Source organism: Siniperca chuatsi, linkage group LG18, assembly GCF_020085105.1.
Source record: "Siniperca chuatsi isolate FFG_IHB_CAS linkage group LG18, ASM2008510v1, whole genome shotgun sequence".
Classification (NCBI taxonomy): Eukaryota; Metazoa; Chordata; class Actinopteri; order Centrarchiformes; family Sinipercidae; genus Siniperca; species Siniperca chuatsi.
The window spans coordinates 22,414,206-22,676,541 of NC_058059.1; the positions used below are offsets into that span (position 1 = coordinate 22,414,206).

Here is a 262,336-nt window from a genome sequence, read left to right on the forward strand (position 1 = left end):
GTTGTGGAGATGATAGTTTGGTGAAGGATGCTGTATTGTCCTTCACTTTGTCAGCAGTGGTGTAGGCTGATTGTCATGTGGAGAAACATGACTGGTGTTTTTAATCAGAGGGGAATTACAGGACTGAAAAAGGGGTTTGGTTTCTATTTTAAGTATAAACCTGAAGTTCCTGATCAGAGAGCAGAAGTACATGAGTGAGCGTGAGTAAGATATCAGCTTGTTTCATACAATCATTCACAATTTCATCTGAGACATTTTGTCTTTAAATGTGTCTTTATGATGATGAGAATACCTGCTAAAATGTTACAACCATCTGATGAGCCAGGATAATTACTTTTTCCCTGTACTTGGTTTTTATACTACTCAGAGGAGGTGATGGGTGATTTCACAAAATTATCCTAAAATGAAATGATCCCATGTGTCTGTCGGTCGTAAATGTAATTTAAGCTTTGCCTACATTTAGTCAGGGAATCCCACTCTGTCATTACCAGTCACTGCAAAACCGACATCTACTATTACTGTGGTTACCATTTCGTAAAGTTGATCGTTGTTAATATTATTTAAAATATTCAGCGATTCTTCAGTTCCAGCTTTTGTCCAATTATCTCCTCTTTAACCTAGAGTGGGCCTTTTTCAAGTTTTGTGGCGTAAGACATTCACAGGTGGCCTTGTTTTCTACACTGAGATATCCCTCGGGGTGATATAAATGTTGAGCAGGCAGAAAGTCACACACAGGTGAAAAGCAGGGAAAAAGGAAAAAAAAGTCTCCCTCAGAAGCCGTCATGTCTTTTTATTATGAACCAGTGATGAGGCCATTTACACATACACTGATTGGTGATATCAGAACAAAAAAATTACAGCCTGCAAATAATGAAGACTAATATAATTATGGGCTAAAATAATATAGATACATATAAGTATCAAAATCAATAAACATTTTGTAGACTTATTTATGGTGTATTTTGTTTTGATTAGGGGATACCAAAGGAAAACAATTACAGGGCACATTGATAGCTACTGGGAGACAAAGTAAGAATCCTGGGAATGAGGGTCAGTGCTGGGATAATATAGGTAGTATTCTTACCAAATCAAAACCAAACAAAATATTACTGCTGGATTTAGAGTTGTGTGTTAGGGTGTTACACCATACCTGCCTGTGCAATGTAGCTAGAGTTTATGTGCATCTTCTTCAAAAGTGTATCTACACATCAGGGCTTCAACGATTATACTATGGAGACTGCAAGACCTGTGATTGGTCATCTTAGACTGCTTGTGATTTCTTTGTGATTTGTAACATGCAGAAGTTTCGCGGGTATAATGCTTAGCATGTTCACCATCTCAGTTTAGCATATTAGCATACTAACACTTACTAATTAGCCCAAAACATAAAGTACAGCTGAGGCTGATGGGAATGTCACAAGTTTTGAAGTATTGGACAAATTAGAATTTTGACCTGATTATGGCACTAGATGAAAAGTCAGGGAATCACCAAAGTTATTGCAATTCATCCTGAGGGGAACATAAACGTCTGTACACAATTTAATGGCAAACCATTCAAAAGTTGTTGAGATATTTTAGACCAAAATGGACGGACCAACCAACAGACCGACATTACCATCCTTAATCCCATATCGCTAGCATGGCTAAAAACATGGAGCAAGTTGAAGAAAGGTTCATCAGATATCAGATATACCGTACTTTGTGATCAAGAAAAGCAATTTCCACCGCAAATCTTCTGCTTCTTTTTAAAGACGGCTTAAAGGAAGACCAGGTGTAGTTTTTCAGAGACTTTGAGAGTAAGGCAAAACTGAAGGGACTTCAGCAACCAAAGGCTGAAGATTTAAGTGATATTACATAATTATAATATATATTGGACAGCCAATTAATTACAAGAGTTCAGGTTCAGTTTTCTTAGTTCACTGTAACATATTTGAAGTTTATTTTCATTTTTTTGTTTCTGTTGAGTAACATTTCTGTGGAGTAACATTTTTTTCACATGTAGATTTAGTTTCATTTTCAGCTACTGTAACTACTGTATAATCATCTCAATCTTTTCTGTTCCAGAGTGTAGTTTTTCCTCTCTTTCAGATTCACTCTGACATTACAGCAGCTTTTCTGCCACTAATTACAAATGCACTTGTTTCTGCAGTAGTCTGGCACTGGAACCAGGCCACTGAGTTTCCTGCCAATCCCAACTGTGCAGTCTGTATATAGACCAGTACATCTGTGTGCATGCTGCATAACGCAATGATACTTTTCTGAGAGTTGTACAATAAAACTCTTTGGTGTTTCACATCTTTGTAAGGCATATAGTAGTAGAGAGGGTTATCTTAAGTCCAAGACTAAACTGAGTGAGTCAACACAGTCAAGTCAAGAGCCTTGAAATAAAATAACATGAGCATCAGGCCTGTTGGCAGCTCCACCGACTGAAGTAAATGTTAATACATGAGTCAGTCTTGCAGTGGTGAATGATGAGCTGCTGCATACACAGTATCAAAGTATTAAAAGGACAGTGATTAGCATTTTACAATAGTTTTGATCATTGTTCAATAAAATTGTGGGAATATTTGAGTTGGAAGTCTTCGGGGGAAAAATGCAATAGTTTAAGGAATCCCTCAGGTCAGAGAAAAGACGCCTCTTGTACATTTAAGATGATTTGATTTAAATAATTAGATAATTAGACGTGCAAGAATCTGGACCAAGTGACTTGATTGGATTCCAGCAAGAAAATCTTAATAATGTCAAGTAGTGTGTGATGCAGTACTATGATCTTGATATCATGATTTTGTAGTTTTTGTTTGCAATTCTAGAGCAGATTATTTGCAAAAATGTCTTCTTGTGTGTGCAATGAATTTTAACATGGCTTTTAGCAAGCTTATGTGTCTAAATTCAGACAGTATAGTCAAGTTTCTGTCCAAATGTAGTGCAAATTTTTATCTAATTTCTGGAAAATTGTCAAAAGAAAATGCGAATGAATGCGTTTCCATCCACTACTGCTGTAGGAGTTGGGAGTTGGTGGCGCTAATTCTCCTGTCGGATGCCAACCATTGCAGAAGAAGAGGGCGTAACGCGATGACATTATTAAAAGAGCTCTAGTCAAACTTCAAATGATGGAAAGCTGTGTGAAAACATGATGGAAATATGGCATTTATGTTTGTTTCATGTTTTAATTGGAGGAACGTAACAGTCTCTTCATTTGCCTACACATATGTGATGTTTCCATCTGCCACTATTTTTCATCTCTCCAGTGGAGCTGAAGCTTCAGTGGTCATTTAAGTCATAAGCTTCATGTACATCATGATTTATTTGCTAAGTCAGTTTCCACTGCACTTTGTCACATTTTGATTTTATTAATACACCAACTTTTCCACCTCAGCCAAGCGTAAAAACTTTTTTTACGGCTTTTTCTCTAGATGCTTGTGTAAAGAGCTTCAAATGCAGGACATTTCTCCTGCTCTGGTGAATCTTAGCTTTAAAGAAAGTGGACCCAAGCAGAAGGTGCAAATTTGAGGTATATATATTCTGTGTTTTTACACCGGGATCTGCGTTTAATGCACAGACACAGAGCAGAGCAGCATCAGAATTACAGGTCTGAAATATACGTCGAGCTTCCTGTCTGTGTGAGAAGCTCAGGGTGGTTCCCTAACAACCTTTCTCAGACATTCCTCTTCTAATTATGCCTGAGGAGAAAACGTGTGTGTGTGTGTGTGTGTGTGTGTGTTGGATGGGGGGGTTGAAGGGGATGGGGGATAGTAAAACCTAGTAAAGTCTGCCAACATGTAAAGCTCTATAGTCCACTTGATGACTGACGCATTACACTCTTATGTCACAATCATTACCATTAGAAAATCTCTGCTCAGAGCTCTGTTTGGTTTGGCCTGCGTCTCAGACAAGATATTATGTCTGTTGTTGATTTTGTAGTCTGAGGATGTAATTCATAGTATTCTGGATATAGTTAAGGTGGAGCTGGATTTAGGTTCATTTCAACTCTACATGTCTCCATGTCCATATAAATGTGGGCATTGTGCAACACCCCTTTTTGCTTAAATGCAACACTTGCTACAGTGTGTGAGAAGTCTCACATTAAAGAGGTTGGAACTAGCGAATGCTTTGTAATTTTTGCTTAAAAAAATAGTGTAATTGATCGATTGTCCAAATTGTTGCAAATTAATTTTCTGTCGATTGACTAATCAATTAATTGACTATAATCGAGTAACTGACTAATCGTTTTAGCTCTAGTTTTACTTTTGCAAATTACAGGTGTCATGGTTTCAGGTTTGTGTTCTGTTATTTCCTATTTTGGTAAGAGTTCTCCCTCATGTGTCTTGTGTAGTTTTACTTTCTGCCTGTGATTAGTTTGCTTGCCCTTATTGGTTCCACCTGTGTCTCGTTGTCTCCCCTACCTGGCTGTATTAAGTCTGTGTGTTTCCTTTGTTCAGTGTCAGATCAGCGTTGTACCATGTGCCCTGAGTTAATTTCCCAGTATGGCAGTTTTCCAGGGTCTCTGTGATTGTTCCTGTGTTCCTGTGTTTACTGGCTGCCTGGATACATTTTGGATTATTCTTTGTTTGGATTTCTGTTACTCTTGTTGGACTTTTTCCAGCACTTCTCAGCCACCCTTAGTTGTTTGTGTTTCTCCATAATAAGTAATAAAGTCATCCTTCGTTTATTTTACCAGTTCCCCGTGTGTCTTGTCTGCTCGTGGGTCCGCCTCCTGAACTGAACCTCAACAATAGGGAAAAAACTGCAACAAACTGAACAAAATGCAACATTTTAAACTGTATTAATTGATTTTTTTTTTTTTGTTTGTTTTTTTGGTCATTGGATGAGAAGATCTCCAAAGCAAGCTTACTGAGATACCAAGTTCATATCATATCATTCAGATTCAAGCAGCTGAGCGAGGGGAAAACAACCTGAGATATCAGGAATTTCTGACAGTTGTATCTCCCAGGAGAAAAGAACTATAGAAGTGTCAAAAAAAAAACAGTGGCTAAATGTCTACAAAGCCACCACCGCTGGCAGTGACATTCAAATAGAAATATATATTAACACTAACACAATCAATTCAACTTATTAAAAAGGAGCATTACTCCTTATGTTTGTCTCTAGATTCACTTGATGACAAACTGCTACAAATATGTAACATGATAAAAAGTTCTAATTATGGAGCTATTGCTAATTTAGTGTTTTTATATTACATGACAATGCAGCTACAGCATTATCTGGCTACTTACACATCCAGAAGAGACAGAGGGTAACATTATCACTTTTGAATCGTACATGTTTGTGTCCACCTGATGAATGAAAGGCCAATATTCACTCTCCTTTTAGCTCTGGTTTGGTCTAAACCAACCCCTGAGAAAAATACCTGGCTCTTTAGCTGCTAGATGTTACTCTCTTTATTAGCTAGTTGCTAACTGTCTCTGTCTGCTGTTTAATGCTGGTCAGGAGGCACACAGTGGGTTATTCAGAGATTGTCTGGTGAAAACAGCTGCCTACTGCTGAGAGCATCAAGACTGAATTATCCAGTAAATGTTCCGTAAAACAAACTGAGCAAAAAGCTCCATAGATTGTTGAGGAGACTTCTCTGTGGGAGCGACACTAGTAACGCTATAGTCATTTTATTCAGTGTTCGTTTATTCAAAATTTTGCTTTAACATATTTTTACATGATTTTATAGGTTCTTAAATCTACTCAGTCGTTCAAGCAAGGATCAAGACCATTGTGTGGTTTCTTTGGCTGCTGGCTTACAGACTTATGTCACCCATTAGCAAGCAGCATGACCATTATTTTTAATGCATATTAGTCATTGTAAGAGTTTGTTCCTCACTCATTAGCGAGCACCACAGCCATTATTTTTTAGACATTTAAGTCACTCCTGCTTCCTAACAGTTTGTGGTTTAATTTGCTGCAGGCTTGCAGGATTAGATCAAAATGGGACGAGACCCAGCAGCAAATCCTGCTCTTGTAGACAGATTAAGTCAGAGGTTTCGTGAAAACCAACATTGAACCAGATTACACTGAGGGTAAGAGCACTGATATTACTTCAGACTTTTTGTGTGTGTGTCTCATTAAAATGTTATGAGGGTCTGTTTGAGTGCACAATTTTTTAGACTTTACCTTAGAGGGTGAATGCAATCTGAGTGTGCACAACCATAAGATGTGTATGCAATAGCAAGGCAGGGTCAGAGCTTTAGGTCTTGTCTACATGCATACAGATAGTTTTGAAAAAGGATATTTTTCCCCTCCCTGTATTTAAAAAAATATATAAATAAAAAAAACATCCGTCCACAAGAAAACCCCAAAACAATTCCAAAAGCTCAAACAAGCATGCTGGGCCAGTAGGTGAGTAAAGAGTAGCCACCTTTTCTGGTGGACTTTAAACCGCAGACTTTGAGGTGGACCAAGTAATACTGGGGACAGCAGACGCCTCTGCACACTGGTGAAGTGGTGCTGTCATAGTTTGGAGTTTTGTCCTGTTTCCGGTTTTATTTTGTAGTGTTCTCCTCTCCTTGTGGGTCTTGTGGTTTTACTTCCTGTCTTTGTTTGCTTTCCCCCCAGTTTAGACTGTAGGCCCCGCCTTGATTGTTTGCACCTGTGTCTCGTTGTCTCCCCTACCTCAGTGTATTTAGTCCGAGGTTTTTCCTTCGTTCATTGTCGGTCCGTTGTCCCTGTCATGTGCATTTTGGTTGTACTTTGCTCCCGTGTCAAGCATTTCGGCATTTCTTATCTGTGTGTTCTGTTGTATTGATTCTTTGTTTCCTTGGACCTTGCCTGTATTGTGGACTTTTGAACTTTGCCTGCTCCCTTTCGGATTTGTTTGCTTTGTTGGACTTGTTCCCTGGTTTTGACTGCTGCCTGTCTGAGGCCCGTGGTTGTTCCCTGTCGGTGGTTCTGCCTGCCACGCTACACAAGTCAGCTGCTTTTCCTGTCTTGCCTGCCACGCTACACGAGCCAGCCGCCTTTCCTGACCTGCCAGCCACGCTACACGAGCCAGCCGCCTTTCCTGTCCTGCCTGCCTCACCACACGAGCCAGCTGCCCTTCCTGCCTTACCTGCTTCACCACACGAGCCAGCTGCCTTTCCTGTCCGGCCTGCCTCACCACACGAGCCAGCTGCCTTTCCTGTATTGTCTGCCTCACCACACGAGTCAGCTGCTTTACCAGCTCTGCCATTCACGCTACACAAGCCAAGCCAGAACCTACACTCACCCTCTCCATCCTCTGAGTCCAGTCAGTTCTCCACGGTCTGTGACTACTAACGTCACTACTGGCTACAGCGGACTACACCGGACTCGCCCACTCTGGAAGAATGCTTATCAACCTGTCATTGCTTGCTGTATTATAATAAAGACTGTCACTATTACTACCCAGTTCTCCACTTTTCTGTGTTCTGCATTTGGGTCCTTAGCTTGTGCACCATAACAGGTGCAGCAATGCTAGTTTAAGTTGTAAAGACTTACAACCAAGAAGTGCTAACCAAACTTAAACAAACATGCTCATTACACAAAGTGACAGTAGTCATGCAGAATTGAGGTGATGAAGTAATCGTTTCCCAAACACACTTTTACATGTCCACATAGAAACCGGAGTTTTGAAAAGTCCGCTTCTTAGAAGGCATTCCCAAAATCTCTGTTTTAGTGACCTAAAACTCTGTTTGCATGTGGACGAGAGGCCAGAACGTAGAGGAAAATATTCATGTAGACAAGACCTTATTAAACAAGAAGGTAACCAACACGAGGTGGACAAAAAAATAACCATACTGAAACAGAGAAGCAAGCAGAAAATTTTAATTAGATAATTGCTACATAGCATTAACAATCTGGCAAAAAAGTGAACAGTTTTCTACTCAGCTAATGAGCCAAAAGTTTAAACAGAGCTCCTGTTGAGCTGCTCAGAGCACTGAGGAACAGCATAACTTTAGCTTGGCATTAAGAGCATAACAGCTGAAGAGAGATCTTTTTGGACAAGAGCAGAAAGGTTCTCATCTGGTCTGTTTCATAATGGCCATGGCCAACAAGCTCCCAATAAACCTTCTTTAGAGCAGGTCTAAGTACAACCATGAAAAAGGATTCCTTGCACAATGTGATCTCTGCCAAAGCCCACATTTTTTGATGTTTGTCCAAGTCCTGGTTGACCAACGATTCTGATGTGGTGAGTGTCTTGGAAAGAACAGTTATGGACAAGTTCATTAAAAGCTTTACTGTGATGCTGAGAATATGGTGAGCCAATGTTGGCCCATCCCGCGTTGGCAGCCTAGTGAGTCAACAAGTTACCAAGTCACATTGGGAATAATAAAGTAGCCCGAAAAGGAGACTGCAAGCCAGTATGAAGAACAAGAACCATACATTTACTCTAAGTTCTACGTAGATGATCTGATGTGAAGAACTGGACCACCAACAAGGAAAAATTGATCACAGACTGCTGGGTGGGCAAATATATTTGTATTGCGCCACTTGGGCGCTTAGACCATTAAATGACTTAGACTTGGAAGAATATCCAACACCAGTAAATCTGAGTTTCTGGGGTTTTTTTAAAGGTCACTGTGAGGAACTGGTAATGTGCTGAGGACAAAAGCACTAATGGCGCCTTCAAACAGTGAGCAGTTACTGCGGCATCTGCCAACAACTCATGTTTTTATCCTATAAATTGACTGACTGGCTGCAGGGTGCTGCAGCTAATGGTTACATCCAAGTAGACTATCCTCAGCAGCACTAAAATTGTACTGCAGACCACCCAACCTTATGTAATATTTACATAGGGTTGTAGCTTAAAAGAGACCATTTTGTTTCACTTCTTTCCTTACATGAAGTTCACATTAGCCGACTGTTTGACAGAAGTTTTTGTTTTTTTTGCCCTAACCAATCAGTAGTGAGTAACATTCATCCCGTCATTTTCAGTAGACATGGAAGCTGTGGTACAGTAGCAGTTGCCATGGAGTCCAAATTTTAGTTTGTCCTATACTTTGGTTTCTGACCAAATACCTTCACAACTAATGACATCCACATCAGCCTCAGTTATGATGTTTGTTTTGAGCTCATTAGTGCATGTTATATGCTAAACTAAGATGATGTACATGGTAAACATTATACCTGCTTAGCATTAGCAAGTTAGCATTGTCATTATAAGCATGCTGACGTTAACATTTAAGTCAAAGGACCACTCTGCCTGAGTCTCACAAGGCCACTAGCATGGCTGTAGACTCTTGTTTTTGACCTACGGATTATTCCTTTCATCAATAAAATGCGGTTTGGCCAATCCGATTGCATTCCCATTTGATTTACACCTACACATGAATCTTTTCCTTATCGAGATAAGATATTTCGATACAGATTGCTTGATTACTAGGTGTGAAAGAGGTATTGCTGCATTTCTTCTAGTCTGAAAGATAGACGGAAGGCCAGATCGGCTTTAGTTTCAGATTCATTTTCAAAAACCTCCACTGAGACCTGAATTTTACCTATAAATCCCCCAAAGCCACTGGCTAAAGGTTTAAATATTTTATGTTCACAAGTTTGATTATTGAACTGTTCATGCCACTCACCACCTCCCCATTCTTGGTACAGCCTTAACAGGTTACATCAGTGCTTGAATGCAGATTGGCAGGGTTCAGTCAGTCCCATTAGGGTGGTGTGTGTTTGTCACTGCTGTGTGTATGAGAGCATGCTCGGGGGTTCTTGGGTGGAAAACTTGGGTTTGGTTGAAAAGGAATCTTACCGTTTAGTAGAGACTGCTGTGGTGGGAGGCACTGGTGCCAGAAAGCACATTGACTGGTTGTACCACCAAGAAAACTTATTGTGAATGACATTCAGCTCATGCATCACCATGCACTGGGCCAGTGTTTTCTGGTCATGTTGGCTGCTGTCTTGTAGGGTGTTGGTCAGTGTTTTGGGGTACTCTGCTCACCAATAATATTTAACAAGCAGCATGGTAAAACCAGCCGTAAAATGAAGCTTCAACATTATTCTGTTGCTCCAGAACAAGAAAAAAAAACACTGTGGTGTCAATAAAACAAAGAAATATATTAGTTAATAGGTTATTGGTGCTCCTGAACCCGAGCAAAAAAATGTGTTTTGGTTATATAAGTGTGTTTTTTAGTACTGATTGTGAATCTTCGTTCCAAGTTATAGTCACTTTCTGGACAAGAAGATGCTAGATCAAGTTTTGTCATTTCATCTCCGAGAAGATTTAAATTTAGCTATATGGTAGTTCCATATATTTTGAGCTAAAAGCAGTCTAGTTCCCCACAAGCGCCTGTGTAGGCTGTACTATATTTGCGTGAGGGTGTGGCTGCAGAAGGGCTGCATGGGGTATTTCTTCTGTGAAGATGGACAGCTGTGGTCATGTTGTCAGACTCTCCATTCAGACCAGACAGTTGGAGAGGAGAGAAAAAGAGAGAAGAGGGGAAGACGTGAGAAAAGAAGACATAAGAAGAGAGAAAAATGAAAATAGGTGGACAGGAGAGGAGGGGAGAGGATAGAACGTTGTAACTCTTCTAATGGTTTTATGAAGTTGTTTTTTATTGTCCTTTAATTAAAATTTTTACTTTTTAATTATGTTGATGGTTGTAATTCTAGTGGATAATTCTGACAAGATAGGAATGCTTCCATTGACTGATGCCCAATCTCTGCCCTGGCTGTATAATGAGATCATGGTCAATAGCATTACATAATACACACGTTAAAGGAATACACCATTAAACACCCACAGAAATGACGATCGTAAACAGCTAACTGTACTAGTGACAATTAAAAGCATTGTATTTAGTCATATTTTGGAAATCCTGCACATAATCAACTTTTCCCCATAAGCACAGATTTGGTGATTTGCAGGTCAAACCAGACTAAAGTCTATAACCAAACTAGCGGCTTTGTGGGGCTGCACAATTGCGATACCAGACTTCCTCTGATAAATGTGTTGAATTTGCATCTCAGTGACCTGGTTACACTGAGTCTGCAGTTTGTTTTGGACAGTAAAGGATACAGTTTAGTCCCTTATAACAACAGGCCAGCCTCATGTCATACACAGCTTCACTGCGGTGTGTGATACAGTATCATTGTGGCACACGCTACCATAGCCACAGGTTCCTATCTATTGTTCTCCAAACCTACAATATAAATTGTGGTAGCTACTGTTGGAAAAACCCTTCATTTTTTTTCACCAGCTCTGTGTGTTATGGAAAATCAGGCAGAAAGACAATAGACCTGCAATAAGTTCACTACTGTATACAATAGGTTCTATATTTGAGGTGAAAGTAGAAGTACCGTCAGATGGATTAAGATTTGAAGATGCCTCATTTACAGTTTTTGTCTGCTGTATTTTTGCACCAGCCTGTCTGGTTCTTCACCATCATACAGCAGTCCCTGTAGTAATATATCACTACATATTAAAGTTATAGTATATCAATATTATAATACATTAGTGTATTTATTATACATCTATACAGTCTATATTTTATTATATTGTCATTGTGAGCATGTTAGCATGCTGATGTTAGCATTTAGCTCAAAGTACAGCAATACAAAGCCGCTCGCATAGCTGTGGACTCTTAGTCTTGTCTACTTATCTGTCTCTCTGTCCTCCTTTTTGGTCTTTTTCTTGTTTAGCTGTAACTCTTAATTCCCCCATTGGATATCTACAAGCGAAAGCTAAAAGATAGATGGAATACAAACATTGTTGTACGCTAATGATCTCTGCAGGAAAATCTTGTTTTCTCTTATTTTGCAAAGAGTTTTTGGTAACACTTTATTTGAAGGTGGCTTCATAAGACTGACATGACACCGTCATAACCATGACATGACACCTGTCATGAACATAAAGGAGTCTTTATAAAGGTTTATGACTGTTGTCATTAAGTGTCATGTGGTCATTTATGTCACTTTTAATGCAATTTGTTATGACAACTTGACATTAACCGAGAACACATAGCAAAACTGTATTCTCTGTCAAACTGGCCACCGTCAGTCTCGGAGGTTGTGTTCGTCCCGGTCATAGACTGGTCCCGATGGGCTGGCCGTGTTCACTGGAAGCTAGACGCTGATGCTAGCTGCATGGCGGGGGGGCGCACATTCAGCGCTATTGGCTAAACGGCAATCAATATCCGTGACAAGTCCCACCCTAGCTTTCTGTTTACAGGAAACACGTAAATATGTGGAATCAAATAGCTTGCCGTTTTGCTCCGTTCTCTTTATACATCCATGTTTTGCTCCCCTGGTCCGGACTGGGACCGAACCGAACACAACCTTAGAGACCGACGGTGGCCAGTTTGACAGGGAAAATAGTACCGAAGTGGTTTTCTAGACAGGTTTGCCTCCTGGGATCCCGGGGCTGAGTCAGCTAGTTAATAGCATGGCTGGCTGCACGGGTCTAGCCGTGCTAATTAGCTAACAACCGCTAACAGTTGCAATTAGCAGCAGTTTGTCTAGGTTACTGTCAACTTGTCATGACAAAGACATTTTTGTCTTGATTAATGTTAAGTTGTCATAACAAAGACATGTCAAACAATGTCAACTTTGCATTAAAAGTGACTTTATTGATTATAATTGACCGAATGACACTTAATGACAAGACTCCTTCATGTTCATGACAGGTGTCATGTCAGTCTTATCAAGCCACTTTCAAATAAAGTGTTGCAGAGATTATCAGAAATCTGTCTGTGGGCTGGAGCTTTGCTGTGTGGACTTTTAATGTTCCCACATATACACATAGCCTATAATGACTGTTTCTAGTTTTTAGTCTTGAAAGTTGACATTGGTCGTTCTCACAGCACTGTACGTTTCATCACATGCCGATACCAGGCTAGCATTGGATGAGCTGTACAAAGTGACCAACAGGTACGAGACTCATGTTTCAGAGTCCGCTCTACGCTACTGTTTTGACACTATGGCCTGGGATGAATTCCAAGATGTGACAGAAAACAGCATACACATATGCATGCAGTCTTGAAATATTTCTTTATTTGCATTATAAATAAACTATGACTGTTGGCTGAGATGGCAACAGTTTGACAGACTATTTCTTGTATCTAAAACAATATTAGAGCCTCTCAGGGGCCATCCCCCCGCTGAAAGGTGCACACGGTTTAGTCCACTCCTGCAGTAGGGTGGACAAACACGGTTTGTCTTCAAATGCGATAATTGTGCTGATGCTGAGGACCACAGATTCACTCTGGGAAACAATCATGTAAGTTTAAAAAAAAAGCAAAATCAGACTACCCAAAGAGAAAAGAAAGACAGGAGCAAGAAAGAAAATAATCAGTATATGGATTGTGTCATAAGTTTTTTTATGCTACTTCTATGTTGTAATAGACTGGTCTAGGTACTTCTTCAGTTCTGCAAATAAAACTTGATTCCAGTGAAGTCTTATTTGATTGTTTTTTATTATGAAATACAGTAATACAGAATTCTTTCTCAGTGTAAGAGCGTAAGCGTAAGATGGCTTTCCACCTTTGTCTTGTCCTAAAAAACTGTGATAGAAATAATGTTCTAGAATGTAGAACCTCATAGTGAAAGCTTCACACAGTACAGTATGTTGCGAACAGATTGTGCAGATTTTCTTAAATGCGTTATGTATTAAAGGGAAAGGGGACCCACTGAGGCTGCATATGTATGGGGCCCAGATCTTTGTGCTACACCACTGCGAACATTCCCGTATCAGAAGCCCTGGATGCATAGAGAGGTCCACCCAAGGTTTAATGTTCGAACTGGCACCTACAACTCGGGAGATTTGGACAAATTCAGGAAATCCATGTATGAGCTCAGGAAGCCATCAGTGAGGTATAGAGTCAACACAGGGACAAAATGAAATCATACCACCGACTCTCCTGACTGTCAATATCAACTAACCCAGACTGGAACAGACCTGATCCTCCTTGGTGTGATCATTCATCACATCCAAATCAGGCAGAAACGGTGGTATAGTGAGTTTATTTTATATGTGGCAGTCATTTTTCCACTGGAAAATAAAAAATAAAAAAACATCCAGTGTTTTGCTGTAACGTGCTCAGTGGACACACAGCCATAAATGACTTGACTAAACCAGAAAAAAAAACTTATGTGCTTTCCCTAATTTAAAAGCTATGTATAGACTCTTGCCTCATGCACTCACTCCCCATAAACATTTGATTCTCAAACGTCTTCACTTTCCATTCCAAAGTGACCCCAAACCTCTTCAATATTTACAGGAGGTTTCCTACCAGCCCCTGACCCCACTAATTCATTAATTTCTAATAAACAGGGTTTATATGTAATATCTGCAGTAAAACTGACCGCTGTGAGGTAGTAAATGTGGATTTTCACTGTGGCAAATGTGATGCTGAGCATTATAATGGCAAAAGCATCGCAGCTGATACAGTGTGACTGTGAGATCAGAGTCCCAAAATCACAAGTGTCTCACTGTGGGATCAACAGCTTTCTAAGGACTCGTTTTGTGTTTTCATGGTCAACGATTGACAATATTTCAGTATGTGGCAGGCCCTAACTACATATTTCAATATGTGTTCATTGACAGGCTTTTTAAAAATACAGGTCTAGGCTATATGTAACAGTTTCTTTGGCCACTTGGGGGAAGCGGAAACAAGCTGTCGCACAGCACTGACAGCTTTTAAGTTGATATGGTGAACTTGTTAGCAAACAGTTGCCTATTTATACATACAGCAGATAGGGAGTATCATTAGCATCCATATGAAATCCTGTTTCTGTTCACCTGATGCATGTATAGTAAGTCCAGTATTCACTCTCCTTTTAGCTCTGGTTTGATCTCCACCAACTCCTGAGGAAAAAAGTCTGGCTCTTTAGCTGCTAAATGCTCCATTATGTTCCCCAGCTAGTTGCTGACTGTGTCTGTGCGCTGTTTGGTGCTGAGCAGGTAGTGTACAGTGGGTTTATCAGAGCTTTTTCACTGAAAACAGCTGCCTGCTGCGGTTGAAAATGACACAGATGAGAGCGGTGAGAGTGAACCAAAACACAATCAACAATCTACAACATTCATAAAAAATCCAGTCTGTTAAAGGACTCAGATTACCTACTGTTCTTAAAAGCTACCAGTTTGTTTATTTTTTGTGCTTTTATTAATTTCTTCAAGATTTCTAAAGTGCACAGTTTCATTCATTTCTCATCAGGAGCCATAGTTTGGTGTTAAACTGCATGTTTTCTACACTCTGCAGAAGCAATTTCCAGATAAATCAAAGCGGTTATTAAACCTGTTACAGCAGTTAGTATGTGACCATGGCAGCACGCAGACAGAAAGGTGGGGAATTTATAACAAAAGCACAACAGCAGCTGCGAGCCAGCCCTCAGAAACCAAAGTGAGTGGGCTGAGCTTCAGTGTGTTTACATCTTTCAGTCAATTCCTAGAAGAAGAGGATGAAAAAAGAGCAGGACCTGCTTTTATATCATTACCAAGTAATTTGTTTTGAGATGTCTGAGACGAGGAGAGAGAGAGACATAAACTCAGTTTTGACAAATATGTTTTATGTGAGATAAATCTTAGACATAAATAATTTAGTAAAATGTAACTGAATAATCTTTTCTCCTCTCTGTTTTTCATGTCATGTTTTCCTCATCTACATTCACACACACGTACAAAGCACACAGACACAGTCTCACATATAATAAAATCATCTCACTTATCATCTCACAGCTGCTGTTTCCATCTTCAGTGGTGTCAAAGTCAAGTAAAATGTCTATTTTCATCTGTAATTTTACACACATTTCAACAGACAACACACATTTGTTAAGTTAGACTTATATGCTGCTTCTGTGTTTTCCTTCCCAACATAAATCTGTCAACTAATAGCTGCACTCTCTTTGTTAGGACTTCTGACAGTAAATGGACTGTACTTGTATAGCACCTTTCTAGTCTTCCAACCACTCATAGTGGTTCACACACACACACTAATGGCAGGCTCCTCAGTACAAAGAAACTAATCATTCACACACACACCAAAGGCCTCGGGAGCAATTTCGGGTTCAGTGTCTTGCCCAAGGACACTTCGACATGTGGGCTGGGGGAACCCGGGACCGGGAACCTCTGACCTTCCAATTGGTGGACGACCCTCTGTACCACTAAGCCACAGTGACCCACCTTTTCCCACCATCTACAGAAGAGAAGGTAGATTTAGCACATTGCTGACACACTCTTAAGATAGAAGTAACTCTCAGGTATTGTTCTCAGGGGCGTAGGACTGGGGGTGGGGGTAACTGAGTATCCAGGGCCCTTATGTGAGGAGGGCCCACAAAGATAAATAGCCTTGGATGTGGGGAGGGGCCCATAGAGGATACCTATGTACAGAGTCCAGAATTTTGTGCTACACCCCTGATTGTTCTTTCAAGCATTCAGCATTCCTTTAGCATTATCTTTAGCAAAATTTTCAATTGGCTAAAGTCTGTGTTACCTTAAGTATGAGTTAGCACAAAATCTGAGTTAGTAGAAGTCTAATTAAAATCCAAGTTACATAAAAATCTGCGATAGCGAAAGTATGAGATGGCAAAAGTTACCTGCAGTCAGAGTTAGCTAATTCAAGTGTGTATTGTCCAATCCTACATTCTTTATATACATTTCTTCTCTGTCTTTGCCAGGACTATTTCCATTGTTGTGTTGGATGGATTCCAATTGTTCCAATAAAGCCTACACGCAGCTACCAGTATCCGTCTGCCACCACGTTTTGCACTAAAATAACTGTCAGTTTGAAAAATAATCTGGTGGCTGATTCTGTCTTCATATCTAAAGAGTAAAACTTTAGCAAACTAACAGCACTTTAACTTTACTAGAGTATTTTTATATTCCGTCCATGATGGTTTTAACGTGTGTTTTTCCGCAGACACATGACTGTGTTGGATGACACAGCGGTTTTGATGGTGTATCTAATATTAACACTCAGACACACACACACACCATTACTTGAACTGTGCTGACCCAGTGATTCTATTTACGTCTTTACAAGCTCTCAAACCCTCTGTAACCTTATTGCATCCTCATTTACTGTATCTGCTATTAAATCCCCACGCACGAGACATCACACACACACATAGATATACACACACGCCTCAATTACAAGGTGTTACGATGTCAATGTGGACAACTGTGTGAACTTTTTGTGAAAGTCATATAGACATGGCCTGAAATAAACTTTTTGGCCTAATTGCAAACAAATGGATGTCAGAATTCCTGGCCACATGTCTAAATGTTCATGACGGTCATAAAATAACCTGCCTAAATTTGCCGGTGGAAATGATACATTTCACTGGCATTCCTGCACTAAGATTTTACTTTATCTCGGGATATAAGGCTAATGTAAAAGTCATGTACTTGATAACAGCACTAACTTCTTCCACAGAAGTGCCATGTCGAGTTACAGTAGAACTGATGTAGGAGTTTACGAGTATGTTAACTACAATAAAAAAAATTAAACCAGCTGCCTTTTCTCACCTTTTCTGACCACACTGACGTCAGAGCAGACAAGTGGTTAAACAAGCTGTTCTGGAAATTGTAGATCACTATTTTCTTTATACTTTACAAATTCACAGTTTAGGCACTTAGCTAATAGTCAGTTATTTATGCAGCATGTGCAGAAGTCATAAGTGAGGAGTCATACCTTGTGTAAGAGAAAGTCACATGGGAGAAACTTTAATCCAAATGGAAATATTCAATGTGTTGGCGTGTTTGCCTGTGCATGTGTGTGGAGATATTTTAAACAGCATCACTGTCTCAGTGGTTCTAATTTCACCGCTTGTGGTAATAATACAAAAGGACTTTAAGTGGTGCGTGTGTGGGAAGCTGTGTGGTCAGTGACACATGACAGCAGACTCATCCGCTTTCATGAGTCTGTGCCCACAAAAAATTGCAGAAAGCTGTAAATGTCAAATTTGTTTTTGTGAACCTTAAGATGGTTGTCTTTGTCATGTGTGCGAGCTTTCGTGCATCTTTAAGCGTGTGTGTTTGAGCGCGTGCAGGTATGTGCGTTCTACGTATCACATTTGTGAATTTAAGTATATGGTCACTTTGCCGCGAGACATGACACAGCCTGCATGACTATCATTTTATGAGGTTTCTGTTTCATATTTTGTTGCTGAAATCATTTTTTAAGATCAAGCTGAAGGATTAAATCTATTTAAAACTACAGTTTTGTCACAGTTTGTCACTCAGACATTTTGTGAAGTTGCTGTGTTTTGACATCGATTTTGGAAATTTGAAGAAAAATACAATGTATTTCATGGTCAAGGTCGATCAGTATCAAAGCCGAGCTCCAGGCTGTTCTTACTTGCCTTGATGTGTGCCTTTGAAGAGTTTCTTTAAAGCTGACAAACTAACAAACAGCCTGTTTTGGTGTGAATGTATGAGGACTTGTTGCCCTTTGGTTTGCCTGCTTTGACTGCCTTCATGACCTCATTTACACTTTACGAATTCTGGGGCGGATCTGATAGCTACCTGATCTCAAAAAAGCTAAGTGTAAATGCATCCAAGAAGCGTTCAAGACTTTGAGACGCATTCTAGTCAGATGTTGAAAAGGTGTAAGTACATCCGTCTCTCCAAGACTCATACATAATCTTTATTCCTCCCATAGTGTAACTATGTCAGAAAACAGTCTGTGGAAATATCCACTCAATGTGTGATTTTCTTACATACATCCATGGCCTGTCTCCTCTGTCCTTGTGATAACAGCAGCTTCAGTTACACTAAAATGACCCTAAGTGACCCTTTGCTAAGCCCCGCTCTCCTTAGTTACTGTTGCTACACCTGCCAAGCTTTCCATTCTCACACCATACATATGCAGTTTACAGTGATAGCGGTGGCAGATTTAACATCGAATTCTTTGATTCCACAGAGAAGTAAAAGCAGGCTTCTCGTTTCTAGCTGACGACCGTTGATTTTCTCGGCTAAAATGATGACTCTCGCTAGCAGATTTTATAAGTGTAGCTAGATAATGTAAGCTACATGTCCCAGGCATAACATCAGCATCCTCACCAGTTGTTGATCCATGCAAAGGACTTGTATAATGTTACAAGGAAGCAGCATTGTTATTTGAGTGTAGAGCATACTTGGACAAGCAATACAGAGGTTAGATTTGGGCTATGCTTTATTGTTCATATTTTCAAACAGTATTCTTCACTTTACAAGAGAAAATGATTTCAGGATATGAGGAATAAGGGCGGTTAAATTGGGCCAGGGCTGTCTGGGCCGACAGAAATACACTCATTAATGTCAGAAAAGAAAGCGGAGGGATTGGATTAAGTGCAGAGGACCTTGAGAAGATCACTGCCCACTGCATCTTCCAACAAGCCAGCCAGGTTTTTGAACTCCAAAGTCTTGAGATTCAGAGTATCACTCTTCTTAGAGCCCCTTGCACACCGCTTAAACATGTAGAGAAATCCAAAGCTTGACAGGCCTGCGGTGCCTATAGTTACAGTTACTTAGCTATGATTGGACAGTTGCTGTTTGGATGAGAGGTTTAGCCAAAGGTCAATTAGTCGTCTGTCTCATTAAAGCAAAAAGGCAAAATGGCTCCAGTCATTTCTATACATACATTCAAATACAAGGCACACCAAGCTGCTGAAGAGTTTATCTGTTTATCTGATCCCTGATCAGTTCAACCACTGAATTATCTGTGTGGGGGCGGTGTGAGTTAGAGTCTGTGAAGATGATAAAACATTCGTAATGCTAGTTAAACTGTTACTGTTGTAACTAAACTGCTATGCTACAGTGCAGAAGTTCTTCTTCTGAAGCCAAACAGCTTCAGGTGCATTACCACCCCCTCCTGGACTGGAGGAGGGCTGACCCTGATTTACATGTAGCCAGGAAAACCAAGACGGATTGCAATCAGATTTGTGATCTGACCAACAGAGATGCATATACTGTATGTGGTAAGTTTAAATGAAAGTGTCTTAAATCTCGTCTGGATATTATCCGGATACAATCACTTGAAATGAACAAGTGTAAATGGGGCCCATGTTGCTGAGTGTCACAGCCTATCTACACTGACGTGTTTCAGCCACATTTTCAATCGCTTGTCTGACAGAAACGATGCACTTCGGATTGAATTGATACAGCTGTGAGGGCTTGCACTTCACTTGTTTTACACACAGAACTGCATCCAGAAGCACTTTTTTAAGGTGTGAGGTTTATTGTCCTCTGACTCACACACCCTTGGCCAAGTAAAAACTGTGTTTACTACATCTGCCTTGCAAGTCTTGAGTTTGAGTCCTACTTCCTGAGCCAGTATTCAGAACTGTTACAATGACCACCACACAAAGCATTATAGTCACAAAAAACTTAATTACTACAAAACTAATCAGGCCAAAACACTGAAACCGTGCATTATTAAAATGCCCTTGGGAACAACCAGTTATGTTTTTTTTTAAATAAAATTGTACTAGATTATACAGATATTAGGTATTATTAACTTTCAGTGAAAATTTACTATATCCATTGTCTGTCTAATCACATTGATAACAGGCTGTTATATAACATACAGTATATCTGCCAGTTCTCACAGCAGCTCGTGCAGACACTGAAGCATTACAATCAGTCTGAACCATAATCATGATCTCTATATATGAATAAAAATATGTTTTGTGGTTTTGTAGACTCCATACCATAGTATGGTTAGGCTGAGGGTTGGCATTTTTGCAGTCCACTGAAAGGCAGAGGAAACACAGCAGCCATAATCATGGCATCTCATGCAGACGCAAAATCACATCATACGTCCAGTGTTGCTCAGTGTGGCCTCAAGAATTTCTGTTGTGACCACAGAGGGCCTCTGTACACTTGTATGTGTATGCATCATCCTAAAATAATGCAGGAAGTGAAGGAGCCGTTGCCTCTGGACCTGCAAGTGACCTCACATAAACCTCATGTTTTTAGTCACGTATGAGACTGGTCCAGCATACATCCCGTGCTGCCAAACAGCTTTCAGGTTAGTGAAAATACAGTATGTACGGCAAACCGCGACACACTGACGCAAACCAGCGGAAACACAGGAAATCAGACAGGCTGCTACTTCTAAAAAAAATAACTAGCTACTGTGGGATTAAATACATGTTAAATGCAAGTTGATAAATTATTTAGTCTCTGCAGATCAAGGAGCACAAAGAAGTAGACAGAAGGAGACAAAATTGCAGACAAAGGTAGTGTAGGAGTAGTAGGGAAAATTCTAAATAGAGGATGCAAAGAAGCATATATAGTAAGGACAGTATAAGAGCAATGCAGTCTCAGTTTATGGCAGGAAGTGGTGCTGTGTTGCAAGAAATTAAATTGTATTTTTTGTCTGCTACAGCATACATATATTTTTATTTTAGATTTTTCGGTTTCATGATGGTGCCCCCTAGTTTTGCAGTAATTTGCCTATCTACAGTGACGTGTTTCTGTATTTCTTAAGGAAACTTAAGAAGGCAAAATTCATGTGCCAAGTAAATGTTCACTTTGACAGAGGAGCAATAGAAAGCATCCTAACTGGAAACATTACAAACTGGCATGGGATGTGCACGGCCCAGGACCGCAGGTGATTAAAACCGCCCAGAACATCATAGGTATCATCTACCAAGCATCAGTGATATCAGAGAAGTGAGGTGCCTGCGCAGAGCCCAAAGGATACTAAAAGACCCACCCCAGTAACAGCCTGTTCACCCCACTGCTGTCTGGAAAGAGATACGGAAGTATCCGTTGTCGTACCACCAGACTACAGAGCAGCTTCTTTCCTCAGGTCGTGAGACTCCTCAACTCCACCTCATCCTCCGCACTCCACCATAAATAAATGACATGAAACTTTCTATTATGCTGGTTTTTCACATTACCATACTACTACCTTTATATAATATATGTATATAAGTAACTGTATATATAGTTTTTATTTTTATTTAAATCACATAAGCACAAAGCAAATTCCACCTAGAATTTTAAAATAATAATAACGGAATGGTAGTGGTAATATTAATATTAATTAAATAATAATTAATTAATAGTTGTAGTAGAAGTTGTCGAGCAGGAACATGGGGGCATCAGGTGGCTCTGCCGGAGGCAGAAAAACCTGCTGAAAGTGACAGAAGAAGTGAGGAGAGAGAGATGAGAAAGCACAAAACTATGGGAGAGAGAAGATGTCAAGTTAGTAACATGCAATAATGGGATAAAAATTCCTGCCTCGCCATGACTGCTCTCCTCAGCCTCGTGGCGGTCCGCTGTCTGCCTCCAGTCTACCAGCTTCCAGCCTTACCTCCACACTCCTGGTTCCTCATTGTGTGTTCTTCTAAATAAACGGAACCTACTACTGCACACTCGCTGTCCTGGTCATGCTTTTGGGGCCCAGCCCCGGTATACCATAACACATACAATGTCGATACAATACACAAAATATTGAAAATACTGTGTAGGGCAATATATGAAAAGCTGCAATAAATGTCTACAATATTTTTCTGACATCCAGTATATTCAATAACACACATTTAAAATACATTATTACATGTATGCAGGGGCTTAATTTGTGCCGGATCCTGAACAGGATCCGGGATCTCCCAGATGGGGACGGGCACCTCATTTTTAATGTTATCTGTTCTGTCATTCTTTTATTTCCCACTGAAGTTACTCATAAATCGCTTGTTTGCCTTTTTTTTTAAAGAGAAAGAGGTCAGGTCAGCGTGGGAGCTTTGTACACGTCACCTGAGCTAATGTTACTGCGATTTGAATTAGGATACCCTCAGCAACAAGGAGGAAACTGGTAAAATTTCAAAAAGGCAATCAAATTTGCTGTATTTCTTCAAGGTCAGTCGGACCCTAAGCAGGCCAGAGTCATTTTGGCGGATCAACAGGGTAACGAGAACAGCACTGTATTCTGGCTAGTGGTTTAATACTTTTTGGCATATGATTACTGTAAGCCCCACAACTAAGCAAGAGGGTGTTTGTGCTGTGAAATGGTGACTGATTAGGGGGTGAGTGTTTAGGTGCAGTGTTGTCCATAGTACTGAAATGGAGCAGAGGAGATTGACAGACAGACACATCATTTAGGTTGGTTAGCCTGCTTGCTTTTCTTGGTTGTAAATAGAGCTTTAGGTCCTAATTCCATTTTCCTCCATTGTAGCAGCAATCCACAGGCAGTAGGGAAACGACAGGGAAGTGAAGGACAGTCAACGAGTAAGAGAGAGAGCTGCAAACCGTAAACAGCTGTTTCTATGCACCTCCCCCTGCTGATTTTGAGTGATTATTATAATGCTCTGATTAATAAATGTAAATAAATAATGCTTTGTTTGTGATGACAGTTTAGTTTAGTTTTAATAGCTAGCACCTATGCGTTGTCCTATGGGCTCCAGACACTGTGGATTTTTGATACGTTCTGTGACTTTTTCTCTCCCCCTGACCCGCCGGAACAGCACATAGTAATGGAGACACTATTTATAAAATGAATCTTTGACATTTCTGTACTACAATTTCTTGTTACTTATCAGCTGACTTACCTGTAGATACCGATATACTGTACCTGTAATAAGCTAAAAATCGGACTCTAATCACAAGTGTCTCTTTTTTTCACTTGTTTCCTGCAGGATTCAGACGAAATAAAACTCTCCCTCAGACTTACAGTACTGACCTCACCCCTGTCTACTGTAGAGCTGTTCTGGGAAATTACTGTAAAACCATTGATACAGTTGAGACTGACTCAGCTGTAACCCCATTCACCCCACACTGGTCTCTGTACTGTCCCATGGTTTGGGAGGTTTATACATTTTCAGACCTGTTGTAAATGCATCAGTGAGATTCAGAAAAGACTGAGGAATACTCATACATGCTTTGTCATTTACCACTGACCACTATGACTGCTGAACTGTGCCTTCGATGGCCATTTCTTCCAATATGACAGAAATGATGATGTGATATTTTTCTGTACTATTTCTATTCTAAGGACCAGCAGTTTTGTCACAAATGTATGAGCCATTTTTTGTTCTTCAATAACGATACGCTGGGTAAAATCAGGCAGTGTAGATGATACTGTATAAATACTGTTTAGATGTGAGCATTTAAATACATGCTGTATTTACATTGTATTCATGTCGTGAGATCTGATTTAGGTTTCTAAACCCTGTCTCCTAAAAATTACTTTCATATGCAAGTAAGCTTCGTTTTTTTTAATCAACATATTGAGGACACCTATAATGTGGTAAATAAAGCATTGATTTTTTTTATTGTTTGATTTTCGAGAACTCAAAACACTAGTAAGACTAGATGGTGGTCAAGGTTAAATAGTGAAAAAGACATTGCTGACTTGAAGCACAAGACTTTTCCAATTGTTATGGTTAATATTGTTACAATGTAAATTAATAGGTAAAGCGCAGGAAGTATGTAACAGTCTTTCCCTAGACCAGAGTCTAGATTATGAGATAGTAAATTAAATCCACCCTTCTCCATGTAAATAAATTAGTTCCAGAGGCTTATCGACAGGAATGCTAAGTTGAGAGAACTTGTGTTACTTGAGGAGTTTAAGAAATGCCTGCCTGAAAATATTGTAGTGTATTTGAATGAGCAAAAAGTTTTTTCGCGAGCAGCAGGGCTTGCCGATGAATTTTCTTTAAGGCATAAGAATGTGTTTTCCTCAATTGTGTCCCATGATGCTGCAGTACTAGGTGAGTGACAAGAATCACCCCGGAGTCCCTGGCATCAGTCGCCCGTGTTTCGGTGTAATGAATGACCCTGTTAACTGGCGACTTACAGTCAAATGTGTCTGTGGTCGTAGTTCTGACAGCTGTTGAAAACAGGAAGCTGTCCTCGTGAATGCCTCTTTGTTTAGTTTTTCATTACAATGTCAAAACATACCTATCTGATTCGTCTTTGGAGTCTTGTTTGAGGAAATGTGTTACATACTAACACTCAGTCGCATTTTGAACGTTGCTTGTGGTTATGGAATATGTTGAAAACAGGAAGAGAGCAAGTTGCTCACATTGTTATGCTATAGGCGTAGCATAAAACAACCATGGATGTATTATAATGAAAACAACTCATACAGCCAGCCATCTCTCTTAAAAAAAGGCAGCCAGATCAACTTGTGACCACACTGTCCATGCACTCAAGACCATTTTGGTATTTTACTGGTTTCCAACACAAATAAGCAGCTGTATAAAACTAATAAATTCTAAACGTAATTGTAGTGCTACAAATCAATGAAGCAAATGTTTATGTTGATGTAATCACGTGGAAATAGTGAAGTTTGAAGATGCTGCATCAGCTGCACAATAGAACATAAATGTTTTTCAGACCAAAAATGCATAGAACTGAGGTCCCTCCACTGCTTACAACCCAGCCAAGAACACAGAGACGTCAAACAATCAAGTTCATTTTATTCAGGACAGGCCAAAATCTTATATGGCCCCAATTTTGACCACAGAATCTTTTTCGCATTCCATATATCTTCAAGAACTGGAAATTCAGAAAATTTCAATCAATTCAATTAAATTATATTTATATAGTGCCAATTCATGACAGAAGTTATCTCATTCAGTCATTTAAAAGAGTATGTAGCATTATTATACTTGATGTCACATTACTGAATGGGATGTACCCATAGATATAAAACACTAGATGTGACATTACGTCATAACTCATGGGATAACCGTCCACCACCTGGGTATTGTTTACAATTGCCACCTATGGGTAACAACTATCGTTATTGGCTGTGCAGCAACTAATTACTTTACTAAAGAGGCCAAAGAGACCAGGGAGGCTGGCATCACTTTCCACACTTCAGTATAGAGTAGATGAGAGATTTATTTTTTACATATGGGTCAACTAAAACTAGAGTTAGTGAACTAGGTAACTTTACCAAGTAACGGAATAGCTGAGTTAAGTCAAAGTTATTGTTGATTGCTAGCTCTCAACAGCATTGATGTGTTAGCTAAACAGATAAGTTATAACCAACAGACATTGTTTTAATGTTAGCTACACTAACTTAGAGCTTATTAATATTACCCTAACATTTGACCGCTAAGCAGCTGATTCCATGCCAATCAAATGTAATGTTAAAGTAAACATACAACAACAAGGAGAAGTGCTCGTTTTTACTTTTTACTTCTATTTCATAATATCTCAAGATAAATCCAATGAGCCAGCTACATTACAATATACACAAAAAGTGAAGCCTAGGCAAATCAACACAACGGTAACGTTAGCCACATCCTTGACAGCAACACGGAACACTAACCAACGACACAATCAGCCAACATATTGTTATTCGAGACCAAGGAGTCACACAATAGATATATATCTATGGGTCACACTTAATGTTACATGTTCACCACATCAAGCTAACCCAAAATTAACCTCCTTGAATCTTGCAATCAGTCATCATATATTAACATCACTTGTTGTCAGCTTACCTCATGCCTTTAGACAATTTTGCTTTCAGTAAAGCTAATAAAAACTAATCCTGTGGTAGTCAGCCACCTTATCCTCTCCAGCCCTGTGTTCTCTGTTGTACTCTCCTTCCCTTTTGTGTCTTGTATGTCCCCGACTCGTCTCTGGATGTGTGTATGTGTGTGTATGTCTTCTGGTCTGGCTCCATGGTTTCCCGCCTGCTGCTGATCACCCGTCTGACACCTGTCTTCAATCTACCATCAGTCTCCACAGCTTAAATACCAGGCTCAACCACAACACCAACGCTAGATTGTCCCTGTACACTTGTACGACTACTACAGCAAGGCTCCTAAACTTACAAGTTAAGTACTATTTGCTAGTGTGGTTTTGTTACCTCGTTTTTGATCCTGTTTTGCTTTGCCTCAGGATTATCATGTGCCAGCGATCGCAGTTTTCTGTCTCCGTCTGGATTGCTGCCAGCCTGTCTACCTGTCTCTGCAGCCACACCATTTTGCCTGTCTCTTACAACTACACCACGGAGCCAGACCTTTTGGATCCGACCTGCTCCATTCTGTTGGTTCTGCTGACGGTCAGGCTCCACACCTCACCGCCAACCCCACCTCGCGGCCAGTCCAGGTCGACACTGCACCACCTGTTCCTCGCTTCACAGACCTGACTGCCTGTCCAGATCCACACGGCATCCAACCCGAGTCAGACGTGCTTCAGTCTCCACTCCAAAAGCATTGCTACTTTCCCTGAGTCGCAGAGTACGGCACCGAAGGCTTCGCTCAGGAAAACTACACCCCTTCCCACTGAAACTGCATACAGTCAAATAAAGAGTGACTTGATGATCGCTTTGAGTGGTCAGAAGACTAGAAAGGTGCTATATAAGTACAGTCCACTTACCATTTGATCTGCAAAAGTTTGTAGTGTATTCTGCATCTGTGGGTTCGAGTAATCGTACACTACGACAAATCCATGTCTTGATCAGTTCAGGTCAAGCTCACAATTTTGCAAAATTCTTTTGATTTCTCTGCATTATCATAAAGTTAATGTCCATAACGTCATCTTGTGATGAGAATGAAAGACAATTGTGACGAGTCCATCAGGAGTTATGCTGAAGGCATTACGCCACAAAGTAAGACTTTGCAAATAACTCCTCATTTACAGTTAGCAAGGCTCTTCAACCGCTCCTCATCATCAAAACAAACTCAATGCCAGTTGACTGAAAAAAGCAGGTATGTAAGCACATTTAGCTGCATGGGACATTATTGGTTGTACTGTTTCTTTTCATTTAGACTGGCCCGCTTTGTTTGACAATCTGGACACTGAGCAACCTGAAGCCAAATAATATTCAAATTAATGTATATCATAGGCCTTTGGTCAAGCAGAAACAGTAAGTGAAGGACAGGACTGTTTTAACTGAATTAATTTAATTATTGCTTCGATTTGACAGATTGATTTGTTAAAACTTCATGTAAAAAAAACTGTAAATTTGGGTGACCCTTCTAACTTACCCATTTGCGGATGTCAGCTTCCATTCCAGGCCAGTCATAGCAGCTGATCACCGCATGGTGCATCTTTTCCACACCACAGTGAGAGCCAAGACTACTGCAGTGCATTTCCTCAAAGATCTGCTTTACCTCGGCAGCTAATAGCACTATCTTAGCCAAATGCTCTTGCTTGTCTTTTCTTTGACAAATATAGTGAAGAACACTATCTGGTCAAAAAAGTTCAATGTAATCATAATAGAACAGAACAAATTTAGTTATTGTGATTGATGGTATACTTACCCTTGAGCACAATTTAAAGCTCTGCTTTTTATTGTGTACCTCTGGTATTTACTGAGGGCCTCTGGAAAGCGATTATGGACTTTGAAGTCCATATTTTCTTTAATGAACTCCTTTAACTCCTGACACTGGTGGTGTCTACGTGTGCCCATACACTGGCTGGATGCTGCTGGCTGCACTGCTGGAGTGGCTGGGACTCTCCTGATAATGTTGGAGGCAGTTTATCGGTTTTCAATAAAAGGTTTGAGGAAACTCTATCACTGCCATGGATGTTGTGATGAGGCCACAGCTCTGCTCCTGTGTCTTTTATGTGCTTTATATTCTTGTTTTTTTTTTTTTTTAATTGATTCAGGGGAATTTTCCACCTTGTGCGGCAGATGTCATCTAATGAGAACATAGGATGAAGAAAGCACATCAGTAAATGTGTCCTACATCAGTGTTTCTAAGTACAATGTTACCATCTAAGTTTTTTTTGTGTGATAGTTGGTCTTATGGTGTCATAGTGCTATCTTAAAATGACTTGTAATTGACTTGATTGTGGACAGGGATGTAGGGGAAGTGTAACCCACACAAAAAAAAACCTTTAATATAGTATGCAAGCCTATTCCACTGATTTCACAAATGTTTAATTTCGACTTTTCAAATAGTTAACTTGTGTAATCATACAGAATACATACATATATAATTTCTACCCAATGGAAACGGTTAGTTCTCGTCAGGGGGACTGTTCCTCCATACCGACCTGGTCACTCAGATTTGGAGCAGGTTCGGTAGCGCAAAGGTGGATCTGTTTGATTCTGGTTTAAAACGTGCAGTGCACTCTTTGGTTCTCCCTGAGCAGGTGAGACAATGCTCCAGTGGGAGCAGATGCGTTTGCACATCGGCCATAGCCCAGGATGTTCCTATACAGCCTTGCTTTTGGCTCTGACATCTGCAAAAAAATGTTAGTGATTTATCTGCGCTCTCTGTGGCTCCCTTATGTCTTAGGATCCAAGGAGATGGCAACTCGGCTATTTTGCGCCCTAATCTGGCTTTTACGCCTAAAAGCAGCACTAGCTCCTTCAGATCGAGAGGGATAACCTTGGATGGTATCTTCCCTCCTCCTCACAGTTCAGAGGTGGAAGCCACATCACATCTTATCTGTCTGGTGTGTGCACTGTCCTGCTACGTTGTGCGTACGGCTGCCTTGTGCCATTCCCAGCATCTGTTTGAGCTCTCCCTCCTGCCTGTCAGCACATGGAGAGTTCTTTCCCTACTCTACTTCTCACTGGACTGTTACAGTGTGTAACCTTCATCTCCACTTTCTTACAGCAGTAGGCTTTATTTGTTCCCAGCTCTCTTCCCCCCTCATGGAGAATATTGGATATTTTACAATGCTGTGCCACTGGGGCGCATAAGGGGTTCTGTGATGCGCCAGAGCAGTTACCCACCCAAAACTCCTTAGTGACGTTGTATGCCCCCCGACCACTTAAATTAATAAAACCAAAAGTTAACAGAAGAGGAGTTATACATAAAAACCTAAACAAAAATGCTGAAATAGCACAACAAAATAGGAGAATTAAATGTGGACTCTTAAACATCAGATCTCTGTCATCTAAAGCTGTATTAGTGAATGATTTAATATCAGAGTATCATATTGACTTATTTTGTCTTACTGAAACCTGGCTGCGTCATGAAGAATGTTAGCCTAAATGAATACACTCCGGCCAGTCATATTAATACTCACATTCCTCGAGGCACCGGCCGAGGAGGTAGAGTTGCAGCCATCTTCGACTCAAGCCTATTAATCAACCCTAAACCTAAACTAAATTATAACTCATTCGAAAGCCTTGTTTTTAGTCTTTCACACCCGACCTGGAAAACACAACAGTCTATTCTATTTGTTAAAGTGTACCGCGCTCCTGGTCCTTATTCTGAATTTTTATATGAATTCTATGAATTCTGAGTTTTTATCATCGAATCATTATTTAATAACTTTTGAACTGCTATTACTGGACTACACGCCATTAGGCAAAAACTCCTACTCTAGATGTCTATCTGATAGTGCTGTGGCCTAAATTCAAGGAAGTCATCTGCATTTAATTCAATGTTGTGTCTCAATATAACAGAGGACCCCTATGCAAATTGCAGCCCCTTCCAAATTGACCACCTAGTTGATAGTGCTGCAGGCTCACTGCGAACGACACTCGATTCTATCGCTCCTCTAAAAAAGAAGATAATAAAACAAAAAAGGTTAGCTCCATGGCAAAACCCGCAAACATCCGGAAAACTTGAAAGGAAATGGCGTTCCAACAACTGGGAAGAATCTCATTTAGTCTGGCAAGATGGTCTTAAAACATACAGGAAGGCCCTCCGTAATGCCAGAGCAGCTTACTACTCATCATTAATAGAGGAAAATAAAAACAACCCCAGGTTTCTTTTCAGCACTGTAGCCAGGCTGACATAGAGTCACAGCTCTATTGAGACATGTATTCCTAGAGCCCTCAGTAGTAACGACTTCATGAGTTTCTTTAATAAGAAAAAATTAATCAAGTCCTGCCTTCAACCAGTACCGATTTATCTTCAAACACAGGAACCTTAGAAACAACTGTAAAACCTGATATATATTTAGACTGCTTTGCTCCTATCAACCTTCTTCAACTAACTTCGACGATTAATTAATCAAAGCCATCAACCTGTCTCTTAGACCCCATTCCAGCTAGGCTGCTTAAAAACATTTTACCCTTAGTTAGCACTTCGATACTGGATATGATCAATCTGTCTTTATTAACAGGTTATGTGCCACAATCCTTTAAGGTAGCTGTTATTAAACATCTTCTTAAAAATCCCACTCTTGATCCAGGGGTTTTAGCCAACTATATAGAGACCTATACCTTCCCTTTCTCTCTAAGATCCCTGAGAAAGCAGTCGCCAATCAGTTGTGTGACTTTCTAAATAACAATAGTTTATTTGAGGATTTTCAGTCAGGATTTAGAGTGTATCATAGCACAGAGATAGCACTGGTGAAAATTATAAATGACCTTTGAATTGCATCAGACAATGGACTTGTCTCTGTACTTGTCTTGTTAGATCTTAGTGCTGCATTCGACATCATTGACCATCACATCCTATTACAGAGACTGGAACATGTAACTAGCTTTACAGGAACCGCACTAAGCTGGTTTAAATTCTATCTATCAGATCGATCTCAGTTTGTACATGTTAACGGTGAGTCCTCACATCCCAATTCGGGTTCAGGATGCAGACACCATCTCCACATTTAAGAGTAGGCTTAAGACTTTCCTCTTTGATAAAGCTTATAGTTAGGGCTGGCTTGGGTGAGCCCTGAACCATCCCTTAGTTATGCTGCTATAGGCCTAGACTGCCGGGAGACTTCCCATGATGCACCTCTTTCCTCTCTCCATCTGTATGCATTTTTATCCCATTACTACATATTACTAACTCGACGTCTTCTCTCTCCCGTAGTTCTGTGCTTTCTCGTTTCTCTCCTCTCTCCTTCTGTCGCTTTCAGCAGGTATTTCTGCCTCCAGAGCTGCAGAGTCTGGATCTGTGGTTGTGGGCCACTTTCTGCCCCTGTGTTCCTGCTTGACAACTGCTACTACAGTTGTTGTTATTGGCTCTGTTACTAATACTGTCATTATTTATCCTATAGCTGTCATTCCTATTATTATTATTATTAATGTATTAATATTAACACTACAGTTACATCAGGGTGGGTATCAGGGTGCAGGGACTTAAAGGGCAAAAGACGTGCTGGACACAAGTACTATTGTTTTCCAATAACGGAACCAGAGGATTATAAACAGTGGCTGAGAGCTGCGAATAACCCTGAATATAAAGATAACACCCTGATGGACAGTCAAAATAACCTCAGAGTTTGTAGTTCTTCAAAGGGGTATGAGTAAGGGGAAAAAAACAAAGATAAATTTGTATGAACAGGACCCTGGACCTTCTTCTGCTCAACACCCTGAAGCAAAACGCAGTCGCATACAGGTCAGGGAGTCGCCATAGTCCAGTTCTGTATTGACTCTATTGCTACAATACCACAGTTCTCTCCCTCTCTCTGCTCTCTCTTTCACACCAGGTGCCAAATATTGCGCAAGCACGTAGCTCTTACCGTGGATGTGCTGTAGTGTCTGAATGAACATTACAGTAAGTCTCCTCTGTCTGAATGACACAAAGCTATCTTTAAGCTAGCTTTAACAGCTTCATGAAGCCAGCAATGTTACGTATTCCAGCATCTGTCATCATCTTATGCTCCAAAAAATGAAAATTAATGGAATAATGATTATAAGGGACTGTTAAAAAGATTGTTCAATTCCTACACTGTGTATCTGATAAGGATGTTAACACCATTAAATTAAAGTTGACAGTCTCATAGACCTCATAGTCATTGTTTTATTTCAAAGTCAATGTGCTGGGGCACAGAGACTAAACAATAAAAAACACACAAATACCAGTCTGAATGTGTATGCATGTTTTTTGTACATGCACATTTCTATGTACATGTATTTGTATTGTAAGCATATAGTTTAAACATGGTCTTCCTGTACATGTGTGAACATGTGATTACATGTTTACACACGTGTGTTTCAGCTCTAATTTGAAACATGTTTGGAGGAAGTTCTTCTACATCTGAACTAACACTAACGTGGCTCTCTGAAACTCCGGCCCTCATTGGACCAACCTACGGTAATTACAGACTACCAGGCAGAGGATCCTGGCACTTCCAGTCAGTGAGCCCAGCCGAGAGGCCCTGTTCCTGGGGGAGGAAGTGACCTTACATGGGAACTCCTCTGAATCTGTGGCCTGCCTTTGTGGTTCACTGGAGCTGCTGACCAACAATAACCTTATTCTGTGACTCTGTGAACATAGGCTGAGGTTATTGTATGGATTCTGGTTTGAAACTATGCTGTTCGGAAAACAGAGAAAGGGGACAATGAATGAAGGAGTAGAGGAAAGAGGATGAGAGCAAACTCAACTCAAACTCTACTTTTTTCATCACTAATGGTTGACAAAGTTGTCTACCATTAAAGTTGTCTTTATTTTTCATCGATTCAACAAATTGGTTATCTGGTGTGTAATGAGCATTTACAGACTCACTTGCCAGCATGGCTGTAGACTTTTTGTCTTGTTTTGTTGTTTGTTGTTTTTACAGAGAAATATTAACTACAGGTTTGATTGGAGTGAGAACATACATACATTAAGTAACACCTAAAACAAGCTAACTACCATCTAACACCACTGGTATGAACACTAGAAGGGAAGACACAGTCCATCACACTGAGCTAAAGTTAGATATTAAAGTTACATTTTACCATCTAAACTTCCAAAATCTTAAACCCAGTAGCAGGACAGGTTATCAAACTGGGCATGTGTGAAGATAAACATACCAAATACAGACAAAAAAACTCAACTTTTCCCCTCCAATTTGAAACTGAGAGAATCAACAGTATGTAGTAGTGGTAAGAGTAAGAGGGAAGAGGGGGTTAAAGAGGGTGTAAGACAAAGAAAGGATGAATAAAAGAAAGAAAGGAAAACATGGAGAGAAAGAACAGACAGTGGCCGGCCTATTTTCACTGCGTTCACCATGTTTTAGCCTGCACAGATGATGAGGCGTTTTCCATTAATTGGAATGGGCTCTGTGTTTTAAATCCTCCGTTTGTTTATGTGAGTGGGCGGTTCAGATCCTCTGTGTCATCAGCAGAGGTTTGGGTCAGACTCGGGGGAAGAGTTTCCTCCCAAAAATACTCCACTATAAAAACATTTTGTTAAAGATGTCACTTGTACGTACATTGTTGGTGCTATTTATTTTTATAACTTCACAGGTAATTACATGATTTTGTATGTCATCATTATGTGAGTAAATCATAGACGTAAATGCACTAAAGTCTGCTGCTAAGATGACTTTCCCAGACAAGTCTATTTTAAACACCAGTAGTCATTTTGTGGATGTAGGTATGAATCTTTGCAGGAAGCAAAAAATAGTTTTTACAAAGAAGAGAGAGGAAAAGAGAGAACAGGAAGCGTGAACACTTAGAAATCAATCACCTTCTCTCACAAATAAATTCAGTCAATAAAGAAAATCTTTGCAGCAGCGGTTCAATTTCCAAACCAGGCTGCATTGCTGACAACATTTATATTATTGATAGAGTTCTCCACATGTTAAAATGTATTTTAACAATGACAATGTTTCTATCATGCTTTTGTACAGCCTCACTGCGTTATGTATCTTTTTAAATTGTGTATCCTTTTAGATTGTTGTTTAGGTATTTATAGCTATTTATTAATGCATTTATTATGAATTCAGTTTTTAAGCTTAATGCCTTTGAATATTTTTAAGTTTTGTGATTAACAGTATTTTATTTTCTTTCCTACTCTGTGTGTATCTGTGGATCTGGGTGGCAAACTGCTGCATACGCCCCTTACAGAGATAAAGAAAGTTGTATTGAAGTTAATTGAATGCATTAAAACCAGAAAAACAAAATAGAAGGAAAACCTGGGAGGGAAAACACATGTAGTAAGAAGAATCCTGCTATTTTGAATTTATCAAATACAAATTAATGATAATTTATTATTATTATTATTTAACATACTACTTGGGAAACCAGGTGAAGACAGTCGAACACTGTTTACTGGACTGAATGTTTCAGATGTGTTTTTCAATTTTATCCATTTAGCCTATTATCATCCATTCACTATAATTCACTAAGTTTGTTCGCATTATTTTGCCGGCTAAAATGCTTTTGTCACTGTTACAAGAGTTTATACATTGATTCTACAGCAGTATGCAGTTATGTAAATGGATGATTAACACTGCGTGTACTGACTGGTGTAGTTATATGATGAAATTTAGCTTCAGCTTGGTAGCTAGCTCAGAAGACTGATGCTTAGTGTGTTTGGCCACCAGTGTTTCCATTGTGTTTATCCAGTGTGTTGAACTAATATTCCCATTTACACACTGATATGTCATTTGGTACTTGTATGTGAAAGTCCAGTGTGAAACGTTCCTCTTGAGGAACCAGAGGTCCTTTGATGCTGCCTGCAGGGGTTGACATGAGAGTATTATACAGACAGAGTTAGAGAGACAGGCAGCTAAATAGACTCTCTTTAATGTCAGGTCTGAGTCTGGACCTGTGAATAGCCCGAGGAGGGTTTGGGTGGATGCCACGTACATCTGCCAGCTACAACTACTATGTGTGGTATCCTGGCTTTGGGATTGAGATGAGACCTCGCACTTCATGCAGGGTGAGGTGAAGTTAATCAACCTTGTTATATTTGAATGCTTAAGATCTGGTCTTTAAAAGTGTTAGGTTTATATTCCCTATTCTCCCTATTGTCTGTCTTTAAATTTTCTTTTCAAATGAAACACATCAACTAAGCTGCAAATAAGGAAGATTAGAGCTTGTGCAAACAATTAAATACAATCAACAGTTATTAGTCTTTCTCTTCTTTCCTCACATTAATCAGTTAATTCATAATTATGCCATTTATATTATTAACTGCATTATGCAGCGCAGAGTGCGAACTTTTCAGGGATTAGGTTCTGCTTAACACTAGACAGAGAAATTGTTTGGTCACACTGTAATGGTGTTTACAGAATAAACTCAGCATGTAAAAGTTTCATTAGAGGAAACACTGTCTTTTCTTGGTGGATTTTATTGGGTTTTCCCATTTTATTTTATGCTATACTGGCTCCACAAAGCTCCTTTTTTAATCACTGATGGCTTTCTTGCTGGGCTTTGTTCCATTTCCTGACAAGTTTTAACAAAGTTTGTAAAAATCTGTTTCAAAGAGCTTGAGAATATCCACAGAGAGAGAGAGAGAGGGAGAGACAAAACAGTGAAGGTGAAAAAATTAGGGAAGGAGACACAAAAAGGAGAGATGGATGTTTGCATGCATTAAAAAATGCATGGATTCCAGTTTATTCCTAATGACCTGCGTTGAGTCGAATAATTAAGGTCATAATTACAATAATTTGGTAAAGGTCACACTAGAATTGACTCCTGATGTCCTGCAGGTTCAATCAAAAACTCCATGGTATGATTCCATCTCCAGGGGGGAAATATTAGAATGTTGTAAACTTTCAAATATATTTTCGAATATTAAACAAGACCAAGAGTCTACAGTCGTGCTAGCACCTCTGTGAGGCTGTACTTTGGCACTTTGGCACAGTGATGCTTTGAGCTAAATGCTAACATCAGCATGCTAGCATGCTCACAATGCTAACATGCAGATTTGATGTTTACATTGTTCACCATCTCAGTTCGGCCATAACATCCTGCCCCACACGCCACACACTGACTGCCTGCGCCCAGCGCAAGAGGAGAGGAAGAGAGACACTGTTGGCAGATGAGCCGCAGCATGCATGGGAATTGATTACAATATAATATATTTGAATATATTTCAATATAACCTTTAATGCTTTGTTTTCATCTGTTCAGGTTTGTATTGCACATTGGAACTGGGTTTTGAAAAGTGATCTGTAAATGAAGTTTTATTCATTTTTTCAACAAAATAAGAGGTGTGCATTTTGACCGTATCCGAATGAGCTTTATTGACCAAGTATGTGTACACATACAGTGAACGTAATTTGACTCTCTTTTGCTCTCAGTGTACTTGCACACAGTTCCAAGAACAATTTACAGGAAGATAGAAATAGACATACAGCTAAAAACAAGGACAACACAGCTGAACAAAGATAGGTAAACATAAACTATTATGTAAATACAAGTAGGTGAAAAAATAGATGACTATATAAATACAGATAAAACCCAGACCTACAGAGACTTCAGGGGAAATACCTGAGCTGGTTAGGTTAGGCTAGTGAGTAAAACTGTGTTTTTAGGTGACTCTTGAAAATGTCAATAGTGGGGGAGAATCAAATTGTGGGAGGAAGAGAATTCCAAAGTATTGGGGCAGCAATAGAGAATGCCCTGTCCCCACAACACTTAGTCCTGGATCTCGGGACAGACAGAAGTCTTTGGTCAGATGATCTCAGTTCTCTCACAGTGTGATATGGGGACAGGAGTTCTGTAATGTAAGAGGGGGTGACACCATTGTATACTTTGTAAGCAAACATCAGGATTTTAAAATCAATCCTGTAGCTAACAGGCAGCCAGTGAAGGGAGTCAAGAATGGGAGTTGTTAAAACTCTTGATGCTGCATTCTGAACCAGTTGGAGACAGGATAAACAAGACTGAGCGATACCAAAATATAACAAGTTACAATAATCGAGGCAAGAGGATATGAAGGCATGGATGATCTGAGTTTGGAGAAAATGCAGCATGCTGCATGAAGTTTAATTTTACTACTTGATTTATTTGTTTGTCAAACTTAAATCCTGAATTGAATATGGCTGAAGGTTTTTTGCATGTGATTTAACAGAGGGGGCCCAGGGCCAAGATGAGGAGAGATAATGTTGGTCAAATGCTGTGGGCCAAATAAAATAACTTTTATTTTTATTTTCTATTTTTATTCTCATAGAGCTGAAGAAAGTTTGCAGCCATCCAGGATTTATTGGATTTGTATTTACTGGATTTGTTATTGAGGTCAGTGAGTTTGCTGTAGTTAAGCTCTAGGGGGAGGTAGATCAGAGTGTCATCTGCATAACAGTGAAAAGATATGTTATGTTTTTGAATAATGTGGCCTAGCCGAAGCAAATAGCTGGAGAGGAGGATTGGGCCAAGTATGGAACCTTGGGGGACACCATAGGAGATTGGAGCTGAGGAAAAAGATGAGTTGCTAATAGAAACACTGATCTGTTGGATAAATATGAAGAAAACAGTTTAAGGCAGAACCAGAGAACCCCGCCAATTGGTTTAATCTGTGAATGAGAATAGAATGATCTAATGTGTCAAGGCTGTAGTTAGATCTAGGAACAAGAGGACGGAGCAGTTACCTAAGTCAGCAGCTAGAAGGAGGTCATTAGTTATTCTCAGTAATGCAGAGTCAGTACTATGAAGAGCTCTGAAACCAGATTGGAAAATTTCAGATTGGTCTGTAATTACTGAGAACTGTAGATTCTGTTTTTTTTGGTGGCTGGACAACTGCATGTTTGAAAGATTGGGAAACATGGCTGGTTTCCAGGGAGCTATTGATAATTGCAAGAATGCTGGGGCCAATGGTGCCAATGACTTCTTTGAAGAGTTAAGTTGGAATAATGTTGAGCGAACAGGTGGAGGTCTTCATAGAATAGATGTGATGAAGTTCTGGTAAACTGATGGAGTTCAGGGAATTAAGAACTGCAGTGTTCTCAGAGGAGATGGATAGACTATTTACAGATGGAATAATACTAGCTCTACAGCATGCTTAGATTATTATTTGACAATGATGGTGATATGTACATGTTAAAAACAATGTGTATTTAAACTATAAAATATATAATGAATCATTTGTAGGTACAGTGGATGTTTTAGTGTTACAGGGTTATTGGATTCTTCACACAATGGCGTGCAGAAAGAAACTGTTCTTGTGTCTGGTTGTCTTGGCGTACAGTGCTCTGTAGCGCCTACCAGAGGGCAGAAGTTGGAACAGGTTGTGTCCAGAGTGTGATGGGTCTGAAGTGATTTTCCCTGTCCGTTTGGAGGGCGTGGAGGGCAGGTCGGCACCAGGCCGGCACCAGTGTTTTTTTCTGCAGTCCTGACTGTCCATTGTAGTCTGTTCCTGTCAGTATGCTTATTGAGTTCTACCTATAGCATTTGCAGAGTACTTTTTATCTTTGTGCTGGTTTATGATGTATTCATCACACAGTACATATTGCCATCCCTTTCTAAAGTGAGTGAAACAACTGACAGAGCATTCTGTATGAAGTAATGTTGAAGTTGTGTATTTATACATTGTGTGCAGTACATGTAGTTAACCACTAGATGGGCCTATTGTTTAGTTCTGGATTGGAATTTTCATCTGTTGTTCATTACCCTTCATGGGAATTCCTCATTGTTTTGACCTTGTATTCCATTTTCCACCAGGGGGAAGCATCTTCCTCTTCAGCCACAGCTCTTACATGCTCTCAGCAACCTGGACAAACATAGTGTGAAGTTCAAGAAGTATGAAGGGACTTTTTGACTTATTGGAAAGTTTTTTCTCTAAGGTGAAATTTCCTCTCTCAGTCTGAGCTTCTTCCCCTCTCTGTTTGTTTATGGTCAGTGCTGAAGAAAGTGTAGTGGGGAAGCACCTTGAAGAAGAACACTGAGCAAGAACATGGAAATGTCGGATCAAATGCCAGCTGGGGCAAGGGAATGCTAATATACTAACAACATGTAGGTGACAAAAAGTGTGGTAACTGAAACAAAACACTAAAATAAATTCATCAAATTTGTTTTATCTTTTAAACGTAAATGTGATGAAATACTGGATTGGATTCAAATTGAAGACGCTCTACGAATCCCTTATCAGATTTTTGGGGGGGTTGCAAAACCAAATGTTTTTGAAATGCTTTTAATATGCTTTATTGAAAAAAAAATATGTTCCTCTGTGTACCATTTACTGTCTACCTGTGTGTACAGAACAGTCTGAAGAGATACAGTATAGCTGGATCTGGATTTAAAAAACAAAGAACAGCAGATTTGTATTCTGGCTGTGTGATCCATTGGTGATTCCAGCCTCATAATCAGAATTTTTGATGCAACCCAGTCTCCTACAAAACGTATTTATATACTACTAATTTTCTCCCCCAAAATGTGTCCTAGAGGAAATATAATTGCTGTCTGGATTATGTTCACTGGCAACATTTTTTCCAGTCCAGGAAGTGTGACTATATACAGTACAGAAGTTTTCCAAAGCTCGTGGTTTCACATCCCGCATCTCACGTGTTGTTAGAGTTACAGTTAAGGTTAGGGAAAGATAGGTGTTTTGGATAAATATTAAAAAGTCTACACGTCCTGTCTCATGCTTCAGGACTTCATTGACTTTTTCAACATACAAAACTGTTATAATTAACATTTTTATAATAACAACGGATCACCACTACTTGCATGCGAAAGGGGTTGCTTATAGTGATGAACTGACAGAAAAATATCACCCGACTCGTCCCTTCAGCTTTACAGAGCTCTACAGCATCTTTCAGCTCATTTTTTTTGGTTTTCCCATTTTGAGTCTGTATTGTTTTACTCTCACCTGCTCAAACAGCTGACAGACAAAGTTTGCAAGTAGCTTGTGAACATACAGTGTAATGGAGCATTTAGCAGCTAAAGAGCCAACTATTTCCTTCAAGAGTTGATAGAGGCCAAAAACAGAGCTAAAAGAGAGGGAATATTGCACTTAACATTCATCAGGTGGACAGAAACACTTCAAATGAATGCTAATGTTGCTCCGTAACTGGATGCTGGATGTGTAAGTTAGCCATTAACTGTTAGCTAACCTAACAGTTAACCAAGTTGTCTAAACTAGTGATTCCCAATCTGCTACACAAAGTTTTTATTTTTCAGCCTTTTCTCTAATTTGTGTTTCTTGTCAAATACTCCATAGTTTTACGTCTTCAGGCCTCTAAAAATTATTCAACTCAAAGGGAAGGGAAAATCACTCTTTAATTGAACTCCTCACGACTCAGTGAAGACTCAAAAGCAAAAAAGGTTGGAAACCACTGGCATAAACAGAACCATAAAAAAATGAATCATGCTTTAGTTGCCAGGAGCGGATTGTTCGATGAAATACATTGCCAGTTTTGCATATAAGATCAATATAAACGTTTGATAAAACATCATTATTTTTTCCTACAAAATACATTTGTAATGTTAATGCAGTTGTAAACGAGAAAAAATTGTCTCAAAACAATTTTTAATACTTTTGATAGAAAATAGTCCCTAATCAGAGATTTTCCGATAGTATAGGTGCACTGCTTCTTGAAAAAAAATTTGCTTCGTGCACCACAAAAAAAAAATTCATTCACCTCTATTGTATTCAGGTGGCAGCAGAAGTCTGAGGCGGATATCTCTAACCCTCAACAAACAAAAACCAAAACTGTGTGCATGGCTATATCACTAGAGATATACAGAAAGTGAGAAAATCAGTGTAGTTTGGGTGAACTTCTCCTGTAATGTGTCATGTACAGTAAAAGTTGCAAGGCAGACAAAGAAAGACAGACTGGAGGCATTAAGAGAGATACCAAGACAAAGGGGGGAAAAAAAACTTTCAGGAAACAGAAAGTTACCGAGGCAGAAATAGAAAGAAAGCTGAAAGAACAGAGCATCAGACAAACAACAGAAAGGAAGAGATGAGTCAGAGGCAGGGAGACAAAGACGCTTGAGTGAGAGTCGGCTTAGATCGCTGGTGTGGTTCAACATGTTTCCTGTCAGTGATAATAATAGTGCTGTGTGTTCCTCTCTGTGAGAAGCGTGGGAAGAGGAACGGCGATGTGACACGTGGGATGGCTGCTTGATGTACTGTCACTACAGGGGAAACAGCAACATCCCCTTTAACACACACACACACAAAAACATACATACACACACACGGGCACACTGGCTTTCTGCTCTGACACGGAAACAGACTCATTTATTTTTGTGCGGCTTCTTTGGAATCCCAGAATGCTTTATTTTATGGGCAACATAACTGAATTAAAGGACCAATACACATTATTGGTAGAGTAAAATTAATATAAAGTAAATAAAATTCATGTTTTATATATTAATATAGTTCACAGTCACATCAAAACTGTAAATGTTTTGTGGGTTTGGAACACGTTTTTATTCAGGCCCCTCTGTTGTGAAGGCCATCACGTCTACACCATCTGACAATGTGCAGAAGATGAGGAGCTTTGCATTGATTGGCTGATGAGGCCGCTGGTGGTTACACTTGTAGCATGTTTGCAGTGATAACTGGCTAGCATGTCAAAAGTGGAAGATCATGGTTATACCACAAGACACAAGAGTCACAAGAGAAACAACTCAACAGTGAACACTGCTGTGGCATTTTCAAGACAGAAAGATCTGAAGACGAACAAAAAGGACTTTTGAGTGAAATTTTCTGTTGAATTAAATAATTTTAGTGATCTTTTTGCCATTAGGGTGTCATCACAGTCAATGAATATAAAATCACATAGCCAAACAACCGAATCAACCTGAAAAGGTGGATCTCGGTCTGGTTCCTGATTCCAGATCTTTGAATCACCACCTACATCTCCGATTTGTTCAGTGATTCAAATAGAGAGCCAAAGTCCTGACGTCCCTTACTGTCTAGCCTCTGTTCCACTAGTGTCTCTAACTCAATGCAATCTCTCATTCAGCATTTCATTAATTGGTCTTTGGTCTTGTGTTCCTGAGGTTTACTTTCCATATTCTGAGACCAATTGGCCTCCACCACAGCACATGCTATTAGAGGTTGAAATCTTCGTTATTTTAATAAAGTTAAACAACTATTACTTTGTGAGCACAGGTAAAACTACAGCTCCCATGAAAATTCCCCAGCTCAGCAGCACAGGTACTTATGACATCATAACTTGTTTTCGTCCATATCCATAAAATTTACCAAAGCTCTCTTTGGTGAAGCTCTAAAGTAATTTTTCCTATTTTCTAGCTGTAATCTCTTCTGTCTAAAAAGTTCTGGTGACGATGGTCTAGGGCAGGCCTATTCAATTGATGGCCACATCCTGTCCAGAAGCAACCTCCGAGTGGCCCAGCATACATAAATCTGATATATGATAATATAAGTAAACATAGTGTAAGTAAATGTAAGTAAATATAGTGTATGGAAGTAGCTAACGATTGAGCCATCTCGCTTCCTTCACATCTCTGTTGAGTTCCACATGCGCAGTACCGATCGGGCAGGACGTTTACGGATGTAGCGACACCGCCAATCATATCTTTCACAAATCAATATTTTCTCATGTGAGTTCCAACCACGCTTAGCAGCTTTTGAAAACATCTGGCTATTGACGGTCACAAGTAGGGAATTGCTCTATTGAAAATATGTCTCTGTCAACCCTGAAACGTACATTTGACAATGAAAACCATCAGTTGAACCCTGCCTGGATTGGCAAGTATTTGTTTATTTTACCGCCATCGCCAAACGCCTGCTATTTTTATTACATTAATTTGCATTTGTTTAAAATTTGTTATCACTAAAAACTAAAAAATGGTTTTAAATAGGCTGCTGAAAATGTCTGACCCATCTACGTTTCCTGGTATTAAAATCTGGCCCAATTGAATTTGTAATTGAATAAAAAGCAAAAAAAAAAAAAACAGAAATATTGAATAAACAACAGTATTAGATTGTTTTATTTTTAAATTACTGTCCTTACCTAGACCACACGATTTTCTATTGAGTAAGGCTAAGGCTGGGGAGTTGCTATGAGTTATTTACATTCTCTCCTTAAATACAGTTGCTGGGAAGAAGAGACAGAAAAGAAAGCAAGAACAACCAAAAATAAAGAACATACACTGCAACCCTGGTGTCAGCGTGGTATCTCAGGGCACCCTCGTAATTTTATAGTTATTTACATTGTTGGGAGGTTAACGTGATCAATAAATCAATAAATTATGGCTATCCGAATTATCAAAGATAATCATAAATAACTTTAATGAATAAAGTCCTTGGGGGCACCACTCGTCTTAAAGAAGAGAAATGATAGCCTAATTAATTGATTGAGTCTCATAAAATACACTAAAAACTATCTGTTTGGAACTCAGATTAATAATTAAATGAATAACTATACTATTACTATAACTAGTAGGTTGAACTATTTGGAGTTCAACATAGCAGAGGTTGGCAAATTACTCTTGTGCAACATTAAAGAAGACCTGGTTTATTGACCTGGTGACATCCGGGTCACAGGTCAGACTGGCCAATGCTGCGTTCGATGGCTCTCAGGATTGTGGGACAAAAGACCATGCAGTCTCCTAACAAAAGTTCAGTTAACAATCACCCAAATTAATTATTTAATCTGTGTAGTCCTAACAACATTTTTACAGATGTCAATTTGATTTAGATTTTTTTGGAACAGTACCCAGAAGTTCCGTTTTCATTTCAGCTCTCCATAGTTCTGGTGCCCATTGCTGCTCCCCTAGGTACGAGAAACAATCAACCAATCAGAGTTTTGTAGGCAGAATTACACGGCTAGCTAGCTACCTAGCTACATCCATTAAAAATAACTGCAGAAAAATAGCCACATATATACTGATGTGACAAGGGTGGTTGAAATTGACACAGCTGTAGGTTGTTGTTGTTGTAAGTCAACCTAAATCCACATATTACTTTGAACGTTATGAAAAATGTTAATTAACTGCTCCTAACCACTACTGCAGCTTCCGTGTCGACTGAAAAATACGTTGGCAGGATGCATATGTCACTTGTAACTGATTGTTTAGGGTAAAACTAAATAACCTTATGCTCTGAGTCACAATCAATATTTTAATAATTGGTTGATTTAATGATTGATTCACATAGGGGTGGGGGTTTATTAATTATGCTGCTCTTAGCTCTACATATTTTACTTTCTTTCTAACTAATGTATCACTCTGTAACTTTCTGTATTTTTAATGTTTTTGTGAATGTATTCTGTAAATGTTTGTGTAAATTTACATACTCTTCCATGAAACAATGGACAGGTTGAAAGATAGATAAAGGCCTCGGTGGTCAGAAGGTGGCAAAGCAGGTTTTTTTGCACTAGTTCTTTAAACACAGGATGTCAACAGTTCTGTGATTATTTTGGTGCTGTATGTCTTCTTGTGTACATGGAAACACACACACAACCACACACACACATGCATATATCAGCCTGTCTCCCCCCACCCACAGAAATGACATTCAGATAACTAAGTCAGCGCTAAAAATACCATTAAAATTTGAAAGCCACATGTGAAACAGATTCAGACGTCATCACTTCCAGCCATGCGAAAAAGTTTTAAAACTGTCTTCGGAACTGAAGGTGATTTTAAAAATGCGCTGCCAATTTTTACTTTACTCCAACTTTGACTGTTAATGTTGGTTCGATCTGAGAGCAAAATGATGCTTACTAAAATAGATTCAACTTTACATTCAATCCTCTACTGAATTTGTACAGAGTAATGAGACTGAAGATGTAGGGGGGAGCAAATCCATCATCCAAATCCAATCCAAGTCAGAGGCTGGATTCTGAAGTCACTTTTGGCTTGTTTTGACAGGTGCAACATGATCGAACATCTTAGAACGTGTAAGGACTCTGGCTGCTGCAATTCAAAACAGCGAAAAGTACATTTCAATAATCAAAGTTATAAAACCATGTACAAGGATTTTTGGTGTCTGTATTAGATAAAATGGGACAGATCTTAGTTATGCTTAGGGCTGGGTACCGAACTTCGACACTTTTATGGCATTGCTTCGATACTATCGAGTATTGAAAAATGTCTTGTCATTCGGTACCATATTTCAATACCTAAGGAGTAAATCTCATCAGCGTCAGTGAGCCAATAAGCATGTAGCATGCTTGTACCAAGATCTAATAATGCTACGTAAATCAAAAATGGCAGATTTGGTAACATGTTTGATATGTTTGATATAAATCTGTCCTCCTGCAGCCCAGACAAGGTGGAAGGATGTCTTAATTAAACAGAAATAGCTTTTACAGCATGACTGAACAAGTGTTTGTTAAATGCTTAAATAGTAAATTGTACCATGGATGAATAAACCAAAATGGGCATAAACCATATACATACGTAGGCAGTCCGTAAACATAAAGACGCAATCTGTCAAATGTCGATCTTCCCATCATTTGTTGAACTATGAGAAACCTGAGCACTTTCTGTACCCATCCACATACCACCCACCTCCCCACATACCCAACACATGTTTGCACATACACCTACACCTTTCGTATATGTATCTCCCTGAGTCCCTTCTTCAGAAGAAAACTGCAAAATGCAAATTAGTCAGTGCATGGTAACTCCCACACAGAAATTTAAGAAAAGAATCTTTTTAAGCAACAATATATTTGCATATTGTTCTGTCAAATCTAAGAAACCTTGATCACAGCAGCAGCTGTGCCCCCAAAACTCCCCAAACAGCAAGTAAGTGGTGGTAGACACTGACCTTATTCCCACGGCAGTGGATTTAAATACTCGGGACGGGAAACTAAACAAATGAGTTTGGGGACTTCATATGAACATGCCAGTTAACAGGGTACTTAGCTAGCTGTCACTTTTTAACTGTTCATTCGTGAAAAAAACAAAAATCTGTTATGATCTGTCCGAATTCAAAATTCACAGTGTATAGGCACAACAGGCTGTGCCTTGGACTCCAGTTGGTATTTGTAAAATGCAATATGTCTGTAATAGGCAGACATTTTGACTTGTCATAGTAGAAAAAGCACAGGTGTTACTAATAACATTAACAATGGCTCTGTTCTGTTCAAGTCTCCCGGTAAGTCATGACAGTGTTACAGTGAGCCAGTATGCACAATAGCAGGACTCTGAAACTGAAGCAGCTAAATGGAATTCAGCCATCATTTATTTTATTATTTACACCTGTGTTTTCCTACTGTGACATGTCAAAATGTCTTCCATGAAAAAGGCTTATTGTTGTTCTCTCTGAAATTGTGGACACAAAAAACCCCGTAAAAAAGTCATTCCAAAGTACATTTTCACACTTTACACTGTGACAGCTTTACATAATTGTTTTTAACACCCCAGCTAGCAGCTTCACTGTGAAACACATACACAAAAACATGCACACCTCCAAAGAAAAAGTAAACATGTGCCCATGTATTACATTAACATCAACAACCAGATAAGAACCTGGGTTTTGCTATATTTGCGGTACAAGAAATAGGAGTGTGGGAATATTGCCTTGAACATGATTGACAACCAAGCAAAAAAGTAGTTCAGATCAGAAACAGAAAAGCATAACCTTTTCTTCTGTTATTTTTCCGGCAGATTAGACGCTTCACAGTGGGCAGAACCACTTTGCGAATGTCAAGAAAGTTATATTCTAATTAAATGCTTCGGGGCATGTAGACTGTGGCTTACTGGTAGAGTATCAGTCGTCCACCAAACGGAAGGTCGGCAGTTAGATCCCGGCTTCCCCCACTCAAAGTGTCCTTGGGCAAGACACTGAACCCCAAATTGCTTCCGAGGGCTGTGCCTTCAGTGTGTGAATGATTAGTTACTTTCTTTGTACTGATGAGTAGTTGGCACCTGCCATCAGTGTATGAATGTGTGCGAATGGGGTGAATGTGATATGTAGTTGAAGCGCTTTGAGTAGTCGGAAAAGACTAGAAAGGCACTATACAAGTACAATCCATTTACCATGTAACATCTTATCGGATCACTTTATTTAGCGTCCATGTAAACAGTTAAGATGAAATCTCTAATCGGAATGATTTCAGTCGGGTTGAAGAAGTATTGTCCATGTAGCCGCAGCTAGTGAGAACACTGCACCAAAGAAAGGGCCACAAAGTAAAAGTCCTGTGCTCAGCTGTAGGAAATATAATGACTGGTTGTAATTCCATGTGCTGTGTCTACTCTGGTTGGACAGGCTGGTTCTGTTGTGTAGCTGGGATGCTATTTTTGAACTAAAACGAAACAGGTCTAAAAGTTCAGCAGTGCTGAATCATCGATATTCTCACACAAAGAAAACAAGATAAGCCCAACCAGAACAAATTTGTGACAGGTGACTGCATCAACTACATAGTAAGATTGTGAATAAGATTCTGAGGTGCACTTAGCTCTTACTTTTGCCATTTTTGTCCTCTTTTTATTGCTCAAACGTTTCTGAAACAGCTGTGGTCATCATGCTGTATGGGCGTGTATATGCTTTTCTCTGAAAGTCTCTGGCTTTCTGTTAAACGAAGCAGTTACAGAAGGGCAGGAGTTTAAAGCCAGCAAGTCTGTATCACCGCATGTTTGCTCATTCAATCAAAGGTATTTAAATCTCTAATTTTAGCTTCATAGCAGTTAGGATTTTGTGTGTATGTCACTGGAGTTAAATATGGGTTTAAGTCAATATTAAAAGGGTTTGTTCTGCAACTACAGTACACGAGTACACTACTCCAAGGGAGGATATTTTTCTTTTAAATCTCAGAGAAGATGGAGCATGTTAAACCCTGGTTTTAGAAGAGGTATTGTTTATCTTGTGGGAAAGTGTTCCAAAACCAGACTACACAGACGCTGCAGGCAGATGAGCTGTGGTTGAGGAGAACTGTTTCATTCTCTGTAGCTCCCATACAGTCACGGAGATGGATTTAACTGTTAACTGACTTTGTGTGCTTTTCTGACAGCAGTGAGCTGTTCTGAAAGATTCACAGTTTATACATTGAGAGAATTTGTTGAATGGCAGCAGACTAGCAAATCTCCAAATCCCATGTTTTATTATTTAGTTTTGAGATTTAAATGTTTTTTTTTAATTGGATAAATAAGGACATATGATTTTTCAAATAACGAGAGGAGGAGCAGAACCGCAGAGTTCAGAGGGTATTATTTCATCTATATTAACTGTATAGTTGCAGAATAACAGCCGGCGGTAAACATGGCAGCAGCTGCAGCACCGATACAGGCTACATCAGCTGCCTGTTCACTGTCAGTTGTATTTTCTTTGTTGCTTCTCACCCTTCAACATTTAAACATGAAAATAAACTTCACAATATAGATAAACAGAAAATAATAACCTTCATTTTTTTCAAATTTTATTTTGAGACCCCCTGCATTTCACCCATTTAATTTTATCATTTAAAGGAAGAAAAGGTCTATGGGAAAATAGGCCAATCAGAATTACTCCTTTTCGTGTCAGCAGCTGTCGGTTTGATTGAGATTGCCGGTGTTACGCCGTAGGTAAGGAGAGACAAAGTAAACAAACTTGCGCTGTAGCTACATGTCATGCGCAGACAACATGTTGTTAGTGGTACTGAAGAGTAAGGACCACACCAGCATATAACCGGACCCAAGTGACAATTGACATTTGTATGTTTACGCAACTCGTTCTCATTCCCAGGTCCTCAAATACCAACGCTTTGTCACGCCCCTCTGCGTCTCATACACATGGTACCCTTTAGCGTCTGTATGACACGCACCAGGCTTTCAACTAACTCCAATGTAAACCCGTCCGCGGCAATATTAGATACTCTATCAACTGCTACAGCCGTCCCATTTTACAATCACAGGCTATAAAACACCTTTTGTTAATAGAGATAGTGGCGTTTGAACTTCGGGTTGCGGCCGACCGGCGTCAATTGAAATGAAATTGAAATGAAATGGAATGAAGCCCACCCACGGCAGACAACTCGAAACAGGAGTCTAACGAGTCCACCCACAACACAATGCCCTTCCTTAACCCTAACCCTAAACCGCCTTTAGCACTAGCTACACTCGCTTATGGCTAGCAGCGGCAATGTTAGCGAGGAGAAGCGTGACAGCTCATTCCGCTGTGTCAATGTGTCAGACACTGTTAATAATGTTTATTTCAATAAACCAATGCATTCGGAAACTTTATGCAAGCTGTGAACATTTGTGTTTATTGGTGAGATTGCTACAGTAGTTTCACAAGTTATATCCGAAGTTGAACTGTTTGAGCAGTAGTGATGGGAAGTTCGGCTCTTTTCAGAGAGCCGGCTCTTCTTTGGGAGCTGAGCCAAAAGAGCCGGCTCTCTGAAAAGACAGACTCCTGAACGGCTCTTAATTTAGGATTTTTTGTAAGCCTTTATTTTACCATAACTTTGCAAAAATTAATGATTTGTGTGTTGAAAACCCTTTCATGTGCAGTGTTTTTATGAGAATCCTTATAATTGCCTAATTTTGTGCATTTATTCTGTAACCCTAACCCTTGACGACACTGAGTGGAGCGCCGCTCCACTTCTCAGCACCCCCCCTCTCTGTTTTTACATAATGATATGATCCCAAATCTGATTGGCCGCGAAGCCATTACTGACCAATCAAGTTCATTCTGCCTTGAGCAGAGCTCAGGCTGAGCGCCGAGGTAAGCAGCGAAAGGAAAAAAAACGGGAGCCGGCTCTCACTGGATGCGAGCCGGCTCTTCTGATTCACTACAAAGCATCGGCTCTCAGAGCCGCATCTTTTGCGCATGACACATCACTAATGAGCATGTAATTAATCAAAGTGCATCAAAGTAGGCTATTCAGACTACTGACATTGACTACTCAACAACTTTTTGAGTAGTTGATGACAAATGCCGCAGTCGTGAATGCCCTACCGGTCACTAATAAGGATGTAAGAATAGCAACACCTGTCAGGTGTTTAGACTCTCTGTCTGTTTCTTTGCATTGATGCTTTTTCTCACCACACGCAGGACAAACTTGGTTATATAGCAGGCTTCAGGCTTACTAGTGTGTGGGTTTGTTTATGACATAATTGCTGACCAGTTAGAAGTTAGAAGGAGTGGTCCTACACAAGGGGAAGTTAGTCATGACAATCTGGCTGAAGTCATACACCCAGTGAAATTTGATACATGTATACACAATGTTGTCACTGCTACAAAAAACCTGCAAAGTAGATAAAATGGTTAATCCAGTTAGTGGGAGTGCTGTTAGGAGTGCAAAAGTTCATATGTTTCTGCTGGTTAATAGAACCATGTTTCTTGTTTTTAATTTGGTTTACTGGTTTGCATGAGCGTCGCAGCCAGTTTCTCTTGTGGTTGAACAGAGGGTGTCATGACAGTTCATACAGTAGCTCTGAAACGCCACGCCAGGAAGTGAACTGGGCTGAAGCGCAGTTCTGCAGGGCTTAAACCACTGATGACACAGACAAAGGAGCTACACAACTGACACAGCACTCCATGGGTAAGTTTAAAAAGTTTATCTAAGCTTTGCGCTTTTATTTTATTATTTTTTTATTTTAAAGCTGCATTGCTGCTAGGTTTGTTTAAACAGAAAGAGAGTGCTACACACAGCAAGTACATCCCTACAGATATGCAAGTCATTCAGATAACTTCTTCTGCTTTATATGCTGTTATATATACATATAAATATATCAATATATATATCATAATCAAATTCTGTTTTTGTTGGTTTTAACGGACCAATTCATGGGACCAGAGAGAAAAGCTACACAATGCACTATGCAGTGGAGTGTAGGGCTGGGTGATGATTTAGTATCACCAACTCAGCAGATTTGTATCGTGACAATATGATTTTCAAATTGTTCTGCAAATTTCTGTTGTTCAAATAAATGATTACCATCAAGCTGTAATTAAAAACTAAATCATTAATTATTGAAGTTTTTGTTTTAAAGATATGAAGAGTTTCGTCTCGTGTAACGCGTAACAGTGGAACACATTTGACCCTTTGCTTAGCCCTAGTTTCTGTACCCGTCAAGTCTAGCACTGCAGTACTCCATTTACATCGATAACGGTGGCAGATGTATCACTCGAAAACCATGTCAGCTGTAGCTAGCTAGCTAATTAACATTGGCTCATGTGAAAATGAGAACCCTAAAAAAAAGGGTGTTAAGTGTGCATTTGACAGCTACATTATGCTAACTTAGCGCTGTGTAATGACTGAGGCTAAAGTTTACAGGTCCTAGGTAAAAAGTTAGCATCCTCAGCAGTTGATTCATGCAGAAGACATGGCCAGAAAGGAGTTGTATATTCTTTTATTGCAGGGTAGAGCTAGTTAGCCTTAGTATTACATAACAATTTTATAAGAAAAAATCTGAATTTCTTTCTATAACACTGTTCAGATGTTTACTATAGAAATACATAATAAGTTACTTGGACAAGCAATACAGAGGCTAGACTGATGTTTTAGTGTTTTCAAACAATGTTACACAAGAAAATGAGGACAAACCAATGAATTCAATTAAGTGCAAAGTCAGTCTCGGATAAACTTCTCTGAATTCAATCCAGAGTAGGTCTGAGCCAGCAAGTGTTACACCAGCTTCCATGTGGTGGATGTGTCGGTCCTGAACAGGGTTTTACTTAACACTTAGCCTTAAAAGTATGGCTATTCTATATACTTCTAGCGGTTCTAGTCTTCTGACCACTCAAATAACTTCACACACTGATGGCACAGATCCAGGATTGAACCGCCAACCTTCCAATTGATGGACGACCCGTGTTACCACTAAGCCAAAGCCACCCCGAAAATTTGATTCTGATCTGCTGGCTGGGGTTAAGGGCCTTGCTAAAGGGCGGGGCAAGCGCTGCTGTTTTCACTTTCGCCAGATTCCACCCAGATTTATCATGCCGGTCTGGGGGATTGAACCAGTCACTCAAAACAGCTTAATTGTTGCATCAGTTACTCTCATGTTAATGTTAAAAGCATGGAGGCTTTTATTTAGGAATGTATGGATTCAGTTTACACTCTTACACCAAGCCAGGCCTGGTGGTAGCAGCTGATGAGCTGCTGTGTAATGAAAAAAGAGTAAGCTGTGTCTGCCCTGTCTCTCAGCCAAGTCACAACTGAACTGCGTGTGACACCAGCAGGAGAAAAAAAAGCAGTTGTGATTCCTTTTCTGCAACACCAGTGACGGCACGGCCAGCTCACACTGATTTCAGATATTGTTTACAAGTTTCATAATTTCTATTACACCCATAAAACTACTCAGAGGAGCCTAAATTTCTCCAACAAATACCCTCTTAACAAATATAATAAGGCTTCAAAAGATTAACATGACACACCTGAATGGACTTTTTGTCTACTTGGTGTCTCTGTCACACATTTGTGTTCAGATAAATTGCTGAATCACACTGAAAATAGGCTAAAACTCTATCTCTAAGACTACATTTCCCACCTTTAGCTCAACGATCTTACAACCGCTTCATCTTTGGTGCCTCCAGTTTGGACTCTATTTCTAATGCTGCATGGAGCCTGCCTAAACCCATGGACATAATCAAGCTAAGCGTTGCTGAGTACAGAGGCCTGTATACTCTGTCTGATACAGTCTCTGTTGACCCTAGTGATGCAGCTGAGCAGCAGCACCAAGAGAAGCTGCTCTTTAGTTGGTTTCAAATTCTAACTTTAGTGTTCCTTACACCTCACAGTTTTAACTGCTGCGGAGAGTGATTAGAAATCTTGCAGCTAAAATTATACTTTGTGCTGCTGCGTTGTTCATTGTACTTTACAACAGGACTTGGTTGTCAAAGATTTTCTTGAAAGTTTTTGTCTGTTAGGGATTGCTGTCGGAATGTAAAGCAAACAAATATAACAAAAAATGCTTCTGAAATACATTACCTACCCTAGCTTTAAGCCGTAAAAAGTGATTATAAGATGTAAAGTGTTTTTATATGATTTATAGGGTGTATGCAAAGTATTCAAGGTTTATATAAGATGTACAGGGTATACAACATGATTGTACATAGGATAGAGTGTGTACAAGATGCGTATAGAAGATGAGCAGGGCGTTGATAAAATGTTACGGGTGTATATAAGATGTCTAGAGTACATATAAAATGACAGATGTGTAGGACATTTCTATGACTTACATGGTGTATATAATATGTATCGATAGATAGCAAGTACTAAGATCCAACAATCTAAAAATACTGCATTATTTTACTTATGTAAAAGTATTATCAGCAAAATGTACTTAAAGTATCCAAAGTAAAAGTACTCATACTGCAGACAAATGGCCCTGCATGGAGTCTGCATGTCCTCCCCGTGTTACCGTGGGTTCTCTCCGGGTTCTCCGGCTTCCTCCCACCGTCCAAAGACATGCATGTGTAGGTTAATTGATAACTCTAAATTGCCCGTATTGAATGAATGTGAGAGTGAATGGTTGTCTGTCCTTGTCTGTGTCTGTGTTAGCCCTGCGACGAGTTGGCCACTGTCCAGGGTGTACCCTGCCTAAGGCCCAAAGTCACTGGGATAGGCTCCAGTCACCCGCGACCCCTAACGGGACCAAGCGGTAGAAAATGGATGGATGGATTATTAGATTGTTACTCATGCAATCCCAAAGTAGTATTTGACTGTTTTTATGTAAAATCTAAATTTGAAAGGTAACTATTACCTATAGCTGTCAGATAAATGTAGTGGAGAAAAAGAACAATATTTCCCTCTGAAATGTAGCACATAGAAGTATAAAGTAGCACACATTGGGAATACTTATGTAAAGTACAAGTACAGTGCCTCAAAATTGAACTCAAGTACAGTACTTGAGTAAATATACAGTACTTGGTTAGGGAAGGATCACTGCGCTCCCCTTTGTTTACACCTGGTGTGTCTGCAATTTCAACTGAAGTTAAACTGGTTCCGAACGTTACAGCAGACATTTTGACATGTCGTTGTAGGAAAAGCACAGGTGTTACTACAATAACGATGGCTCTGTTCTGTTCAAGTGTCCCAGCAAGTCAAGACAGTGTGACAGTGAACCAGAATGGGGTGTATTTGGCCGTTGAATATATTATATACATTAATACAATACTCTACTTCTAGTTGGTTATTTCTTATCACCATTGTAATTCTACTCTTTTAGTGTTTACTCACAAACCACTTTTAAGCTGGGGTAGGTAATGTACTTCAGGAGCCATTTTTTGTTATATTTGTTGAAATTCCCTTTACATCCCGACAAGCAATCAATAAATCAAATGCTCTGAAAAAAAATTAAGAAAATCCGGTATCTGTCGCTGTCGCAGGCCTGTAATAAGCCCATCCAATCATTTTATTTGGCCCGAATGAAATGATTGGCTGGCTTACCTGCCTGTCTACCCACCTACCTGCACACACTCTGCCCGTGCACTCATTGCGCATGAAAATGTGTTTTGAGGGAGCGGCTTTGGACGGAGGCCTGAAGGGAGGGGGTGGGATTTTTTCAGTTAGACACGTTCAAAATCTAGCCGTCTCCTGCTAGTTTCTCCAGCGTTACCTACCCTAGCTTTAATCTGCTCATCTTGCTTTTCCCTTCAGTTCTCTTTTACTCCCACACACATGCGCACACCTACACCTCTGTCTCTTACTGCACACACACCGGCTTGCCCCGCCCTGCCTCTATCTGTTTCTCTCTCCCTGTGTCCGCCCTGTTGACTTTCTTTGTCAGCAGTATGTTTTATAGTCACCCCAAAAACACGAAACGATCTACACCAATGTGGTACCCCATCGGCCCCAACAGGTGCACTTACAAAACAACGGTATATTCCAGCCATGACTTGTGTGTCAGCTAATGTTAAATGACATTCAGCTTACTTTCTACTTTGCCAAGATATGCTGTTGTTGTGATGTTAGCTGTAGTAGCAGCAGAGTTGTGAGTATCGCTGTCTGGAGCTGCTGTGCTGGCTCTGGGAGACTGTCTCGTCCTCTCTGGCTGTTAGCTTTGAAGCAGCAACTGTAGCGACAGTTTGCTAACCCACAAAGAAGCTAACTAACAACTTAGCTAACGTTAGTTATATTACTTGCTGTGTCGTTGTTCCACTATCGTGGTTTTTGTCATTGTATTGGATTTTTCCAAAATCGCATATCCCACCTTTAATCAATAGCGTCGTTCTCATCAATAAAAAAAGAAGGACAATATCCGGTTATTTGGTAAAAAGTCATTGCTACAAGCTTGTGTTCATAAAACTGAAGTTAAGAGAAGACTACTACTCACTAGAAGCATTTCAGTTAGAAACATCCAAACACTAAAGATTAGGCTTTGTAGACACTTAATACAGAATCAGAATTAGAAATACTTTAATACATACAATACATACATTCAATCAGTTATTTTCTAGGTCAGTTTTGAATGAATTTAGCAACTGTTGTTCCTGTTCGCAACAATAAAATGTTCTGAATTTACTATGGCCTCTTCTCCATACTCCAACAACCCTAGAGAATGTGTTTTAGATGAACAGGAAGATGTTGCTCTACAAGATGGATACAAGATCTATATGGATACATTTAAGATGTATAAGGACCAGTATAAAGTGTGTATGAGGACACAGGCAAGTTAGAGACAGTCTACGTCACTTGCAGTTGCACACTTTAGATATTACAAAGTAGAAAGTAGCATGAAAGTTCACCTGCAGCCTCACACAGGATCAGCTACGTTTCAGGTCATATTTGTAGCCGTGTGTGTACATATGTGTGTGTGTGCTTGACCTCTGTATTGTTCCTTGTTCTTAGGGGATGGAAAGCCCCTTTCTCAGGTCTTGTGTGTCCGAGTGTGTGAGGCATATCTGTGTAGTGGTGTGGGTTGTATGCGGCAGCCAATGACATACTACCGCTAAGGAAGCAGGAAGGAACATGCTGCAGCTGGTCGACCAATGAGAAGCCGGGGCTGAAGGAGGAGGCCCTTCAGGAAATGACTGGTATCAGGGGTTCAGACCTCTAACAGACTTCCTAACCAGCACGACTGATTGTTCTATCTTCTCATCTATCTCCTTCTTTAATTTTTTTTCTATTTGCAGCCGTTAATCACTCTAGTCATCTATTCTTCCATCTCTTCTTTTATTAATCTGTATTCTTGCTCTGTTCTTCCAAATCTAACCACTCTTCAAATCTTGAATCTGTGTCTTTATCCATTCGACCGTACATCCATCCTCCGTGGCTCCACGCGGTTGAAAATTATGGTGGTATATTTTGTTGTGCTGCCGCCGTCATGTCCACCGACATGTCCGCTCTGTCCGTGAGGAAGAAGTCATTTGCGCGGAGCTCCAAGCCAAGCGTCAGGATGTGTATTTGGGAACAGAGGGATGCAATGTAAGTTATCTTCACTCTTCGTGAGCCTGTCACACTTTGTGTTGTTGACTTCATCTTTTATTGTTCGTCTCGTCCCTGATGTTCACTTTTTGTTTCTTAATGTTTGGATGTATTCCCAGATAAGTTGACGCTTCGGTTTGGTGACCAGTTCTAAGACCTGTTTGAGGGGGTGAAGGTTATATCTTGTAAGTTGGTTTCTGTCTTTATCTGTGATACTTTCTTATTTAGTGTTTCTTTTTATCAACTTGGGTCTCAGGTGTGCTTTGCAAAACTACTCAGCTGGAGGTTTACGTCATCTGTGTTGGTTATTGTTTGGTTTGGTAATATTTCTTCTCCATTACAAGAGGTCAATGAAGCAACTGAGGAATTTCCTGTCAACTTTGCCTTTGCCTGTTGATTGGAGTGTGAAAGCAGTGAATTTTAGAGAATCTCCTCATTGAAGTCATTTTTTAACCATGTCACACTTACTTTTTTTAATCCACATTTGAATTTTTAACCCAAAAGTGTTCATTTGATGGCTCCTGTTTCTATCACAGCACCTTTCAGTCTACAGTGCTGAGAACAAGTTAAGCCTCTTAGGAAGTCTGAAGTAAACATACGCATTTTCTCGCCGCACATATGAAATAGTGGCATCATGGCAGCTTTCACTGAATGTGAAACTTTACTCAAAATAGAAATAAGCAACGTCCATTTCAAGCAGGCTGAAGAGCAACGCCTACTCGGCAGCAGCAGCAGTGACACGTACTGTACTCTCTACAGTCGCTCCGTCTCTGTGCAGTCAAGCAGTGTGACACGCTGTAAAGAAACTACAGTCCTGCATGGCCAAGCAAAGTCGAGTTTATTAGAATTGTCCTTTGTTCCAAAAATACTCCTTATTGGGACAACGGAGGAAATTGTTTGGTGTTATAGGCACAAAGTGTGCAGGATAAAAAGAAATGCCATTGATACAGTATGTACTGTAGCAGAGCAGAAAGCAGAATGGCGTTAGAAACATAAAAAGGGGAAGGTAAGATGGCATTGAACACGTGCACTATGAGGTCGTTACACTGAAAGAGGCCTGATTACATTCAGAATCAGAAATACTTTATTGATCCCCGAGGGGGAAACTCTTTGTTACTCAAGTCTTGAAGAGAAAGGAAAGCTAAAAGTTGGAAAAAGTAAGACAATGAGACGGAGCTACGGCAACAGGCAGCATGCACGTTGGCGCGTTCGCATTAGTATTTAGTCATCATTATCGTAGACATTGACACATTGAGTACATTATTACACGGGTTGTGAAAGTAGGTCACGTCCCACTTTTGGACGTGTCAAATGCTAGTGGGCATATTTCTGAATACAATCTTAATGTTTGCATTGTTCTGTCCAGTTTTATCCAACGGGATTCCTTATCTTAAGCCCCTAAAGATGACAATACATATCTGAGATATAAGCAGCAGGACAGTGGTGGAAGATGTACTCAGATGTTTTCCGTACGTAAAAGTACCAATACAACTATCTAAAAATGCTCCAATACTAATAAGTAAAAGTATTCAAAATATAAGATACAGAAGTATTAGCAGCTAAATGTGCTACACAGTAAAAGTACTCATTACACAGTAAAATGTCCCCTGTGGCTGATGTATTATTTCATTATTAGATTGTTAATACTGATGCAATAATGTCAGAGCAGCATTTGATTGTTGTAGCTGCTCGAGGTGGAGCTAGTTTTATATACAGTTAGCTAGTTTAGTCCAGTGGTTTCCAACCCGGGGGTTGGGTCCCCTCTAAAGGGTCACAAGATAAATCTAGGGGGTCATGAACTGATTAATGGGGTAGGAAAGAGGACAAACTAAGTTGCTACACAAGCTTGTATTCATTGTTCGGACTTTTCACTAATTTTTACTTTTTTGTGAAATATATTTGACTTCTTTGAACCCTCAAATAGTTATTTATATGAAACCGTCTGAGAAGTTTAGAGGGGGACTGCTAACATCTTATAGACTTGGGAAATGTGATAAGGGGCCTCAAGTAGACACTGTTTTTGTAAGGGCTCATAGGCCAAAAAGGTTGGGAACCACTGGTTTGATTTTTAAAAATTAATTGTATTTTATAAGTTTATCATTTTTTTGTTATCTAAACAATCTTAAACTGAAAGGTAATGCGTGACTATAGCTGTCACATAAATGTAGTAGGGTAAATGCAAGTATCAAGTAACATAAAATGTACTAAAGTAAAGTACAATAACCTGAAAACTGAACTTAAGTAGAGCACTTGAGTAAATGCGCTCCGTAACTTTCCACCACTGCAGCAGGGTAACTAAGAGAAAATCACACTGTGGGGAATTCGCATGTTTGTTTCCCACAAGAGGCAAACATTTTGTCATTTTGGGCAGACAGTTGATATCTGTGAGACCACCAAAATACCTCTGAAAACGCAACATATGTGACCAAATCACTGAGTAAAGTACACAAAAGGGGCTTGGTTTGGTTTACATATGCAGCACTTTGCTGATGGTCCAGTTTTTGTCAGTTTTTGGTTATTTTATACTCAACACAAAGCCTGACATCAGTCACATATCACATCTGCTCGGTGGTTTTTCTCCTCAGAGACAAATACATTTATTTTAGTTTATTCATTCAGATCCCCATTAGCTACTGTATTCTAACAGTAGCTACTCTTCCTGGGGTCCACATTCATATTTTTAATACATCAATACACATCCATAACATTCATACTCCCAATAAGACTCAGTGCATGACACAACCACCAAGACACACAACAACCAACACCAACTCAAAACCTGTCTAATACATATGATAGCTCTGTATAATAATTTCATTTCTTACATAACTGAGAACAGAAATCAGTTCCACTAAATCACAAATGAAAGTGGGATGGATAGCTCTCTAACTGTTTTACACTCTTCCGTGTGTAAACAAATCCAATCTTAACTTTTTGTTAAAACATGTTGTATTACTTTTTGAATTCAAAAAACTTGGTAATGAATTCCGTGCAACCGTTGCTCGATAATGGTGCCCCAATCACGTCAGCGGTCAGTTGTTGCCACGGTAATTCCTCAGCAAGGTACGTGTCAGAAACAGAGAAGAGAAAAGGCAACACTTACAGGAAATGTGCTCTCATTTTTTCGACCCTGTGACGGGGGGGGCGGGAGGGTGGGCTTGTCGTCAGGGCAAAATCTCAACGCTCTCTCTCTCTCTCTCTCTCTCCTGCCTCTTTTTCTCTCTCTCCCTCTCTCTGCCTCTTATCTTTTTACACATCTTTTACACATACACATCTTATCTGTGTATTTTTGCTGTCTTTGGTGGTGGTTTTTACTTCAGAAAGGAAACACAGTTACAGTACAATTTGTAATCTTTGAAAAGTCATAGTGGAAGACCTGTACAGTGTGTGTGTGTGTGCGCGCGCGTGTGTGTGTGTTAGTCTGAGAGGAATCCTTCATGTAGCTGTTGGAACTGTGACGGCTGTGCAGGTCCTGTGGAGTGACATTGCCATATATGGACACAGGAAGTGATAATGTGTAGGAGAAGCCATAGGTAGAGAAAGAGGACCTGGTTTTACTATTTCAGCTTTCTATGAGTCCACTGCTCCAGGTGTGTGTGTGTGTGTGTGTGTGTGTGTGTGTGTGTGTGTGTGTGTGTGTGTGTGTGTGTGTGTGTTTGTAAAGTAAAGTAAACATTGACTTTCTGTTTCTGTTCTGTTTTTCTTTTTTGAGAAGGAACCAAAGACTCTCACACACAGCCGGTCACTTGTGCTCACTTTATTAAAGGTCCATAATGTATATGTATAAATCTCATGCAGGAAGAGTGCACCAATCAGATGATACCAGCAGCACCAGGCATTCATACAAACTGAAGGTATTTCCTCACCAAGTCCAAATTTACTAGCGACAAATATACTTTATGCAAATAGAAAAAACTTGAAGTTGTTTTGATTCTTCCAAAATGTTGCTATCAGAAATGAAGTCCATGTCTGTTTAATGATGTTATGAGACTGTTTCTCAACCTAAATAGTCCATATCTTATTGTATGAATTATCTGAGTCATCACCACAGGCCAAGGTCGCCTGTAAGAACAACAGCTGTCAGGTAAAGGTGAAGGACAGGAACAGGAAAGAGTCTTTTCGCTCATATACAACAAGGATTTAGTGGCTTATCCTTCCCCAAACACACTGCCAATCAGCAAAACCCATCATTGCCTAAAGCTAAACATTATCACTGCTTCTAGAGGTTGGAGAGTCGATTGTGACCAGTTGTGTGAAAAGAAGAGGATGTTGAACATGGTTTTGTCTTGGACTTGGGTGTGCCTTGTTTCTGTGTGAAATTTATGCAAAAACATTTTTCACATTTTCAAATGAGAATTTCAGTTTGGACTCGGTGTACAACGGCTTAAAGGTCAATGAGCTCTCCACTTGTAAACAAACAAGTGCGTGCAAATGTCGCAGGATGAACCACGTTGGTACATATCATACAAATGAAAAATTCAAGGACATTATGTTGCTAAAAACTATACAAATCAACCCAAAGTAACAAAATCTTGTAAAAACAGCTAAATGCTATCATCAGCATGCCAACATGCTCACAATGACAATGCTAACATGCTGATATTTAGCAGGTATATTCGCCATCTTGGCATGCTAAGATTTGCTAATTAGCACTAAACACAACGTACAGCTAAAGCTGATGGGAATGGCAATATATTTGCAAGTATTTAGTCATAAAGCAAAGTATTGGACAAATTCAAGTTTTGACATGATGATGGCAATAGAGGAAAAGTCAGGGCATCACCAAAGTCAGTAGAATTCGTCCTCTGGGGACCATGAATGTCTGTACAAACTTTCACGGCACTGCATTCAATAGTTATAGCAATGCTATCATCGCAAGTCAGAAGTGGCTTAAAATCTCATAGTCGGAAAATCAATAATCAAAGTTCATACATATCAAAACTGTTTGTAGCGTACGATATCAAAATGCTTCTGGTCTTTTCCAGAGCAAGTCCTGATCCCCTCCCCCAGGTGGAAGGGAGACCTTTTCAGTACCAGGAAAATTCAAAGTCAAAGTTGTTTTAATTTTCCGATGGTTTTCCTTCAGTGTAGTCAGAGTGGACACATTCTGTCACAGTCCTTTTTAATCATTCATCTGGACCAATGAACCAAAGTGGAAGAGGAAACACTAGATAAACTTCTCTAAACCTATTAAACCTCACTTTCTATTCATGTGTTCACGCCTACGTATTAAGGTCACAGTGAAAATATAAACCAGTGGAGAAACCATTACGAGCGGTCGGGTACCGTAAGTCAAAATGCAGCTCTGTATGACAGTATCTGTTTCCTGGGCAGGGCAGGCGTTTCTCTGCATCTGCTGCACCTGGGTCAGTGGTTTACCCACGACCTCTCCATCTGCTCGGGGGTTGTGCGTTTGCGTGTGTGTATTTCAGAGGCAGTGGGGGCTTAAAACACACACTTTGCTCACTTCGCAGCAAGGGCATTGGTTAGCCACACGCACTGTAGCAGACACCTGGCAGCTGTTGAAATCTGTACCATCACAGATGCTGAAGAGGCACGTACACACATAAATTTGCATTTATTTTAGGCCATAAATAATCACACAAACAATTACACAATGCTACAGAAAAGCAATTACTCCCAACAAAAACAGTACAGTAGGACACGATACAACAAGTGTGCAAAATAGCCCATGACAGTAAGAAGATACTATGCTGTCCATGTTTGAGCTTTCATGAGTCTTCATGAGTGGATGGAGTTTGCTCTGTTGTCATGGAGATGGACATGCTGTGTGGTTACATGCTGTGTCAAACCAATGACCTCATGGTTACTGAGAGGACTGTCAGACTACTACTGGCCTCATTAAAAACCACATGACATTTCAGACTAAGCAAGAAATGTGTATTCACATTGTATTGTCCATGATGATGTTTTTCCCCATCACTTCTACAATTACAATCGCTCTCTGAGTTTCTAAAAAAATACACGCATCTAGGTCACATTCAGACTTTGGACTTTTTTTGGCCTGGTCTTTGTCTCTCGCCCTTAAACCTCTGATTAGTGGAGCTTGTCTGCAGACTCTAAACACGGCTTTCTCTACTACATTTTTGGTGGGTGAAATAAGCAAAACCAGCAACAAGTGAAGCTAGCTACAGTCCAGGCTTGGCAGAACAACAGCAGGGCAAATACCAAGAGTGTGCTGATATCTGAGTCACAGACTTCAGACAGTCACTCACTGCAAAGGACACCAAATATTAAATATAATGACTTTATTAAAGTTTATGTTAATTTCTACAGTATATAATTTTCTGTGTATAACGAGGCTACACTGTTCCCCTAATATGGATGAATCTCACAGCTGCACTAGTTTCAGTTTGTAAAACTCTGTGCAACTGTCATCAGTCTGAGTCCAGTGCAGCCCCCCTTCTTCTTTGTTAGAGATACGCGGTTTACAGACTTGTCACACTTAAGAGGTTTGCAAACTTAGAAAAGACACATCCTCAAAAGACTTTTCATAACAGTAGTGTGAAGTCAAAAAATTATACTGATACAACACCTTGGGTTGTAAAGCAGCTGTTTATGCCCTCTGCAGGATTAGGGATGGCCTTAGAGATGTGGACAGGTTTTCAGCAGTTGAGGTTTTTGAACCAAAATTGAGGATTTTTGTAGTCTTGCAGCTTCCTCGCTGCCTTCGCAAAAGTCCAGTATCAGTGTTAGGCGTTCTTTGGTTGAGCATATTTTAGTACTCAGAAGATTATGCTCTCGTGTTCAAATTCCAACCCCAGTAGCTGTCAGTCACCACAGGCTGCTGAACCCAGCGTTTACGTTGTGTGTCTATGTGTGTGTTCAGGGAGGAAATATGTTTGAATGAGTCTGGTATGTGAGCAGCTCCTGTGCTTCCCTTCCTGACAAACAGCTGCTCTGTGATTAGCATCTCCGGCTCACAAACGTTAGCAGAGTTCAGGATGGAGAACTTAAAAAAAAAATAGTAAGTAAGTAAGTCAATTTGTCATTTCTTAACGTTGTTGTTTCCTGCATGGAGTTTTTCAGCATATTAACAGTAGTCTTGTCATGAAAACTATGATATAAAGAGAAGAAAATGTGACCTATGGAAAGTAAAAGTTTCAATTGGAAATTTCTCAAAAAATCCTGTAATGCTGCTGATAGAGAAAGTTTGTATTTCACTGTTTCAATAATCATTTACACTGAGTGGGAGTAAGTGATAATTTTGTTTTTTCACATGTTGCCAGAAAAAATCAACAAAACTCCAGCAAAAAAAATATGTATTTTTTTAACCCAAGTCTTCACTGTGTTGTTGTTTGTATGCAAACACTGAAAGCAGTTGAACTGTCATTTAAATAATAAGAGATGAAAGCACTTGAAATGTCAGTTGAACTGTAAACGATGAATGAAACAGAAATTTCAGTTAAAGTTGAAGTGCAGGAGCTAGTTGAAGTGTGTGGACTGTCTGCTGGCTGTGTGTCTGCTCTGCTGTAGCTGAACGAGGACTTCAGGTAATCCTTGCATCGATAATAAGCAGCTGATGAACTTTGACCTCACTCAAACTGAGATGTGGTTTAGTTAATTGCAGAATGGACTCCGTTTATCTGTGTGTGTGTGTGTGTGTGTGTGTGTGTGTGTGTGTGTGTGTGTGTGTGTGTGTGTGTGTGGCCTGTGTCTGCTGGTTATCAGTAAACATTACATTGGATAAATCGGAAAAACAAACAACGTGATAGCGTTTGTAGGTCCTCTTGAAGTCCACACACACACACACACACACACACACACACACACACACACACACAGGGCACTCAGAGGTCAGAAACAAGCAGCAGCTCCACCCTGGTGATTTGTTGTGTGTCAGGCAGGTTTTTCGCCTCCATTTTTAATCAGTTTTCCATTCTCACTCCCTCCCTCTGTCCAGACTCCCATGTCTAATTTTCTCTCTCTCTTTTTATTCTTTTATTCTTGAAGCCTTAAACAACATTGCATTTTTTGCCAACAGGGTGACTGAAACTCAAAATTAGAGTGTTTTGGTTGGATTTTTGAGCTGGGTGTGAGAACGGTGACATCGCTTGGTTACTGGCCAGATTTCCATTAAATTTGTTGTGAACATCAGTGGTCTCCAATTCCAAATTATTGTGTGATTCCCCTGACCTTCTACACAAGAAATATGAAAAGCTAATGGGTAGAGTGGCATAAAATGTATTGCCACATTCAACTGCATTTAAAAGAGCACTCCAGCAACGTAGTATTAAGCCTGGTAACATTAGACCAGAATTGTAAAGTTCATCAATGCATCCTTGTAAAATAGGTTGCGCTAGTAGCTTGGTGATGAAGTGACTATAGGGCTAGTTGGCAAACTATTGTAGCTGGCAAGCTAACACTCTAACTAGCCAGGAACATGCTAGCATTAGTCAGTCATAGTAGCTCTTCAAGCGCACTGGTTTGCCAACTGTCAGTTAGCAAGCTAGTTACTGTAGCTTTGTCGCTAACTAAACAATAAGTTCACATAGTTCATTCAATAGACATGTTTGTTGTCATTGCCAATGAGTGCTTCACTGTAATCGTTGTGCATATGACAGATAAAGAACTTAACTGTACCATCGACTTATGTCTCTAAACTGTTTGCAAACCTCTTTTGTGGAGCAGTTTATACTCTGACATAGGAGGGTTAAATAAAAGTGAACCAGCTAATAGGCTATCATGGGATTCTTCTGTTTTGAACTCTCTGGCTCTCCGTTCCCTTGAAAGTCAGCACTGTCAAAACTGTTTACTATTGGTCAATGGCACAAATTTGCATGTAAAAGTTCATGAAAGTGGAACTCGCAAGAGATTTGCATACATTTATTTCGCCCCAGCGAGCAAATCCACTGGTTGCAGCGATTCCATTGAAATGAATTGATTATGCACAGAAATGTAGCTGTTTTAAATGCTGGTGTGACCAGGCCCTTGTATTTCCATAAAGTTGTTTGACTTGCAAGAGACAGATTAAAAGAAAGATTGGTAAAATTCGAAGCAGGAGAGGCAGAGATTTCATGACTTCTAAGTCCCTAATATGAAACAAATAAAACACACCAGGCAGTATTATTGATAGGTGCATCGGATCAAAAACTATGAAAGAACTAAGAAATCCCACACAATGTTGATCTCTTGTGCTCCCTGCCTGGTAAATGCCCACCTCTTTTAAACTCCGCCCCACCAGTTTGTAATGCAGGCCTTTTGTTAGGAAATTTCTCCAAGCCCAAACTGAGATTACTAAAATAGTGTCACTGAGGTTATTTTCTCAGACATGACAAAGCTCCTCCAGAGACACAGAAGACATTGTGCAACTGTTTTCACAGGCTGAGTAGTAAAGCCTCAGTATGCTTCAAACAAAGTGCTTGTCAGATCTTCTAACAGCGTCTGAACGCCGCTTTTCCATCAGTGGAAACAGGGGGGCTGCGTCTGACAATTCTTTCAAAAGAAACAACCATCTGAAGTAGGTGGGTCTTGAAGTACTCTCTACTACTACTTCCACCCCTTTTTGTGTGTGTACAGCCGTGCGCAACACCATGAAAGCCTTCGAGGGCCGACTTTTCAAAAGTGTTCGCTGTTATCCCCGTTTGTACGATTCATCATATCTCACCCCTGTCACGACTGAAGGCTTTTCGCCATGCCTTCAAGAGTGGCCATTCGGAAGAATTACACACACTCGTGCCTTTAGACAACCTAGTTCGTTTGAAACATACTAAGACCTTAACCATGACAGTGAACTGACTTAGAAAAATTAGTGGAGTGCCCTTTAATCGCAGCTGGCCTCATCAACAAGGCCCGGGACCCCCACTGACACTGACTCTCACACCCCACCCCTCTTCTTATATACATACTCATATATACAGTATATATATATATATACTTGTATACTCATACTGTAAACTTTTGCACATTCCCATGTAAATAAAATTTTTAATCAGATTCTCTATCAGTCAATTTTATATTTTATATTCATGATTCTTGACCTGCAGTACTTGCTTTATCTTTATATTTTCTACTTACTATGTTTATTGTTAGCAACCAAAATACCAAAGCAAATTCCTATTTGTAAATCTACTTGGTAACAAAGCTGATTCTGATTCTAATGCAATCATATCTAATGTCAGCCTGCCAGTCAGTGCATGTCAAGGTCACTTTACACATAAAGCCGGTGTGTTTCAGTATGCTGAGTAGACAAACAATCGTTCCTGCAGGTTTTTATCTCAGTGAAAGGGAGTGGATTTTGGCAAGAAATCCTGGTAAATGTGACATTCTTCATTCCTGGGCTTCACACACACACACACACACACACACACCCTCCTTCTCTCTCCCTCTGAGGTCAGTAGATGCTGTTGATAGACTGGAAGTTACACGTAAACACATTAGATGATGAAGAACTTCACTTTGGATGTTTATTTTGACAACTGCTCTCTCACACACACATTACATGGAGCCTTGAAACCCAGCAAAATGACTCAGGACATTATGTGTTTCCTGTCTGAACTCAACGTGTGTGTGTGTGTGTGTTAATGTAGAAATGTGTGTGAATGCGTTTGCATAAGTACACTTGCTCAGTTTGAGTGTGTTTATGCGCGAGGGAGAGCGAGAGAGATAGAAATCAACAAAGGCAGCCAGAGAGAGAGAGAAAGAGAGATCAGCAGTAACTGAAAAAGCATCAGAGAGCGAAATGAAAAGAGAGTGTGATCAGAGGAGGCAGAAAACCAGACAGACAAATCCCTCTCAGTTTGGATCTGATGAGACGCAGCAGTGAGTCCACTGAGGACAGAAAGACAGCAACAAGTTTGAGTCCAGTCGGCTGTCTGTTCGACATCTCTGTCATGGAGCTATTGCCGGCGTTAGCATCCACAGTGTTAGCCTCCACAGTCAGCCTGCTGAGGGAGAGCGCTGCTGTTCAGAGCATCAACAAGAGGCTCAACAGGAGGTAGGCGACACTTGAGCAGCTGAATCATGTGGTGTAAGAGGATGACTTTCTGAAGAAAAAAGATTTTTGATTATCCCACCTTTAAGAGGATATAATGAATTCCAGATTATGTTTTTTTTTTTCCCACATGGATATGAACTAACTGTTCATAGCACCAGCCATTAGCGCCATCTGTCCGTTCACTTATAATGACACCATTCTAGCGTTTAGTGTTCATGATAAGCATAGAGTGAATACACCAACCGTACAGTAGCAAACGCCTGATGAGTGTGTGCATGCTGGATTTCTGGCATCTCGTATCTTTTTCGAAGCATGCGGATTTCATCAAAGTCTGTTCAGATCTGTGTTGTGTTTGTTTTGTGAGCGAAGAGAAAGATTATGTGGGCAGCAGTCACATTGTGAGAATTTGAGAACTTTGGATTGACAACCAAAGATTTCACCAAGTTTCAAATCCTAGTAACTTCCATGTGTGACACCCCAAAATGAGAACTACTGCACTTGTTTGATTAAAATGTATCCCACTATTGCCTATCACTGCGTATGCTCTGATTTAGAGGACTGAGCCTTTATGAAGGTACCATTCTCTCTGAGTGCTTTGTAGTTCTCTGTGTGAGAACTGACGTAGCCCTGAAAGCTTAGCTGGTCAGGAGGCAGGTTTGGTAACAGAGAGGTTGTGGGTTTAAATCCTTTCTGGATTTTCAAATATCTAATTTGTCTTCTTTTATCCTTAAGGTACAACAAAACTAATTACTTCACATGGAGTCCAAACAAGAACTTTTTTTGTTTGTTTGTTTCTGCTGGGATTCAGTCCCACATTTCCATGATCTTGCGGTTACATTATTTTTACAGTGATCCAATAATAATAACATCCTCTCTTCTCCTTTCCTCTCTGGTAGAACCATGTCGTCTCCAGAGGTGTGTTGGCCGGTGCCGATGCGAGCCATCGGGGCTCAGAACCTCCTCACCATGCCAGGAGGAGTTTCCACAGCAGGATACCTCCACAAGAAGGGAGGCAGCCAGTTCAGCCTCATGAAATGTGAGTTCATAATAAAAAGAGGGGGTGGACAGAATAAGTGGAACGTCTCACAATGCATTCTAATCTCCAATTATATTCTCTTTACTGATCCAGCAAAATTTACACCTCAGTGAAGTGTAAAAACCTTTTCAGCTTTTTCAAATTTCAAATGTTTGCGCTCAGTTGTATTTATGTCCATGTTAAGTTTCATTACACAGGTGGATGGATGGAAACGGTCTTCATATCTGTTGCCTGTCTTACAGGGCCTCTGAGGTACACCATCATCCACAAGGGCTGTGTGTACTACTTTAAGAGCAGTACCTCTCCTGCACCACAGGGGGCGTTCTCTCTCAACGGCTACAATAGGTCAGTGAAAGTTCTTCAGCTGCTAAGAGTCCTCATTCAGTAATGTTGTTTTTATGCCTCCGCGCCGGCGATAGCCGTATGTTGTCTGCTGTCAAGAACAGGGAATGAGGGAATTTCTTTAAATTTGTCAGAACCGTCCACTTGGACTCAAGGATGAACTGATTAGAATTTGGTGGTCAAAGGTCAGCGGTCAAGGTTAATATTTCACAGTTGATCAGACAATGAATTGGTGATACTTTTGACTCAAAGGTCAAGGTCACTGTGACCTTAAATTGACCTTGACAAACACATTTTTGGCCGTAACTCAAGAATTGATGAATTACATGGATGTATTATTAGAAGTGGATACCGGACCCCAAAATGGCGCCTATTCATTCTGATGAGAATTGCTTGCCTGGCGCATACGCCAAAAAAGTGTTCTAGCCTCCAGGGTTTACTAACCGTATGCGGCCCAATACGCGCAGTAGTGTTTCACCCACTGGCCCCGCCCGCGAGTTCCCACTCGGCCCATAGACTTTAAATTGTGATGACGTCACAGATTTTAAAATCATTTTTCTCAGCTCGAGGAAAGTTTTACAAATATAAAACCTCCATGAATCAAAAATAATTGGCCTTGTTTGCAGTTTGAGGTGTCCTGTCAACAGTTTTACATCTCTCTCTATAATGGTGGCCTACAGGGAAAATGCTCTATGGGCCGCGGGGGGATTTTTCGATGCAATACCGCGAGTGGCCACTGGAAAAAATTGGCTGCAAGGCTGAGCGGCAGTTCTTATTATACATCCATGGGTAATTATGACAAAATTTCACACAGATGTTTAATGGGATACAAAGATGAAGCTTTTACCCAAAAGGTCAAAGGTCATTTTCACTGTGACATCATAATGTCCTGGAAAAACACTTTTTTGGTCATTATTCAACACCATAATTCAAGAACAGAAGGGGAGATTGTGACCATATTTCACAGTTGGTCAGACACTGAATAGGTGATGCTATTGACTTAAAGGTCAAAGGTCATTGTGACCTCAAAACAGGTTTTTAGTCATAATTTAAGAATGAATTGGGCAATTCCAGATTTCACACACATGTTGACTGGGACGACACAATGAGTAAACAATAACTAGCACAGTGCAGGCTTTCCTCCATCTCGTCCATTCTGCCTTTCACTTCCTGCTTCATCTGAATATGGAGTGTCATAAGAGTCACGTGACTATAAACAACGTATCGGAGTGCGCCTAGCTAATCGTGATCCTGTGAGTGAGTGAGTTTCACCTACAGCTCATAGAGAGAGGGAACAACCAAAGAAATTAGGTTGTCTGAGTCAGTGTCTTCGTTTAAGTCTCTTCTCAAAACACATTTTTATCTGAAAACATATCCTGATTTTACCTGAACTGGCTGTTTTATTTTATTGCTTTTGTGTATTTTATGTATTTTATTTCTATATATTTCGTCATTCACTGTGATATTATATTTCTCTTGTTGTGAAGCACTTTGTACTTTGTTTTGATAAGTGCTCTATAAATAAAGTTTTATTATTATTATTATTATTACATTAAGTATCCACTCACCGTATCACCAGACTATGGTTGTAATCATGTCAGTTACAGGTGACAGTAGCTCTACAGGACAGAAAGGCAGCAGTAGAGTTAATTTAATAAGGTAGTTTGAAATTCTTGTCTTACTATCACAAGGATGAATGCAGGCTGATAAACAGAGTTGAAATTAGTATATTTCCCTTTATGGATCGAAATATTTCTTAGCATAACACATTTATCCTCTTCCACAGAGTGATGAGAGCAGCAGAAGAGACAACGTCCAGTAATGTGTTTCCTTTTAAGATCGTCCACTTCAGTAAGAAGCACAGGACGTGGTTTTTCTCTGCAGCTAGCGAGGACGAGAGGAGGGTGAGAACAACCACACATTGTCACATACACTCACATATACTGTGTGTGTGCAAGTGTGTGTGCATATATATATATATATATGTGTGTGTGTGTGTGTGTGTGTGACCTGACCTGCTAAGGGCTTAATTGTGAATTTACCACAATTTTAACTCTTGAGAATAATCTTCAATCGCCAAAATACATTTTATGCCTTTTTTATATTAATATAACTTTTTTAGTATGAAAGCCCCCCAAACAATAACAACACTTTAGTTGCATATGCACACGCAAACACTTACTTTATAGCTTTTTTGCTTTCACAGAAATGGATGCGATACCTGCGGAGGGAGATAGATCACTATAACGACAGAAAGGAGTGCCACATTCCAAGGTAACTGCAGCAAATCACATCATATTTTACAGTGTAGACTGTAAGTGTCATATAATTTGTGATACAGATTGCCTTTAATATATAAATTATAGTTGCGTTGATATTATAAAAAAAAGTGAAACATTAGAACAATGCGATACAAAACCCAAAACACAGATTAACTGAAAAGAAAAATGCTGTATAACTTTACATACTAAAGTATGTCCAAAAGTAATTTTCTACCGTTGTACAGAACACACACTTCTCCGTCCTTTCCTACAGACAGCCAGCCTCCTTTAGCAGCGTGACCTCGCTCACCTTTCACGTTTGAGTGAGAACTTTGCAAACTAATTATTGTAGGTCGCGACAGCGCGGTGGAAGTTTTTCCCAGCAGACTAATAGCACTTAAAGTTTTCCCCGCCAGAAACTTTCTGCAGGCTAATTTATAATTTATGCAGGCAATTAAAATGGCCTCTTGTTTTTGATTACTAAGCCACCGGCCTGGAGTTTTTTATTTAGAACACATACTTTTCTAGAAACTGGGGACATTAGCAGCTCATTTAATAGCTTTTCATTATAGTGAGTGCATGCGCTGATCAGGCAGCCTGATCTCGCAGGAAATGTATTTACTTATAAGACAAAAAAGTCGGGTTTCTTTCCCTGATCTAAAATCACTTTATTCATTTTCGAATTGGGCAAAAAATACAAAATTGTTGTAGTAGTGTAACAAAACCTGTTTTCATAGGATATGATGCCAACATTTTTCTGTTTTGTAATAGCCTAACCTGCATTAATGGCTGTTTTTGGAGGCAGAGATAAAGAAGCGTGGTAAAGAAGTAAATGACTGATAGGAAATGAATGAATAACATAATAAAGAATACAAATTACATTGTATTCTGTAAATGAATTCATGATGGCAGCAATAATAATGTTGGAAGCTAGCTAGAAAACTAGCTTATAGCAATAATGGCTAGTTTGGAGAGATCTATCTACATCCTGCAGAAAATTTCGTGATAAAATCTACGTTTTTCTGAATATTGTGTATTCATGATAACATTTTCTTTGTTGCCATAGCGACTCAGATTCGGATACTGACAGTTTCTATGGCACAATTGAGAAGCCGATGGATATTAAACACCCCATGGATAACGCAGAAGATGGTAAGACCACCTTAATGAATACATGCACATAACACACACGCTATACTTGTGCATTAGTAAACTGTGGTATCTCTTCTTTCTGTGTATAGATTATGGTGAGGATGATGATGATGACGATGAGGAAGACTATCTGAAGCCAGACAGTGACTGTTCGCCAACATCTACAGGTGATCCCACCCACCAAACACCCTTTTAGCTGATTTGTTTACAGTCCGTTACAATGAAGGTAACAGCACAATAAACTTCAACTTCAGGTCAAAGGTCACATCCAGAAATCCAGACCCCGCAGTGTCTTTGTCCCTCGTTACTAATAATACAAACTAGGAGTTCCTGGAAATGAAATACAACCTGAGGAGAAAGCGTCAGATAGAGGAAAATAATTTAGTTAAAGGAAGCGAGAGATAATAAAGGCACAGCCAAAGGTCATTCCGGGCAACTAGAAGTGCACTTGCACACATTAAAACACAAACACACACACACTCGATATTTTAATAGAGCCTTTTTTGTTTTTTAAAACAAATCCAAGAATTTATTGGGGTTTATTTGAATATTAGAAAATGAGTAAAAATGGGATTAAAAAAATACAGTGTGAATGCAAACACTTGTTGGTTTTAACGTTTACCTATTTATTGTTTTTACTTTGTGGGACTCTGGCACACTAGTTGATATTAATTATAGTGTGTTCTGTGCTGTCCTCACCACCAGAGAACCTTGCACGCTTTTTCGATAACACCGATCTTCTCCTTTTAAACAATCTGAAAATATTTCAGAGAAAATTGGTAAAAATTATTATTGAGCCTTATTTGTTTTCAGTTGCGTACAATGTGCAGTTTTGTATGCTGTTTGTATGTATAATTTACATGTAGGGAAAACATATTGCAAGTGCAATAAACATATAGGGAAGCAAAAATTAACAAAAGAAACTTTAACCAAAACAAGAAAGCAGTCTGATTTATTATTTTTTGTTTACCTCTTCAGGTCGACCCACGGGGCCGCCCCCCTCCTACCCTCCTCCCCCAGTGCCGGCAGCATTCCACCTCCGTCAAGACTCCACTCCAGGTTTTTACAAAGGACCACCTCCTCCCCTCCCGTCGCCACACAGAATCCCAAACAGCCCGCTACCCAAAAAACCCTCGCCCTCTGCCCCCCCTCCCTCCATACTAAAAGAACCCAAAGAACCCCCTCCACCTCTCCCCTTTGCCCCACACCTGCACAAGTCCTTCTCCTCTGCCCCCCCGCCTCCTCCTCCCCCCATTGCAAAGAGAACTCTTCAGAGCTGGACGACATCCGCGGGGAAGCCCGGGAACGACAAGAGAGACTGGAGGCCTCTGCCAGCTCTATCGGTCCAATCCCCCGCCACTCTGCCCATCTGCGACCAATTAGAGACCAGGATGGCCCTAAACGGTCCCCATCAGCACTCCCTTAGTGCTGGAGGGAGCCAATCGCTGGGCCACAACCACCACGGGGTGTTGAGAAACCACCGCATCAAGCCGAGCCAACCGACTCCTCATTCCACGAATATTGGAGGGCCCACCCTCAGACCTGTGATATCAGACTCCCTGTCCCTCAACCAGACGTCCTCCAGTCACCCACCACTGCCTGGCCAACCTCCGCTCTCTCCACTACTTAAAACTGGACTACACAATAAGCCAGGGATACCCAAACCTCCTACACCAACAGGCAAACCCCTGCTGCCTGCAGCCAAGTCCAAGCAGCCTGCATCCCCATTTCAGTAAGTTGGATATAAACACACAAAACATTCAACACAGAATACTTCAAAGAAAACAGCAGGAAAGTGTCCTCTGAAAAAGCACAAAACGTTAATCTGGATGAACGCAACTCACTAAGATGTGTTTCTCCCCAGAAGAGCTTCTCCAGAAGGCCAGAGCTTTCGTTCATTGGGAGAAGAGATGCCAGCAGAGTTCAGGAAGAAACCAGACCCGCCCAAACACAGCAAACGAGACGAGTCTGATGACGACTATGAGGATGTAAGAGAGAGTTGCTCACACAACAAGACTTTTTTTTTTGTCTCACACTGTTGTCATGTTGACGTGAGGGTGCACACTGCACAACTGATTAGATTTTTATGTGTGTTGTTTGGTTTTTTTTAACTATTCCAAGTGCATTTCTCCATCTCAAAGTCTAAATGACCCTTGTTGGAGCCAGTATCAGAGCTCCAATAAACACGTTGTTTGTGTGTTTAACCAGGTGTTTCTATCTGCAGGTGCAGCTGCCAGAATGTGTCTTCATTGATACAACTGAAACCAGCTTTGTAGAAAAGTATGACACATACACTTGTTTGTAATATAGAGCTGTGAGCTGAAATATTCCTTTAGCAATATATCTGCCCTCTAGTGGCAAAAAAGAAAACCGCTTTCTCTTTCTGCTTTATTTCATGCAGTTATTGTATTGACACTGTCTTTGTCCTCTTGTGTGCTTTATTCACACCAGTTTAAATCTAAAATGAACACATAAGGAAGAGAGAATATACATCTGCTATGTCTCTTGTTAAGTCTTTATTATTTGCAGCAGTAGTTCACCACAGTTCATACCAGTAAAGCAATTTGAAACAACAGACACAATATTTCGCTTATCTGTGACAACATGGGTGTATGTGTCTCTATTGATAACCTGTAACCTGTGATGATGTCCGCAGGTTATTCAAGGAGAGCCCCACCCCTCCACAGGACGGACTGTACGGCATCAGAAACTCAGGAACCAAAACCGCAAGGGTAAAAAATAAATACTGCTGTGGTCAGTGACTTCAGTGATAATAAAAGGTTTCCTGTCCTCTTCTGCAGAAACTAGTGTCTCTACATAGTTGTAACTCACTTCTGATCTTATCAGTAAGTAAATCTGAAGCAACAGAAAATTATTAACTAACTAAAGATTACATTTAGTAATAAACACTGACTTCAGCCACGCTGGCGGTGTGTATCTGGGGATGGCAATGTTGGTATGTCTGTCAGTCCAGACTGAAATAGCTCGGGCTTTTCATCTAGCACCACCATCAGGTCAAAATTACATTTATTCCAGTAGGCCGACTTTGGTTTATGACCAAATACCCATCAGCCTCAACTTGTGTTTGGCAAATGGTAGCATACTAACATACACTGACGTTACCATTTAGCTCAAAGCACAGCTGTGCCTCAGTATAAGCTCACAGAGCAGCTAGCATGGCTGCAGACTCAGTGTTGTTTAAATAACATTTGGTAAATTACTCACAGACTTAATCCTCTCAGAGTGTATCTAGACTCCGATTGTGTTCTTCAGAAAATGAATACTGTGTGTATTACTACTCTACCCTCAGCTCACTCAGTATGAAACAAATACTGAGCTGGTTTAGGTCCTCATAGAGCGAGGAGAGAGAATGAGAATATCACTGAACTATATGCAGCCTTCAGCTGGGCTCAGACTGCAGGAGTTTGTAGCTTTCTGAAACCTCAGATATCTTTAGACTGAATTACCCAATAACTTCTTAAATTATAATAATTATTATTATTGCTATTGTTGTTATTGTATGAGACAAATAAACCTACCTGCATGTATTATACTGTGTAATATATTAATATTATTCATATTAAACCATTAAATCACTCCTATACTTTGTTTATATATAGTTCAAATACACAAAAGGTCATTACAGGTAGACAGAAACAGGTAACAGACTATATTCTGATATCTTTTATCTTAATAACTGAACTCTGTGATACTGATGCGACAGTCAAAACGTCACCTGATCCTGACAAGTAAGTTCTAATGAAATAAGTGTGGTGTGTTGTCCAGGTGCTGGTGGTGTGGGACGTCGGTATAGGCAAAGCCAGAAACTACCGACTGTTTGCAGAGGTAAGAAACCTTTGACTATATATAAAATAATTATTATTTATGTGTAGAAATTAGATATAATGGCAATGTAATATTTACAACACAGTAATAACATCTTGCGTTCACTGTCGGTTGTTTTGACAGGAGGACCGAATTTTTCTGGACAGTGAAGTGACCTTCCCCAGTCTGTCAGCTCTGATCGAACACTACTACACCCATCCTCTTCCTCACCACGGCTCGCTCTGCCTGCAGAAGCCCTACACAAAGACACTGAGCACAATCAACTTACAAAAGTACAACTGAAACCAATGTACGCAGACGCAAAGAAGAACAGAGGAGGGGCTTCTCTGCAACAGAAATCCATCTCCGTCAATGACACATGGAGATAAACTCACTCGCACAGATTAAATAACTGTCACATTATAATAAAAACGGATCACACCTCTCACTGTTCACTGGAGAAGAAAACAGACTGTGTTTCGCCTGTTGCTGCACCAGAATGCACCATGAAGCTTAGAAACCAGAAAGAAACCATTAGCAATCAACAGTTTATGGAACATTATTTAACTTACTTTAAGGCAAACTAGACTCCTATCTTAACACAGCAAGCCATACTAATCCTCTTTGTGCACTGAAAACAAGTGCAAGTGACAAGTTACTGTCAATATAATATAATAATATAATATTTTTTGAAAGATCCCTGCTGCTTTCTGCAAGCTGAAGAATCGCTGTGAACGGGAAAGTGTGAAATGACAGTGATGAAGCACAATCCAAGAGCCAGTCCGGCCGGGCACATGGAGGTGATGTATTTTGTCCACGGAGGGGCGCTGTGACACCAAATGACAGCAAAAAAAGAACTCAATCCAGCTTTAGATCCAGGTTCAGGTGGGATCCTGGGAATCTTCCTTTGGGTCTGTCCTAACGCCCACACTTGCTGTACTTGCGAGTCCCTGCTTGTGTGACATATTTCAACTGCCAAGTGCTTAAGCGCGTTGACATTTATTAGAACTCACTGTGACACAGTGAGACCATCTCGTCACTCATGACAACACACTGCTCGATCAAGCTCAGATGGTTTTATTTTATTCTCATATAAAGGACATCAACCATACAGTATTACAGTTACATTCAGAGGACAGTGAAAAACAAACTCAGATTCAGTAACTCTGAATTATCTACTGCAGAAGCACATCAGCCTACTGTATGTAAAACAGACAATACCTACTGTTATAGTACTATTATACTATATTATGGCTTATGGTTTCTTTTTCGGAAAGGCTTTCTCAAAATCACAAATATATATATTTAATATTTCTTTTTGCAATGTCAGATATGCGCTATAAGTCTCATCAAGATGAATAGATTTTTGATATTAAGAGATAACCATCTCTGGAGGTTTGGCCATAACTGCATTGGACAGGAATAATATTCAGGTTGAATCCAACATGTCATAAAGTTCAACTTGTTTATGTCTGTTGATTGTTGTCAGTCCTAAAACTAACTGGTGGATACTGCCAACAACTGAAGCCATACTAGGACAGTGTGCAAGTGTTTAAGTGAACTGCATGTTGACGTTTTTCAGACATGGGACACACTTGCCTTCTAGCTGGTGGCACATGGCAAACTCTTAAGTGATCAAGACCAATAGTATGGGTATTGGAACACACGTTGTCTTATTTTCTCATCGTGTGCCCCAAGACCATTCAAATCTGGCCAGTTTCAGGACCAAATGACACAAAGACCTGAAGTAATTGTGATTTCTGACTCCCAAGGACTCTCAACACTGTAGATCGCTCCCTTTAATTTTTCTATTTTACTACATTAGAAACAGTACAGCATTTTTTTTAGCTTGAACTGACTCTTGTCATGTTTTGCTGTATTTTTCTAATGTAATAAGATAGAAATTTTAAATGGAGCGTTCCACAGTGTTGCGAGTCCTTGGAAGGTAGAAAACATCTCACTTACTAACAAGAAATAAAACCAGACCATAACTGGTGCAACATGTCAGACTGAACGTGAAGAAATCCGAATTTTATTTGTTCTCAGGTGCCAAAATGTTGACATTCAGCAAATACAGTTTGTACAGCACTGACTTTAATGTTGTAAATCACTCTCTATTTATATGTAAATCCTGTATGTACTGTAAAAATCATGTCTGTAAAAATGTAAATATATTGTTTTCTACAGAAATATATGCTGAGAATGTATAAAGGATTACGCAGAGCCTCCTGTTTTGTCTTCTTTTTTCATTTCTGTATGTAAACTCTGAGGTTAGAGCTTCCTGAGTAGTGTCCTGTAAAGAAAAAGTCACAGGTTTGAGCATCATAACATCGTCAACAGCTGTCTGCTCAGACGCCACTAGTAACTCACCCAATGTAAAAAGGACAGATAGATGATTGATTCAATCCTCACATTTAAGAAGATGCAACCAGATCATTTTTGCTTGATAAATGACATAAACAGCTGATTGTTTGTCAAAATAGTTGGCAATTCATTTCCTGTTTATCGACTAATCAATTACTAGACAAATTGTTTCAGCGCTAAATTGATTTGTGATTCTTGATTCTGTTGTAAGAAAACTCAAACCTAGAAAACAAAGAAAGCATTAACCGTAAATGAGTTCATTTGAGAATTTGGGTCACTTCCTGCATTAAAATGTTTGCTGTTCGGCTGCCAACTCTCAGATGTCAGATGTTGGAGCTTCATTCAGTTTTCAGTCTCTGCTTGTAACAGCATGCCAGGATAACAGAGAGACATACGTATTGCATTATTTCCGGTTAGTACAAAACAACAAAGTATGTTGATTTTTGATGTTATTCACTGTATCAATTTTGCTTTGTCAGTTCTGAGGCAAGTCGCTACAGAGCTTCCAGGCAAATTACGGCCTTATTTGCGTAAAGGAAAACGTTTTCTACTTTCCATTTTTTATGTCTGTGGTCAGTCCCGCGTCGCTTTGAGAGGTGATACACTTGCGTCCCTTGGACAGCAAGTAGGGCTAAGTTTTGCTTTGCGTCACATGAGACTTCCCTTTAGTCCAAGCGCCCCCCTGCAGCAGAGGCTCTGAGAAGTCGGGGCTACCCCCAGGGAGACACTGATGCTGCACCACAAACAGCTGCATGAAGATTTCCCAGAAGTGAATCTGCTAATCTGTAATTCGAACCTTCCACCTATTAAGGTTGGATGCGTTACCAGTATGCACCACGGGAGGTAGGCGCGCATACTTGACATACTAAAACTACACTGGACACACCAGCAGTCTGAGGCGGACTGGCATGGGGACTCCCTGACCCATGGGCCCATGAAGACCAACTCTTCATCCTCACACTCAAGTTGCTCAACGTTTAGAGGAACATCTCAGGAAGCATGTAGCGGTGTCAGGAATGCCAGATGTGTCACAGGACTGAGCAGTTTGTAAGGCTGAGATCATCACATGTAAACAACTTCAGTTCCTTTGGAGCTTTTAGACCACTGTTCAAGGGAGGTGTATACCTGCTAATGGCAAATGCATCTTTAAGAACTACGGTGTCCCAGTAAATGAGCGATCAGAGTAAACACGTTGTGTTGTATATGTGTCAACAACACCCCGAGATATTGCAAGATTTCCAGATGAGTGTAATCAGCTTTGCGTGTCGCTGTCTGTGGTGCTGAACAGCTCCTACGGTCCAAAGAGAGCGCACAGATCGCAGCGCGCTTCCAAACCGATCACTAAACAGTGTAATGAAATGAATGACTGGATTAGCACACTGATTGTGATCCACCCGTCCATGAATTAATCTTCATGGATATCTTCACAGCTATGCATTCGATTTTCTGACATTTTCATTATGTTTCTGTTTTATTCCACTGTAACTCTGCTTCTTATGACTGACAGATGTCATTTCTGTTTAAAGTAAATGAGAAACTTATCATAATGTGGAAGGTCAAACCAGCCACACCTTCCATTTGGTTTTAGTCAACATGGAAGGAGGAAGCCTCAAGGGGTGACAAGTTTGCAGTTGCCTTCTCAGTTTTTCAAGTGAAATATATTACTTTTATACTGTATATTTCATTGTTGTGGTTTCAGTCATTGCAATCGTTTTTTAGCAAGGTTATAGCTCATTTCAGACAAGACGAATCATTCTAGTGTGGTATTAAATCACAACAGAACCTCCTCTCCCTTCTCTGCCGCCGTCTCTAAGGGCTAAGTAGAGAAAATAAAAAACCTCAAGAGTGGAACAGCAGCTCTCCTTCACAGAGAGATAAAGAAGCTCCCCTTTGGCTACAAACATCTTCTGAAACCTGGCCCAGATCTGGGCATGATTAAATATCTGCTTTCAGCCAGTGTGAGAGTCCCCGCAGCTTCCTGGTGAGATGAGGATAAAGCTGTTAGGTCTGAGGAAGTGTTGATAACTGTAGGCTGTGTACAGTTCTCTGCCTTATAAATGTCGCCTCTCTGCTGGATTTTAACATACAGAGTCATGTTTTTCCATGATGACATGAAAATGAAAACCTAAAACCCTACCTGGGCCTGGTTTTTATGAACCATCTGTAGCTGACCTCCTTCAGTTTTTTTCTTTTGTTCTAAGATGAATCTCAGTTGTTTTAGCTTGTTGTTTTGCTGCTATATAACCAACTGTAAAACTGCTGGACATTTAAATGTGTAATTACGTGTGAAGCCTTCCTGAGTTCCTGAAACCTTCTTCACAGAGTTGACCAGCTCACAAGAATTTCCTTCACACTTCTTCTGTTCCCACATGACACTGCCATTGGAAAACTGCCACAACATTTACAGGTTAACATGCATGTGGGGGGGAAGGTGGCTTAAATGGAGTACATCTGGTACTGTAAATGTTCACCTTGGGTTTTGTGCCGGTTGACACTATGCAGTGACAGCTATCTGCCATGTTTAATTAGAGTTTTTTGACAGCGCACAAAATCATTAGCTTTTCAAAAGCAAACAATCAGCTTGCAGCCACAGCAGAGTGGCGGGCAGTCAAAAACTGACCTCCCAGAGGCGGCCATCTTCAGTCTTCACTCTTCTCAGGTGCGTTGCACGTGCCAAGCACAGAAGCCAGGAGCTTTTTTTCTCAGAAGGCATGGTTCTTATTTCATTCCCTGTGACTCTGTGTCCTCGCAGACCCCCTCCAAGTTTCAAAAACTCATCAGATCTACACAAATCATACAAATGACCTATTTTGGCTGAAAGGTGTCAAGTTTGCACCCTGATTTGCTTTCTTGCTGACAGTTAGACGAGAAGCTACTATACTACTCTCATATCTGTACACAAAATATGAAGCTAGAGCCAGCAGGTGATTATCTTAGCTTAGCATAAAGACTGGAAACAGGGGGAAACAGCTAGCCTGGCTGTGTCCAAACTTTAAAATATTTGCATTTCCAACACTAGGCCGCGTTTAGATTAGACATTAGCAGTGCATAAAAAATGCACTCCTCTCATTTGTTTCATTGACTCCACTGTGTTGGCGCAGCAGCTCACACCTCACTTTGGCTGCAGCGCAATGCAACGTCATAGTCAAATATGGGCAGACACGCATTCCTGGCAGGTTACTTTGTTACAGTAATTTGACTGTTTACCAGCCAATCACCACAACCGAAGATAAAATGATTGTCACTGTTAGAACTTTCCAGAGTTGTAAAATCCAGGCTCATAGTATTATAAACCACTTTGCAGTGTTTGGTGTCTGATAAGCCTTCAAACTCATGGATTTATTACTCAAGCTCAACTTGCTGGATTGGTTTGCATTGTCTCATTGTTACCTGTAGCAACACACACACACACACACACACACACCAACTCAGTGCTGTTAATGATGTTAAACCCAGTTAATGATAAAAGATTTGTTGATTTAATTGATTAATGTAATAATAATAATAATAATACAACTTTATTTATAGAGCACTTATCAAAACAAAGTACAAAGTGCTTCACAACAAGAGAAATAAAATATCACAGTGCATGATGAAATATAAAGAAATAAAATACATAAAATACACAAGAGCAATAAGATAAACAACCAGTTCAGGTAAAATCAGGAAATGCTTTCAGATAAAAATGTGTTTTGAGAAGAGACTTAAACGAAGACACTGACTCAGACAACCTTATTTCTTCAGGCAAGTTGTTCCGGAGCCTTGGGACCCTGATAGCAAAAGCTCTGTCCCCCTTAGTTTTCATCCTGGACTCAGGAACAGACAGGAGACCCCTGCCTGAAGATCTCAAACTACGTGAAGGTTCATAAGGGATTACAAGGTCTAAAATATAGTCTGGAGCCAGGCCATGAAGAGCCTTAAAAGTAATCAACAAGATCTTAAAATCAATCCTAAAACAAACAGGGAGCCAATGTAAAGAAGCTAAAACAGGTGTGATGTGGTCGTACTTCTTTGTCCTGGTTAAAAGCCTAGCAGCTGAGTCCTGTACAGTCTGCAGTCGTGTCAAAGTTTTTTAATTAAGACAAGTGAACAGGCTGTTACAATAATTGAGGCGCGAGGAGATAAAAGGACGTACAACAGTTTCTGCATCACTAAGATTTAAAATAGATCAGATTTTTGCAATGTTTCTGAGGTGATAAAAACATGATTGGACAAGCTTAGTGATATGTTGCTCAAAACATAAATTGTTATCAAACAGAGACACCAAGATTTCTTGCAACAGGCTTGATATGTTGTGACAGGTTACCAGTAGATGGCAGTATTTGTTTAGTGATGTGTTGGGGCCCAATAACAAGGATTTCAGTTTTATTTGAGTTGAGCTGAAGAAAATGTATCGACATCTAATTTTTTTATGTCAGACAGAGAACGTATGCAGAGAACACAGCATACTAAAGTCAGTGGGCTTGACAGGGAGGTACAATTGTGTGTCATCCGCATAACAATGAAAAGAAATCCCATGTCTGTGGACATCACCCAAAGGAAGCATGCATAAGGAGAACATTATTGGTCCCAGAATTGACCCTTGAGGCACACCGTACTTGATATGGGAAAAGGATGACATGAAGTTATTAATGTTGACACAGAATTTCCTATTGGACAGATAAGATGAGAACCAGTCTAGTGCAGTGCCAGATATGCCCACCCAGTGCCTCAGTCTATCTAAAAGAATGCCATAATCAATTGTGTACAGTACCAGATGTACTCCATTTAATGTACTGTGTGGAACTGATCAACAACCCCATCAGCTCTGCAAATATACATTTTCTGCCATGGGAAAATAAAAACTCTTGTTTCTTCAAAGCTCTAATTCTTTCATACCAGTTTTATAGCTGATTATCAAGTGAAATACAAAGAGCTGATGGATTAGTCATCTTCACTGCTCAGGTCCCTGCTGGTGAGCCAGCAAATAATGATTTTTCACAGTTGTATTTCAAAAAGAGACTGGATTTTCAACCTTTAGATCTGCAGTCTATGTGTGTGTGTGTGTGTATTTGAAGGTGACTACAAGAAAGAGACTACTACTGACAATCAGAGAGAGACAGAGACACTTCATCATACAGAATTGTACAGTGGTTTGTGTGTTTTTTTCAGGGAATGTAAAAATCTGGGACAGAATGAGCCTTGGGGTGTATCAGCAGCCATCAGCCATCACTGAAGATGAGGTTCAATCCTCTGATAAGAACTCTGAGAGCCTATGAAACCTGGCAGCACGCAGCCCTCTGGAAAATCCAAAGGCCTGGTGATCAAAATGGGGAGAAATAGCATCAGACAGACAGAGGGAAGAAAATGTAAGAGCTGAGTTTGGTTCCAAGATTTGATATTCACTCTTTGAAAAATGAGACATCTGCTCTTACAAAATGATCGGCAATAAAACCAAAACTAAACACATGCTTTTGAAGTGGCAGTGGTTGCCAAAATGATAACACATTTGATTTTCTATAATTCTGACATATTGAATGATGAGCTTCAGGTAATTGTGACTTGTCCTATTTGGATAAAATACATAATGCCTCTTAAAATAGATATTGGATAAATAACGGTTTCCCATTTGCAAGGTCCTGCTCGACAGTAAAGTCAGAGAATCTTGGGAAATGTATGGACACTTCATGTGCCATTATCCTGTAATTACCACTTGGGGTCACAGTGGCCACTGTTCAGCAAAAACACAGGCTCATGTAAGTGTTACTTATGTTCAGATTTAAATTGTGGATAGTTCAGTTTAGAAAGAAAGTGAAGTCATTCAAAAGTTACAGGGTATGGTAAAAGAAAGCTACTTTTGTCCTGGAGGAGCTTTGGTATGCATTTATAGAGTGTATTGTTGCTGTTTGGTGAAAGTTTACAGATTTCCAATTGAACAAATCACCACAAACCAAGTGATTGCACTGCCTAACTCAGCCTCTGTGGCAGAAGGTGAAGGAGTTTTAGTAGTGAAATCAGACTGTAGTGATTGTCTAGAATGAAAATCTGGAACTGAAAAATGTATACTTGGGTCAACACAGGTTAATCGTGCCTTGTATATGTTTGCGGTGGACATTGCAACTGGTCTTAAGTAATTGATAGGCCCAAATTAACAGAAAGCTGATCAATGACAGTTTTGATCATTGATTAATTGTTTTCCAAGCCAATAAAACTACCTCTTTTACTGATTATTATCTCTATATAGATTAATAACCAGGAAATATATATAGAATTAGGCTACTTAACAATGTTATTAGGCTATAGGCCTACATAATTTCTGCTGTTTTCTTTGAGATTTTTCCTCTGTATGTAAATAAAATCGACTTTATTATTTCATGCGGATAGTGAAGGGTTAACAACGTGCCAAAGACGTACTTAAAGAAGGAGAAAAAAAAATCCTCGTCAGCTGTGACTGTCGCTTTGTAATAGCACTAACAAACCGGTCACCGGGGCCGCTCGTTACCGTCAATTTCAGGAAATGGATTTCAGCTCGAGAGGAGCGAACTGTAGCCCGAACGCCCCTGACGGCGCGTGGTTGTAGCAAGAGCTCAAAAGGCGCGTGGTCTGCGCGGCGGCCGCCTCCGTTTTATTCTCACGTCTCCTGTCTAGGTACAGTCCTCTGCGGCGCGTGCTGCTGATCGGTCGGTGGCGTCGGCAGGAGCAGCCGTTCTGTTCGGTTCTGTGTATGAGCGCGCCTGTTTGTTGCGTGTGTATGTGTGGTTTGCGCGTGAACCGGCAAAATCAAAGACCAAGCAGGCCAGCGCGTGCCAGCAAGAAAAGCAGGCAGGCAGGCAGTCAGGGCAGAGAGGCAGCCCGCGAGCGCTCAGCTAGCAACCGTACGTTACACTGTGAGAGATGGTCACGTCTACACCGGGGATCCTTCTGCTGCCGATGCTAATTTGTCTCCAGCACTGCATTAACGTCAACGGTAAGTCTCGAGTTCGTTGTGTATTTGTTAGCTTATGTTTTTTTTTTGTGTTGGGAATCACGGCGCAGAGAAACACGCACTGTGAACGGTGAGGTTAGCTAACGTTATTGAGCTGTACACCTGTCTTGGCTGCTCCTTGAAGTAATGACCGTGTTTGGCTACACCTTGGGCTAGTCTACCTTGCCCTTCTTCTGAGCAAAGAAACCCTTGAAATAACGTCTTTCGTTGGGGCCAAAACGAGACATTTGCTGCTTTGTGTGCGTTAAATTTGAGGAGCGTGTTAGTTTTTAAAACAAGTCGCTGATTTAGCTTGGGTGTTTTAGCTCAATATCTCTTTCTAGAAATGAAAGGGAAAAGGGGGGGATGGAGAGGCCCGTTTAGTTTGTGTTGACTGCTGTACAGCAATTGCCTGTCGCTGCTCATTCATGGCCAATTAGCCCTGCGGTCAATTAATTTCACCCTGAAAACACGCAGCCCTTACGAATAAATCCCTGCTTTCTTGTGCTGTGTTGGCGTCTATGCGTGTCCTGATTTCTCATTCACTTCCACTGTGGGATTCTCCTCTGCCATAACAACCCCCAGCGAGGTTGGTAATTTATTTATTTATTCCTGAAGTGGAAGCCGACAGAGGGAGAGGGGTGGCAGGGAGAAAAGGGGGATTATAGTGGACTGATATAGAGCGATACAACTGACAACAGGGGTTGTAAGCGGTAGGGTAGCAGCAGCTGAGGGCACTGAAGGAGAGGAGTGACCGCGGCCAATTACTGAACGCAGGTGATCCCTATGAGGACTTAATTATGAGCAGAGTCGCCAAGGCAAAGTTATTACCAGCTGGTGGGACTTGTAGAGCACCTTGCACTAGTGTCGATTTATCCGTTAATCTAGTAATCTTGTACATTTTAATATCACTGACTACCAAACACAAGTTTCCTTATCATATCAGTCAGTTGCTGACTAGCCTTGATCCAGGACTGTCACATGAAGTGAAAAAGACAGTTTGTATTGACTGTAAATTGAAGAGGCATTTCTTGGCTATTTTTTTTTTTTCACCTTTTTTTCATAGGCTGACATTGTGGAGGTTCCTTTTTGGCCCCAGGTACATAAAATATTCACATGACTTTGGCATAATTTTATTAATGCAGTTACTAATCAGTTCAGCACTAGTTTGCGCACAGGCTAAATTATAAAACAGCACAGAGAGGCAGAGTGAGCTGTGTTTGGCCGCTTGTGTCTTGCACAGATTTCAGTCCCTTGAATTCCTACCTACTGTGGAAAATGGGCTTTGGGGGAAACAGTGAATCAAAACTAGTGCTTGTAATGTGCACGCACTCAACCATAAACTACACCCATCACTACCACCACAACCTCCTCATTCTCAGCTCCAGACCAATCCCAAACACACATGTACCCCCCCCCCCACACACACACACAGACTGAGATTGTGTGAGCCTATCTGAACAAGACGTCACGCAAATTAGATAGCGGCAAGAGCAGAAGCAGTAGCAACGCTGGCTTGATTAAAATGGATGTATTTTCTTCCATGGTTACTGTGATACCATGCTAGACCCAGATCCTCGGCTATATTTTGGGGGGGGATGGCTGTGTGAGGGTGGCTTGGTTCTTGAAGTGGGCGGGGTGGTGGACAGAGGGAGGAGGAGTACACTGCAACCATTTCTGTTACTGGGGAAGATTGCTTTACCATGACCTCCAGTGTGACAGCATTTATATAGCCCACAATGATCTACTATTTTGGGAGGTAGACGGTTCATTGCAGCTCCACATACAAAGTCTACGGTTTCAAACCCATGGGGAATACTAGCAGTTGAATGATAATCGTGAAATAATCTGTAATTTAAAGATCATACCTTCAGTTAAAATAACTGTATCAAGATAATTGCCTCTTATAATGTAGACCTTTTTGATCGACACATTTGCAACAGTGACTTAATTTAAGACGGTGTACTAGGGCCATGACTGAGATTCATAATGAGTAGTAGTAAATATAGTGTACTACATCACATTTTTCAGGTTTGAACTTTCCAAATGGTACTCTGCTGCCAAAGGAGAAATGTTGCTGCCTCTGGCTCTCCAAAATCCTTGATGTTCTTATTCAGTCATCATGAACTAATCTTGTGATCATTTATGCAAAACAGCAACAAAAATAGGCACACAAAGGATTTTGAAGGGGTAGAAGTGGTGACATTTTTCTTAACTTAAGACAAAGTGATAAAAGCCTCCTCAATCATTGTGGCAGCAGTGTACAGTTTGGAGCGTTTAGACTTTAAATGTCAGCTAAAAATTCTGACACTGTAGGGTTCCAGACTAACTTTTTCCACTAGTAGCGCTGGTGCTCCCTACTGAGAATTTTTAGGAGTACCAGCACAAAATTTAGGAGCACCACTTAAATTGACATGCAATACACATAGTTTAGTGATAGTTTTTCCATCCTAACTGTATTACTGATAAATGCTTTGATAATAAATATAACCCGGCGATACACCACCACCCATGCCACACTTTATGTAGCCTAAACAAGATTACTGAACAATATTTATAACAAAAACTTATATAAAATAGATGTAAAATATAACAAGGGGAAAAGAGGCTGGCTGGAAGGAGCACATATTGGCGCACTGGCATCCTGGCTCTGGAGATGCACCATCCACAACCTGGATCAGTAACTAGTATAAATTAGTTTATTATAATATTTAATAGTGTAGTGTTAATTTAATAGTGTCTGTTATGTTAATATATTAATTATATAATAGTGTGTTCATTATAATTTCATATAATAGTATACTATGTAGCCTACCGCTAATTCCAGTTGGACAATACAGCAGTTTAAGAAATACACAACCAACATTTGGTAGGTTTTGTTTTGCATTAAATCCTTGTGCAAGAAAAGTGGTCTACATCGGCCGTTAGTATTTATTAATGTGAAGTACTAACTTGTCAATCATAACCATTCATGCATAACAATGAGTAGCATGTCAGCCTTTTTTTAATGTCCCGCCCCATCCAGGCTGTGATTGGTCGGTTCACGAAAAGTGACACTGACGAGCACATTGACTTTATGAAAAGTTGAAAATGTTTCAACAAAAGGCAACAGCTATAGCTAAATAGCCAGCTAGCCAAACCCAAACCTTGCTTATCTTATCCCTGTGGTCTCCTGTCTTACGGCTTCAGCTGCAAAACCTTGACTGTAGGTACTTGTCCACAGGGGCATTTTTGGATGCGAGGGGTTGTGCCGCTTCTCAGCATTGGACGTTTGATAGGCGTGCCACTAGTTGTCACGATAGATGATTGACAGGTGCTCTCCTTCCCTGAAACACAACAGGAAACACTTCCTGGCTGCACCTGATTGGACAAACGATTTCACTTGTGGGCTGTCTGCTCCTGGATTTCAAACTGGACCAACATAGCGGCTCGTTTGGAAACTTTCTTTTATATTATGAAAATAGTTCACCGAAATGTTTCTGAAAACATTTTAGACAAGAAATAAGCCATGCAATTGTTGAATATGTCTTTATTTTAGATCGACAATGGTTAGTTTAAATATTTATCAGGAGTTTTCCAGTGGCAGAGAGTCATGCTTGATACCCCTGATTAAGCCTAGATTTAACTTTTATGCAAATGAGAAATGGCCAATGTAACAGCCCATCTCAAACGCTACGGTACCAGAATGCATTGCAGGGCTAACTACATAGACAACGAATGGAAAGCGTGGAAATGACTTATCCTGTGGGCAAGTACCATAACAGTTGAACTGGTATTAAGGGGGAGGATATGGGCTGGTGCATAATCAAAGTTGGCCGACGATACACATCTCTACCGCTCTTGTTTTTGTGTAATGGGCTGCTCAAGCGGGTCACAAAGCAACCGGACCACCAGGATTTTTCCCGGTGCTCCCAATGGCCAGTCCGACTATGGGTCTGAATGATCTCTTCTTTTGAAAGTTGAATCAATAGTTTTTCGTTGTCACCAAAGGGCCAAGCGAGAGCACTTACAGACCAGATACAGGTGTACACACACAAGGAACGAGAGTCCCCACAATGTGACTGTGTAAACAGATTTGTCCCTACAACATGAGTAATACATGCTCACACAAACACACCAAATCTTGCTTCCTCCTGGTGTTTCACATGATATACGATAACGATTTTAAAATCAAAAATGGAGGGAATATTTGCAAGTCACACCGGTGCTCCTAGTTATAAAATTTAGTAGCACTATCTCCAAAAATGGTCGCAAAATGCAACTAAATGGTCACAGTCTGGAGCCCAGCACTGCAGGCAAAAGGACAATACTCTCGTACAGGTTTATACTTCAAGTTACTATTGAAGTCTGTTATTGTGCGGATTGGATCAAAGCGCAGGGTGTGCAGTTTTCCAGACAGCAAGTCAATGGGTTTCTGTAGAGACACTGGAGTAGTAACCCAAGAGAATACACCCTTAATAAAACAAAACACAGGAATATATCATTCCCTGCATCTTGGGTTCTTGGTTACAGTGGCTTTGCATATTGCAACCCATTTACAAGATCTCATATGTACTTTACAAAATGGTTTGCTGTAGTGTAAACCATGCGGCTGTTTTAGATTTCTAGATGTAGCCTATTTTTCCTACTGTTCCAGGCTTGTATTGGTTTCTATTTAGTTCAATACAGGGTGTCCCCAAGGAAAGTGGTTAGCAGAGGTTGTGCTCTCAAACTGCCAAAGTTACATTAACATCATTGAGTAATGTTAGACAGATGTTTCAAATCAGTCTGCACTGCATTACTACTCAACAATATAACTTTAGCAAAAAAATGTTAAATGTGATGGACTATATTACATAATCCTCTTTCAAGAGGTTTTTCTATTGTATGAAGTGTCGGAAAAATAAATCTATAACTCTGCAGCATGCATTCAAAATGCTCAGCAAAAAATGTAAAGTATACAGTACTCAATGAGCTTAACCTTGCAAACATGCTATTAAGGGAAATGTCAGTAATTAAACATACCTTTCTAGTAATCTTAAATCTGCACCTAGTTTTTAATTGGGTGAACAACAGCAAATGTTTACTCCACTAGTGCTTTGTATTCTTCTTTAAAAAAAATAATAATAAAAAAAATCAATATTTCAGGATCCTTGAATGTCTGACTAAAATCCTGCTGTTTTTGTAATGTTTTTTATGGTCTAGATTTTTCCATGTTTGTCATTTGGATAAATGAAAACTGATTTATCAAAGTTAAACATTTTGTGTCAATCAACAAATTGAATAATCAACTAATAGTTTCACTGTTAGGGCTTGGTATCAAACCTCAAAACTACTTTGGTACTGACGGAAATGTCTGTAGTACAGAATATTAAATTGTAAAGTACTGAAAGCTGGCATTGTCTGGTCAGATTTCTTGTTGACTTATTTTTTGATCAGAATTAAATCAAAATTTCTTTGTTTTGTTTTTTTTCTTTTAAATTTTTATTTAGGCAAAGTTCTTGAACTGTTGCTTGTGTTTAGACAACATTTGACATCTGGCTTCTTCAGTTAAATGAAAGTAAAAAACAAACATTTCTTAAAGTACGCTATCAAAGTATATAGCTTTGGCATTGGTACCAAAGCTCAGGTATGGCAGGTAAACTATAGCTGTTCTTGTAAATTAGAAAAACAAAAATGGGTGACCATGGATGGATTGTGGACGCAACAAAATTAACTGCTAGAAAAGCTGACTGATATCTTTCATTTGAGAACCCTGCTGCACCTTTTGTGATACTTCTCTGGTTCACATGGTGATTTGTTTTTTATCAACAAAGGACTAAGCTGTCACTGGGCGCCTGAGGCGCTCTATATGATCATCCTCTCTTTGTCAAGCTCCGTCAGCATTAAATGTACATCAGCAGTGAGCAGTAGGTCAGGCTGATGTGATGAGTCAGGACTAACTGTTAAGTTTCCCTCAAGTAACAACTCATGATGATGACGGGTGTGTGTACTTCTGGCTTTTCTAATTTTCTCCAGCACAACTGCAGTGTGTAGTTTTAAAAGCACAATGTACTAAATACTGAGAGGTATAGTGTGGAAGTAGAAAAGTTAAATGGACCACATTCAGAATACCAAACAAATGCCCCCCCACAATATGTCCAAGTCAGAGTAGGAACCGTTAGCAGTTAAAACATTTTACCTCAGAACAGTGGCGGCGATGTTCTTTCAGGCTCCGCAGCCCGGCCAAGAGCCAGGGGAAAGCATAGACTGTGTTTTGTTTTTTTTTGTTTTTTTTTTTTAAAGCACCAAGAAAAATGATAACGTTCGCAAAGCACCAACCTAGAGAATTGTGACCTGCTCTCACTGAATCAGTCGCGTTGACCCAAAAATACATTTTGAGACCTACAAACATAGCTAAGTGGAGGGGGGAGAGCTAGCTTGGTAGCCAAGTTTGACGTTACCTAAACACAACACATCTGTCATGTCGTTTGATTATTTTGTTTGAGAGTATTTAACAGAGTAGGGGAGACCGGGGATGGTTGTAACACTTTTTGTCTCAGCACCTATAAGTCGCTGCATTTTTGTGTTGGAGCTCCCAAAATTCGACACAAAGTACCCTTGTTTACTACAAATAGCAATGTTTCCAACTCTCCAACTGTATCTGGTCAAATAGGCAAAATTATTTGTGTAATTGATCTGGTATGTGTATTAGACTTGATTTCAGGACAATGCACTGCTGCCTCGCTTAGATGTTACTGTATCAGGTCATGTTTTTGCATGTTTGTCACATTTAAATGTTTCAGATCATCAAACAAATTTAAATATTAGTCAAAGATAACAAGTAAACACAATGCAGTTTTTAAATGAAGGTTGTTATTATTAAGGGAAAACAAAATCCAAACTTACATGGCGATGTGTGGAAAAAGTGATTGCCCCCACCAGTTAAAACATATCTAAGGTGTGATAAACCAGAGTTCAAGCTCTCTAGCCACACCCAGGCCTGATTACTGCCACACCTGTTGGTGTGAAATCACTTAAATAGGACCTACCTGACAAAGTGAAGTAGACCAAAAGATCTTCAAAAACTAGACATCATGCTGAGATCCAAAGAAAATCAGGAACAAATGAGAAAGAAAGTAATTGAGATCAGTCCGGAAATGGTTGTAAAGGCATTTCCAAAGCTTTGGGACTCCAGCGAACCACAGTGAGCCATTATCCACACATGGCGAAAACATGGAACGGTGGTGAACCTTCCCAGGAGTGGCCGGCCGACCAAAATTACCCCAAGAGCGCAGCGACGACTCATCCAAGAGGTCACAAAAGACCCCGCAACAACATCCAAAGAACTGCAGGCTTCACTTGCCTCAGTTAAGGTCAGTGTTCATGAGTCCACCATAAGAAAGAGACTAGGCAAAAATGGCCTGCATGGCAGAGCTCTAAGACGAAAACCACTGCTGAGCAAAAAGAACGTTAAGGCTCGTCTCATTTTTTTTCCAGAAAACATCTTGATGATCCCCAAGACTTTTGGGGAAAATACTCCATTTCACATTTCAGAAAAAGAACATTATGCCAACAGTAAAATATGGTGGTGGTGGTGTGATGGTCTGGGGATGTTGTGCTGCTTCAGGACCTGGAAGACTTGCTGTGATAAATGGAACCATGAATTCTGCTGTCTACCAAAAACTCCTGAAGGAGAATGTCAAGCTGAAGCAAACTTGGGTTCTGCAGCAGGACAATGATCCAAAACACACCAGCAAGTTCACCTCTGAATGGCTGAAGAAGAACAAAATGAAGACTTTGGAGTGGCCTAGTCAAAGTCCTGACCTGAATCCTATTGAGATGCTGTGGCATGACCTTAAAAAGGCAGTTCATGCTCGAAAACCCTCCAATGTGGCTGAATTACAACAATTCTGCAAAGATGAGTGGGCCAAAATTCCTCCACAGTGCTGTAAAAGACTCATTGCAAGTTACCGCAAACGCTTGATTGCAGTTGTTGGTGCTAAGGGTGGCCCAACCAGTTATTAGGGGGCAATCACAATTTCACACAGGGCCATGTAGGTTTAGATTTTATTTTCCCTTTTTAATAACAACCTTCAGTTAAAAACTGCATTTTGTGGTTACTTGTCAACTTTGACTAATATTTAAATTAGTTTGATCGAAACATTTAAATGTGACAAACATGCAAAAAAATAAGAAATTAGGAAGGGGGCAAAAACGTTTTCACACCACTGTACATTCATATTTATGGTAAGAATGCCTCATCTTTAAAGCTAAGTAAGCTCTAAAGATAAGGCAGCTCTTAAATTACAAAATGGCGCATAAAACTTCAGTAGCCATATGGCATTTCGAATACCAGTCCTTAATGAGAAAAATGCGAAAGCAGGTCATCCAGGTTCTTATCTGAACATTGATTGGTATCGCTCTGCATTGCCTGCCATGGCAAAACTCTCAAACTCCAGCAACAAACAGATTTATGTATATGCCTGCAAGATGTACAGGTCTGGATACTACAAGGTGTGAGAGAGAGATTTTTCATTAAGGCCCTGTGACAGTAACTTTTTAACTTTTTTAACCAGCACCAGGACGAGGTGCTGCTGATAACGGAATACACGCACTCAAAAGCCAGCTTGCTTAACTGAATGCCTGCCTCTAGCATCCAGGTGACATTATCTGTGACAGTAGCTGTGACCTGCATGTTTACATGCAGGTGACACGAATACTCTGCATGCACAGCAATCAGTTCGCTATGTGCTCTGCTGAAGGGGTGCACTTGATCAGTTTATCAAACAACCAAAACAGGCAGCGCTAATTTTCAGGTTGTGGTAGGCAACTAGTGAGGCCTGCTGTGGTTGTTTTTCATAAATTGATGAAGTGCACCCCTTCACCAGAGGACATTTGGAACTGATCAAACTCCATGTATCCAAGAACCCTTAAATTGGACTTTGTAGATTAGTCATGGAAAATGAGAACCTTGCCAGTTTTCCTTTTTGTATCAAGCAGCAAAAAAGTTGTAGCATGATGTGTTTGAGTTAATTTGCCTTACTTGACATTCTGCATTGTGACTATTGCACATTGTGATGTTGATGCTGAAACGATATCATGCAGCCCTAGCCGAAATGCTAACAAAATACCTGTAGCTAGCTTAAAAACATTAGATTTCCAGTGTTGTGCAAGTTACTGAAATATAGTAATTAGTTACTTCGTTTCTTAAGTTTTTATTAGAAACATTACAATCACTATGATGTGAGCAAGCTCGCACTGCTTGAACTGTCTTGCCCCATCGTTTGGTCGGATGACGTTAGATCACAAACCGGGGAATAGGTTGTTTGTCTGCTATCCTCTGCAGTTAGGGATGCACCGATCCACTTTTTGTTTTTGTTTTTGTTTTTTTTTTAGTTCAGTTCCGATTGGATATCTTCAGATACCAGTGTTTAGCGTTAATTAATAAGCTGTATTCCTCATTGCGTGGAAGAGACTGGGATCCTTCTATTAAGGCAACATCAAGCTTGACTTAAACATTGCTTTCCTAACTTTGTAAAACAAAATGTAACAAATACATAGACATAAATTTACTGAATTATTTTATTAAAATAATAATCATGCACCAGCAACTTGGTTAAAAAATCTTCAATATCAACAGTGTAAACCTCCTTTTTTTTTTTTTTTTTTTTTTTTATTAAATGCAGCAACAATTTGGTCAGGAATGCAAATTCCAGAATAAAACAATACAACTGCATCAAATGAGAACAAAATATAAGCATGCCAGTTAGCCTTGGAGTTGTGTGATGCGGTCCTCTGACCATTGAGGGTGCTGTAGGGTTGTGGTTTGTGACGTTTAAGTTTGTTTGACTATTACTGTGTTTTTAAAAAAAGGAAGGAGAAAAAAAGTCAAGCAATGGTATGATCAGCGCTGTAGAACTGGCACAAAATGCGTCTGTAATGTCACCGTAGCACAAATTGGTAATGTTTTTTCTTTTTGGTGGGAATGCTTTCCCTTCTGGTACATACCATAGCCTGTATATAAAAGAAGCAGATGTTACTGTTTCGAATCCTCTAGATTGACATTTTGGCCGTCGCCATCTTGTTTTGTTTTTGTTTTTTTTTTGTTTGCAACTAGTAACAAGGAAACTTAAAAAAGAAGGAAGGGTCATTACATCATGCATAACGTTCAAATGCTCAGCTTGGTGCCAGTTCTATTGAAGCCTATTGGAGATGCATGGAAAAGCACACTAAAACTCAACATATCGACATTGTATGACCTTTTGAAGAAATTCTTCTACGAAATGAAAGAAAACGCTCCAGAGACTGACTATAGTAATCACAGAAGGAAATGTCATTTATCTCAACTGGCAAATTACACCACCAATATATCCACCAAGGGACAGATCACGACCAGCTTACACCAGAATATCTTTCTTGAACTCCTTCATAGTATAAACTTAACTAAACAAAATGACACTTGATGTTTGCTGCAGTATTAATGTTGAGATGATGGCAGAAAAAGCAGCAGCAGCGCCATTGTAGATTATTTTCTCTTCAGTACTTTCTCCATTGTTGTCGTGATTTGTTCCGGGCTTAATTACGCTTGCGGATAACATACATTTCTGAGAACTTGCACAACCAATTGTAGGTGCAACAGCTTAAAAGGCAATAAAATATTGCAGTTAGGGTCTGAAATTAACACCCGCCAAATGTTTGTACCAAAATACCAAAACGTGGTGGTGTCACATTTTCAACACGTTCTCATTCCGTGGTCAAGTTAGCAATAATAAATATGCAATGTCCAGGTAGACCTTCAAAATTAAGCTTCCAGAGAAACATTCCAGGTGATGGTCGCAGTTTGGTTAGGTTTATGCACCAAAACTACTTTAATTAGGTTTAGGAAAAGATCATGGTTTGGGTTAAAATAACTACTTCCTTTTTACAACAATCAGCATTGACTATTGGTTTCACGTGGGAAATGAACCCCGGTCTCCTGTGTGAAAGTCCTGCGTTTGATCCTAGTACATTTAATAGCATATATTTGTAAAATTTTGAGATCAAGACATCTTGAGTATTAGGCTTAGGTTGTATTCAGGCTTGAACTGATTAACTGTTCGATATATTAAAATTATTTTGCTTCAAATTTTGCGCTAGATTTTGCGGGCTATCAGGAGGAATTCGTATTTATTTGAATAACAGGCAATTAAATTTGTCTCAAATTTATTTCATCAAATATACTAAACTATCAGTTTGGAACTCTGATTAATACTTACATTAACTACTACCAAATTACCATATCAATAGCTAGTAAAGCATTTATTTAAAAGATAAGAGTAAAACACACTATGTAATCTAACTAAATGTTCTTCACTAAAAAACAAAAGGGAGTGTATGTACACATGTGTATGTGAGAGAGACTGTGAGTGTGCATGCTCAAGTGTGCGTATGTCTCTTTCTTCTGCCTTTTGTATGTTCTGCGTGCACAGGCGTGAACGTGTTGGGTCAGAAACAAGTATGTGAAGTGGTAGCTTTGAGTTTCCTCTCCGTGTGTGTGTGTGTGTGTGTGTGTGTGTGTGTGTGTGACTGTTTAAAGGCAATTCGAAGTATATGTATATGATCAGTGTAGCATAATGTTGCCAGATTAGAAAAGAGCATGGTTAGCTTGCATGTAAGACCCTGCGTCTATGTGATGCATAGGCTAGCTAACATCAGCTTAGCGGAGTGGCGGAGCCAACTACCCAATAACTGAACTATAAAAAGAGGTCACAACAATAAAGCTCAGTGAATAAACCGAATCAATACCTGAATATTAACCAAAGTTAAACAGTGCTGTGCTTAGCTGTGTACACTGTTATGCTATGCTAGCTAGATATGCCCACGGCCAATATTTCCTTAACTCGGCAACTCACACCAAAACAATCTATATATGGATAAATAGCAGTACAGGTAAGGGGCAGTTAACCCGAAACCAAAAATACATATTTTTCTCTCAAGTTCTTGTAGGTTTTTTGTAGGATAAAGGATTTTTTTTAATTTATCATTTTAGTTTGGCAATGATTTTTAAATATTTCAGTGAATTCCCAGAGCACGACCCACTGTATGCATAGCAGTGAGCCTCTCAAAGCACGTTATTTAATGACACTTTTTTTGTTTCAATGAAAGAGTTTTGGTATTCAGTCTTTTTTTTTTTTTTTTTTTTAAGAGGAAAAAAAAAGGAAGTTGTCAGTCTTTGACTCACATGTGTGTTTACTCTTTTTCCAGGAAATGTCATGGTCAGTTTTTTTTCCTTAGCTCATCAAAAGAAATATCTTGATGAAATCAAGTTTAGAAGGGGATCTTGTAAACAGGGTAATCTTATCAGTAGAATGTGGCTGCTGACACTTAGCTAATAACACACATTGCTGTGTACTGTCAGTTGCAGTTTCTTGCCCCTGTCTCTAAAATGTGTTTATAGAATTAGACAATTTCTCATATTAATGCCAAGGTTCCTGGACTGTGTCCAAGTCCATATTTGACCATTGAGTCTCGTAAAGTGTGCTGTGTGAGATTTGAATACTGTTGTCCAAAAATTGTCGTTCCTAGGTAGAAAGTGTTAAGAACTGTTTTCCTGGGGTTTTTTCTCCTCCGATTTCAAGGAAACAAAACCAGTTAACATTGCGTTATACTTTCAGAAAAACGAAGAAGAAATGAGACCTTTCATACCCTCTTTAACTCTATATTTAAACTTGTTTGGCCCTGTAATTCTGTGTAGCCCTCCAATGTTATAGTCTTTGGTAATGGCTGACTGCTTAGTTTCATTTTCTGGTGGAAACCAGGCTCTTGTTATAATTATTTCCAGACCCTCTCGCTGTGTATTGTAACTGCTCCAGTGAAATGTGTTGCCCATTTTAAATATTTATTTAGCATAGAATGTTGTTTTTGTGTGTACACACAATGAAATGTGAGCAAACAGTCCTCTATATGTTGCAGTTTAAGTTGACAAGAGTGTTGAAATGATGGGGTTTAACGAAGTAGTTGATCATCAAACTTTTTTCTTGTAATGGAAGTAAATTATCAAGCTTAAAGTTCCAAATTATTCAGTGTGAGGATTTGCAGCATATTAAAAAAACAACAAAAAAAAACCCTCCAACTGCTCAACAAAAGTTTAAAAAGCCTAAAGAAATTCTGGATGTCAGAAAATGTCATTCTGCTCCAGGAATTTATGGGCAACAGTCCTTATTTTATTTTCTGGCTTTTTAGACAAAACAATTATTCAACTAATAGAAAAATAGTACAAAAAAATCAATAATGAAAACGAGCATTCGTTGCAGCCCTAGTTGACTAGGCAGTCAGCCATTATTAGCTGCAGCACAGTTAGCTATTGACGCAAGCCAACAGTTTGCTGGACCTTACTGCTCAGAAGGTAACAAGGTAAGCATTCTGCATACTTCCTACTACGGAGGAAGGTTTTCCTGAGCTGTGGATGTAGCCTACTTGAAGAAATGTTTTGTGTCCTTCTCCCTATTACCTGTCTGTATGTCAGTGGTTATTTGTTAAATGGGTTGAAGGGCTCCATTTGTTCTGATTAAAATGCAGGTTGGTACGCTGTGATCCGTTATACTTTGATTGTGGCGATTGAAATGGTAATGTGGATAAAAGGTCAACATACTCTCAAGTCTGTAACATGACTGTGGTGCAAGTGCAGCTGGTGTAGTCTTGGTTGAATGGAGGTCTGCAGGCTGTTGGCACTGTTGGCCTGTATATTTACCCCCTCCCGTGCTGTGAAGTTAGTGGACTCATATCAGGCGTAGCCAACAAAGAAAATACTTTCAAGGACCTTGCCTGTTCAGCATCTCTTTAGATTATTTGACAGCTTTTGAGGTGTTTGCTGTTTTTACTCAGTTTGTTTAATCAAGTAGTAAATATTTTTGCGAGGAAGATTGGGGGGTGGGAATTTACCTCACAGAGTAAGTGTTTGCTGTAAGAATTTGTTTCTCTACAGAGACCGTCATCGTATACTGTACTTTTTCCACAATATGAGAGCATCGTATGAGAGTATATGCCGTCATGTAAACACTTAACTTCCAGATCCAGTATGGGTGCCCATTGTGTCAACATACATAAATCCAAAATGCAGACCTGATGAACAATGACACATGTCATGTCGACTTTTGCATTTTGTGAAGGTTCTGTAGAATACAGTATGTATTAGATGGGATGTATTCAGTGGTTTACGGGTATTTTCATTGCCTCTTCCAGTGAGATGTAAGCCGTTTGGAAAAACATTCACATTAGAACTGAAACAAATAGTGATTTTCATTATTTTGTGATTTGATAGAATATAAGAAAAATGTCACATGTATCACAATTTCCCACAACCCAAGGTGACGGCTATAGTTGTTTTGTCCGACTAACTAGGGTTGACAGCCATCGACCAATGAGCCCTCTACCATCGTAACATCGTGATTTAAAAGCCCCCTCTTAAAATCTTGTTACTGAGAGTTAATAAAAGCTTTGCGAGTAAAAAGCTAAAAACAGTAGTTTATCACTATGACTAAAAAAATATTTCTTTTTATAATCATATGATCCGCTTAATGAGGTAACTTAAGCATAGTGTTAACCGTTCCTGCTGCAGCTTTCAGACCGTGGTCGGGAAGCACAGGGAAGACTTTTCTAACCTCTGGGCTCACCACCTTCACTTTCACCCAGCAGCTGCGAGGCAAAACATGGGAACATCTTGGGTACTGAGGAGCTGCAGCGTTGATTCATGGGAAGACTGTAACCTACACTATACATTTACTGCCACTAGACAACTTCACTGCTAAACATTCCCTTTGCACTGATCGCCAACACAGTGCAGTCACTCTCTCTCTCGCTCATCCTCACCCTCACTACGCACTGCCCTGTTCCTTAAAGGAGCCACGCTACTCTTAGAGAGAGGCCAGACCTCGTCCATCCCGATGTCTCACTGTGGACATCGTTGTGTGTGATTTGGTAGGCATTTCCCAACCCTAAGACAAACAGTCCAAAACCCAAACATTCTGTTTACAATGGTATAAAACAAAGACAGCAAAACTTCACATTTTAGAAGCTGAAACCAGACCATGTTTGGCATTTATGCTTGATGAATGACTTAAACGATAAATCAATGTTGATTAATTCTTTCATTTGACCAAACAAACATTAGACGGATGAGTTGAGCATTCAGCAAAATGAACTGGCAGTAAATCTGACTGACATTTTCTTATGTGAGCCCTGCTGAACTTTTTGATAGTTTTCAAATACTGCTGAGTTTCCCGGAATGTTTTATAGCAGAGATGACCACCTTGCCTGAAGCAAAGATCACCTCCACTAACATACAATAAAAAATGTATTCACTTTTATGAAATAAATCTTTTTTTCTTTCAGGGAGAAAGAGCAGAGGTGCTATTCCTTGCAGCAAATGCCATGTATTTAATGGGTGTGGTTATTGTTTAGGCCATTATCTACAAACTAAATTGATCACAAAACGAGATGCATCTAGATCAGGGTGGCTTATCCCCTTTGCTTAACTTCCTGGGGGAAACCCTGTACTTATTCACATTATTCTCATTTGTTTTTGATCAACACAGGACTAAACAGTTGCTTGGTGCTCGAGGCTCTTTTATTCAGAAAAGCAGCAAATCCTCACATTTGAGAAGCTGAAGGCTGTTGAGATTTTAGCTTGATAAATGACAACAGATTATTAAAATTGTTGGATTCATTTTGTTAATTGACTACCAAATATAAAACATCAGAATATCAGATATCAGCCGATCAAGTTGCGGTCGAGTTTCCGAACTGGCCACAGCTACATAGTGAGTCTGTAGAACCAGAGTTAATAACTTGGGCACAGTTTCATTCATGCAGGTCTTCAGTCGTGTGTTGCTGCTTCAGTTAAAGGCCTGAAGCTCCTCAGAATCAAATCAGTGGGGGTGTTTCTCTCCCTTAAGGAGCAGCTGACCCACTTAAAACTCTTTCCTTCATGATGGTGTTTCAATGACTAAATGCAGCTTCTAGATGCTTTTTCCATCCCGACAAGAATATAATTCTGGCGTAAATACCTACAATCCTTTTGCCCCGAAAATGTTTATTTAAATTTAGGTCTCCTGTTTTTTAGCAAACACTCAAAGGTTTTTAACAGGGAAACTTGACCTCTCAGTTGCACAGCGATCCAGCTTGTTCTGCGACCTCTCCTGGGCTTCTATCATCGCTGTTTACCACCTGGACAGTCCAGACAGTGTCAGGGTCCGACTGTTATTATAAGACCGTCACTAACTCCAGTACGACAGACTGCACACTGTACTGCAAAAACTACTTTATAGTACAGAGTCCTGGAAATCCTGTTTTTCTTGGGGTTTTTTTTTTAAGGGGAAATAAATCTTGGGACAGTAGTTTCACTTCCTTCAACAGTGCACAAGAACACGGTTTCAGTGCTCGCTAATCTGAGAACGGAATGCAGATACACTTGGACGCTGTGACTCTCCTTCCTGTGAAGCATATCGTGTGATCGACAGCCGCTGTCTTTCTCCCTCCTCAAATTTTTCTTTTCACTCTTAAATCTCTTCACTCTCCTTAATCTTCACACTTCTACTACTGTTACTCTCTGTGCTAAATCCATATCATATTACATTTTAATTTTTCAAACTATTTGAGCATTAGGGGTTAGCCTCTGTTGCTGCCCTGTTAGCTAAGCTCTGAGTCCACTAGCTTAGTTAATGTGTCCAACCACACTTCTACAACACTGAGACTCCTCTCTCCCTCCCCTGTTGTCTTCCTCCTCACAAGTTCATGTACTCTATAGACCACCTAGCCCTTTTTTGGAAGACCTCGTTACTCATTCTAATGAGATTTTAATTATTGGTGATTTCAATATTCATCTGAATAAGGCGTTTGATCCTCTAACTAAAGCCTTTCTGGCACTTACTGATACTTTTGGTTTCACTCAGTTTGTGCATGAACCTACTCACTGCAGTAGTAACACCCTTTACTTGAGTCTGTCACGCGGGATAATGGCCCGCCAACCTTAACTGCACTTGGTGAGCAGTTTCCTAGGGTCCTGGCTGCTTTCACTATAGCAACAGGCCCTGTTGAAAATTATACCAGTGACCTAAACACAGGCCTTTCTAGTCTCCTGGATTCAGTTGCACATCTTTCTACCAAAACAAGAGTCAAAGTCAAAGGTGTCTACACCCTGCCTTCTTAGCCATGCATGTGATGACTTCTGGTGCTTTCTGCTCTTAGAAACAGGGCTCCTGTCTGTCCCCAGAGTTAAAAAGAAGTCAGCAGGCTGCAGGGCCTTTACTATCATGCCCCCTTCCTCTGGAATAACCTACTGCTGACAGTCTGACAATGTTAAGGCTCTCTCTCCCCTGGAGATGTTTGTCCTCCAGGAGATCTGTCTGTCTGTCTATCTATCTATGACCTGATGTTATCGCTCTCGTGCTCTCTCCATCCATGTGTCTGTTAGAGGGATCCCTCCTCTGTTGCTCTTCCTGAGGTTTCTTCCAATTCCAGAGATTCAGGTTACAGTCATTAGCCAACTACAGAAAAACTGTAGTAAATATTGGCATTCCTGCTTGAAAAATAACTTAATCTGCAACAATTTTGAAAATTTATTGATTTTGTCAATTGAGTAATTGATGGATGGACCTCAGGTTTCAGCTCTAGATCTATTTGTTAGTGTGTGGATGAGTGGCTTTCCTCAGCAGAACCACATTTTTATTTTTATTCCCTCTCATGACCTAAATATGGTTGATCTACAGTGCTGTATAAACAGTTGTTAAAATGTGAAACATGAACCAAGAAGAAATCAACTTTCTGTGGAAATCCAATATTTGGAGCTGGAGTATCTCCTCAGTGGTGGCTAAGATCTGTTCTGAGTGCAAGCTAGTTCTGTTTAAAACAATTAGTTTGAAATGACAGCACTGCAGGGAACCCAGGACTAAACACAGATCAAATTATATCTAAACAAACAGTAAATGATAATTATGGAAACGTTTGGGACTATAATCACTTCAATTTTCCTCATCCCCCCTCTGTGTGTCTTCCTCTGTAGGTACTAAGACAGAATGTGAGGCCAGCCAGTTTCAGTGTGGAAACGGTCGCTGCATCCCGTCCGTCTGGCAGTGTGACGGAGACGAGGACTGCACAGACGGCAGTGACGAGAATTCCTGTGGTGAGACGCTAAACACACTGCAGTCACACAGCACACGTACTCTGAGCACAGAACTGCATCACTGACAGGCTGCATACAACATGAATGCCAGTATGGAAGATCACGGGACACAGGTGCATAAACAATATCAAAACAGCAGATGACTGCAAGGGAGTATGTTTGTTTGTGTTCAGTTAGCAATGTCAGTGAACAATCAGAGGTAGGCTGTCTAAAGTTCAGACTGTAATTACAGTGTTAGCTACATTTGATAACAAGGTCTCTACTGTAAAACACTCACCACACCTTTCATATCCACTGAAATGTGGTTTCTCTTTTCCCTCAGCAGATAGTCAATATTTATTTTTCTTAATGTCAACGAATCACATTAAAAGACCAAAACCAACAATGAATGCATCCCACTAACAAGTATTCTGTGTATCTAAAGCCTGATGTATCTTATTCTTCTGTCACAGAGCTCCATTGTTGTCCAGAAACTATTAAAAACACGTCAATGAGCCACACTGTTGCACTAAGTGGCGTGTTCCCTCATTACCATGAACACACACACACTGTAGTTTATTTTGACTCAATCCCACATACACCATCCTGCTGCTGTATGTACTGGCTAGAACCGCAAATGTGTTCATCCACTATCGAAGTAGTCACCATCAAATGCGGTATTTACTCCTGTTTAATTTAAAAACTACAGTGTCCAGCTGTTTTTAGGAAATTAATGAGCCTTTTTTGAAAATGAAACTCTATATTTGAGCGTTTTTAAAGATTTACGTCTTCAGTAGGATCTAATGGGCTGAGAGCCACAGAGTCAGAAATTGAGAGAGGGACTAATACATTGTTGATTTTGGTCATTTCATTGAATTTTTTTGACAATTAGAAAAATATAACTCCAGCCTTATCCTTTAACACTAACCGTAAATTAATTTTCTCTTTTGTTAACCTATTAAAAGTTGTGACAATCATGTTTGTTAGGATGTTACTGTCGGTGCTATTTTTTGTGTGGATCAGTTGCTGTTTTCATTGCTCCTGTGCCGTATGTGGGCTTGAAATGTATCATATTTACGCTGTTAATGTGGCCTTTTGATGGAGTGTGGGCGAAGGGATGACAATCCATCTTGGTTACAATGAAGCTTGTTTTTCTGCCAAAGTGAACAATATGCAAATTAAGTTGGAAATGGAGTCGTATCTTGAAAGGTCACCTCACAGGGTGATAACTTTTTACATTGGTAGGACTGTTGCCAGTAGTCTTCCCCCCCTTACTAGCTCTGGCAGTACCCTAACATTTCATGGAGCACCACAGAATAGTGTATTTAACCTTTTTAAGTTTGCTTTTGAGCCAAAACAGATGCAAATGTCTGTTAAGCAGCAATAAGTTGCAGCAAAGAACATGAACGAAAAATTAAAGGCATTTTTATGAGGTAATCCTCTTCACGCCTTCACAGAACTTCAACTTGAGGTCAATATTGATATGTAGGACTCACAATGTTACTCAAGGCCTTGGTGTTAGTTGGAAACATTAAGATAAATACTGCTGCAGTTGGCTGTGACTGCTCTGTACTTCTGGCCTGGAATAATTTTCTTTCATTGTTGTAGGACTGCAAATGACAATTATTTTATTTGGTAGCTAATCTATTTATTTCTGTTTCCTGATTTAATTTCTCTAAATTGTCAGTTAGGTTATCACGAATGACTATCATAAGTTAAAACTGCAAAATGATGTGTTTTTTAAATAGCTTATTTTGTCTGACCAGAACCAAAAAATTTTCAGTTTATGGCAATTTGTCTCTGGGTGGATATTTGCACATGCAATTTCATGTAAAGCACATTGAGTTTACTTACTACTGCAAATGGTAACATTCTAAGTGTAGCATCTGTCTAGATTTGCTACGTTTTAGCAGCACTGAATATTATCTGGCGGACTTGGAGTATGGCTTCCTGTGTATTACATCACTTACAAAACTTGTATAAACTTTAAAATTACCTTGCTTGTTCTCACACATTATCTCAGAAAAACTGAGAAAACATTAGTGTGTTTGTGCTGTGTGCACAGCTTCATTACATTTTCATACACAACCTGTATAGTTGTTTTTACAGACTAGCGAGTCAAACAACAACATACTATACGTTTTTTGTTCTTTGTAATTTAATTCAGTGTAAAGTCGCACACAGTATAGAATAGATGGTACATGTTCTCAGCTTTTCACATTTACACACATAGATCACATGACATTTTGAACCTACCATGTTAGCTTGGCCCCACCAGACCCCTTCCCAGCATGCCTTGGGACAGAATGACCTGGTGATGGGAACGTAGATAGAACGTAGATCAGATAGAGCAGAGCTAAATATGGATACGACAGAGCTGTGTGTGTGTGTGTGTGTGTGTGTGCAATACATTTCAGATCTTTCTCAGTTTTCTTTTGTCCCTGATCTATCTGGGTCATACTGGGATGGAGGAAGGAAAGAACAAGTGAAGGAAATGAGTGAGGAAAAGGAAGAATGCAATGGACTGAAATAGGAGAAAAGGAACAGATGATCGTACTGCAGGGCGATATGGAGGGGGAAAAAATCTTGTGACTAGAAGACCCTCTTCAGATATAAATATACTGGATTTCCTGCAAGATACTAATTACCTGTACTCTAATGGCTCACATTCTAAATTCAGTATAATGTACATTTCCACAGCAACACTTACTACAGATGTTTCAAAATAAAAGCCTACCAGGAATGGGAGGAATTATGCTCTTTGAACTGCCGGGAGACTTCTAATGTGAAACATCTGCTGGAAATGTTGCGTTTCATTGATTCATCACTTTTCATTGCTTAACATCTTCTCTCTCCCGTAGTTCTGTGCTTTCTTGTTTCTCTCCACTCTCCTTCTGTCCCTTTCTGCTGGTATTTCTACCGCCGGAGCTGCAGACTTGATCTGTGGTTGTGGCCCACCTGCTGCCCTGTGTTCCTGCTCGACAACTGCTACTATAGTTGTTGTTGTTGTTGTTGGCTCTGTTACTAATACTATCATTATTTTTCCTATAGCAATAATAATAATATAATTATTATTAACACTACAATTACATTTCTATTTCAAAAATTCTAGGTGGTATTTGCATTGTGCCTCCCTCTCTCCCACCCCTTTCCCAAAATCTCTCTCTCTCACACACACACACACACACACACACACACACACACACACACACACACACACACACACACACTAACACGGCAGCGTCGGATGGCCGCCCACCATTGAGAGTACGGTCTAGACCTGCTCTACAGGAAAAGTGCATTGAGATAACTTCGGTTAGGAATTGGCACTATATAAATAAAATTGAATTGAAAATCAAAAAATGGCAAAATTGAGAATAATTGGTGGTTAGAGGAACTCCCTCAGAACACGAGTGTAGTGAGTATGACATGACCTGGTGTTGTTCTGATGGAATTAGTGCCGTGGAAATGTACATTAACCAGGCAAGAGGCAAACATGAAGGCTGTTTAAGTTTACATCAACAGCCAATCAAAACAGGAGCAGATCAGTGGCTAGTGAAGTGATGGAGTAAAACAGATTGTGGCCTTCTGTCCATAATGGGTTACTCCTTCACACTCTCTCACAGCCACTGACACTTTGTTGCATTTGAGTCTCCATGTGTTATTCTGTCACTGGGAGAGTAGAGCTGCTTTAGCTTTCAACCCAGACAGAACTGAGGCACACAGACATGTGAAAGATGAGAATCCAAAATTAATTCATTAAAAAAAGAAGGTTGATAATGAGGCCCACTGCAGCTTGCTGCTTGGTGATTTCTTGGGTACATATTTGTATTCTGGTCAGACTGAGGAAAGGCCTCAAGGAGACAAGTTTAAAGCCTTTTTATTTATTTTTTAGCAGAGTCTGCTTCCTCTCTCCCAGTCTTCTTTTTGTTTTTACTTTTTCTTGTTCCCTTGATTTGCACAAGATGAACATAACCTGGAGATGAGCCTGAATGATGCAGCGAAATCACTTTAAAAGGTCTGACACCTAACCTCTGGGATTCAAGCATGAAGCAGCTCATACTGTCTGTGATGCTAACTTTAATGTTAGCTTAAGCAGCTAAAGTGCAGATGTGTCAATAGTATCATTAGGGCAGAGGTTCCCAACCTTGGGTTTGGCAGCCCCCCAATGGGTCGCAAGAGAAATCTCCGGGGTCACCAGGTGATTAACAGGATAGGAAAGCAGAAAAAATACATTTCTGCAACACCAAGGTTTGTTTTGTTTTTTCCTAGACTTTGCCCCAGTCTTTGCCTTTTTTTTCTGTAAATGAAAAGATAATTGTATCTCCTAAAGGCATTAAAATTATTCAAATAAATTCATCTGAGAAGTAAAAATTACTATTTGGCTAAGTGGTCCCAACTCATTGACATCTTCAACCGTAAACAGACATTCCAATGTAGCTGTTTTCAATAAATATAATGCCATGATTAGTGTATCTGAATATTACTGAGTAATGTTAAGTAAACCATCAATGTAATTGCTAAATTAGTCATTTTTTCTATAACAATAAGAAACGGCATTGTTTTATCTGATTTGTATTCATGTAGAAACAAGATCAATTTGAATTGCAATATTGGTGGCACCACTCTTAAAGAAGAGAAATGATAGCCAATTAATTAATTCAGTCTCAAAATGTATCAATGACCCTTTTTTTATTTTTTTTTATTGACCTGGTGACATCACAGGTCATAGTGACCAATGGTAACTATAAGCTGGGTCCATGGGGGGAGTTCACATCTACAGTAGGTGTGAGTACCTGGAGTATTGTGGGAGACTGAGTTCAATGACTTTCCTCTGTTTACAGAACAAAAGAGCATGCAGTCTCATAATAAAAAGTTCAAGTCCCACAAATGAACAAGTTCATCTGTGGAGTGCCAGTGGTCCCAACAGTGTCTTTCGTAATCCTTTTGTTCATCTGCTGTGTCCATCATTTTGTAAAGCAAGAATTCCCAGCAAATATTATCTACTTCATGTTCACGACTGCAGTTTTCCTTTTTCACTTGGGATTTCAATTTGCCTTTGATGGAAAATAAATGCAGCAGTCAAATGTCACAATGATAGTTTTGAGTGTTTTCTCAATGAAAATATAGAGTTTGGGCTTTGCTTAATCAGAAGGCAACAAATTGTAACCTCGTGATCTTTTCACCTGATAAAGAGGCTCGGGTTAGGTGTATTGCAATTCTTATTAATAAGGTGTGCGAGTATAGATTTTATTCATGTGTTCCTATTTCTTTAATGTGAGATGTTTCAATAATGAATACCCTGTGTCTCTCTTTTTCTAAGTGTAAAGAATCATCTCTCTTTTCTGTCCCACTCCAGTTAGAAAGACATGTGCAGAGGTGGACTTCGTGTGTCGCAACGGCCAATGTGTACCGAAGCGATGGCACTGTGATGGGGAGCCGGACTGCGAGGACGGGTCCGACGAAAGCGTAGAAATCTGCCGTGAGTAGATTGTTTCCTCTCTGATGAACCTCATGCAGGTTTCAAGTCAGATTTTGTTCAGAGTTTATGATAATGTAAACTTCTTTACCACAACAGACTTATATTTATATATTTCATTGCATAGATCATTTTGAAGAACCATACTGATGTTACAGTTTGAATCCAATTACTAAAAATCACAAGTTTACATTACTGCTTCCCATGACAAACTTGGGAACTTGTACATTAATTTCCTACCTTTTTAGGCAGTTATTGAGTGTTATTCATTTTAGTACGCTATAACTTGAAACTATATGACTTGCTTGAGAGATGTCATTTCTGGACATTTTTATGTCTGTAGTCTTGGTTGAAGTTAAGTTATTGTTCAGCAGTAACACAGGTGCGATTAGATACTGTTACTGTGTTTATGTGATTGGGAGAAACTCCAACCTAAGTCAGCTGTCAAAAAGGAATGTGTGTAGCTATCTTATTATTATTATTATTATTATTACCCTTTTAATCAAGTTCAGCCTTAAATGTCTTAAGAGATTTATTTCCAACAAATAAAATGCTTCACGAATGAACAAACATGGAAGAGGTTGGAAGGAAGAGGTTGGGTCAAAAATATTTTTGTCAAAATGACAAAGTTTAAAAAAAAAAGTATTTCAATCACATGCAATATCTGAAGGAAATTTAATGTCTGTGCAAGTCGATTTTCATACCTCCCATATAGTAGTAGTACTTATTTTTTGTGTGTGTGCCTATTTTAAAGGATAAGGCTGGTATTCTATATTTTTCCTAAGAGTAGATAATGCATTTGAAGACTCTCTTCAGCCATGAGTTGTGGGATTTGATTTGATTCAAAATAAACCACAGTGTGTGTTCATGTTAATGAAGTACCATGTCACACAGTGCAACAGTGCGGCTCGCTGATGTGCAAAAACAATTAAAAGCACAACAATGGAGTTGTGGAATAAGAAAAAGGTAAGAAATATAGAATTATATCAATATTATCCTTCAAATAATCAAAACAAGTGCCCTTTATCTTTCTAATGCATAAAACATGGTCCAAGTAATTAACCTCTAAAATCAACATTGCGTGGGTGTGTGTCTAAAGGCTTTATAACCCAGTTTTGCAGACACGACAGTCAGAGCTCAAGTGCGAGCCCCAGAGCTTGTCTTTTTTTATTTTATTTTTTTTTATGAAACTTGTTTTGTGCAAAGCAGAAAAAAGGACAATACACAATAACCAACACAGAACAAAACAAAAGGAGACGAAACAAACAAAGATAAAAACAACAAAAAAGTGAGTCCAGGGAACCTGTAGTGGGCAGCCATCCTTACATCTGGAAAGCCTGCACTTCAATATCATACCAAGTTATAATTTCACATTCATTTTTTTTCCAGGCCAGTTCAATCAGTCCTGATGTCATCCTTTGCGCTTTAGTGGCTCCCAGGTATTCAAAGAAGGGGTCCCAGAACTGGTAGAATAAAAAGGGTTTATCCTTTAAGGCTGTGGAGGAAGCTTCAAAAGGGATGATACTTGTTACAGTTTGTAGCCACTGATTTTTGAGTGGGAGCTTTATCAGTGATCCACATGACTAGGATAAATTTCTGAGCAGAGTGCAACAGAAGATACAAAAAGTCTCATCATTTAGTCCCAGCAGGCAAGTTGTTGCACCAAGATCTAAAGGATGCTTAAAATGTTTTATTAAGCTGTTGACTTGAGCTGTAGTCCACATGACGGCAGCTCCACTAACAATGGGGGAAAAATTAACCAACAGCAGATTGACATTTAGTACAAAGATCTGATAGATCTGGCTTCAGCAGTAATATAAAGCCTGTGTAAAATCTTAAATTGCCTCTCCCAGGCTGAATTAGATGCTAGGGCACTAGAAGGCTGGCTGCACAAGGCATTCCAGACCTCTGGTTCTATTATAGTGCCCAGATCAGATTCCCACTTGCATTAAACTTTGTCAGAGGCGTACAAAGTATCTTTATAAAGCCGTTTGGTAATGAATTTAAGATGCATTATCTACCAACAGAGACTCTATAGGGGAGATAGTGAGTCAGCCAGTGAACCCTTTTAACTTACACAGAATAAAAATCTGAACCTGTAGAAATTTAAGGAAATCATCAATGGTGACACTAAACTTGCTATTGCTGAAATGTGAGGGTCGAGCCTCCCTGAAGCATGTCTCAGACTATTTTGATGCCCCTGCGGTTTCAGTCAGCGAGTCCAGCCCGAAGGCCAGGTGGGAAGTCAGGTTTTCATGAAAAGGAGTTTACTCCTTAATTACTATATCCTTCTACTTTCATGACTTGTCCCCATATATTTCTCTCTCTCTCGCTCTCTCTGTGTGTGTGTGTGTGTGTGTCTATACGACATTATCTTTATCCATATCGAAACTTTACTATGAGAGAGATATAATAGGTTCTGCAGGCGGACCCTATCCAAAGAAGCTGATTCACAACTGAGTCAGGTAAAATTACGGTAATCTATGAACCATTCCAAAACTACGCATCCAATTGGTAAAATGAGAAATGACAGTGCTGCTAAGCCACCACGCTTAGCGGGTAGACAAAGCTGTATCTTAGCCTATCTTTTTTTTTTGTACCAAATAATCATATAAAACTATTTAAAAGAGAGAGGAGAAAGGAAAGGAGATGTGGGAGAATGTTCATTTTGATCAGATGGGTGCGACCCACTAAGTTTAGGGGTGGGCCACACCACCAGTTAAGGTCATGTTTTATAGTTTGTAAGAGGGGAGCAAAATGTTTGTCTATAAAGATCTTTTAACCATGGGGAGACTTTTTTTTTTTTTATCCCTAATTAGCTTTATCAATTGATTGTCTAAGGGAGTTTAGATAAATCAAAACGTCATCAGCATATAGCGATGTTTTATGTTACCAGTTATGCTGACATCGTGTCTTATGATTGTAGTTAGGGGTTCCATAGCCAAGGCAAACAGTGGGCTCAAGGGGCAGCCCTGCCTCGTACACCGTTCAATACTAAAATTAGAGCCATTCCAGCCAATCAAAAGTTTTCTCGCGTTGAGAGAAACAACCAAGGTTTCAGAGCTGTACATTGAGGAATGCTGAATGACATTGAAGTAGTCTTCTTGCATTATGAGAATAAGACCTCCCTCATATGAAACCAGTCTGATCATTAGTGATGATAGAGGGGAGGACATTTTCTAAACATAAAGCCAGGACGTTTGTCAGAAGCTTCAAATCTAAATTTAAAATAGGTACAGGTCAGTATGAACATTCTTCTGGTGGTTTACCCTTGTTTAGTACTAAGGAAATATTTGCCTCTATTGGAGATGGAGGGAGGGCTTCAGCCTCAAATGAGGATTGGCTTGAGTCTTTTTAGTGTTCAGTAAATATGTTGCAAGATGATTGATTATTATTCCTCCTGTATCTGCCACCTGAGAGAACACTGCTGTACACAGGTCAGCTACTCCTTCTGTTATTTATAAATTACTTTGAACAGATAGGTTCATAAGCACATAAATGAAGATTAACAAGAAAGCAGAACATAATGAACATTAAAGTATGAAACCAGGGCTTGTACACATGTGTCCCCCAGGAGGTCAGACAGTGTGAGCAGCCTTAATTACTGCAGTCTCTGGCTGCAGTGAAGAGCACAGGTTCAGGCTAAAGCATTAAACAGCAAGGACAAACTGACCCAAAAACAGTTTATCCAACCTATTTAGGCTCCAGTTAGGTGTTTGCTTGCTGCTGCTAAGGGGTGACAAAGATGCAACAGACACAAGGTGTCTTTATACAGAAGTCATCACACTTTTACTATACACTGTCACAAATCTCTTAAGGTTTAGATTTGTCTTGGATGAACAATCTTTAGGACATCCGGTATGTTGAGTTGATGGTGCATGGCTAACATTGAATCAAACAGCTCTTTTGCTTGTAATTGTCTGTCTGTACATATGTCTATTTCCTGTTTGCTTTTAACTATGACCAAAATTGTCTTGAATGCATGAGTATTTACTGCACAGTAAAGCAAATATAAGGACTACATTTATGTATAAATAGGACCTAATTTGAGCATGGAAAATAATTCTTGACCTTTGGGAAATACTGTAACAGAATAACTCAAAAGCTCCACTTTATCTGGAGCTTTCAACCCACCAAACATAGGTTATGTCATTACACCTGAGCCTTCCATTTGCTGATGAAAACTGAGAAATGCAGTTGAAAGCTAGCTTCTTTTTTTCTTAATATTTAAAAAAAAAAAGTTAATTTTATAAAAACATGCTAGTTAATGCCAGGGTTTTTATTTCTAATAAGCCACACTTTTAAAAATGCATCAGTAAGGTTACTTCAAAATAAACAGCTTTACAGCAACTTCACAAAGTTATGATTTTAAGTCAGACAATATCTAATCAAAGAATAAATAAGCAAGACTAAGACACAGGTCAAGCATTTGGTTCCAACTTTAAATACTTGACAGTTTTTCATACTTGCAGCTATGGACATAATTCAGTCAAATTAATATAGGTTCCAAACCCAGCCCTGCTTTATTACTATGTGGACACGGATATCAAATCAAACCACAGAATATTATAATTAACAAAGTCATCCAGCAAGTCGAAATGTGTGACTATGAATATTTTAAACTTTCCCTTGTTATCAAAGGGTTTCAGAGTCAAATTTAAAAAAGATTTTTAAAAAAAAAGTGAAAAATATCAAACTGCAATGTTTAAAGTTCACACAAAAAATGTTTAAAGAAGTAACTATTTTATTTTAATATGGGATAGAAATAGAATATCTGTGGAAGGTAAAGACGTACATTTACTCAAGTACCGTACTTAAGTTCAGTTTGGAGTAGGAAATACATAATCTAATCAAGGAATGTGTGCTTTTTATTCGATATTGATATATTTTGCGATACGATTTTATATATTAAAAAAAATAATAATTAAATTGAGAAACCTGTTTTTGGCTAATCCAGCGAGTTAAATAGGCTACCTGACAAATCAAGGTACTACATCACACAAAAATCCAGTGAAAATCCAATATTGACACAAACCTGCTCTGTGAACTGCAACATTGCCTTCAATTGTCTAATACAGAGATCTCAAAGGGATCGCTACCATGTCATAAACGGTGCATCAAAATGTATATCTTCTCACTCTATATATTGCTGCATTTCCCACAGCTAGTTCTTAGATACTTGAATGTTTCCATTTTTTGCTACTTCATACTTTTACTCCACTACATTCCATAGGGAAATATATTTATCTGACAGCTGTAGTTACTAGTTACTTACAGATTAAAATTTTACATCCCAAAACATAGGATCACCTTATGAAATATGTATTGTTACCCACCAGATATGAAGTAGTTCAAATTAGCGCCTCGTTGACCAGTTAAGCATCAGTAATGATAAAACTATAATATACAAAATAATGTATTAAAAGGTATGAAAGGGGGGTGATTCTGCATAATGAGCTTTTACTTTTGTTAAGTATATTTTGCTGATAATACTTTATTTGCTTAAGTAAAGTTTTGATGCAGGACTTTTACTTGTAATGTAGTATTTTTGTAAGTAGTAAGGCTTCTTAATACTTGTTCCACCACTGAGATAATATATTGTGAAAACTGTCTCCTTGAGGCCATAAACACTGCAAGACATACGGCTGATTACTCTTGGAGTTGGCTTAGCAACTAGCTGCCGAGTTTTACAAACGGAATTTTTTGCCATCAGAGTGCATAACAAAGACTTCCTGCTGTTTCTAAGAGTATCTCACTTTTGCAGAAATTCAGTGAGGCACTTAAAAGCAGTGAGGGGGAGTCCCCTATGAGCAGCCCTGTCAAATAAAGAAGTTGTTTAAATGGAACTAAGAAGAGCTGCTGAGCTTTAAATGGTATAACTGTGATGTGAGGTCTCGCAGATGTGCTTGTTGTAGAGGAGTGATGATTCAAAGTGTTTATACTGAAGTTGCTTTTTAATGAGAATCTTAGTCTGTGCTGCCTTCACTGTGCTGTTGTAAAGACAAATGGACTTTGGCATCTCCTCAGGTACAGAGATAAATATCAGAGGAAAGATGAAGGCACATAATCAAACACTTGTTGGTTTGATATTCAGTGTGCTTCCTGAAATCTTCCTGAATGCTTAAAGCATTTCTTGTAAGTCAACTAAAGAAAGATAGAAAGTGTCTTTCATCCATGGTACTGTGAGTAAATACTGAACCTCAGGTCTGTTCCCAACTTCAAGACTGCAAAGTACCAGGATGAAACCAGTATCAAAGAAGGACAAAGAAGAGAGGCTTGCTAGAGGGTTGAGATGTTTAGCACCTTTTTTTTTCATAGCTTAGCAGTAGAAAAGACTATGTACTGTCAGCACTAAGTGCTTTTTTCTTAGGTGCTAAAGCTTTACTGTGTGGCAATGCAACATATAGGCTAAATCACTATCATCTGAATGAGTTCACTGCAATTTCTAAGAAAACAATGAATACTGTTTGTACAAAATGATCAAAGAAATCATTGCGCACATGTTTGCAGAAAGGTGCATAGGGAGAATATTTGAAAACACCCAGCACTGTCATTACTCATTGTATTCAATAGCTTCAGTACAAAGACCTTCAATTGACATTTCATTTACCAAGTGACAGTGAGCACATAGATGCACTTCAAACTGGTAAACTGTGGTTATCATACCCTATAAAAGTTGAAGGATAATATATGGACAGTGTTTGGCAAGAATTTGATATTGGGCTAAATACTGTACATGACATTGACTTAACAGTACCATCAAAAGTGCAAAGCAGACAAGATGTGCACTGACACATACAGTAGAAAACTACAAGATGGACTATTTAAGTTCAGAGTATACACAATATCTATAGAAAAAGAATTAATTCCCATCATGACAATAAATAGGCCAGCAATACAGTAAGTCTTTACAATACCAAATAGAAATTGCTCTAGACCACAAAGCTCGTCCTAAATACTGACATTGATAAAGGACCTGACTCTGACAACAGAGTAAATCAATGAAGCAATAGAGAAGTTACACAATAGACATGAAATTCTGCATCTTGATTTCAAGTTCTTAGATATCCTTTTTTTTTTTTTTTTTTTTATTATTTGTCACTTGTACGAATGATAAAACAGTATTTTACCAAGCCCTTCGCTGACAGTTTAACTTCAGACTGGACCAACTTTGTTAATTGAAGTACCAGATGATGCACACTATTCTACTAGAGATAAATGCTTCTTTCCAAAAGTAATGGTATGGAATATTTCATAATACTGAATGTCTGGTTTATTTTTGGGAGGCACCAGTTTTGAGAAAATAGATTTTAAAAGAGAATAAGAACAAATACAAAAATAATACAACCGTTTCTTGAATATAATGTAGAACCTGAGAGTTATCCACTCTTCATCTCAGTGATATTTGCTGGGGCAGCAGAGGTATGTGTGACAGGGTTATACTCCAGTTCTGAGTTTTCACAGAGCAGTCCCCTCTGGTTTTTGCTGCAGTGTGTCAACACAGCAGGTTGAGTGCACAAACCTGAAGACAATACAAAAATAAATTCTTTACCTCTGGCAGGAAAAAAACCCACTACATCTTACAGTCGGAGCAATTCCCTCCTGCACTATTGGATTGGGATCCGTGGTGCTCTCTGCCAAAACATGAGCGTTGCAGTTTGGGGAGCCGTTAAAGCAGCAGAGTTATTCAAAGCTGTTGGCTGTGTGGTGTTGCCAAGACCTTCCTGAGTTTCTGCAGTGTTAGAAAGACAAAATAAAGTAGGTAAGGAGCTGCAGGATAAACCTACACACGCTGTGGCACAATGGAGTGGAAAATATAGTTGTAGAATAGTATTTCTATTCTAATGTTACATTAATATCCCAGACAATGGATGGAGCTTTAGAGGAATTTGTATTATCCTTGAAAACCTATGCTCTGTCCTGTCTGTCATCTTGATTTTAAATGTTTTTTTCTCTTCACATTTTCAGCCTGTTGTTTGAGTTGATTACCCTGCCCTTTGTATGATCCACCCTTTGTCACACAAGACTCAATAGGACTTTTTTCCCAATACAGAGAGAAAGGCTCATTGAATCTATTCATTACAACCTACAGCACGGCTGTGTGAGTTGGAATTGTGCATAACGAGCCGCCATTAGTGTGGTGGCATCTCATTTGTAAATCCTTGCAAAAACACATGTTGAAACATGTTGCATGTTGAGAATAGTCATCAAAATGGTTAAAATCTTAAAAATAACAACTTTAAACTTGTCGACAAAATTCTGTCTAAATTGACAGATGTCTTTTCACCTGCAAATCGCCAAAACCATAATGCGCCGTGCTATTATCAGCTGCTCCAACAATGAACTTACTTAAAATACAGAAAGCAAAATCCACAAGTCAATTTAATTTTATTTCACTGCCATTAATTCCTTTTGTTCCATTCGATCTAGTCTAAAACCACACTATGTATACAAATTCCACTTTTTTTCAATTTGTTTCAAAATGTTTTTCAGATTTTAATTTAATTATGTATTTCATTCATTCATTTCAAATTATAGATTGATGATTGGCTAGTTGGTTGATTTTTAATCATAAGCGAGTGCCAGTAAGGGTTTAATTACTACATTGAAGTTTTACACTCAGACTGTGGAGGTTGCACAAACGTGGTACATTAGGTTTTAGGAAACAACAACTGTCATGACCACACTAGTGTTTTTAGACTGAGTAATTTCCACATTCACACAGGCTACCTTCATCTGTCGGAGGGGCGATAGCTGACCGTGATCAACCTGAACACGTGCGCTTTCAGTAATGTCGCTAAAAAAGGATGGATGAATCACCTGACAGAATTATTTAGTAGAAAGGTTTATAATTTTGATGACTGAATAACCGTTTTGGTCATTTATTAAGTTCAAATCTGTTTTCTGGTTAGAGCAAAAAATGCTAGGACTAATTAATTAGCCACTATGTGTAAGATTGGCAAGTCAGAAATATTCAACCCACCAGTGGTAGTATCAAAAAAGACTGATACACAACAATGCAAGTCCTTTTCAGTTATTTATGGTCTCTGAGAACATTTGATTACAACTTTCTCAATTTACCATTTCACCTTTTTTACATTTTATTTCAGGTTAAATTTATCCTCATACCTCTTTTTAAATCCACTTTTTTGAAATTCTACATTAAAGAAGTTGCCTGCTAAGAACTTGAATGACTGAAAGTCCAGCTGTGGCATTTTATCTTTACTTCTTTAAACTTGGCAACATATTGTGTGTGTGTGTGTGTGTGTTAAGAGGTTGTGTTAAGTTCCAGTCATAGCTGCAATGGTGTACGTGCAGGTCAACCGAGCTACTATAACTGTTATGTCACTGTACTGTTTGACCAGCTGTTACACATGACTTGGCAGCAGGGAATGGAATCTAAAGTGTGTGTGTCTGTCTCCTGACAGTTTCTGTGTGAAGGACTCATGCTGTGGTTGTTTACGTCAGTTTTCCTGTCTGTTGAATTAAGGAAGTGAGCTGCTGTTTCTGTTCACTTAGTCATTGATAAGAAGAGTTCTCCATTAATACTCAAGTTACAACCTGGGTTTAAGTTGGCCATCTGTGTTTTGTTTACACAAGTTCACACTGTTACTGTCAAGTGAAAATCTTTGTCTTCAGTGTCGACTTCTATGGGACTAAGAACCTGCTGTGGTTTCAAATAGACCAGTGTATAATTAATCAAACACAAATGTGTTGAATGCATCACTGTCCTTATGAAACATTTTCAAGTTAATTTCTATTTAATTATTTATTTTTTTTTTTATTTTTTAATATTTTGAAACCTGCCTTGTTTACATCCATGTTGACACTAGCTAGTAGTCTTCTTTGCCTTTTGCTAGTGCAATGGATTGTTTCTTGGGGCTTTACCGCCACCCACTGTCAACCAAAACCAAAATACCGACCGCGATGTGTCTGTGGCATCGAATATTGACGTGTCAAGTATTGCAAGTTGGTATTGAAGGCTTGGTCAGATTCTTTAGCTTGTTCGCTTTTTATTTGGTATATTAAATACATAAATCAGCAAACTTTTCTGCCTATTTGTGTACATTTTTAATTAATATTGATCCATTGGGCAGGTATGGTTATTTTGGTAAATGGAACAGTGAATGAAATGTTGCTTCATTTTATTTTTTTAAAAGCTGCCCATCCAATTAATCACTGAATTGTGCATGTGGATCCTTGACTTCCTGACGAGCTGACCCCAGGTGGTGAGGGTGGGTGGACACACCTCTTCCACCCTCATCCTTAACACTGGAGCACCCCAGGGCTGTGTTTTAAGCCCTCTGCTGTACTCCCTGTACACACACAACTGTGTAGCCACTTTCAACTCCAACACCATCAAGTTTGCTGACGGCACAATTGAGGTGGGCCTGATCACAGATAATAATGAAAAGGCCTACCTGAAGGAAGTAGAGGACCTGACCTGCTGGTGTCAGTCTAGCTGACATTCAGGAGTAGGTTGTTGTCCTAAGGAGCTGGCAGTGGACTTTGGGAAGAAGCAGGGAAGGTACTATGCCCCCCTTAATATCAATGGGTCCTGACCTGGGCACTGCATACTGACTCAGTGGTGAGAAAGGCAAGGCAGAGACTGTTTCACCTCACACACTTTGGAAATTCTGGACATTCCAGATATTCTCTCAAATACTGTGGAATTTCTACTCCTGCACCATTGAGTATGTTCGGTAGGGGAACATCATTGCCTGGTGCAGAAACCTCACCGAACAGGACTGCAAGTCCCTGCAAAGAGTGTTTAATTCGGCTGAACATACAATAGGCGGTGCTCTACCCTGCCTAAAGGATATTAATTTACACCAGGTATGGAGGCTCGGAGAATCATTAAGGATCCCAACCACCCGGATAAACGGCCTTTTCTCCCTGCTGCGGGCGGGAAGAAGGTACCAGATACACCAGGCCATTAATATTCAGTTAAACTGACGGTGCTTAAATATCAGCAGAAATAAATATTTACACTATTAAAAGAAACCTTGACATAGTTAAATAACTGATTTTCCAGACCTCAGCTGTTCCAGCAAAATGGATTATGTAACAGCTTGCCGTTTTCTGGTTGTCTGGGCATTGAGTTAACAGAAGTGAGCATCACACGTTTAACCCCTTAGGTAGAGTAACTAAACCCCAAAGTTGAGGGAACTCCCTCTACACTTGAAATAATAAATAAATAAACAAACCTCCTCTAGAACATGAAAAAAGTATCGACATGGACAGCGCTGGGGGGCGCAATTGGATAGACCTACATCCAGGGGGGGGTTGGTTGGTGACGAAACGCTGCCACCATATACGTCAACAACCACTAGATCGGCCAACAGCAAAATTCAATTACAATAGCCAGGTTTCCACCTGTAGAGGTCAGTCGCTATGCATATGCGCGATATGACGCAATATGTAGAATTCATATACTTTGTACTAAAATGTGAAGATGTGGACCTGAATCCATCAACAACACTAAATACCCATGTCTATTGGTTTTCAGCTGAAAAAGTAGTTTGAGGGTTTAGTTACTTTTTAAACACATGTGAACAGAAACTCCCAAGCTCGATCTCGGCAGTAATTCAGAATTGGTAATGAGGACTAAAGGCTTGAACGTGGCCTTGAAGTCCCAAATATGAAGATGAACTGTCCTTTTACAATAAAATCAGATGATCAGAGATATGACTGTAAACACCTTTTTTAAACTGAACTATTTGATATAGCTGCAGTCAGTGCAAAATAACTTTGAAGATTCTAAACTAGACCAAAGTGAAAGGATTTGGTTTTTTTCTAATTGACACAATGAAGTTTGTACTTTAAACTCAGCCTAGATTAAAGTGGTTTCTCAGCAGCGGACTGACAGACATCCTACATAAAACGATTTGGAACTGACAGTAAGGTTGTTTTTTTTTTTTATTAAATGTATGTCACTGTTGGTTTTCTTAAAGCACAAAGCTACACAAATAGATAAAACATTGGTATGAATCAAAGAAAATGGAAGAAATATAAAACCATAACATTCACAGTGTTTTTGTTTTGTCCATGCAGACATGAGGACGTGTCGTGTTAACGAGTTTAGCTGCGGAGCGGGCTCCACTCAGTGTATTCCCATCTTCTGGAAATGTGACGGAGAGAAGGACTGTGATAACGGAGAGGACGAGGTCAACTGTGGTAGGTGGACATCAAAATCGCCTTAGTATGTGTACACATACAGGGAATTTTACTCCCTTTTTTTTTTTTTGTTGCTCTCAATGTACTTACACAGAAATAGAAATACAGCTTTAAAAAAAAAAAACAAGAACAACAAAGCTGAACAAAGAACATTTAGCTATTACGTACATACAAGTAGGTGAAAGGAAACACATGAACATGGGAGGGTTATAGGGAATATTAAATATCTTTTAGCTGAAAGGTGTAATTTGAACCACAGGCAGTATGTCTTTCCTACTTAATTGTCCATTTCCATTGATCCACAGCCTACTGTAGATGTGTTTTTCAGAGGACCTGGAGACCGGGCTGAGTGGGCTATCTGAAATGCTGTGTGATTTAATGTCTAAGTTGCTGTCCAGAAAAAACTGTTTATGGCTGGCTCCTTTTATTCACATTCTGGTCATGCATTTGCTAGTGATTGATAAGCACTTGAAGGCAAAGACCTATGAAGACCTACTATGTGATCACAAGATACTTTCTTCCTTGAGTTGACAAGGATCGACTGAACACACATTTAGACAGTTGACCTGCCTATTAGCACCATGGGATACTGCACAAATTCAATTTTATTTATATAGCGCCAATTCATAACAGAAGTTATTTCATTGCACTTTTCCTGTAGAGCAGATCTAGACCGTACTCTTCATAATAATTAGAGACCCGACAAATCCCCCCATGAGCAAGCATTTGGCGACAGTGGCAAGGAAAAACTTCCTTTTAAGAGGGCAGAAACCTTGGACAGAACCAGACTCAATGGTGGGCGGCCATCCGCCGCTGCCCTGTATGTGTGTGTGTGTGTGTTGTGAGGGAGAGAGAGAGAGATTTCTTAAATAGAATAGTAATTGTAGTGTTAATATTAATAAATTAGTAATAATAGGAATGACAGCTATAGGAAAAATGTCAGCATCCTGCAAAACAAGTCCACATTTCTTGGCTGCATTTGGAGAAGACTTTGAAATGGGCCTTTCCCTCTGGTGACGTCTTCATTCATAAAATGCCGACTTCATAGGATGTCGCCTCTGAATTTGAATGCAGAAAGCAACTTAACTTCCCTGTAGCACCTGATTCACTAAACGAATTTCAGATGCAATCATTCTGGACTCCAGCTATAGCCTCCTTGCAGCTGTGCTGTATACTAGAGCCTGACCGATATGGGATGTTTTGTTTTTTTGTTTGTGTGCACACAGCACTCTTCTACATGTGCTGAAAGTATTGTAGCCATAGCAACGGCCCACATTTCCCAGCATGCACTGCCTAGTGCAGTTTGTAAGCTGCCTTATGTTCCAAAATGCAAATGTTAGTTTTTGTTAGTGTTTTGTAATGTGTCTGTTCAGAACATGGTGGTTTATGTTGGTAGTCATTTTTGTGCTGGTTTAGTTTTAATCACCAGCTGTATTTTACTGCTACGCATGTTCAGTGACACTAATGCTTGTAAAACAGCGTAGAAATTTAATAACAGTGGATGAATTCACTTCTGGTAATGTATAAATTGTAAGATTATTTCTTGAAATTGCTAATACGGTCAGATAACAAATCAGACTAAACTGATCTTGTAAAATGGCTTGTGTGACCTTGTGCTTGTTGCAAGTAAATCAGTCAAGTCTTTTTTTAGCAACTGAGCTATTAACCCTCTCACAGCTTTCTCACATTCTCTTCCTCTCCTCCTAAATGCCTCCAGGTAACATCACCTGTGCTCCAAATGAGTTCACGTGCGCCAGCGGCCGCTGCATCTCCCGGAACTTTGTGTGCAACGGCGAGGACGACTGTGGCGACGGCTCTGATGAGGTAGAGTGCGCTCCGTCCTCCTGTGGCCCCAGTGAGTTCCAGTGTGGGAGCTCGTGCATCCCAGCCAGCTGGGTGTGCGACGACGACGTCGACTGCCAGGTAAGAGAAACACTATAAAATGCCACAAACACACACTGAAAAGCAGATTACAAGTTTTGGACAAATATAATTAAAAATAATATTCTTACACCATCAGAGGGACAGAAGCAGGAATTTGGCAAGCCATTTTTACTTGGCCTGGATATGGGCCTTATGAATTATACCCTTGCCCTTTTATTTCAGTCATGCAATTATTAATGGCAGCAGATTTCGATAGCAAAAGTCTGAGAAGCCTGATTGGATGGTTGACGATAACTACTGGTTACACTAGAGTGGCATGGCAAGAAGATTTGGGAGTGGATGTCACTGATGACTAGTGGGAAAGAGCACAAGTTCACCCCTCTTAAGTATACTGTATATTAGACATGGAGGGATGCAAAAGAACCCACCAAACCCATTCAGCACTGATAGTTATTCAAAAAGACTGGCCCATGATCTGCTGCTGAAATGTGTGTGTATGGGTCCCAATGTGAGTTATTGGTATTGAATGAAATGTTTGTGGATGTATGCATATATCTTTAGTTTAGATAAGATAAGCTGTAAGAAAAAAGTGGTGTTTTAAAAGTTGATAGTATCTCAGCCAGCCTAATTCCTATAGGCAGGTCTTTCCTCTCGGTTTTGACAGCAAGTTCTTTCCCCTCTAGTCTTAAGGCTGGACTGCAAGAGGATACAGTTGTTATGGATAGTTTTTCTGAAGGTTCAATTTAAGGTGTTAAGGCTCAAGTTATGGTCACAGCTGTGTGTGTGACAGCCACTTAAACTGGCTACTGTTCTCCACAAAACGTTCTCTGAAATATGAAATGTTGTTGTTGTTAGTAGAGTTTACAATATACTCTGGTCATCTGAGTTGAAGCTAAATTCCTTGAATCATCTGCCCTCTCTTGAGCTTCACATCTTTACTTTCTATTGCACTGGTTCAGCATCCACCTGCTTCTTCTTTCCTCTTTCTTGTAATAAGTTTTTTTTTTTTTTTTTTTTGAGTTTAATCTATTTGAAATAGTTTTTTTAAATCTAACTATATAAAAATGGAAAGCAAAATGCAGAGACGAAATGCCCAACAGAGCTTATACGTTACTTCTACTGAAAGAATTCAATGATTTACAATGTCAAAGATAAGATCAAAATTTATTATGTGGGAGGGCTCTGTGGTTTCATGGTTGCCATAGGTGCACATGTGTCTGTTTCTGACCTATTTTCCTCCCTACCTTGCCATCCGCCCTAAGCAAAATTCTGCCCCTTAGAAGAATTTTGCTTAGGGCGGATGGCCCTCCTACCTGACCCGTGAGCCATGTAAACAATTCGCCATGCCACAGTCACACCTGACACTCCAGTGCTCCCACTACAATCCTCCCTCCATTAAAACAGTTTGCTCTATCTGTCGGTCTAAGAATAAGTAGATCTATACAGAACATAATGAGGTATAAACAAACAATATTTATTGAATAGAAATTGTTCTATAAAATCTTAAGATAAGTGAATATTAACTTAAATAAGAAATTGTAGAAAATATATAAAATTTAAAAAATGACACTGAGCTTTGCCTCTGCGGCCTGGTAATTAGTCCTGTGCTCACAATAGTATATAATTTGTCTATACGTAAACATAAGCCTATAGGCTATGATTACAGCTTTATGTCTCAAAATAGTAAAATAAAAGCTATACAGCTGTGTTGCTCCCCCAGTTAGCCTTTTATACGTTTTCAAAAATAATATACTATTTATATGGCTTGGCTGAATACTTGATAGTTATTTGAGAGATGTGCATCCATATTGCCCAGTATGCAGCTAATCAAAATTTTTAATTCAATATTTAATCAATAGTCAATATCAGTCCATCTTGCATTAGTCCAGAGTTGTAACTGAACCTTGACTGAGAGACTAGATGATCATTGTCTTAAAATGATGTGCCTACAGTGTCATCACTGGTCTCCACAGAGGTTGCTGCTGGAAAGAGTTTAATTTAGTGCATGTGCATATGAACGCATGTTCACGCGCAACGTTATCTTATCCGAGCTGCAGTTTATATATACTGCTAGCGTTTATCAAACGTAATACATTATTGTAATTCACTCTCAATTTTGTCAGGCACAAAGTCAGACAACACAGCCCTGGAAGTGACTGACAAGCAAGCAAGCAAGATACAGACAGACCAAGATATGCACTGCCCAGCTAGGTTAGCAAGACAGACAGACTAGAGCTGGCTAGCTACCTCTAACACAACAAACAGTTGTGATAAGCATGAGTGACATGACGGTTGTCACGGACAAAATTATATTGATGGGTTCACTGTTTAAAAACTGCACATCGAATTAACGTTATTGTTATTTGCAGACCTCAAACTTGGAGAGGAGAGAACACATGTTTACCTGATAGCTGTTCCCACAATTCACTCTCATGGTGTCTTTTTTTTTCCGTGTATAGTTCCGCTTCACCCTCAGTTATATACACCCGCTTTGACATGAGGGGGAGGCGGGGCCCTTGCATAATTTGGGCCACATGTGCCGGTGCTGAGCCCCAGACAATTTAACCACTGGTCATGGCATAAAATATAAATTATAAAACTGAAGTTGTCTATAGATAAGTTTCACAATCTCTTTCTGGTAAGGATTTTTACAACTTTTTATGACAATAAAAGTCATTCTCAATTGAGAATGACTTCGACTGAAACCTTTTCTACAATAGAGCACTCCTGGACGAATGAGGGACTACACCGTCCTGCCCAGTATGGTATTCTTGGGCCGACACATACGCATGCACACACACACTGGTTCTGCAACTTCAATTTTCAACACCCTGTGGTTATTGACCTGCTACACACACACACACACACACACACACACACACACACACACACACACACACACACACACACACAGACTATGACACTACTAATACGTTTTTCACACACGGTAGAACAAGTTCCACTGAGTGTGCAATTTGCTGCGTACCTGTTAATTGGCTGTGTGGTTATCGCTGTGACGGCCTTGCAGGAAAATGAGAACTGATGCAAACACTCACACCCACAAATATTTAAAACTCTGTGTTCAATAGAAAGGTCATTGTTATTCCCTCTGTGCTCTGTCACACCCAGCCAGTCCTGTGCCAGTGTTAAGTTATGGAGCTTCAGGCACACACACACATTCTCACACTCCATTAATCTGCTCCCACATGAGTCAGTGACTTTCTGAGATGATGAAAGTGTGAGAAACTCTTCCTGCTGTTCCTGTTGATCTCATTCTGTCTGATTGCCCAGTTTTAATTCTAATTAAAGTGGTAATCATCTGTGATATCTGAGTCCTAAAAGCTCATTTCTGCGCTTCACGTCCCTCAGATCACCCGTCAGTCAAACATCATGGGTGGTCCATGGTGTGTCTTTATTTGGATTCTCTCTTAATGTTGTTCGCCCTTTCCTTTGGTGGCTGTCTGTGCAAAGCCTGGAAAACGCTTGAAATGACTGATATTGTATTATAAAGTCCTTGAATAGTCTTAACGGAAATTTTGATATTTGTCACCCTGGATGTTGTTCTCGCACTTTTATCCATTATGACTATTGGTCAACATTTACATACAGTGGTGTGAAAAAGTGTTTGCCCCCTTCCTAATTTCTTATTTTTTTGCATGTTTGTCACACTTGTGACAATGTTTCAGATCATCAAACAAATTTAAATATTAGTCAAAGATAACACAAGTAAACACAAAATGCAGTTTTTAACTGAAGGTTGTTATTATTAAGTGAAAACAAAATCCAAACCTACATGGCCCTGTGTGGGGGGGGGGAAAGTGATTGCCCCCTAAACCTAATAACTGGTTGGGCCACCCTTAGCAGCAACAACTGCAATCGAGCGTTTGCGATAACTTGCAATGAGTCTTTTACAGCACTGTGGAGAAATTTTGGCCCACTCATCTTTGCAGAATTGTTGTAATTCAGCCACATTGGAGGGTTTTCGAGCATGAACTGCCTTTTTAAGGTTATGCCACAGCATCTCAATAGGATTCAGGTCAGGACTTTGACTAGGCCACTCCAAAGTCTTCATTTTGTTCTTCTTCAGCCATTCAGAGGTGGACTTGCTGGTGTGTTTTGGATCATTGTCCTGCTGCAGAACCCAAACTCTCTTCAGCTTGAGGTCACGAACAGATGGCCGGACATTCTCCTTCAGGAGTTTTTGGTAGACCGCAGAATTCATGGTTCCATTTATCACAGCAAGTCTTCCAGGTCCTGAAGCAGCAAAACAGCCCCAGACCATCACACTACCACCACCATATTTTACTGCTGGTATGTTCTGCGGTGTTAATTTTACACCAAATGTAATGGGATTTTGTTTTCCCTTAATAACAACCTTTATTTTGTGTTTACTTGTGTTATCTTTGACAAATATTTAAATTTGTTTGATCTGAAACAAAGTGTGACAAACATGCAAAAAAAAAAAGAAATCAAGAAGAGGGCAAACGCTTTTTCACATCACTGTATAATATAGCCGTTTGAGACTTTCACTGCTTGCCCTGATCCAAGTCGTTCTTGCCGAAGTCAGTGTTTCCCAAATGTCAAAGAAAGTAGTGAGTAAAATGTGATCGTAACCAATAATCACAATGTGCAAAATTATGAAAATTACCAGGGTGACCAATATGACTTAAAGGAATAGTTTTGGAAATATGCTACTTCGCTCTCTTGCCGAAAGTTAGATGAGAACATTGTTACCAGTCATGTCTGTGCAGTAAATATCTAGCTACAGCCAGCAGCTCTTTAACTTAGTTTAGGATTAAGACCAGGAACAGGGGGAAACAGCTTGCCAGGCTCTGTCCAAAGGTCACACAATCCGCCTACCAGTACCTCTGAAACCCACAAATTAACACATATCATTTGTTTAATTCACACAAAATGAAAGTGTAAAAACTAGGGGTGTAACGGAACACAAAATTCAGTTTGGTGTGTACCTTGGTTTTTGGGTCACGGTTTGGTACGTTTTCGGTAGAGCAGGAAAAACAAAAGAATTTTTTGTAAGCATATGCTTAAATTCTGAATTCTTTACAACAGCATATGGTCACATATCTGCAGCGATAAATACTCCTAAAGCATTAGTTATTGATTTGGCATGGTCCGAATCTGCAGTGAGAGGCTGCCTGAACACTGTGAGGAGAAGGACTCGCCTTCCAGTGTGTTTTTGTCTCATTCTGCTAATCGGCACATTTGGGTGATGCCGTCGTAAATGACATGTTTGAAGCATAGACTGTATATAAAGATGGATGACGTGACAGATCACCAAAAGTTTTGGGGCGATCGAGATGTTTTGGCTTCAAAATCATCGCCCCCTGGTGGCTGGCTGCAGTATAGATCATAAACCCTGCCCCCTCCATGTTAGTGGATGGGACATGAGCCAAACTAATTCCTCAAAGTTACACGTCAAATAATTTTTCCCCAAAGATGGTTTCTGTCATTTTTAGGTAGTTCTTATCAGATTGATGTATGTTCAAGTGTTCGTTTTTCTGATAAGTTTGGTTTTAATGAGTTATTTGACGCTATAAAAAGGGCGTGTCACATCATGATTGACAGCTGAGGCCAGCTCGCGATTGAGTCAGCCGGGTCGTTGGGCGGGACCTCGATACCGGCTCCAACTCCGATCACTACTGCGCAGACTGGCTCCAAATGACGTCAACAGCGCAAGGTGGCAGCTCGCATATCCAGGATATTTTGGCTTCACTTTTGTACAGTTCGTGTCATCCATCTTTATACAGTCTGTGGTTTGAAATGTTTCCACAGACATACCTGACTTAAGTTGAACAATGTCGGCATACAGTTTGACACTTATAGTTGTCCATCGTAATTAATCGGGAAACCGTAATGCTCTCATACAGTGGAAAAACAAAGTTGTGATTTCTCGGGGGTTATTTGTGGGACTGTCTTGGCTGGGTGCAGTGACTGCCAGGACTCTGGTTGCCTGGCAACATCAGTGACGACAAGACTCCAGGAAGTAACTGTGCCTGGCAAAATAAAAAAAAACTTTGTTCTGTAAATTTGATATTTAATTTTCACCTAAATTCACAGATGTCTTTTGAAAAATAAATGAAAATGAGCCCTGCTCATACTCTACACACATGTACCAAACAGGTATATTTACAGTATGTATGTTTATGTTCTGTCCCACAAATTTCTCTGCAGTCAGAAGGCCATACAGATCAAAACATCACACGTTCTGAGTTCAAAATTGTTCTTATTTTTCATTCTAAGTGATCCTTAAAAGTATTAAGTTAAATTGCAGGCTCCCTGCCAGGAAATGTCTACAAGGGAGCAAGTGTTGATGACAGCGAGTGAACAGTAAATCGAAAAGCTTTCACAAACTGAATGTTGGCTAAAACACAGTGGAGCACAACTGGCATTCTCATTTACATGATCATATTATCTCTAAAATTACAAATAGCATCTGTTTCCCCATCAAAAGCAAGAAATCTTAGAGCGATCTTAATTGTAGTTTTTCTGGCGAGGCATGATCAAATTCTTCCTCCCTGAACCATGGTCTCTCTGTTCCTGCAGGACCAGTCAGATGAGTCTCCGTCTCGTTGCGGCCGTCACCCGACACCGCCGGCCAAGTGTTCGTCCAGTGAGATGCAGTGCCACTCAGGAGAGTGTATTCACAAGAAGTGGAGGTGTGATGGAGACCCCGACTGCAAGGACGGCAGCGACGAAGCCAACTGTCGTATGTGCAGACCAGCTGTCATCATATTAAAAACTAAGCATTTTAAGATCATAACTACATACATTTTTTCATTACCACGGCAGACTGATTGTAGTTTTTAAACAGTTCTTTATTATGATTGTGTTTTATGTGTTGATCTTCCGTTTAGGGATAATACTTAAGATTGCCAAGATAAGTGAATGAGTCAGTGACAAGTTAAGGATGTAAAGTGAGCCTGAAATTAAAGAATTGTAGAAATGCGTATCATTCACAAGCCGGTTTCCAGTATTGTAAAGTAGTAGTGTAAATCAGATGTAAATGTGTAAGAAAAATAAAAGTGGGGGGTGGGGGTTGAAGCAGTTAATATTTGGAAAAGAACAAACACGGCTTGAGTGATCCATTATGCGCTGCACTCTCATTCCATTCATTTGACATCAATTACTTCACAATCTATCTTCAATTATCCACTTGTCCAGTTATCTCTAAATTAATCCAAATGGTGATGAGGATACATCAGTCATCAATTTCACAAATTCCTAGTCCCAAGGTGATGTGTTCAATGTCTGAGCAAGTGTCCAAAACCCAAACATATTCAATTTACAATGATGTAAAACAGAGAAAAGCAGCAAATTCTCACGTTTGAGAAGCTGAAATCAGAGAACGTTATTTATTTGTGATAAATGACTTGAATTGATACATTGATTGTTTCAGCAGTACTTGCATGTGTAACTCAAGTGTGTGTGTGTGTCCATCCTTGGCAGCTGTACGCACCTGTGGACCGGATCAGTTCAAATGTGATGATGGAAACTGTATCCTGGGCAGCAGACAGTGTAACGGCCTCAGAGACTGTGCCGATGGATCAGATGAAGTCAACTGCAAAAACAGTATGTGTGTGCTAACAAATTACTGTGTTTTTAATTATCCTGAGGGCATTGTCAGGTGAAGAAGCATTGTTATTTTTTGTCTTTGGATGTGTGTGTCTGTTTTTACATTCCACCTCAGGCTGTCCTGAAGTTCAGAAGCTGCAAGTGTGTGTGTTGTCAGTGTATGTGATTTTAGAAGGGTTTTTTTTTAGTTTTTGTTTTTTAATGGTGCCACATTCCACTTCAGGGTGTCATAATGTGTTTTTATTTGTGTGTGCTCATCTAGAAGATAAACGTACAGAAAAACCCTCCTGGTTATCTCGTTTCCATGAGTTTGTTTGTTTGTTTGTTTTTGCTCTAGTATAAAACATGGCTGAGAATCTGCCATGAACTTGTCACTCTTTAAAGTCTGTTTTCAAAAACTGCTGAAAGAGATTGTTCACACTGTTTGTTTTTTAAAATTCAGCTACCTTTTTAGTGACTTCATTTTTTAACCCAAACTGAAGGATAAGATGATCCTTGGAGGACTGAGAAGAACTGTCCAACTGAATAAATGTTGGTGAAGCTCAAAACCTAATGATGTTTTTCTTAGTTACAATATCTTGTTTTCTCACACATTAAAGCCAGTAGGTAGTCTGCTGTCTCACTTGAAGTTCATAGGAGTGGGAAAAGTTGTCGAGCTTTATTGAATCTGTCAACCATAAAGTGATAGCTGGACATTTTTGGAAGTGCTGTGTTTTCAAGAAAGCAAATAATTTGAGTGAGATGAGAAGATCGATACTACTCATGTCTTTGCATTAAGTACGGGGATAGATCCGGGAGGTGCTTAGCATAAAGACTGTACAGAGGCAGGCTAGCTGTTTCCCCCTGCAACCAAAGACAGCAGAGCAACTGTAAAAAAGAAGTTATATCCTGATGTGCAATGATGAATTGGTAGCCTTTTGTGTAATTGGATTTTCAAAGGTTGGTATTGTATGTAAATATTTAACAATGTTGCATGTAAGCAGTGACTGCTCTTGACGTGTACAATTATTTGTATCTCTCCACAGTGACTCAGTGTAATGGGCCAGAGAAGTTCAAGTGTCGCAGCGGGGAGTGTATCGAGGTGAGCAAAGTGTGCAACAAGGCCCGAGACTGTCCCGACTGGAGTGACGAACCAATCAAGGAATGCAGTGAGTAAAAGAATAAAAAATAAAATCACCATCTTCAAATCTAGTTAATGCTTATCTAAAGCCAGTAACACTCTACATTTGAACATGAGGACTTATCAAGACTCTAGAGATTTTTGTTTGGTCTTTGAAAAATAGACTCAACTCTGAACTTGACAAAATTTAGTTTTTTCCAGTTTTTTTTATAGATGTTATATTCAGTTTATGTGGAAAATGAGCTGATGGTGGCTATTTTCTGGGCGCAGTACTGTATTGGTATTGATTTATAATACAGCTCCTCCCCCATTTGTCTGCTGTATGTGCTGGAGCTATTTTTAACAGTTGTAAGCAGTGACAAGCAGTGCAGTGTCCTGGAGTCTGTGAGGTTGCCAGGTTTAGTACCATTGTGCCTGACATCCCAAGTGGTGGCGATTTTCTGAGCACAGTAAATAAATTAGGATATTTACTCCAGCCTGCATAAATGAGGAAATAACTGAAGAGATAGTGGTGTGCCGAAGTGTCATCTACATGTGTTTGTCTTAAAACAGATGATTATTAAAATATTGCCACAGCCCTCCCAACTGAGTGGCAGAACACTTAATCAACATGTTTGATTTTCGTGCATTTATATTATATTTGCACTAGAATCTGTGTAAATATGAATGATCTTGTAGTTTCAGCTGTGATCAACCCACAGTGTTTCTCTACTGTAATCTGCAAATGTCACTTGTTAAGTCTTGTAGCGCTTCCCCAGCTGGCAGTTCTAAATGTCAGCAACATGAAACAGTTTGAACTAGAAATATTTGAACTTGAGTTTTCAGAATGCCGATTCTGCACGTTGATGCTTTACACCAAATCAAACAAAGAAGAAAGAAGCTCCAACGTTTAGATTTCTCTGGAAAGGTCACTCACGAGACAAATTGCTTTTCAATTAGTTCAGATGTCCTTTACTGTGGGCCAGAAAGTGTCTGAAAGAAGAGATTAAATTGCAGGGTAAAACTACATGACATATGTGGATTTTGTGTAAATCCCACCTCGTGCATTTTAATGCATCCTGCAGTTCAGCGTGAGAGAAGGAATATTGCTTCTAAATAATTCTCTTTCGTGGATCAAAGAACTCCAGAAGTGATTAAGAATTCTGATTTGTGAAAAGCATAATGTCTGATTTGTACCACAGTCCAGTCACAGAAAAAGATTGGCATATCATGTAAATGAGCTATATAATAAAACAGTAAACAGTACATCTTTGTAAATCTTCCAATAAATCGATAAAGAACTCACTGCTACCTTGTCAAAAGTGAAAGGTCTGTACTGTAGAGCTACAACAAAGCCCCGTTTCCCTTCATGTGCTTCAGATCTAAACGAGTGTCTCTTGAACAACGGCGGCTGCTCTCACATCTGCAAAGACATGGTGATTGGCTTTGAGTGTGACTGCACACCTGGACTTCAGCTCATAGACCACAAGACCTGCGGAGGTAGGTGACCTTTTTACATTAGAGCCATTTTAGATCACTGACTGCTGTAAATATTTTCACTTGCAAATAATTTTTTTAAATTGTATTATCAAAACACTGCATCATTTTCCTAGTTAGCATTGTTATTTAAGGTAGCATCAATCGTAAATACAAAAGTCAGCATTACTTCATAACTTAGCATCAACCTCACCAATGGTTGAAGCCATTTTTCAGGCATCACTTTGGGGCCTGACCTGAAATGGACCCGGGGAAAACTTCCCTAAACCCAACAGAGATATATCAATTTTGAAAAATAAAATGCTCAATCCAAAAGGGACCCAAGTATGGTCAGACCATGTCCGAGTAGCCCCGATCCAAAATGTGGAGAGTCCACACAGACTGAACAGAGAGCACTGGCAGCAGCATGATTGTCCACCAATTAAAGTGCAGTTGAAAAGAGCAGCAATACATGTCATTTCTCCTTCAGGTCACACTTTCCATTTGTATCAAAAAAAGCATGTCTCACATCTCCTCTGATGTTGATGAAGCACCACATGTTCAGAGCTCATAGAGTCCACTTGGATCCATCTGGATACATCTGGAATACTAGACATACTGACTCACCCAGCAACAGAACAGGACCATGCCTGATTAGACTGACTATAATTGGATTCTTTGGTCGGGTCTTGCTTACTAGGAACTGAGTGGACCTATTATAATTATCATTATTATAATCAGTCAAAATAAAAAGAAAACGGGAGCACAGAAATCTGACGTGGCAACAGATAATGAAAAATGTCCTTACATCAGTCACACTTCGCTGTTTGCTCAGATGCATAGGAAATAATTTTGACTTTGATAATTAATTGAATAATTGCATTGTTGAAACACCGCTAGATTGTTCAATTCAGCTGTGTCTTTGCAAATTATATTTGTTGTTTCTTTGAGATGTTTTTCCTGCAAGTTGTCAGATCATTGGCATGTGAAGCTAGTGTAGTCAGTTTAGTGTAAGTTAACACTGGCAGTATTTTCAACATTACCATATATTTAAAACTGATGCCATTACATTTTTTTTTTTTTCCCCCCCAGGAAAAAAACACCACCACTCATTGTTGTTCACTGACATGCTTTTGTTTCTTGGCTGCAATAAACCTCAATTGTTTGAAAAGTAGCTCAGATAGAACTGTTGGCTTCCAACATCACAGCACTCAAAATTAATCCAAAATCAGAATGTCCCTGGCAGGTTCTTTTTCTGCATGGTTTGAAAAGAAAACATCAAGACTGGAGAGACTGTCAGGCTGAAGATGTTACTATTTTTGCTTTTTTATTTTTGCCCAGGCTGGGTCAGACATACTGTACGCTGGTGTTGTGACTTGGAGATATTTCACTTACGGCTGGTACATGTTCTTATTGTGCTCTTCCGGCCTCTGAAGGGCTCAGTGTGTAATGTGATTGGCTGTGTTGTAATCTGGTTTTCTATGTTCAGCAGGCACTGATCCGACACATTTTTGTTATTGAGCCAATCTTGGCCTCAAACATGGCTATGGATATTGGGAAATGTGTATAATCCCATCTGGAATGAACCCTACTGGTTGTACAGAAGCGCTTAATCTACTCCAAAGTGTAAAATAACCACTAAACTCCTGAAAACATTTGTATATTTACATTAAATTCTGATGAGAGCAGCTTGTTGCTAAAGAGCGTTCTGGCAAAACATCAACAACAATTATCGTTAGGTTTCATTTTCATTTAGTATATCCCAAGCTCACATCAGTGTACAATCTCATGCAAGAGGAATCATGGGAATGTTTCAGAAAAGTAATTGTTTTTTAAAAAAAAAAAAAAAAATTTCATTTTAAAAACCTTTGTGTCTAGAAAGGTTTTCAATAGTTTTTGTGGTGGTAGTAGAGCCGTGTGCAAACATCTGATTACCCAAACTGAAGCATTCAGCACACTTGATTAATTAAACATGTCAGATACCAGCTGCATTTCCTCTGTTTCCTCCCCCTCATTCCTCCCTCTTCTCTTCGTCTCCCTCTCTGTGTGCAGACATCAATGAGTGTCTGAACCCTGGCATCTGCAGTCAGATCTGCATCAACCTGAAGGGAGGATACAAGTGTGAGTGTCACAACGGCTACCAGATGGATCCGACCACCGGAGTCTGCAAGGCTGTTGGTGAGTCAACAGCTGGGAATACAGTGTTGCTCCCTGAAATATAGCAGCTGCTCTCAACCTTGAAGATGCACAGTGGTGAACTATGACACCAAATTTTTAATTTATTTCTTTTGTCTCTGGCTTTTGTACTTGGTTTCTGCTCAAAACTCTTAAAATAGAGTAATTATATGGTACAAATATATATTTGAGATTTCTTTAATCATTCAGAAGCACTGCAGTGAGCCACACCAGACTGCTGTCTGACTGAAAGTGTTTTAAAGAGGTGGTGCAACTGTCATTTTGGAGGCTGTAGTTTGTGGTGCTGAGGTGTTTTTGAATATTTTGTCCACCCATTTATCAATGTAGGTAGACAAAACAAAAACTGAACATTATGACCTTCATGAATGTAGCATTTATGACAGGGCTGTTGTATTAGACTGCTATAGTTTTAGATAGTTGAAGTTCCTGAACTGGCAACTGAGTGTATAATGCAGCTTTCCAGTCATGAACTGGAAAATGACTAAATAAACAAAAATGTCCTGGAGAATTATGGGTTGTCATAAAATAGTTAATTTAATTTACTGTCTGGCAATGCGCTGACATAAGGATCACAAGCTCCCAAAGTCTGTTTGTCTGTAAGGTTAAATTACAGCTTTGGTCAGACATAAATTAAATTGTGGTAGATCGTCTTTTCAGTTCAAGACTATTTCAAATAGGCTCTTCTTGAAACAAACAAAACAGAATTTCTGAATCTGCCTTTTTTTTTTTGTGTGTGTGTTGTGATTTACAATGTTTAAAGGGGGGCACCCACTTGTGTAGGTGCGATCAATTAATTATGGCTATCAGAATTACCAAAGATGATAATAAACCTTAATGAATATAGTCCTTGGGGGCACCTCTCTTCTTAAAGAAGAGAAATTATTAATTGAGTCTCATAAAATACACTATCAGAATTACCAGAATTACCATTGATTACCATGAGTATTTCTTCATAGAAAAGGTTGATTAATGTTACACAAGAGTGAGTAATTTAAGAGGCCAGCATAATTTATACACAAGCATTTGTTTAAAAAGATAAACAAAAACACACAGTATGAAGACTAACTCTAAACACTAAACTACAGAACAAAAGGGCCTGTGTGTGTGTTTCTTTGTTCTGCCTCTGTATGTCTTGCATGCATAAGCATGAACCCACCTGGTCAGAAACAAAGGAACATGTGAAGCGGGAGCTTTAAAGTTTCTCTCCACCGTGTGTGAGGTTGTTTGAGTCAAATTAGGAGGTGTATGTGTGTGGTCCGTTTAGGATAACGGTGCCAAGTTAAAAGGAGTTAGCACGCAAAGACTGTGTGGAGCATAACTAGCTTCATAAACTAACATCAACTTAGCGTGTGGCTACTAAATTAACCTAACAGATAAACAGGTCACAACAAGAAAACCCCAGAAAAACACATCAGTGCTAAACGCTAAACTTCGGTTCTGCTGCGTGTTTGTGCTCTGAGCAGATTACACAACGAGGCCAAGAAAGAGTTCAAGTGGGTGTCTGCTGGTAAGCAGACAGCTGAGAGGGGGCCAGCCATGGCTGTCTGCCGCAGTGAAAGATTCCAGGAGAAAGAGAGCGAACAAAGCATCGCTGACCTTTTTATTGACCTAGTGACATCCACGTCACAGGTCAGACTGGCCAATGCTGCGTTCGATGGCTCTCAGGATTGTGGGACAAAAGAGAATGCAGTCTCTTAATGAAAGTTCAGTTAACAATCACCCAAATGAATGAATTCATCTGTGGAGTCCCAATACTTGGATGCTCCACTAGTCTAACTGTGAGCAGTGTGTTTCTAGGTTGTAAAAATGTGAAGTATTTCTTTAAGAGGACCTGCATAGGCAAAATCATTAGCATTTTATAGCATTTATTATTTTATTTAGTAATGGAGAGAAATGCTAGAAATACACTTTTTTTTTTTTTTTTTTTTTTTTTTTTTAAATCTGGCAAACCACCTGACAGGTTAAATACTGACTTCAGTGTATATGAGGACAGTGGTTCTCAACCTGAGGATTAGTTTATAATAGTTTAAATCTTAACCACATTTTCAAAGCTGGTTTTAAGTTAATGAATGTAGTGAACCAAAACGCTCACTCTCTGTGTCAATGAACAGCTGGGTAAGTGAAAACAAAAGATGCCAGAAGAATCTCAAGTTGTAGAATTGAACCTCAAACCAGCTTCAATTGCTAATCATTAAATAACTCTGAAATATCATCAGAAAGGCTCTGGAGTTGTGGTTCAGCCGGAGACGCAGATGTCATCCTCTAGTCTGTTGATCACATGCTGTTGGATGGTTTCTGCATTAAAGAATTTATTGTGTTGCTGGTTGACAAAGACCATCACTGTATCCTTCGGCCTGATGGTGTGTGTGTCCCCCCCCCCCCCCAAATGATTTGTCAGATCCTAAAAACCCTTATTTATATCATAGTTCCTCTGCTATCATACCATAATAATCTTCATAATCTTCAAAAATGTCACTTATTTGGACCGTTTACTTAGAAATTGTGTTCTTGGTTATACATTACTAACAAATTGGTCATTTGGTTGCTCTATTCAGACAAATTCTGGGTGATATGAAAGAATAGAAAAGAAAGAGCCTGCACACTTCAACAACTTGTTTTAAACTTTTGATAAGATTATTCAGTCAGAGATTCATCAGGCTTAAAAGGTGTGAAAGTCTCCAGCATCAGCAGGTGGAGCAGAGCAACCTGAGGTACATTTTGAAGAGATGAGTTGTCAGATTGACCTTGTTTCTGTCTCTTATTTAACAAAGTCTTTCCTGTCCTCAGGTAAAGAGCCCTGCCTGATCTTCACAAACCGCCGTGACATCCGTCGTCTCGGTCTGGAGAGGAAGGAGTACACTCAGATTGTGGAGCAGCAGAGGAACACAGTGGCTCTGGATGCAGACTTTAATCAGCAGATGATCTTCTGGGCTGACCTGGGCCAGAAGGCCATTTATAGGTAGTTTACACACACTACCACACAAAATGCATGTAAAGGAACACCCATCCATCCATCCATTTTCTACCGCTTGGTCCCCGTTAGGGGGTCGCGGGTGACTGGAGCCTATCCCAGTGACTTCGGGCCTTAGGCAGGGCACACCCTGGACAGTGGCCAACTCGTCGCAGGGCGAACACAGACACAGACAAGGACAGACAACCATTCACTCACTCATTCATTCAATACGGGCAATTTAGAGTTATCAATTAACCTACACATGCATGTCTTTGGACGGTGGGAGGAAGCCGGAGAACCCGGAGAGAACCCACGGTAACACGGGGAGGACATGCAGACTACACCCAGAGAGATTGTGTGATGTTGGTCCGGTCCGGGAATCGAACCCACGAACCCACGATCTCCTTATTGGGAGGCAGGAGCTGTAGCCGCTCTGCCACCGTGCACCCTAAAGGAACACCGCAAAGCACAAAAAAAGTTATCCAGATTTTCAAAGATGAATCTGATTTGACAGGTCAATACGACGATTCCAGTCACATTCAAGTTTGCTCAAGTTGATTTTCATGTTTGCAACTGCAAGCAGTGAAACATACATAACTGTCAATTAGGGGTGTGCCATATCATATTGTTCACGATAATAATTTTTAATATGATAAAAAAAATTATATTGTGATAATGGCAACATTCCGATTTGTTGACGTAATCACGTCGTACTGTTATGCACAGCAACAAGCGTGGCTGAAAGCGAAAATTAAATTTCCAACTCCAAGGTGGAGGAGTTGGTTCCAAAAGGAGGAGCTACTTCAGTAGTGGAAGTCGTTTAGTTACAAAAGATCAAACAGTATTTCCCACACACAGCCTTTACTTGGTCGGACCGTCCAGGCATACTAACGGCGCCATCTGCGATCGATTTAACTAGTGGACAATCTCCCCATGCGGTCTACTAACAATCGCACATGCCCTCCAGAGAGAGAGAGAGTGAGTGTGTGTCTCCTACTTATCTACTTATGCCGTTGTTTAGTAAAAGCTTGTAAGTGCACCTGTTGGTGTTAGTGCTGTTGGTACCACGTTGGTTTCGATAGGCTACGTCATTAACAACAAGCCTCCTCCACACGCGGCTCACCAAGCTGGTGGAAAAAGTCCAAAACATAAGTGAATTATTTTAGGGCCTATACACCTGTTGTTCAGCATCCAAACTTGACCCTTTTTTTTTTTCCTTTTTTTTTTTTAACAAAATTTTGCCACAGTTTGTGGCCACAGTATTAGTGTGCCTCTACAGATGGCAGCTTTGTTACGTTAGTTGGCAATGTTGGTCCACCACTTTGGTCCTACTACTGGATGGATTGAGATTAAATTTTGTACAGACATTCATTGTCCCCAGAGGATGATTCCTACTGATTTTGGTGATCCATTGTTTTTTTTTTTTTTTTCCTCTAGCGCCACCATGAGGTTGACACTTTTGGCTTTCACAGAAATATCTCAAAAAGTACTGTATTCATGCTAGTCCTAATTAGCAAATGTTAACATGCTAAACTAAGATGTGTTAGCATTTAGCTCAAGTTTGGGTTTAATTACCCTGAACGACGGGCTTAAGCTGAAGGGATGCATCCATATTTGACTGAAATTTTCCGTGACTTCCATATTGTTAATCGCTAAGTTGGATATATTGGACTTTGCCCCACATTGTTTTGTGGAAAATAAAACAGGAGGAATTTAAACTAATGTGACCATTTAACTGATTGTTTTACTTTGGGCACTCTTGGTAGATTTGAATCTTCAAATTTTAGTTACATAGTCTCTGTTCTTTTTTTCCTCGCAGCACTGTGCTGGACAAACGAGGGGACGTTAGCACCCACAACAAAGTGATAGACAACGTCCAGACTCCAGTGGGAATCGCCGTGGACTGGATCTATAAGAACTTGTACTGGTCTGATCTTAGCACCAAAACCATTTCTGTAGCCAACTTCAATGGAACCAAGCAGAAAGTTCTGTTCAACAGAGGCCTCAAAGAACCAGCATCCATTGCTGTGGATCCGCTGTCTGGGTGGGTGGAAAGCTTGTGTTTTGATGTTAGGTGAAAACCTTTTATCTCCAATTGACAATGTACATTTACAGATCTGTTTTTTATATATATATAAATGTGTGTGTGTGTGTGTGTGTGTGTTGGTCCTGTAGGTTTTTGTACTGGTCTGACTGGGGCGAGCCAGCCAAGATTGAGAAATCTGGTATGAACGGAGTGGACAGGCAGGTTCTGGTGGCGACGGACATCCAGTGGCCTAATGGAATCACCCTGGGTAGGAACACACGCACGCTCTGAAGAACAAATGACTCATCTACAGTATGTCCACATCACTGCACATTTTTCTTCACTGCTTATCCATCAAAAATTCCCCATAGAAGATTCCCAGAGACAAATTTCAGTGCTCATGGATTAGGAAAGTTACCAGAATGTGCTACAATAATTTGTGGCCAGACTCACCCCAATATCTGTAAATTTGTTGGCCACATTTATACTGTCTGTGGGTTCTCTGTGGGTGGTCAAAAGGCATTTTGGAAAATAGAGGTAATCACTGAAGCAGGTAGCAGAAAAGCAGGTTTACTAAAAAAGGTAATTTCGTGATGAGTTTGAGCAGTTCTTTTCAACTTGGGAGCTTGTAAATTACAAATGCCAGTGGTAAAGATAGGCAAAATCCAAATCAGAGTTTTCTGTAAATTTATGTATCAGGTAAATGTATAAGATTTCTGGACATGTTTATTACTACATGTCCGTTATTTCATACGGTGTAGTTCAATTCTGTTATCTCCTCCCTTTCTTTTTAGCTTTTTCTTTTTCTTCTTTTAAATTTCATCTGCCACTTAAACTGTGTTCACTGCCTCTGTTTCAACTGCCACTTCAAATAGTTGCAGTGTGTATACATGCAGTGCTTACCATTATACTTGTGCTTACACTCCTTTCAGCTCTTTTCCTTCTGCTGACAGTTCAAACTCCTCTGTTTCAATTTCATCTGCCACCCATATTTTGTTCTGTGCTTTGGTTTTCAACTGCCACCTCAGCTTCTTTCAGTGCTTCAACCTTATCCCTGTTCAAATACTATACGTTTCAGATACTCCAAAGTGTCAAACCTTTTTAAAGCATTTAAGTTGTTTCAAATGTTTCCAATGCAATTTTTCAATGGAAGTTAGCACGCATACATTTTCCTCAGGGAATTTAGCCATTTCTAGTTTTTATTTAGATATTGAAGTTGCATTTTTATCTGTCCACTTCATGAGATTCATTCTTTTCAACTTGGTCATTTGTAAATGTATCATTTTGAGTTTCCCCCTGGGTGATCAGTAAAACATTATTAAAATAATTCCACTCCTGGAGTTACACTACATTGAACATTACTGGCTGATATCTAATAAGTGTTTGTTTTATCCATGCTATCTAACACCTGACCCGTTCATATAATCAAATGTTATCCTATGTACTTGCATCCCCCACACTGTGGAAAAGCCATTGCTATGTCCTTGTTAAATAAATGTTGTATTGATTTTATTTTTTTCTCTCTTCTTCTTTCCGCCTTATCTCTGCCCACCATGTGTCATCTTCTTTCTGTACTCTTCTTTATTCTTTCATCCCTCTATTCTTTCTTCAAATCCCTGGTCTCATTTCCTCTGTCAACACACCTTTTATTCAATGTTCATCATGGCTCTCCTTTATTTCCTTTTTTATTTTGTGTAATTATTCTTTCCCTCTTGTCTTTTCCTGTCCTGTGTCGTCTTTCCACACTCCTTTTTTCCTGTGTATTATCCATAATTCTGTAATTTTTTCCATCTTCCTCTTTCATTTCTCACCCTCTCCTCTCCTGTTTCTTCATACGCTTCATCTTCCTCCCAGATCTGATCAAAGGCAGGTTGTACTGGGTCGACTCTAAACTGCACATGCTCTGTAGCGTCGACCTGAACGGAGACAACAGGAAGAAAGTACTCCAGTCTCAAGACTACCTGGCTCATCCCTTCGCTCTCACTGTTTTTGAGGTACTGCTGCTGTTATATTCTCTTTCACACATACTCCTCATTCTCTCTGACAATAAAGGTGGTACACATGTTTTGACTGATTTTAACAAGTTGGACAGAATCCGTTCCAGTCTGGGTCAGTTGGTGTTGACAGTCTGGAGATAAAATCGTACACGTGGTATTTAGATTCTGTCTTCCGACCCAGTCCGTCATTATCATTAAAATTATCCGTGTCACCTATGTGAGAATAATAAACAAAACTGGTAAACCGTACCCTGATCCAGGACCATCATACTATGGATCTAGTTTGAGGGTCTGAGGGATTAGTATTCTATCATCTAGTCCATCAGTTTTTTTTTGTTCAGTAACAGCTCACCTTAAATTAAACTTACTTTCAAGTTTACAGTCCTTGTTGCCCATGTCTCTCCATTTAAAAAAAAATCTAACCCAAATGTAGTGTTTTTCCGCTGTATCTTTGACTTTTGTGCAGAGATTGCAGTATAAATGAGGAAGGCCCAAGTTTTTTGATGACTGTTCATTTCTGTGTTGGTACAGTCACATGCAAGAATTTGTTGTCGCAGGATGTCGGTGGTTACCTAGCAAATGCAACTCTAATCATAGTCTACATGTCGTTCATTGTTTTGTATTTACTCAGTTGTCCAATACGTGCTCCATTCTGACTGTCAAGACCAACCATGTATGTTGGTGAAAATGTGTGTGTGTGTGTAGTACGTTTCAGTAACCTTTTTGTGTGATCCCATCTTAAGGAGACACGTTACATGGTGCATCCCTTCATTGTCATTTCACAGTTTAATTTTCTGGTTAAAATTTCTTTACTGGGTTTTCTTGCACCCTTAATTTCCTTTCACTTATTTTTTTTACACAAAAGCCGAAACTTTTACTCTGCATCATATCATCTATAAAACAACATTCAGAATAGCTTGGGATTTGTATTCTGGTGAGGGGATTATCTCGCAGAAAGCAGGTGCACTTGGTGGATGTCGTCTTATACTAACAATGATATCTCCTTTCTAAAACCTGCACTCATCAGTATATCAGTGCTGTGTCTTTCACATGTAATCTTTCTGAATCATGAACATGTGGCTCTCTCGCTGTCTCTCTCACCTACACCCACTCAGTCAGCTAACTGACTCAGACAGATGACACATTTATTCAAATGTAGGCACTGTGCTTAAGCTAGAGCTCATGTCTGAACACTGTGGAGTGCGTTATTTTAACAATAAAGCACTACTTTTTCTTGTAAACTTCTTTTTTTTCCAGCTAATAGAAGTGTGCTCCAACTTATATCCAGTCCATAAAGCGTTTCCTGTTCAGTGTTCTCATCACTTGAAGTTCAGTTATTTGGGGATAAACATGTAAAGAACAGGATTAATTTGCACTTTTCCTATAGAGCAGGTCTAGACCGTAGTCTTTATAATATTTACAGAGCCCCAACAAATCCAATGATTAACGTGTTAACATGAGCAGTGAAAGCCACCAAGGCTGAATAGACCAAAACAGTGTGCCACCTAAATCAGCAGAAAATCCAAGGAGAGACGTGAATTTGATTGACAAGTGGTCCCTGCAAAGTGCAGTCCAGGAACACAACGCAGATGGTCTTTGCACACAGATGGTTGAATTTGTGATGTAGAATCTCTCCATCCCCAGTTTACACAGTATTTATACTCTATAATTCCCTCATACCCATTTGTCAGTGAAAATCATCTGACTCAAAGAATCAAATATTTCTTACTTTTTCTTCTTTTTTTTTTTTAAAGGGTTTTGTTTTTTCTGTAATTTTTAAAAAGATAATACTGCTGACCCTCTGCTAAATCTCCTTGTTTGTATTGTTTGTAGAAATCTTTTTGTTCAGATAGGGAAATAAGCTTTGCAGGGACAAGTATTTATTATTAAGAAAGAATTGATTGTATTGATGCAGGATAATTGTATTTACATTCTATAAATATTAATACCATGGCCACTGAAATTCTTGTTTCTGATTAGCTGGCAGTTGTCTCATCAAAACTGTATATCAGGATACTTCCAACTGCTGCAAGTAACCACGGCAACAATAATGATGATTTATGGTCAAACTAACTTTGGTTAGTTACACCAAAAATACAAATTAAAGACAAAAGAAGTTTATCAATGGATGAGTTTTCTGTCTTAGTGTTTTCCTTTCTTTGGTAAATGGCCTTGGTTAAAGCATGATAATGCACTCAGCACTATAGCACTTCAGCCTTGTCTGTTATTTTCTTCTATTGAGACAGCTTCAGCATTATAGTTATTAAAACTTTTAGCTATTAATATAAAATATAATATAAAATTATCTGTATTTTTCTGTCCTCTCTCCAGGATCGAGTCTTCTGGACAGATGGTGAAAATGAAGCTATCTACGGCGCAAACAAGTTCACCGGCTCTGACGTGGTGACGCTGGCCAGCAACCTGAATGACCCCCAGGACATCATAGTGTACCATGAGCTGATCCAGTTGTCGGGTAAGAACCTGCCGGGAGGGGATGGAGGGAGGGGAAATGAGCTGAGAGGCAGGAGGAACAGACGGACATTGATGGTTGTTGAACTGGAAGATCTTATCCTACTCCTGCAGGCTTAGTGACATCACAGCAACCTCCAGTTCAAGGCTGATGTTAAGGACTTTTTATTTTATTTATTTTTTTAAATTTTTTTACAGTAGCTGCTGCTGTGAGTTAATGAAGAAAGTTAATCAGAAATTACTGTAAGATTACACAAGATTCAGGAATTCATTAGTACCAATGATGATTAGCATTTTAGCTGTAATGATGCAGCCATGATTGACACGGGTCTACTAGCCACTGACTTAATTTAGTTAAGATTTAGGAAGGAACAAGCAACATACCAGCTTTTTTCTTTTTTACAAAACGATCTCGTCCACTTACTAGCTATCACACGGTCATCAATGTTTGGAATTTTCTCAGTTGAGCTTGAAAGTTGAACTTTTAAACACCTGAGAAGTTCTACATTGAAAAATGGAAAGTTTGAACATGTACAGTTGCTTAACAACTGAGCAAAAGGTTGTGTGATACAATTGAACGCTTCGGGAACAAGCTAGTAAATGGACCTTGAGGTGAGATTGTTTTATCAATCTGCTGTTTCCAAGGTGAAGGGAACTTTCAAACTCAGCTTTTTACTTATATATTTACATTTTGAGCTCTTTCCTCTGCTGTTGAGATCTTTTAGTTTCACTTTATTTTGTCTGGATAGCAAAAACACGTGGCAGTCTAGATCAGATCATAAATCTTTAAGTCCAGCAAAATATCTTAGTCCTGTCTGACTGTGTGTGTGTGTGTAGTCAGTCAAACTGAGCAGAGGAGGTTGGTGAAGACGTTTCATGCTTTGACATGTGAGATATCAGCCCCTTCCAGCACTGGCTTAATCATATGTGATGAATGATTCCTGTACCACAACTTGATCGACTGATCAGCAGCTCTAGCTCCGAATTCGCATTGTAATAATTAAATTGATATAGTGTTAATATGAGAAACATTGCTTAATGTGGCTTTAATGTGCAGTTTTTCTATGTTTTTCAAAGTAATCAGAACCCTTGACTCTTGTGTGCAGGTACTAACTGGTGCACAGAGAAAGGTGAAAATGGAGGCTGTAGCTACATGTGTCTGCCTGCACCGCAAATCAACAAACACTCCCCGAAATACACCTGTGTGTGTCCAGAGGGACAGGAGCTGGCTGCTGATGGCTTACGCTGCAAACGTGGTGAGTCACAGCACCACAGTGGTGAAACTGATTTATTATTTTTATTTTTGGCATTTAACTCATTCATGTGTACGCCCGAACCTAGAGCACAAATGTGCAACATGCAAGCTACAATTTGCAACATGAGAGAATTTCTTCTCGGATTCATTCTAACACATTTCTATAATCTAAACCAATGCCATATTTCCAACCTGTGCATGAGCATGTGAGACCCCCATCATAGGACTCACAAATTTGATCTACAATTTGCTAGCAACAAGCATTTGTGAAATAGGACGCTGCCATCTGCGTTCAAGCATGGCTTGCCAATTGCTTTTGTGAAATAGGCCCTAGGGCTTGTAAAGATGTCACACACACATTTTTGTCTGTTTTTTAATAACTTGAAATCCTGCATGGGAACTGTAGGGCTGCACAATTAATCGTTTTAATATTGATTCATACTTGTATACAATCTCATGACGATTCTGCCGCATTAGTGTAGAGATCTGTTGCATCATACCAAGCACTCCTAATTTCTCTGTAAATTGCATCACCAAATGACGAGACTGAATTGCAACGCATGATTAAATGTGCAAAGACATGTTATCAGAGAGATGGCAAAGTAACACGGTGAAAGAAAACGTTTTACTGGAACAAATTATTCAGAATCAAGGAAACCCTGCCAGTGGTGGTGAGAGAAAGGAAATAAATTTATCCAGATTTGGCAAAAATTGCGTTTTCACAGGAAATACTTTTAAAGTATAAGTAACGTTTTATAAAAAATGGTTTCTTGAATTATCGTGAGAAAATTCTGATTAAGTCGATCGCAGTTTAAGAAGTTTACTCTTCTTGCACCAAAAAGTTTTGAAACACATGAAAAAGTTGTTATACTACTCAATATACATATGACTCTAAGTTCTTCTGTGGATTCTGTGTCAATTTGCTTATTTGGTGATTTTTAGCTAGAATATTAATAATCCATAGAAAATGATGGCCGAGTTTATAGAAGCAAAACTGGAAATATTGTGAGAAAAGGAAGAATGTGTTAAATTGAAACTTAAAGGAACCCTGAGGTAAACATTACCAATAAGCCAGCTGACTGATTTTAATTTGCCTCTTGATGCCTTCAGGCCAGTGTTGATGGCATCATGGGAAAACGATAGTAATTGTATGGCTGGGAGTGTACAAACCGCACTGGTGCACAAAATGGGGAGGGTTAAACCACTAAACGAATGGTAAACCTGTAGCTGCTCATTGTGCTAATGTGTTTTTCAGTTACTGTACACACAAAGGCAATCCTCTGCATTCCTCTCTACTTCATCTTCCCTTTACTGTGCTGTTTGTCTCAAATGTGCCTCTTAAAGAACTGATTAAATAGAAAAGGCTAAAGGGAGCTGGGCCACCATGAATCCCCCAAAACAGAGAATTGTAAGAGATGGAATTAATTCATTCTAATTCTAGACTGATTTTTGAATTGAAAATAAGAGTTTGGTCACTCCCTCCCTTTTTCCTCTGCTTTTCAGCTGCTTAAGCATGTTTCCTTGGTGTGAGTGTTCCCTCTGCGAGTCTTGTCTATCTGTATCCATGCCAGCCACAAACCCAGCCGTCTGTTTGTGTTAGTAGTCTGACAGCTGAACAGTAACTGAGTCAGTCGGCGTTGTGATCCAGTTTTTCAGTGTCTCTTTGGCAAGTCTCAACACCGTCCTCCTTCACATCTCAGCTGCAGCTCTGTCTCCTCCCTCTTCTGTTTGAAAGTATCTGTCGTTTCATCCTGACAGCTAAGTTGTGTAGGTTCCCAAGGTTGATCCTTCTTCCCGTCATTCTTCGGCTCTGTTCAGCACTGTGCTCTGGTTCATTTTTGACTGTTGCGTTTGATCCTGGTCTGGGCTACCTTCAGTTCTCTGGACTCATGAGTGGGATGTGACTGTGTTCGTGCCATGACAGCTGAATGTATGAGGCAGAACACCCATATGTGATTGTTGAACATATCATTCCAGAATCATGGGATTTAATCTGCTGCTATAACAGTCTGCACTATTCTGGGAAGGCTTACCACAAGATTTTTGAACCTGGCTGCAGGGATTAACACTCTGTAGCTGTCCTGGCTCACAGTTGGTGTTCCAGTTCCAAAGTGTTTGGTATGGAAGAACTTGACAGGACTGCACAGAGCCCTGACCTTAACCCCATCAAGCTGGAAAACCATTTCTTTATGGACTGGCTTTGTGTACAGTGGCATTGCCATGTTGAAATAGGAAAGGATCTTCCCCAACTGTTTGTCACAAAGTTGGAAGCACATTTTTGTCTAAAATATAATTACATGCTGTAGCATTACAGTTTCCTGTCATGGAAACTAAGGGGCCCAAACCATGAAAAAACAGCCCCAGACCAAAAATACAAAAAAGGTTGAGGATGATGTTCAAGGTGAGCACTGACTTTTACAGTAACCCTACTAGTCTGGCAGCAAAAGCAATTGTTTAAATTTTATCCTGATGAATTAGTTTACATTTTTGCCCGTCCAATCAATGTGTTTGTTTAATCCACTTGTGATTGTATGGGGCCATAGTCACTTGGTGATATTATGTAAATCTTTGTGTCTACTGCATAATTATGGTCAGATGTATTGCTTGTACATAATCTGAGATAGTCGGAGCATGTAGATATTGAACAAAAGAGACCTGAGAATGGACCCTTGGGGAACTCCACATGTTGCTCTTTAACTTACCAGGAACTCAAGTTCTCAGTTATATTCCTCCAATTTCTCTCCTTTTTCCTCTCATCTGTGTACATTCATGAAATTGAGTCAAACAACTTCAGGATAAGTGCAAATTATTTCTTAAGTTTTAACATTTTCAATTTGTGCTGACATTTCTTCCCCTCAATTTGTGCCACCTTGAGTGAATTTGCATCTGTTTGCATCCACTCATGTCTTAACATTGACTTTATATGAAGATGATTTCAGGTAAGATTCAATTGTTCCTGGTAAAATATTTTTTTAAAATATACTTAATACTAAATATTTTGCTTACTGTATGTAGTTAAGGGGAAAAACTTCAGTGCTCAGGCCATCTTGATCATATTGTCACTATTTTTAAAAAAAAAAAAAAAAAAGAGAGAGAGAGAGAAAAAAAAAGAAACCCAAACTGCAGCCCTGCCCTCCATCAGTCTTTCTTTGCTGTGAAAAGGTTGCTGGAAAACACTGTCCTCTCTCTGATCTACTCTACTCCAGTTGTTTTTGTCTTCAGCCATCCAGCTCCTTTCTGCACTCCTACAGATTAGCCTTTTCAAACTGAAGCAGCGTCGAATAGGAATCTGACAGCTGAATTCAGTGCACATACTGTCCTAATTGGACTCTGAAACTGTCGAACCGAGACACTAGTGTACACAAAGTACTGGAACATCTCCCTGACAACTCTCTGCACCACCATCCTCCTAGCCTCCTGAATGAAAGTCTGCCTAGTTAGCCTGTTCAGTTTTCTTTAGCACTTCTCTTCTTTACACCCCTGTTTCCAAGTGAGAACTTGGCGTCTGTTTCCAGCGCTTCTTGACAGTTTTTGCAGGCCTGTCCTCCTTTGTGATATTTTTATGCAGTACAACTGTGTTTATATGTATATTGTATATTGGTGAAATTAGTTGAATTTTTGGGTGTCTCTTTTAGTAAATGAATTCTGATGTATCTCATATGCAGAGCAAAGTTGTGCTGACATTACTTATTTTAAAGATCATTGAAATTAGTTACAACCTGGAGCTTATTTTTTTTTTTTTTTTTTACCGTTACAGGACTTTCTGGCATTCACAGTATCATCACTAACTTCACTATAAAAATTGACTTTTTTTTCTCACTTTTGGCTGTGCTGCTCTCAAATACATTTAACTAAATAAGCAGTCCAAAAAGTGATTAAAACACATCTTGTCATGCAGTAGCTGTAGTAGCCAAGATTTTACTGAATAAAACCAACCCACCTTGTTGGCCTGAATCATAAAATAGAGCTCCAGAGTTAGTTTGACCTGATTTATCCTAATCAAATTCTCACAAGAGGTGACATAATGTTGTCCTTCACAAAGTGATGCAAGCTTGTCTTTTACATGGCTCACAAGTAAAAACAAACAGTACACATAGAGTAAAAACACACTGGACAAAAATGTTGTTTTTTCCGGAATCAGATTTCCCAAATGCAACGTTATTATGACCTGTAGTCAGAATAGCCACAGTTAAGAGAATAAGACCCAGGTTGAATACTTGAATACTGGCATTTCAGTGACTATTTTCAGCATATTTGTTTACTTCCGCCTACAACAGGATTAAGATGTCAGTATGCTTGAAATGACCTTATTTGTACAACGTGTCATCTGACCACATCTGAATGCTAAAGTTCTTAGAGCTGTTCCAAACAGACACACTGGAAGGCGGAGTGAAAAGCCTGCCGTCATAGAGAGGGGCGAGGCACAATATTCTTTCAAATAGGGGTCACTTTTGAACTGTCTCTCCTTGAAGACATGTCATGGTGTTGAGCTTGGTTGTACATACAAAATGTGACAAGTAGAAAAAAGAGCTGTGGGCGTAGTTGTCTGTTTCGGGAAGTTACAGAAATTCTCGAACACAACCCGCAGGTGAAGACTGTTCGGTACTTCAAGCATACTGGCACCTTTAGTCTATAACTGCATGATTTCACCACGCCAGGCCTATTTGAATCATTGAAAAATTCATAGATACGGGATGCAATAAAGAGGTGTGGAACCAGAAGGATTTGATGAACACTGCACCACTAAAAATCTAACAGCTCTGTAGCAGCTTTTTACAGCCTGCCTGGTCTACAGAAATGTAATGGCCTTCATATAGTGAACTTCCCTGCAGCCTGACTCACTGCATCGTGGGCTGTTTGGGAATCTGGAGCTGCCCCCAGGCTCTTTACAGCCGCTGTGATGACTGAATGTACCACCCAGACTGTGTGTATGGAGTTTATTATTTTTTGCACAATTTTATGCGGCTTGTGAGTGTGTTTATTCTGTGTGTGTGTGTGTGTGCGTGCTTCATGCAGTTCCAGGGTGTGTTTCTTTGAATCCATGCAAACTTGTTTTTCTCTAAGCGTGTGTGTGTGTGTGTGTATCTGAGAGTGTGGGTGCTTCTGAGTTTTTGTGCATGCTCAGGTTGTCTTGTGTGTGTCTTTATCTTCGTGTGGGTTTGTGTTTGTACAACTGCGTTTACACGCCTGTCTGTGTTTCTTGTACTATTTAAAAGTGTGGGAGGAGTTAAAGAGAGATGCCTGTCACTCTGCTGAATGCTCCTCAGCCTTCCTCCTAGTTGGGCTGTAGCCAAAGGCCTCGTTGCTCTTTACTAAACCTCCAGCTAACATTTATTCCATTTTACAGCCGTTGCAGCTAAAGTGAATAGGAACTGTAGAGCATTGTGTGGTTGCAGCTTTGACCGGCTCTAATCTTGTTAGTGAAAGAAAGTAATAAGCAATGCTCTTCACTTTATGGTTGAACCTGAAACTACCACTGTGGGATTCATATAACAGTGTTTAGAGGCAACTGGGGAGTGTTTTCCTTCAGGCTGAAATAGATGTTTCAGGGATTTTCTGACTCTGTTGAGACTGCGCTTACTTCCACAGTTTGTTTCCTAAGATATTCGTCATCATTAGTCCGACCTGTCTATAAAACAGTCACTTTTAGATTGAAGGTTTTACTGTTAGGGTTGGGCTTTTCAATATTTTTTTAAGCTCAATTCTGAATCAGATTTGATAATCAAATACAAATCCTTTCCAATCCCTTATTGAATTCATTTAGATTTACCCTTTAACAGTCTTGAACCCTGTGAAGTTTCTATTGTAAACAGCTTTGTTTAGTGTTTCTCACCAAAAAGCCTGCCATTATAACCTCCTCCTGGCTGTGTCTCGCTGCCTCCCCGATATCTTTCTCCAAGAATTCAGTGCCTTTTGAGTGTCTTCGTAGTCTCAATGTGGTGAATTCTGATAAGAGCGCGCACTTTTGGACAGTCTCTCCTCACAGGCATTTATGGTGTTGCACTGGGTTGTACACATGAAGTGACAAGAAGTAGGTTGTGTGAAGAATGAAAAAAGAACTTCAAAGTCTGCCTACATTCTCACCGCCGCACACCTGGCCAATCGATGTGCAGTGGGCGTTATTGACAGATTGTCTGTCTGCTTTGGACAACCCGATAATCTGCTGTTTTTATAAAGGCAGTTTCAGGCGCTGCAAGACAATAACAAGCACTTCGAGCACAATAGAATAAATGTAGAATTTTTAATTGACATTTGGGAATTTTATCAGGTCGTCATTCATCAAATTGATAGTAGTTGTCTTAATCTAGGGCTGCAACAAAATTGTTGATTCTTTTTTCCATTAGTTGACTATAAAATATTGAAATCACCATTTTTCCAGAGCCCCAGATGACATCTTCAAATTGCTAATTTTCTCAAACAGCCCCAAGCCCCAAAGTATTCAATTCAGAGTGACATAAAAAGCCAACAAATCTTTACATTTTAGTAGAATGGAGACTCTCAAAGTGTGTTTACAGATCTTGGGGAGTACTACTGCATATGTGGGGGTTAAAAAAGTTGTATGAAGCCTTTTGTCTCCAGGGAGAGCTGTGTGAAGTCTGATAAATGTCCTCAAGTGATGTCACTTGAGTTGGCATCAGTTGGGGCTGAAGACCACAAGTTTGAAAATGGAAAGAAATCTGGGAGTGTGGAGTTAGAAAGAAGCAGACCTCTGTAGCCCACTCCTCATCTCTGCTTGAGGCTACATTAGCTGCTACTAGCATAACACACCAAATCTCTAATGAAAGCACCAGGTTTTGACAAAGAAGAATTTGTGGAATGGAAAAAAGACTCTCTGGTTTTGCTGCATTGATTTTGATCCTTTTTTAAAAACTGAGTCCCACAATGTTATAGCAGTGCAATGCTATATCTGTGGAGTACTCTTTTAATGTTGTGTGAATGCATCGTGGGCTGTTTTGGGAATCTGGAGCTGCCCCCAGTTAGACATTAAGACAAATGATTAATTGATTGTCAATCAACTAATAAATGAATCGGTCAGTACAAGTATAGTCTGCTGTTAAAGGCTTTGGAAACTGCTTTAGTCTGAGTTTGACTGTGCTTAATGTTTTGTTTGGCAGTAAGCATGATATGCATTCATTTCCAACTCCTACACAGCAGACCTAACAACAGCCCTGTGATTTTACAGTAAACACAGCAACACTCTGCTGCCTCTGCTAATCAAGGCTGTATTGATCAGCCTGTAAGGATTTTATTGTTGCTGCAGCTGTCTGTCCTGGTTGTACAGATGGTGATAGGGATGTACTGATCGATGCTTTTTACTGTGCATACATAGCTTTAAACCCGTTACATTGCTTCTGAATGTCGTCCCCTCACTTTCCCAGCTTTTGTGTGCATCTCGCTTAAATGTTAACTGTCGCATCAAAGCAGGAAAACTGTGAATTGTCTCTATGTAAAGATGTAATGCTGCTGCTATACATTTGTAGATGGTGTCATGACTGTTTGTCTTGTATCTTAGCTTAGTGATGGCTTGGTTTCTTTCTTGCTGAAGAAAAGTGGATCCCGGTTTCATCTATTGAGTGTTTATTTACTAGTTTAGTCTCCTGAGATGTGGTCTATTTTCAAAGAAGGCCTACTTACATGTGTGCAGTTTAAAAATAGGACAACTTCTGTGGCCTGATGTTTTTGTTTTTCAGTTTCTGATGTTAAAAGCATGACTCTAAGCTCTCTCTGTGACAGACCCTTCTACCAACGATCCCTCAAAGGATGATGGGAAAGCTCTAATACAGCCACCCCAAGGTAAAACCACCAGCTGCTGCCTGCTTTGCTGCCTGTCTCTGGGATGGTGACTCGCTTTAAAGCATGTTGGGCTTTGTTGAATGAAACAGTGACTGTTCTCCTCCCTTACCATGGATTAAGGAGGTGTTCTTCAATTTTAATTAATTGGGAACATCTGTCTCTTAATTGTTTTTGGCTGCATGTAATCTTGAATCAGGCTTAATCTACTGCCAAAATTAAATCGTAAAATCCCTTATTGTGTCCACTGTGCCATATGGACATTTCTAACATCCTGGGCTGAATGTCTTTTTCCTGTCTAGCTGTATCTGTAATGATGGCTTCGGCCTGTGCTTTGGTGTCTGTTGTTGGGTTATAACTCTCATTCAGATGTTTCAGGCCTTGGTGCATTTTATATTTGACTAATTTGGCCAGTGAAGTTAAGGGTAAATTTGGGGCGGGGAGAAAAGCTGCACACTCAACTTAATCCTGAAGTCTTTTTATTCATAAATCAGTGTTTCAGCACATAATGTCTTTTTCAGCATCGATTCTAACTTTGGTTCAACCTTTGAAAACCCTTGGCTGTTGATACTCATGTGCTGTTTTGATTTCCAGTAAAAGAGTGTTGTCTAGATTTTACTCGTTTGCTCAGGCTACTTTTTTGTTGTGCTTTTTGAGTTGTATTTTTCTTGAACTCACTGCACAAATGTGTTACTTTCCACATGTTTCTCATTGGATTTAATCATAATTCATGTTTTAATATATTCACAGATAAAATGAACATAGGCTTTAAAGATCAGAGTATAGCTCTGAAGAATTTCTCTCCACAGAGAGTTCCAGTTCATTTCGAGTCTCCATTGCTTTTTTTCACACCTGAATGATTGAAAATCCAGAATCTAATCAGAGTCTGCTACAAGTTTTCTTATTCATGATTGATTTTTGTTCCTGGTATTTGGTTTAGTTTTAACCTATGTAAGTGCTTAGTGTCTGATTTCTGGCTTGACTTCAGCTGTATGTGGATTTGGCCACATTGTTCAGTCCTGTAAACATTTCTGACTCTCAAGGTTTCAAATGTGATTGGTAAACTTGTGCTAGAATTAAGTGTTTGCTCACTAACTTTGTCCTAATCCTCTGAAAAATGCAGCTGGTGAATGCGTTTCACATAGAAACAGGGATCTTAATCAGCAACACAAGGAGCACAGACAACCTTTGCTGATGAGTTCCTGTTTGTTTCTAATTACAGCACTTGTTCTCATGACTTTTATTCAGTTAGATTGACCCATGATTTTGTGTTTAAGCTGTAACATTGGTAACAGCTGTCCGCTCACTTTCCCCTGCTGCAGTTCTTTGGTCTGATCTGCTCTTTAGTTCCTGTAGAATTAGCTGGTGAGGAAGATTAAATGGATGTTAAACCACAGTTAAGCACTAAACTCAGCACAAGCAGATGTTTGTCTGCAAGCACAGCTCAGGAGCAACACCTAGTGGCAGAAACCAGGAAGTGTCCCAAAACAACCAAAACCATGCACAATCAGTGCATGTTCCACTTACGGTTATAGTTAAATCAAAGTGTGATTGTTGTATTACTGCGCACACAGAGATTGCGGGAACACAGGAACTCAAATCCTTCAGACATCATCGGGAAACAGAGTTGTGCGAGAAGAAAAGCAGACATCAGCAAGTCTCACTCATTTTCTTTTGCATCACTTTCTAACTCTCGGCTTTCTGGGAACACAAAGAAATTATGCCAACACCAGGGGTCAAAAAAGATGTTTTCTTTTAGATTGAGTCTATTTTTTTCTTCATCCATGGAAACTCAAAATACAGCCCTGGATTAGTAGTGTCTGCAACGTACCATATGAAAAGGTGCTAAAGTATGTTAAAACTTAAAGGTGGTGGTATTCTATATTTTTATCGTCAACACATCTCATGTGAAAAGACCAAAACCAGCAATGAACTGATCAAACTATGATCTAAGTATTGCAGCCAAAGCATTATAAATCTTATTCCTGCCATAGAGCTCCATTGTTGTCCAAAAACTATTAAACACATCAGTAGCAACACTGTTGCTATGTTTGTTCATTACCATGAACACACATGCATTGTAGAAAATACTCACTAGAGAACCAAATGTGTATTATTCCTCTGCTGAAAATAGTCCCTAAACAAATGCACTATTTCCCCCTGTTTAAAAACTACAGTGTCCAGCTGTTTTAGGAAATGACGGAGTCTTTATAAAAAAAAAAAACTTTTTGAGCTGTTTTTTTGAAAGATTTGTTTTCAGTAGGAACCAGTGGCATTAGAGCCACAGACAGTCCGTTTCTTAATACTTTCTGACTTTACCCTAACACATTTATGGTTTTGGGCTGTGTTCAAAATCGCACACTACCGTACTGCCGACTGCATACTCAATCACTATGTGCTGCCTACGAAATGAATGATTAGTTATTCCATTACCAGGAGACTGTTCACACTGAAGTATACTCAAGCAAGACAGTGTGACTGCATCACATGAAACGCCATTGCACAGTCTGAATAGACGCAATGCATTTTGGGGCGATTTGAGTATTGTTCAGTAAGATCACGGCGCGTACTCGTAGTTCTTGCTAATCTAGTATATAGCTTGGCATTTCTCGTGTACACAATCCACATACTAGGCAGTTGGAACGCACTACATACTCAATTTGACATCATACTTTGTATGAATAGTACATTAGTATGCAATTCTGAACACAGCCTTTGTTTTTCTTACTGTATCAAATCCCATGAAAAGACCGAGTAACACGAGCCTTATTTTTTTTAAATGCGTGACAAGGTGTCAAATCAAGTCCAGATACAAATAATTAAAGAGAAGAAATGCATTTTAAATTTTGTAGTATTTAAAATGTATGTAACTGGGCAGATGACTAAATTATTGTGGAAGTAGAATTTATGGTGTACTTTAGTTTTTAATAAAATTTTATTGTTGACGTTGTTGGCATTTGGCCAGTGAGCTGCTCTGTGTCTTATTCATTTTGTGGCTGAGAGGCATGTTGATGACATCACCAAGTCATTTGGCAGCAGAGCAGATTGGTTGGCAGGAAGAACACGAGTTAACAAACCCTGTTTTTTTTCCTCTTTGTCCTGAAGTCTCCGTTGCTGCTTTCAGCTGAGCTGTTTGCCAGTCATGTCACTCACTCGTCGCTGACACCAAAACACTCGGGCCTGAGACTGGATAATGTTGACCCAGGGGAAAAAATAAAACAATTCTTTACTATTCCTTCTCTGTTGTAGTGCTGTAACAAAGTTTAACATTTATCTTTAGAAAGTTTGGAGACATACTGCCAAATCCACAACTTCAATATCATGGCATGATGTGAAAATAACAGTTCAGATTTACAGCAGCTGAAGTTTGATAGAATTTTTGCTGGCTGATAATTTTGGACTAAATGTGCGGATAGCTTTTGTAATTGAGTGTCACCATTTTCATAGCAATCATTTGGAGATTTCCTCTTCAAATGAAACAATTCAGTGTCTGTACTCAGAATCTTAACTTTATTTTCGCATTAAGCGCTCTTTAATGAGTTTTAGTAAAACATTTCTTTGACATTGTTACAGTGCAAATGCACAAGGACACAACATGAAAGTCAGTACAGCAGATTTGGACTGTTACGTTTTCTTTGTTTTTTTTTCTTAAACATAAATGTTTGTCCTCCATTTAAGCTTGTGTGGAACAGACTTGTTCTCTTCACTGGCAGCGTTTGGAAAGTGGCAAGTCTTCTTCCATTGGGGTGATTGCAAAAGTTGCCAATGTCAAGAACAAGTGGTGAAGTAGGGCGCTGTCAGCAACTGTTTCTCATTGTCCGCACTTGCAAGAGGATGAGTCATGTTCACCCCATCACTTCACATAGAAATTTGTTTGTAGCAGATTAACTTTTTTTATTTGGTGATTGTTATCTATTAAATTTTAACAACCGTTCATGGTGAGTCCAACAACCGGGCATTTAAACGTCAGCTTGACTTGTGATAGCTTCCGATCATTGTGGCGCTGTTTTCCCCCCCGTATCTCTCAATAGACGCGGCTCTTCGCTCTAGATCAGCGCTTTAGTAGTAATGCTCAAGCACACACACATTAGTTATCTTCTTGACCCGCCCGACCCAACTCCACTCCATCCCAGGTCTCCATGCCGCTCAGTCCATTAAAAGTGTATCAGTAGAATGTCAGTCTCAACTTCCGACTTAACCTTCTTCCTTTTCAACATGTTGAAATAAGTATGCATTCTCAAACTGAACAAGGAGATGTCTTGAACAGGACATCGGTTATTTGCTGTTGGCAGTGTGTTGGGTTTAAAGTGTTGTTGTTTTGTCTTTCAGAAGCCAACGTGAGCACATCGATCCAGGTGGACTCCACAGCCAGAGGGTCTGCTGCTGCCTGGGCCATACTGCCTGTCTGTGAGTCGAAATCACACACGCACACACACACTCCTAATACACATAAGAAGTCTGGATGTATAGGCCATGGCTTGATGACCTGGAATTAGTAATATGTCTTAAAGTAATCACATTTATTACTAATTTGTGCACGCAATGTACTTAAGTTCACTTAAATCAGTAATTTGTGCACTGTTGAGTAGGAATTCTTGCTAAAATCTTTCATTTCACCGGACAAATATCTTTAGGAACCTGGGGTTTTTAGCAATTGTGTGTCTGTGTTCACTTCACATGACTATCATACAAACACAGCTACCACGTAAATGTTGTAGTTAAATGATAACGTCCAAGCTTGAAATGCAGTTATGATAATGTAACTGGATCCACGTTTTAGTTGCAGCTGTTCCATCTAGTTATTTTTTCGTGCTAAAATAGCAGCTTACAGTCCAGCTGTGTGACAAAAGTGTGAACGAAGTAAGAGTGCAAAATCTAAATGAAAACAGGTGGTCAAAATTACAAATGACTAAACTGAAAGAACAAATTTGATTTGAGGAAATTATTTATAATTTTAGGGCACAAATTATGAATTTTAGGGTTAGATTTCCCCACAAGATATTTACTGAGCTACATACAAACACACCTGTCTTATTACACATGTAGGAACTACAGTAATGCCCTGACCCATTACTGAATTATTAATTATCTGACTGTTGTCCATTTGTGCCTCTGCATTAGTGCTGCTGGCGATGGCGGCAGCGGGCGGCTACCTGATGTGGAGAAACTGGCAGCTGAAGAACCAGAAGAGCATGAACTTTGACAACCCTGTCTACCTGAAGACCACAGAAGAAGACCTCAACATCGACATCACCCGGCACAGCGCCAACGTCGGACACACCTACCCGGCGGTGAGTAAACAATGAACCGCTGAACATGGGGCATCATGGGTAGGAAGGGTCGGCAAACAATCTCAGAGGCTGGATGTACTGATCCCAAAACATACTCATCTCCCAATCCATTCATATCAGTAGAGAATATGTGAAATGGAATCCACAAAATGCTACATGCAGCACCTTTTAGAGCCCTAAAATCATGATAAGCTCTCTTAAATAATAAAAGGAACTTTTGTTGTTTTGCTGACAACAATAAAAAAAAAAAATCTCTATAGTTTTTGAGCAGCCATGCAGCTTATATAATTTCATCTTGACATAGGATGGAAACTGCATGTTGATGACCTCAACTCTCACCCTGACCTTGTGGCACTTTAGTAATCTTTAGTGCATTGTTGGCTGTCCACAGAGCACATCTCTTTAAATACAGATTAAACAGATGACCCTAAGCCCGGCCAGAGCCACAAGATGGACAGAGATTTCTGCTGCAGCTGTGAGGGTGACAGCAGAGGTTTGTTTGTTCAGACGGGGAAAAGGCAAAATAGTTTCAGCATGCCACTCACCCGAAATTAACAAACTGTTTACGTTTCCCTTTTTTGCAACTGAACAAACGAGATGCAACGTGTTAAGGAGTTGGTAGCTGTGTTTTCACTTTGTACAGAACCAGGCTAGCTGTTCACCTGCTTCCAGTCTTAACTCAACTGTAGGACAGAACAAACAAAACATTTAATTAATTCAATCCAATTCTTTCTCTCTCCTCCCCCTCCCCCTCTCTGTCTCCAGATTTCGATAGTGAGCACAGATGACGATTTATAATGATCGTCTTGGTTTGTTTTTTTACGGCAACCCATAGAGTTGCATGGCGCCTCCTCGTTCCCATGCCGACGGTTGTCCGTAGCAGCAGCAGCCCTTACAGTACGACCACATGCCTTCTGAAGTGCATTATGTCATTATCTGTGGAGAGGATGACCAGAAGAAATGTTATTTATTATGTGAATACTACAATGAAATATGTGTCATAACTGTTTTCACTCCAAAGTGAAGTGTTAAGGATTTTTTAATTTATTATTATTTTTTTTTTTCCTTTTGGTCCTTGTCATTATTTTCGGGCCACAGCTTCCTGTCTTTTCTTGCCCCGCCCTCTTAAAGGAGGCCAATGCCATCTTTTCACAACAGACGAGAGAAACGCAGTGAATTTCCACAATTTGATCGCCCTTTTACGCTTGGTGTTCAAACTGAACCGGAAACCTGACAAGGGCACTCTCCGTCTCGCGCCAATCGACTTTGCTGGACAGGATTTAAAACTGGATCTGAGCTGTCGGTACCCGATGTGACACGTGTTAAAGACAGCGTGAGACTCCTTTTTGACAGTCTTCAGAGTGGAGAGGGGTCAAGGGTCATTTAAGAGTGAGGCATTCATGGGAAAACTTGATCTGATCCAACCTCCTCTGATCCAACAGGCTCAGATGTGTGAATATTTATGTACCATCATGCTTTGGGCAGTATAAATCTAAGATGTAAGTTTTCTTTTCTTTTTTCATTTTTGTTTTATTTGCAACGGTACCTCCTGGAGCGCATTCTTACAAGCTGTTTTTTCAGTCGGTGGTTATTATTATTATTATTATATTATTATTATTATTATTATTATAGAAGCTGTGTAAGGATCACCATAGTTACAGCATTTGTTTAAACAATTGTATATATTTACCCATCATCCCTCAGACATGACCGATCAGGACTCTCTTCAATGCACTTTGACAAATGTTCCTTGTGTAAATAAGATTGTATACATTTGACTTGAAATCAATTTTTTGCTATGGTTGGATATCATACCAGGGTTAGAGTTCAGATGTATTTAAGAAGAAAGAAAAAGCTGAAAAAAGTTTTAAAAAAACACAACTGAATTTGGTAAAACTATTTTGTATGTTTGTGTGCTGTTGCTGTGAACTTTTTCTAGCCTTGTACAGTGAGGGGGGACACTATTAAAACTTAAAAGCTCTGTATCTGTGAAGAAACTGATTTGCAAATCACTTGAGAATTAAAACCTAATCCACAACATTGTTCAAAACATGCCGTCCTTTCTTTTCTATCATGCATGCATGTGTGTATGTGAAGATACACTATATGGCCAAAAGGTATGGACAGGGGTGTCCACATACTAGCATAGTTTTAGTCTGGGGTTGTTCATGGTTTGGGCTGTTTAGTTCCAATGAAGGGAAATATTAATGCTGCAGGATACAGTGATATTTTGGATAATAGTGTGCTTTCAATTTAATAAATAATAATAAAACTTTATTTATAGAGCACTTATCAAAACAAAGTACAAAGTGCTTCACAGAGAGAAATAAAATGTCAGTGAATGATAAAATACATACATATACACATACAACAAAACAATAAAATAAAAAGACAGCTCAGGTAAAATCAGGATATGCTTTCCGATTAAAAATGCGTCTTGAGAAGAGACTTAAAAGAAGACACGGACTCAGACAACCTATTTTCTTTGGGCAATTGATCCAGAGCCTCGGGCCCCTGATGCAAAGTGCTTAGTTTTTATCCTGGACTCAGGAACCGACAGGAGACCCCTGCCTGAAGATCTCAAACTACGTGAAGGGATTAAAAGGTCTAAAATATAGTCTGGAGCCAGGCCATGAAGAACCTTAAAAGTAATCAACAAGATCTTAAAATCAATCCTAAAACCAACAGGGAGCCAATGTAACGAGGCTAAAACAGGTGTGATGTGGTCGTACTTCTTGGTCCTGGTTAAAAGCCTAGCAGCTGAGTTCTGTACAGTCTGCAGTCATGTCAAAGTTTTTTGATTAGGACAAGTGAACAGGCTGTTACAATAATCAAGGTGTGAGGAGATAAAAGCATGTACAATTTCTGCATCATTAAAATTTAAAATAGATTGGATTTTTGCAATATTTGAGGTGACTAAAAACATGATTGGACAAGCTTAGTGATATGTTGCTCAAAACATAAATTGCTATCAAACAGGACACCAAGATTTCAACAGGCTTGATATGTTGTGACAGGTTACCAGTCGATGGCAGTATTTGAAATCCTTGTTATTGTGCCCCAACACATCACTAAACAGTTTTGTTTGAGTTGAGCTGAAGAAAATTTATCGACATCTAATTTTTTATGTCAGACAGGCAGTCCTGCAGAGAACTCAGCATACTAAGGTCAGTGGGTTTGACAGGGATGTACAATTGTGTGTCATCCGCATAACAATTAAATGAAATCCCATGTCTGCGGATGACATCACCCAAGGGAAACATGTATAAGAACAGTATTGGTCCCAGAATTGAACCTTGATTCACACCGTACTTGATATGGGAAAAGGATGACATGAAGTTATTAATGCTGACACAGAATTTCCTATTGGACAGATGAGAACCAGTCTAGTGCAGTGTCAGATATGCCCACCCAGTGCCTCAGTCTATTTTAAAGAATGCCATGATCACTTGTGTCAAAGGCAGCACTTAAGTCCAGCAGCACAAGAATTGAGCACATGCCTGCGTCTGCATTCATTAAAAGGTCATTAGTGACTTTGAGAAGGGCTGTCTCAGTGCTGTGGTGTTGACAAAAGCCAGATTGGAACTTTTCAAAGGTATTATTGTTTTTCCACAGCAGCAAGAAGCTGCTTAGAAACTCTTTTCAAGAACCTTGGAAGTAAAAGGCAATTTGGAGATTGGATGATAGTTATCAAGGAGGGTAGGATTAAGCCCAGGTTTTTTTTTTTTTTGTTTTTTTTTTTAGGACTGGCTGAACATGAGCAGTTTTAAAGTAGTTTGGGATGCAGCCAGTAGACAGCGAGCTGTTAAAAATAATTAGCAAATGTGGCGCAATACAACCCATAACTTCCAATAAAAACTTAGTTAGGAGTTTGTCCAGAGGGCTGGAGGATACTCTCATAAGAGAGATGATGTCTGCGAGTTCAGGCAGAGTAACAGCAGAAAATTTGCTCAAAGAATCCCTGAGCGGGTGATCCACATCTAAAAAGGCAGGATTGGGGGTAATACCAGATCTTATTAACTCCACCTTTCCAGCAAAGTGCAAAAGAAACTTTGCTCTTCAACATGACAAAGCCCCTATTGGTGGAAGAAGAACTCAGATCCTTTACTCAAGTAAAAGTACCAGTATAACAATCTAAAAGTACTCCATTACAAGTAAGAGTCCTACATTCAGAATCCTACTGAAGTAAAAGTACAGAAGTATTATCAGCAAAATGCACTTAAAGTATCAAAAGTTAAAATACGTTTTCTACAAGAAAGAGCCCTTGTGGCTGAATTATTTTATTATACCTTGCATGATTAGATTATTAATACTGATGCATCAATGTCTAAGTAATATTTTACTGTTGCAGCTGGTCAACGTGGAGCTAGTCTGATCTACTTTATATATAGTTTGGTACTTTCTTGCAGTGGTTCCCAACCTAGGGGCTGCGCCCGTCCAAAGGGTCACAGTATAAATCTGAGGGGTCATAAGATTATAAATGGGAGAGGAAACAAGAAAAACAAAGTTCAGCTACACATCTGTTTTCATTTTTTTTAACTTTTTGTAAACTTTTGGATAGTTTGAACAGTTATAGAAATGAAACTGAGAAGTTTAGAGGGGGTCTCCTTGGTGGAACTGCTAAGAACTCATAGAAATCTTTTCTGTCAGGGGTCACAAGCAAAACCGGTTTGAGAACCACTTGTTTTTAATATTTAAAAATGTGTTGTATAAGATTATCATTTGTTTGGTATTTAAAATCTTAATCTGAAAAGTACCCAGCACGACAACTGTCAGATAAATGTAGTGGAGTAAAAAGTACAATATTTTACTCTAAAATGTAGTGGAGTAGAAGTATAAAGTGACATAAAAGGGAAATACTTAAGTAAAGTACAAGTACCTCAAAACTGTACTTGACAGTACTTAAATTTGCTTAGTTACTTTCCACCACTGAATACCACCATGCACAAAGTCAGGTCCATAAAGAAATGTTTTTTGGTTTGGTGTGGAAGAACTTGACTGGTCTGTACAGAGCCCTGACCTCGACCCCATCCAACACCTTGATGAACTGGGACACAGACTGTGAGCCAGGCCTTATCACCCAACATCAGTGTTGGACCTCACTAATGCTCTTGTGTGGAGGCTGCAAATGATTAAGGTTTATGGTTTTGGAATGAGATGTTCAGTGTTGGCCATACAGTGTCACTTGTTTTGCTGCTTTAAATCCTCAGTGTGCTGACATTTTGGTTAGTGTTGCTTCTTCAGGCGAATCTGGTGACTCAACTTGACTAAAAAAATACAATAAAAGACAAAGAACTTGCAACTCGACTTTCACTCCAGTGATTTAACTTGGACTTTAGCCTTTTGACTTGGAATGACTTGATATCCTTTCCAAGCCCAGAGACTAAAAATTATGTTATAAAGAAGTGTGATTGATTTAGGAACATTTTGTCAAACTATTGCTCCAAGGATGGATGAATTTTCACATCAAATTGTTCATTTCAATTTTCGAAGTGAGGATCAGAGAAGGGCAAGGCTGAGTCAGAGGAAAAAAATCAAACTGCAAACCAGATCCTCAAGGATCTGTTCCAAGAAGCAGGTAGAGGCAGAAAGACATGAAACAAAAGCCGCTGTCAGGTATCAAACTCATGTAGCTAATACCAACTGAAACCTCTACTCCTCTGTGCATCCAGCACACAGTTTAATCTCTGGAAAATATCCCCGCTCCTGACTCGTCATGGCCGGATCACGTCAGCTGAGGGTCGAACAGGTTGAGACTGTGGGAGAGCCGTTAAGTCGTTTTATTTGGAACGGGTCCGGCTCCATCCGTTCATTATCCCTGTCGAACTGCAGCAAGGATTAATCTCCATCTATCTGACCGCTTGAGATATCAGTGGGACAAAATACGTCAAACACACTTGGATTAAGGCACAGATCTCAAATGTGAAGGTCTAAGTTACATATAAAGGAAAGACTGCCTGCAAATTTTAAAAATACTTTATGGGTTGTACATTGAACGACAGCAATAAAGAGAGTCAGCATCTTTTCACATTGACAACATGGAATTTAACCAAATTAAATTAACCCAAATAACCCAGCTCCCCATCACAATATAAATGATAATTGTTATATGCATTTCAGGTGCCTTGCTGGCTTTCCAGTATTGTTTTACATAAACAGTGTACAATATCAGATAATCCATTCATTATAGGAAAAGAATATCAATGTATTCAGTACAGTCTCTGGGAATTTGTGATTTACAAATTATTACATTATTACTAAATGTCAATTTTTCATCTTTGAAAAAGTTACAAACCCGTGAACTCGACAAAGATGGTTTTTATATCAATAAATGAAACCATGACAAAGATCTTAACTTGACGTTAGCACTAATAATTTCCTTTCACCTTAAATTAAGTAATTCAACCTAACCCTAACCTGATAATCCACCAGATCTTTTCATTACTTGAAAATTAGAATATGTACAAACTGGATTAACGGCTGTCCACCTCATTCTGGATTAAAATATCTCAACAGATGGATAATTTGCCATGACATTTTGTACATAAGTTCAAGGTCCCTAGATGATGTATCCTTATTACTTTGGTGATGCCCTGACTTTTCCTCTAGCGCCATCATCAAGTCAAAATTTCAACTTGCCCAATACTTTCTCTACATTCCCATCAAACTCAGCTGCACCGTGTTTAGTGTACATTTTATTGGCAAATGTTAGCATGCTAACATGCTCAACAAAGATGGGGGCCATGGTAAACATCAGCATGTTAGCGTGGTCTGTGTTAGCATGCTAAATTTAGCATTTCACTCAAAGCAGCACTCTGTCCAAGTTCAGCCTCACAGAGTCACTAGCATGGCTGTAGACTCTTAGTCTTGCTCCTTTATTGTCACCTGTCTGCAATGCAATGAGGGAAAAAATGTTATTAAACATAATTTTGATATATTCATTTGACATTGCCTTTATCTGTGCCGTCCAGGCCCTGATAACCAGACTTTAGAGTTATGAGATGTTGCAGTAAGTGGGAGGAGCGAGAGAGACCAAGGGATGGATAAAAGAGGATAACAGTATTTAAAACTTTAAGCACCCAGATCATCTCAGTCAGCTGCATTAGATGACGAGAGTCACTTCCTACCTCATTACTGTGTGTGTGTGTGTGTGTGTGTGTGTGTGTGTGTGTGTGTGTCAGCTGTATGTATGTTTGATTTCTTTCTGAATGTGTGTGAAAACTTCCCATCCTTGCATGCATGTTTACTCATTACTGTCATCTTGTGTATGTGTGATCAAGGTTTTGTGCACATATGCACGATGCCTGCTGTGTGTGTGTGTGTGTGTGTATGTTTGAGAGGCAGATGGTGTTAGAGTTGCTAGGATGTCTCTCCATGCAGGTGAATCGATTTTAGGTTTAAAACACATACACATTTAGCAGCAATTATGTTGACCCACCTCAGAGCCCGTAGCAGGAGCTTGTTCCCCAGCTACAAGCCCGGCAGCCGGACTCAAGCCGTCAAAGAACCGGCTGACTGTCTGGACTTCACCAACACGTGCATTAAGCCATGGAACTCCATGCAGGTCAGACACTTCAGTTATTCATGTTTTATGTGTTTCTCTCCCCCCCCCCCATTTGTTCTAGTCTTTCTTTGCTCTTCACTTTACAGGATTTTGCTTTTAAATCTGAGAGTAGAAATGTCCCTCTGTCAGTCCAATGTATTCAGAATAAATTAACATTTTAAATCTTCAGAGCAAAATGTTCAAACACAAGACTGTTGTTATTGTATGTATGAATGGATGAATCAAAAAGGGCTTTTCACAAAACTCTGCATCAAAGTCAACACATTTTTACTGTTTATCGGTTAGATATGTGAAGGGCTGCTTTTTCATTATTGGTTAATGTTCCAGAGCCTAAGTTGACATCCTCAAATTGCTTTTTTTTTTTTTTTGCCTGACCAACATTCAGAGCCCGAAGACATTCAATTTGCAATGATATACAGTAAAACCGAGAAAAGCAGCAAATTCACACATTTGAGAAGCTGGAGCCAGAGAACGTTTGACGTTTTTGCTTCATAAATGATTTAAACGATTAATAAAACAATTAGAAAAACTGTTTGCTGTCAGATTAATCAGTTCATCAACAAAGTGATTTAGCACTAAGTGTGACACAAAGAAATCAGCAGCCATAAAAGAAAAACTGCCTGCAGGTGACATACCATCTTTGATCACAGATGCATCTTCAGTATGGGATTTAAATTTCTTTGAGTCTCTTTGTTTGTTGTTCAGTTTTTTCTTTTTTGTCTGGTTTTCTCTCTTATTCTTTATTTATTATGTTTCTCATAATTTTCCGAGTCCGTACCAGTATTTGCACATGTTCAAGTCGTTCCTAGTTTTTCACTTTTTTATATTCTGTTTAGCTTGATCATTTCTTTATATTGCCTCATTCATCTTGAATACACGCTTAAAATGCTGAATTCATCAACATAAAGTTGTTGCTTTATTTGTGAAGGATCTGGGCAGAGACATCTATGATCTTTATGCTGAGTATGAAGAGGAGGAGGAAGATCAATTTCCGGTGTCTCCCTCCCGCCTGCTGCTCTCTCCAACCAAACACTTCACTCTCAACATCAACGTTGGTGGAGCGGTAACTTTACTTAACTTCTACCACAAACATACTGCTAGACTAGTTACGTTGAAAACCAGACTGATATCACCTTTTTATTATTAGACGTGAAGCATCGCACTGAGCTAGATTGCAACTCACTCACAAACTCACTCATTCACATTTAGCAGGCTGCAGATTCTCCACCAGGGGGAGCTGTTCAGCCATTGTCAGTTCAGTTTTACAGTTTCTTGCAGTTTTTCCTCTGTTTTATATCATTGTAAATTGAATAAATTTTGGGATAAGACAAAAGCAATATGAAGACATTATTGGTTAATATGAAGAGTTAACAAATTAATAGATAATGAAATTAGATGGTAGTGGCAGCCCTAGTCACAATGATATCAAATAGCCTATGTTTGATTATTTTTTTTTCATGAATCTAGACAAGTTTGAAAGTAATTCTGTAGTTGTAGCTGGTTAACGACATCTAAACAGACAGTTGTAATCTGCATAGGTCAGTTATCAAATGTTTTTTCATCCTCGATTGGCCTTTTAAAAGTCTTCTAGTGCGTACCCACCTTCATTCAAATTCTCTTTCCACTCTTTTTCAACAATACTATATTTCACTTGATTTTCTTTTGTTTTCCTCTTCTCCAGGTGTACCACCTGCCCTACAGGTTAGCTGCCAGGTATCCAAAGACAAGGATTGGCCGGTTGGCCACGCACACAGACCACAGCAGGAAGTTGGACCTGTGTGACGACTACATTGTCCAGAGCAACGAGTTCTTCTTCGACCGGGACCCTAAAATCTTCCACAACATCTTTAACTTTTACAGGTAAAATAAAATAAATTGTAAGATAAAATATTAAAATATGGGCATACACATAAACATAAATTAATGGCAACACATCTCACAGATCCACACACACACAGAGTGAGTTTCGCTCTTCTTTATATGACCACTTTGAATCATTCTGGACCCCGTTCTCCTCTCTCTGTCCTCTCCATCAGAACTGGAGTTTTGTGCATTAAAGACGAGCTGTGTCCCCGCAACTTCCTGGAGGAGATAAACTACTGGGGTGTTAGAATCAAAAACAGTCAACGCTGCTGCCGCATCTCCTTTGAAGAGAGACAGGACGAGCTGAACGAGCAACTGAAAATACAGAGACAGCTGATAGCAGAGGTAGGTTGGTGGGGTGCGTTTAATATTTTTGTAAGGGATGTAGAAGCATGTACCCGTAGCTGAGGAGATTTGCAGATGACAGCTCGGCTCCAGATCTCTGAATCACTGTCGACATGTCCAGATTTGTCAGCAGAACCTCTAGTGGTGTTCTGGTGAATGGCCGTTTCCCCGGTGGAGAAGCAACCGAGATAATCAGAGCCTTTGTGTGAGGGAATCAAGTTTGTGACATTGTCAAGCTGTGTCAGACAGATAGTGACATCTTAAACACAGTGTTAGTTACAGTCAACAGTTTAATCACTGATCATGATACATTAGCTAAACCTTAGAACAAGGGTGAACAAATATGTGCAATGGAGGGTTAACAGAGTCTGCAGGTTTTCATTCCCACTGATCACTGGAAAACATATATGTTCTACATGTATATGTTCACTGGCCGAGTGTCAGGGAGAGAATTGCTGAACCATGGTGGGAGCAGGACTGACAGTGGCTAACTTACCAGTTATGCTTGGCCTGCTAAAAGTATTTCTTGATATGCTAAGTATGTTGTGTCTTTTTTTCTTCCATCAGGACACCTCCTCCTGCATTACAGCTTATTTATTTACCTTTAGTGGTATCTATCATTGCATATAGTTTTGATTTTAATCCCTCCAGGTTTTGAGATTCCTGCCTCCACCCCAATACAATAGAGGCAAATGGAGATGAATTTGTGTTCACTGAAAAATAACATAAATAACAAGAAATAACAAAAATTCAACAGCAATACTTCTTTCCAAAAACAGTGTCCCAGTTATTATGGATAATCTACAGGATACACTGGAGGTAGTTTTCAATGGAACTAAATAGTCCCTATAAACTATGTACTGAGTATTTTGTGCCCACTCATTACTTTTTTCCCCTCCAGGCTCCATATGTTTAAAAGTGCTGCAAATAAAAATGTCAAGAAGTCATCACCTACTATCTTCATTGATTTATCAGTTTATTTTATTTTTACCTGTGACATTTTGTCAGTAATCTGCTTGCTGACTCTGAGCCTGTCTGACCTACATTATAAATCACAGCTCTGCTCTGCTGTCTTGACAGATGGAGAGTGGAGAATAAGCTTTTTCTTGGCACAGATTTAGACAGATGTTTCCATCACAGAGGTCCCACTCTGATGCAGTTTGTTGTACCAGTTTCTTCCCCGTTGTGTTTTCTTGACATTTAATATTTGGTTCTTTAATTCAGTTTTGATTGTGATCCGTACATTTTGTTTGTTTGGTTGTTTTTCTATATCCTCATTTAAAATGAGATGTTTTTGTAAACCTTTAATTCACATCTATTACTTAATATACAGTATATACTATATTTTACACTTAATGAGTGGTCTGATTTGTTTATGTACATATTCTAGACACAATTACGCAAATAGCCATATTTGGACATTTGTATTTATTTATTGCCATTAAAAATAATGTTTCTCCTGTTTCTATTCTGTGACTGGGATGTGTTTCTGTCCCGTGTCCTCTAGATGGAGATGGAGGAGAACGAGGCGTTATTTCATGGCATGGCCTTCGGGCCGACCCGAAGGAAAATCTGGAACCTGATGGAAAAGCCGTTCTCCTCGGTCACTGCCAAGCTGATGGGGGTCGCCTCCTCCATCTTTGTGCTGGTCTCGCTGGTCGCCATGACGCTCAACACTGTGGAGGAGATGCAGTACAAGGTGTGTGTGTGTGTGTGTGTGTGTGTGTGTTAGAAGGGTAAGAAAGCCAATGTGTTCTGAGCAGATTATTTCCATTTTTTCATCTGTGAAGTGCTTTGTGTTTCTAGGAGAGAACAATACAGTTTGAACTCTGCTGGCATAGTTGTGTATTTCAGTGTATTTGAACACTAATCTCAGTTTAACCGGGTTTCTCCAAATTGTTCCTCTTACCATCGGCGCTAATACGGAGTAAAAGGTAATAATTAATGAAGCAAACAGTAAAAAATAAGATTGATTTATTTATTTACTATTATTTTCTCTTCCAGACAGCGTCGGGCCAGCTCAGTGGCAGATTCTACGGTGAATACGTTGAGACGTTCTGCATCACCTTCTTCTCCCTGGAGTACCTGCTGCGCCTGGTGTCCACCCCAGACCTCAAGTGTTTTGCACGTAGTGTGTTGAACACCGTCGACCTGATCGCCATCCTGCCTCACTACCTGCAGATGGTCCTGGAGTGCTTCGAGGACGAGGACATGCACCTGCACTCGGGGGACATCGAGGCCATGGCACGTGTTGGAAAGGTAAAAGGGAGCTGATGGAGAGATGATGATGATGATGATGAGATGATTAGATTTATTTGTCTCACCCATATTTATTGGTTCTTCTTCTGTGTTTTTTCTTTTCTGTAGGTGGGTCAGGTTCTGAGGATCATGCGTCTGATGCGAATCTTCAGGATCTTGAAGCTGGCTCGTCACTCGACAGGCCTCAGAGCCTTCGGCTTCACGTTGAGACAGTGCTACCAGCAGGTCTGATTGTTCCCTCAGCTTGTGTCAAATAAGTCAATTATGGGAATCAAAAATAAGAGGAATGACCTTTTACTTGTATTTCATGCTACCGAATCTAGTGAGAATTTTATGAAATTTGTAGGAGGAGCGGTGAAGAAAGTGTTTGAATGAATCTAAATTAATTTCTACGCCTCACAGATACAAGCAAAAACATAGTTAACATAAGGATGAAATACTAAATAAAATGTGTTTGTGTGCAGGTGGGCTGTTTACTGCTCTTCATTGCCATGGGCATCTTCATGTTTTCAGCCATGGTGTACACTGTGGAGCATGACGTGTACAACACCAACTTCACCTCCATGCCGCACGCATGGTGGTGGGCAGCTGTGAGTCGACACACACACAAACATGTGTATACTAACATTCAAACAAACTGTCAATTAACCTGCTTTTTTAGGATTTTGCACAACATGAACATAACTAAACATGGCAAGTCATCAGTGGCAGAGCAAGCTTGTCAGAATTGTTCTGAGGCTACCAGTGGCCACTCACTTGGATTACTGTCATTTTGAGAGAGTTAATTGGCTTAGGGTACAAGACAGGGTGGATGGTACTGAAGATTGTTCAGGGGATGTGCCCAAATATCTTAATAATTATTTTTGCCGGGTTTGGGACACACACAGTAATCCCACTAGGAGGAACTCAACTGACTTTGTACCCTACAGATTTCAAAAAACATGCTGGCAAGACAACCTTTTTATACTGAGCAGCTGTTTTATGAAATAAGCTACCCAAAGTCATGAAGGGAATTGATGGGAGTGGGCAGGTTCAAAACCACTGTAAAAACATGGAGTAGGGACAGGATAGATTAAATTATTATCTCATATACTGCTGGGGTGTTGTGGCAGGATCCACCCATTTCGAGAATATACCTGCCTAATGTATTTTTTTGTTGTATATAGTGTCTCTGTTATATTGTATTTAGTATTTTTTAATGTACAAGCTGTCAAGTTCGTTATTTGCTGACTACTATCCTTGTACCCCTTTCCATCAAGGACCACAATGGAAATAAGCATACTAGCTTTCTTGTGTTATCCTTGACAATTTCTGAGCAATTGTACATGGAGCCCATATTCTGTATTCATTTTATTATTGTCGAATAAAATCAATCAACACCTGGGGAGGTTACTTTACTGTTAATGATGAGATCACAGCAGGAATATCATCATATAAATGTGCTAAAAGCTCCATTAGTTTCTCTTCCAAACTTTGCGCAGTTGTTGTGTTTGTGTTCAGTCTGCTACTGGCCTTACTTCACATCCTGATATACTGCCTCCACTGTTTGCAAGTTGCATCTTGCAGAGGTGTACCGTTCTGCACAACAACTGCTCTGGGGGAATGCTGGATATGCAGGGTAGTCTTCATGTGCATACAGATGTGTAGTTAAAAGCATGTTTATAAGTGTTTTGAGCATTTCACCGTGAGCTACTACTTCTGTAGCCTCATTTGGGACTGTCTCTTCCACTGTGAGGGACACAGTCTGGATTCTTCTCATAGAAAAGCTCATAAAAAGCTGATAAAGAGCAGTGTACAGCTGCTTCCCTAATCTTTTCAGAGACCCAAACAGGGCTACAACATCCCGTGTGTTATAATGACCATGGTCTCTAATTTTTTCAGTGTCGATAGTTTGACTCTTGGTCTCTTGTGTTTCTGGTAAAATTTGTTTCTAATAGAATCCAGGGTGTTGAACCAGCGTGATGTTGGTTGGACTGGGGTCATCAAAAAAAAAAAGTTTATTTTGGGTAATATGGTAATTTTGATTGCAGCTATTCTTCCAATCAACCTACATGGCCCTGTGTGAAAAAGTGATTGCCCCCTAAACCTAAAAACTGGTTGGGCCACCCTTAGCAGCAACAACTGCAATCAAGCATTTGCGATAACTTGCAATGAGTCTTTTACAGCGCTATGGAGGAATTTTGGCCCACTCATCTTTGCAGAATTGTTGTAATTCAGCCACATTGGAGGGTTTTCGAGCATGAACTGCCTTTTTAAGGTTATGCCACAGCATCTCAATAGGATTCAGGTCAGGACTTTGACTAGGCCACTCCAAAGTCTTCATTTTGTTCTTCTTCAGCCATTCAGAGGTGGACTTGCTGGTGTGTTTTGGATCATTGTCCTGCTGCAGAACCCAAGTTCGCTTCAGCTTGAGGTCACGAACAGATGGCCGGACATTCTCCTTCAGGAGTTTTTGGTAGACAGCAGAATTCATGGTTCCATTTATCACAGCAAGTATTCCAGGTCCTGAAGCAGCGAAAAGTAAAATTTTTGTCTCGTCAGTCCACAGAGTATTTTCCCAAAAGTCTTGGGGATCATCAGACTTTTGGGAAAATACTACTAAATTTTACTTTTCGGAAGGTGTGTGTCCCATTACATCTGGCATAAAAGTAACACCGCATTTCAGAAAAAGTACCAACAGTAAAATATGGTAGTGGTAGTGTGATGGTCTGGGGCTGCTTCAGGACCTGGAAGACTTGCTGTGATAAATGGAACCATGAATTCTGCTGTCTACCAAAAACTCCTGAAGGAGAATGTCTGGCCATCTGTTCATGACCTCAAGCTGAAGCAAACTTGGGTTCTTTATAATAACAACCTTCATTTAAAAACTGAATTTTGTGTTTACTTGTGTTATGTTTGACTAATATTTAAATTTGTTTTATGATCTGAAACATTTAAGTGTAACAAACATGCAAAAAAATAAGAAATCAGGAAGGGGGAAAACACTTTTTCACATCACTGTATATTATATGATGTTGTCTGCATATAAACTGATTTTGTGGTGAAAATATCTTGTTTGTATACCTGTAATGCAGTCATGTTGGCAAATGGCAGCTGCGAGGGGTTAGATGAAAATAATAACGAACAACAATAGAGAGAGTGGACGTCCTTGTCTTGTCCCCTGCTGGAGAGTGAAACGTTGTGAAGCGTGACTATTGATGGTAACAGATGCAGATGTTGAGTTCTAGAGAGTTTTGATCTATTGAATTCCTGAAAATTGACCCCCCAAAACCAAATCTCTCAAGAGTAAAGAAAAGGTATGTCCACTTCACTTTATCAAATGCCTTCTTGGCATCAAGTGAAGTAATTATAGTGTAGTATAGTGTTGAAATGGTTTCTTTGAGATATCCTGATATGACTGAATAAGCACTGCATGTTGGTTGATGAATGTCTGTGCTTATGGAAACCTGTTTGGTGTGGGGGAATTAGATGGGATATGACTGATTCTAAGTACTTAACTGATTATTTTAAGAAAAAACAAAATGAGAGCTGTATTCATGTGTGAATCTGATATTTTAATTTAAGGAGTCCAACCAGACTTAAATTTGTAATCCTTAAGATGTCAGTTCTGGTGGATTTGGTGAAAACCATGGATACTGGTGGTAACTTAGCAGTTAATAATACAGATCCCAGAATTCTGAGGATAGACAACACTCTTTTAACAGCTTCTCTGTTAAAAATAGTCATGCCATGAGCAACGGTAATCTGATTTCATGCTGCACACGGCACATGCTGAGAAGGTGGTGTGCAGCTCTTTATCTAACAGCTCACGGTGGCAGCTCCTGAATGTTCCATTACTCCCTGCAATATTGAAAACTGATCTGCTGACAAAAAATGCCTAAAATGACCACGTCTCATTTTGTAGACGTATTTTAGGTGAACGATCGCTAACCGTGGTAACAAATACATTGCGTTTCCTGTGACTGCTTCACAATAAGTCACCCCGTGTTTCTCTGATACAGCTGTAGGAGAGTGATACATCTCCGGTGAATCCCTCCTGCGTGGGTAGGCAATTCGAATCCAGAATGGCGGACTAACAATGAAAACTACTATATAGAGTTAATTACCGAGTAAATACACTGAATGACTATTGCTGAAAGAATGTTGGCCATAAATAATACCATAAATATGGTTTGACTTCATGTAAATCTTAAAAATTATAATTTTTAAATTGTGTTTTTAGCTTCTTGTAACTACAGCTTTGAGTTAAAAAACCATTTCAGGAAACAATTTATGTAAGTAAAAACATTAGTTTAATAAGCCCTGTGTGAAAAATCCCTTCATTCTCCCCAAAGAAAATCCCTTCAGAACCATAATTCCATGTCTGAGTAAGGCCATCAATTACAAGGTCTATATTTGAAAAACAGAAATGATCATATCCTCAACATCAAATTTTTGAAGTTAATTCTTCATATTTAGTATTTTGTGGTTTGCTATTTCTTCCTCTGTGTGTCTTTTATCCTTTAGGTGAGTATTTCCACAGTGGGCTACGGCGACATGTTCCCTGAGACCAACCTGGGCCGTATCTTCGCCTTCGCCTGCATCTCCTTCGGCGTCATCCTAAACGGCATGCCCATCTCCGTCCTCTACAACAAGTTCTCAGATTATTACACCAAGCTCAAGTCCCACGAGTACACCGCTGTCACCAAGGCGCGCGGGAAGGTGCACTTTGCCAGGAGGGCGGCAAAGAGGTTGGCCGAGTGCTGCGAGGACGTCGTTCAGCCGAGGACACCTCACCTTCAGTGAGCCAGGTTGTAGATGTCCAAGTCTACGTTAAGATTTGTCTGGAAGGCAGGAGTGACTGTCAGGAATGTGATTAGGACAGCAGAGACTGCCATTTTATGGAGCAATGTAACTGGAAATGAACCTGTGACATTCTGTACAGGCCATTATCCCATTAAGACCATGTGACAGAACTAGACTGCAGGAGTCATGGCAGTTTGAACCATTTACCTACCAAGAAATCTACAACTGTCTGGAGTTAACTGTGTGTCTCAGTTAATACACTTTTGAGTTCAAAATGTCGCTCCAAGTCCAAAGTCAGGACTGTATTTTTCCTGAAGGGACATTTGATTATGCATCCTTTCATCCATCCATCCTCTATACCTGTTTATTCCTGTTATGCCTCTGAATCAGTGGTGCAGGTTTGGTGTAGATTGAAAATCAAAAAAATGTTGCTAATTTTTTTTCTTAGTTCATTTATTTGCCAAAATGTTATATACTCATCCTTGTACTCTTCTACATACATCTATGCTAAAGCTGTCCGTATCACCATCGCCACCAACATCTACTCTTCCTCCCTCCACCCTCTATCCATTAGTCTCTAAAGCTCAAAAGTAATCCAGGATTCAGGAGCGAACGACAACAGGACTGAAATAAATTATAAGTTGAAGACCCGACATCTGGACGATGGATATTAGACCTGTTTATCTGCCCCATGCGTCTCTCTTTAATAATAAATCTATGTCTCTTTAGAGCTGTGCAGCTCTGTGTGTGTGTGTGTGTGTGTGTGTGTGTGTGTGTGTGTGTGTGTGTGTGTGTGTGTGTGTGTGTGTGAGAGAACAGTGTCACAGGGTCATCACTCCTGAATGTCATGTTTAACACTGAATCCCCGAGCTGAACTGATTATACTAAATCATCAGTGTCACTGACTGAATCAGTATTTTTTTTTAGCAGTGGAGCTCCCACTCAGCTGTAATATAGCATCTAAGTTGTAATATACAGTATGTTGTTACTTCATGGTTAAAAGCTTACTGAAAGACCGCAAAAGGATCAAAAGGTGATCAGTGTTTTTCGGATAGGTGACTACTGAGCTAATAAACTAATATTTTTTGGAAATATACTTCTTTGCTTTTTTTGCAGAGTTAGTTGAGAAGATGGATAAGAGTCATGTCTGTAAAATAAATATAAAGCGACAGCCAGCAGATGATTAGCTTAGCTTAGCATAAAGACTGGAAACATGGCTCTGTCTGAAGGTTTAAAAAAAAATAAAAAATCTGTCGTCACTGTGAGGTTGCCAGGCAGCCAGCAGGGACTCCAGGAAGTCCGTGCTCCTGGCCAAGAAATAGTCTGGCAACTAACCCCCCAATAAGACCACAAGTTGTCATTGTTACGGTTGGTTGGACAGAACAGGTTGTTGTAACGATAAAACAAACAAGATAAAGCGTGTTAATTAGTGGGCTTTAGAGGTGTTTGTGTTTTGTTACCTTTGGACACAGCCAGGATACCTGTTTCCCCACATTTTCCAGTCTTTACGCTGACTGTCTCCTGGCTATAGCTTGCTCTTTGACAGACAGTTAAAAAAAGTGGTGTTGATCTTCTCATCTAACTCTCAGCAAGAAAGCGAATTAGCATATTTCCCAAAATGTCGAACTATTCCTTTAACTTCATAAACAATGTTTATATGTTTCTTGTTTTCTTCTAAAGTGAACGTAACAGTTGGAAGGAGCAACAGAACTAACCTACTACTGAACTGAAGACGTAATGTCACAGCGTTATTACCGGTGATGCCAACAATTAGCTTACAAAAAAAAAAAAAACTACATAGTGACTACGAATCGTTGAACTCTTCTTTTTTTTTCTCCTCGTTACAATAGTGATTCACAGCAATGTGAGAGGCCATTGTCACAGAAGACATTTTGACCTGTGACCTGTGAAATGAATGAAGGCTGAATTCCATTTAGCAGCTTCACTTTCAGGGCCAGCATGTACAATACTCTGTCACGGCTTACTGGGACTCTTGAATATAACAGAGCCATCGTTAGTTATTAGTAAAACCTGTGCCTTTCCTACTATGACAAGTCTAAATGTCTGCTGTGAAAAATACCTATAGCATGTCATTATTTTGAAAGTGAGAGTGTGATTGAGTGTTAGCATTTGAAGAATAGCATAATAGTCATTCAAATTATTGGGTGTAATAAACGTGGTCGCTCTAGAGCTGCTAGCTGGGCTTTAGACTGTTTGGCACCCAAAAATAAAATATCATTGATAAAATGTCTGCCTGCCTCAAAGTGAATTTAGGATTTAAAATGTTCTTTTTAATTATTGATTTGCCTTGTGTGGTATAGGACTTAATTAAAAAACTAAATGGAAAATTCAGATCAGCTTAGTGTGAGGTGAATACATCAAGAGGTTTGAGGCTGAGTTTTCCAAGATGCGAAAGGGCAGCTAAAAGTGGCTTTCTTTACAGATAGAACGAGATAAGAGAAAAATGTAGAAGTCCATGGCTGCCAATGAAATAATTTAAATTATGTGCACACTTTATTTCAATTAAAAATGAACTAAAACAAGATTTTAAAGTCCAGTTTGCATCAGTCAATTTCAACTTATGCTAAGGAGTATGCTGAAAATTATTTTTCAATGGAGGTTTCCTTTTAAATTTTGCTTATGGCAGTAACTTTTTTAAATTTTTATTATTACATTGTCATACATCATGTGCACACAAATTTGAGAAAAATATTTCACAGAAAAAGTCTTCAGACAAACTCTTTATATGCTTGCTGGGTTAGAGAACTAAAGTTCCAGTTTCTGTTGATTACATTGAAAGCTTTTAATTATTCACCACCTGGTTAAAAAACTATGAGATACAATAAAGTAGTCATAATAATCTTTATTTTGCTAACAAATTTTCTTTTCAGTGGATACAATTATCACTCACATGGTACAAAATCTTAAAAAAGAAATCTGAAACTGAGGATGGCACCAACAATCAGGACTACTGGACAGAACCACCCATCACGAGCCCCTGTTAAAGGGCCAGTTCACTCAAATCAAAACACCTTTAGGTTGTATGCAGACATTGAGTACTGAGCAACAAGGACACCTATCCTGTAAAATAGATGCTTTTTTCAGTGCTGTAGGCACCTAAAGTAAATTCCGATCACCTCAGACAGAAATCTCCTGGATCAAAAAACCCCAAAAATATCTGCATGGATAGACAAGATGAGAAAAGAGGACGGTGATGTTTTGTGATGTGGGCAAAAATGACCCTATAAAGCTCCTTTGTCTGTATACCATAATAGTTTTTTCAATTTTATTCCCCCCAACTGCAAAGACAACCAGGTCTTTACTTGAAACAGGCCTTTTTTCTCTAATGTTCTTATATTATGTTTCAGTAAGAAGTCTCCCTAGTTTATGAGCTGCTCCTGTTTTAATTTGCTGTCACTGCAAACTCAACACGTCCTCCGTGTTTACGTGTTGTCTTGATCAATCATAGTATATGTTTCCACAGCATTAGCTCCAACAATACAACAGAATCATGTCATTTTCCCCAATCGACTGCTCTGAGTTGTATATCTACTTTGATTCGGTGTTAAACTATGGTCAGTGAAACTCACCACTTCCTGCAGATGTTTCACTTTAAAAGCCTTCAGCGGCTCAAAGGGCATAGATCTTCTTTTACCAGGTAAGCTTTTAATGTGAAAGACATGTTGAGTTTCATTGATAGTAGCGTAACAGTGATTTTAAAAAAACGGCAAAGTAGAAGCGACTGGGAAGAAAACAGAATTTGTGTTAAAAAAAGAATCTCAGAGCAGCAAAGTATGACATGACTCCGTTGAATCCTCGAACAGAACTATTAGAGGATTTATGTTACGTGTGCTCTTCATGTGTTGTAAAACTGGCAATCTGTGTATTTTACCCGGTCCTCTCATAGCATCGCCTCATCCGCCAAAACACTTCCATATCATTATTCACAGATAGAATTCTCAATATTTCCACACAAATTCACGTCCGTTCATCGGGGAATGAAATGACAGTGTTCCAGGTTGTACTCACTTCCTGAAAACGTTCCCATTTGCAGCTACAAACACTTCCAGTCTTGTAGGCGTTTCCTGCTGCACAGAAAGTGATGTGTGTTCAGCATCACCAGTTTGTTTGAAATGAAAAGTCTCTACTTGTTTAGATTCTCCAGCAGGATTGTAGCTCCTTTGTTGTTGTCGCTGATGCCGCTGAGCTCGGATCTGATGGACTCGAGCGTCGCCTTCACCTCGGCGGCAACAGACTTGTCACAGCTGTTCAGGAGGCTGCACACGAAAACACAGGCAAAGAGTTCAAAAAGGCTGGTTAGCTTGTGACCACATATTGTATAGCCAAAATAATTTTGATCGATGTCACTTCTACAACAAAAAGGAAAAAAGTTTGGAAACATGTCAACAGTGAAATCACACAAACCCCTTTATTCATGTTTTCTTCATCTTTCCACTTTCGTTCTACGTTTTCCAACCAGCTCATGTGTGATCACACAGAAAAATAACTTTTATTCCCATTATGGCATTAATGCCAGCAAGGCAGAATGAAGATTAAGTGAATTTTACCAGCTCTGTCATCTAAGACAGTTAGAGGCCTTTACTGATGCCCTGTCCTTTATTCTGGTAAATCTCTTTACAGCCATCTGAAGACAGCAGGTATCGGCTCCATTTGCAGTCTTTAACTGGAGTGATGTTGGCGTAGGCGTGTTGGAGACGGACACATTGAAACAGTTCCATGAAAAAAAAAAAAAAAAAAAAAAAAAAAAAAAAAAAAAAAAAACTCTCTCCTCTAATAACTCCCTCAGGACCTGGTGTCTCCATCCAAAACATCGGGTAACCGGGACAACGGGTGTTTCACCTTCTGACCAAAGTGCCGCCTGGAGCTCCGTATTTTTATTGACAATACGGGCAGACGTGAGTCTGTGATTCACAGCGGTGTCCCATGAAACAAAAGACCCAATTTACTTGTGGATCATTACGAGGATGTGTGCAGGATGAGGACTAAGCAGGCAACTATTTTGTTCCCAGACTGACGGCAATTATTTTGCATGTGAAACAGTCAAATCGAACTGAACGAAACTAATAATTTTAGAAATACAACATGAAAAAACTAGACGCCATTTTTAATTCTACTTTAATTTTATTTTGTGGCAGTGCAGTGGTATTTACCTGCAGATGGTTAAAGTATGGATCATTGTGATGACAAATAAAATGCGCACATGAATTCAACTATAAAAAAAAAATAAAGTCTTCATCTGCTCTTGGCAGGATATTTGAGTTGAGTTGCTGTATTCATGTGTAAACTCTGCACGTCCCAGACAACACTACGTTTCCTCTGAGGGAAAACTCTCCACCGGAATCCCAAACTGTCAGTGCGTCATGACGGGGAGGGCGCTGCGTTTAAAGGAGCCTCAGCTATAATGTATGATAATGTATTCTTTCTGATCCCACCCTGTGCCCAAGTAAGCCAGTCAAACCTGGGCAGGGCGCACTTGACTGCGACCTGCCACACCACCAGACCACCGGATTGGGGTGGAAGCAGAAATCACAGAACCTGGACAAATAAAGATACTACTATGTGCAATGAGATAACTTGCGTTATGAACTGGTGCTATATAAATAAAACTGTACTGAACTACAAGAGGGAAGAAAGAAAATGTGTTTTTTGCGATTTGGATGAACTGACCCTTTAAGTAACAGAATTGTATAGTGTAATCAAGATCAGAAGTGTGTGTGTACACACTGACCTGCAGAGCACCATGGCTCCTCTGTTGACTTTGACCCAGCTCTTCAGTTTGTCTGTTCCCACTGTGTCCACCAGAATCCTGCCGAAGCGCTCTGAGAAGGTGAGTGAAGTAGACATGAACAGGGAGACGGAAGGAGAGAGACAGAGCGGAACAAAGCAAAGGCTCAAGTTATTCAGATTTTAACTTACTTTTAGCCCAAGGAGGTTATGTTTCGGTGGGAAGTTGGGCAATGGGTCAACAGTTTTTGGTGCAGTTGGCGCCCTCTGGTGGCCATTAAATCATTTCGTGTCATAAAGGCAAAATTCTTTAGTTTTTTTTTAAATTAAGCATCTTTCTTTTTTGTGATTCTATTTTCTATTCCAGGTGCTGAAAATGGCATCTCTCTTTGCTTATTTTGTACGACACAAAAATATAAGAACACAGTGACTTTATGCCATGTCATTTCCAGCAACCCCTTTGTTAGGATAGGAAACATAACTTGGGAAAAGGGTTCAAATCATTTTTTATAGTGCAACAGACAGAATATTCTGTTCCTCCTGATGGTTTGAAGAAGATTTGAGGATTTCAGAAATATGTTCAGAACAGCGCTGTTGTTGTTAAATAATCTAATTGTTTTTCAAAGATCAACATGTATTTCTTTTTCAGCAAGACAGATGCTGAGCTCGGCGACTCAAATGAAATGATAATGCATGAGATGTACAAACTGGGGCATATTGCATACGCATCATCATTTCCAGAAACTTTAAACTAGATTAAGATTCATCGGATCAGGATGAACAATTAGTCAAACTTATTTTTTTGTGAGCGTTTTTTTTGTGAGGCAAGTTTTTTTAGTGGCTTCAAGTATATAAATTCTTTTTCATAGCATGCTGACATAAACTGAAATGAAAGTGATGTTTACCTTCCTTGCCAGCCTCTGCCAGTGTCATGTCCTGCTCTATGAGCCATTTCAGCACCAGGTGTCCTGCAGGATGCTCCGCCATGTGAAGCTGCAGAAGAAATACAGAGTTCAGAGTGAAGAACAGAAGCCAACTGCCCAACCATTTCAGGAATAACTGCCCTTACATTGGTTTGTGAGGAAAACCACCTGGCCGCTTCTTTTAGTCCTACCAATAATAAAAAGGAAGAAACGACTGAATTGTTCTCCCTATTGTGATTATTAAATATGAAAAACTAAAGCCAATCAGTCAGAAGCTTCTACTGTTTGTCACGTCAGTGACGTCAAGGCTGTGGATCAAACCTCTGAAACGCGTCCTTCGCTTTCTCTGCTCGAAAACTGTCAAGTACTGAAAGTTGGCATTGAACAGATTCATAGTCTTGTTTGCTTATTCTTTGATTCGATAGTTGTCGATATAAATCCAAGTCGTGCTACTTTGACTGTATTTTATTTAGTTTTTAGTTTTTTGTGCGGCTGCTTGTGTTTAACATTTGAGAACTTTGGCTTTTTGTTGATGAAAAGGTTTTGTAGTAAAACATGTTTATACTCCTCAAAAGGACTGTATTGAAAAAAAGTATCTCTGGCATAAAAACCAAGTCTTAGTCATGGCTCATTTTCAAACATATACTTAAACTAAGACACAAACTGCAATTAACACATTTTTCACACATCTCACAACAAAAGCAAATCTGAGCATTTCTAACTAGCAAATGGTTTTACTTGATAAATGACTCTAGAGCCATGCTAGCAGTGCTTAAAGCTAAATGCTAATGTTAACATGCTGATGTTTAGCCTGTCAGCATGCCAACATTTGCTAATAAGTACTAAACACAAAGTACAGCTGAGGCTGATGGGAATGCCATTGGTTTTGTAGGTACCTGGTCATAAACAAAGTGTGAGACCAATTGAAATTTTGACCTGATGCCTGCGCTAGATGGAAATGAAGGGACGACAGAAGAATGTGTGTACTAAATTTAATCAAGCTGAATTCCTATTAAGTTATCATTTTAACACACCGTGTGAGTCCATGTGAATTCTGTTTACAGGTGTTAATTCACTTGTGAAATTAATGTAATCATTACCAGCAAAAGTGTGGTACTTTTATCATTCTGCACTGAAGGCCCCGGTTCACTTAAAAATAAAAAAAAAATAGCCTGATAATAAAATCTTCATGTGTGCAAACTGCTGGCTACACAAAAGGATCACTTTATTTAGCTGGGTTGGAAAATTGTTATGAACCTGTTGATACATTTACTTCTCCTGTGTGTTTCTATTTTTACATTAACTTTAATCAGCAATGAAATCAGTCACACTTCTTACACACACACACACACACACACACACACACACACTACCTGTCCATTGGTCCCTCCTGGCACGAGCTCCTGATTGGCCAGCTGAGCCACAGCTGTCATGGCGGGCCGCAGGTCCCCGCAGGCTGACGCCAGGATGTCACTAACAGTGACGCTGGTCGCCTTGTCCATCACCATGGTGGCAGCGTTGTCCCGGAGAAACTCCAACAGCGGGGGGCTGACGACTTCCAGCAGCTCCTTCCTCCGAATCGCCATGTCCTTTTTACTGATGAGAGGAAGACAGAGCTGATATATTACTGCGATTCATTTTGGGCCTTAAATCGTTTATCATTTACATCACTCACTACTAACTGATTCAACAGATTTCCTTCCTTCGGGCAGCTGTTTGTTTCAGTGCATTTCTAACAAAATCAACTTCGAAAGACTGCAGTTGTCTTATTTATCTATTTAATATTGAACATTTTGGGGTTTCATCATTTTCCAGCCAAAAACTTTGACTATGGTCCTTTTGTGCTACCAGACAGCGAACAGTGTGCTTTCTTCCCCTTTCTACTAACAGATGTGACTGTTACACACACACACAGTTATTACCTGTGTGTGTTTCCGTCTCCTTGCTCCAGCACCTTGATGATCTCCGGCAGCAGGTGAGCAGGGTCTCTGGGGCTCAGCAGGTACAACATAACCTTCTTACCGTATTTATTACTGATGACCTCATCCAGAGACGACAAGATCTCCTGAACAGGTGGGGGACAGGTGAGTTGAGATTTTTAGACGATAACAACAACTTTGCTCACATCTTCAAATTGGTAATTGTGACCCGACAGGGTGGGCTTCAAAAACTGCTGTCACTTAAATATTCAGGATTATCAGTGAGTCTCATTGATCTTCAAACCACATGACATCAGACTTACTGAGAGCACGGCCTGTTTGACCAGCTTGGTGTCGTCCACGCAGTCAAACATGGCCAGAAGAACCAGGTGACCAAACTCTCCCTGGGAAAAAAAACAGTCAGTCAGTCTGAGGAGGTTTAACAGCCAATACATGAACAACAGGAGTTCAGGTTTAAGTGTAACTCTGGACTGATGGTTGAGCTCCGGTATTTCTACATATTCTCAGCTGGCTTCGTGTGGACGTAGTCTAACTTTGACTCTTTCCTCCAATAAAGCCAAAAACAACATTTACCCTCAGTTCAGACATTTCCTCCTGGTAAATAATCGTCATTTAGAGTCTGACCTTTTCTAAAATCCAACGAGCTAATAAAGCACTGGCAGCTTGTTTCTATGAATATATATAATGAATGAATAAATGCATGGAGCCGCTGTGAGAACTCACCGTGGCAAACTTCACCATGTACGTCTTCATAGTTTTGATTATGACTTTTCTGTCCTGAAACATGAAAAAAAAAAACTTTTGCTCAAAACAAAGACACTGTGCACTAGACATTTATTTTACTTCAACACTTAATATTTCTTGCCATTGAATAACTAATGATCTTAAATGAATGTAATACAGAGACGTGGATATTAAGTGTGGAAAGTTCCATTCTAAGGATTACCAGGAGAAGGAGGAGGAGGAGGAGCATGACAGCTCATCACTGCCATACTGTGTGGAATTCTGAATGGAACTAAAAGTCTCTTTGGGAGCATCGGTTGGCACTGAAGACCACAAGTTTTCAATTGAAAAAAAATCTGGGGATGTGGAGTTAAAAAGACAACTATATATATATATATATATATATATGTGTGTATGCCTGGCCGCAAACAAAATCTCCCTCAGGACAATAATAAAGTTTTAGCTTCAATAAACTAAATAAAACAGGGTGTGTTAGTTGTTTTCTCTGTGTGTGTGTGTGTGTGCGCATGCACACACCTTGGCCGTCCCGTGCCACAGACAGTGCATTGCCACTCGCGCTCCGTCGTGTGTGTGAGCCATGTAGACGACCGACTCTCTGATCGACTCGATCATCTCCTGCTCACATCGGAACAAAAACAAAACACAGAGACGAAACGTGTTAGTGGTAAATACAGTCACCGCTAAATAAACTTACTAATAATAATTATTATACAAATATTTAGTAATTACACAACATTATGTGAGATGTCAAAGAGCAGCTCACCGTTCTCTGTTTTTCGGGAGCTAACAGGAAGAAGTCCAGGAAGACTTTGTGGACCAGAGAGTGTTTGATCACTTGTTCTCTGAAACACAACAACAGAAGTTGCAGTTACATGGGTTCAATTCTACATATTAATAAAATGCTATCGAGTGAAAAAGTGAAAAAATGTATTGCATTATATTAATGTCAATTTCATTAAATTACATAAAGAAAAGAGGGAATGAATGGAAAAAAGTAACGATAAATAAAGCTGCATACATATATTCATACTTAACTTATCCAAGAAATAAATAACCAAACTTTGCAGCTAAGAAACCTGGGGAAATTCATGCAACTCATCTAAAATCTGACCAAAATTGTATTCCAAACTCAGTCAAAGCTTCCCAGCAGCTTTCAAATTTGTTCTAATCTTAAAGCAAGTTAATTTTTCCATCACAAAAATCTCATGAGTCACATTAATCCAAACCTCTGTGGGAAAGTCTCTTCTCTTCCTCATCAGTGCTATTCTACTTGTAATTAATGTGATATTGCTTTGTTCTCTCTTTGTGTGTCTCTATTCTTTTTTTCTGGCTGCAAATAACCATTATTTTTCCAATTAAATATTTAACGTCTTTAAACGGCTTGTCAGACCAAAGATATTCAAAAAAAAAAAAAAAAAAAAAAAAAAAAAAAGCAGCAAATCGTCACATTAGAGAACCTGGAACCAGAAAACGTTTGTCGTTTTGCTTCATAAATGACTTCACTGATTCATCAATTACCCCAAATTTAATCAAACAGAGCAACCCCACTGACTCTGGTTACCCTTAACAAACTAATGTTGATAATATATTAAGTAAAACATTTTCCCTGCACAGATCAATAACGTTTCACCTTGTCCCGAGTGTTTTATGTTTGTGTGTTCAGCTGCTCATACTTTCACTTCAGTTCTCATCTGCGTGTGAACTTTTTTTTTTTGGTTTGTTTTCTCGTCTTACTTCTGGGCCATGGGTGTGAGAATCTGCTTCATCTCGTCGATGATGTTGTTCAGCTTGTCCGGGTTCGCCTCTGCAACTTTCTCGATGGTGTTACACACTGACGACTGGACACACAGGCAGAGGGAGCGTTCACAGCCAATTAGCCAGCGAATGTTTCACACACATAACCGAAGTTAATCCAATACTGAACTGTGACTCCTGCCACAGGGAGGGAGTTGAAAAGTAATGCAGAGGCACCATGATGCCATCAACAAGTATCATGGTGTATAATAATACCTGAAGTGGCCCAAAGCTATTGCAGGTGTGTGTTTGTGTGTGTGTGTATACCTTGCAGACAGTGAAGGTGTTCCCGTACAGCCCCTCAGTAAGCATGAGTCTCTGTGCGAGCACGGCTTTGTCGTTGTAGGCGTACTCGATGATGGACGAGGCGGCGGCGTGCCGAAGCATTGGCCGAACGTGACCTTTAAATTGCTGCATCACAGCCGCCATCAGCTCCTTGTTCCTGTGGAGGAAATACATACACACACCTCATACACACTGCCTCCACATTCAAAAGCAACCTGATAACCTTTCTATTTAATCTGGCTTATGGTTAGTTACTATGTGTGTGTGTTTAAAATTGCCTTGCCTACAGTGTCGAACATACAGCTTGTGTCTTGCTGATTTAAATCTGGACGTCTGCTGAAAGAGAAGAAGAAGAAACCAATCTGAGCCGACTCACCCGTACATCAGCAGTTTTTTCACCACGTGTCTGCCGTACTGCGACTTACACAAACCGATGATGTCATCTGTGGGAGACAACAAAGTTAACTAGCTGCTGTACTCGTGTGTCACAAATACAAAACCAGGAACTGGAAAACAGGTCAGCTCCGGGTTTCCTGTTTACAACCAATTAAGGATGCGTGCGCGCGGGGGGGGGGGGTAGAAAACTCATGCCACAATGTCAGGATAGCTTGTATGTGGACAGTTCCAGTATTTAGAAATAAAGCAATTACTTTACCTTGGATGTCATATAGCAGACATCCAAGGTTTTTTCCAGACGCTTGGATAGACATCTATTAGCTTTAGCTACCTAATAACGAATTCCAGTAAGAAATGGCAGCTAGGTTTGTGTCCCAGACCATCAACAGGCAGCACAGGTTAAAAGCACTTCCTGCTGTTTGCCTGCTCCACAAGTTAAGCGCACGGAGCCTCCCTCATTCTGGACATTATAGTATGTTAGGTCATGTAATGTCAGCATGTATGAAAACCTGCTTTGTTTCCTCAAAATATAGCAGACACTCGATATATGCCAGATGTCTTGAGCTGTTTTACCTTTCAACAGGCGTTTCTTCCTCAGCAGTTTCTGTGCAAAACTATTCACCACCTTATTAAACTCCAGGGCTCTAACCAGATCACTAGATGCTAACAGCTAATTCTGCACTCTGCGATAACATCCTCCTGGGATAATGAACATTTTCCACACATTACCCTTTGGAATTTGTGCAGTTTGAGGCACAAAAAAAACCGACCCATGTTCATCTACCCACAAGTCCTCAGTTATTGAGTGTTTTTCCCTACCTCTCACAATCACATCTGTTCCATTAAAAGAAAGCTCATCTCTGAAAAGTGGCACTGCAGCATTTGTTTGGCTGTCTGCACATCAGTCAAAAACATGAGGTGTCCCACTCAGTCTCCCACTATGACTTAGTAGCTAAAGTTTATGTTTCTCTTCTTATGTTGCTCTTGTTTATTGATACTAATATGGGTCTGTGTTGGAATCAAATCAACAGAACAGCTGAAATCTCCAGTTATGAAACACAGCAGCTGCCATCTTCAGTTGCCCGTACGGTGTGAACACTCGCAAGTGGTAAACATGGGAATCACAGACAGACAGACAGACAGACAGACAGACAGACAGACAGACACAGCAACAGGCAGTTAAAAAGGCAGCAGATGAAGAAGCCAAACTCGTCTGCTTACCTTTGAGCTCCTCAAACACTTCCTGTCTCTGCTCGTGGCTGCCGAACTGAATGAAACACTGCAGCACTCGCACTGAGTCGTGAGCAAATGCCATCTGGAGACAGGAAAGCACAGTCAGAAATGACAGTCCAAAAGATTTCATAACATAGAGCCAAAATACAAGATGGATCTCCGTTAGAACTTTCTCAGTACAACAATGTATGATTCTTCGTGTCTGACTGCTTGTGTTTCTTCACCCTTCAGACTACTTTTTAGTGGCGTCTCCGTGTTCCTAAATGTCAGCTATTAACTTAGTAAGTCCAATGTTGTAATTACTGATACAACTGATGGACAAACCTAAAATAAGACCAGAAAATAAGAACCAAGTTGTAATAAACCAGAATTATCCTTTAAGCTCCTCAATGTAAAATCAAGTAAAAATTAACCCTTTCTATTGGTACATTTGCAGATTTTTAAGTGAAAATGTCCAATGGTTGAATGGCAGCTGACAGTAGGATAAAAAAAAAAAAAAAAAAAACCAACCACCTACAGAAACTGCATCCGAGGAAAATTTTAAGACAGTCATGTCCCACACCGTGTGATTGACAGGTGATCTGTGTGCGTTTAGCACCAAATATGCTGACAGACACTTTTCCCCCCAGAAACGTTAAAGGGATTCTGTTGGGTTTGCGGTAAACAGATGAAAATGCAGAGTGAGACTCACCTGTTTGATCTTCCCGCGGATGAGGTCATGAAGCTCTTTCATCAGTTTATTCTTTATTTCTTTGTTGCAATTCTTCCTGTTGACACACATACGCCATCATCATCGGTGAACGAGCAGTCAGCAGCACGGCTTTCACGTTACAAAGTAATCTACCAGGATTGGTCAATCCAGTGTGGTGCTGGATGACGCATTGTGTTGCAGCAAAAGTTAAGCCTGGCCCAACTTCTTTTTTTTTTTTTTAAACCAGACCAAACTGTGTGTTTTTGCATATGTTGATCTGAACATGATCTTAGTCAGAGGGAAACCTAAAATGATTTCATTAAAGCATGAAACTCACATTTGTGTAACTTGTTCTGGTACGTTTGAGTTCTGCTAACAGACATTCCTTCACTTCACATCCTCACGTCAAACTCTTGACAGGAGGATGTGACACCCTCACTAATAGCTTTATGTTTTAAAACCCATGAGGTTTGCTATGTTTACACCCAGCGTCCACTACTGCGGCGTTCTCGAGCCCCGAAAGCGGATACTTTTGGAAATGCAGCTGGCCCTGTTTTTGTTTGCTTCTTGATTGGGTCTTGTCAGTCACTACGTGTCCTTCCATGATTCGTCACGCCTCTATCACGTTCCCTTTTCCGGAAGAAAACAAACAAAGACGTCGGCCTCGACTACCAGTTGCTCATTTGACGTGGATAAAGAATTACAGCCGTTGCTGACCTTAATGGCTATGCCTCGTCGTTGGTCCAAGCAAACAAATCTCTGGTCTTACTTTTCACCATTGCTGTTCTTCGTTCGCAGTATTTCTTATAACTGAACATCCACGAGCAGAGTGGACAATCTGCTTCCTGTTCACACCGGCCCGCCCATGCCCGGTGTACATGAATATAAGCGTTTTCAAGCGTGTTAGTATAGACGAAGAATATTTCTGAAACGCTCGTCTGGACGGAGATTGTTTTCGTTTTAAAACGGCATTGTTTAGAAGTGTGGATGTAGCCTTAGAAGTGAATGGTATTATCTTCGACAGCTGTTAAGCTGCCAGTACACTCTGCCAGAACTGCTTCTTGGATGGTCAAATAGCTTCTGAAACCCCAAATACTCTTAATTATTATTTATTATTTGTTTTATGAGTCTGCATGTATGTGGGGCTGGTTTTACTACACATACATGATCGGTAGTGGATTGTTTCAGTTCAACTTTTATTTTATTTTTAGTTCAAAAGGTAAAAAAGGGCATAAAGAAGGCCAGGGGGTTAGGGGTTCCACTCTCACTCTCTGACTGTGTGTGTGTGTGTGTGTGTGTGTGTGTACCTCCTGAGGTCTCCCCACACTCGTTTTGCCTGACAGACGATCTGGAACATGTCCTTCCTCTCCGCCTGCTGTCTGCTGTTCTTCAGATCCTTCTTCCTCTGCTGCCTGTTCTTCTTCAGCTCCTCCTTCGTCAGTTCCTTCGTCTTCGGCTTAAACTCACCTTTCTTCATCTTCTTAGCCACCGGACCTGATCGCACACACACACAGAAATCACTTAAAATGTTTTGACACTTCAATAATAATCATCAGGAAATGATACAGGCTGAATCCAGGCAGTGGAGGAACAGGAGTTAAAGTTTAGACACTACTGCTCTGAGCAGAGCAGCGAAAAAGGCAATCACAAACCCATGTGATACAGTTGTTTTGCCTTAATTAGATTGCCCAATTCTCAGAGTGAATACAGTGGCCAGAATGGACAAATTCCAAAATTGATATAATCTAATAACATGCATTTTTTAAACATTTCTTTACTAGATACAGTGCCGCTAGAATGTTTGTGAACCCTTTAGAATTTTCTGTATTTCTGCATAAATGTGGTCTAAAATGTCAGCTCTTTATTCAAGTCCTCAAACTAGATAAATCAGAATCACAAATACTTTATTGATCCCCGAGGGGAAACTCTTTTGTTACAGCTGCTCACTATCACGTCAGTGCACACAGGGATGGAAGCTCTAAGCAAATCAGAATATAATACACTATAATACAGGCAAGATAAATTAAGTACAAAGTGGATATAAGTATAAAAGCTAAAATAAGTGTAAGTACCACAGTGGATTTAGAGGTTGATGAGTAGATAAGTATGTATGGTATAATAATACAATGTAATAATATATTATAAGTATTAAGTAATAGTGCATGTACTGTCAAGTTAAGTGTAGCTTATTAAGATGATTCTGAGACGGTGGATATTGCACAGCTGTAATAGAGGTATGAATAAATATCAATAAATAGGGATTTTAAACTGAAAACAGAGGACCCACTTACACAAATACAAAACATATATACTTATTGATTTAATTATTTAGCAAAATCTTCCAATAATAAACCTCTAGCATTATCAGTTCATTTAAAGGGGTAATTGGAGGTGTTTCAATCAATGGAATGACAATCAGGTGTGAGTTTAGCGGTCCCTGCCCTATTGAAAGAGCATAAACCTGGGTCTTTATCAAAGTCTGGTCTTCACCACACAGGTTTGTGGAAGTGTGCCGCCTCGATCAAAGGAGAGTTCTGCAGAGCTCAGACAAAAAGTTGTTGATGGTCACCAGGCTGGAAAAGGTCACAAAACCATTTCTAAAGAGTTTGGCCTTCACCAATCCACTGTCAGGCAGATAGCGTACAAATGGAGGAAATCCAACCCCACTGTTACTCTCCGCAGGAGTGGACGTCCAACAAAAATCACTCCAAGACCAAAGCGTGTAAAACTCCAGGAGGTCACAAAGAACCCCAGGGTAACATCTAAGGATCTACAGGCCTGTCTTGCATTTGGTAATGTCAGTGTTCATGAGTCCACCAACAGACACTGAACAAGAATGGTGTGTATGGCAGGATACCAAGGAGAAAGCCACTACTCTCCAATAAGTACGTTGCTGCCAGTCAAAAGCTTGCTAAAGGCCACGTGGATGAACCAAAAGGCTATTGAAAGAATGTTCTGGACGGATTAGTCCAAAATAGAACTTTTGGGTTTAAATGAGAAGCGGCGTGTTTGGTGAAAACCCAACACTGCATTCCAGCATAAGAACCTCATCCCAACGGTGAAGCACGGTGGGGGCAGTATCATGGTTTGGGGCTGCTTTGCTGCCTCGGGACCAGGGTGGCTTGCAATCAGTGAGGGAACTATGAATTCTGGTTTGTACCAGCAAATTCTACAGGACAATACCAGGGTATCCGTTAATTAAAAAGGAATAATGCTTTTTGTATTTGTTTAACTGGGTCCTCTTCGTGTATTTGTAGGACTTAGATGAAGATCCTCAGTTAAGGTCATCCTATAACAAATGGACCCAGCAATAGCTCGACCAATCAGGAATCAGGAGCCAAAAAAAGGAAGGAAACTTAAGTTGAAACTAATTCAAGACTAGTTACACAAATCAGTGCTTAAGGACAAACACGTGGGTTCACTATTTTATCCTTTGGAATGGATGCTACATCCAAGCGGACCTTGTTGCGGAGTTTGATGGCAAAAATTGACAGTAACTTTACGCTATCCATTCCCTGTACTGCAAGTTATTTTCCTTTACTTCTGTGTCCACAAGTGATGCGCTGGGACAATGTACATAATGTAGCAGCAGATGTTCAAGTTGTTAATATCCCTTTTGTTTTAATGTTTTTTGAAGTTTTTATAGTATTTCACACTGTATTTGTATTACATTTAATATATATAAAATTGTTCCTTGCAACTTGAACTAACTAGCCCTGTTGTACTGTTATTTTTAGTTTGTTGTCACATGGATTGTAGCACTTGTGAATCCAGGAGGGACACAGACACAAGAAGGAACTGTGAGGGAAAACATTTGCTAGTCAAAATGTTTAGCAGCAATGAGAAGTAAAAGACTGAAATATACAAACCACATTGTAATCTGACAGGTTCCTCGAAGACAAAAAGCATCAAGCAGATGTTTTCTCACCTTCACCCTCTTCTTCTTCCTTTTTCACTTTAAAAGGCAGTTTCCTCTTCTGCTGCCCCTTGTCGGATTTGGAGAAAGCAAATTTGTGTTGTTTCTTGCCGCCATCTCCACCCATCCCCGGTCTGCTCTTCCTCTCTGTGTTGTTGTACGGTTTGAAGGGCTTTTTACCGCCTGGCTTACTGCCTGGTTTTCCACCAAGTTTGGCCCCTATGGAATCTGGACGGAGTAAGACAAGCCAATTACAAACCTGGTTGGCAGTGATGGTGTACATAGCTGCTTAATGTTAACTACAGCCTACCTTTTCCTTTCTGTGTAAACTTCTTTCCACCTTTAGGAGAAAAGGTTTTTTTGGATTTAGCCTCCATCCTAATGTGCGTCCCAGAGAGAAATGGAGAAGAGGACAACAGCAGAAAGACAGACGTACAAGTAATCAGAAATCTGGGCTCCAAAATTGTTTACATACCAAAGTCCCACATATTTCTAGGCCTACTTTGTGACTGGTGACTCAGTGACTGAGCAGTAGGCTAAGTCTACCTAAGCTGAAGGTGTCTGCAGAAATGAAAAACTGTAATATAACACATTTCAAGATCAAGTATCGCAATCTTTAACTGCTGTAAGTATGGTAAACTTAAATACTTGGACAAAGCTTGCAGGAAAGTTTCATTTGATTTTTGTCTGCATGTCAGTATGACAGGAGTCAGAGTTATGTAGAACAGGTAAATGCAGAAGATCAATATTAAATCTAAGCATATTAGGTTCAGCATAGGGATAAACATTAGTTTGGGCTCCAGAAATCAGATAAAATATGTATTTTGAATTTTAGACAATGTAATGACTTTTAAGGCCCAATATTTAAGACCTTAAGGACCTGCAAACACACTATACACAGGCATCACCACAAAACCTAAAACAGCAGTGAGTGTTATAAGTAACGTTAATCACGTACATGAACATACTAAATTATGGTATTTCTACCGGCTCTTAACCTAAGTATTACATTTTGACAATTCAGTGGCAAATATTATTCTTTTAAAACACTAGATTTTATCTAGTAGCTGCTTTTAACTTTGTAGAGCGAGATTTTAAACGCAAATAATACCAAGTTCATACAATAAGGGGCACTGTTAAAGAGTCAGACCACAAACAACAAGAAAATACCTCTGACGTTAGCTAACGACCCAGGATTAACTAAGTTAACACTCTGAAGAAATATATGCTACTTTCTCTTTTGATACTTAAGCACATTTTAGTGGTGATAAGTTACATAATTTTTCATTTTAATGTTACACATTTACTTCAATTTCATTAGTTTTAGATTGTGTTGTCGCTGCTTTCACTCAGCTAAAGGGTTTGGGTAACGTTACTTTTTCCTAATCTAGTTAGCTATGCTAATAGCAAAAACAATGGCTGTCAACAAATATTATTATACTATCGATAACGCCATGCGGCTCTGTAGTTTCGCTGTACTGTTAATGCGAACAATAACATGGTAAACAACATTATTTCTGGTGTAACTTACGTTTAGATGCACACACACGCTGTGCCAACCGTAGTCCCATGCGTTCTATAACCAACACTGTTTACGGCACAAAACGTCCAATCACAATGAACCTTCGCTGCCGTAAAATGTAGGTTGTTGCGACAAGTCTTTATCGCCGAAAAGTAGTAGACCATTAACTTTTAGCGTATATATATCATCACATTTAAAAATAATTCCGCCTCAGCAGTCCTACAGTTTATCGAAACTGTGTAGTTCTATATCTGTCAGTAGTCTCTGCCGTTCTACACGCGGCCATGTTTGTTTACAAGTGTCATATAAAGGGATAGAAGTCGTTACTATGGTTACAGTGATATGCGGGCTCTACCCATAGATGTATTATAAGATTTTTATTATATACATCCATGGATCTACCGCATGTGTAGAATCACACCAAATTCAGGAGTTCAGGAACCATAAACAATTCACAACTTTTGAAAATGATATATGAAGTTAATTTTGGTCCGTTTTATTTATTTTTTGTTTTAGCCTACTGAAGTATAATACGATTTTAATTATTATATAATCATAATTCTACAATTTATTTAAGGTATTTCCTTTTTGATCCCAAGATTAAGCAACTCAAAGAATTATGACAACTGCAATGAAGCGAAAAAGGGGTTGAGAACTACATTAACCAGCAGGCTTTGATTCGTAGTGACTTTACTTGTTGCCTGGCAACGACTCCAAACTGAACGGAGTTCGACTGGGGAGTCGGAAAATTACAGAGCCAAATTTAGAAGGTAGCAGACATTAAATATGATTCAAAGTAGCGTAAAAACTTTTTAGTAGCCAAGTGTTAGCTTGATACGGAACAACTGAAAATCTAGTAGTTAACGCTGTATTTTGCTTTGTTATCACATTCACTGCCCTTTAAAGCTTAATGTCAGTTTGGAAATAACGTTAATGTTACCTTTGAATAACGTTAATACATTTTCCTTTTTATTTTACAGATAAAAAAAACAGAGCAGACGATTTAACAGCGGATATGTCAGAAGAAAACGCAGCTCCTGTTGGTGAACAGGCTGAGAGCACACAGACAGATTCACAGGAAAACACTGAAGGTAGAGAGCATAATCATGTAACGTGAATTAGCTACATCTAAGTTAATAACACCTAAGCTAGCTAACTAAGTTAGCTAAAGACTTTCAGTGACTTTCAGAAGTAACTAAGTGTGCTAGCTAGCTAGCTGCTGAAAATTTTATGTTGAAACATTTGAAATTAATGAAACGCTGAAACAGTTGAGGTTACATTTTATGGGCAGTCGAAATACAATTACAGAAAGAAGTTGAAATTGCATTTAAAATGGAGGTGCTGAATTAAGTTAAAGTTTAAATTTAAATGTAAGATAAGATGTGAATAAGTAAATGAAATGTCAGTAGAAGTGTAAGTATTTAAAGACATTGAGAAGATGTCAGGCGAAGTGTACACACTGAAAATAGATTAACTCTCAGTTAGTTAAAGAATAAGAAATGAAAGCAGTGAAACTGAAGAAATGAACTTGTTTGAACGAAACTCAATAAAGATTTATTTTTTAAAAAGTAAAAGCAGTTGAATTGTCATTTGAAGAGAAAGAGACTAAATCAGTTGAAATGTCAGACTATAAGAGCAGTTTAATTGTCAGTTGAAGAGTAATAGATGATAGCAGTTAAAATGTCAGTTGACATGTAGGTGGTGAAACTAGTGGAAATTTCAGTTGAAGTGGAAGCACTGAAGACAGTTCAAGTGTGTGCACTGTAAGCAGTTGAAATGTCAGTTGGTGTGTAAGCACTGACACCAGTTAAAACATCAGCTGAAGTGTAAGATCTGAAAGTAGTTGAAGAATAAAAATAAGTTAATCGACATAAATAATAACTACAAGTAGCACATCAAATTGTGAAGAGAAGCAATTTTACTGAAAGATAGTCTTAAGTTGACAACAGTGGTTTACTATTTTTTATGTTGGTATCTTCTCTGCAACCCATTAAAGCCTCCAATGAACTGATGTTTTTTACAGTCTTGGTCATGACCCAGACTTTTAAAAACAATGATTTATCATAAAGAGGTATAATACAGGCAAATATTGAGGGAAAACTGCACAAGTTAATTCAATGATGACTGAAAGCTGCTGTCAAATGTTTCCTCCCTCACAGGATGTGATACTGAAAACTCACTGATGCAGCAGGAGACTGAGGAGGAATCAAACAAGCAGCTCTCTGCAGAAATGTCCTATAAGTATGAGGAGCTTCACTCCAGACCATCCATCACACCCGACTCTGAAATCCCAGAGAACCTCCTGCACCTCTCGTATCCTTCTTTGATAATTTGTTTTATGAAAAACATTTCACACCACAGTTTTTCTCCCTTTCTCTCATCATACTTAGTAAATAGAGGCAAATAAACATTTATTGCGAGGACAATCCACACATTTTTTGTTCATCAGCTTTTCAACTTGCAAATTCAGATACAAATAAAATAAGAAATTAAGGAAGTTAGAGGTATTACATTAAAATGCTATATACAATATATAGATTACAATACTTTAGACTATAGAATTGTGCAAGTATGTGTAGCCATTATGTGTATACTATTCATTATATAAGTGCAGGTATATAGATATAAGTATGAAAAATAAATACAATATACATGTATACATGCATAGTGTTATATATAATGTATGTGCAGTATATGTACTATACACACTATACAGTAATAATACAATACTATAAAATATATATAATAGAAATTGAAAAGAATACTATGGTATATGATATAGTATATAATATAATATAAAACACGATAATAACAATATAGTAGTAATCTAGTATTATTATAGTATAATAGTAGTAGTATAGTAGTAGTATAAGTAATATAAACGTGCATGTGATATATATATATATCACTACTAATACTACGACTTCCATAGTATTTGTAAAAATAGTACATATAATGGAGGGCAAGGTGTAGGTGTATACAAACAATTATTATAATTATTATTATTATAAAACCTTTGGTAACATAATAAAATAATTTATTTAAATCTTGTGTAACGCTTCAGTGAATCTGATCTCGAACCTTAATTCGTCCTGTATTCAGTCACTCCTTTGGCTATGACAGTGGGCGCAGGGGGAACCTGCAGCTGCTGGATGACAGAACTCTGATCTTTATAGCAGGTAACCTGCTCGTCCTGCTGGATGTTTCCACCAAGGAGCAGAGGTACCTCCGCTCCTGCAGTGGAGGGGGGATCGGCTCCATCATGGTAAGATGGCTGACAAACTACATGTCATGTAAGTGAAGAGTCACTTTGAGGCTCCAGACTGTGATTGAGTGCAGGAAACACTGGTGAGATTGGCGAACAGACAGATAAGTTTACATTTACTCAAGTACAACTTTGAAATCGTGGTACTTGAGTAGCTGTTTGAGCATTTATGCTTTGACTTTGCTATAATTTAGAGGGAAATACTGCAGTATAAATTTCCACGTTTTACAGGCAGAATTACAATAAGATCATAAATTATGACGTATTGTTAGAGTATAAACTAGGCAAAAGAAAAATACATTTCTGGTATTGCTTAAACATTTTGTCTTAATTTCTTTGTGTGTGTGTGTCAAGGCACACCCGAGCAAGGAGTACTTTGCTGTAGCAGAGAAGGGAAACCATCCCAACATCATAGTCTATGAATATCCCTCATTACGACTGTACTGCATCCTCAGAGGTAAATGGGACCAAGACGCATTGAGTTATACCTTCTTCAAATGTTATGTTGTCGTTTTATTGTTGCTCATATTTTAACCTTCATGTCTGTAGGCGGGACAGAGCGGGCGTACAGCTTTGTGGATTTTAACCGTGACGGGAGCCTGCTGGCCAGCGTGGGGAGCGCTCCAGACTACATGCTGACGTTGTGGGATTGGAGGAAGGAGGAGGTCATGCTGAGCTGCAAGGCCATTTCTCAAGAGGTCTACCGAGTCACCTTCTCCCCATACAACCCGGGACTGCTCACATCATCAGGATCTGGACACATCAAGTAAAGGACATACTGAATCCACCTAAAACCCAGTAACCCTTTTTTCCCCAATGGATTACTGGCAAATGCAGGTGATGTCTAGTTTTGTAGTAGAAAATGTGGGATTTAAAACAACAAAGGTAAACATCAGGTTTTTGTCTCAGCCCTTCAGAATAAAAAAGCAAGTTGCTTTTTTTTTATTTGATGTTCAACAATCATACAAGGACAAATCCATCAGAGCAGAGACCAATTTCTTGAATCAGGTGAATGTCATTTTGATGAAAACAAGGGATCCAAGCATTAAACTTGTTTAGATAAGGGCAGACCATGGTGACTTTAAAGGAATAGTTCGACATTTTGGGAAATTAGCTTATTTACTTTCTTGCTGAGAGTTATATTAGAAGGTTAATATCTGTTATATTGTGTTTAATTGGTGCAAAAATGAAAGTGTAAAGTTGTGGCTTTATAGGGGGTTATTTGCCTGACTATTTCTTGGCCAGGACCAGTGAGTTCCTGAAGCCCGTCCAAGAAATAGTCCGATATGTTAACCCCCCGTAAAATCACAACTGTCACGGAAACTTCAGGCATCAGAAGTAGAATTATTCCCTTACACTGATATTGAATATGTTTATGTTTTCAAATAAGGTGAAAATACCTTCTCTCTATCAGGTTCTGGAAAATGGCCAGCACATTCACAGGTCTTAAATTGCAAGGGCTTATGGGACATTTTGGGAAAACTGCAGCGACTGATATTGAGGGCTACGTGGAACTTCCTGATGGAAAGGTCTGTGCCCTGCTGTTCTAACAGGTTTGGTTTGTATGCAAGTCAGGAAGGACGGGAAATGTATCGAACAAGACTTACAGTCTCCAGTCATGATAGCGGCTCTGTAAGGCTGTACTTAGGAACAGCAATGTTTTGAGCTAAATGCTAATGTCAGCATGCTAGCATGCTTGCAATTGACAATGTTAACACGCTGATGTTTAGCAGGTATGATGTTTACCATCTTAGTTTAGCATGTTAACATTTGCTAATTAGCACTAAACACAAAGTACAGCTGAGGCTGATAGTTTTGCAGGTATTTAGTCATAAACCAAAGTTTTGGACAAATTAAAATTTTGACCTGAATGTGCTAGATGCAGGTCAGGTGATCACCAAAGTTATGATGATTCATAATAATATGAATAATATGATTCATCCTGTGGGGATAATGAATGTCTGTACAAAATGTCATGGCAATCCATCGAATGGATTGAGAAAATGGCGAATCGAAAATGGCGGACTGACAGATCAGCATTGCAATCCCTAGAGCCACGCTACTACCATGGCAAAAACATACAGTAGATTGGTCATTTCCAGATCTAAGATGTTTACATTTTTTGATTTTGTTTGATTTTGTCCGATGACTGATGCCTGTAATCTCACAAAATCTGAATTTGAATGTTGCAGTGAATAATAATTTCTCTGCCCAAGGGAACGTGACCAAAACTCTAGGTTAAGGTTTAGAAAAGTTAAATTGCACACAAAATTTATTTATTTTTTCTTATTTATTTCTTATGTTTATGGCCAAACAATCTCACCACAAGGTCCACACAGTAGCTGTTCTGGAGCTTTTGATCTCATCACATGTTTTTCCTGAGCAGGTGGAGTTGCCCAATTGTCATGGAAATGTAGATCTTCAAATAATTTTTTTTTTTAGCACTTATTGATAAAGATCGTGTGATACGATTGAAAGCTCCAGAACAGCTACTGGGTGGTGAGATTGTTTTTGTCAGCTGCTGTTTGCAAGGCCAATCTTTCAATCACAAAAATAATTTGGTTTTTTAAATCCTCTATAAAAATCAATAGAATGGAAGGGTCAATAGAAGGGTCAGAATTACTTCTGACCCTCGTCGCGCTTCGTCTCCTCCTGTCAGGTGGTGTCCGGCTCAGACTGGGGCAACTTGCTGCTGTGGGATGGGAATGCCATCAAGGTGGAGATTTGCCGTAAGGAGGGGCGGAACTGCCATACCGGGATGGTCCAGCCGTTTGCCCTAGAAGATGGACAGTTGATGACGATTGGCTCTGATGGAGTGGTTCGGGTAAGATACTTAACATAACATAACCTCATAACCTCAAAATGCTGCATTTTTAGAACGTTTTCGTCAAGTTTGTTGTCAGATATTTTTCTAAATAATTTTTTGACTACTAAAATTAACACTCAACATCTGTAACTGTTTGGTCATCATTTCCACATTATTGATGGGTTTAATTTTTAACCTTTTTTTTTGTCTATAAATCTTCTGAAGGCAGGAGTATTCATCCCTGAAACATTGTCACATTATATTGACATGCCATTCACTACTATGATAAACTTCTGGGTTCCCATGCTGTCCCTCTGTCAGAGCATCAGCTGGCTTTTTTAACATTTTTTAACGTTCTTAACCCTTTGCTCGGAATTGAGCTTAGCGGTTTTCTACCAGTGTGTTAGCATTTTTTAATCACAGGTCCGTTGGCTCTACAATCGGATGTGGATTTTAAGGTGTTTTTAAGAACTGCTCATAGCAAGTCATAGTGACTACAGCTGGTGGCTCACACAAACTTAAATACACTCAGGTAGGGGAGACAACAAGAAATAGGTGAAACTAATCAGGGCAATGAAAACTGGAGGGAAGGGTAAACCAAGACAGGAAGCAAAATTACAAGACACATGCAGGAAGGAGAATATTTCAAAATAAAACAGGAAATAACAAACCCAAAACCATGACAGATGTTTGACAGTGACCTGACTTTCGAGGAGCAGGTAAAGAGAGTTGTGCAGTCCTGCTTTCTTCAACTCAGAAATGTATCAAAAATCAAGTCATTTTTATGTCATGCTGATTTAGAGAGGGTAATTCATGCTTCTATTTCATCTTGTGTAGACTATTGCAACTCTCTCTATACCTGCCTCCGTCAAAAATCTATCTCACATCTCTAGCTTGTTCAGAATGCTGCAGCTCGAATTTTAACTGGCACTAAACGTAGAGACCATATTACCTCAGTATTAGCACATCTGTACTGGATACCAGTAAAGTTTAGAATAGATTTTAATCCTATTGATGACTTTTAGAGCACAGAAAGGTCTAGCCCCTAGTTATATTGCTGACCTTTCAACTCTCTATAAGCTGGAACGCAGCCTGAGATCTTCGGACAAGGCCCTTTTAGTTGTTCCAAAGTCCAGACTCAAAACTAAAGGTGACTGCGCTTTTTCTATTAGGGCGCCTGTACTTTGGAACAGCCTGCCTGAGGAAATTAGGCTAGCAAAATCAGTTAAATTTTTTAAATCCCTTCTAAAAACACTGTATCTGTTTACCTTATATATTACCTTTATTTTTATTCTGTAATGCTACTTTTTGGGTTTTACTGTATGTAAAGCACTTTGTAAACATTATTTTTAGAAAAGTGCTATACAAATAAAGTTATTATAGTTATAATTATTCTGTATTGACACAGAGCTCTGTGGCCAAAAACATTGTGATATTTGACTTTGTCTGCAGTATAACGTACAGGTTTACCCTAGAATGAGACATGGCTGTTCCTGCAAAGGGGGTGAGTGCAGATAACAGATGTTCATTGAATAGTGCAAGTTTTTTGTTCTACTTTGTGGCAGAGAGGCATTAAACTTTAAGTCTGGCATTATTCTATACTTTTTGTATTGTTAACAAATTCAATGAAAACACCAAAACCAACAATGTTAGTCTGTCCTTCAATATATTGACTTCCCTACCCTGTCTGTGTCTCTCAGCCCCAAGCCCATTGGTTTCTACTGAAGATGTCAATGTTTAAAAAATGTCCCAGAATGTTGATAGTTTCATATTTAAAAATGGCAAATTGGACGTGGCAACAGGTTCCATTCTGAAGAGGCTCTGAATAGAAATTAAATAATTTATGTTAGGTTTTTGAAGAGTTAATTGTCCCTTCTTGGAATTATAATAAGCATAATTGAGCAGTTATGATCTTGATGGAGATCAGTTTTTTTATAATCAGTATGGCAACCCCCCCCCCCACAGGGCTGGGACTTTGAGGGCATCGACACCGCCGACAGTAACAGCGACAGCAGCAGGTTTGAGATAGAGCCCATGAATGAGATGGTGGTTGGACACAACGTCTGCCTCTCCTCTGTGGTGAAGAGCTCCCTGCCTGACTCCTTCATCTGGTTTGCTCAGGTCAGAGGGCAAAGGGTCAAAAGTCACTAATTAAAACAATCTGTAATAAACAATCCGGCCTCACCTCGATCAAAAATCCAAACCTGATCTCTCCTCTATGTGGTCTTGTAGGATTCCAGCGGAGCCATCTGGAAACTTGATCTTTCATTCACCTACACGGTGAGTTTCCTACACTGACACTTTGGTTTTTATAGACGTTCGTTCGTGTGACTATCAACACTTCAACAATTCTCTGCCCAACCTTCACATTAAGGTAGAGTCCATATGATTAGACTTTACTGATTCTTCTACACAGGCAGGTTGACAGATGTGCACAAAGGGTTCTGTATACAATCATGGATTTATATACTAAATATATACTCACAAGTAAATTGACAAAAATATGTTAACTCAAGGTCCTCATCCTAGCTTTTTCTAAGCTTTTTCCAGAACTTTCATGCTCAAAAATTAAGGATTCATCTGTGTTTATTTTGATCATTAAAAAAGGGCAAAATCATCCCATGTAAGATGAATATATGATAAATATCAAATAAAAATAAGTTAATACAACAATTCTGTGATCATTGTAAGAACACCTTGTTTACTGTAAACTACAATGAATAGTGTTTCCTGCAGCAGGAGCACAACAACTTTTGGGTGTGTGAGGAGGGGAAAAAACTTGTCTAATTTCCATATAATTAAACGGAGAATGCCTTCAACTACCAATGACATCCCACCAAAAATTCTATCAGCCAATCGGTCCACTTTCCAGACGTTCAGCATCTTTAATTGGACACATTGTAAATGATTAGGACAAACATATCAGAGTTGAGCCAACAGAAGATAAAGTCATTATTACATTTATTTTCATTAAGGTGAATATGACTGTTTGTTTGGTAATATTGTCTAGTCCTAATGGAAAACTATATTGCAAACCATATTGTAACGTCATGTTATAATAAATGATTGCAATAAACAGTGTGCTCGCCCAGTGTAATAATTGTTGATGTATGGTCTGTGTGTGCAGACCCCTGATCCAGAGTGCCTGTTTTCCTTCCACGCCGGGGCGATCCAGGGCCTGGACGTGTCGAGGAAATCCCACCTGATGGCAACGGCCGCTCTCGACCGTTTGTCACATACCTGCACACATAATGTACATGTTTGCAAACACACTAACACACACACACACTAAAACAACTCTGTCTGTGTCTGTCCCTAATCTCCAGGTTCAGTCAAAGTTTTTGACTTCCTGGCAAAAAGAGAACTGACCACCAGTCGCTTCAATCAGGATGGAACTGCGCTCAGCTGGGCTCCACCGTTGGTAAGTGTGTCGGTGGGAAAATGTATCATGGGGCGTGGGGCAGCATGGCTCAGGAGGTAGATCTGTCATCTAGTAATCGGAAGGTTCCCCGGCTCCTCCAGAGAGTGTTGAAGTGTCCTTGAGCAAGACACTGAACCCCTAACCACTCCTGATGAGCAGGTTGGCACCTTGCATGGCAGCCTCTGCCATCAATGTATGAATGGGTGAATGTTTGCACGTGTTGTAAAACGCTTTGAGTGGTCGGTAGACAAGAGAAGCGTTATATAAATGCAGTCCATTTTAACCATCATGCAACCACATATGATGTGTAATGACATAAAACTGACCTCTTTAGGTGAACCAGAGTGGAGGTTTACTGGTGACGGGCTTTGAGGACGGGGTGGTCCGGTTACTGGAGCTGTACGACCCTCAGAGGCTGCATGTGGTCACCGGGCGCAGCCCCAAAGGAGATGCCGAGCTGCGCCTCAAACAGGCCTTCAAACCCCATAATGCCCCCGTAACTGCTATTGCATTTGAGCGAAATGGAGAGATCTTAGCCACGGGGGTAAGAGGTTTTCCAGGAAAACTATTTTTTCACTATGAGAGCCACAGGAAACAGCAGTTTGTCAAATTGCTTGTTTACTTTCATGAAACACACTATTGCGATTGTGTTTCTTTTGTTCATTGAAACACCTGATTTTGGAAAACGTATGTTTTGAAATAGGCATAAAGGTTTGAAGGTTTGCTCTGTTGTTTCTGATGTTTAGTACTATAGCATTGAAGATCAATGGTGGAGATTTTTTTCGTTATTCATCTCACCTTTCTGACCTCTCACTGCCACAATCCCTCTCAGAGCTCAGACTGCACTGTGTTCTTCTTCACTGTCGGGGAAAAATACAACCCCATCGGCTTTGTCCGTGTTCCTGGGCCGGTGCAGGCGCTGGAGTGGTCACCTCATTCCCACGTAAGTCTGGTCTCATTCTGACCCATTTGCATCCAAATATTTCTATGATGGAACATTATGGATTCAACCATTTTCTTTTATGATTTTACCTAGAGTGAAAACAGGCTGCTTATCCTGTGTCAGAGCGGTCACGTGGTCGAGGTGCATAGTCCTGATCCAGAGGCCCACAAGCCGACCAAAACCTTCCAGCTGTCTGAACTGCCCAGCAGATCTTTCCGGTTCAGGAGCATCAAATCTCGAATCAAGGTCTGGGCTTGGTCTATTCTTAGCTTTTGTATGGTTTTAATTGTATATGTCCCTTTTTATGGCTGTATTACATCATACTGTATGTTTTGTAATCTACATTATAATTACTATTACAGTTTATTTAAAGGGATTGCTGCATGATTTTAGTGGAAATAACTAACTCCATTTCAGTTTCACACCATTTGTGTTTAAATTTGTGTGTTTGTGTATTTCAGAGAGAGGAGGAAATCGCAAGACGTCAAGCCGTAAAGGAGAAGAAGAAGAAAGAGAGAGAAGAGAGGTTGAAAGAATCAAAGCAGCCGGATGCAGAGCAAGAGGAGGAAGAAGAAGAGGAGAAAGAGTTGCCCCCTATCCACTTCCCCGACCCTCCAAGTCCTCTCTACTGTGGCTTCTACTCACAGCCTGGCCAGTTCTGGCTCTCCATGGTACATTCACAATTTTATCTCAACAGTCAGGAGACAATAATAACTAGGATGTTCAAATTACATAGGAATCAATCAGCTAAAATCAACTGAAGTAGTCAGCTTGCAAATCGATCAAAATCAAAACGTGAGGAATTTTTACACCGTTTGACAGTCATACAGGGAGATCAAAGAAAACACACAGAAACCAATTTCATACACCCACAGAAGCAGTGGGCAATGTAGCATGAGAACAGGCTGTGTTTTGAGTAATTCTTGCCTCTTGGATGGAAAAAGTCCCCATCTACTTTGGCAATGAGTGTCTCACCTACACGTAAAACCCACAGTTTAACATGGATGGGCTCATTACTTTTTTTAGTCCCAATCGAAATCGAAATGTGTCTGTAACACATCATCGAAAATTCCATTTTCAATTCATTTTATACAGCAGGTAAAATAAGTATTGAACATGTCACCATTTTTCTCAATAAATATATTTCTAAAGGTGCTATTGAAATGAAATTTTCACCAAATGTTGGTAACAACTCATGAAAACCACACATGCAAAGAACTCTAACCATAGATGTCCATAAATTAAGTTATGTGTTATAATGTTAAATGACACAGGGAAAAAGTATTGAACACATGAAGAAAGGGAGTGCAAAAAGGCATGGAAAGCCAAGACAATCAGTAATTAGAAAGCAATCCTGTCCCTTGTCAGTGCAAATTAATATCAGCTGGTTCAGTCCCAACTGATGGCCTATAATTCATTACCAAGGTGCCACAGAAGAAACATCTCATGATGGGTAAAAAACAAAGAGCTCTTGCAAGACCTTTGCAACCTTATTGTTGCAAAACATACTGATGCCATTGGTTACAGAAGGATTTCAAAACTTCTGAATGTTCTAGTGAGCACTGTTGGGGCCATAATCTGGAAGTGGAAAGAACATCATTTCACCATAAACCGGCCACAACCAGGTGCTCCTCGCAAGATTTCTGACAGAGGAGTGAAAAGAATTATCAGAAGAGTTGTTCAAGAGCCTGGAATTAACAGGTACAATTGTTTCAAAGAAAACGATAAGTAATGCACTCAACCGCCATGGCCTATATGCACGCTCACCACACAAGACAGAAATATATTTAATGAGAAAAATGGTGACATGTTCAATATTTATTTTACCTGCTGTATATGCTATTTATATAGCACCAAATCATAACAGTTATTTCAAGTTATTTCTTGTCTCAATAGAGCAGGTCTAGACCATACTCTTTATAATATTATTTACAGTCCCGACAATTCCCACCATGAGCAAGCACTTGCCGACAGTTGCAAGGAAAAACTTCCTTTTAATAGGCAACACCGAAAGTATTCAACTCATGGTCAGATTCGTAATCTTATCTTCACTTATTCTTTGAACCGACAGTTCCTGATTTCATACAAACCATGATGACTATTTCCATCAACTGACACATTATTTTTCTTGACAGAAATAAGCACATCTTAATGACGAGTAAATACAGAGACATAAAAGTAAGCATTAGGTAGGCTATGATTACACATTCATATATAAACATTCATCAATGAAAGTTGGCCTTGCTAATTTAAAATGGAGTCCTTGTGGAAAAGTTAAAGAAACTAAGGAAAAACATAATTTGTATGAGATAGTGGATAGAGAGATGAGGGAAACATGAAGAGAGCTGGAGGAGACAAATTATCCTAATGAGAACAACTGGCAGTGACTGGATCAAAAGACAAATGATTATATTATTTTATATTTATATAAAATCATGTTTGTAATAAGCTCCAGAATTGTAAGATATACCAAAACACAGGTAAGTGCTTAAACGCTACCCAGCCCCACAGTTTAATAGAAAAACTTCATGGTCTCCCTCTTGCAGTCCACACATGCAAAGAAATCTAACCATAGATGTCCATAAATTAAGTTATGTATAATAATGTTAAATGACACAGGGAAAAAGTATCGAACATGCTTACTGAAATTAATTTAATACTTCGTACAAAAGCCTTTGTTGGTAATGACTGCTTCAAGACGCCTCCTGTATGGAGAAACGAGTTGCATGCATTGCTGAAGTGTGATTTTGGCCCATTCTTCCACACAAACAGTCTTCAAATCTTGAAGGTTCCGTGGGCCTCTTCAAAAGGCATTCTGGGGGTTATAGAACATGAAGGGGTGAAGATATATTAGGTAAGGTAAATTAAATCGTACTTTATCACAAAAATAATCCAAGAAGACAATTGTTTTTTCCTCTTCCTCTTTTCTCTTTCATGCAGGGAGGCTTTGACTCAGGTTTCTTGTATCACTGTAAGTTCTCTGAGAAGCAGGACCAGGATCCGGACCAGCGGCAGGATGAGCCCTTTAACTTCCTGCCTGTCCACAACACGGACAACGACCCTATTCGCTCCGTCACCTTCAGGTAGCCGGAGGGTAAACTAACAAATCAGTATTCATTATATCAACAATGAATCAAATGACTGAATGTAATGTGAAAATGTCAATCGTAGTGCTGAACCCACATAGAAGTCTCACTAACTCTGCAGCTCTGCTGAGCTTTTTTGCCTCTTTTAGCTCATAGTTTTGGGTTTACAGCACATTTACTGCCTGGTTCAGTCTCTTATCAACTCCATTTTCAGCAGCAGCAGACAGATGTTTTCAGCAAACAAGCTCTGATAAACCCATTGTACACTACCTGCCCAGTACCAAACAGCAGAAAGACAAAGTTAGCAGCTAGTTGGTGAAGAAAGTGGAACATCTAGGAGCTAAAGAGCCAGATATTTTTCACAGGAGTTGGTTTAGACCAAACCAGAGCTAAAAGGAGAGTGAATATTAGACACCAATGGTATGATACAGTAATGTTGATCTGTGTCTACTGGATGTGTAAAAAGGCAACTGTGTGCTCAAATGTTAGCCATCATAACTTTATAAGGGCAGGGCTGTGTGTCTGTCATCTTATTTTGGAGTTTTTCTGCTGGTGTGGCCATAAATCATTTAATATAGCTTTAAATCTATCAAGAGTCAACAGAAAGACTGTTAAAAATAAAGATTGAAAAACCAACTTTAGCAGAAAGAGTGTGAAATAAGGCCAGATATTAAAGGAGGTAAACTTTAGAGCCTCCTTCACATTTGGAACCACAATACTATTACCTGTATAAAGTTTCCTTGCTGGTGTTTTGTTGTTTTGGTCTTTCGTAGCTCCAACAGGCGGCTTCTGCTCTGTGGCATGCACTCAGGCTTCATCAGGGTTTACCCTCTGCAGCCTAGCGACCACAGCCTCACCTCCATGCATGCCTACTGGGCTCTCAGCGTCCACGACAACCAATACGGACACTTAAGGCACATCCGCTGTAGCCATGACGACAACTTTGTGCTGACAGCAGGAGATGACGGAAACATCTTTTCCTTTAGCCTGCTTCCTCCAGAAGAGCTACAGAAAGGCCTGCAGAGAAAGAGGGCCAAGGTTCCTTCACCCAGGGTCAGTCCACATTTTTATTAACATTTTCTTTTTTCTTTTCTGTAGTGTCTTTTTAGCCACACTAGCATTGTGGCTCTATAGATGACAAAGTCAATCTGTCAGTTGGTTGACCACTTTGTCCAGACTGAAGTATAACAACAACTATTGGATGGATTTATCCAATAAAATATCTATTGGATAGGTTGGCATCAACTTTTTCGCTTGCGCCATCATCAAGTCAAGATTTCAGTTCATCCAATACTTTGGTTTATGACCAAATATCTGCAAAACATACCTGCTTAACATCAGTATGTTACCATTGTCATTGTGAGCATGTTAGCATGCTGACATTAGCATTTAGTTTTGGGGTTTTTTGTGGGCCAATTTTTGTATCCAAAGCGAGGCTCTTAGGAAAGCCCTCTGAAGCAAATGTGTGATCTTTGGCTCTATTAAAAAAATTGACAATAACAATGACAATAACGACGATATGCTAAATCTATATCTAGTTTGGGTCAAACAATGACTTGACATGAGCCAGGCAAGGCAGAGTGCATGAGCCTATAAATGCAGTAAGTGGAGTTCAATTTGAAAAACATTTTCCAACATTGGACTCGATGGTTTTATTTTTGTTTTCTTATCATTATGTGCAGTTCAGATGTCTACAGGTGTAGGTCTACATCAGCAGGTTTTTTAATAGAAATCATCACATGGTTCTGAATTTTTGGGAGGCAAAAACCTGTTTATGGACGGTAAAGTGCAGGTTGGCCAAATGGATGGTTGTAGATGAATGAAAGATGTAGATCAATGAAAAAGTAATATCATCTTGTTCACACGTTATTCTAACAGGTGGGTCTTGAGAATGAGGAGTTAGCCCAGGACATTGAGGACCCAGCAGCTTACAGGTGAGTGTGAATAATATGTTAAGAGATCATTTGCTCCTCCTCTTTTTCTCTGTCACTCTCTAGTCTTCTGTGTACCTACTTTTTCTTTCTTTCTGTGTCTCTATTTAAGAAAGTTATTTGTACAGTAGATAACTGTATTGTCTGTATTTTATTCCTTATTATTTATTGGAATTTCTTACATTTAGCTACATCTATATTTAGGTTGTAACTCAAGAAAATTAAAGGTTTTATGTCATCTGACTTTCTGCCCCCCCATGACACCCTCCAGCATAGAGACGGCTAAGCAAAAGCTTGAGAATGACCGTCTGCGTCGGGAGGCCGAGCTGAAGATTGCGGCGAAGCGGAAGAATCTGGCTGAACTCCAGAAGAAGTTCAAACAGCTGCTGAACAACAACCAGAGTCTGCCGGAGCATGTTCGCCTGACACCTGTGGTACAGACACACATACACACCTGGATCATCCACTGTCATCTGGTTTGACAGTTCATGTGGCTTGCCATTGCAGCAGCTGTATCTGGTTTAGTTTTAGAATAAAACTAAAAGACGTACCACAAGCGAGACATCAGTGGTGCGTAAGCCTCTGTCCATCTTATCCTAAAAACTAAACCATTAAAGTTTATGTTAAAGACCTGGTTTGTGTTTGAGATTAGGATAAGGGTTAGGCATATTATCGTAAAGGTTTAGATAAGTCTTCAGGGAATTAATGTATGTCAATGCAATGTCCTCAATTTTGCGTGGTGTCTGTGTGTGTGAGTAGGAGCTGAAGCTGGACCAGCGTTTCAGTGAGCAGGCAGAGAGGTTGAAGGCCCAGCGGGTTAGGGAGGTCAGAAAGCAGATGAGCTGGGAGGAGGAGCGCTGCAGCATTGCACTCAGCAAACTACAGGACTGGTACTGACTAATGCACACACATACACGCGTACATCTAATTCATAATAATTGAAGATAGGTTGAAATAGCTCACTTGTTGTATCACTGGACGAAGTTAAGAGTGGAACAAAAAGGTTTCTGACATTATTCAATTACATTTTATTTATATAGCGCCAATATATAATAGAAGTTAACTCATTGCACTTTTCCTATAGAGAACTCTATAGGACTATATGTACTCTTTATAATATTATTTACAGAGACCCAAGAAATCCCACCATGAGCAAGCACTTGGTGACAGTGGCAAGGAAAAACTTCCTTTAAGAGACAGAAACCTCGGGCAGAACCAGACTCAGGGTGGGCAGCCATCTGCCGCTGCCGGTTGGGTTGAGAGAGAAAGGGAGAGGGGGAGAGGGAAGCACAATGCAAATTCCACATAGAATTTTAAAATAATAATAATGTAATTGTAGTGGTAATATTAATATGAATAAAATAATAATAATAGGAATGATAGTGATAGGAATAATAATGATAATAATGGTAAAAAGACTAATAATAATAATTGTAGTCATCGAACAGGGGGGCAGCAGGTGGCCCGCAATCATAGATCCAGACTCTGCAGCTCCGGAGGCAGAAATACCTGATGAAAGCAACAGAAGGAGAGAGGACAGAGACAAGAAAGCACAAAACTACGGGAGAGAATATATCGAGTTAGTAATATGCATTAATGGGATAAGAATGCATACAGATGGAGAGGGAGAGGAGCTCAGTGCATCATGGGAAGTCTCCCGGCAGTCTAGACCTATAGCAGCATAACTAAAGGATGGTTCGGGATTCACCTGAGCCAGCCCTAACTATAAGATTCAAAGAGGAAAGTCTTAAACCTACTCTTAAATGCGGAGATGGTGTCTGCCTCCTGAAGCCAAACTGGGACCTGATTCCACAGGAGAGGAGCTTGATAGCTGAAGGCTCTGGCTCTTATTCTACTTTTGGAGATTCTAGGAACCACAAGTAACCCTGCATTCTGGGAGCGCAGTGTTCTAGTCGAGTAATAGGGTACTGTGAACTCTTTAAGATATGATGGTGCCTGACCATTAAAAGCCATTGTAGGTGAGTAGAAGGATTTTAAATTCTATTCTGTATTTTACAGGGAGCCAGTGCAGAGAAGCTAATATTGGAGAAATATGATCTCTTTTCTTAGTTCTTGTCAGTACATGTGCCACAGCATTGCAATAATCCAGCCTAGAAGTAACAAATGCATGGACTAGTTTTTCTGCATCATTTTGAGACAGGGTGTGCCTGATTTTTGCAATGTTACATAGGTGAAAAAAGACAGTTCTTGAAGTTTGTTTCATGTGGGAGTTAAAGGATAAATCCTGATCAAAGGTTCCTTATGCTGGTGCTGGAGGTCAGGGCAATGCCATCTAGAATAACTATATCTTTAAATAATGTGTCTCGGAAGTTTTTGTGGCCAAGTACAATAACGTCAGTTTTGTCAGAGTTTAACATCAGAAAATTGCAGGTCATCCAGGTTTTTCTGTCCTTAAGGCATGCTTGAAGTTTAGTTAACTGATTAGATTCATCTGGCTTGATCGATAGATATAATTGGGTATCATCCGCATAACAATGAAAGTTTATGGAGTGTTGCCTAATAATATTGCCTAAAGGAAGCATATATAAGGTGAATAGAATCGGTCCAAGTACAGAACCTTGTGGAACTCTGTGACTATCTTTGCCGTGCACGGAGGACTCCCTGTTAACATGTACAAACTGAGATCGATCTGATAGATAGAAAGGAACTGCACTAAGCTGGTTTAAATCCTAATGCCAATTAAATTTTCCAATCTCTGTAATAGGATGTGATGGTCAATGGTGTAGAATGCAGCACTAAGGTCTAACAAGACAAGTACATAGACAAGTCCATTGTCTGATGCAATTTAAAGGTCATTTGAAATTTTCACCAGTGCTGTCTATGTGCAATGATGCACTCTAAATCCTGACTGAAACTCAAATAAAGTATTCACACAACTGATTGGAACCGCTTCCTTAATCTTTTCTAAAGTGTACCATCCATCTTAGAGAGAAATGGAAGGTTAGATATAGGTCTATAGTTGGCTAAAACCCCTGGATCAAGAGTGGGCTTTTTAAGAAGAGGTTTAATTACAGCTATTTTAAAAGACTGTGGTACATAGCCTGTTAATAAAGACAGATTGATCATATCTAGTAAAGAAGTGCTAACTAAGGGTAAAACTTCATTAAGCAGCCTAGTTGGGATAGGGTCTAAGACACAGGTTGATGGCTTAGATGAAGAAATTGTTGAAGTTAGTTGAAGAAGGTCGATAAGAGCAAAGCAGTCTAAATATATATTAGGTTTTACAGCTGTTTCTATGGTTCCTGTGTTTGAAGATAAATCAGTACCGGTTGAGGGCAGGACATGATGAATTCTTTCTCTAATAATTAAAATGTTTTCATTAAAGTAGCTCATAAAGTCGTTACTATTGAGGGCTATAGGAATACATGACTCAATAGAGCTGGGGTTGTTTTTATTTTCCTCTATTAATGATGAGTAGTAGGCTGCCCTGGCATAACAGAGGGCTTTCCTACATGTTTTAAGACTATCTTGCCAGGCTAAACGGGATTCTTCTAGATTGGTGGAACACCATTTCCTTTCAAGTTTCCACAATGTTTGCTTTGATTTGCGGGTTATACCATGGAGCTAACTTTCTTTGTTTTATTATCTTCTTTTTTTAGAGGGGCAACAGAGTCAAATGTCATTCAGTGAGCCTGCAGCACTATCAACAAGAAGATCAATTTGGGAGAGACTGAAATTAGCATAAGAGTCCTCTGTTATATCAGATATATCTGTCTGTTCCTCTGTTCTTATATACAGACAAAAGACAGATGTTCTTTTCTGACAGAGAAGTTCAGAATGATTCAATGTATTGGATGGAAATTACATACTTGAGTGGATATAAAGAAGGTTTAAAAACCGTCATCCCTTCATTTGGGGTCATGAGTTATTACCGATAATAAAAGACTTGCTGAACATTTATATATGAGTTTGAATGTTCTACCTGACTGAGGTTTTGATTTCACTGTGATTTTGCTCCTGTAGGTAGAGTAAGGTAAGTTAGGACGTAAAAACAGCCAGCCTCCAGAATGAAACCCTCACCTCTTGTCTCCTGTTTTCAGGTTCAGGGACTCCCTGGAGGCCAGTGTGGTCACCGTGGTCGCCATCTGCACTGACCACAGAGTCTCCACCTACCGTCTGCCGGCGCTCACCGAGCCTCCAACCCTGCTCAGACATCAGAGCAGACCCGGCTGGCCTGACAGAGACGGAGCTGCTGCACCAGAACGCAGAAAATCCAGAGCTGAGCCGGCAAAAGACAGCTGCAAATTAGAAGGTAGGGAAGTGTTATGTTTGTTTTAGCTGTCAAAGACATGCTTGACCTATCGCCTGTGTGTGTTCTCCAGAGGAGGAGATGCTGTGCCCCCCGGTGGCTCGTCCAGCAGGGATAAAGCTGGCAGATCGGCAGGTCGAGAGGCTCCGAAAGGCTGCAGAGAAAGCTGAGCAAGCTCGAGCCAAGATAGAGAAGAGGAAGCAGGAATGGGCCCAACTGTGAGTGTCATGTCCAACAACATCCCCTCAGTTCTGTGGGCTCAAATTAGATTTACATGGCATTCTCCATTTTCTTTTATGGTCATGGTGTTTCCTGTATTTTTAAAAATCCATACAAAATTCTAGGGGCTAAAATGAGCCGATATTGGGTTGCTGGTGCAAAACTGTGATGGATTGTTGGTGTCTCAGTTACGCAGAGAAGCCAAACGAGAACTGCGAGGATCCACAGGAAGTGCAGGCCATCCGCGAAGCCAAAGAGAACATCGGAGACTTAAAACTGAAGTCAGCTAAAGACTTCACGGTGCCGAAACACCTGAGGATGAACGCTGAGAGGAAGAGAGCAGAGCTAATAGGCCTGGAGGAAAATGTACACACAAACACACAGACACCTACATATCCTAATACACGTCTTAGCTCATTTACAGCATGAACTTCTTCTAGTCCAGTCTATATATAAAAACATAAACGACTTAATGAGCTGGCTTAAACAAAGGCTCCTCAACAACATGAGGTAATGATTCTGGTTTGGATGGTCATGGATAAAGCAAAAATGTCAGTAACTCCCCAGTTCCAAGTCCTTAATTGAATATTTTTAGATTCTAAACAGTTGGTCAGACAAAACAGGCAATTTGTTACAATTACTTGATTTATTGTGACAGTAATCAATCATTATTTTTAACAATTTTGATAATTGATTAGTTATTTGGGTTATTTATTAAGCAAAAGTGCCAAACATTCTCTGGCTCCAGCTTCTCTAATTTGAGGATTTGCTGCATTCACTGCAAACTGAATATCTTTTGGTTTTGGAATGTTGGTCGGAACAAAACAAGAAGAGAAACAAGAACAGATTCATTTAATGACTTCGTCCATCCCACCAGATGCGTGAGAAGCAGACTGAGATGAATGGGCGGATTGTGGCGTTGCGGGACTCCAAGGTTCGCCTGGTGTCTCAGTTGCGCTCTCAGGCTCAGCAGGTCCAGAAGGTCCAGCAGCGTCTGGCGGCCCATCTCTTCCGCTCTCCACCCACCCTGCCTGCCATACTACCGGAGGAAACCCCAGAGAAGAGGCTGCGGTACAGCCAGGCAACCCTGGAGCGATACCGGGTTCTGAGGGAACAGAGGTATAGGAGCCAGGTTTTTGCTTCATAAAAGCAAAAGCTTTTGTAGATAAAAATATTTTTGAAGAAGTAATTAGGCTCTGCAAAATGTAAAAGCCTGGCATTCACAACCAAATTTATGATGAGGGAAGTCATTTTTCTAACATGATTGTATCAGAAATCAGAATCAGAAATACTTTATTGATCCCCGAGGGGAAACTCTTTTGTAACAGCTGCTCACTATCACGTCAGTGCACGCAGGAATAGAAGTACTGAGCAAATCAGAATATAATACACTATAATACAGGCAAAATAAATTAAGTACAAAGTGGATATAAGTATAAAATTAAAATAAGTGTAAAGTACAAAGTGGATTTACCGGTTGATGATGATGAAGTACGGTATAATAATACAATGTAATAATATAAGTAATAGTGCATGTACTGTCAAGTTAAGTGTAACTTATTAAGACGATTATGAGACATTATTGCACAGCAGTAATAGAAGTATGAATAAATATCAATAAAAGGATACTAAAGGACCCACCCCAGCCACAGCCTGTTCACCCTGCTGCCATCTGGAAAGAGATGCAGAAGTATCCGCTGTCGCACCACCAGACTACAGAGCAGCTTCTTCCCTCAGGCTGTGAGACTCCAAAATTCATCCTCAGAACTCCACCATATAAAATAGTTTTCATTTCTATGACTTATTATTTATTCACTGCTCTACTATGTATAATTTTTTGAATAGCATAAAGGGAACTACAAAACAAAATCTCATTATACAACCCTGTGTTGTAAAATTATCAATAAATCTATCTTGTATCTTGTATATGAATGCACCATTTTGGCAGACCTTTTAATCCATCCACATATTCAATTCATTTTCATGCAGGCTTTTGAAAAGAAGATGAAAACATAAAAACACAAAGTAGTCTTGAAAAAGCGATTTGGATGGGCCGCCCTAGACAAAGAGGGGGTGTTGCTCTGTCACTGAGCATCTGACTAGCTGACTAGCTGCGGTGTAGAACGGGTCCAGCTAAACCAGCACTTGCAGGGGTTTAAACTGGGTGCTAAACTGGACCTGATTGCTCTGTTAAAATGAGCACAGGTTCAGCTGAACTGCAGCTAAACTGGGTGTCTGAGCCTCCCAACGGAGGTGTGTCAGAGAACCTCAACATCATGTAACAGACTGGGAGCAGGCGTGTCTGATGGCTAACCAGCATGCACTGGGGCAATGGAATTATAATTGCTATCATCACTGTATATGTGTTGATGCACTGCTACTGGTGTTGTTGTGTTCTGCAAGGTTGTTCACATTTCCACAATGATGTACATTTAGTCATGTACCAGTGAATGCGATTACACCACAAGTGATGTTGTGTGCACGATTATTGAGATTCTCACCCCTGACAGTCAACTGATGCCTTGAGGCAACATCATTTAGGTGATTTTTTTTTTTACAGGAGCCAGCAACCAAGTTCAGACTACAACCACAGGTTTAAACCCGTCTTAAACCACAGAATCAATGACAGAGCAACGGCCCCAGAATGTTTTGATTAGTTGCTGATTGTATATTTTTAAAGGAATATATTTACTTTTTTTTATTTTCAAACAGGTTCCAGACCATGGAGCAGGAGGGAGGCACATGTTTATTGGAGCAGCTGGAGAAAGAGATGGAAGGAGAGGAGAAGAAAGAGGAGGAAGAAGAAGAGGAGGAGAGAGGAGAGGAAAGGACTCCGAGCCTGTCGGCTTCATCTGTAACCAGAGAAGAAGAAGAGACAGGAGTGGAAGATGGAGCAGAGCTAAGCGAGCTGGAGGAGGAGCTCCAGACAGAGGAGGAGATCAGACTGCTGTACGAGCAGGACTCTCTCCTGGAGCAGGTCTGTTATTTTTTTCATTCACTGATGAATCTTTGATCAAATAAAAGGCAATTACATTAGATTAAATGTGTAATCATAAACAATGACGATGCATAACATTGTAATATAATCTGTGGATGTGATCAGATGGAGAGTTCGGTGCGTCAGTTTGACGCGGAGCTCCTGCTGCTGCGTCACCAGAAGCTGCGTCTGGACTGGCAGCTGAAGCTGGCCGACCTCCGTCAGCTGACGCTCTACCAGGAGCTGCTGCTCCTCAAGGAGTTCGAGAGGAGGGAGGACAGCCTGCAGGAGAAGCTCAACGGACGCATTAACGAGGAGAACAGCATCACGGTGGGGGAGAGTTTACGTACCTATGGACTGGTTCATGTGGATGATCTTTTCATTAGATGTCCTTTAGCAATCTGTTTAAAGTGCTTTACGAGTTGTTGTTTTTTGTGTTTTAGCCCATAATTGCATACTTGCATACTGCAATACTGGTGACCATTCTCTAAAGTGTACCATAGTGTTTAAGATATTTGTTTCCCTGCCTTCAGGCAGCCTTTGGTTTCGATTCCATTCTGTGCAGAATGAAAATCACCTTTTAGAAATTTCATGAGAATTTCAGTAGTGGAAAGTAACTAAGTACATTTACTCAGGTACTGTACTTAAGTACAATTCTGTGGTACTTTATTTGAGTATTTCCATTTTCTGCTACTTTATAATTGTACTCCACTACATTTGTCTGACAGCAGTAGTTACTGGTTACTTTTCAGATTAAGATTTTAGATAACAGCATATGATAAATTTTGAAAATAGATCAAACCATTGGTTACCAATCTTTTTGGCTTGTGACCCCTTACAGAAAAGCTGTGTCTACTTGGAGCCCCTTGTCACATTTCAGATGTCTATGAGTTGTTAGCAATTCCACCAAAGAGACATTTCCCCTCTAAACCTCTCAGATGATTTCATTTAAATAACTGTTTAAGGCCCAAAGACGTCACATTATCCAATATTTCACAAAAAAGCAAATATTAGAGAAAAGACCCAAAAATGTAAACAAATTTGTATAGCAGAACAGACAGAGCAGTTTTTGTTTCTTTCCTCTCCCATTAATCATCTTACAAACCCCCAGATTTGTACTGAGACCCTTTGGAGGGGCCCGACCACCAAGTTGGGAATTACTGGACTAAACTACTTAACTGTACATATTACAGTTAAAATTAGCTCCACCTAAATGCTATGTACACACTGATCCATCAGTTTTAACAAACTAATAATATATTATATGATAATATATCAGTCACAGAGGACATTTTTCAAGAATAGTGCTTTTACTTTTGATACTTTAAAGGTCCAGTGTGTAACATTTGTTTTCCGCGAGTTTCACGGCCACCGTAGTTTCTCCTACATGTTTGGAAGGGGCGGGTGAGGCGAGCGATATTCAAATGGTTGCAAACTGCAATTTCACCGCTAGATGTCACTAAATCCTACATACTGGACCTTTAAGTACATTTAGCTGATATTACGTCTGTACTTAAGTAGGATTTTAAATGCAGGACTTCTACTTGTAATGGATTATTTTTACACTGTGTTATTGGTCATTTTTAATTCTAATAAACAGTTTTAGAGTGAATCAAATTAAAATTAACACACACTGGTTGATTTTAAACTTGATTAACAGACCTGATAACAGACTGGGGCAATAAGGGCATATCTACACAGGAGGTGTTTCGGGCGCATTGTCCGTCTCACACACATCTGATGGAACAGTTTCAGCTGTTTACACAGACGGCTCACGTTTCACTCGTGCTATACACGCATAAACGCGACCTGAAGCGTATTTTTACATTTCAAGTCTCCTTTCTCCTGTTTTCCGTGTGTAACTACAGTGATTGTGTGTTGGGCTCTGAGCGCTGCCAAAACGCAGGTGACCTACACTCAGTACTGTGCCTGAACGCATCCTGTGTAGACACAGACGGAGCACTAAGGTTGCTGCTGTGTATACACGGTAACACTGTTTGTGTGGTAATGCAGGTGATTTCCTTCCTCAGATCACTGTTAATAGATTCTCGTGTACTTATTCGGTAGATCCTCCCCTCTCTTTCCTGACAGTGTAAGCTGGAGGAGTGTACTGAACAGCTGGAACTGAAGCGGGAAGACATAGCCAAGCTGCAGGAGAGAGAGAGGGCTTTGATGGCCGCCTTCCAGGCCTCGCTTGGTGAAGAGAACAAGTTTGAAGAGTTTCTGACTAAAGTCTTCAAGAAGAAGATCAAACGCGTTAAGAAGGAGCAGACGGGAAATGAAGGTGAGGAAAGAACGCAAGTGTAAAATGTAACAAGTGTGATTATGTGATGCTGTGTGTGTCAGTTTGTCCATGATCCAAATGTGTGTTTGTAGAAGAAGAGGAGGACAGTGATGAAGACTCTGATGAAGACGATGACTGGGATGGTGATGATGATTATGACAGCGGCACAGAGGATGGAGGAGCTGCTCTGGACATCAATGTTTGCCCTCCAGGTCAGTATTGTGGTGGAAAAAGTTTTCAAATCCTTGACTTTTTCATAGTAAAGTGTGAACTTTTAATTCTTACCAGTGTTGCAGTCGGGTCTGACAGGATGTATCGAAGCATTTAACCAGATTTAGCCTGTATTGATCTACGGTGTACTTGCCGTGAGGAAATATGAATTTGTGTTTGAATTTTGTCTATTTGTGCGCTAATTACCTGAATTTGGTAGGGCCTGATTGTGCTGCATCTTTTCTCAATCCTTGAACTGAAGTAGGTTCATCCATGCGTGAGTTCATCACCCTCTTAAGCTTGGGACAAACCTGAAGACTAACTGAAACCTACAAAGACTGGACAACCGACATATAAAGATTGTTTCCAACAACTTTCACAGATTTTTTAGTCGTTGACAGTCAGGAAGGAGCATAAACCTTTCTATTAAAAACTCTGGAGACACAAGGCTAATTAGACCCGATACAAAATGCAGTCAACCTGAACAGACCCAAATAATACAATACATGTCCTTTTTTGGCAATACATCTGGACCCTACCTGAGCTGAATAAACTGAATATAATTTGGACCTGGCCAGACTCAGGTACTTGAGCCGATCTCTTGTATAAGGAACCTGCTGCTACTATCAAACCAAAACAAACATCGCTGGAGAGTTTATTTGGAAGAGGGTGATAAAAAATGTACTGGATATCATACTGAGATGATACAAGAGCCACACAAGTAGTTGTTGGGTTTAGAAATTAAATGAGAGAAACAATGTTCTGCATGTGTTTTTAGTCCACTGTCGTGAGTCTGTGCAAACACCAGACAACACACATCTGTTCTAATGTCATCAAAAACGCAGCAGACTGTAGTTACAAATTTTGGATTTCTGTCTGGGGTGTCACTTTTGTGCCAGTGGTTCTCAAACTCTCTGGGTGCGTGGAACCATTGCACATGCACAGGGGAAAATGTGGAGCGGAACTAAAGTTGAATAAATCAGATTCATGGGAGAACAATAAACAAATAACAGTGGTCTGATGCTAGCTAGGCTATCAAGATTCAGTTTAAAGATTTATTCAGACAGAAATTAACAGACTATTGACAGGGAATAACAAAAAAAACAGGCGGCGCACACCAAGCAAACACATCAGTCAAATCCAAAATATGACAAAGCCTATCATGCTCTTGAGTCAACGTTAATATCCTTCACAAAGTAACTAAAATGGAGCTATGCTTTTAGTTGCTTAGTTGTGGCAGGAACACACCACAAATGATGGCCCTTAACTTTAGCTTCAACTTTAAGTATGAATCTGTGTGTGTGTGTGTGTGTGTGTGTGTGTGTGTGTGTGTGTGTGTGTCTCAGGCTGTGATCCAGAGTTGTTTGAGAACACACTGCAGCTTCGTGAGCGTCGGCTGGACCTGGAGGAACTGCTGGTGGAGGAGAAGAAGAGTGCTGAAGCTCTGAAGAAGGAGTGTGACACCCTCGTCAAGAAGGTCATACTCTGCGTTTCATCTTTCTGACATGTTTCTGTTACCATGTGCTCTTTTTGTCACTCACATTTGTGTGTGTGCTCTGAAGGAGAAATCGGTGAAGAGCAGTCGGAAGGCAGCAGAGGACGACTTGGAGTTAGTCAACAGGGAGAAACAGCAGAAAATGAACGAACTGGATGTGGTGGTTCCTCTCAGACTGAACCAGGTAAACAGCCAAAAGCTGTGGCAAAACCACTGAGTGAAGACAAAACTAATTCAAGCTCTAGTCAATAGATTTTTTGGATTTTTTTTTTTGGTAACCTTGGAAGACGGTTAGCAGCGCAGTACGACCAAGTAAAATTGCAACATCAAATAAATCAATATTTTGCTTGATGGTATTATTTTTCATGTCATCAGGAATGTTTAAAAGCTATTGTGCAGTGCTGTGCATTTTCTGTTACCAGCTGCCTTTCAGCGGTTATATTTCATTAGAGGTATTCCTGTGCGTTGGCTATTTTTCAGCTATTTTGCTTGTTTTGTCCAAGAAACAATCCAAAACCCGATGATTTTTAGTTTAATATCATAGAGGACTAAGAAAATCAGCAAATATTCACATCTTAGCTATAACCAGTGAATTTATGGCATTTTTGTTTAAAAAATAACTTTTAATAACAATTAATTGATTACTAAAAAAATCTTCTGTCAATCTTTGTAGCTTTTTTTGTTTTTTCTTCAATTTGAACATGACATTATGGCAGTGCTATGCTTGGGAGTACACCGAAAATTATTGATCAGTGGAGTTTTTATTATTTTAGATTTAGATTTTGCCTGTAGTTATGCAAATAACAACATGACAATGAAAATGAAAATTAGAATAAAAATTTGAAGAAATTAAAATTTTTAATTTCATTAAATGTTTTTATTTTAATATTGGCAGCCCCGGACCTACATACAAATACTTTGCCTGTGCCTCTTGCAAAACCCTTTTGTAAAACACGGGCTTTAAGTTGATTTTGACTTTTTTTCCCCCTCATTTTATCATCTCATGCAATTCCTCTCTGTCCCTTTCGCTTCCTTCCACATTCTCCATTCCTCCACCAGATTGAATTTGTCACTAATGGCTCTGTGCCGTCTGACCTGAGCCCAGCGTTGGTGCTGGACAGGACGGAGCTGAGCAGGCTTCAGGAGCGCATCAAGCAGTTGCAGGTGGAGAAGAGCCAGCAGAGAGATCTGTACTGTCAGGCCCGCCAGCAGCACATCAGGCTCATCCATGACCGCAAGGACATGGACAGCAAAATCCAGGGTAAGACCCACACAGTCCAACACCCGGGCCTAGAAGAGCTTTGAGCTCCATCCAGCTCAAACTGAAACATCTGATGATGTGTAAGATACAACTTGTGTGTCTGTATGTGTGTTGGTGTAGTGCTAGAGAAGCAGTGCAACCAGCTGATGATGATGAAGTATGGGAGGCTGGTGGATCTGGAGGCTCTGCAGACGCTGTCGGGCAACAGGACGCTGGAGGAGCTACGGCAGGAAAAACTCCTCAGAGAAGCTGCGTACGCCAAGGAAATCAAACAGTGGGATGTACGCTGACCTGTGTGTGTGTGTGTGTGTATGTGTGTGTGTGTGCACTTTGGCAAGTGTGAGATGATCTGTATCTTTGCCTTGTTTTGTTCTGATCCTCTTTAAACTCAAAATGTCATTTTGAGTCAACTTAGACTGGAGTAAGTTTAGTGATCTTTTTCTGGATTTGTGTGTGTGTGTGTGTGTGTGTGTGTGTGTGTGTGTGTGTGTGTGTGTGTGTGTGTGATATTCAGGCAAAGGTAGAAGAGGCACGTCAGACTCTGATGGAGGTGACCAGGTGTAACACAGAGCGTCTCCTCAGCATGACGAGCCTCTTCGACCAGAAGAAGGAACTGGAGCACAAACTCAATTCTAGGCAGAAGAAAATGGTAATTTCTGTGCATTAAATACATTTATATGTAATATTATTCAAAGCTGGGATCCACAATGTTAACATATGCAAGTCTATGGTTGTGTTTGTTGGAAAAAAAAAAAAGAAAACGAAAACATTTATCATTGTTCAACAATATAACCCTGGTAGTATTACACTTCCCTTTTAGCTTGAGCTTTTTACAAGTGCATTCAGATTAGCAGCAGGCCGTTGACAGTTGGCGACAGTTGATTTTCTGGCCACTAGGGGGTAGAAGAACTCAGTAACAGACACACAGCTCTGACATATTTCCTTATTAAGTTGTTATTGCTAACATTTACACATCCAGCGGACACAGAGCAACATTATTGTTCACTTCAGTCATGTTTGTGTCAACCTAATGAATGTAAGTCCAATGTTGACTCTCCTCTTAGCTCTGATTGGTTGTTAGCATTGTCTGTCTGCTGTTTGATGCTGGGCAGGTAGCGCACAGTGGGTTTGTTGCTTGAAAACAGCTGCCTGCTGCTGCTTAATGTTGATGAGAGCGCTGAGACCAAAACTATGAGCTAAAAACGGCTTTAAAGCTCTGCGGAGCTGCAGGGTTGGTAATAATTCTCTCTAGGTTCAGCACCGCAAGTGACACCTTTCACATTACACATACTCACATACACAACAGACTTTTTCGGCAGTGATCACACCCAGTGTGAATTTTGTTCATTATATGTGATATATTATTTAATCCACTTTTTTTTTACATCAATATTTTCATATTAACAATGTCAAATGACTACGTGTAATGTGAAGGGGTTGCTCCTAGTGACGAACCCAGAGAGAATTCTAACCAACTCTGCAGCCCTGCGGAGTGTTTTAGTGTCTTTTAGCTCACACAGTAGTTTTGGTTTTACTGCACTTTTCCTGTATGGTTCAGCGCTCTCGTCAACCCAGCAGCAGGCAGCTGTTTTCAGAAACAAGCTCACTGTACACGACCTGCTCAGCACCACACGATTGACAGTTAGCGATTAGCTGGTGAACATCGTGACTCATTTAGTTGCTAAAGACCCAGATATTTTTTTCAGAGCTAAAAGGCACTGGAGCCACTTTGTTTGGTGGCTACAAACATGACTCCAGTGGGATAATGTTGCTCTGTGTTGGCTGGATGTGGGAGTACGAAGCTGTTTGCTAATATGTTAGCCACTTTATAATGGGACATATGTTTCCAGCTTGTTACGCTGCCCCCAAGTGGCCAAAAAAATCAGTTAATGCTGCTTTAAATATATTATAATGACGCATATTTTAATGACATATTTTTTGTCATTCAGACCCAGTGACTCTATTGGACAAAGGTCCTGGGTCAGATTTAAACCCAGGATGTAATGTCAGCACTTTAGCCTGCTATCTTCTATTTCTGTGCACACTGAGTGAAGTTGCATTTTTGAGGTGTATGAACATATATGTGTGAGTTTGTTTGTGTTTGTCTGTCCATCTGTATACTGCATGCCTTCATAGATATTTGTTTGTGTGTATATAGGGCCGACAGTTCAAGGATTACCGGAGACGTGTGGACCAGGAGGAGATTCGGAGGCTCCAGGAGCTGGTGAAAACACAATCGCAGCAGGCTGAGGCCCTCAGGAGAGAGATTGGCCTCCTGTCTCGTAAAGGAGGCCACGTCCTGCCCCCACTCGCTCCCTTGCACACCCCCAAAAACCGCACCTACACCAGCAAACAAGGACCAGGGTGTCACCCAAACAGCTTAAAGCACAAAACTCACCCAGCAGACAGGGAGCCAATTAACTGAGGACAGAAAAAACATACACCATTACTGTATAGTGAAAGAACTCTGCTCACTAATAGCACTTTCTCATGAATTAGTGTTATTCTTAAGATTAAAAAATACTTCAGTTTGTTGACTACTGTGTTTATTCATAATTCAAAGTCTTAAATGATGAAGGTGCTTCATTTTGTCTTTACTGAAAGCGGTCTACTGGCATGTGGAGTGTGAAACCTTTTGATATTTTTTACCCCCATGACTTTTCCTCTCGCATCACCCTCAGCTAATTAATACAATTTTAAAATCTATCTTGAAAAGAGACAGGTAACAAAAGCAGCAATGCTAAAAGTAAAGAGATCTCTTTTCTTAGTTTTAGTTAAATGTCTAGCAGCCTCAAGAAGCCATCACTAGACCCAGGATCCTAAATAAATTACCTTGCTTCTATTAACCTCTGTGAGCAGATGCAGTATACGTAAAAGTATACTGAAATACTCTACATGCTGTATTTAAGGAGCTGCACTACGTGATGAGTTTTTACATTCATACTTGCAGCATGGTAGGCTACAAAGTTCTGCAAACCTGGTCAGCCTGTGAACCATTTGGGAACCAGATGCTGGTAAAGCTTCCTGTGTTTTACCACCAGATGTCCCCCTTGGCTTAGATTTCCCTTAGTCACCAACATCTTTTATCTGGTCTACAGGTGTACAGTGTGCTGGTTCTAATAGGGGAAACAGCATTTCCATAAATGCCTTGTCCATTTTTCATGGGCAAGCACTCTCCTCTTCCTCACTATCACCCTCATCTCAGAGTGCTCTCTCTACTGATGATGCCATCAGGATCAATTAGGCTGTGTTATACAAAAAAAATTCCACTTAGACCAAAATTACGTCTTTTTTAACATTGTAAATGAACAACTGTTCCGTTTTGAAATATTTGTCACCCCAATTCTGTCAAATGAAACTTTTCCTATCCCTAATCTAGTCAGGAATCCTGGAGGATTTGAAGATTTCAGTCTCTTTAGTAACAACACAAACAATATTTTCAGTATTCTTCTACATAAACATGTCAAGACAGTACTCAAAATCGATAAATGTGTACATGGAACGGCTGTGTTAGAACACGAGTAGTGTTTCCTACACTACAGACTAACATGATGGTTTCTGACCAGCTCTTCTGACTTCTGTGATGATGAACTGTTGCTTGAAAAAGTTAATGCTTTCATATGCAATAACACATCTGACATTCTTGACCCACTTGACTTTGTTTATTGACCCAACAGATCTGTGGATGATGTTTCCTTTCTCTTGTACTCTGTCATACAACATCTTGAAGGAGAACACTTAGATCTTTTTTCTTTTTTTTTTTATAAAAGAGACGATGAATTGTAAGAGTTCACAACAGCTATTCCTCAGCTATAATTCTCAGCGCAGCTGTGCTGCTGGGTTGCTGTCTCAGTCCTCTACAACCTGTTCACAGAAACCCTTGCCAAATACCAAAAAATAAAATAAAATAAATAAACCCCCAAAAAATAAATGTGCAGACAACACCACAGTGGTTGGCCTGATAAATGATAACAGTTACTACAAGAGAAAGGCAGCTTTAGCTGTGGTACACTAAAAACAACGTCTCTTTCAATGCATGCAAAACCAAATTAATGATTTTAGGACACTTAGGAACACCCACAGTGCAGACACCATTGATGGCGTAGCTGCTGAGGTGTGAGGTGACTATTCTTAGGGTGAGGGTAGATTTAGATCTCTCACACTCTTACTTGGTCTGATGATACCGACTGAAGAAGGCTTAACAAAGGCATTTTTTTTCTTAGATATCTGTAATAAATGCTGAATGGATTGAGTCAGGTTTGCTTTAACTTTGTATTGGGAGTAAAAACACATCTAGTTTTTATGTTTCATACTCTTTTACTTTGTTTTAAACAAGGGGCTACAACCACAAGCTGCTATGTTAAAACCACGTCACCTCCCTCTTCTTTCTCTTCACAAAAACAGCCAATGCCATTTTAAGTCTAAATGTATTTCTGCATCCTGCCTCCTTCACAGATCCGCCAGTGTTCAGATGGTGTCACCAACTTTCTGTAAAGTTGCTGACGAGCACAACTTACTGCGGAACAGATTGTGAACATGAAGAAAATATACTGGGTTTGTCTGAAAACGTGCATTTCCCCATTAGCTAGGTAGTTTAACACTAACCGGCTTCGCTATTGGTTTTACATAATTTTTTTAAAACACTGTAATGTTCAATAAACAGATTCTGATTCTGGCACATCGCTAGCGTCGCTTTTGTCTTTTCAACCATAAACAGATCAATGCATCCTCAACACTGAGGAGCTGTATGGCAGTGCACGTAGCCATGTTGGAGAATGACGTTCGTAACACTCGTTGAAGTCTTGCTTATTCACAGAATATTCTGTTTGTACGCCCCCTGTCGTTTCGGAGAACACTGCAACGAACAACGCATTGAGCATAAATGCCTCTGTGCGTGCTCGTAGCTCGTGCGCCATCTGCGCAGGCCCGCGCGAGTATAAACAAAGCTTCAGTGAGCTCGTGCTAACCGTCGTCCTTTCCAGATGACGTCAAATGTAGCGGGACTCCATAAATGAAGTACACAGAATCCCACTATGCACCTACGCAATGATTAAATTCACGTAAACTTTACCATACAAGCTCTTTGGACAAGTATACATATTGAAAACAACTTACAAAATGTAATACCTTGGAAAATGGTGCTTAATCCCTTTAAGGACCTTAATTGTAGCTAAATTGATTTATCAACTTTTAGTACTTTTTAAGACCAGGCACACACCCTGTTTCTGGAACTAACAGGAAAAACAGATCCGACCAAAACTACACTAAAGTATGTGGACTGGGGTGACCATATACTTTTGGTCAGGTAGTGTTCACATTGATGCAAAAATCCTGTAAATCCAATACTACCATACATTATCAAGCCCTGCTTAATGGTGACAAATGTCCATCACAGCCCAAGGTGACGTCTTCAAATGTCTTGTTTTGTCTGACCAACAGTCCTCACGCCAAAGGTATTCAATTTACAATGATATAAAATGGAGTATATAAGGAAATCTTCACGTTTGAGAAGCTAGAACCAAAACATTTGGACATTTTTGCTTGAATAGTAATTGAAAGATTAATTATCCAAATTATTGCAGGGTTGTTTTTTTTTTGCCGATTGATTTATCAGTTATTTGACTAAGTGTCTCAGCTCCATGCCACAAAATTATAATGTTCATTGGAAGGACAGTCTCAAGTCTCATCAAGTTGATTTTAACACTGTACTGAAAGTGACGGAAACCACCAGCAGCCTGGAAGAAAGGCTGTGTATGGTTTGAAATTGTTCAATTCTGTTCAAAACTGGTGCCAATACGTTACTATGGAGCCCTGAAAGAATTTACTATTGATATTATTATCATATCTGCACTAAACATGGTAATAACTAATGCACACAAATGATTGACTTGCGTGAAAGAGATCCATATAAAATATCAAACATTACAGAGCTCCAGCTTCCAGTTGTGGTGATTTGCTGCTTTTCTTTGTCTTATGTGACAGTACAGTAAATTAAATATCTGAATATCAGGAATATATTTAGGTTTTGGACAGTTGATCAGACAAAACAAGCAATTTGAAGACATCACCTTGGATTATTGGAAATTGTGATGGTCATTTTTCACTATTTTCTGACATTTTATAGACCAAACAAGTAATCAATTAATCGATAAAATAATCAGCAGATTAATTAATAATGAAAATAATGGTTAGCTGTAGCTCTAATACAGCTACCAAAACAATACCTTTTGGTTCCGTAGTTAGAGGAATATTAGCATTTTTATAACAAAACACGATTTTCTTATTAACAAAATGAACCTGACTTCTCAAATGTCTCAAAGGTTTAATTCTGTCTCGCCACAAAAGAGCCGTACAAGAACTTGGCTGGAATAAAATACAAATAAAATGTGTTGAGTAATTATTTAAATCAGGAACTATCCGATCAAAGAATAAGTAAGCAAAACAACAAATCTGACCAGACTTTAGATACCAGTTCTGGGGACAAGAGCTGAGAAGATTAGCTGATTAATCGATTGGTCGATCGACTATTAATCTGCAACAATTGTAATAATCGATTTATTTTTCAAAAGAATTTTCCAAGCAAAACTGACTAAAATGTTCTGGTTCCAGCTTCTCAAATGCGTGGATTTGAAGCTTTTCTGTTTTATATCGTTGGAAATTGAGTATCTTTGAGTTTTTCGGACTCATGGTCGGACAAAACAAGACATTCTCTTTGCTCTGGGAATTTTTGATGGACATTTTTCTCTCTTTTCTGACATTTTATAGACCAAATGATTAATCGATTAACTGAGAAAATAATCGACAGATTATTCATTAATGAAAGTGAACTGTTGCAACTCTAGTCTTAACACAATACAGCTGTACAAGAACTTAAATAAGGAAATATCTAATCAAGAATAAGTAATCAAGACTACGATCCTGACCAGACATTTAATGCCAACCTTTGGTATTAGACAGTTCTTGATACTCCAGACTATGACAGACACTTTTAGGTTGGTACAAAAAAGTGTTTAGGTTCGATACCCAGCCCTGCCTGGAAGGTAAGAAAATTGTAAAGAAGCTAAAACAAGCAAAACAGAAGGTCCTTTTCCTCTGTCCAACAACGGAAGAACTGATAGTGGTCTCCCAGCTGTCCTCCTCCAGCCTCTGTGTCCTCTCACAGAGCAGCCAGCTCCTGCAGCAGCCTCTCCTTCTCCTGCTGCAGCTCCACGATGCTCTGCTTGTTCTGCTCCAGCCGGTCCTCCAGCCACTGCAGCAGCGGCCCGCTCACCGCCGACATCTGGCTGCACAGGTTCTTGGTGAACACCGAGCCGTTGTGGATCTTGGTGACGGGGTCCAGGTGCGCCAGGCTGTGGATCTTGCGGTAGGTGTCCTGCTCCTCCTGGCACAGGATCCGCGGCAGCTCCACGGCCGACTCCAGGCACACCTTACCGATGGCTTCGCGGGGCACGACGTGGATGGGGATCTCCACCCGTTCGTACTCGGAGCCCTTCTGCGCCTGCACGGACTGGAAACAGGTGTACAGCACCCGGCCCGTCTTGGTGTTCTTGTCCTCGATGAAGCAGGAGAAGATGAGGCCCACGAAGCACTGGTCCAGCATCTGGTACATGGCCTGGGTCCTCACGTCGACGTGGGAGGGCCACACGGTGATGTGCGGGTGGGAGTGGTACCAGCCGACCACCCGCATCGGCCTGCCGGTGATGTCGGCCAGCCTCTCCGCCTCCGTGGAGGCCGCCGACAGCTGCTCCGGGGAGATCTCCACCCGGTCCTTCCTCTTGTCCGAGCGGCGGAGGATGATGACGGAGTGTATGTGGACGATCCGGGTGAGTTCCACCTCCCCGATGCACAAACCCATCACCTCCTCTTTCTCCGTGCTTAGCGCGTGATTCATACACACCAGAAAGGCGTCTGACTCCAGGTGAACGGCGCTCACTGCCATAACGTTTGACAAATTAGGTTTTCTATCCGGTGCCGAGACCAAAACACAAACACAAGCAGGAGCAGGAGCAGCGCTTCACTTCCGTGTTCTGAAGCGCTGCACCAAAACATTCCGTGTTGGTGCAGCCGGGCGCTTACATCGACAAAAGGTTCCGCTTATTTTTCGAGTGTTATAAAAAAAAAAAAAAAATTGATACGTATTTTTAATCGATGTAACTGGACGTTATTCTGGCTATGTTTCCATGTTATGTGCATTTCATGAGGTTATCTTGGTAAAATAGGTTCTTTCTGAATCCACTCTGATTCGAATATAATAAATAAATACACTAATCAATCAATCGATCAAAATATTATGTCACAAAAGGACAAATACTCCACTGCAAGTATAAGTCATGCATCCAAATGGAAAAATGTATTTAATTATCAAATGTAAAAGTACTCATTAGACAGCATAATGCCCCCTGTCACTGTCATATTATTATTATTATTATTATTATTAAAGCAAAGCGTTAAAATGTCAACATCATTTTAATGTTGTAATTTTAACTACTGTGCATTGTTACACTGTTTTGTATGTAAAATCTACAGCTGTCAGATTAATGTTAAAAAAAATTGAAGCAGTGAAGTAGAAGTAGAATGTAAATAAGATGTAAGTACTCAAGTAAAGTACAAGCACCTCAAATCTGGACATAAGTACAACAAAACATGAACTCACAATTTTCAGGCAGCCAGTTGCTTTTAGTTGTTGTCAATGTTTTTTATAGTGCAATCCCAAGTGAACATCATGGTCAAGGAAGCCATATTGACAATAGCGCTTTTCTCATGCTTAGTTACCCCTCTCTCTCAACCCAACATGGCAGCGGAAGATGGCCGCCCACCCTGAGTCTGGTTCTGTCCAAGGTTTCTGCCTCATAAAGGAAGTTTTTCCTTGCCACTGTCACCAAGTGCTTGCTCATGGTGGGATTTGTCGGGTCTCTGTAAATATTTTTTATAAAGAGTACGGTCTAGACCTGCTCTATAGGAAAAGTGCAATGAGATAACTTATTTTATGAATTGGCGCTATATAAATAAAACTGAATTGAACATACATGATCATATACCAGGTTTATATAAAAACAAAATCACAAAAATGTTACTCAATGTTAATCAAAAATGGAAGTTCAAATGTTCACATAAAATAAAGGAAGGAGTAATGCATAGTTAAACATTTATTATTTACAGATTCAAAGCAATTTTAATCACTGTGCAACTGTAAACAAATGTATATATAAAAATAGTAGCTAATACTTTTGGAATGCAGTAAAAAAGACTTCATTAGTGTGGAGACGACAGCATCTGTACTATAATTGTGCCTTGACTAACTGTAAATTAATCCACAAATTAATTGGTGATTTTTTTCCTTCATAATCAACATATACTGGAACTAACATTACTCACGCCACATTTTATAAGCAAACATGGCAGAGAAAGACAGCACCCAGGTTATTTTAAATGTTCTGATTACTCGTGAATCCAAAATCCTTTGGCTTCCCAGAGGAAGGTGCAGTATTCAAACATTGCAAAACTCCCCTGAAGTACCTCGTGAGCCAAAACCATAATAATGTCTGTTGAAAGATATATTTGCATGGATTTATGTTTAGGTAATGGTTATACAAGTCTGACTAATAGTCCATGAATCAAATAATAAATTACATTGTCAGATCAAATCAAAAAGAAAAAGCAATATCTGTTCTTAAATTAAATTTCAATCAAATCGCTAATCAGTGAATCATGAAGCAAGTTGAATCTCTGTGAAGCTATTGACTCACAGTCACTGCCTCTTAACTTCTATCTACTTAAGCTTACAGATTTCAGCAGCAGGTCCATTACCGTGTGAACCAAAAACACCAAGTCCATGATAGAGTGGCTGAGTGAATGTGGTCTGGACTCTGTGGAGGAGAGTCATGGTTTCAGAGACGCTGTAGAAGGACAGAATACCTGCCATGTGATCCAGGTACACTCCTATTTTGGAGGACTGAGGGCCTGCGATAAAAGTGCCAATACTGTTATGTCTGAATTCATAATTGTTGTTAAAACACTCTAATGCCCAAGACTTGTCATCATTTCCAAATCCACTTTCATATCCTGTTCTGCTGATATCCTTGTATGTGACTGCTACTGAAACTTCATGTCTGCTTCTCTCCACCTCCCAGTAGTGACGTCTGCTCAGACTCTCTCTACTCACGACCTGAAACATGTCAGTAAATCTGTCTTGATTACTAGAATATAACTGTTTTTCATTCGTCACGGTTGCTTTTCTGTTCCCTTCAGATAATAACAGCTGTGTGTTTGCTGAGTTGGGATCCAGTGTGATTTGACATGAACACTGTAAGAATTCAGCTCTGGTCCTGGGCTCTGCTTGTGGCAGTAAAACATCCACTCCAGTCTCTGTCAGTGAGATCTTGGTCCATACCTCACTAAGAATGTCCTGTAGCTTGTCTCTGACCTCTGACACAGCTGCTGTCACATCCTTAAAGTATAGCAGAGGACAGATTTTGATGCTGGGTGAGTCTGTAGATTCACTAAGACATGACAGAAAGGGGTAATTGTGTAGAAACCGGGTGTGGTCCTCTGTGTGTGAGAGCCGCTCCAGCTCAGCTTCTTTCTTCCTCAGTTTGGTGATCTCCTGCTGCAGTTTCTCCTGACGGTCTGTGGCCCGACTCACTTCAGTTTTCTGCCGGGATCTGATCTGCTGCTTCACATCAGAGCTTCTGTTCTTGATAAGACGTACCAGCTGAGCGAAGAGCTTCTCGCTGTTCTTCACTGCTTTATCAGCAGAGCAACTGATAGCCCTCACCTCCTGCTGAAGCGCCTTCACGTCAATCTCTATGTCCTGGATTCTCTGCTGGATTCTTTGTCGACTCGTTGCGAGCTCTCTCTGCCTCCTACTCCGTTCTGCTGAGGCTAAGACAATGTCGTGGTCTTTATGTTCATCCATGGAGCACAGATAACAGATACACTGCTGATCAGTGCGGCAGAAAATCTTCATCGCTTTACCATGGTGTGAACAGATGATCTTCTGAAGCTCTTTGGAGGGGCCGACCAGCTTGTGTTTTTCAAAGGCAGGGGATTCATAGTGAGGCTGGAGGTGTTGCTCACAGTAAGAGACCAGACACTGCAGACAGGACTTGATGGCTTTCAGCTTTCTCCCAGTGCAGACATCACAGGACATATCTTCAGGTCCAGCATAGCAGTGATCAGCTGGAGCAGCTTGGAGTCCTGTCTTCTCCAGCTCCTCCACTAAATCTGTTAGCACAGTGTTTTTCACCAGGGCAGGTCTCGGTCTGAAGGTCTGTCTGCACTGAGGGCAGCTGTGGATTTTCTTCTGATCCTCTTCATCCCAGTGGCTTTTAATACAGTTCATGCAGTAGCTGTGCCCACAGGGAATAGTCACTGGATCCTTCAGTAGATCCAAACAGATCGAACAGCAAAGTTTTTTCTGATCCATTAGGTTTTGTTGCTGCGCCACTTCACCTCAAAGAGACGGTGAATATGAAATAGTTTCGCTTTTGCATACAAAATAAAAACTGGGAACTGATCCAAGCCAAAGCTTAGTTCTCTTTCTTTGTTTGCTTGCTGATCTACAGTGAACGGGGCTTCACTTTACAACATGTTGGTTACACCCATCCGTACACTGGCAGATCTGCGAAAGAGGCAGCAAGCAGGAAACATCTGGACTGAAAGGGACTGGCTGTGTTGGAAAGCAGGAAGAGGGAGGGATTATTACGCTGGGATTAGTTCGGGGAAGAGGTGCAGTTTCAGTGAAGCAGCACGTGTTTGTAGCCCCTGTTTACATGAAGTGAAGAGCATGGGACGTAAACCTAGACAATTCAACATAATAACACTTTTCGCTTACAGTAAAAAGTAAAACTAACCCAGCCGAGATGATAAATTACAATATAGGTCGATATGTTGACCCAATTTACTACACTTCTGTTCGGAGCAGCTGTGTTTCATGACTTGGTTCAAGTTCCCTGATTGCCTCATCTCCCTAGTCAGAACTTTGTCATGTCAGCCTTTAGTGCAGACACAATCTGATGAAATGTGTTTTCCACACACTCAACTAATAGATATCACCATGAAACTTTAAGTTGATTACTTACCTTATGTAGGAAATCTATGTGTTTCTGCCTGCAGTCTGTATCGATACCAGCAGCAATTTAATTCACATTCTCCACCATTTAACATGTAGTTAAAAATTTAGCTCAGTTTTACACTAAGCCGTTTCTCTTGATCAGTCAAGCTACTGAATAGCCTAATGCACAAATTAGCTTTGTGAGGGAATTAAGATGAAATACCAGATACGTAAAGTGACTGAATGTAAGTTACAGAAAACAAAGGCAACGATCTTTATACGTGAAACATTTATTGCGCACACAACTAACACACAAACAACTAGAATAAATAAATAAATGCAGCCATGAATGTTATGAACAGCGATGAACAGCTGATAAATGATGGAGGACCAGTGTAATCAGATAAGTGGATCATTTTGGCATTGACCAGTGAAAATCAGCCTTTATGCGCCGTTCAGCAGCTGAGAGAAGTTTTGGAAAGCACTTGTGAAATATTTTACGATTCCATATCATGATTATAATGAATATTCCTGACCTCAGGCTAAATGACTCGTCAGTAACCTATTAGCATCAATCCAAATAAAACACAGGAAACACAGTCTGGTGGTTCAGACAGCCAGGGGACAATTTGCGCTGGAAAGGAGGACGCAGGCGCAGTCGAGTCTCCTGTGTGGGCAGCTCTGCGTGTCTGGATGCGCAGTTCGACCAAGTGATTCCTCTCGTGGAGCTCCCAACAGCTTGAGCTTATTTGGGCATTGTCAGTGTCCGGCTGGGTGTTCTGCAGCCGCGATGGCTTTCAGAGTCACTCACAGATCGTTCGCTTCTAACTTCGTCATGTTAGAATGCTTAGATGTCAGCATTCAACTCTCCCGCTGCTATAGTTAACATCATCACAGAGCGTAATGCGGTATTGTCATCAGCAACGATGAAAGCAACAGTGAAAATGATTTTGAATCCTCCTCTCCCTGCAAGAGCTTGTCAGGTATAGAGAGTGAAATTGGGGAAATGGTCAGTGATAAAGATTGGCTTGAATATCAAACATCACCCACCCAGGATAAATTAAGCGATACTGAAAATGGAATTGACACATTATCTGAGGATGTAGAAATGAGCCCTGCTCAGAGTCTTGATCTATTGCCAAAAGTGGGTATACTGAAAAGAGATGCCTCAGAATTTATCGAACCAGATACTGATAATCTTCTTCTTTTCCTTTCGGCTGTTCCCTTTCAGTGGTCGCCACAGCGAATCATGTGCCTCCATCGAACCCTGTACTCTGCATCCTCTTCACTCACACCAATTAACTTCATGTCCTCTCTCACTACATCCATAAATCTCCTCTTTGGTCTTCCTCTAGACCTCCTGCCTGACAGCTCCAACCGCAGCATCCTTCTACCAATATATTCACAGTCTCTCCTCTGAACACGTCCAAACCACCTCAGTCTGGCCTCTCTGACTTTATCTCTAAACATCTAACATGAGCTGTCCCTCTGATGTCCTCATTCCTGATCCTGTCCGTCCTCGTCACTCCCAAAGAGAACCTCAGCATCTTAAGCTCTGCTACCTCCAGCTCTGCCTCTTGTCTTTTCTTCTTCTTCCACTGTCTCTGAGCTGTACAACATCGCTGGTCTCACCACCATCTTGGACACGAACCAGATACTGCTAATCAAACATCTCAAATGGGAGGGGCCCCTGCGCCACAATGCAAACAGCCAGACCCCAAAGCCGAAAAAGCTCAAATGTGGGGTAATAATGTACTGCAAAATCAATACAAACAGTACAGCGCTGAACTGGCTGAACGCAGAAGACGGGCAGGTGGGATGCGTGATTTTAAGATCACAGAGAGAGAGAAGAAAATTTTGATAGCCATAGACCTGGACCTGTACCAGACACACCCAAACACACTATGGCTCTACCTGTATGAGGAACATTACTACATAATACAAAACAGGGTTTTTTATGTATACCACAAATGTAAATATTTTTGCAATGTATGTCTGTCTGAAGAATGTCACAAGCAACAAGATTTAAAACTAACTAACGTAACACTACAATTACATTTCTACTGTTTTAAAAATTCTAGGTGGCATCTGCATTGTGCCTCCTTCTCCCTCTGTTATGAATTGGCGCTATATAAATAAAATTGAATTGAATTGTCCAGATTGTCGGTGCATTTGTAGATCAGAGTTTTGTTTTAACAGACACAAAGATGTGACAGAATCCAAACATTGCAAAAGGTTTAGGTCGTACGATCACACTAAATATTGCAACGACTGCAGCCTTCTCTATGACTCTGAAATGCGAACACATGACAACACACAACACAAAGCCAATTTTGTCTGCGTGATTGATTTCGAAAACAAAAACTAGTGGGCTTCCGCTGCCTCGTGCGTAGAACTCTTTGTTCAAAAATTTGACAGAATACAGAAATTTTACGTTTTACATTTTACGCACACAACACGTCAGGATTTGACAATTACCTTGTGCTGGATTATTTTACCAAACAGGGTATCACCCCAAAACTAACCATGCGCGGTAGAAGAGTCTCGTTAATGTACGATGCGATGTACAGTCAGAGATGGCTCGATTCTTTCAGTTTTCTCCAAAGTCTGACAAAGGCTCCTGCAGCATTAGATTCTGAAGATGCCACAAAAGGTTATTTCCCACACCTATTCAACACTGCCGAGAATGCTAGCTATGTAGGCCCGTACCCTGAGCCCTACTTTTATGGTTATGATAACATGTCAGATAAAGAAAGGTCTGATTTCACACAGTGTAATACAGTGAGTCAAGTTGTGTTTGATTTCTAGTTTGAGCTGAGCTCGTATGGAATCAACGATGTTGCTGTGTTGTGTAATACATGCATTGTGTACCGTGATACATTCATGGGGTGTACCGAATTGGACCCCTTTGACGACACCACTCTCATACTCTGATACTCTGCATCATGCTGCATGGCCTTCCTGCCCCATGGCATAGCATTCAGGGCTCTCTACAGACAGTTTAAAGAAAAAGTGCAAACTCTTAGACAGAAACACAAACTCCAATTGTGGGTCATGTGGGAATGGGAATGGGAAAGCCAAGAAAAGAGACCAGAGACTGCAGGACTTTTTGAAAAATGACGATGCTCCTGAAAGACTTGACCTGCAAAAAACATTGTTTGGGGGTAGCACCAGTGCGTACAGACTACACTACAAAGTTGCTGAGGGTGAGAAAATCCATTATTATGACTTCACATCATTGTATCCAACTGTACAGGCCAGTAAAAGTTACCCAGTTGGCCATCCTTTCGTGACTTCGGGCGCCGGCCGTTGCCATCTTGGCAGCGCGTCACTCGGCCCAACTCCCGGATAACCAATAATGGGCAAAGAGGTGGAGCGTGGGTGGAGCTGAGGTGCCTGGTTGCTGAAACACGCCCACCTAGCTCGAAGTTACCAAGCTAGCTATGGCTAAGAAGCTAGGCTAAGAAGCTAGGCTATATGCTACTCTGGGTTGCTAGTCGGCTAACTCTGTGGTATGCGGTTGGCAGTCTACGGTTGGTACCCAGTCGTCTTCCCAGCTTACTCTTGAGGTAAGTTAACCTGGAACTATACAACAAAACTTACTGAGATTATACTACACAAGATTTAAAATGTTTCAATGTTTTTTTAAATATGTAATTATAGTCATTTGCAACACTGTATTTTGTCGAGACTTGCAGAAATTTGGCCAGTGTTACTGTGAATTAGCAAAGGCTAATGTTTACTTAATACATGTCAAACGAACAACCAGGCTGTAAACATGTTTATTTCTGCTGTAAAGTTGGGCATTTTAACATGGGGGTCTATGAGGATTTTGGCACTTCTGGGTTGGCTTCATTATTCAGCCCCAGAGGTTGGCGTTTGGTGAAAACCAGGCTACATGTTAATAATTAGTGACAGACCCTGTCAATTTGCCCGCTATATGTTTAGCGATCAGTACAATGTCAGACAGTTTACATTTGTATATAATGATGTTGCTCTTGTTCAGTGGAGACACAGAATGGCACAGGCTGCTAAAACTAAAAACATAAACCTATTTGTTGGAGCCATGACGAAGGCTTATGCAAGACTAATGCTTTATGAACTGATGGACAAGCTAGGGGAGAGATGCATCTATTCTGACACAGACAGTGTTTTTTGTGTCAAAGGTTCATAAAGGTGATGAATACATTGTAGAATTTGTGTCCGGTGGACCAAAATGTTATACTTATCAGACTCTGAACAACAAGACACAGCGGAAATGCAAGGGATGCCCTCTAATGCCCACAACTCGTCCCTGGTCACACACGATACCCTAGTGAATCTTGTGCATGAGTTTGTGAATTGTGACAAGACAGTACAAAATATAATGATGACATCAGGCGCAATAGTGAGTAATAAAAAGGCATTTGAACTAAAAAACAAATCAGTTGTTAAAAGATTGTGTACACCAAATGTTGCGTCTTCTGGCAACATTACCCTACGGTTATTAAAATGGGGGGTAGAAAGATTGTTGATTTTGATTTTAGACTACAACATCCGTTTAGTCTACTTGTATCAGGTCCACCAAAAAGCGGAAAGACTTATTTCGTAAAAATGTTGATTGAAAATGCTGAAAAACTGATACTGGCTACATTGTATATATTTATTCATGCTGGCAACCTCTGTATGATGATTTGTTAAAAATTAGAAATGTGAATTTTGTTGAAGGTTTGCCTTTGTCTTTATGTGATGATGCATTGTTGCCTGTAAATGGTAAATGGACTGTACTTGTATAGTGCCTTTCTAGTCTTTCCGACAACTCAAAGCGCTTCACACTACATATCACATTCGACACTTCGACATGTGGGCTGGGGGAAGCCGGGATCGAACCGCCGACCTTCCGATTGGTCGCCTTATTAAATTAAAACAATTAATTGATTATTGATGATTTAATGAATGTAGTAACAGTGTTGAGGTGCAAAATGTATTTACAAAGTATGTGCATCATAGAAATTTAAGTTGTTTATATTTAGAGTGTTTTCAAGGTAAAGTCAGCAGGACAATTAATCTAAACACAAATGATCTAGTTGTGTTTAAAATTCCCCAGAGACAAATACCAAGTCATGCTAATGGCAAAGCAGATGTTTCCTGGGAAAAGTAAAAAAATTTTGGAATGTTTTGATGATGCTACAAGTGTTCCTTAAGGGTATCTATTGATTGATTATAAAGCCAAGACACCTGATCATCTCCGGCTCAGAACTGACCTGCTTTCTGAACTGCCTGTTGTATGTGTGTCAAAGAGGAAATAAAATCATGTCCGAACGCATCAGAAGAAACTTGTATCTACTGAAAATGTTGCTTGGACAACAATGTTATTAAATCTGCTTCCCCAGACTTTATTTTAACATTATGCGAGATAGCATACAGTGTTTTAAAAGGCAAGGTCACTTCAAACAAATCACAGAATCAAAAATTTAAAAAGAAGAAGGCAGGGATTCGACTAATTGCTGATAAAAATGTGTGTGTGTCAAAGAAAAAGAAGTTGATTAACCAGCCTGGAAGATTTCTCTTGCCTCTCCTGAGTATTGCTGTTCCCTTTATGTTTAGTCTTATTGCTTCAAGACAGAAACAGAAGACTATGCTCAAAAAATGTTTCTAGTGCCTCAACAACAACTTAATCTTTTAAGAAGACAACCCGCACGAGGGAGCAGAAAGCTAAAGATATTCATGAAAAGGCATAAAAACGGGAACGGGATCACAGTACGTTCACTTTGTCTATCCTTATCGGTGAGGATGGTTCAGAACAGACTAACATGGAGGCTCAAGAAAGAAAAGACTGTGATTGGGGACATTTTAAAAAACATTCCAAAAAAACAGCAAGAATAAGTCACAACATATTTTGGACAAAATGTCAGCCTCAAAGAACATTACTTAATGGACTTAATAAGGAGAATTTAAATTGAATGGAAATATGATAAAAGGGTTGCATGTGTAGGATTTGATAAGAAATGTGACTGCTGCTCACAAAGTGTCCGACAGTCAACGGCCTACAGGCTGGAATGAATGCTGAATATACCTTTAGCATTTGTAGCAAAATCATCATGTCAAGAGAAAAATCAGAGTTTAAGAGAAAGACATCTGATGCCCTATTTTTTTCACAAATTTAAAAACCATAAAATCATTTTCAGACAAATGATTATTATATATTTCATCTTTGATCGCAGGCAAATACCCCTAGAAAGATGCTTTGTTTTACCAGTTTATCAAGAATTTATGACAATTCTATTGTATTCATATTACAGTTATTTAAAATTAGAAAAAGTCTGTGAATGAGAACTTGACGTCTTGACGATATCTCAATTATAGAATCAAATGCAACATAAATAACCGCATTTATTGTTCGCTGAAGAGGATTTCTAAAACGAGCCTCTATATTTGCTCTATATCATGGTATTTGTCATTGGATTGGCTTTCTTCAGAATTGCAGTACAGCCTCACAGAACTGCTGGCATGGCTGTAGACTTTTAGCCCCACTCTGCTACTTGTATTTATGGTCTGTAGGTTATGATATAATATATATGCAGCACTTTGCTACCCGTTTCTAAAAAGGCGGAGCACACGAGATGCACCACTGCTGCTGAGGCAGAATATGTTGTTAGGCAAAGTCGCAGCCTTATAATGGTGGATTAGAAGTTGTCATGTTTCTCTACTTTTCTGTACTCTTGCCATCTACATTTCCAGTTTTTCCAGTTTTGCTTTTGTTCAGTAGCCTACCTTTTTTGATTCTGATTTAACATTAGGGCCTTGCTACGACAGTCTCTGTGTTTCCTGAATAATTAGACTGGAGAAACATGACATGCTGAATCCACTCTCCTGTCTCCATGGCAACAGGTTGTGGTGGTAAAACGCGGCTTGACATCAGCACATGCCTGATCACACACACAAACAGACACATATTCAAAAGTGAATCCACTCAAGCATATGCCTACATCTCACACACACACACACACACACAGACATGCACACACACACACACACAATTGCACACAAATACACGCATACAGCACAAACATACACATATACACTTTATGTCAACTATGGTCACTATACTCTTGCTAGAAAGATTTGTGTATGTGTATTCAGGAGTTGATAGAGCATTTGCTTTGGCACCTCACATATTTGCAGAGGCGTGTGGTATCCATGACGACTATTAACGATAAACTGATTTAACGATTAACTGGAGCCCAGTAAGTAGATATGGTTTGAAATTAAAAGTATAAGACATTTGTGAAAGAAAACAGTCTATTAAACAGTATTAGACTCTACATTATAGAAACAGATCTAGACCGACACAACAGTTCTTCACCTAGAAAATTGAGTAAATAGCAGCAACACACTCAATACACAAATGTAATTTAAAAAAAAACACACATCTACTTTGTTTCTGTGTAAACTTGCTGCACCCCTTTCACAGCTGTGTTGCACTTCAACCTCAGTTTGGTGTACATTTGTATATTCATGACAATATGAAAAAACATTTAATAAAGGCTTTTGATATTTTTATAATGTGTACAGGATCCATACATCGCACATAAGCAAACTTGACCATCTAATTCACAGTATTGATTTCCTTTTGCTGTTGATAACTCAGTGCTTTGAGTTAAAACTATTTATATATCTATGTTCTTAATAAGTTGATCAGACTTGCTGTAAAAAAAAATAACACTGTGTGATTTACTGCAAACAGCAGCACAGCTTCACTGTGGAGTTTAAACAAAAGCATCCTTTCATCTGCATCATCTTCATCCAATAAGACTATCTTTTCTTTTCTTTTCTTTTCTTTTCTTTTCTTTTCTTTTTTATTTAGTTATGTAAATGATTAGTACAAGAATTGTTTTTGTTTCCACCTGTTGAACATTTAGGCCAAAGTGAATGAGGCAGTAACCCGTAGGCGCTAGGACCCTGTGGGCTAACATCTTTTCAGGTTAGATAAATGTGTAGTTGCCACACACACACACACATACACACGCACACACGATGCTGCCTTCACATGCTGCAAGTGCGGTTGCTTCTAATTTTGGTGTGTGAAGCCATATGCTTAAAAAGGTAAATATAATGGTAATATGTGAATTAAAGGTTTATTTATAATTTTTTGTTGTAAGCCGTATGGAGCAGAGTGCAATGTACTGTTCTCAAAAATGTTAAAGATTCACTTCCTAGCACTATTAAACAGTACAAAAATAGTGAGTGCATCTTTAAAGAATCCATATTCCATACTTTTCATGGTTTGTGAAAACACTGTCAAAACATACTGGATATATAAATAAATGCATGCTGAAAACAAGACTGCTTGGCCAAATGGCAGCATCCGTTGTGTGCCATCCATTTTAACTTTATAATAAATCTGTGATGTTTCATTTACAAACAAAACCTTAGACACACACAGACATAGGCTACTGTTCTTTTTAAGGATTGTAGAAAAAACATATTTTAGGCCTACATAGTTGGTGAGTTCAGCAAGGGAGAGTCATTAAAAGAACAAGTTTGAAATAGTGAGAAATATTATTATTATTATTATCATTATTATTAGGCCTATTCACTTTCTTGCCAAGTGCTGGATGAGAAGGTTGATACCACTCCTGTACATGTTTGGTAAATGTTATAGCCAGGACACAGTTAGCTTAGCTTAGCATACAGACTGGAGGTAGGTGGGAAACAGCTAGCCCGGCTCTGTCCAAAAGTAACAAAATACACCTGCAAGCACCTTTAAGCTCATTAATTAACACATTATAACTCATTTGTTTAATCTGTTCAAAAACAGAAGCGTAAAAAGCGACACTTAATTTAGCAGTAGGCCTAACTTCCGGGAGTCTAGATTTCCCGCTAGGAGCTAGTAGGCGGATTTTGTTCTGTTTCCCCCCTGCTTCCAATCCTTATGCTATCAAGCTGTCTCCTGGTTGTAAATATAGCCTACTAATAAATGTTAATAAAAAGCTGGCCTGCCAATAAGATATTAATTCCAACCAGTGCTGAAGAAACAAGGACAAATGTTTGTAGGGTATAGCCCTGTAACGATTGTTCCAAATGTAACAGTGGCGGGAAAAGTTGTGCTTATAAAATAACACTCAGGATAAAATTATTCGTAAACAAAACTTCCTCTGCAACGGCATTAAATCATCAAGCATATGGAAGCGCCCGTTTGATATCAATTGAGAAATCCGAGTTTCCGACGAGTCCCTGAAGGCGGCAGGAGCGTCAACCCTCCACCCCTCGAGGAAGCCGAGCTACATCCATCAGACTCGTTGGACTCTCGGAGGTACGCTCGAGCGCTCCTCAGGCTGCACCCCACCAAAGCACTCCACCGGGCCGTCACACCGAGCTCCGGGCAGGTTTGGGAAACTCTGCGCGGATTTTCCTCTCCATCAGGACTGTGGGAGAGATGCGACGTCTCGGAGGAGGAGGAGGAGACGAACTGGCCAGGCAGCAGCAGCAGCAGCAGCAGCAGCAGACACCTGAGAGGAGGATCTGAGTTTGTTTCTGTAACGTCAAAGAAAGGTAAGTGCCAAAGAGAAACGAAAGAAACGTTAATCCTCCAGGCACGGGTCGAGATGGTTGTTTGGTCGTTGTTTATTGGTGCGTTTCCGTGTTACTTGTCTTTTCCAGCATCAGTAGAAGGCAGGCGGTATGAGTCATAGCCCGGCGCAGGGCTGCTGGAGTATCTGAGGAGCAAAGTGTCTGCAGCCTCCAAACCCACAGTCCTTTATCAGCCGCTGCACATGCAAAGCGCTGCACCTCTGTGCTGTTTAGGCATATTGCTGCGTAGCCTTCTGTGTGTGTGTGTGTGTGTGTGTGGACGTGATCTGTCATACATTTTGCTCTAGATTTGGCGTATAGTGTTTGTACCTGGAGTCTGTGTGGGTGTGCATGCACGTGTGTATGTGACATGATACTTCACCTGGTTGGAGTGTATGAGCCTGAAATTCATAAGGTTTTATAAGAGATTAGGTTTCTTGTCACTTAACGTCTACTTTTGGTCTGGAGCTGTTTTTGATGGTTTAGTGTAGGCCCCTTAGTTCCAAGGAAGGGAAATCTTAATGCTACAACATACAATGATATTTTAGACACCAGTGTGCTTCCAACTTTGGCGGATGGTTCTAAATACTAAGATACCCATGAGCCTCAGCTGTCATTGCAGTAGAGAAGAAGCCAGTCAGAGGCACAGATTAGAAACTGAATCTAAATAAAAGCTGAGTAACTGTAAATGATCTGGATGGAACTCAATAGTGAATATAGAAAGGGACATTAGCAAAAAATTACAAATAAGACCTGTTTGATTTTCTATAAAAATTGAAGGTTGTGTACTGTATGTAAAGGGAGGAGGCCTGTAGAGTTGGTTATTGACAAAAAAGGGGCCATAATAGCTCATGGGGCCTGATTGCAAATTTTCTTCTAAAAAAAAAAAGGAGATTGTGCATGCAGTGGGAAATGTATCGACAGAAATTTGAAAAGCTCCCTTGGTTCATTAGTATGCACTTTTGAGAAGGTCCCTAACTTTAGCTCATCAGTTTCCTGTCTTCTGTTAAGTCACGCACAGTCTCGTGCATAAATGTCGTATCACGAGGTAAAAATAACACCCGTGGAACATCAGCCAAGCTTCATATCAAATATTTCTGCAGAAATTCAAATGTTTTTCGTATCTGTTCCGAGCGCATTATCTAAGTCTGAATAATGTTTTTGTATTTGGTTACACCCATAGAGTCTACACATGTACTCAGTCTATCAATGTGACAGAAAGCTTTGTGTTTGTATAAGATTTTTCAGCATCTTGTAACAAATTAAATACCAGGACTTTGTCTGCACTTGTTGCTTGCTTTAAATTCACCGTAAACCGCTCAACCAGGTGTTTTCCTGAATGAGAAATACAATTTCAGCTACACACACACGCGCCAGAAGCTCCCCTGCCACTGTGACAGTAATGAATTTCTCTCTCCATCCCATAGGTAGACTCAGGGTATTTGTTGACTCATAAATCAGTTTGTAAACAAAGATGGAAGGAGCAGAGGTAATTAGTGGAAGCAGCCTTTATTGGTTTGGTAATGCACTCCATGTCTCTTGAGCGGCTGGCAGCTTTATTGTTTCACGTCTCCGGTATCAATCCAAGTTGATTCCCCGTTGATGGACTCATAATGGAAATTACAGATTACATTTGGCTCGTGGGGTTGTTATCTCTGCTGGTATTATTGTACACTGAAGGCCTCAGCTTCCTCAAAATCGCTATTCATTTGTTAAAATGTCATAAAAAGATGAATTAATCAACAAAATCTAAACAAAAGCCAGAGAGTTGTGGCTGCAGCATATGCACGTTGACAAGTGCTTTTTTTTTCTTCAGTTTTTACTACTCTCATGTCCATGTCACCCTACAGCAGCTCTGCCCGATGCTGCATTCAAGTCCTGTCAGATTTATTGTAAATACAACCTACTGGTATTGAAGAACTGTTCACATCAGCCCCTTAGTGCTCTGGCCCCCAACCTTTTTGTCTCGTTTAAAGCCAAGTAATGTGTACTTGTGAGTCTTTGTCTCAGGTTGCGTATGTCTGTGAAGTCTTGAGCAGTTAAACTAACTAAACTAACTAAAGAGTAATTTTTACTTCTCGGGCTGAACAACTGATCAAAATCTTATCGAAATCGTTATATGGCCAAGTGCAATATCCAAATCTCAGAAGCTGCCATTTTTTGATAAAGGTACAATGTGTGACAAAACAGCATTATAATGAAATACTGTAGTGCTGCAGATATGCCCTGGCTTACAAATCTTGTTCTCCTGATGTAAGAAAACATTTTTGTTTGGTACATAGCCCAACAAATGTAACAGCATCATTATTTTAATAGTTTTTTCAGTGAAAATGAAAATTGTGATGCAAAAATGATCATTCCCACTAATGGTGAATCATATCGTAATATCTGTAATAAATATAAAAATAATAAATATGTTTTTGTTTTTTTTTACCATATTGTGCAGCCTTGTTTCCTTCTCAGACTGTTTCACTGTAACTGTTTTTAGAAGAAGCGTAGAGTTTTTAGAGTATAAGTCTGTCACAGGGATGTTTGCACATTACACCTTGCAACACCCGATGCTGAGAAGAGCCTGCAGGCAGACTCTGCAGGGGGGGCTGACACTTACCATCATATCACATATTGAAACTACTGGCCGCTTAATTTGTGGTGAACCTGTGGTTCATTTGCTCACACTGCTGCATAAAATGCATGTATGAATAATCAGATTACTTATGTTCCATACTGTACAAACGCCACACCTGGATAGGACTCATAACTGAGATATATGACAGCCTACTATGTGCGCGGGTGCGTCCTCAACTCCAGTCATGTAGTCAGTAAGTTAAAAGAGGATTATAATGATAAACAATGACCTACACTCTGAAATTAGAATGAAAGTAATTGTTGTCCACATGATCGAAATCGGGATCAACCCAGGCTTTTTATTTATTAATACGTATTGGCTATAAATCCAGATGTTTCCTCCTGGAATTACAGTTGTCAAAAGCTTTCAGTGAGTGAATGATGGTGTGTGAATGAAGTGAATGGCCGTTTTGCGTCTATTTCAGTTTTGTTGAAAACGTTTGCTAAAGCTGAGGTTGAAGATGAATCCCATCCAGACCTTCCTGCAAAAGATCAACACTGGCATTCTCTCTCAGATATAAATATAGGACATCATAGCAGGTTATTCTTTTTAAATGTAGAGCTATTTGGCTGTAAAACATATCTAAATTACATCACTGATTTTAACGCAGGCCTGAAGTGTGCATTGTAAGTTTGTATGTAGAATTAAAATGAATATTGGATCATAAAACGTGGTCAGGACAGCCATAAGTGAAACTCTGACACTGAATACCTGCAGCTCAGTACAGAAATGCCAGAGACAGTCTGAGATGTGGGGCCGTCAAACACACTCCTGCAGACACAGACCACCAGAAACCTGGATAATGTTAGAATCATACATGTTATGTTCCATATCATATCCGAACACAATTAAAAACAGGATAAGACACAAGTTGAATAAAGTTTAAAATAAAATATTATATTATATATAAGTATTGTTATAAAATAATAATGAAATCATACTGAAAAGATCAATCCCCTCAGGGGTGCAAGTGTCTCAACTAGTGCATCAAAATGTCCAGAAACGGCCCTGGGTAACTGTTTCGAAAAAGCCTGAAAAAATGAATATTTTGTGCAGCAGAAATCTTTTTTCTGAACAACCCCTCAGATTTACTTTGTGCGGAGCCCTGGAGTGGCCATAGAGAGAGAGAAAAAATATATATCGAGGCCATGCTTTACTACATCGAGCACACAGAATGTTATTGCGTGCGCACAAGATACAATTCGTTCCCACGTTTTGATTAATTTGTGGGCATGAGATAAGTGTATATACAGAGAGCCAGCACAATATATATCAGAGCTAAAACATAAAGGCAATGTTGAAATGACGTCTATTGCTCAGTGAGTAGTTTACTAGATTAGGATATCAATCACCATGTGTTCGCTACAGTAGAGCTTTATTAACAGCTAATGGGCTTAATGGAGTTACATCATGGTACATTCTTTAAAATCACAGGCCTAATTATGCCAAACGTGTTTTGCGCACCCACATATTCTTACACGTGGATGCAGTGAGCTACCAAGCCTATGTTGAGCGCATAGGTAGGCTATCAACATGCAACTACGGTCCATCTTAATCCAAGTATACCCACCGTGCATAAAGACGCACGCAACTCCTTCATTCATTTCAACTTGTGCCCACGCATTAACCAAAAAGGTGGAAACAATTTGTATCTTCTTGTGCGCATGAATAATCAAAATGTGGGAACGAATTGTATCTTGTGCGCATGCAATAGCATTTCGAGCGCTCGATGTAGTAAAACGTGGCCTTGGTATATATATATTTTCTCTCTATGGCTCCTTAGCCTTGCAACCCCAGGTTGGGAAACACCGTCTTACTAGTAATTCCCATTTCACTTTTCATTCATGTACAGTTTATTGTTCCAATTTCTTCTCAACCAAAATCTCCTCCTCTTCTTCCATTCCCCCCTCCATCCTGCTCTGTCTGCCACCTCAACTTCCTACAGAGGGCTCCTGAATGATAACAGTCTGACTGAGATACCAATCTGGAGTCCTAGTCAAACTATTTGTACATGTTCAGGCCTGTAGACCTTTCATTCCATTATCATTTAGTTTTCATGAGGTGTATCAGCAGTTTCAGTGGTAATGTTTAAAAATCCAGTTGTACTTTTGAGGTTTATCCAGAGGGAATTACAGCCCGTGAGAATACAGGTTAGGTGTTTTGCTGTGATGATTCTCTGTGACCTTTTAACTCTGGTATGGCTCTCCCTAAGCAGTTTGCCCTTTTCTTCTTGCTCTCTGTCTTTCTCTCTTTGTCACAGCCTCTCTCTCCTCCTCCTGCCACCCACCTGCAGTGTATTGACCAGAACCAGCAGGATTCAGCCTTCCTAAGATGATTAATGCATAGATAAGATTTCCACCTGATAGCGAGGGCCTGATTGCAGTAACACTCCTTTCCAAGTCAAGCATGGTGTGTGTCCTTTCCTGTCAGCAGAATTGAGTTTTAGTGATAAATATGTTTCTTGGCAGCAATAATTTCGTAAAGCTAATGAGCTAATTCACAAACCAGAGCTGGAATGAATAAATGCTGGTCACTATAAACTTAGTGACCAGTTGGAGCTGGGATTTTTCACACCAGACGAGAAATATTCCGATTTTGATGGTTCTGAGTCTACTGTTGCCCTGAATGTCACCCGCTTTTACACGCCATGCTGTAGAGCCTCCAAATTCTCAAAAGATGGTATTTTTAAAATCTTGCGAATAAAATATTATGTTGTACGTGCAAGCTATTATCTATTAAAGACTATACAGCTTTAGAGCATTACATTCTCAGGGAAGATGCATAATTATAGATGGCTGTTTACAGAATGCTAAGAAAATGTAACAAAAATAAGAAGTATACAGCCTAATATTTGTCTCAGTAGTTGGTGGTGACCAAACCAGAGCTAAAAGGAAAGTGAATGTTGGACTTACTTTCATCAGTGGGACACATTTTGAGGCTGTTGATGCCCTATAACTGCTGAATGTGTAAATAAACAACTGTTTGCTAACAAGTTTGTGTTTACAGCTTGTGTCCGCTGCCCCCCAGTGACAAATCAGTTAATGTTTAAAATCAAGCTGAAACGATTAGTCAGTGAATTGGTTAGTAGTATTTAGCAGCAATTTTAATAATTAATTACAATTAATATATATATAATTGTAAGTAATTTTTTCAAGCCAAAAATGTCAAAAAATCTGCTGGCTCAAGCTTCTCAAATGTGAAGATATTCTGCTTTAACTTGTCTGAAATGATAGTAAACAAAATCTTTTGGTTTAGCACTAAAACAGTCAATTCGTCAGCCTTCAAATTTTTTTGACATTTTGTAGACTACAGGATTAATTGGTTAATTGTGAAATGTATTAAGAGATATTACAGCCTTTTGGTAAGTGTATTAATTACTGTATTGACGGCTTCTCGTGGAAAATTTTTTTGTACATCACAACATCACACATGCTATTTTATAGAAGCATTAGATAAGCAACATAGTATCTTGTTACCACAAAAAATATATCCATATACATATGATCACATATTATGGCCAGACAGAAAGCCCATAAACAGGCATAATATTTTGATTTGGCACCATCAGTGTCACTCACTTATATCTGTAGTGACCGAAGTCAAATGCATTTTTATAATCTTTTCACAAGATTTTGACCTTCAATGCACTGTGCTCCTTACATTGTCATGTCTGACAATTATCAACACATTGATTAGGCTGTGTGTAGTACTGATACTATTAGTTGATTGATTCATGTTAATACATCAGTTTTGAAGTTGTCATGATACATGATAAATACAACTGGAAACCAGACTAGTAGATCAGTTGATAAAAAAAAAAAAATAGTTGCAGCCATATTTGTAACCAGTCCAACCCTGTGTATTGTTTTAAGCTCTCTGTAGTGTTTGTAGTTGTCTTTTGGTGTGAGGAACGAGATGGTGTGACACATTCAGGTTAACGATTTTATCTCAAGTGTCTCGCTCAGTCCAGCCAGTCAGTCTGCATAATTTACAGCCGGATAAACAGGAGAGGGGGTGAGGGAGAGAGAGGACTTGAAAGACTTAGGATGACAAAGACTGACAACCAGAGAATACAGAAACACAGAATAATTGACTCAGAAAGTTTAATACATGGTATTCAACTGTTGAACAAATGATATGCATAGAGATAAAATCCAAATTAAGAGCATTTATATGTGGTGGCTCAAATAAACAATTTATTGTAGCAGAAGAAGAACCAGAAAAGAGTTGCACAACAGTTTTCATGATGTTAACCTACTCCATGTTTACTTAGGCGTGATTCCATACAAAGTCAATGAAGCGATCAGATGCGAATCCACCCCGGAGTGGCTTGAATTGATGGGAAGATGCCTCAGTGCAATTTGAAAATGTTTCAGCTTTAGCGAAAAATTCAGGCTTATCCTTGGGCTGTATGAATCTGCTTCATAAACATACAGAGATGAGATGAGATGAGAGGAAAAAGGAGAGAGAGTGGAGGGAAAGAACAGAAAGAAGTGGAGTTCTTGGTGAGTTCTGAGCTGAACACAAAACAAACAGACACACTCCCACAGGCATGGTCGATGCGTCCGTCACTAGCTAGCTTAACAGCTATCGTACAATTGGTACATTGGCTGTTTGTGGCAAATAAACACAACGATAGGTATGACTTGATTTGACAATGACACATTAACTGTTTTGTTATTTAGATTGGATGACTTTTTCTTACATGCAGCAGAAACACAAATGTAAATGCATTTAAGAAACTTTGAAACCCAGAATGTAGTTCCTGAGTAGAGCTTGACCGATAATAGACTTTTGAGGTTGATACTGATATATTGGCAAATATTATTATTATTTTTTTAACTTAATTAGTCTTTTGGACAAACTATGTAATGGATTTGCACTTCCTAGATTAGTTCAAAAATGTATTTCAGATTTTTGTACATCATTTGTTACTTATTGGCTGACATATCTGCTGATAGGCATATATTGGCGAGAAGCTGAATTAGCTAATATTGGCCCAGCCAATTTATCAATCTAGCGCTATTCCTGAGACTATTTGGTAAAAAATACATTCCTAAAAGTTTGCTGTGCCACAGAGAGAGACAGAGACTGATTGAAAGAGAGAGAACAGAAATCTGGGTATGACTGTAGGATCAATAATGAAGACTATTCTTCTGGACAGTAAATCAGCTTGGCAGTACATTCTCTCCCCTCAGCTGCCACTTTTATCCTCACTCATAAATACCAGGATTACTACTACTTCTCATGACGGGGAACTCTACGCCGTGTAGTGCTGTTTTAATGATGGAGGCTAATGTTGATTTATATACAGCAGAGGCACACTCTTCTCCGAGGGATCTGTAAGATAGATAGATGCTGTTTCTCCATCCTTATGCTGTGGTCTCCGAACATCAAATCAGGCAGCAAGACTGGATAAAATGAAACTGTCTCAATCATTTTTAACTAATTGAGTTTTTTTTTTTTTAAATAAATTAATAATTAACACTTTCCCCCCATTCATTGTTACCTTTAGACTGAAATACTGCTTTAAAATTTTACTTCTCATTCCAGTTCCATGTAAGCCAGATTTACACAACTGGAATTAAATAGCTGCTTTCCTCCTTATTAGATTATAACTGAAAATAATGACTAACCATGATAAATTTTCAGTATGTCTGCTAATGTCACCTTTTTCCCCAAACATTTCACAAGCTTTTGATAAGGTCAAAGGTCAGACAAAACAACAAACTTCCACTGTAAGTCTGGATAGCATTTACTAAATTGCTGCTTTTAATAAAGCAAAAGATTATTTACTTAGATCCATATTAGTTGTTACCTTGGCTACCCTTCCTGGGGTCCTTAATCTTACCTTCTGTTAAGATAACCTTTTGCCACCTGCTGTTATGCTCACAGGATGCTAGCACTATGTAGAATTTTTGTGAGAAGGCTTGCTGCTGCATTCTGCACAGCTGTAGATGGGTAATTTCTGCATCGTTTAGCAAGTAAATAAGGAATTACAGTAGTTAAGGTGGGAGGAAATGAGGATGTGGATAAGTTGTTCAACTATGTTGTGGGGAGCATTGGTTTGACTTTGGCAATAACTCTAATTTGTAAATAGCAGAATTGAACAAGACTATTAATATGCTGATTGAAGTTGAGGTACTGATCAAAAACAACTCCCAAGTTTCTAGTTGAGTGTTTCGTGTTAGTTGTTGGTCGTCGAAGGTCTGTGGTTTGACATTGTTTAGAAATATGATCAGTAACCAGTATTTGAGTCTTATCTGTGTGTTCAGTTGCAGGAAGTTGGAAGCCATCCTGTCCTAAATGGCAGCAGTGCAGAGAATCCAGATTGTTACGATTTTCAGGGCTAAACGAGTCATAGAACTGGGAGTCATCGGCATAACAATGTTAGGGCACAGGGGTGAAATGGCGAGTAACGTGGCCAAGGGGCAACAGATACAAATTGAACATAGGGCCAAGGACTGAGCCCTGTGGGTCCCAGCAAACAGTGTACACTTGTGTTTTGAATAGCAATTCGGCTGCAGACTTTGCTGCTACCTTCAGTGCTCATGGTTGTATTACTCAGTCCAACAATGTAAATGATATGGTTAATCAGTTTAATACTATGTGCTTGAGAACTCTGGACCAAATAGCCCCTGCATCATGTTGTCCAACCCAAGGCCCTGGATAAATGAAAATATTAGAAAATTAAAAAGAGAATGTTGAAGAGCTGAATGTAAATAGAAAAAGTCTAAACTTCAAGTTCATCAACTCCATGTGAGGGAGTTATTATCTTAATTTAAATTCACTGGTAAAGAGTGAGAGAGACTACTTTTCCAATCTATTGGCCTCTAAAAAGTCAAGATTTCTCTTCAATACCGTCAACAGTCTAGTAAACCCTGCTCCAGCTACTGTTTGGAGACAGGCACTGTTTGCTTAGAACAGGGAATAGCAGAAATGCAGTTTATATCAAATAAAACCATTTTATGATCTTAAATAAAGTCCCTCAAGAAGAGGAAGTTAATCTCTAAACCCACAGTTTAGAGATGAACAGTTCTCTGACCAAACAATTAATCGAGAAAATAATCGGCAGATAATAATAATCATTGGTTTTAGTTAGCTTAATTAGTTGCCTAATAAAAAGATAAGACTTCCCAGGCTTCTTGTGATGTAAATGGTGAGGGAATGCAAGGCAATGAGTGGTAAAAACGTCAATCACACTGAAATGGTCCTTGAAGCAGTACTTCTGTTTGTATGTAACAGGTTGTGTGTTGCTGATGTTGATTAATCCTTGTAACTAAGAATGTTATAAAATTCTTGATAGAGAAGATGAAAGCATTTGATCAACCAGTGAACCAGAGTGCCTGAGATCATTTTTAGATAAACTGACCATGAAAAGTAATGAGATCTATATGTTACTGCCAAGAATGCACCATGGGACTGAACACAATCTGTACTTGTTTCTCTTTCTCTCATCTTTCATTCATTATTTCTCTTTGCTTCTTTCTGTTTTTCATGTGGTAGAAATCTTTTATTTGCTGCTAGAAAGATGTGTAAGGATAAATTATCCCCCCCACCCCCTTTCTCTGTTGTGTCTTCATTTCTACCTGTACACCTCCATTTTTCACATTAGATCTTTTTCTTCTTGTATTTGCACGATGAAAATGATTCAGTCTATCTACTTTCTTTCTCTAGCCTGTTTTGACAGATAGTGATTTTTTAAAAATACCTTTGCATCAAACAGGCTTGATACAGAGATGTGGGCAACTGGAGGCACAACCTCTGTACAGCATTTGTTATGTCCTCTGGTTCTGGGGGAAATCTTGACATCTTGATTTTTCTGCACACATTTTTTTTTGCTATATTTCCTCACTGCTCTCTCCACTTTGACAGGCGGGAAACGGGCGAGGGCAGAGTTATCTTCTATTAAACTGCTGCCTTGCCATTTTTTGTGATTTATTTTTACCATGTTTTTTTCCCCTTTGCCATGCTTCCTTGAGGAAAAGGTGTTTGCGTTTCCTGAAGGACATTTCTGCAGAATTGGATTCATATTTTCTTTTACCACAGAGCTAAATGAGCAAAAAATTTAAAATATTTCATCCAAGAATTGACTTGACTGGAGCCCACTTTCTCTGATGTGTAGCTTGATTTGAACACAGGAAATTCAGCACAAAACGATATCACAATCCAACTGCTTCGCAAGCAGTGATGTTGATAGGTTTTCAATATAAATGACAGGTGGTCATTTGAGTGGGTCCCAGGGAAATTGAGTGGATCCCCAATAAAATTTGTGTTTTTTGACAAATTGTATTGTTAAGCTTGTGTTTGATGTTATATGGTTATAATTATGGTTATTCATGTATGTTGAAAATGTATCTGAAAATTAAGCTGAGGGAAAGGGGGGGTCATATTATACAGAGAAATATTAGCTTTTTCTTGTTGAATAAATGTTAAAAAGGGAAGGTAAAGGGGCAACGAGAATGCTGAACTTTAAAGTTTCATCATGAGTCATATCACCATCAAGCACATCATGTTTGGCCTGATCAGCCACCGTCAGTTATCAATACAAACGCACATTATTAGACTGTAAACCATTAATCAAACCAATAACTAACCGCAGTCAACTTCAGACAACCTTATCTAAAACTTTACCAGTTACCTAGTATTTCTGTTAAAAAAAAATATAGGCTTCATAGAGTATTAGCAGTTTGAATTAAGCTGAAGCTCCCTGCGCGCTCCGGGGAGCGCCGCTGAATTAAACACTGGCTCATAACACTGTTAATTTGCCATCTATTATGTGTGTCAGAGACGGTATTTGATACACGGTATTTTTTGATACCAAATGAACTACCCGGTTTGCTACTTCCCGTTTGGTGTTGGAGAGATACAGTATATGCGCTGACTGTAAGAAACAGGTTTTTTTGACAGCGAGTTTTCTTTTGTTTATTCCTATGATTTCAACACAAATTTGTTGTTCACAATGTAACATTATCAGGGAAAAAATATGATGCATCCCATGGATGCGTCAACAGTGAGTTTACTGCGTTCTTTTGGATTTTAACGCCCCAGAGATGCAGGACGCGTACCTAGCAACATCACTGCAAGGTATCGTGATTTGGGCAGCTTGACTGCTTACCACGTTCTCACATTCAATTCAATTCAATTCAATTTTATTTATATAGCGCCAATTCATAACAGAAGTTATCTCATTGCACTTTTCCTATAGAGCAGAGCAATGCAAATACCACCTAGACATTTTTTTTTTTAATTAGAATAGTAATTGTAGTGTTAATATTAATAAATTAGTAATAATAGGAATGACAGCTATAGGAAAAATAATGTCAGTATTAGTAACAGAGCCAATAACAACAACTGTAGTAGCAGTTGTCGAGTAGGAACACGGGGGCAGCAGGTGGCCCACAACCACAGATCCAGACTCTTCAGAGGAGAGAAATGAGAAAGCACAAAACTACGGGAGAGAGAAGATGTCGAGTTAGTAACATGCAGTAATGGAATAAAAATGCATACAGATGGAGAGGGAGAGAAGGAGAGAGGAAAGAGGTGCATCATGGGAAGTGTCCCGGCAGTCTAGGCCTATAGCAGCATAACTATGGGATGGTTCAGGGCTCACCCAAGCCAGCCCTAACTATAAGCTTTATCAAAGCTCATGATGTGACAGCGACAGTTGGTGTCGGTAATGCACCTCTAGCTGGTTCGTCAACTGCCGCAGAAGAAGAGAGTGACAAGAAAACATGGAGGAGGAGAGTGAAACTGTAAATACAGAGCAGGAGGAGTTGTTTTTGTTTCTATGGAAGTTCCAAATAAAGGAAGAAAATAATCAAATGTGATGAAGTACGGTATGGTTATTTGAAACCATTTCTTAAATGAATTTACAGAACAATTACTGCATCGTGATATATACCGTTACCGTGATATAAAATGACATATACCGTGATAGAAGATTTTGGCCATATCGCCCACCCCTCCTTCCAGGGTTGGAGGCTTAATTCCCTAGAGCAAGGCAGTAAAGACCGCCAGGGTTAGATGTTCAGATGCACGGTAATGCCTGGAAATTCATTTCTCTAAAGTAAGGCACCTATAGTGCCAGGGTTGGAATGCTGGTCACACCAACATTTAAAACGGCGATTCCACTTCCCTAGAACACAGCACTACTAACGCTGCCAAGGTTGAAAGTTCAGTTCTATAGTGCAAGACACTAACACAACCAGAGTTAGAGGTTTAGTTCCATAACAAGCCGCCAACTCTCCTCTTACAAGCGTGATGTGGCCATCAGCGCTAAAGTGATTAGTTGATTGTTAAACTTCTGGATCGACAGAAAATTAATCACTGACAATTTGAATTTGAAGATTTGCTTTTCAGTGCAGTGACAATTCCATTAAATGTTTACTATTTTATGTCTCTAATTAAAGTACCAAACATAACATTGTTTTCTTTTATGCTTTCAAAAAAAAGCTGTTTTAAATATCACTTTGTGCTTTGGGAACTTTTGACAGGCATCGTATTAGTCCTCTGATAAATCAGTGTTGACCAAAATTGTGTACAATATGCACTGAAAGACATATTTATTACTACTTGAATGTTTTTAGGAAGTGTTTATTTGTCTGGAAATCAGACTGTGTCTGTGCTGTAAAATGAAGCAGCAGATTAGAAACTAATTGCAGCTTATTAATAATGAATATAACCAGCAGCAGTGGATGTACTGTATTCACAGAAATACCACACTGGGGAGTACGCTGTGTGTGTGTGTGTGTGTTTGTGTGCGAGGGTTTTGTTTTTGTCTCAAATGTTGGATCATCATCTTTTAGAGTGCTAGAATAGTATATATCAGACAATGATATGTCGGCCAGTATTCTTTAAAAAAAATAATCAAATGGGGAACATAGTTCATTGCTTTCACTGTTGTTATAAATATGATTTTGGAGGGAGTTTATGAAAAAAAAATTTAAGGCTGTTTCCTGAATTTTTTATCTATTTCTATTTCATAACAGAAGTTATGTTCTGGCAGCATGGACTGGGCTTCATGTTGGGAAATAAAATGGTAATACTTTATTTTACAGGTCTTTAATTTCCTATAAGTTATGTCATCTGGTACTAATTAAAGGGAAAATGGAGACAAAGTTCTCAGTCAGTATTTCTAAAATCCTGACACTGGCCCTGAATGTGGCCTACTTTACAGTGAAATAAAACCAGAGACCATCATAATAGATTAAAAATCACTAAAGTACTTCCCATAAAATGAATCCTGCATGTGATAATGATTGACTATTATTTCTAAGTAAAAGCCAGGCTGAAAAGAAAAAGTTGCCTAGATCATCAAACTGCCTCAACAACCCAACAGCTTCAGAGCTATTGGTAGTTATATAGCTCAGTAATTTAATCAGAATTCTTATTTGTATTCAACTGTAAAACTCGCTAAAAAACCTCTTTTAATTTTTTTTTTTTAGATCAACCATATCTGACTTCTTTTCAGAAGTTCTAAGGGCTGTGAGGTTTTTATATTACTTGTGTTGATCCCTCATCTCCCCTCGCTTGCTGTGAGGAGTTTGCTTGATGTACATCAGAAGTCTCTGCACGGCTCATTGTAGGAACGGCTTCAAGGGAAAACTGCAAGTTTGGATACAAGCAAACCGAAAGAGAGCTGAGTGAGAGAGGGGTAGAAAGGGAGAAGCAGCAGGAGAGAAGAGCAAAGGATGAATGAGATTCAAGGTGAAAGAGCGGAGAAAAAGGTAACGAGAGAGAGAGAGATAAGGTGAAAGGAAGGATGAGTGTAACACATGATGTTATTTGAGGTTGAAACGCATTGCAAACTGAAAAGTCTGAAAGAACAAACACTGCCACTTTAGACATCCAGTCACATCCAGTCAGATCTTACATAACCTAGTAGTAAGTCACAAATTAGGGTGACTAGAGGAATATGGATCAAATCTATGTACTTCATTACATTGAGGCAAAACATCTTGTTAATTAAAGTTTGCCATAAAGCAGATGTGCAGATTGATTTGCATCATAGACCTTTTTCACAGTAGACATTTTGACATGCCAAAGTAGGAAAAGCACAGGTGTTACTAACACAAAGTTTACTGACAAATTGGGCTGGACAAAAAAGGCTAGCTATTTTTAGTCAAATGTAATGTACATGATAGCTGGCTACATTAGCTGTCTTGGGTCAGTCTGGTAAACTGTAACACGAATGGTGTATGTGTGATGTTTACCCGCAGCAGTTTTCTGAGACTGTTGTGAGTCAAGGTGGCTAGCTGGCTCTGGCTAACTTGTAGTAAATCATGATGAAACAGTCATATCTACTCAAGTGACTGACTGACTGAAAAAAGACCCTCTTGGTTTGTGTTTGTTGTTGAGATATCATGTCTGGGTGAAGTCATGGGAGTCAGCTGAACAGTATTTGGATTCTCCTTTGTTCAAAGTTTATCTCTGCAGACCGGAGACTTTTGAGAGGGTGTGGTAACTGTCAATCATTTTTTAATTTGGCCAATCAGAGGCTTACAGTCCACTGTCAAAAACTAATTTCACCAATACAAACAACTCACGCTCCAGCCATCGCTTGTTTTGTATGGACAACTTTTCAACTAGCTAGCTTATCAACTCCTTGAGCCAATGGGGGTTGAGCCATAGACTATATGAGCATGTGTAGTAGGGTTCCATTGTATGAATTAGGCTACGTAAACATTCACTTATTTCACCTTAGCAGTCCACCAAATTCTGTTTCTGCACAAATTTGAGGCGAGAAGCTTGAATTTTTTTTTTTCATTTATGGCCATATTGTCCAGCTCAGTTACAAGGTATATTTTGTTATATCACTCAATGCAATCCTTCTTCTACAAAATACGTTTATATATAAATACTAATTTGCTTTGGAGGATATGTAATTGCTGCCTTGATTACACTCACTGGCAGTGTTCTTTTCCAGAAGTTCAGGACTTTGACACCAGATTCCGGGGTTCACGTTCTCCTTGTGGTTAGGTGTAGGATACTTGGTTAAGGTTAATGAAAGATGGTGATTTTGTTTAAATATGGAAGAAGTCAACACATCCTGTCTCATGCTTCAAGTCATTGTTGACTTTTTCAATATTTAACTAAAATCACATCTTTCCCAACCTTAACCAAGTGTTTTGAGTTAAGGTTGATCAGTATTTTGTATTAAGTGATGAAATTGCTGGTGTTTTACAGACATATTTCAAATTTCAAAATCCATTACAACATAATATGCAAACACTTGAGACTGTAAGTATTGATGGTTCAGAAAACTGATGAGGTAACAGATGTTTTTTGTGGAGGGGTGTGGTAACTATCAACATCTGTTACCACTGATTAGGTAACAGATGTTTTTTGTGGAGTCTGCATGAGCTAAAAGAAAAACCTGTTATGAGTATAAACCCTACATGTAATGCATAGCCAGGGAAGGATGGAGGTTTAATGCATGAGAAAAGGGGGAGTGACAAAGAAAGAGAAAAAGCAGAGAGAGGGAGGAAAGACTAGTTGCCTGGTGACGGAGGCAGAAGGAGAGAAAGGAGAGAGAAGGTGAAGAAGAGAGAGAAAATGAGGAGAGGTGTGGTGTTGTTTTTCAAGTGCAAAGAGTTACTGGTCACGATGCTACATCTGCTGCTGTCATCCCTCCCACTGCACTCTCTGGCTTTCTCAGAAGATGAAGAAGAGGTGTTGGCTCTTAATTTTATTTTTGTGTCTTTTTGAATGATTTATGGTTTTAATTGTTATAATGAGGGTGTGTGTTCAATCTGGCAGATTGCAAATCAGATTTTTGGCATTTTCAGACTGCAGCTTTTACGATGGCTAGAGGGAGGCACAATGCAAAGACCACATAGAATTTTTATTTTTTTAAATAGTAGAATAGTAATTGTAGTGTTAATATTAATAAATTAGTAATAATAGGAATGACAGCTATAGGAAAAATAATGATAATAATGAGTATTAGAAACAGAGCCAATAACAACAACTGTAGTAGCAGTTGTTGAGCAGGAACACGGGGACAGCAGGTGGCCCACAACCACAGATCCAGACTCTGCAGCTCCGGAGGCAGAAATACCTGCTGAAAGCGACAGAAGAAGAGAAAAGAGAAACGAGAAAGCATGAGAACTACAGGAGAGAGAAGATGTTGAGTTAGTAACATGCAGTAATGGAATAAAAATGCATACAGATAGAGAGGGAGAGAAGGAGAGAGGAAAGAGGTGCATCATGGGAAGTCTCCCGGCAGTCTAGGCCTATAGCAGCATAACTATGGGATGGTTCAGGGCTCACCCAAGCCAGCCCTAACTATAAGCTTTATCAAAGGGGAAAGTCTTAAGTCTACTCTTAAATGTGGAGATGGTGATGCTGTTTGGTGCTGAGCAGGCAGTGTACAGTGGGTTTGTGGGTTTTTGGAGCTTTTTCACGGGCTGAACAGCTAAACAATGAGCTGAAACTCAATATAAATCCCAGTAAAGCCGAGAGGAGCTCCAGATTCAGGTGATAATTCTCTGTAGGTTCGTCACAACAAGCGACCCCTTTCACAGTATCATTTGTTACGTTGTTGTTATAAAATCATCACTTATAGCTGCTTTAAATACATCCTCAGTTCTTAGCATGTGTGTGTATGATTGTGTCTGGATTTAGCTTC

At 39.7% G+C, this 262,336-nt stretch overlaps 8 protein-coding genes across 13 annotated transcripts in view; 5 read left to right on the plus strand and 3 right to left on the minus strand.

Annotated features, from left to right (window-relative positions):
- Nucleotides 1-50,545: 50,545 nt before the first annotated feature.
- sh3bp2 (SH3-domain binding protein 2) lies at nt 50,546-78,434 on the plus strand. Of its 5 annotated transcripts, XM_044174013.1 has the most exons (14): nt 56,095-56,638; nt 56,758-56,823; nt 68,492-68,631; nt 68,874-68,976; nt 70,760-70,877; nt 71,180-71,247; nt 72,301-72,386; nt 72,476-72,553; nt 73,365-74,118; nt 74,251-74,374; nt 74,611-74,666; nt 75,043-75,118; nt 76,173-76,232; nt 76,356-78,434. In XM_044174013.1, the coding sequence occupies exons 3-14, from the start codon at nt 68,496-68,498 to the stop codon at nt 76,512-76,514; spliced, it is 1,818 nt and encodes a 605-aa protein (XP_044029948.1). In that variant the 5' UTR covers nt 56,095-56,638; nt 56,758-56,823; nt 68,492-68,495; the 3' UTR covers nt 76,515-78,434. The 5 variants fall into 5 exon arrangements, with proteins under 5 accessions (XP_044029949.1, XP_044029947.1, XP_044029948.1 ...); XM_044174014.1 differs by lacking the exons at nt 56,095-56,638; nt 56,758-56,823 and adding an exon at nt 50,546-50,809; XM_044174012.1 differs by lacking the exon at nt 56,758-56,823 and having other exon boundaries at nt 56,094-56,638.
- A 6,564-nt stretch (nt 78,435-84,998) lies between these two features.
- On the plus strand, nt 84,999-161,341 carry vldlr (very low density lipoprotein receptor). 2 transcript variants are annotated; one of them, XM_044174016.1, is made up of 20 exons: nt 84,999-85,521; nt 103,517-103,636; nt 108,975-109,097; nt 121,149-121,271; nt 122,989-123,194; nt 129,720-129,882; nt 130,623-130,745; nt 131,774-131,896; nt 133,228-133,347; nt 135,376-135,501; nt 138,307-138,478; nt 140,292-140,516; nt 140,648-140,766; nt 142,353-142,492; nt 144,827-144,968; nt 146,071-146,220; nt 153,954-154,013; nt 158,340-158,417; nt 159,132-159,301; nt 160,067-161,341. In XM_044174016.1, exons 1-20 carry the CDS (start codon nt 85,449-85,451, stop codon nt 160,097-160,099), a joined length of 2,589 nt encoding a protein of 862 aa, XP_044029951.1. In that variant the 5' UTR covers nt 84,999-85,448; the 3' UTR covers nt 160,100-161,341. The 2 variants fall into 2 exon arrangements, with proteins under 2 accessions (XP_044029951.1, XP_044029952.1); XM_044174017.1 differs by lacking the exon at nt 153,954-154,013 and having other exon boundaries at nt 85,000-85,521.
- Nucleotides 161,342-166,450: 5,109 nt separating this feature from the next.
- kcnv2a (potassium channel, subfamily V, member 2a) lies at nt 166,451-178,307 on the plus strand. Its single transcript, XM_044174019.1, has 9 exons — nt 166,451-166,865; nt 167,794-167,928; nt 168,547-168,725; nt 168,902-169,073; nt 170,581-170,772; nt 171,078-171,332; nt 171,441-171,557; nt 171,797-171,922; nt 175,839-178,307. Exons 1-9 carry the CDS (start codon nt 166,728-166,730, stop codon nt 176,115-176,117), a joined length of 1,593 nt encoding a protein of 530 aa, XP_044029954.1. The 5' UTR covers nt 166,451-166,727; the 3' UTR covers nt 176,118-178,307.
- Nucleotides 178,308-178,965: 658 nt separating this feature from the next.
- pum3 (pumilio RNA-binding family member 3) lies at nt 178,966-195,442 on the minus strand. Its single transcript, XM_044174018.1, has 18 exons — nt 195,316-195,442; nt 194,095-194,162; nt 193,797-194,012; nt 191,176-191,362; nt 189,869-189,944; nt 189,166-189,259; nt 187,925-187,991; nt 187,531-187,705; nt 187,204-187,307; nt 186,233-186,311; nt 185,986-186,084; nt 185,449-185,502; nt 185,028-185,108; nt 184,708-184,850; nt 184,159-184,381; nt 182,768-182,855; nt 181,867-181,957; nt 178,966-180,394 (listed from the first exon to the last, which is right to left on the minus strand). Exons 2-18 carry the CDS (start codon nt 194,159-194,161, stop codon nt 180,262-180,264), a joined length of 1,977 nt encoding a protein of 658 aa, XP_044029953.1. The 5' UTR covers nt 194,162; nt 195,316-195,442; the 3' UTR covers nt 178,966-180,261.
- A 522-nt stretch (nt 195,443-195,964) lies between these two features.
- LOC122865504 (cilia- and flagella-associated protein 44) lies at nt 195,965-226,005 on the plus strand. Its single transcript, XM_044174020.1, has 35 exons — nt 195,965-196,076; nt 196,287-196,397; nt 197,466-197,619; nt 198,409-198,571; nt 198,926-199,028; nt 199,121-199,337; nt 199,986-200,100; nt 201,231-201,395; nt 203,343-203,498; nt 203,610-203,657; nt 204,505-204,604; nt 204,704-204,798; nt 205,133-205,342; nt 205,631-205,741; nt 205,835-205,987; nt 206,203-206,412; nt 208,682-208,824; nt 209,601-209,880; nt 210,706-210,761; nt 211,030-211,192; nt 211,518-211,648; nt 214,820-215,031; nt 215,102-215,246; nt 215,436-215,613; nt 216,125-216,366; nt 217,960-218,224; nt 218,351-218,554; nt 220,316-220,508; nt 220,601-220,720; nt 222,065-222,195; nt 222,281-222,397; nt 223,273-223,474; nt 223,595-223,755; nt 223,989-224,123; nt 225,633-226,005. The coding sequence occupies exons 2-35, from the start codon at nt 196,322-196,324 to the stop codon at nt 225,897-225,899; spliced, it is 5,421 nt and encodes a 1,806-aa protein (XP_044029955.1). The 5' UTR covers nt 195,965-196,076; nt 196,287-196,321; the 3' UTR covers nt 225,900-226,005.
- Nucleotides 226,006-227,114: 1,109 nt separating this feature from the next.
- brcc3 (BRCA1/BRCA2-containing complex, subunit 3) lies at nt 227,115-231,542 on the minus strand. Its single transcript, XM_044174022.1, has one exon. It carries the CDS (start codon nt 231,411-231,413, stop codon nt 230,631-230,633), a length of 783 nt encoding a protein of 260 aa, XP_044029957.1. The 5' UTR covers nt 231,414-231,542; the 3' UTR covers nt 227,115-230,630.
- A 1,060-nt stretch (nt 231,543-232,602) lies between these two features.
- Nucleotides 232,603-235,261, minus strand: LOC122865505 (E3 ubiquitin/ISG15 ligase TRIM25-like). Its single transcript, XM_044174021.1, has one exon. It carries the CDS (start codon nt 234,897-234,899, stop codon nt 233,244-233,246), a length of 1,656 nt encoding a protein of 551 aa, XP_044029956.1. The 5' UTR covers nt 234,900-235,261; the 3' UTR covers nt 232,603-233,243.
- A 9,466-nt stretch (nt 235,262-244,727) lies between these two features.
- The window catches only part of rab27b (RAB27B, member RAS oncogene family), a 72,345-nt gene continuing 54,736 nt past the window's right edge, over nt 244,728-262,336 (plus strand). The window contains exon 1 of the mRNA XM_044174024.1: nt 244,728-245,060. The gene's annotated coding sequence lies outside the window, so the exon portion shown is untranslated. The remainder of the gene's footprint in view (nt 245,061-262,336) is intronic.

Coding starts and splice junctions, on each gene's coding strand:
- kcnv2a (XM_044174019.1), top strand. CDS start 166,728: ATGTTGACCCACCTCAGAGCCCGTAGCAGGAGCTTGTTCCCCAGCTAC. Junction 171,558..171,796: donor TGAGACAGTGCTACCAGCAG/GTCTGATTGTTC, acceptor GTTTGTGTGCAG/GTGGGCTGTTTACTGCTCTT. Junction 171,923..175,838: donor ACGCATGGTGGTGGGCAGCT/GTGAGTCGACAC, acceptor TTTATCCTTTAG/GTGAGTATTTCCACAGTGGG.
- pum3 (XM_044174018.1), bottom strand. CDS start 194,161: ATGGAGGCTAAATCCAAAAAAACCTTTTCTCCTAAAGGTGGAAAGAAG. Junction 194,013..194,094: donor GTTTACACAGAAAGGAAAAG/GTAGGCTGTAGT, acceptor TACTCCGTCCAG/ATTCCATAGGGGCCAAACTT. Junction 187,308..187,530: donor ACACCTTCACTGTCTGCAAG/GTATACACACAC, acceptor CTGTGTGTCCAG/TCGTCAGTGTGTAACACCAT.
- sh3bp2 (XM_044174010.1), top strand. CDS start 67,408: ATGAGACGCAGCAGTGAGTCCACTGAGGACAGAAAGACAGCAACAAGT. Junction 74,375..74,610: donor CTGATGACGACTATGAGGAT/GTAAGAGAGAGT, acceptor TTCTATCTGCAG/GTGCAGCTGCCAGAATGTGT. Junction 75,119..76,172: donor CAGGAACCAAAACCGCAAGG/GTAAAAAATAAA, acceptor TGTGTTGTCCAG/GTGCTGGTGGTGTGGGACGT.
- LOC122865504 (XM_044174020.1), top strand. CDS start 196,322: ATGTCAGAAGAAAACGCAGCTCCTGTTGGTGAACAGGCTGAGAGCACA. Junction 204,605..204,703: donor GGCAACGGCCGCTCTCGACC/GTTTGTCACATA, acceptor CCTAATCTCCAG/GTTCAGTCAAAGTTTTTGAC. Junction 218,555..220,315: donor ACGAGGAGAACAGCATCACG/GTGGGGGAGAGT, acceptor CTTTCCTGACAG/TGTAAGCTGGAGGAGTGTAC.
- LOC122865505 (XM_044174021.1), bottom strand. CDS start 234,899: ATGGATCAGAAAAAACTTTGCTGTTCGATCTGTTTGGATCTACTGAAG.
- brcc3 (XM_044174022.1), bottom strand. CDS start 231,413: ATGGCAGTGAGCGCCGTTCACCTGGAGTCAGACGCCTTTCTGGTGTGT.
- vldlr (XM_044174016.1), top strand. CDS start 85,449: ATGGTCACGTCTACACCGGGGATCCTTCTGCTGCCGATGCTAATTTGT. Junction 130,746..131,773: donor TGAAGTCAACTGCAAAAACA/GTATGTGTGTGC, acceptor ATCTCTCCACAG/TGACTCAGTGTAATGGGCCA. Junction 154,014..158,339: donor TCTAATACAGCCACCCCAAG/GTAAAACCACCA, acceptor TTTGTCTTTCAG/AAGCCAACGTGAGCACATCG.